At 41.4% G+C, this 239,655-nt stretch overlaps 5 protein-coding genes across 8 annotated transcripts; 3 read left to right on the forward strand and 2 right to left on the reverse strand.

The window, feature by feature from the left end:
• The first annotated feature begins 51,647 nt into the window (after positions 1-51,647).
• On the forward strand, positions 51,648-65,102 carry FBXO28 (F-box protein 28). Its single transcript, XM_054397805.1, has 5 exons — positions 51,648-51,860; positions 57,697-57,806; positions 59,804-59,942; positions 62,419-62,614; positions 64,433-65,102. Exons 1-5 carry the CDS (start codon positions 51,648-51,650, stop codon positions 64,822-64,824), a joined length of 1,050 nt encoding a protein of 349 aa, XP_054253780.1. The 3' UTR covers positions 64,825-65,102.
• Positions 65,103-72,056: 6,954 nt separating this feature from the next.
• Positions 72,057-76,851, forward strand: DEGS1 (delta 4-desaturase, sphingolipid 1). The gene is made up of 3 exons (XM_054394689.1): positions 72,057-72,138; positions 73,050-73,792; positions 75,989-76,851. Exons 1-3 carry the CDS (start codon positions 72,057-72,059, stop codon positions 76,133-76,135), a joined length of 972 nt encoding a protein of 323 aa, XP_054250664.1. The 3' UTR covers positions 76,136-76,851.
• Positions 76,852-83,838: 6,987 nt separating this feature from the next.
• On the reverse strand, positions 83,839-144,562 carry NVL (nuclear VCP like). Of its 3 annotated transcripts, XM_054393379.1 has the most exons (25): positions 144,506-144,562; positions 142,114-142,187; positions 140,772-140,824; positions 140,587-140,683; positions 138,679-138,693; positions 138,476-138,518; positions 137,362-137,619; positions 136,281-136,292; positions 135,027-135,153; positions 134,484-134,560; positions 133,358-133,492; positions 131,598-131,699; positions 129,108-129,225; positions 128,489-128,633; positions 125,624-125,855; positions 123,469-123,687; positions 122,276-122,380; positions 120,524-120,586; positions 118,057-118,176; positions 117,105-117,204; positions 98,950-99,056; positions 92,430-92,506; positions 90,385-90,473; positions 85,686-85,756; positions 83,839-83,948 (listed from the first exon to the last, which is right to left on the reverse strand). In XM_054393379.1, exons 1-25 carry the CDS (start codon positions 144,560-144,562, stop codon positions 83,904-83,906), a joined length of 2,541 nt encoding a protein of 846 aa, XP_054249354.1. In that variant the 3' UTR covers positions 83,839-83,903. The 3 variants fall into 3 exon arrangements, with proteins under 3 accessions (XP_054249354.1, XP_054249346.1, XP_054249363.1); XM_054393371.1 differs by lacking the exons at positions 136,281-136,292; positions 138,679-138,693 and having other exon boundaries at positions 137,353-137,619; positions 138,476-138,530; XM_054393388.1 differs by lacking the exons at positions 136,281-136,292; positions 137,362-137,619.
• A 454-nt stretch (positions 144,563-145,016) lies between these two features.
• CNIH4 (cornichon family AMPA receptor auxiliary protein 4) lies at positions 145,017-152,660 on the forward strand. Of its 2 annotated transcripts, XM_054398475.1 has the most exons (5): positions 145,017-145,085; positions 146,316-146,384; positions 147,890-148,002; positions 151,779-151,919; positions 152,512-152,660. In XM_054398475.1, the coding sequence occupies exons 1-5, from the start codon at positions 145,017-145,019 to the stop codon at positions 152,537-152,539; spliced, it is 420 nt and encodes a 139-aa protein (XP_054254450.1). In that variant the 3' UTR covers positions 152,540-152,660. The 2 variants fall into 2 exon arrangements, with proteins under 2 accessions (XP_054254450.1, XP_054254459.1); XM_054398484.1 differs by lacking the exon at positions 151,779-151,919.
• Positions 152,661-162,762: 10,102 nt separating this feature from the next.
• On the reverse strand, positions 162,763-192,696 carry WDR26 (WD repeat domain 26). Its single transcript, XM_054392621.1, has 14 exons — positions 192,332-192,696; positions 190,619-190,718; positions 190,428-190,484; positions 183,861-183,997; positions 183,205-183,302; positions 181,664-181,820; positions 176,782-176,920; positions 172,285-172,425; positions 170,659-170,778; positions 169,771-169,916; positions 168,545-168,623; positions 167,827-167,956; positions 164,832-165,017; positions 162,763-162,809 (listed from the first exon to the last, which is right to left on the reverse strand). Exons 1-14 carry the CDS (start codon positions 192,694-192,696, stop codon positions 162,784-162,786), a joined length of 1,881 nt encoding a protein of 626 aa, XP_054248596.1. The 3' UTR covers positions 162,763-162,783.
• Between the last annotated feature and the right edge of the window lie 46,959 nt (positions 192,697-239,655).

Consider the following 239,655-nt stretch of genomic DNA (forward strand, 5'->3'; position numbering starts at 1 on the left):
CTTTGACTGACTGAGCCCAGAATCCTCAGCACACAGCAGGATGGATCCGTGGTCCTAGGCATAGCTTTACAATTCAAAGCACTTCAACACAAGTTGAAGGAAATAAAGTTAAAATATAGTGGGTGGAAAAAAACCTCACCACCCTCAAAGGCAGCACAAACATGACATTAGTCACCTGTTCACATCTATTTCCTGAATCTAGACTGAACCATATCTATTTATTCTGGACCAAGAATAAATGACAGAGTGGACTCAATGCTGAAAGACTAACTGGTCTTAACTTGAAATCATAGAGCAGTAGGGGTTAGAAGGGACCTCTCAAAATTGTTGAGTCCAATCCCCCTGCCATAGCAGGATCACCTAGGGCAGGTCACACAGGAACACATCCAGATGGGTCTTGAAAGTCTCCAGAGAAAGAGACTCCACAACCTCACTGGGCAGCCTATTCCAGTGCTGTATTATCTTCATATTAAAGAAGTTTTTCCTCATGCTGAGGTGGAACCTCCTATGTTTCAGTTTGTATCCATTGCTCCTTGTCCTATCACACAACACCATTAAGAAGAGATTGGCCCCTTCCTGACACCCACCCTTCAGATTGATAAACATTAATAAGATCTCCTCTCCTTCCCTTCGCCAGACTAATCAGCCCCTGGTCTCTCAGCCTTTCCTCATCGGACAGATGATTCAGACCCTTAATTATCCTCAAAGCCCTTCTCTGTCCCTCTTTAACTGGGGAGCCCAGAATGGGACACAATACTTGAGATGTGGTCTCACCGGGGCAGAATACAGAGGGAAGAGAACTTCCCTTGACCTGCTGGCCATGCTCTTCTAATGCACCCCAGGATACCATTGGCCTTCTTAGCCAGAAGGGCACATTGCTGGAACAATCTGGAACTGAGAGATCTCTGGCACAAAACTGAACATTAAAATAATCAATGACCTGATGGAAAACAAGGGAAAACTTTCAAGGGGAGTAGAAAATGGAAAGCATGCTGAATTTGTGTGGGTGATCTCAGAGCAGCAAACACAGATAAGGCAGCCAGTGGATCTCAAGGGACATCTAAAGAACTGAAATCAGTGGTGATAATTGCTAGAGGCTTTGTGTCTGGTTTAGAGCAGTCACCAGAATTCTCTCCAAAAGAGTCTCTTAGATTCCAGGGTAGGATTTGCATCAGCATCTCAAAGGAAGTGAAGCTTCCATTTTCACCATACTGGTCATTGCATCAAGCACTTACTCCATTCTCTATCCTTCGATCACCAGGCACTTTCACACCATTTCTTTTTAAGGCTGGATCTTGAGACCTTTGTCCAGTACCTAGACAGAAATACAGTGCAGTCAAGGATGGTAAGGCATTGAGGGATTTTTCTTACCCCTTTAGACATGGCATTCAGCACACAAGGAGAAACAGCACAATCATTTTGGTTTAGAAACATAGAATCAACAAGGTTGGAAAAGACCTCAGAAATCATCAAGTCCAACCTATCACCCAGCACCTCCTGACAACTAAACCATGGCTCCCAGTGCCACGTCCAATCCCCCCTTGAACACCTCCAGGGATGGTGACTCCACCACCTCCCTGGGCAGCACATTCCAAAGGCCAACCACTCTCTCTGGGAAGAACTTTCTCCTCACCTCCAGCCTAAACCTCCCCTGGTGCAGCTTGAGACTGTGTCCTCTTGTTCTGGTGCTGGTTGCCTGGGAGGAGAGACCAACCCCCTCCTGGCAACAATCTCCCTTCAGGTAGTTGTAGACAGCAATGAGGTCTCCCCTGAGCCTCCTTTTCTCCAGGTGAGACACCCCCAGCTCCCTCAGCCTCTCCTCATAGGACTTGTGCTGCAGACCTCTCACCAGCCTCGCTGCCCTTCTCTGGACCCGTTCAAGTGTCTCAATGTCCTTCTTAAACTGAGGAGCTCAGAACTGGACACAGTACTCAAGGTGTAGCCTAACCAGTGCTGAGTACAGGGCAGAATGATTTCCCTGCTCCTGCTGGCCACACTATTCCTGATCCAGGCCAAGATGCCATTGGCCTTCTTGGGCACCTGGGCACACTGCTGGCTCATGTTCAGCCAGCTGTCAACCAGTACCCCCAGCTCCCTTTCTGCCTGGCTGCTCTCCAGCCACTCCGACCCCAGCCTGTAGCACTGCATTCTCCCATTTAGAAACTTTTTCCCATGCTACCACTAAGATAAACCTAACTGGTGACACAAGATACTTTACAAAGAGACTGCTGTTCAAGATCAACATCTATTTTAAGATACAAGACTGTTTAACAACAGGAAGCAACCAACAGTGTGCTATAGCAATATTTCTCCCATGGTCAAGAGGCCCTTGGAAGCGTGCTTTACAAATGAATTGTCACAAAACCCTGGACCCCTCATCAAATGACACACAAACATGTGGTTAATTCACAGAGAGGCACTTGGACCACAGTATCTTAAAACCAGCACCTAAATGTTGTGGTATTCCTTTGTCAAGTGTCTCACAGAGACTACAAGTAACAACAGTTAAAGGTTAGTCACCTGTCATGAAAGGTGCACCATTGAATACAGCTGACCATTTGCACATGAGAGCTGAAAAGCACACAATTTTCTTCCTGACAGCCATTGTGACAGTAAAGATGCTACTGAAGTAGAAATCTTACTTTACTGTTTCCATCAAGCTATGTACAAATTGTGCTCAGGTGCCAAACACAAGACTCACTCCTTTTCCTGTAAGGCACACATGCACTACAGGATGATGTCATCCCTGTTGGCTTCTTTTCTACATGATGCCTATTTTAGGGCATCTTCCTGCAAGACTAAACTGCAGAGCTCCTAACTATTCACTTGCTCTTCTTCAGACATATTGCTTAGCAATGCTGTGGACAAGAAAATGACAATAATCCTTATTTTCAAAGTCCAGAGTGCTTGTAGTATGACATTCTGACAACTAGACTGCACTTTAAGATCCTTAGTAGGTAGGGATGGCACAGCTTTGACTTTTCATGTACTCATTCTATTGTCATTACACATTTCAAAAATCAAGATACATTTATTTAGCTATTTTAAAATATGCTGGGTACAATGTCACTTAACATAAATGCACTATTTCCAGTAACAATGAAGATTACCAAGGAGGAAAACAGAAGAGGAGGAAGAAGACTGAGTTAAAAGGTAAATTCTTAAGGATTCTCCTGAGAAGATTAATACAGCATGCACAGGGGAAAAAAAAAAAAAAAAAACAACTTGAAAAGTAAAAATTCTTTTTCTTTATAGGTTTTTACAAAGCATAGATACTATATTCTCAAGAAAATTTGACTAGGCAGTCCATTTCATGCTATTCCTGAAACTAATACTGATGTGTAGATTAAGGGAGATATATCAAAAAACTCTATCTTTTGCCAAGTATGCTGAGTTTATCACCCTGGTAAAGTATCATCCAAATGAAACACCTTGAGCACAAATAATAATAAATTACACTGCCATACAACAGTTTGGTTACTAGATTGAAAACAAGAGACTACCACAGACCTCTAGCTATTTAGCTGTGGCAAATATATCTATCAAAGAATGCGTTGGGTTGGAAGGGACCTTAAAGAGCATCTAGTCCCAACCCCCGTGCCATAGCCAGGGACACCTCCCACTAAACCAGGTTGCTCAAGGCCCTGTCCAGCCTAGCCCTGAACACTTGCAGGGAGGGGGCACCCACAACTTCCAGGGAAAACCTGTTCCAGTGTCTCACCACCCTCACTGTAAGGAATTTCTTCCTAAGAATTTAGCACAGGATGTGCTCAGATGAAGAAAACCTTCAAAACTTTAAACTGGGATGTGGTGGGTTGAAAATTCCCCCCCAGCATTAACTTTGCCAGACCAGCTCAGTTTGGAAGCAAATGAAAGCTGTATTTACAAGCAAAACTATGATCTACAATGAAATGCAGTGAATATGTACAAATATACAGTATTTACAATTAACAAACAGCAGAAGGACAAACAGCCAAAGACCAGGGAAACTGTAACAGCTTCTCCCTCCCTGCCCCCCCCTGTACAAAGGGAAGAGAGAAAGAAGCAGAGATATATTAAACCTAGCCAAAAGAAAAGCAATGCAGCCAAGGTCAAGCAGAAGGAAGTTAGTACCTCTCAGGTCAAAGTGAGAAGAGAAAGAAATTGTTTTGGGAAACAAATTTTATAGAATCAGCCAGGTTGAAAGAGACCTCCAAGATCACCCAGTCCAACCTATTACCCAGTGTGTCAGTTTCAAACCATCACACCCAGCCCTATCCAATCAACTAGACCATGGCACTAAGTGCCTCATCCAGTCTTCTCTTGAACATCTCCAGGGATGGTGACCCCACCACCTCCCTGGGCAGTCCATTCCAATGGGCAATCACTCCCTCTGTGAAGAACTTCCTTCTAATATCCAACCTATACCTCTCCTGTCACAACTTGAGACTGTCCCCTCGTTCTGCTGCTGGTTGCCTGGGAGAAGAGACCAACCCCCACTTGGCTACAACCTCCTTTCAGGTAGTTGTAGGCAGCAATGAGGTCTCCCCTGAGCCTCCTCTTCTCCAGGCTAAACAACCCCAGCTCCCTCAACCTCTCCTCACAGGGCTTGTGCTTGAGACCTCTCACCAGCCTTGTTGCCCTTCTCTGGACATGTTCAAGTATCTCAATGTTCTTAAATTGAGTTGCCCAGAACTGGACACAGTGCTCAAGGTGTGGCCTGACCAGTGCTGAATTCCAATGGAATTGTTTGGAATAATCATTATTTTCCTTTTTACACCCAATAGTGATTTATTGAAATTTTTACTACTTTCTGCTCGAAATCTGTGAAAAATTTCAAAGGCATAGTCTAAAACTTCCCCATGGGATTTAATGTCCCCAGCTCTGGCAAGGGAAGATGAACTATTAACTAAAGCAAACCATTTTGCTGTTACCAGCCTGCTCTAGTCGTAACAAAGGAAGGGTCAGGCCAAGAAGGGCTGCAACACCATACAGCCTACTGACGTTAATAAATAACTTACACGAGCTGTCTGCTTAAGCTTGAGGAATGAAACAAAACTTCAAGGACCCAGCTGAGATGAACACCTACCTGCTTCCCGGCAGGGAGAGCGCTCGTGCCGAAGAAAGAATCGAACTTCGCTTCTCTGCATCCCAAAGCGCTGCAAGACATCCAGCATCCGTTCATTGTCGGCTACGGGACGTTCTGAAAAGGGAAAAAGCCAGGTGACCCACAGCTTGGGCATGTCCCAAACCAAAAACCATCTGTCCATTATACCTCTCACTTGAACACCTTCCGCTTCAACGCTCAGGGGTGGTGCGTGCCCCTAGCCCTTGCCCTCACCCAAGGCATTTCCCTTGGGAACGCAGTGTACCTCCTCCTTACTTCTGAAATTATACAAACACCTCTGAAAAGCAGATACACCCCCTTGAAAGTCTAGCTTGAAGGGAGAAGTTAAGGCATCACCACAACCCAAGGGGAACCAAGCAGGCAATTTAGAGTTTTCAGCTCTAGTGCCTTAATTTTTGTGTTTGCAAATCACATTACCCACTCACCATCACAGGAAATATGCTGGTGCACACTTTGCTCCACTTCTATGGAACCTCAGACAAAATTGTTTCTCAGTCGTTCCCACCCCCTCATCAAGGGCTCCTCTGCTTAGTTTCCTAGAGGGATTTATTTACTTCCCATTCCTACAAGAATTAAGAATGATGAAAAGAAACTCTAAGAGAAGAGGAATTCTTCTCTTAACACTTCCCACAGGTTGCAAACAAATGCCAGACTGCAGCTCCTGTCACTTCAAGCACTCTCCTACAGCTCCTGTCAGCCATAGATCCAGCTCACTCTCTTGGTCAGCAAATTTGATGAAGTTCAGATCACATGTGCTTCAGAAGCCATGCTTTTGATAAACCTGGAAGAGCCACACTATTCTGGGTTCACAGAATCATTAAGGTTGGAAAAGACCTCTAAGATGGAGTCCAAACAACCACAACCACTAAACTATACCCTGAAGCACTGCATCTACATGCTTCTTGAATACCTCCAGGGATGGTGACTCCACCTCCTCCCTGGGCAGCCTGTTCCAATGCCTGACCACTCTTTCTGAAAGAAATTTTTCCTCATATCCAATCTAAACCTCCCCTGGCACAACTTAAGCTCATTTGTTCTCATTCTATCACTAGTTACTTGGGAGAAGAGACCAACACCAGCCTCACTACAACCTCCTTTCAGGGAGTTGTAGAGAGCAGTAAGATCTCCCCCTCAGCCTTCTCTTCTCCAGACTAAACACCCCCAGCTCCCTCAGCTGATCCTCACAGAACACACCCTCCAAACCCCTCACCAGCCTCCCTGCTCTTCTCTGGACACCCTCCAGGACCTCAATGTCTTTCTTATACTGTGGCACCCAGGGAAAGAGACTAGAGAGTGAAAAGCAATTCCAGGAAGAATTTGCTGTTCTTTTTCAGACAGGTAAGATGACTTTTCTTTAAAAAGCTACATGCACAACATTCACTCAATTTCTTTTCCTGCTCTTGTTCCCAAGTTCAAGAGTCAGTCACATCTCTAATTTTTAAGCCTTATCAGCTGCCTTTTGATACTATACCAAAAACCCAGTCAAAGTCTGTATCTACTGCTTTAATTTACTATTGCTCCTCCCTTTCTGTATTACCACTCCTCCAAATCTTACACACTTCATAGCTGAGCAATTCACAGACAGGATATGGTTAAAATAACTTACTGGCCTTTAAACTTTTACTTTAGAGCAATTACTTCTGTTGTTCTAGACCTCTTACCACACATTTTTTTATACCTATGTCAAAACCAATGGTAAGTGTGTGGTCAATACATTACAGTAGTCAACTTCACATAGTCAGGATCCTGTCATAGGTATCTGACGACATCTGAGAGTCCTGATCAAGTTAGATCCATTTGCTCTGGATGCCAGGCAAACAGAATATATTGTTCCTGGCCTGAGAAATAAGATAGGCAGACAAATACTGAAATTAAATACTGCCACTTCTGCACCAGTTTCATTCTTCCCCACATTCCTTTTGTTGGATGCTTCCTTTCATTATTTAAGCAAAGGAAAAAGAAAAAGAAAAGAAAAGGATGGTGGGGGGAGGAGAAAAGAAAGAAACAAGAGAGTAATAAATTTAGTTCATTCATATTCAATGGAAAGTCTTTCAAATTCACTATCTTAACACAGAATAATCATTTTAGAAGAAAAAATGTCGGTGTTAAGTATAAATGTTTCCAGTTTCCTAAGAGGAGGAGGTACTAACATATGTTTTCAGCACGTAAAAAGCTCTTTTTAACATAAAAGTATTTCTTTAAATGAAAATGCTGCAGCTGTGTTCAAGCAATCTAGGAAGGAAAATTTCTGGAGTCACTGTCAAAAGAGATTAGCTTTACAGAATAAGCAAGTAGGTCACTGTTACAGAAAAAGCAGTCTCTTGGCGGTTACTTGTCTAGACAGCTAAAAAACACTCTTCATCTGCTAAACCTAATTCAAGAGAAAGGAAAAAAAAAAAAAAAAAGGAAAAAAAGGCAAAAACAAAAACCCAACAGGATCCCTGTCAGATTTCCATCATAAAGAATATACAGCAGGCTTATGAGAGATTTCTAGCAGCTCAGCAATACTCCAACTGAAACTCTATTATCAAGGGAGATGGCCTTTGCACAAGGATTCTGTCAATACCACTCAGTGGCTTCAAAAGGAAGGTCAGAGATTTTCAAATACCAAACAAAACTACATTTGGAAAGCTCAAGAAGAAAGGACAAAATTTGGCTTCATATTTTATTTTCCATCTGCCTCAAAGAAAGGAATAAATGATAATTTTTTAATTTTTTTTCTCCCCACATACACACACCCTTTGACTTCTTTCTACAGTGGCCAAGGTAGTCACCTAACAGAATTCTGGCAGTAATAGAAAGATCAAGAAAGTTTGTCCTGACACTCAAATTTCAAGCAAAACTGGGAGGACAGGGCGAGTAATGAACTTGCCCCCTTCAGGGAGCAGAGTGCCTCAAGCACACTTGCAGCAATCATTCAAAGTACACTTAATAAGGTCTGACAACAGAAGCTAAAATTCCTGAGCAAGTGTCAGAAAGAGAGACACAAGTGATCTAAGAAGGATTTCACTAACTGAAGCCTGAGAAGTCATTTTCCAGAATACTCTTTTGGTTTCTGCCCCAGAAAGTTAGCTGCTGTGAACCACGTTTGTTTTAAAATGAAGTTTAGTTTGTTCAGTGTACAACACAAACAAGACAGAAGCCATGACCTATCTTGGCAAAAATAAGATAGTGAACTTTGCTGACATGTAAAATGAGATAAAGTAAAAGCTGAAAGTATTTCTCCCCTTCCAAAAAACAACTAAGAAAAAAATCCAAGATACATAAAAACATCTTGCAAACAGTTGTTGCAGGATGTTATATAGATGATATATATATAGACATCTACTTTATGTGCAACAACTAAATGCTACATGATGTGAGACTGAAGCATTTTTTGTTACCAAGTTGAAATTTGAAACTGTTTCCAATCTTGCACAAAAGGACAGGATCAGTGAAGGGAACAAGAATTGCCAAGGTTTCCACTGTATTCCTTATGTTGCTATTACAATACAGCTGTGCAAGCTACATTTAGGTATCTCTTCCTGTGCTATCTTATGACATCTTTGCAAAGGCAAATCTCAGAAAAAGTTCTCTGCTCCATTTTATGGTTTTATATCCAGATTATTTTCTTATCTCTCCTTGAATACCAGAGAGGCTGACAACCTGATTTTACAAATAAACCTCCACATATTTTATGGTCTCCACTCACATAAAAGATCACTTTCCAACTTAACAAGACCATTTGGACACTAAGCAGTGGCAGATTTCACTTACTTCTTGGTGCACTTGATAGGTGCTCTCCCTTGATTTCAGGACAATCTCACCATCCTTTCTAGCATATTCTACATCAAAATCTCAAAAGCCAAATCAACAACAGAGGTTCAGGAAACACAAGGAGAGGAACTGCCCACTCTGCCAGGGCTACAACTTCAGTAACAGCAGAACCCTGTCCCTCACAAGCTGTGCCCTTCCATAGGGGTGAGACTAAGGCTAACTATAAATTCAGTAGTTTTACATAAACTTCTATTTTACTTGTTTTGCACTGTAGACGTTGGTATTGTGGTGATTTAAACAAAGCTGGACACTTTTCCATGTTGTATTGATGATTTTCTTTTACTATCACTTACAAGGAGAAGAAGCTTTCTTTTCTAAGGCAAAGAAAAACAAAACGAAACCACAATTTGATGCATTTCTTTTTCAAGCTTAGAAATAGCTGAAACATTACACTTCTGTCAGAAGGGACTAAAAACCAAGAGACAACTCTGGTATCTCATGCTACTAAACAAACACCTGGCTCAAAGACTTCTTTGAACAGGTGTGAGCCTGAACCAACAACAGAGGAAGACAGGAACATAAGCTCTTATCTGATTCTTCCATAACATTGTTGAAGTACCCCATAAAAAAGTTGGATCTAATACTATTATTTTTTCATTATTTAAAATCCTGTCTGTGATTCAACTGGATAGCTACCAGAGTCCCATGGAGACAGCAAAATAGTCTGAAGTCCTTTACCATTTAAGCCACGAAAAGTTACCCATAGTCTAGCTTTTGATTTGCTTGTTTACGTGTTCTCCAGTTCCAATGGAGCACTGGAAGATGGAAGTTCAAATCCTCCTTAAATACTGTTATAAGCAAGAATGCAGTAAAAGCAAAAAGCCACAACCAAACAGATGTAAAAAAAAAAAAAAAGTAAACCCAAAAACAAACAAACAAAAACCCCAAACCCTTCCATGGGCTTAGGACACTGGACAGTCAAAAGTATTTTTTTTATGTTCTTCCTCCCACCTACTACACACCTTCTTTAGAGTACTTCACAAAGCACTACTTCTGGCAATACTCCTTCCCTTCCAAACTCAATTACTATGATCAAAAACAACAAAGGTGTCATCAGAAAAAGGAAGTTTTCCTTTGTCTGCAAGTGAAAATGGCTATGGCATCAAAGAACTACTGAGACAATGCTTTAAAAACCCCCCTGGGCTCCCACTGTGGAGAGAAGGAAGACAAAAAAAAAAAAAAGCACTCCCTGAAACCCTTCAGAGACTCGTTTGAGTCAGAAAAGGGCTAAATTCATGCAAAGAACACCTGCATGTTTGATTTTCCTTCTGCTTTAGCTCACTTCTCTATAAGTGAGCCTTTCTGTAGATTCATCACTGTGCAGCAGGTCTGATGAAGAGATGAACAAAACTGTAAGGCAGAAACCCTCTAGGATGGGACACCAAGTCTGTCAGGTCTCCATGTGCTACCTTAATAGATGCAGTGAACATGGAGTAATTCAAAGTGCAAGCCCGACCTACCTGAGCCACACCACACTTCAGCCAGGTGGCACTCGCTCTCACCAGGCTCCTTGCACAGCTCTACCACATCTCTGCAGGTCGTTTCAGGGGTGACTGGCACCTCAGTGAAGTGCTGCTCATTGTTGCTGAGGTACACTGTCAGAAACATCTGGAAAAGACAAAAGCAACACACAGTTACTTTTCAACACAAAGCCAGGCTGCACATCAGACTCACGTTATTTCCAATCAGCTGCCATGCAGACAGAATCACAAAACAAGTGAGACACTGCAGAAGGAATTCCCTGCTCAACTAAATTATGTTGTTGGCTTTTAAATCTTGATCTACTGCTCACTCCTTCCTCTCTTACAGTGGTGTGTCAGAACTCCTCCCACCTTCCTATATGCATACACAGAACCCCTTTGATGCGGCAGGAGAATCAGTCCTCTGGAGTTCAGAAATGTTCTAGTGAAAAGAATTATAGCAAAAAAAGACTGAAGCTAACTACATAGGCAGTTAGTTGAAACATAATTTGCATTTCCATAGCATAATTCAACAGAAGGTTTCTTACAAACACAAGTCAACTTGCTAAAGCCTTAGTCTCAGCATGAATACAAGGTGCCCCCTAAACACTATTCACAGATTGCATTGAGTTGGAAGGGATCCTCAAAGCTCATCTTGTCCAACCTTCCTGCAGTGAGTAGGGACACCTCCAACTAGATCAGGCTGCCCAAGGACACATTGAGTCTGATCTTGAATGTCCCCAGGGACAGGGCTTCAACCACATGCCTGGGCAACCTGTTCCAGTATTTTGTCACTCTCATTGTGAAGAATTTCCTCCTCATGTCCAACCTAAATCTACCCTGCTCCAGCTTCAAACCATTGCCCTTTGTCCTATCACTACAAGCTCTTCTAAACAGTCCCTTCCCAGCCTTCCTGTAGGTTCCCTTCAGATATTGAAATCTAGCTGTAAGGTCTCCCCAGAGCCTTCTCTTCTCCAGGCTGAGCAGCCCCAACTTTCCCAGCCTGTCTTCATAGATGTGCTCCAGTTCGCTGATCATCTTTGGGGCCCTCCTCTAGATCTGCTCCAGTAAGTCCAAGTCTCTCGTGTTGGGGGATCCATAGCTGGACACAGTATTCCAGGTAAGGTCTCACCAGACCAGAGTACAGAAGAATTAATCACCTCCCTCAACCTGCTGGCCACACTTCCTTTGATGCAGCCCAGGATGCCGTTGGCCTTTTGGCTTCAAGTGCACCTCTCATCCACCAGTACCCCCCAGTCCTTTTTTGCAGGGCTGCTTTCAATTTCATCATCCCCCACCCTGTATTGATATTGAGGATTGCCCCAGCCTAGGTGCAGGACCTTGTACTTTGCCTTGTTGAACTTCATGAGATCCTCCTCAGCCCACCTCTCCAGCCTGTCAACTTGCTGCACCCTTAGTCTTATCCAGAATAAAAGGTCCCCCTTAAGTACCATTCACAGGAAAGCAAGGATATTTTGCTTGGCTGCCTCTTCACAACTACAGTAATAACTAAAGATCAAGGATCCTTCTATATCTAAACATACCACACAGCTAGATACTATTCTAGCTCATGTCTTTCCTGCCACAGCTAAAAAAATGAGCATTTTAAAAATTAGTTGACTTATTTGACGGAAAACGTTGATGATTACTGCCTCAGAACACCACCTCGCTCTATGCTATTAATAGTAAACTGCTATCAAAGTTTAGCTGCTAGCTAAAAATATATGTTAATTCTCTTCTGAGACCTGTTCCCAACTTCAGTATCAAATGGTTGCTAGTCCCACGACTTCCAGCAACACAAAATCAAATGCCTTCAGAAAGCAATTACTCCACTAAGCATTTCAAGCAATAGAAACTTTATCATAGGCTACACATTTCAGGGTTTTGTCATACATCTGGAAGAGCTGTGTTGCAGGTTAAGACAGAAATTCTTGCCTCTCCTCATTTTTATAGGGTAACAGGGTTATACATCTATATGATTCAATGATCAGAAAGAGTCCAAATCAAACTAGGCAAAAGACAAGTATAAATATCCTTCTGAGCTTAAAAAAAACAACCAACAAAACCCCAAAACAGAAAAATAACTAACAAAACAACAAAGCCATACCACAAACAACGTTTCTGTGATTACTCTGGAACAAAGTTTTGATGACACTGCAAAGTGAAATTTAGCCTCATCTCACTCAGTTTTAGGATCCCCCTGCATTAGGGATTCTCCCGCAACAGAGCTGCCCCTATGCACAACCCTGACATCTGAAAAACTCTTTCCCACCTCTACAAGAGAAGCTATACATTCTTTTAGAAACAAAAAACATTCCACACTTGGTCCACAATGTTTTATTACACAGGATTTGTTGGAAGGATTTGTCTGACTTGTGACAGTATAAACACTTGAGAATAATATTTCAGGCCCTGGCACTGCACCAGATTTAACACCAGAAGCATGCAGAATTTCTGATTTATGGTTTTGCCTAGCTCCCCAAGATAGGCATTTCTGATAAACTGCTGAAGACCTTCTACAAATATTTAGAGAGCTTAAAAAAAAAATAAAAAAAGAAAAGAGAGAGGGGAATCAAAATTAATTGCCTGTAATCCTTAGGAAAATGTTTAGAGCCCCCAGCCTTGTGACATTTCCTTATGACATTATGGAACCAAGAAATCAAAAAGAAAAGCAAGAACAGACAAACACTTAGCTTGCACAGAGAAGAATTAGGAGAGAGAATGGAGAAAATATAGAGGCAGCAACAAAATTCTAGTTACTGACTGATGGAAATCAGTGAATCCCATGGAGGACAGGCAGACAGATGGAGTGGGACACCCAGTGCTCGAGGATTTTAGCTCAAATCCAGGCTGCTGCTCACTCCACAGTTCTGCTCTTGGAGGGGAGCATCCTGCCTGCCAGCCAGGGTCACAGCTGCTTGCCCATGGGTGGCAGGGAATTTATTTTAATGCTGCTCCCTCTCCAGTATGCTTTGTGTGGTCCAGAGCTGTGTGGCAGGCAGTCAGGTAAGATCAGCTTACCACATACATTTACCATTCAGTGAAGATAGGAGCAAACATTGTGCTGTTTACAGCAGAGTGCATTGAAGTACTGACCTAAATTAAGAGACAAAGCTTTCCAAGCAGGAACTCTAATACTCAGCTTGAATTGTTTTGTCACTGAGCATGCTGTCTTTTCAATGTAGTGCTTCTAGAGGAGCCTGGCAGCAAGGGATGCCGTGTGCAACCAGGTAAGAATATCACTTAACCACAAAAATTGGTTGGCAGAAAAGTATAAAATAAAAAAGATGCTCCCAAATAGCTTTAAAGGAGGTTTATACTGGTACGTGAAACATCAACACTTGACATCCAGTGCTGCACAACCTCACATTCAGAACAACAATAAATTGCACAAGGCTGTGTCTGCAGTAACATTTGCTAGTTTTAAAAGATGAGCTCACAGATGGGAATTAAGAGAAAATTATAAAAAGCATGGAATTACACACAAAACAGACTTAATTTGACCTTAGCAGTGAGTGCTGTTCACTCTCCAGTGTTCCTGTTTATATCCTGTTGGTAATCCTCAGGATTTACCAATAGAGACAACTACACAGGAAGGATCACGAGTTGCCATTTCTATCCACAATGCTCAGGATAATTACTAATACATTAAGCCAAGAGCACTCAAACCTGGTGTGTGAGGGCCATTTCTGAGACTTGGTAGTGTCTGCCTTACTTCTATCCCATGTATTCTAGGAACCAGGAGATGGGGAAGCAAACTCACTCTGCAATTTCCCTGAAAACATACCTCAGAGTCAAAAGCAACTAAAAGGCTAAAAAAAAAAAAAAAAAAAGGATGTGACCTTCACAATTAACTCAATCCATTTCGCTTTCTCTCCAGAGATAGTGCTGAAATGATTTAGAGGTCCCCCAAGTACTTGTGTCCCTCCTCTCCCACCAAAATGGTGGTCATATTTATCACCTTATTGGGGAGAAGCAAGGAGCTAGCCCTGCCTGCTCCACTACCTGCACAACTCTCAGATCTCCTGATGTAGCCTGCTCCCTGCCTGGCCACATCAAAGCCTGTGACAAGCACTGTCCAGGGAGTACCAAGCACAGAGAGAGCTGGAAAAGGTAAAGCAGCTAGTATGAACCAAAAGCCCAATGTGGCTTCTTGGTGCTGCTCGTAACTCTTGGTGGCTGCTGTGGGTTGCACCACCTCCCACTGGGATCTCAAGAACTCATCCTTCCCCTGGGAACAATCAAATGCAACCATTTATTAACCACCCAAACAACAAGTTTATATTGCTGTTGCATTGCTGTGTAGCAGCAAAACAAAAACCACAGGAAACAAGAACATTCTCATGGCACCTTGTTCAGAAGTTTGAAACCTGTAGGTTGCATTAAGCTAGAGCACAAAGCAGGCTTTTGATCCTCCCCGAAACTGAAGATGTTAAGGCAGTTATATATGAAGCATCCAGAAATTATGATAGAAGGGAGAAAAAAAAAAAAAAAAAAAAAAACCCAACATGCAGTTTCAAGCTAGGCATAAATGAAAGACTTGGTTAAAAAAAAAAAAAAAAAAAAACAAATCTCAGACCTTGCACTTCGTTCAAAGATGTTATTCAGGCAAATTCTCAATATCTGACAATTCCACAGAGACTTGGATCAGGACTTTTTTTTCCTCTCAGACTTTTTAAAGATGGAGTTTAAGAATGCCCAACATAGAGGCTGAGCATTTTTAAATAGCAGCCTGGTCCCCAGGTAGATTCTAAACTAAAGATTTCCCCTTTGTTCCCCACCCCCAGGATGTACTCACTGTTTTTAGGGACCGAACAGCTTTAAAGTGTGAAAGCATCCTAGTGCTGTGGCATACTTGCAAGAAACTGGGGATGGGTTGTGTACCTAACCAAAGCAGTTCACAGATTTCAGCTGACTCTGCTACACCTTAGAAAATAAAAGTTTGCAGTTATGGAGCCACCAAATGAGGCAGTTCGATCGAATGTACCAAGGGCATCAAAGTGATGACCAAGGACACGGGAGCTAAAGCAAGAGATAAGTTTCTGCGACGAGGGACTGCCACACATGACTTACAAACAACGGAATGGCAAAGCAGAGTACTTGAACATAAAGAAGGACTTCATGTCTCTGATAAGCCTGCCATGTCAGACAAAGCTAAGAAAATCCAAATTGGTAGGAATTACAACTTTTTTCAGCATGAAATGCATCATTTTGTTCTGAGCTGTATTACTTACACATCACCTTCAAATACAGCCACTGAGTCTGTATTGTAACACACCCAGGAACAGGAAGAGAATGTAGCAAGAAAGGCGACCAAACCGGAGGAGAAAAGAAGGCATCAATTAAAGCAAGTCACACCCCACTATAATCCTCTCCTCCCCACATCAGCCCCAAACTGCTTTTAATTTGCCTGCAGATCTGACCCACTTGTTAAGGTCATCAACAGAATCGTTTGGTACAATTGCACTGATATTAAACTGGATGTGACAAGTCTCAACAACTGCAAGTAAGTGTTCAACTGAGAGTAAAATAAGAATGGCTAGTGTATGACAATACTACATTTTGGCTCTTGCCTTACTGCATACAAACCAGAACAAAACCAGAAACCACCCACCCAACCAAAAAGACCCCACCTGAAACCAAGCAAAACAACAAAACCACCAAAACCAAGCAAACAAAAACCCCCAAGTGAACAACAACAAACCACCCAACAAAACACAAACACCAGCTTCCAAATCTGTTTGGAATACAAACCTGAGCAAACACATACCCTACAATTCATCCTCAACCAACAAGAAATCATTTCATATCGGAGACCTTCTATCAATCTTCTCCTTAGATCAGAAGGCCTCAATTATTGATTTGGGGGGGGGGGGGAAACAGAAATGCAATTTACTTTTCAGCTTTGATGGTGTTTCTGCAAGGATCAGATGTCTCTTCTTACTAGAAAACTGCTATGACACATCTTTGGTATGAAAAGGCTGTTAAATTGGACATTTTGAAATTAGTACACTAATAATATTAAATTATTCAGGACACAAGTATTGAGGGAAAAACTCATTAAGTTCTGAAGCTACTTGAGATTAAAGGATGAACATATTTCTACCCCATGCCCCCACACCAGTTTTTAGGGAAAGATCTAATTCAGATAAGCCCTCAACACAGGAAGGGCATAGACCTGGTGGAGCAGGTTCAGAGGAAGGCCACAAAGATGACTGAAGGGGGGTTGGAACACCTCTTCTGAGGACAGGCTGAGGGAGTTGGGGTTGTTCAGCCTAGAGAAGAGAAGGCTCTGGGGAGACCTAACAGCAACCTTCCAGTACCTGAAGGGGGCCTAGAAGAAGGATGGAAGGGGACTGTTTACAAAGGGATGAGGGGCAATGGTTGGAAAATAGAGAAGCATAGATTTAGATTACATGTTAGGAACAAGTTCTTTACCATGAGGGTAGTGGAACACTGGAACGGGTTGCCCAGGAACGAGATCCCATCCTCAGAGAGATTCCAAACTAGACTCAACAAGGCTCCGAGCAACCCTATCTAGTGAAGGATGTCCCTGCTGACTGCAGCAGGCTTGGACTAGATGGCTTTTGGAAGTCCCTTCCAAACCAAACCATTCTATACTCTATTTCAACAACAGACTGAGTCCCTTATAAAATACCATAAGCAAGCAGAGTTTCTAAAAACACCTAACTTAACCCTGGTTTTAACTATTTGCTGAATTCCTAACTTTATGCAGCCTTCCTGCACAGCATGTAATATACAATACAAACTGTGCCATCTATTCACACAGTATTTTTCATCTTCAAAGCACCTTATGACCAGGAAGTTATGACACAAGCAAGCAGCTTCCTAGGGAAGGGAAACTGAGGTATATGAGAAAGCAAAGACAGAGGCAAGAATGTGATTTGGTAGCCAAACAAGCATACTGCCTCTGGAAATTGTGATTCACTTCATTTCATTACCTTCCATCAGAGCAAGTACAATTCTGTACTACATTTTGTGTTCTCTGCATTTTAGTCTGAAACCAAATAGCCTTCAACTACACAATACTAGCGTTGGGGTTTTTGTATTTCCATAACACAGCTAAGTAATGGTCTTCGCTTGCATAACCATTTCCTTAACTCTCGTTTTTGAGGCATTAAAAAAAAAAAAAAAAAAAACACTCTTAAGGTTGACAATGCAATGCTCTGCAGTAATATTAGCTCTATTGTTATCCCAGTTATTATATTACACTGCAAATGGCTCAACATAGACAATATCTCTTCCTACAAGACAGAGAGCATGTAGAACTGAAGTGCTGTCTAAACAAGCCTCCAAAAAGGAGCTCCTAGCATGCCCTTCAAAGACTTTTCTATACAGCAGCAACATACAACAAAGCAGAAAACAGATTTCACAAAAATGTGAAATAGCTTTTTTTAAATGCTGTGTGGGTTGGAAAAGGATTACAACAATATAATCTACATCCTGAACTAAAATATATTTTTAGAAGTTGATTTTAGCTAAGATTAAAAACTAGCAATATAGATTTTTTTTTTAGAATGACTAGATTAACTATCACATTTTAAGTACAGGTGACAGAAATGAGAAATAATTGCTTCCACCCACAGAGAGTATACCCACAGTTTTAACCACAAATTAGTCTTCCCTGGTAAATATAAAACCCCTCCAAACAATTTTAATTACAAGTCTTGCATCTTACCTAGATGCTGCACCTTCCCAGATAGCCACAAAGAAACCAGGTGCTAAAATAAGCTATTTTTGCTGACCTGATGCAACTTTCTAAACAGAAGGCAGCCAGCACAACAGCTCATCTTCCTGTTCCGAGCTGAATGAAGAGCCATGACTATGCACCAATGCAAAGTATACCACAATAATAAATCCTGTGATTTTTTTCACATCAAGTTCTTCAGAACCTGAGAACAATCCTTCAGCAGGCAACATCCTCACCTGCTGTACCCAAAGATTAAGGTAAGCAAAAGATTACAGTAAGCAAAGATTAAAATAGACTTACTAGAAGACTGCCACACAGGATGATTACTATCCCCAATCCTTTTTATATTCAGCTGTTCTATAAAGCCAAGTTCAACAGAAATGCAGAGTAAAATTTAATATTTGCCCATAGCCACACCCAAATCCATGGAGTGAGGTTCTTGTCTCACTCACCACACACACTACTCCTTTTATATTGCACTGGCTTTTGGCCACAAATATGAGAAAGGAAGTTATGTTGCAAAGTAGGTGGAGTGCAGTAGGAAGCACCATGGGACTGTTCGGATTATTCCCAGCCTATATAAAGTACAGCCCTTTTCCCTTTCTATTGTATCACAGAAGAAAACAAGATCGAACCTTAACTTTCCAAAGCATGGTAGTTTCTGCTTGTAGAGATAAATTTAAAGATAAAATATGTGTGTGTATATATATATATAGTGCTTATTTTATCTGTGGTAAAAATGTCAGTTTTTCCCCAGACTTATAACATGTGTCTATGTGCACTTTTGGAGAGATGGGGAACAAGAGCTGAAAAGAGCAAAGAGGAAGCCTTGCCCTCCTCTGCCTTTTTTCTCCCCCTCTCAACCTCAGTGTAGAGGGAACAAAACAAATGCCATCTGCTTGTGGTATAAACTGGACAAACCTTACAGCACAAATGCCACGCTACATCTCACTACCAGGCACGCATCTGAATTGTCGTTAGGGGAACCTGAAGAGCTGCAAGGGAAACAGCCTTGAGATCTGGTCAGGCACTGATTGTTATCATCTTAAATTAATGGATGTAGGTTTACAAGCCTCCTACTTCATGCACTACAACCTCCAAGATGGAATTCAGTGCTTCAGTTCAGGCTTACAAGTGAGGAAGATGCAATTAAAATCTTCCTGCCCAACCTTAGAGAAAATCATCACCATCTCAGTTCAGCCATTTTCATTTTGAGAAATGTCAGGACGGGCCAGTACAGGATTCCTAACCTATATCCTCCCCTTTCAGGAGGGTATTACATCCAAGGTCATCAAGAAGAGATCTCTCCAAACAAAACACTTAACTTTGAGCCCAAATTACATTTTCCAACTTGATGTTTTCCTTCAGTCATTCTCACACACAAGAAGAGAGCAAAGGTCTTCCCACAAGCCAGAAAGCAGAAAGGTCCATGCAAATCAGCTTGCTACTTTGGATAAATCCTAAGCACAGGAGGAACACATTCCCAAGCACCTTGGCTGAGCTACTATACATCACTGAAGGCAAGAACGTCTCCAATCCAGGGTGGGTTTTGAAGTCATTTGTACTTTTTGCACTGCAGGTATCTATTGCAACATCAGCATTAAACAGAAGAAAGTGTTCTAAAAGATACAGGTCAGTTTGTTTGGGTTTTAAGACATAAACTACACTGGTTCAGTAACATACATAGGAAAACACAGCCTTTTACTGAGCACCCACATTTGCCAACACATCATGTACAGCTCATTCTGCTCAGACCTGAATCCACACTTGGATTTGCACCAATTAAGTTAATCAACTACAGGAATTCAGGGTCAAACAAACCCTGGATGGCTGCTTCATATTGTACCACAGGGCAACATATCCACACATAGAATCATAACACATAGAATGGTTTGGGTTGGAAGGGACCTTAAAGAGCACATAGTTCCAAACCCCCTGCCATGGCCAGGGGCACCTTCCACTAGACCACGTTACTCAAGGCCCTGTCAAACCTGACCTTGATCACCTCCAGGGAGGAAGCATCCACAACTTCCCTGGGCAACCTGTTCCAGTGTCTAACCACCCTCACTGTAAAGAGCTTCCTCCTAACATCCAGTCTAAACCTTCCCTCTTCCAGTTTAAATCCAATCCCTCTCATCCTATCACTACAAGTCCTTGTAAAAACTTTCTCCCCAGCTTTCTTGTAGGCCTTCTTCCCATTGCCAACTGTGAAGTTCCTCTCCTCCACACATTTCCCTGCTCTCTCAAGTACTTTTCCCCTTTCTCCCCTATAATTGTATCAGTAGTGTTCTTCTCATAGGCTGTGTGTTATGGTGTTTCCAGGTGAAGACAAGGCGAGACGACTCTTATTGTGAAAGGCAAAAGCATTTATTGCCTATGTAACTAAGCAAAGTACAAACCCAAAGCCTACTACTCTGTTACATAGTCAACTTACCTACTTTTCTAGTACAGAGCTGTCACATCCCAGTTGGCTATCCTTTCACTGACATGGGCCCAAGCAAAGCATACAATAGGTTAATACTGACAAACAAGCTTCTCAACATAAGCAGTCAACCTCTGCCTAGTCTTTCTCTTCAGTTACAAGGTGTTTACACTCTTTCCAACTCCAAGACAAAACATTGCCTTCTCAAAAGTTGTTCAAAGGTTTGCTATCTTCCTACACTCCCCAAATCCTTCCTCCTCATGGCTCCTTAGAGCCACCACCTTTGAACTGCTGGACACTTCACCAAAAACCTGCTGCAAGCTGACTGGCAGAAAAGCAAGCCTACACATGGAGTTTAGGCTTGTACTGTTGGTGTCCTACTTGGAGCTTGCTCCTCCCTCTCCTGGAGAATTGGGCCTTTGGAGGCTTGCCCCTTCAGGCAGACTCTGCCTCACCTTCTGCAGTCAGCAGTGAGTTATGAACACTTGGTACACAAGGAGAAATCAGTTCATTTCAGGTAGATTTTAAAAAAATATATATACCACGTAATTCTTACAATAAATACTATGCTCTGCAAAAGGACAACAGTCTAACTCATACAACATAACCACAGGTGTTTGCAGTTGCTCCTCCTCCCATTTTTCAGTATCACAACACACACTGCACTTGTCAAGAGCCTAAGGCCAAGGCAACATCCAAGCACAATGAGCAGGGTTATGAACTCAAGCTGAAGCCTGAATCATCTCAATTTTCTGTACTTGCATTGTACCCAGAGGCAGTCTTTGTCCTACTGAAAACAAAAATTCAAAACTAACAAAATAAAGGAGAATAAAAACTGAAAGAAAGAAAGAAAAAACTAAGCTGTTCTCCTTTTTTTAGAGCTTTGCAGCCACCCTGCTGGGAATAAGTGTTACTGTTCTCTTCATCTCCTAGATGGCTAGAAGCCAATACAAAAGCCATACTAAGTGTGCCTGTCAGGACACTTGAGAATTACACCTCTCAAAACAGTCCCTTAAGAAGCACATACATCCTCACAACAAAAAGAAAGCCAACTTTTTTTCCTAGTGGTTAAAAAAAATTGTACAAGCCAGGACCCTTCCTGGAGAAAAGCAAAAAGTTACACCAACATCAGAGATAAAAGCATATTTAACACAACCTACACCTAAACAATATAGGATATGACCTGTACCACCCCCACCACACCACCCACTGCATAAGATACCAACTCTCTGCTGGGTTTATGAACACTCATTTTTGTCTTTTCCAGTCAATGTATAATAATCTTAGCAATAAAAAGACAATCTTCACACCAGGAAGCACTGAGTCTACCAGAACCTGCAAGACAGATCGATATTTATCATGCAACAGGTGCCTGGTCCCCAGATTAACCCAATTTACTGTCTTCAATTTAGTGGTAACAGGAGGGCTCTGCTCCTGGGAACAGCCATAGTGGGAGGCAAAGTATTGAAACAGGGGGGGGAAAAAAAATAATAAAAATCTTTGTGATTTAACAGCAGCACAAAACAGATCATAGAATCACAGAATTGTTTTGGTTGGAAAAGACCTCTAAGATCACTGAGTTCATTAACCATGCCCCAAAGTGCCATGTCCACACATTTCTTGAACACCTCCAGGGACAGTGACTCTGCCACCTGTTCCAATGCCTGACTTCTCTTTCAGTAATTTTTTTCTAATATCCAATCTAAACCTCCCCTGGCACAGTTTCAGGCCATTTCCCCTCATTCTCCTCCTGTAGCAAGTCAGAAAAAGAGAAGCATAGGAATCTGGTTTACTCCAATCCCAGCAACTTGTCAGAGCTCCACACCAAATGCTTTTGAAAAACATTACTTCTTATTTCATGTTTGTTGCTCCCCCAGGAAAACAGCTGTCAAAATTTGTGTCCTACCTCTATGGAACAGATCTATGTCAAACCCAAACAGTCATGGCATGAACAGGTAGGTCAGAGGACACACCATTTCTGGCATCTGTAACAATGACAGATGTTCAAGCACATGAGTAATTGCAGTGTAGGAAAATCACAAGATACACTCTTTGGACTGTTCTGTGATAGCCTGACCAGTCTGGTATCTTAAAGTGAATTGCTACTATGTGAAGTTGAGAGACACTGCAGGCTGACATTACAATGAAACCTCGAAACATGTTCAACCTCTACCTTCAGGGCAAGCAAAAAAAAAAAAAAAAGAAAAAAAAAAAAACCCACCACCAAACCCAAAACAGGAATTTCAGACCACATGGCACAATTTGTGGGCTCTTCTACTTTCAAGGTCAGCTTCAGCTTCCTATATACTTGCCTTCAGGAAGCAGAGGCTTCCTGCTACATGAGCTTCTCAATCTCACTAGGACAGATAGATGTTTGGTTTAATCTAACTTAATTCCCACAGTGAATGAGAACACCCAAAGATGGTGGAGAAATTCCCCTCTATTACCATCTCTCAAAACAGCAGGAGATTAAGGAAAACATACATCTGACTGCTGCAGCTTAGCTGAGGACCTAAGTGGTGAGCCATACTCTTCTCAAATCCCACCCCACTATGTCTGATTATGGAGCCACAAGGTCAATCACTTCCACCATGTAAGCCATTTGTTGCTTTTTGCCTTTACTGCACGTAGTATTTCCTCTTAGCCATCACCCAAGTGTTTACTAAAGTCAAGGAGAAGCTACAAAGGACATGTGGCTTTGGGTGGGGATGGAAACTAAAGGAACAAGACCATCCATTTAAGCAGCATCCTACTATTAATTTAATGAGGTGTAATGTCACACCATACCTTTGCAGAAGAGTAGCTCTTCCCAATTCACCACCCATACTGGGTGGGAACACACTCCTGTTGCAATGCAGAATGAAGAATCACCTGGAAGGATAGAATCATAGAATAACCTTTGCCTGTCAGACCTAGATGACTGCCAAGAGCAAGCAGCCTGCACACAGACAGCAATGCAAGCAACCAACATAGCCACCAGCAATGCCAAAGAGAACCAGCATGAAATGCCGGTGCTTGGTGATCATATCTATTTGACAACAGCTGAAGCTCAAAGCCATAAAGAAGAATGCTAAGCCACAAGGAAGTGGTTTTGTCCTACCACTTCTGGGCTAAAAAACACACAGGAAGTAACTAGTAAGATACTGAAGAAGATTACACCACAGCAGCACACATTCAGCTGGCACAGAAGACACATCAAGCTTTTGCACCAAAACAGATGGATCTTGTTACTGTGTAAGTGAAAAGGAGCCAGTGGGGCTATTCCAACATTGGAAAATACGGATCATGAGCTGGCCTTAGTCAATCCCAATACGTACAACAACTGCATCAGAAGTGGGAAGAAGAAATCTCACCCTTGCAGTCATCCTGTTAACCTTCCAAGCACCCTACTTGATCTAACTGTTGCTTCTTTAACATGAAGTTCTACACACTCCGACTTTCATCAGAAAGCATTCAGTTACTGGAACAGAAGCAGCAGAAGAGTACTAGATTGTGCAGTTGATCGCTGTCTGACAGGTTTTATTTAAGCACTGCTCACTCCCCAGAGCTCTTTCTAGACAGGCAATACCAGGCTCTGCACACAGACACACTGGCTGAGAAGTGAAGGAAGGGAGAGCAGCTCAGCAGAGCAAGGCAGCAGGCTTGCCCTATGCTGTAAGCAGCAAAGTCAGGACCAAGGTCTTCACAGACAGGCTTGTATGAAATGGTGATCACTGAGGTGATGTCACAGCTATTTTAAATTAATTAAACAGAGTAAATTTTAATCACATCAACATTTATATTACGCCAAGCTCCTCAACAGGCTTCTTTTGCCATAAGAACTCCAGAAATTGTCCCCTTCAGCCCAATCATATTTGGTCACTCATTCAGCTTCCCTGAAAGGCAGAGTTTTCTACCCTAGAGGTAGAAAACGTTTTTCTCTTATCCAACCTCCCTAAATGCTATTTGTAAGAGAAGCACTCTAAATAACAATGCTTTTTGGGCAACACCGAGAAACCAGGCTGCAGAAAGGCCTTGTGGGCAAGACCTACATACAATAGCATAGGAATAAGAATGTAAGGGCAAGAAGCATACCGTGTTGTTTCCGTAGCTTCCACACACAAACCTTTACTTGTAGTTAAATGTGTTCTCAAAAGGCTGTAAGACACAGCATGGCTATCACTGATAAAGTGGCTGTGGGGCAGCATGACACATAGGCAATGCTCTTCAGAAACACAGATCATGCATGACCCAGGGCAGTCACAGTGTTGTTTTCAGTATTTCACAAGAGCTTTCTGGCATTCTCCAAGGGGGTCTGGAGTATTTTGCCTGGCCCCTACGTAGCCTGCCTTTCACAACTCAGCAACACCTCCCTCCCTCTTTTGCAGCCTGAAATCAGTCACATCCCCTGCTATGTCAGCTTTTCCTGAACACTTCGTTATACCAAGACACACACAGGCTTACAACAACTGAGATTAGAGAACCTCTAACAAACAGTGGGGTTACCATCCTTTAGAGGGTCTTCCCAGCTCTGAGATGCCCAAAGATGGCAAGACTGGGTTTCGCTTCCCTGGAAAAGTCATGGCAGGAGCCATCAATCCCAGTTTTGCATGGTCCAGATATTGATCTGGGTGAGGTTCTGCATTCAGGTCAGCATACACCCATGTAAGATAGAGAGTAGAGTGAAGAAAGATGTTTGCACACACTTCAGAGAAAAAAAAAATTGCAGCAGACAAGCCATCACTGTCAAGCAGCAAGGAAATTACCACCAAGTTAGCACTGTGCACAGGTATGAGAGAAACAGCTGAATAAGAGCTCCAGCTACAGAGAGTAAGAGCCTTCCTGCACATTTCTGGGCAAATTTTTAGCCCTGATAATCTGCACAGCTTCAACTTTGTCCAGCAAAAGTAAGGAATAGGGGGGCGAGACCCCTGTGTGTCTTACTGCAGTAGTTTGTGCCTACTGAAACTGAAGAAGGGGACAATCACCTTGCAGAAGGCCAAGTCTCTGCAGCTTCAGAATGCAAGAGGGATACCCTAGACCAGTGCTTACGTGTAGTCTTCCAGCTCCTTACCTGCACAGCCTGCAAGCTTGTGCCACGGTGACAGACAGGCAGGCTGCTGCGCCCCTGGAGTACCAGAGCACATAGGTGATTTGCTGCAGCACAGAGCTCAAATGGGGTAACAGTGACAGCATTAAAAAAAGAACCTGCTGAAGAAGATCTAAGAAAAAAAAAAAAAAAAAAAGATTGTCCTCTTTTAAATGGCAGAATGAAACTGAAGTTAAGAAAAATTCCAGGGACTCTTCCTTAGCTTTCAATTTAAGGAAACAAATGTTTTTTCTGTTGCAATAGTGTTAAAGCCCACTGTCATGTAAGCTTAGATCTAAATTGCTCTTTAAGTAGTTAAGCTTCACAAAATAAAAGACAAGGAAAATCTCCTAACTTATTTGACCAAAAAAACATAAAATACAACAATAACAAAATACAAAAATAAAATAAATCAAATCCAAGATGCCTTGAGCTGTGAAATGGGAACACTGACTTGACACACGTGCAAAGGATTTATGAACAAGCACTTCTTTCAGGGACTGCTCTCAAGGGTAGAACAGAATGAGCTACATCAAGTGTTTCTCCCCATTCATGATTAACCCTACAGAAGAAAGAGTGCAGGCACTGTAATTACTTCAAGCAAGATGATTTAATATTTACATTGGACAGGCTCGTATTCCAGCCACACCACAACATACCAGTTGGTGTCACCCCACAGGACTCCCAAATCCCAGGCAGAACTCACTGCATGACCCTTTACAAGGGGCTTAACCTCCCTGCAGTGTCCACTCACTTTATTAAACGCTCTGATCCGTGGCAGCTAGTACCATACAGACCAGATGTTTGATATTGAATAACTCAGTAATGTCAGAAGCTTTCAAGTCAGCAATGTGAGCATGTCCATGTTTCCACTTGTTTGGGTACTAATTCAGATGCACTGCACATATAAGTTATCCTCAATTAGGAGTTTGAGTCAGGACAACTGTGCAGAACAATGGATAACTGCAGTACATGTTTGATTACAAAGTGTATCTGGTTTATTTTGAAAAAGGATGAAATGAAGGTGTAAGAGAAGGATATACCAAAAAAAAGGACAAAAAGTGCTCCCCTAATCCCCCTTTTTAAAATAGATGCCAATAAAAGCTAGAGCACTGCACACAGCCATCTGTCAAAGGATCACATCATATTAAGACCTGGAAGCATTACTGTAGCACTGGTACAGAAATGATGTTACCCTCTCAGTAATAAAATTCTTGGTATTAAGGCCACAGAAGCAAAAACCAAAGGGCTCAATCCTTTATATGCAACTGCATTCAACATCCACATAATGGCATTGCTATGGTGAAACAACTGGCAAGGACACATGCATGACTAACTCTAAACACTAGCAGCAAGACCCAGAATATATTAACAATTAACCAAAACAAAAAAAAAAAAAAAAAAGAAAACACAAACTGCAAAAGCAAGAAGACTGGTTTCTGCCTTTTAACACATCCAGCAACATCATGACACAGTCACAGTTGCTGCTCTGTTCTCAATTCCTCTCCAGGAACAGTTATCCTGAGCTACAGCAACAATTATCTAACACTTCTATCTAACATTTAAGAAGGATTTCAGGTCTTTCATGTTCCATAGAGAAGCCCCAAGCCTCTGAAACAGTTAAGCAACAGTGACTAAGATAATTAAGTATACTTACTTCACATGATGTCCAGGATTCCTAGTGACCTTTATACACAATATCACCCAGCTGTTCGAGAGCTAAAGATCAAAAGGACTTTGCCTGACTCACAAGTGACTAAGCTGAGAGAAACCAGGCCTAAAGACAACAAAACTGAGAGCAGAGTTTTATCTGCTTATTACCTCATGAATAGGAGCACCTTCCAGTTTCCAGAGTTTTCACACTTCACAGGAAGTTCAAAGCTCACAGACTAAAAGGATTTGGGGATTCCTTTGTTTTAAGTGGACACATGCAAAGGGACGCAAAGTCCTTCTTCAGCTGCACCACTGAGCCACAGGAGGTAGCTCGTGCCAAGTCTCCTGATAGAATCATAAGACTGTTTTGGTTGGAAAAGACCTCTAAGATCATCAAGTCCAATCATCAGCCCAAGACCACCATGGCCATTAAACCATATCTTCTCGGGGTTATCCAGCTGCCTCTCCAGAAAGATTGTACAGCAGCAAGGCACAACTCTGCCTACCGTTAAACGAGCATAGTGTGGGAGAAAGGAGACTTCCCAAGGCAGGCTACTAACAAGGGCAGCACCTAGACAAACAGAGCACTTTCAAGACGAGTTTCTTAATCAATAATTTGAAAGAAATGCTAGGCACATTGCCAATCTGACAGTTTATTCTGATTAAATAACCTTTATACCTGCCTCTTTAAAAGTCCAACTGACTTGAATGCAAATTAATCCCACAAAGCAGACCTGCTCACTAATAAAGCAGAGATCCCATCTGGCAACACCAAGAAAAAACATAGATAAATAAATAAATCCTGTGAATTATCCACCCATACCAAACTTCATCACTGCATATCAGCCCTTGAAACAGTAAATACAAGAGCCCCACAAGGCACTAACACCCTGAACTGTTGAACAGATCAGAAGCAGCATAATTAGCTATTCCCATGGCCTCCACAGCTTGATCTGGGTATGAATTTGTAATATGGCCCTTCCCCCATTTCTGATAAAAGTCATACAAAGAAACATAGATATTTAACATCCTGCAGTGTAATAGGATATGAATTGCAAACAGAGGGTTAAGGTATTAAAAACGTCATCGGAGAAATTGAATTCACTTACAAATTATTCCTGGAATAATTATTCACTGGACAGAACAAAGGGGGGGGGAAATCTTGTAACAATATGGAAGAGGGGAAAATAAAAAAGAAGAAAAACAGAAGAAAAAAGGAGTACTCTGGGAACCTCAAGGCAAATTTCCCTATTGTACACCACGACAGGTCACATTCTACAAGAGAAGTGCAAGAGGTAGGAGAAGTTTAGCAGTGAGAAAGCTCAGCAAACAATCACCTAAGCTTTATCCAGCATTCCAAACTAAATACTTTAAACACTGAATTCCACACTGAAATGTTTGAATACAACCACAATGTTAAAACTTTTAAATTATTAACATTAAATGGAAATTCAGTTAAAAACACACTGATACTAAATAATCAGATGAAGATATGAGGCACACACTAGGAAGAGCGCACAGCCTGAAGTCCCATTCATGGGCTCAAACCCATGCAGGCAGACAAGAAAAACAGCAGCAATGGCTGATAAACCTGCCCAGTGCTTAAATAATTAAAGGACTAAAGGAAGCAGGGCTGAGATCCTCCAGATCACGTACTGGCATCATCATAAACTCCAGGGGTCTGTTTGCTTGTAAACTCAGAACTGCTCATCTTACAAAGCCAGGAGATTCATTGCCTTTAACACTTCTTTGGTTAAGCTGCAAGTGTTTCCTAAGGAAACTGCCCAAGATGGGCTACAACTACACAATTTCAGTATGTCAGAATCCACATGGCAATTCCAATTAACTGCCCAATCAAACAAGCAAAAGAACTTTAAGGGTAGGTGTTTTTTTAAGGTTAAAAATCAATACACATATCCACACACAAAAAAAAAAAAAAAAAAAATCAAAATCAGAGGATCATGGAATGGTTTGGGTTGGAAGAGACCTTAAAGATCATCTAGTTCCAAACCCTCCCACCAAGGGCAGGGACACCTTCCACTAGACCAGGTTGCTCAAGGCCCCATCCAACCTGGTCTTGAACACATTACTCAGTAGACACAACAGCTCAGAGAACAGTCACTTGGAACAATGCATTCAATAGACTTCAGAAGTAATCATAGAGTGCTCTGAGTTGGAAGGGACCTTTAAAGATCATCTAGTCCAACCTTTAACGCACAGCTCATGGCATCAAAGGTGTAGGGTTACGCTTGAATAGAAAAAGAATATATAGCTACCAGGAAACTTCTGTTTCAGAAGTTTAAGCCTTTTCCAACGATAAAAGGCAAAACTAATTTAGCAATTTCAGCACTCTTCAGTTTGCCAAGCTAGTCTCCAAACCTAACAATGTATCTGCATGTCTGGATCCACCCTAATTTCAAGGAGGCTCCCGATAACTACTGCACACAAGGGAAATTGCAAAAAGGAACTTTATGTAGTTCACTGACAAGTTTTGATACAAAAATCTTCATTGGGCATTGAAGGGGTAGCTCAGCCTGTGTTACCTCCTACTATCTGCATTAAAGCCCTTTATCCTGTATGAATAATAACACCAATTATTTCTCAGTCTTTCAGATAATAATGTATAATAAGGGAGATCAATTATGCTGCAGAAAAATAAGCTATTTTTGAAAGTGTTTCAAGCTCCTTTTCACTATTTAACAGTACCACTCACACTCCCACAAGCTTTCCCAGATGAAAGGTGAGACAACTTCACACAGCTTGCTGGTGTTAACCTCATCATTACCTTCATCAGTACAGCTGCATGTGAATTACTTCATACACCCTTATGTAGGCTTTTAGTCACATTGTCCTAATATATGGTTACAGCAGCAGTTTAACTCCTATCTGTCATCACTGTAAGGAAAACATTCCCATTTCAGGGTAGTCTCCCAAGAGCAGGAGTGGTTATGCTGCTACAGCACTTTCCGAGCAGCTACTCAGAGGGGAATTCCTGGCTGGACTCATTCTTGTCTGTATGTGCTTGAGGTCACAAACCCTCCTGTGTCCTGTTTAATCCCTTGTCCACGCTATCTTCTGGAGCAAGGGAGAGACAGACCTTGAGCAGAGAGTTAAAAGTCTTAGACAAATAATTTCACTTGAAGGGTGGAAAAGACAAAGAGACATTTTAAGAAATGTTAAGAAATGTTAAGAAACAAAACATTTTGCACCCAACTACCTCTCACTAAAACAAGGCAGATAAGGATACTCAAGTTCATGAACACCTCGTTAGTGTGTAAATGAGAGCACTCAGATAACTTGGTCCATTGTGACCTTCTTGAAGCCTTTCTTTCTCTTCCCACCCTAAACTCTTATAACCTCTTTACAAGGAGAAGTGAGAAATAGCTTCGTGGGGAAGGAGACATTTTAAAAAGAAAGAGGCAAGGAAATCCAAAAATAAAAAAAGATAAATAGTGAGAATTACTCTTGGAACTGTATTTTTAAACGCTTTCTTATTATCACAGAATCATAAAATTGTTTCAGTTGGAAAAGACCTCCAAGATCATCAAGTCTAACCACCAACCTAACACCATCATGGCCATTAAACCATGTCCCAAACTGCTGCATCCACACATTTCTTGAACCCCTCCAAGGATGGTGACTCCACCACCCCACTGGACAACCTGAGTTCCAATGCCTGACCATTCTTACAGGAAAGGAATTTTTCTTAATATCCAACCTAAATCTCCCCTGGCACAATTTCAGGCCATTTGCTCTTATTCTATCAGCTGATACTAGGGAGAAGAGACCAACCCCCACCTCACTCCAACCTCCTTTCAGGGAGTTGTGAAGAACAAATGAGGTCTCCCCTCAGACTCCTCCAAGCTAGGCAATCTCAGTTCCTTCAGCTCCTCATAAGACTTGTTCTCTTATTCACATTCACTTCAGCACGTTTACTGCAACGTGTTTTCAAAGTGGCAAATGGCTGTTTATTTGCTGTAAGTCAATGGACTTACAGCACTTCAAAACCTTTCTGCACTGTTTAATGTAACTGATGGACATCTTATCCCTCTGAAGAGTATACTGAAGCTCCCCTTTTTTTTGTTGTTGTTTTGATGGGTTTTTTTTAAGGTGAATTAAAGTTGTAACACTCATAATATTTATATTTTTTATTCCTTTAATCACAGTAAATCCTCACAAATCTTTAATTATTCACAGTATACACAATGTGAAAAGGCTGCATCCATGTCTTTATTTAATGGTTAAAAACCAGAATCACTAATGATTTGCATCATCAGCCGAAGTGAAGTCTGAGCCACCAGGGCAATGCACACTCTGGAATTTGTCACTTGCAAACACTGATGGGATAAGACTGCTTCTGCTTGTTTTCTCCCTTATTTGAACTCAGTGACAAGGAACTGGCTGGCGATAGCATCTCCTGGAGATTTTGCTGTTATAGGAGGATGCTTACCTAGCTTGGTTTTGACATGGATTGAATTAACACCTCATTATACTTACTGCTTGTTTCTCTTTTTTTTCCATGGGTAGACAACTCCACAGTTGCACAACACACTATTTAATCTGTAGTTGGGCTCACATTCTCTCTGTTCCTCCCTCATTAGTTACAGTAATAGTTACCCAGGCTTCTCTAGTGTTCTGCAAGATCAAATTATCACTGTTTCCTCCTAAATGAAGGGGAAGCATCCCACACCAATAGCAAAACAAGCATCCCTGAAATACCCCTATCCTTTCAGTATGAATTCTCAGTTTCACCTCCCAATACAATTCCATTCTCCCTGGCCTCAGGCAGCTCCTGGAAGAGTTAAACTGGAAATAAATCTTTAAGAGAAGAGTGCTGTTGAAAGGACCAAATATGCGTGCAAAGCTACTCGGTACCAAGCACTGCAAGGCCACATAGCCTGGGGGAGGATGGTGAAGAGAACATTTTTAAGCACCCTCAGCACGGACTAAGCAGGTACTAAGACCTTTGGCATTTTCTGTACATATTCCAGTCTCTTGGAACAACAGATTTGATGAGGCATCCTCACCGGTCAAACCATATCTTCAGGGGCAAGCGCACTTTTCAGGGAAATTAAGGATTTTACGTCAACACTTCTGCATATTTTGTGCTGAAAACTAAACAAGGTTGCTGTGCTTGTGCTTTCACCAACTTTCAGCTGACAAAAGCGGTGTAATCTTAAAACTCGTGTTAAAACTGCGTCAGGAGATGGTCCTCTCTATGCTTTTCGGAAGTGTTAGAACTGAAACACCTCTCACGAGCAGGGGTGGTTCAGCACACACAGAGCCACCACCAACTCCCGAAACTCTCTCGCAGACGGCGATGGGAAGCCCTCGAGAACTCCTAATCACTTTAAACCGTAAACAACATGGACACCGTCTTCCTCGTGGAGTTCGGACACTCGGAAACCAAACCACCACCTCCACACCCCCTCAAAAAGCAGCAGAGGCAGCACAGCGCAAGTCAATTCTAAGAACTTCATAACATATGAAAAAAAAAAAAAAAAAAGAAGAAGAAGAAAGCGGGATCCAGAGGAGGTGCCTGTTCACCCCTTGCGGAGCCCCACCGGGCCAGCCACCCGGCCACCCTCCAGGAGCTGTGAAGGTCCCGGGCTCTGTGACACCCCCATCACCCACACTCCAGCCCCACCGCTGTGCTGCCGAGGGCGGCCTCCCCTTCCCCCTCGCCCTGGCTCTACTCCAGCAGGCCCGTCTAACAAGTTGATCCCGGTGTGGAAGAGGAAGAAAAGGAAAAGCGAAGAGGGGGGAGGGAGGGGAAACACTAAACGAGCAGCTGAGAGGGGGAGGGGAAGCCCCTGCGCGGCCACACAGCGGCTGCGGATCCCGCGCTGGCCGGAGAAAGGGAAGGGGGGGGGAGGTTACCCTCCCACCTCTCTCCATGTCTGCAGGATCCATTTTCCTTCCCGCTGCTACACTCCAACTTTCCGCGTCCCCGGGGACGGCCTCTGGCCGCCACCCGCCGCGCCGAGAACGGAGCTGAGCCTCTACAGCCCTGCCCGCCCGGGACTTACCGGCATCATCTTGGAGCCGAACCGCATGAGGGCGGCCAGTGCCGGCCTCGCCGCCCAGAGCGGGAGACCGGCGACCCGTGAGGCGGAGGGCCTGCGCTGCCGCCGGGACGCGCGGACAGACCTGTTGCAGGACGCGCTCGGTTCGGCCTCGCCGCCCGTCCTCCGCTTTGTTCCCACGGGGCGCCGCTTGCCACCGCTATCGTCGCCCCCGTCTCTCCTCTGAAACTAACCCCGGCCCGGCGAGGAGGAGCCGGCGTGCCCCGCCCGCCGCCCACCCCCGGGAGGGGCCGACGCACCGCCCGCGGGGGCCGGCCCGCCTTCTACCCCCAGCAGAGGGTGCCCGGGCCGGGGGAGCTGCTGCGTTGCGCGTGGCCCCGGCAGACCCTGGGCTCAGTTTCCACGGGCAGTGTGGCGGGGGTCAGCCCTCCCGGAACTCGGGCCGGGACTCAGCGCGAGGCTGGGGCAATAGTAGGTAGATGTGAGTCCGCACAGGTCACCCCCTCCCCGAAACACGCCGGCCCCCGAAACATGCGGGCCCCACGGACAGCAGGGGCACACACAGCACCGCTCCCTCCCCTAGGGAGCCTCCTTGAATCGACGGCACGAAAGCGCGGGTGGGAAGCGACTGGCCAAGGTCAAGCTTCAACACTAGAGCCCTACTTAATCTGATCGGCACGTCCCTGCCTTCCCCACTGCCTCGAACGGGTGGTCCTGCGGATAATCCCCTTTTAGCTCTTAGTGTAGGCGGCCAACCTCGCATCTTGCTCCAGGTCCGGTTTACTTTCTTTGCTGTTTTTATCTGGACCCGGCAGTCGAACTACAGTGGCCAAGTCAAACCTCGCAGAACAACCTTGAGATGCCAGAACAAAGTCTTAAAAGACTTGTATTAAGGTTGGGCTGTCTAAAATAAAAACAAAACAACCCCACCAATCTTTTACACCCACTTAAGCGACGGGGGGGGGGGGGAGGGGGAAGAAAAAAAAAAAAAGTTTTCCCTTCCCTGGACCTAATGTGAAGAATAACCACTTCCACCCCAAGTACCCGAAAAGCTCAGGGGAGGCTTGGAAAAAAGCGTCCTACCTCGGCACCGTTACAGGGCTCTCTGCATGAAAACCATCTCCATCTATTTTTCCTACTCATGTTAAATCCTCGCAGTAATTAAAAAGGATAAAAGGAAAGAAGATTCGAAGTTCCCAGATGAAGGGAGAACAAAACTCAGATCTGATCCGTATAATAAGCATCCCTTTTCTGAAAGCAGTAAAGAAACTTTAACAGCATTGATAACCTCCCCCGAAGCTCCTATCCAATGATTAAGTGTTGTTTAATACAAGAACTGTCGCAGCTGGGGACGGAAGAGGCTAAAAAAAGATCAGGAAGCTATTTTTGTAGTTGCCTAATTACAGCAAAGAAAACCAAAAGACACCTCTTTTTTCTCTCTTTTTTTTTTTTTTTTTGCGTTGTTGCAGTGCTTTGAAATATAATAATATTTAAAACATGTCCCAGAAGTGTCTCGCCTCCGTTTAAAACCTGCAGTACAAAGGGCTCTCCGCTCCTGGCACACACCTCCGGCAGCGCTTCGCTTTCGGAAGAACCACCTGTGGAGGGGGCGGCGGCTACCGGCAATGGGGGTCCAGCCCGGGCGTTTCCCCGCGGCTGTGACCAGCTTTAACTCTCCCCACACCAGATACGTTTTTCTTCCAAGCGCGGCGGCGGCTCCGGGGGCGAAAGGTCCTACGCGACCCGCAGGCGCCCTGCCGCGGTGCGGGACCCCAAGCAGCCGGGGGCCGCTCCCGCTACCCTCCTCCGGTCGGTCCCGACCCCTCGGCATGTGAGACCAATGAACAGGCGCCGGCTGCGGCATGACATCACCTCCCTCGACGCCTATTGGGCACTCAGCGAAAACAGCGCGCGGTCTCCTGGCAACGTCGTGACGTCACGGCACCGCCCCCAACCGTACCGCGCCCCGCGGCGGCCCCCGGCCACGCAGCCCGGCTGCAAGCGGCTCGTCCTGGGAAAAACCCGCCCCGCCGAGCAGCACCCATCGCAGCCGGCTTGTTGTCTACGCGGCTGTTCGACTGAAGGCCTGGGAACACCCACCCGCAACCCAGGAGCAAAGCCCTGTAGCGCTGCTCCTGCCACGCTCTTAAAACACTGCCTGCGTGGTACCAGTAGAATGATAGAATCCTTTCGGTTGGAAGAGACTTAAGATCACCGAGTCCAACCACTCTCTAACTCTTCCAAGTTTCGTGCTAAACCATGTCCCTCAGCACCACATCTCTGTGTCTTTGAAACACCTCCAGAGACGAGGATTCAGCCACTTCGCAGGGGAGCTTGCTCCGGTCTTTGAGAACCCTTTCAGTGAAGAAGTTTCTTCTAATGTCCACCCTAAACCCCCCCTGGTAACAACTTGAGACCATTTCCTCTCATCCTGTCCCTTGTTACTAGGGAGAAGAGACCAGCCTCCACCTCATTACAACCTCCTTTCAGGGAGTCATAGAGGGCAAGAATCACAGAATGGCTTAGATTGGAAGGGACCTTAGAGACCATTTATTCCAACCTCCCTGCTATGGGCAGGGACACCTCTCAGCTGGACTCAGATGCTCAAGGCAGCATCCAGCCTGGCCTTGAACACTTACAGGGAGGGTGCTTCCACAACTTCTCTGGGCAACCTATTCCAGAGTCTCACCACCCTCATACTGAAGAACTTCTTCCTAAGATCTAGGCTAAACCTGCTCTTCCCCAGCTTAAAACCTTTCCCCCTTGTCGTATCACTAGACAGCCTTATGAGAAGTCCCTTTCCAGCCCTCCTGTAGGGTATTGGGAGGCAGCTGTAAGGTCACACTCCAAGTCTTCTCTTCACCAGGCTGAACAGCCCCAGCTCCCTCAGCCTATCCTCATAGCAGAGATGCTCCCCGCGGCCTCCTTTTCTCCAGATTAAACCCAAATTCCCTCACCCATTCCTCATAGAAGACCTGTTCTCCAGACCCTTCACCGGCTTTGTCGTCCGACTCACTCCAGCATCTCAGTGTCTTTCTTGTAGAGTACACACTGTAAATATCTCTCTGATTTACCTGTGGCTCGCTTCTCCACTGCCTGGACACATTGGTCAACCTACACACACAAGGTTTCTAATCCCAGTTTTCATTTGATAGGGTGTTGGTTTGGGGGGGGGTTGTTTGTCTGTTTGTTTGTTTTTGTTGTTGTTTGTTTGGTTTGGGTTGTTTTTTTTTTTTATTCAGATATTAAATTCATTTTACAAGATGAAAATGTTACAGGCCAAAGAATGTGGCAATGGAGAACCACCACTCTTCTGCTAATCTTGGCTGAAGTTTTAGGAGCTGGTAAAGGATAAAACAAGAGGTACAATCTTTTCATGTATTCCCCAAATACAGACACCAATTATTTCTAATAATAATATTGGAATAATAATTTCTAAGCCTGTAAAATAAAACTGAAAATGGTTAGATAAAAGCCAACTAGAAAAGAGGTTTCTGATGCATCTATGTGCATGGTAGCTACATTTTGCTAGTGAACATTTCACAATCCACAGAAGTCTCAGTTGGCACGACTTCTAATTTTGATACCTTCTACACAAAACTACGACCCCATCCCTGCTAAGGAAATGAAGCTTCAAGGGGTGCAACTATTTTTTTGCCAGTTTTTGTCCAGGTTCTGTGACTCATACACTGTGATGGAGTCTTTTGGTGCCATCTGGCCGTACCCTTTAGATCACAGCTTCCCTCCAACAGAGGAGGCAACACTCGCCAGGTTTGCAGGTAAAGTGGGGTCAGAACCACTTGCATCTGTGTGTATCTCAGCAGCATTGCTTGCCCTCCCTACAGCATGCCATATCTCTGCCTCTTAGAGCAATTCAGACATGATTTCACTAGAAAAGTATGACATGAATTTCCCCTGACAGGTTATTAATTACAGGAAAGATTGGGGGGGGTTAAGATTTTTGGTTTCATCTACTGATCTCATCTCCCCCTCTCCCTCTCAGAACACAAGAGGGTTTGTTCAGCCTTCAGTAGTTGGAGATAACAGAATCACATGCAGAACAATTGGCAAGGGGCAACAGTTCTCAGTCCTGCACATACAGAGCTATTGCAAGGTAGAGAACATGAGATCCATAGGATCTGGAGCCAATGGCATAGACAGATAAAGCTCTGCACCTCTTCCCTGCTTCCTACTATTCTTGGTGGCATCTCTGGAGAATGCTACAGCTGACTAAGACCACATGCAGTTCCCTAGAAGTGGTCACATCAAGGGTCCCAGGGAAATTCAGACTCATGGAGTGGCTTGAAAAATATCCAAGAAAAGGAAAAAAACTCACCAAAGAAGGAAAAAATAGAATCATCTTCTTTCCACAAGAGATCTACTTATAGAATCATAGAACCATTAAGGTTGGAAAAGACCCTTAAGATCATCCAACCATAACCCAACTACCACAACCACTAAACTATATCCTTAAGTGCCACATCTATACATTTCTTGAACACCTCTAAGGATGGTGACTCCACCACCTCCCTGGGCAGCCTGTTCCAACACCTTCAATAAAGAAATTTTTCCTAATATCTAATCTAAACCTCCCCTGGCACAACTTATACCCATTTCCTGGGAGAAGAGACTAACACTGGCCTCACTACAACCTCCTTTTAGATAGTTGTAGAGAGCAATGATGTCTCCTCTCAGCCTTTTCTTCTCCAGACTAAACAACCCCAGCTCCCTCAGCCACTCCTCGTATGACATGCCCTCCAAACCCTTCACCAGCCTCGTTGCTCTTCTCTTGGACACACTTCAGGACCTCTTTCTTACACTGTGGCACCCAGAACTGAACACAGTACTCAAGCTGTAGCCTCACCAGGGCCAAGTACAGCAGCATGAGCAGCAGAAAGTCATTACAGGCCGTAGTGTCAGCACAGCTGGTCAGCAGAAATCAATAGTGTCACCTTCTTGCCATTAGTCTTGTCATACAATGGGATCAGGGGGGAGTGGGCTTGGAAGACACTGCTGTATTTCTGGCCTTCAGCACACTACTTCAGACTCCAAAACTTCAGTTAATTCCTTCAGTGCTGTATCTAAGCAATTTCAACAAAAGCTTCTCACCATCTTCTCTATTACTCTGCCTAAAACTGCCTCCAGACCAGCCAAGTAGTCTTTAACAGTCCTGACACAATTAGGAGGATTATCAGGCAGCAGACATAAGGCAACAATTCTTTTGCAATACTTTGTAATAATTTCTGAAAAGCTGTGCCTTCCAGCCGTTTATATTTTAATAACCTCTTTAATTCTTCAGCCAAAAAATGGTGAACACGCTTCTTAGACTGTCCCTGAGTATTTTCGGAGAGTGTCAGAAATCAACACAACAGCACCAGCATTGGAGGAGGAGGAGGAGGAGGCCATCTGGTTTAGATTTGCTGTCCACTGCCATCTACTGTTAAAAATCCAGCAAAGGTTTTGAGCTCCAGTTTCTGAGGGATATGACTTAAGAGTGTAGAAGGAATGTAAAGCTTTGGAATTTAGATTGCTGAAGGCGGGGGGGAAAACACACACACACACACAAAAAAAAAAAAAAAAGATAAAGAAAAAGGAACACACCAAGAGAATTGCTCATCTAAAGTTAGTGGGCTGGGGCATAGCACAGCAGCTTCACAAGCTTGGATTTTTTCCAGCTATGTTGAAATTCTGGCAGCTATATTATTACACAGTTAGTCTCCAGCCTGACATAAGGTTTTTCCAGACCCTGATTCAAAGCAAAGGCTTCAACTAGTCAGTGTTGTGAGGTTTCCTCACTAACAAAAAAGTAGCTATAGAAAAAATAAAATGATAGTTTCATACCTTCAACACCTTTTTGCTACCTCCACCAGATGTCCTCCAGTGGTTGTTAGATTAAATTTCAATATTTCATGTTGCATTTTTACTATTTTTAAAGCATCATATAACAGGCCATGCAATTTGGGGGAAAACATGCAGCAATCGTATCCTGGGCTGCATCAAAAGGAGCACAGCCAGCAGATCAAGAGAAATGATTCTGCCACTTTACTCCTACTTTGTTAAGACCTCACATGGAGTACTGTGTCCACCTCTGGAGCCCTCAATACAGGAAGGACATGGACCTGATGGAGAGGGTCCAGAGGAGGGCCACAAAAATGATCAGGGAGCTGGAACATCTTTCCCATGAAGACAGGCTGAGGGAGCTGGGGTTGTTCAGCCTGGAGAAGAGGGGGCTCTGGAGAGACCTAATAGAAACCTTCCATTACCTGAAAGGCCTGAAAGGCCTACAAGAAGGATGGAGAGAGAACAAAAATAGAAATGGGTAGATTCAGATTGGATGTTAGGAAGAAGTTTTACACCATGAGGGTGGTGAGACACTGGAACAGGTTGCCCAGGGGGGTGGTGGAAGCCTCATCCCTGGAGGATTTTAAGGCCAGGCTGGATGTGGCTCTGAGCAACCTGATCTAGTGTGAGGTGTCCCTGCCCATGGCAGGAGAGTTGGAACTAGATGATCCTTGAGGTCCCTTCCAACCCTAACAATTCTATGATTCTATGATTGTTTATAAAGGCCTGTAGTGACAGGATGAGGGGCAATGGTTTCAAATGGTTTCAAACTCGAGAAGAGTAGATTTAGATTGGATGCTAGGAACAAGTTATGCACCATGAGGGTTGTGGAACACTGGAACAGGTTGCCCAGGGAGTGGCTGAAGTCCCATCCCTGGTGATATTCAAGGTGAGGCTCAACAGGGCTCTGGGCAAACTGACCTAGTTGAGGATGTTCTTGTTTACTGCAGAGGGAGTTGGACTAGATGACCTTTAGAGGTCCTTCATAACCAAGACCATTCTATTATTCTATGATTCTATGAACTGAGTCTGCCTCCCAGATGGAAAAAAAAAAAAAAAAAAGAAGCTCAGTAGCTGAAATCCTTAAAAGAATCTGCTAACCACATTGGCTGGGACATCCTCTATTATCCCAGTGGCTGCTGCCAAAGGAAAAGCCTTTTGCTCTATGCCACGTTCAAAACACTACATCTCAAAGCAATTAGCAGGTGTAAATCGTAAATTAAGACACAGTGGATTGCAACAATTTCTGTCAAATCCAATCCTTTAAGTGCTAAGGGGTGTTTTTTGGCATTGAGGAATGATACAACAGACAAATCTTCCTCCTGATGATAAGCTGCTTCTCTCTAAGACATGTGTCTGGCAACTGAAGTGACTCTGTTCAGCTATCACCCTCTTCAGAGAGTTTATCACAGCAGTGCCTGCTTAATGTAGAACATTACCAGGCCCCTGATTGAATGGTTTGTGTTTTGTTGAAAGGTATGTTTTGGTGTCACATGAAGTCCACTTTGGTTGTGACATTATCTATGTTTAGCCCAGACCTGGGGCTAAACTCTGTCAGTTAGCTATCACCCAGTGACCACCTCCCAGCAGAGAAAGAGAATCATAAAGAGAAGACCCACAGCTTGAAATGAAAAGACATTTAACAAAATAGTCAAATTAATACCAATGCCAATATAGAGTATATAAAGTGATACTCAGCAGCAGTATCACAGCAAACAAGAACAGGAACCCAAACTCCCTCCTCCCCTGCAAACTTCTCCCTTTATAGTGGTTGTGATGGTCATGGTCTGGGACCTGTAGCTAACTCCAGTCAGCTGTCCTGGCTGCCTCAGAACTGGTAATGGCCTACAGCCCATGTCTGGCCTCTGCTCCAGAACATGTATTCTTCCTTATTCCCCTAAAAAACTTGTATTCTGTCACTTTTGCATGCCACAGCTCAAGGTAAAATTAAACTTTCTGAATATGAGGAACGGTTGAGTTATATTTACCTCACTCACAGAACTGTAGAATCATTTAGGTTGGAAAACACCTCTAAGATCATCAAGTCCAACCATCAACCCAATGCTACCATGCCCACTTAAACTATGTCCTGAAGTACCATGTCTACATGTATTTTGGACACACCTAGGGATGGTGACTCTACCACTTCCCTAGAGAGCCTGTTTCAATGCTAGACCACCCTTTCAGTGAAGAAGTTTCTCCTAAAATTCAATCTAAACCTTCCCAGGTACAATTTCAGGCCATTTGCTCTCGTCCTATAACTTGTTCCTAGGACTTGTAGGGCACCTCACTACAACCTCCTTTCAGGGAGTTGTAGAGAGCAATAAGGTTTCCTCTCAACCTCCTCCAGATGAATCAATCCCAGATCTCTCAGCCACTCCTCATTAAGACCTGATCTCCAGACCTTTCACCAGCTTCACTGCCCTTCTCTGGACACACTCCAGCACCCCAATGTCTTTTTTGCAGTGAGGGGCCCAAAAGCAAACAGTATTTGAGGTGCAGCCTCACCACTGCTGAGTACAGGGGCACAATCTCTTTCCTGTTCTTGCTGGCCACACCATTGCTGACCCAGGCCAGGATGTTGTTGGCCTTCCTGGCCATGTGAGAACACTTATGTTCAGCTGGCTGTCAACCAGCACACCTAGTTCCTTTTCTGCTGGGCAGCTTTCCAGCCACTCTGCCCCAAGGCTGTAGCATTGTGTGGGGTTGTTGTGATCCAAGTATAGGACTTGGCACTTGGCCTTGTTAAACCTCATACAACTGACCTCAACCCATTGATCCAGCCTGTCGGAACCCTTTTCAGAGCCCTCCTGTCTTCAAGCAGATCAACAGCCCTGCCCAATCTGGTGTCATCTGCAAATTTACTGAGGGTGCTCTCAGAGGCACAAGAGCCAGTCCTTGCCTTGTGAAAGCACTTACTTCTGTAAAAAGTGAATAAGGACCTTGTTGGTCACTTGTATACATGAACTGGTAATGCCTGTCAGCAACTACATGAGACAACAGAGTTCAGGTTCAGACTCTGTAACCTTAATTAAAAAATGGTTCTTGCTTAACTCGCATCCTCCCTGTAAACTAATCCCATGATCTAAGCTATGAGAGTCACACATGCACTCACTGTGCAAAGTACATCCTCAATCACATTGCTCAGTAAGCTAATAATTATACAGAGCCACAGCACCTAACACTGCTTGAGAAATTTGCATCAATTTTGCTGCAACCTCTTCATAGAATCATAGAATTGTTAGGGTTGGAAGGGACCTCAAGGATCATCTAGTTCCAACCACCCTGTCATGGGCAGGGACACCTCACATTAGATCAGGTTGCCCAGGGCCACATCCAGCCTGGCCTTAAAATCCTCCAGGTATGGGGCTTCTGCCACTCCCTGGGCAACCTGTTCCAGTGTTTCACCACCCTCATGGGGAAGAATTTCTTCCTAACATCCAATCTGAATCTACCCATTTCTATTTTTTTTCCATTCCCCCTAGTCCTATCACTACCTGATATCCTAAAAAGTTCCTCCCCAGCTTTCTTGTAGGCCCCCTTCAGATACTGGAAGGCCACAACAAGGTCTCCTTGGAGCCTTCTTTTCTCCAGACTGAACAGCCCCAACTCTCTCAGCCTGTTCTCATAGGGGAGGTACTCCAGACCTCTGATCATCCTGTGGACACATCCAGATCCTTCTTGCAATAGGGGCTCCAGAACTGGACATTACTCCAGGTGGGGTCTCACCAGAGCTGAGTAGAAGGGGAGAATCACCTCCCTCGACCTGCTGGCTATGCTTCTCTTGATGCAGCCCAGGATGTGACTGGTTTCTGGGCTGCAAGGACACATTGCTGGCTCATGTTGAGCTTCTCGTCCACCAGCACCCCCAAGTCCTTTTCTTCAGGGCTGCTCTCAAGCCAGTCACTGCCCAGTCTATATCAGTGCTTGGGATTGCCCCAAGCCAGATGCAGGACCTTGCATCAGCTGTTAAGCTGAAAATTTAACAAGGTTCAAAGGATGATTCTATAGAAGTAGAAAGCAACATTAATACCACTGTATGCAAGCATCACTCACAGTAAACAGAAGTATTTGATTTATTCTAGATCAACCAAGAATTATTGAATTTCAGTAAACTAAAGCTTCACCAACTTCCCAAGTTACTTGCTAGATGAAAATTCTGATTTCCTCCCTCAAAACTATTTTCCATGTAATTTAAATTCAGAATATTTTTTTCTACAGTTAATTGAACAATCAGCCAGCTAAAGCAAGTCTGCAGAGTGTCTTAAAGAGAGGAGAAACAAACTTGCTCTTCCGTTAGTCTTCAGCATATTTAAACAAAATGTAGGCTGGCACAAATTAGTGTTTTGTATGCATCATACACAGCTGCCATTCTTCTCAATAACCGAATCATATTCACTCTGGATCCCTGTCAATTTGTCTCAGCACAGATCCTGACAGAAGAACCTGTGTGACAAAATGTCTGTTTAAGGCAATTACAGTGATGTGAGAAAGCCATATCTGCCTGCAGCCACTCACTCAGCCCCATCAGTGGGCTGGTCAGTGAGGAAGAACAGGGAAGGAAAAAATATGCTCATTAAGCACACATATATTCAGCTGCTGCAAACAGGAACACTGTGATCAAAATCCCATTCCTTACCATAAACCTTAAGATACTGATTGACCACACTGTGATGCTGAAACTCCTGGCCCTGTAACGGAGAGCTAAATTAACACTGCCGTTTTACTGCTGCCTCCTCCTATACCTCCACTGCCAAGAAGTCAGCCTTACCTCATGCTAGCAGTGCCTCTGGAGTCTAAAGAGAATGAAACCAGAAGGATTTCTGAACAGAAAATTATTTCAAGATCAGGTCCCCTCCACTTTCTTTTTTGTACAGCGCCTGCAGGACTCATGCCTTTGTCAATGTACTCTCCTGGTTAGTTGCTGTATATTCTTTGCACCTTCTCACACAGAGCTGTAGTCCTGTGCCTCAGCAAACCAAACTTTGTGTAGACAACTCTGTCAGCTACAGGTACATAGTCTCTTAGTGACAACAGACACTTTGGGAGGCATCTTTCTCTTATACATCATTAGGTGGTGTTGGGTGATAGGTTGGACTTGATGATCTTGAAGGTCTTTTCCAACCTGGTTGATTCTGTGATTATAGGTGCAGTTTGTTGTCTGTGATGCATCACTGAGCTGAACTGATGAAGGAAAGAGATATTACTGATGTGTTCAGTGAATTATCTTTATCATAGTGTAAATATGTGCTAAGATACTAAAATCAAAGGAATTCTTTAGATCTTACATTAAAACTGAGCCCCTCGTGATAGTGGGAACTGATTCTCCATAATAGGGCTTGCAAACAGCCTACAAGAAAACAATACAAATAATTATCAAAAGTCATATGATCTAATTAAACTCTCATTTTGGTATATATAAAGCTGCTTTTTCACAGAGCTTACTTCTGAGTACAGCTGCACGAGTATATGTAATCTGACCAAAATAACATCCAGTACCTGATTCTGCAGTTCTCCAAGAGAAAAAAAAAAAGTTATTTGTCTAAAAACTTGTTCTCTTTTATCCTCCAAGTACAACTGCCTTGTAGTTCAATTCCAATCTTGTGGAATTGAAAATATTTTTAGTTAAATTTAAAATGGAAAAACACATTTAATGAAAGCTTGACTGTGCAACATGCTTAGCCTACAAAAACTACTCAAGATTAGTGTGGTCCTCATAATTTTAGCTGAGAAAAATCTACAGAGGTTACATTTTCTTTCTTCCTGTCTTCTACCTGTTTTCCTTTTCCTTCTACTTCTCATTTTGCCAGGAGCATCATGTTTACAGGATCACAGAATGACAGGAGTTGGAAGGGACCTCTGGAGATCATCAGGTCCACCCTGCTAGAGCAGGATAACCTAAAGCAGGTCATATAGGAACACATCAAGGCAGGCCTTGGAAGTCTCCAGAGGAGACTCAACCACCTCTCTGGGCAGCCTGTTCCAGTGCTCTGCCACTCTCATAGTAAAGAAGTTCCTTCTCATGCTTAGATAGAACTTCCTACGTTCAAGTTTATACCCATTACCTCTTGTCCTATCACTGGGGACCACCAAGAAGAGTCTGGCCCCATCTTCCTGACACCTACCCCTTAGATATTCTTCTCCCTCTCAACTCCAGCTGATGTCAGATATCTAATGTAAGTGGTTTAGAAGTGGTTTCTCAACCAGCTTTTTACACAACATGTAGCCCTAACTGGGCCCAAAGCTAGTTGAATTACAAAGGATCTATTTAAATATGTACAGCAGTTTAAATAAAGTAAGGATTACATTTGCATCTGAAGCTGACACCCCACAACAATAATTATTAAGTTGCTGGCCTGGTTTGAATTAGAACACAATGTTACTTTACAGCTCAGTCTCTTCTAAGTAACTGCACTTTCTGAAGTTCACAGCATGTTTTCACAGGTAGTGTCTGCTTCTAGAAGTGCTAATGCTGATGTTTATAGGTAGCACCACGGGTTGGTATGCAGACCAAGGTCTCTGCTAAATCTTGTGTACTACATTGGGGATGCAGAAAAGAAAAGGCCACACCTGCAGGAAGGAGTGGGTAGCACAGATGACCTTAAATTGACCAACGAGATAGTCCATTCCACATACATCATAGCCAGTATGAAGCCGAGGGATCACAAGGGTCAAGCCCTCTTCTTCAGTGGCTGGCATCCAAGGAGCACTCTGTCCACTCTGCCTTCAGTCATGATCTGTATGTTCCTGCATCCAGTTCCAGGACCCAGATCCGGAATCCAGTTTCTGTCTGCTGGTTGAGTCTGGTCTTGTACTTCCCCAGTGCCTGATCAGAGTATCACAGGTCATTGTGACATAACTACCATATATATTTCTATATATGTGTATATATTTTTATATATATATTGTATATATGTATATATTTGTATATATCTTATTTATTGTTATTAGTTTCGTTAAAGTAGCTTTAGTTGCTTTTTTTCCCAGTCCACAACTCTCTTTTATCCCCTTTATTTTCCCCTTGTGGGAAGGGAGAGGGCTTCCTAACATTGACAGTTACCTATTAATAGATTAAAAGTCTCACCTACAAAATGTGATCACCTTGATTCTGTGCAAATTTATACTCCTGTCCACATTTGTTAAGATTCTGAGAGGAAATTGTAATATGTCTTTTTTTCCCCATTTCTTTTTTTAATGCCTCTTTAAAAAGACCTTTAAGCAAGCAAAATTTTACCCTGCCTCAGTGTTCAGCAGCTTGAATGAAAACTTAGTTGTGTGAAGATACCAGATTTCTTTCAAATTTAGCACCTCTTTAAAAAAATCCTTAATATCCATAAAGTGAGCAAATTGCTTCTGCCCCAGCGAAGAAAACATGCAAAGTGGGAAGGCATTTTCTACTTTTATATTGATTATACTAACTTAATAAAACAAATATGCTCTCCTCCCACCCAGCTTCTGCTCTTATCCTTATTTTTGTAGCACATTACTGCTCTTCGCTCCCATATTCCTAATTAAAATTGCAGTTCTTGACCTAGTTACGCAGCTTCCTTCAGCTCTATCTCCTGCTGATGGATTTATTCCCCCATCCTTGTCTTCCTAGGTATTTGCCTCTTAACTCCTCCTCCTCACTCCCTCTTTCTCCCTTTCCCTGAATTTCTGATCCTTTCTCACATTTCATAAACTTTCCTTGTATTTGAGCCAGGCTGCTTCCACACAAAGCTCAAACAAATTATTCCCTCTGCTTTCAGCAGAATTTCTCAGTCCCTGCTGTCTTCAACACTTCAGTCAGTTGGCAGCATGACATACACGTAGTCTTATAAGATTGCAGTAAGCTGAGAGATTGAATCTGTTTGGTATAGATACATCTAAGAACTTCACTGACAAATTTTAAGACAGGCAATGAGATTCTACAAAGATTTATGACACAATTTTTTCTGCAGATTACTACAAATAAGCATGGCAGATATCTTTGGCCCAATCAGCTTTCCTTTTAAATATCCTTTTCCTAGATCAAAGTACAGAGACATCAAAATTTCATCCCCCCACAAAAAATAGATACAAAGATTATGAGAACTTTTGCCTTGAAGGGGCAAAATGATACATTTCCCCTAACATCCTTCTTGAGACATTTCCAAAAAATGTCAGTCCAACTATATTATTAAATCATGGAATCATAGACTGGATTAGGTTGGAAGGGGCCTCAGAGACCATCTACAGGGATGCCTCTCAAACACTGCCAGGGGTGGGGTATCCACAACATCCTTGGGCAGCCTATTCCAAAGTCATACTGAAGAATACCCTCATACTGAAGAACTTCTTCCTAAGATCTAGGCTCAACCTACTCTCCTTCAGCTTAAAACCATTCCCCCTTGTCTTATTGGTAGACATCATTATGAAAAGACCCTCTCCAGCCTTCTCATAGGATCCCTTCAGGTATTGGAAGGCAGCTATAATCCCCCCAGGAATCTTCTCTTCTCCAGGCTGAACAACCCCAGCTCCTTCAGCCTATCCTCATAGCAGAGGTGCTCTACCCCTTGGATCATCTTTGTGGCCCTTCTCTGGACTCACTCCAGCACCTCTGTGTCCTTCATATGATGGGGACACCAGAACTGGATGCAGTATTCAAAGTGGATTGATACGTTCCAGATGGAATGATATACGTATCCTTCTAACATGGAGAGAACTGGAATGGTTTAGTCTTATTTTATTAATGTCTATAAATACTTGAGGGGTGGGTGTCAAGATGAAGGTGACAGTCTCTTTTTGGTGGTGCTCAGTAAGAGGACAAGGAACAATGGATATAAGCTGGAACACAGGAAGTTCCACTTCAACATGAGGAGAAACTTTACTGTGAGGGTGATGGAGCTTTGGTACAGGCTCCCCTGAGAGGTTGTGGAGTCTCCTTCTCTGGAGACTTTCAAAACCTGCCTGGATGCATTCCTGTGTGACCTGCCCTGGGTGATCCTGCTTTGGCAGTGGGGTTGGACTCAATGATCTCTAGACGTCCCTTCCAACCCCTACCATTCTAAGATTTTAATCAAATCAATCTAATCAAAATGAAGGCTATTTCAAGATTTTTTGGAGTCTAACAAACATTGCAGAAATCTAAATGAGTGGCAACCCAAATAAGGCAAATAAGGTATGCATCCTGCACAAGCTGTAAAATATTGACAAAATGTTGACATGTTACTTGACATGCAGTAGGCTCTACTGGAGTCAATAGGCTCAGCCCTTTCAGGCTGAACTATATCATGAAGCATCACATCTACATGATTCTTGGACATCACCAGGGATGGTGACTCCACCATCTCCCTGGGCAGCCTGTTCCAACGCCTGACCACTCTTGCAGGAAAGAAATATTTCCTGATATTCAATATAAACCTCCCCTGCCACCATTTAAGTCTATTGCTAGTTACTTGGGAGAAGACAGAAGATACAATCGGGAAGGAGGTAATTCAGAACCTGGAATGCTGCAGAATTAGACAACTTATTCAAGCACACATATTAACTATAAAGCTATTTATATAGTTGTAGTTAATGATATAAAATGTGTATTGTGCATATTATCCATATATTCTACTTAGCAATATAATAATCATACAGAACATACAGTTAGTATTTATGAAACATAAAGCTGTATCTTAAAAACTCAAATTGTTCAAATTCATGCAATCATAGAATTGTTTCAGTTGGAAAAGACCTCTAAGATTATCAAGTCTAACCATCAACCTAAGACCACCATGGACATTAAAACATGTTCCAAATTGCCATGTCCTCCAGAGATGGGGACTCCACCACCTCCCTGGGCAGCCTGTTCCAATGCCTGACCACTCTTGCAGCAAAGAATTTTTTCCTAATATCCAACCTAAACCTCTCCTGGCACAATGTCAGTCCGTTTCCTCTCATTCTTCACCTGATACTAGGGAGAAGAGATTGACCTCCACGTCGTTATAACCTCTTTCAGGGAGTTGTAGAGAGCAATGAGTCTCCCCTCAGCCTCCTCTTCTCCAGATTAAACAATCCCAGTTTCCTCAGCCACTCCTCATAATACTTGTGCTCTAGATCCTTCACCAGCTTTGTTGCCCTTCTCTGGACCTGCTCCACCACCTCAATGTCTTTCCTGTAAGGGCCCAAAAAAGAACACAGTATTGGAGGTGCAGCCTCACCATTGCTGACTACTCAGTTACATGGCAAAACAAAAAAAAGCATTCTTGAAACTTAAATTACATATACTTAGGCAGGATGAAAAAAAAAACAACCACCAACCAACAAACACATGCTTTTAAAGCATTAAGGGATTGCCAGCCCAAATTTCACACGCCAAGTCACAAGATTTTAAAGAATTCTCATGATTGTATTTTAAACTGCTGAGTGTGCATGTGAAAGGAGATCAAGTTCTTAAACAATGCACAAGAATAAAGCCCTTGTTCCAAGACAGCCAGATCATTTTACAGTGGCACTGATGAGTTGAGGGGTGAGGGGAGCAAAACACTTCCAAATCTGTACAAGGCACACAGTGTTCTGCTCCCAAAAAGGAAATATTAATTTCACTGCACATTTTTAGAGTGCCATTAGGATGATGCACATAAAGGCTTACCCTTGCACGTGCTGTGCTTCTAGGTTAATTCTTTTCCCATTGCATTTTTTTCCTTCTAAGAAAGAGGTTCCAGCTGGGTTCCCAAAGGAAAGGCGGAAGTTGTACAGCAAAAATTTGATACACTTTCAAAGAGAAGAATGCCTGAAAAAATATGTATAGGGATGCTGCAGCTAATGCTTTAGTCCTTTAGTATTTTAAGCTGTACTACCTTGGTGCAGGTACGGCAGCATGTGGTCCCATTCTCCCCAAACATGTTATGGCATTTTCCCTGCCCCTTGCTACCACCACTTCTGGCGTTTGACTAGGGATTTTCTTTGACAAGTCAATCTTCAGCAGCACCAGTTCCCCGATTAAGCATACATGATCTATGCTGCTGACATGAAAAAAACGCTATCAGCAGCTGAAGACAGAGAGGAGACTGGCATCATACTTTTCAACAGTTGTGACAAGTTCTTTTGGGTTAAAATGGCTGCGAAACTGTGGTGTAAGTATCTGTAATCATGTTCAGAAGCACCAGGGAATGTTGCAGAAACAGGCCATCTCTTTGCTGCTCCAGCTGTTACATGCAACAAACCTCCCTAATATGCAGAATTAAAGGAGCAGCTTGGTTTACTCTGAGAGCTTCATCTCCTCAATAACATCTGTTTCCAAGCAATGGTTTGCAATCAGCTGCAGGTTTTGATAGCTGGCTGTGACCCACAAAGGCCAACAGCAGACCTGCACAGCCACTGCTCACCTTGGCTGCTGGAACTCCCCTTCTTCATCCTGGCTAAGGCTGGGTAGGCCCAGATTGGATACAAAGGGGGTACTCACCAGTCTATATGTAGAAGAGAAAGGCCTGGGCTACACTTGTAAGTAGTTGTGCTTCACTTACAAGACACAGAGCAACACCAGCAACCAAGTTTCCAAGTTTTTAGTGCTCCTTCTCACAGAGTTTCCTCAGGAGGGGGCATGGAGAGCGAGGTGCTGACCTCTCCAGTGCTGAGTAGTTCAGCATGGGAAAGGGCTCCCCAGGAAAGGAGACACAGCCCCAGGCCAGCTGATGTTCAAGAAGCATTTAGATAAATATATGTGGTTTAACTTCTAGGTTGGACTGTGTGGAGTGAGGGGCAGGCCTCGATGATGTGGTACTGAGTGATATGGTTTAGTGGCGACCTGGCAGTGCTGGGTTAATGATTGGACTTGATGATCTTAAAGGTCTCTCCCAAGTATAATGATTCTGTGATCCTCATCGGTCCCTTCCAGCTCAAGATGCCAGTGTCTCATGTCAGCTTCCGCAGACTCTTTGACTTTGCTCAAGTCTCTTCTTTCACAGAGTTGGAAGAAAACAAGTCCTGTAGCTTCTCAGTGACCTACATAAGACTAATGTGCAAAACTCCAGCCATGTGGGGCCAGATTGCTGGTGTGGGTAGCTCAGAGGGCCACTTCCAACCACAGCCGGTAGTGGTTGCTTATGTACCTCGGGGAAGGAACCCACCAGACACAATAGTACTTCCCTGTGTGTCTGGACACCCTTCTCAAACCCTGCTTGTGCTTTTTAATGCTGCCTTCACCAACAGCGAGTCTCTGTCATGACATGCGGTACAACAGATTTATTTTTCAGCCTTTTGTTTTAAATCTACCCCTGGCGGGGTGGGTGCCCAGCACTTGGGAGGGCATTCCAAGCAGCGTCCACCAGGCCTCAGGGCCCATCCCTCAGCCGTCAGAAGACCTCTCCGGGCGTGGCGAACATTCAGAGTAAATTAAGGCAGACCCGCAGGGGGCACTGCCGGGGCCATGCCGCTGAGGAAGGACCAACGCCCGGCCCCTGCCACCCGTCGGCCGCCCCCAAACGGCCGGGCGGGGCGAAGCGGAGCACCCACCCTCCTCCTGTGCAAACGGGGGCGGAAATGTCGTCATAGGAAGGCTCGCTCTCCTCCCTCCGTGGAGGAAGGACCGTTTTCAAGATGGCGGCGCCGGAGGAGCGGCTCCTGTCGGACGGGGAAGGCGGCGCCCTGGGTTCGGCTCGGCTCTCCCCGCCCCCGGTTTCGGAGCCTCCTGAGGCTCTGGCGCCGTTGGAGCCGCCGCCTCAGAGCAACACGCTTATGGGGCTGCCCATCGTGGCGATCGAGAGCATCCTTAGCTTCCTGTCCTACGATGAGACGAGCCAGCTCCGCCTGGTAGGGGCCGGAGAGGGGAGGCGGCGGGGCGGGCGAGCAAGGAGCGCTGCTGCAGCCGGGACCCGGGCCCGCCGGGGAAAGCCTACCTCACTGGCCGGGGGCCGCCGGCCCCGGGGCGGGAGCAGAGCTGCGAGGAGGTGGGGAGGTGTCGGCAGCGGCCCCGGTCGCCCCCAGCCGGGCTACGGCTCTCGCCGGGGAAGGGGTGGGATGGGATCGGATGGGATGGGGCTTTCTCCCTTTCCGATCGTCGGTTGCGGGCGTGTAGGCGTGTGCCTCTATACACGCGTTCCTAAAGGTCTTATCATCTTCTCTTTCATTCCGTTCATCCTCTGTGAGAAATTACTGGGTTGCCGAAAGCTTCTTTCTCCTAGTGACTGCTTTTCTTGGGGGTACTAGTCTATTGTGTCATTACAGAGCTTGAAGCCTGCAAGTGTAGGAGATAGTGAGTATGCCTTTGCCTCCCTGAAGAGCTGCTTTCTTTCTCCAGTCATAGTAGTAGATCTAATAAAGATACTACCTCTTCTTTTGAACTTAGTAATGCCAAAAATATTTTTTAAAAGCACACCTGTCAGTGTGGAGATCAGTGATTATCAATCTGCAGCTGCCTCCAGAAGAAGCCTGATGTTTAAACTGTGACATAATATGATAAGCTGCTATCTTACTGAATTTTTCATGAGGCTGTAAATTGAATAATAGTGAGGGAATTAATGCATAGCTTACGTAAGCCTCAGTAAACTCACATATATTGTTTCTATTTTAAGAACTCTATTAGTCTAAACTGGATAATATTACAAGCACATTTCTTCAGAAAATGAGATTGCATGTGTCCTGGATCAGCAACCTGAAGTGTTGCATCCTGACTGTAACTTTAAACTGGAAGCTGTTCAAGCAGAAAATGTGTTCTTGCACTGCACCAAGTACAAAGTACCTAAGTATTTCTAGCATGTTATCAGTCCACTAAAGACTTTTGCCTCTTCTATGAGAGGTGGATCTTAGAAAAAGATGATGGTACTGCCTTTTACAGTTGCAGCCTCTGCTTCTGAGTGCTTAGAGTTTGAGTGAAGGGACATTCAAGTACCTACCATATGCTCTCTGCATATGCTTAGCGTTGCATGCTCTGTATTGCAACACTAGGCATAGCCCTTTGCCACCACCTTCCTCTTAAACTTTTTAAGTGGCAATACCTGTGGGAGCTATCCCAGGCAGTAGAAGGGAGTTTCTTGTCCTTCTCTGGGGTTAAGTTAATGGTTGTCAACAGTGAAGTTGACAATAGCAAAGATGGTGGTGGTCAGTGTGGTCAATGCTACTTAAGTAAGTAAAATGCAACACTTCTGTGCTCCTTACATAGCACTTGCAAGTTCATTTTTTGTTTCCAGAACACTGACCCCTTCAGAAGTTTCAGAAATACACAAAACCAGGCTGGATAAATACCAACTTGGACACACATGGAACAGTGCTATACGTAAAGTGAAGGAAAGTACCCAGTTGGTCTTTCTCTGTTTTAGTTCTTGATACAGTGAGAGCCAAGAAACTTAATATCCATCAAATTCCTTACTGTGCCCTTAAGCACATCAGAAGGCATTATGAGTATTCTTCTGAGAAGGAAGTACGCTTGTCTTTGTTAACCAGCAGTAATGGAAAGAATCAAAACCCTTCGAAGTTTGACCTAGTCAGAAGTGTAGCTCATACCCACATAAGCTTGATGGGCTAGGTCTTTTGAGTGGCCATTCAAGAATTAAAGGTGTTCTTTTTGGCCATTCACATTGAGGAAGAGGCTGAATGCTGTTGACAGAATTAAAGTAGCCTTTAAAAATAGCGATGCCTGTGTGTAAATTCATAAGGAAATGTCACCACTTTCAGATTTTTAAAGGCTGCAAGTAGCCTTGGGAGACACATTTGTATTCCTGCTCTAAGATCTGTCTGCTGTTGCTGCACAAACAGCAAATTTTATTCTCTCTGAGATCTGACTTGAGCTGCTTATCAGAGATGCATGGGTGTGTCTTAGAATGAGTAGTATTCTGCAAAAGATACATTGCAAGACTGTACTAGTTGAATGACAGAGATTAAATTGCTTGGGTCTCGTGCATATTGAAAAACGTGCCCGAAAGACCCTTAGAATGTGTTGCTCTGTGGGATAAAGCATCATGAGGAAGGCAGGAAGATATGATGCAGAGCTTCAGTCAACCTTATGTTTGATCATACAGGCATAGATACAATGTGAGATTCCCTAAGCTACCACTTTGATTCATTCTCTGTGTCTCAGCATTGAAAGAAACGGGTGTCTTCTCTTCTCTGAATCACCTTACCTCACTGATAAGGAAACAAAAGGCAAAGGAAAACAAAACACAAACCCCAAACCAAACCAGAAAATAAATAAAAAATCACAACCTCAAACAAACCACAGCAAAACCTTTGAGATGAACTGGTTTTGGATCTAGAGTCATACAAGAAGACAAACTAAGTAGTTGGTTAGATGAGAGTACATAGAGCATCAACAAGTTTTCAGATAAAAGTAGGAGAGGGAACCTCTATTGATTATATGGAGCATAATGAGGAGCATAATGTAAAGCTGAAGATGTGTGTTTTCTGTCACCAAAGGACAAGGTAAAGCATGTTTCCTGCTTATGATGACTGCCATCAGGCAAGGCAGGACTGTGGGGCCCCTCATTGTGCAAAGCAGCACTTGGCTTTCCTGTGCTTAATGCTTTCTGCTATTCTTGGTGTTACCATATTCAAAGGCATAAATGAGGCACCTACTGATTAAGCAGTGAAGTAGACCTAAAGTAATGGAGACTAAACAATAATAGGTGTTCAGAATGCAGTCTTGTCTGAAATGATGCCTCAGTGCACATCTTGAGTTCTCAAGCTTTTGTTAAGTAAAATAATGAGAGGAAAAGCAGCAGTGTTTCACATTCAACACTTTGTGTTCAGCCCTTTGAGTATTTGCTTCACCTGCTTCATCTGATGGAGAAACACAGAAAACCCAGAAGATCCTTATGCCTGAAGCTGTAATGTTCTGGACAAGCTGCAGCCTAGTTTGCATGCTGATAGGGAAGTTAGCTTTCTTCCAGCTTTTGAAGGCTTCTTTTACTGCGATTTTTTTTAATGACTTGCAGAATCTCTGGAATTTTTGCTTGAGTGGGATAATAATGAAATTCTTATGTTCCAGTTTCTTTTCACTCTCATGTCTGAGCCTGAAAATACACTTCCATTCAGGCTATTACTACAGCAAGTATGATTCAAAACAAATGATCCATAACCTCCTCTATAAACACTTGGAGGAGAAGGTTATCTTGGATTTTGACATGTCAGAAGTGTCTTAGATTTTGGGTGCAAACTTGTACTTGTTTTCTGCACAGCACAAACGAGGACTGGGAGCCTTTGCACAACACTCTTTTAATCTTCCTACAGTTTCAGTAAATCTATTTACAGGCATTTCTGGTTTAAAGGTTCTTGCTGAAATCATCAACATTTTTGTCACTTATACTTTTACCCTAGAAAAGCATTATGAAACATGGTGTCTGCATAGCCTCTTAAGGAAAAGAACATATATTGAATCTAAATAGTTTAGGATATTTTTATCTCTGTTTTGATATTGGTTATCTGTTAGTGAAGCTTGCCAAAAATAAGACATGCTTGAGGAAAGGGAAGATGGTAATATTCTAGCAGATTGTCACTTTAGTTTGTTTACAAATGAAGTGGAAAATGAGTTCTGTCATAGAAGCTGTTATCGCATATAAGTCAGCATGCTAAGAAGCAACCACCTCATTTCCTGTGCACTTGGAATAAATCTCTAACACTGAAATTTGAACACCATGTCTGGTTAGACTAAGCATTTGAAGAAATTCCATTTCTTTCAGCTTTTATGGCTAGAATAAAAAAATACCCATAAAAATTTGCAAATAATAAATATGAGCCAGTTTAACTCTAACTTTCTTATAGTCCATTGCCTAGCTATTATCAAATTGTCTTGGACTGGTATCAGCACTTAAAATGTAATAATCCTATTTTTTTATGTGCTGCTGATTACACAGTCTGAAAGAAATATGTTGTTCTTATAAACACAGGTGCCATGTGATTTTAATAGCGACATCAGGAACCAGCTGAGAATTAAGAGATGATTGGAAAAATAAGTTGCAGGCAAACACTTTTGGTTTCTAGTGGTACCTGCTGTCTGTTTAGTGTTTTGGATCTAGACTGATAATTTCCACAAACATGGGTAATATCCAGAAAGTGGAGGAAATAACTTCATTTATGCATTGTGCAAGCAAATTAGTAAGGTTGTTAAAAACCAGTGTTTAAAAACCGAGTGCAGTTCGTGTTACCCATTACAATTTACTGTCTTGGATGTGGGAGGGCTTTAGCACGCTTCAGGATGGCCCTTGATGCCACCAGGTGTCAGTGTACACATGGCTAAACCCACTCTTCCATGCTTCTTCTGTAGCTAATAGTGTGTCTACGATTGGTTTTCTCTTGTGCTGAGTAACTGTGCAGCTACCACAGAGCCCTTGTGCAGGTATTATTTCATAGTGCAGGGGTTTGGTAGTTTTAGAGCTACAAGTAAGCTGTAAAGTCTTGTGTTCAAAAATGGTACCTGATCTTGGCATCCCTAAGGTAGCTTTGAAGAAGCATGACAGTTTCTTCCTTCCTGTGGCTGAAGGGCCAGTGGTTTCCTTTATACACTGGAGGTGATTTAGCAGATTCAGTGAATATTGGGGAGAGTGCTGACACTATACCTCTGTTGTTGACTTGTCTGATTATCCTGTGACTGTTAACAATTAAGATCCAACACCAGGGAGCCCAGGCAGATGGGCAGCATTTGCTTAATGGTCTGTTAACAGAGATCTGTATGAAAATGGTCAGGTCTTACTCACAGAACTTAAGCTAGCATTGACTAGAGGAAAACTTGCAGAAAGTAAAACTTTTTAAATAGTGCCTTACATATAAAGAAAATAATTGCAGGCTTTTCTAGGAGCAGTGAGAATCTTCTTCCCTAAGGTATAAACGTAGACTTTACAATTATGAATTGAGTTGGGTTTGGAGAGAAGTGTTCATTATTGAAAAAAAAAAAAAAAGGCAAAGCTAATCCTTTGGAAAGTTAGGTCACAGTGGGAATTGTCCCCTTCAGAAAAAAAACAAAAAAAACAAACAAACCCAAAACAAACACAAAACGCAAAAAAAAAAACCACAAAAACAAACAACAAGAAGCCCCAAACAACCAACAACCCAAAAAACATTCAAATAAAACCCAAAACTAGCCAGCCAAAAAACAAACTGATTCCAAAGGACAGTTGGTTCGCTAAGCTCTTACATATTCAAAATTGAATTACAGTTGCTCTAAACTTGTGTAAGGTGGCTTTGTCTTGTAGCTAGTTACTTTGTGAAGATTTAAATTTGTCAGTTTATATCTTTCGCATCTATAAATGTCCTTTCTCCCTAAAACTATGGGGAGGAAATGAGGCTATATGTATCCAACAGAGCAAATAAAAGAATCTGTTAAACAGAGAAGTCTTTTTTTATATATACAAAAAGAATGTTTTTTCACATGCTCTGTATTGAATAAGTTTTTAAATTGAATTATGTCTGTCTTCAAAAACACAGGCCTTCAATGCTCAAAGAAAACTTATTTTTAAGGCCTTTTTTTTTTCTTTTTTTTTTTTTTCAAACTACAAAATAGTAACTTGATCTACCAGAATCCCTCTGGAGACCAAGTTTAAAAGCCAGATACAGGCATTTGCAACTTACATTATAATCTCCACAGCAATTATGGATAATAATAGAACTAACTTGTGGCCTCAATTGAGCCCTAAGTTTTTTTCTTTTTACTTAAATACAGGTTTGTAAGCGAATGGATTTGGTTTGCCAACGGATGCTAAATCAGGGATTTCTAAAAGTGGAAAGATATCACAACTTGTGTCAAAAGCAAGTTAAAGCTCAGCTTCCAAGGTACGTAGCAGTTAAAACTGTAGTTAAACTTAAATCTTCTGGACTCTCAAGCAGCACATTGAAAAGGAATTTCTTGCTGGCTAATTCTGTTTGTATGTCTTGAAAATTTGAGTCAAATTTGTTTTTATTTAATTTACTTGCAAAAGCACCCTGAACCTAAGAACTAATTGCAGAATAATAGTGTGGATGAATGTAAGTTGGTGTCAACTACAAACTGCACTATTGGAAAAATGTCTCTGGTATTCTAAACAGAGAAGACTGGGTCCTGTGTTACTTAACTCCTCTGGCAAAGCAAGCAAGGACTCCTAGGAATGAATAAATGCTGTTCCTTTTCAAGACTAACTGCCTTGGCTGGCTGCTGATCTACTATATTAGGTTTGCATGGCAAGATTTTGGTGTTGCTAAGCTGCTAGAAGCTTCCCCAGTGTCTGACAGAGACAATGGCAGCCAGCTCCAAGACTGACCTTCTGCTGGCCAAGCCCAAGCCTATCAACAACTGTGGTAACATCTCTGTGATAACATATTCAAGAAGGGGTGCAAGAGCAATTGCAGACAGAGGAGTGAGAGAGAAAAAGCTCTGCAGACACTAAGGTCAGTGAAGGATAAGGTACTCCAGGCACCAGAGCAGAGATTCCCCTCCAACTCATAGGGAAGACCATGGTGAGGCAAGCTGTCCTTCTACAGCCCATGGAGGTTAATGATGGAGCAGGAATCCACCTGCAGCCTGTGGAGGACCCCATGCTGAAGTAAGGTGGATGTGCTTGAAGGAGATTGTGGCCCCATAGGAAGCCTGTGCTGACCAAACTCCTGGCAGGACCTACGGACCTGTGGAGAGTGGAGCCCATGCTGGAACAGTTTTTCTGGCAGGACTTTTAATCCCAATAGGGACCCACAGTTAGTGAGGACCCAGAGCCCATGGAAAAGACTCACGTTGGAGAAGTTAGTGGAAGACTGTCTCCTATGAGAGGCACCCAACGTTGGAGCAGGGGAAGAGTGTGAGATGTCCTTCTTGAGGAAGGAGGAGTGGCAGAAACTACATGTGATGATATGACCGTGGCCCCCATTCTCTTGTCCCACTGTGCTACTGGGGGAGGAGGAGGTAGAGAAATTGAGAGTAAAATTAAATCTGAAAAGAGGGGAGGGTTAGAGGGGAAAGCGTTTTTAAAATTGGGTTTTATTTCTCCAATTTGACTGGTAGTAAATTAAACTAATTTCCTGAAGTTTAGCCTGTTTTGCCCATGAGGGTAATTGGTGAGTGATTTCTCCCTGTCCTTGTCTCAACCCATGAGCTTTTTGTTATATTCTCTCTTCTGTCCAGCTGAGGAGAGGGAGAGAGACAGGGCAGCTTTGGTGGGCACCTGGCATCCAGTCAGGGTCAACCCACTATACTTATCTATGATTCTGCTTTAAGAAAAATCAGATATTTTTACAGTGCCAAGGATTAAATGGGAAAGGGAGGGGATTGACATGAGCATTACTGGGAGGTAGTTTCCTTTCCACTAAGTGAAGCTGCTGCTGTGTCCAATCAGATTTCCCAGTCAGAGTGAAGAAAATAGATGCTACTTAGTTCTGTAGGTAACCTTTGTCAGAAGAGTTTATATCTCAACCTAAATTAGCTAGCGCTAATAACATTAAGTTGATGTAATTTCCATGTAGGAATATGGAGGGATAAAAATATGCATACTGATTCAGTGTCTACTGCTAGTTAGTACTAAAACCTTGGTTTTTCAATAGTCTTAAATTACTTGCAGAGTTTATAGATCACATGAGATGTAATTAAGAGAACAAATTGTGTCTAAGAAAGTGCAGTATGCTATTACTAGGTGGTTCTCAGTCTGCATTAGGGTTTTTTTTTCCATAAAGACAGAACTAATGTTAGTGGTTACATTTTCAAACCTCAGAGAATTTTAAGTGTGAAACTAACCTGAAGTGATTTTATGGTTTCATTTTTGCTGACTCATTGTTAAATTGGTGTCACTTAATGGTCTGTCTTGTAGGCGGGAGTCAGAGAGAAGAAACCATTCTTTAGCTCGACATGCAGACATCCTCGCTGCAGTAGAAACAAGACTCTCTCTGTTAAATATGACTTTCATGAAGTATGTGGATTCCAATCTCTGTTGCTTCATACCTGGAAAGGTAAAATATAGATTATAGTATGTGAATGTATATCTGTGTTTAAAAAATATGACTGTGCAACTTAAGCTGGGACAAATATACGTACATATATATATAAACAAATACACATAAACAAATATACTCTGATACTGTTCAGATACTTACAAACCTGTACTCTGCTAAAACCAAAGACCGCCAGTCTGAAATGAATGAACCAGACTCTATGTAAATTACTTATTTTAAACCAAATTTCCATTTTCTCTTAGATTCTTAATTTGTGATGGATGGTTGGCTTGTGGCATATACATCTTACCCAACCTTTTACAAGAAACGTATACAGGGTTTAATGCTGGATTTTGGTTGTACAATACAGCTGGAGGCCAAGTCATCAGAAGATGCAGTACTTTACATTGTGGGTAATACTAAGCAATCAGACAACCAGGAAGATTTTATGCACCTTTTTTAAGGGTCTGAGTACTTCAGATCAGTTGAATTAAAGTATTTAGTATATGGAAACACTGTTCAATGTTATGGTAGATGGGGTATTTTTGTACAGTAGGGGAAATTACATTTAAGTATTGGTGAAGTGTGTTAAATATTAATACTACTGAACAATTTTGGTGTTTCAGAGTACTGCCACAGCATTAAATATAAGTTATGCAAGGAGAGTGTACATTAGAAAGATACCATTGTTGTATGAGTTGTGAAATCAGAATTTCACAGGGGAATTGAGAAAATAATTTTCTGAGGTAGACTGGTACAGCTCAGGGTCAAAAGAAGATTTGTGAACATTAGCCTAATGCTCTATTCATTGATCTTTCCATGTGAGTTTTGGATATGTTGGTATTAATTTTTCATGGGCAGGTAACTAGATTGCACTTGGGTGAATGGAAAAGTTGGCTGTTGGATGCAGGATGGCAGGCATCTTTACATTAAGATAGGCTGCCAGCATGAACTGTGTTTTTGTCTTTTATCAAGAGGTAACTTGATTTCTCTGTAATCTTGTTGATTTTATATTAATTTTAAATCATAGTTAACTGTGAATGCTTATCTGACTTTATGTTTATATATTCCATGTGTTTTAAAAAATGTAATATAGTCAAACTTCAGTCCTTGTTACTCACATAGTAAAAGAAGCGTTGCTTTACTTTTTTTGAACAGTAGACAGAAGGGCAACACTCAAATCTAGGCCTGGGGCACGCAGGAGTTGGGCAAGTGAGCTTACCAGCTGTTTTCCTTGTGAGCACTGAGTCATAAGGACTTTGTATTCTGATGGAACAGCTAAGAAGGTTTCTGTAATTATTGACTTAGTGTATGAGCTTGGTAATGCCACTGCTTTCAGGACAGCTACCAATTCACCAAAAAACCTATTTTGGTCAAGCAAATTCAAGGCTTAGTGTTCACGTACAGTCTGTGGTTCGCCCCCCCTCAATCTACCCTGCTCTCCTCAGGAAATTTCATTTGAATGAAGCTCCCACAGATTTGTCAGGAAGTGAATTTATGTTAGAATATGTGAATCCTGGTTTCAGGTTCAGCACACTGTGTTAAGCTTCCTGGGGACAGCAGAGTCCTGCTGCAAGATTTTACTGTTGAGGATGGCAGGAGAATTTTTTGAGGATGTTTTTGCTAATGGATATAGTATGGGCAAAATTAGAGAAGTTTCTTGTAACCTTGTTGAATGATGAGAGGTGGTAGTCTTGTATAATTTTTGCAACTTTTTAGCTAAGCCTCCTTTAAAAAATAAGATACAATTGTATCATCTTATGATTGTCTGTGTTCTCCAGGAGACTCTACAGAACTGTGCAGAATACCTGTGTCAGTAGTTTTCGGTTTTAACAGACCAGCACCTCTATCTTGACCTGCCTCAGACTATAAATCCTAGATTACACAGCCACTTTTCCATCTCTAGCTCCCCTAATCAAAGAGCTTGTGAAACCTGTTAAGAGGGTGCTTACATTCTTTGCCAGTAGTGGATCAATGTTCTATGAATTAATATAATTTATAAAGAATGTATAAAATTATATTAATTTTGGACTTAATCTGACTTTGAAATATTTTGGATGTTTGGATGTGGACTCTCATAAATATTTAGAACTCTTCAGACTGACATAATGATAATTGTTGTTACTTTATGTGTTTCACAACAGGCTGGGGGAGTAACTGCTCTGCGTTGTTTCTTAGAGTATCTTGCTTCAGGTTCTCCAAAACCCAATTATTGTGCACTGCTGAGTATAGATTATATAATTCAGGAGTCAAATATGGCTGCAGCAAAACAAAATTTCACACAATGATCATTACTTCCTGAGTTTGAAGAGAGATGTTGTGATAGACAAGTGAATAGCTTCTCTGATATGTCACAAACAACACTTCATTTAAAAAATCTGAAGCACACCATGGCATGCAATAGATATGTAGTAAAAATATGCCAGAACTCCTAGAATGATCTGCAATAATCTTGCCTTTATCAGAAAATCCTAATTCTTCTTAAATGTTTTAGGTAATAGATGAAATTTATCGTGTGCTAAGGTATGTAAACTCCACAAGGGCTCCTCAGAGAGCTCACGAAGTTCTTCAAGAACTAAGGGACATTTCCTCCATGGCTATGGAATATTTTGATGAGAAGATTGTTCCAATACTGAAAAGAAAGATGCCTGGGTCAGATGTATCGGGACGTCTGATAGGAACTGCCCCAGGTATTAATTCCAACATATAGTTAAGTTTTATTTAGTTGGGGTTTTTTCTCTGTAAAAGTTGACAGCACTGTATTGTTTTAAGACTCCCTCCCTTAAATGGGAGCTTTATTACATAAATATTGATACTTGTTTCTTAAGAATGCTAACTAAAATTCACTTGCTTTGAAATTTGAGGAGCCTTTGTACTACCAAAAGAACAGTCACTTGAATGTATGTTAGAATTATGCATGGTGTGTATTCATTAAACAAACGCTTTTGTGCCACCAATGAATGAGACTTTATCATTGCATTTGGTTGAAATTTGGCACATGAGATGACAACTTGATGCTTTTTATTTTTAGGACAATCAGCAAATGAATTAGCCTAGGCTGTTGGAGTGTAGAGAGCTAGAATGTATGTGATTATTTTTATTTTTGTGGAGCGCTAATGTGTATGCTAAGAAGCAAAGTAGTTCTGGGTAATAGCAAAAAGGCAATTAAAATGACAATTGGTGAACAATTAAACTGGTCCTTCGTACACTCTGGCTCACAAGAGTTCTGGAAAGTCTGACAAAGCCTGAGGTAGTTGCCTCATATAATGGCCAAAAGCAGCAGATTAGAGCTGTAGTGTTTTCCCTGTGCTGAACATCTTCACAGTTTTTAGGAACTGTGAAATTAACTCTCAGAAAGGATAACTTAAAAATTGTTAAAAACCCCAACAAACAACTGAAAAAAATCAAAACAAAACCCTACATCTTAAGCAAAAATAAGCCTGTAGGCTTATCTGTAGGAGCTGCTTGTTGGTTTTGGTGTGTCCTATGCATCCTTTTAGCCATAAATGTATATACCACCACTTAATTACCCTGTTAATTACACCTCAATTCCCAAAGAAGTATTTCCCAAAACCACAGTTGATCTCAATTGCCTTTTCAAGGCCAAGGCTCAATGTGGCAAAAAAATACCTATCTTGAGGGATAGGCTGAGGGAGGAGCATAACCTATCTAAAGGAGCCCTTTAGTGTCACATAACTGTAGCTATGCTTGCCTCTTAAAAGGAAAAAAAAGGAGGAGGAAGATGACTGTTCTAGGCTGTGCCAGACTGTTCTGTCTTTGTAGTGCTTAGAGTTTGCATCTTTCTTACACAGCATTGCTAGAAGAGTAAAATTATAGAAAGTGATAGTTATCTTTTATGATAGAAAAAGTGAAAGAAATTATACAGTAGCTGTTAGTCTCCTTGATTTGCAGGAACTTTATTAAAATCAACATTCCCAAGCTCAAATTCCAGTATGGTTTTAGTACTTAGGAAGAGTGATTCTAAAGAAGCACGGAAAATAAATCCCCTTCTTCTAAAAAGTAAGTTAAACCGAAATATCTTGTTAAGCCCCAAATCACAAAACTTTAGAGCTTCAGCTGTCTGCAGCTGAGACAGCAGAATTGTACTGCTCTGTTGAAATGTATTTATTTAACTATTCTCTAATAAGTAATTTATAGAAATGTTGTGGGGTTTTGACTTAACATCTGTGATGCTAAGTCTAGAAGACAAAATATTGCTGCTTAACTTTGCAAAAGGAGGGGGGCTTAAATACAGAAAATAAATGATGAGTTGTTGTCTAGCCTACTGAAAATCTAAGTGTTTTTTAAATTACATTAGTTGTACTCTGAGATATCTTATGCTCTTGTTAGACACTTAAATGACTAAATCGCTTTATATGTTCATTTAACTTGCAACCAGTGTTAAGATTTATGTTTGGGGCATAGGGATAAGCAACATACGAAAACCAAGACAAAGGTAGAAATTGTATACCGAAGTCACAGAGGATTAATGACAGTTTTCTCTGAAGTTCCAGGGCCTTCTGCAGCACTGACAACAATGCAGCTGTTTTCCAAGCAAAGCCCTTCAAGACAGGAAGTCACCAAACTCCAGCAGCAAGTAAAAGCAAATGGCACAGGCTTGACGTCACTAAAGCGAGAAATCTCAGAGATTCGCATCAAAGTGCAAGAGCAACAGAAACAACTCCAAGATCAAGATCAGAAACTGCTTGAGCAAACCCAAATCATAGGTGAACAGAATGCCCGATTGGCTGAGCTTGAACGGAAGCTGCGAGAGGTGATGGAGAGTACAGTAGGAAATTCTTCAGGTTCTAACTCAAATGAACAATCTCCTAGAAAACGGAAGGCAGTTGAATCCACAGACTGTCCTAGGAAATCTAAACGCCTTCGGAACAGAAAATAACTTGGGAGTGAATGGCACCTTCAGGAGGATACACTGCTTTAGTAGCCCAAGCAGGTCTGCTTGTTTGGATACTGTGACTAGCTTCATGGTGTCACTTAGGCTGCTGGCTCTTCAAAACACCACTTAGACTTGAACAGTAATTTTCTTTCGTTGAGACTTTTCCCCTGCTTTCTGTATGGGTGGGCCTAATGCACAGAATCTTTAAGAGTTGCAATAGTTACATACTAACCAGACCTGCTCTGTTATGTTTTGAAAGGTTAATCTCTTTCTGTGCAGATGTGTTTGAAGTAAATTTATTTGTGTTTATGCATATGTTCACATAAAATCATAAATAAATTCAGTCCTAAATGACTAAAAAAGTTAAACGTAAAAACAAATGTCCTGTTCACTTGAAGGAAAGATCCACTTGGAAAATCTTGTTTTGGAGAACTTGACCATTTTTGTTACAAGTGACCTTGTCTGGAATGTCTGAAAAGCAGTTAATACTTTTTGGGAATCTCTGTAACGAGTAAAACTGACTTCTGAAGTTATGGTATTGGCTATATATTTTTGTAAACTTACAATGAAGGGCCTTCTCTCCAGTCTTGACGTGCACACCCCCTGGTTCTAGGTCTTGGGAGCCATATTCTACGTTTGCATGGATAGATGCATGCGCAGCTTAGTCAACCTGCTAAAAGCACTTGCCTGAAATTGTTCTTAACTTCTGGGAGAGAGCAATTTCTTTGTTCCTCAGCCATAACTTAGCATCTGCTTTCAGCACAACTGCTTTCTTTTACAGCGAGGTGGTCTTATGAAGCTAGCTGCAGGAGAGTTTGAAGCTAGGCTGTCTGCCACTTCCACCACGGGCAAGTTGCAGGTATTGTTAGCCAAAGCTGAAGAATTGAGAAGCTGCCTTTGCATCGCTCGATTCTCAGGCCAACATCTAATTAAGTGTCCAACAAATTGTCCCTACAATAGCCAAGATCAGGGGGACATTGTTTGAATTAAATGCTGTGTTATGGAAAAACGTAAACTATTTTGTGAGTATTGTGTTGGGGGTGGGAGGGAAATTTCTCTGTAACACTGATGACAATATTCTAAGCTTTCCTTATGCTAAAAGGTAAATGGCTTCAGACAAAGCTTTAATTTCTTTTTGCACTTCTGTTTTGAGCTTGTAACTACAAAAGTATGTCTTGCACTGTTCAGTCTCTTTGGTCACTTTAACAACCTCAGAGTTATGTACAGTGATTTTTATTTTTTAACCCCCCCATCTGTATATTTTTGGAACCTTATACAAATACCACTGTCTTTGATTTTGTTTTAATGTACTAAACTATGTAGCTTTATTGTTTGACTTATGTTCTCTCTTTTTTAATCAGCTGTTGCTTTGAGTTTAGGTGGTTCTGAATTCAACTTGCTGTGGCACTGAAAATGAAAAGGCTGCATTGGTAGCTCTTCAGAATCTTACTGTTATTACCATGGGTTAAAGTGCAAGTTACTCTTGAGTTTTGTGTGGCTGTCAGCATAACATAGTCGTTGTAGTTAAGCCGCCAAATTGAAAGTTAGTCTAATGTTCTATATAATGAGAAAAGAGACATTTTTCCCTGCAATTCCAGCTACAATTTTTACTTCTAAAACATTAGCTTATATCAGAAGTAGCATTGCAAATGCCTAATTATTGGCAGACATTTAATTTTCAGACATGCTTGTTGGGTAGTTTGAGTCTTTTTTTTAAAAAGGCCTGTTTCTTGAAAGCATCAAGGAAGTGATAAGACAGTTTTCTGGGGGAAAGCTTAAACTGTTGAAAGAGCATTTGCTACTGCAGATCTTCCATTGCTCAGAATTTTTTTTACTGTTAAAGGTCTCTTTACAATGGGTATCATAGAATGGTCTGGGTTGGAAGGGACCTCTGAAGGTCATCTAGTCCAACCGCCCCTGCAGTCAGCATGGACATCCTCAACTAGATCAGGTTGCCCAGAGCCCTGTTGAGCCTCACCTTGAATATCTCCAGGGATGGGCCCCAACCACCTCCCTGGGCAACCTGTCTCAGTGTTCCACCACCCTCACAGTGAAGAACCTGTTCCTAACATTCAATCTAAATCTGCTCTTCTCTAGTTTGAAGCCATTGCCCCTTGTCCTCTCATTGTAGGCCCTTGTAAACAGTCTCTCTCCATCCTTCTTGCAGGCCCCTTTCAGGTACTGGAATGTACTGGCATATACTTTGTTTTAAAAATGCTTTTGAATCAAAGGGTCAGCATGATACCTGTAGTTTCAAATCTGGGTTCTTTCCCAGTGTGCAAAGACTGAGGTACTTGTTGCTCTTCAGTGCAGAAAAGGGTGCTAAAGAGTACCCCCGCAAAGCTAGCACACTGGTTGTTGAGATGGTCCTTCATTTATGCAGCCATAATTAGCATAATCCTTGTTTACAGTGGTTTTACTGGTGATCATTCTCCTTACTTTAAAGCTGATTGGAATATAGTTTCTTTGCCTTCATTTAAAAGGACAAGAGGTTTTAATTTCACTGGGCAATCTTGGTAAGGGGCTTTGAATGGCGATGAATATAGTAACTTCTAGAGGTGTGGGGTTTAGTATTATAATGTATTATGATCAGCTTAAGGTAACTGAAGGTTATGTTTGGTTTCTATCATCTGTCAATATATCCCTGATCACCCTTGCATTCTGTTACAGTTCCTACCCAAACCTTATAAGAACAATGCTTACATTTGATACTAACAACAATTAACGCTGAGACTAATTTGTATGTTTTGTTCTACAGGACCTTTCATTCTGGTTGCCTTGGTTTCAAAACAGACTCTTCATGGTTGCCTAACTTTGTAACTCTGTGATTGCCTGATTCTGGTAATTTTTAGCTTTTTTGGCATCAGCTATAATTACTGTGTATCATTTGATACAAATTTGTTTACTGGTCATTCATGATAACAAAATCATGTAACAGTCTAGTTACTTGTCGTTAAATTCTTCTCAACAAGTATAAACCTGTGAATTGTGTTTACTGGAAAGATTCATACATTTCTTACTATCATTCACTTTAGTTTCTTTATGCATTTCTAGAAGATGCAAGCAATTCCTGCCCCCCTTCACACTACACAAATAATTTCAAGTTATTGGAGAGTACAGTTTATTTATGTGTTGGTGAATCTTTAGCTATGTGTAAACTGAGCTGGAAAGAACAACAACAACCTATTGTTACACGAAATGCTCTCCATGAATGGTGCCAACTTGGAACCTTCAATTCAAGGAAATGTCATGTGCTGTAAGTTTGCAGGTGCATCCTGATCCTTTGTGTGCTGCCAAATATAGTAAAATTAAACTAGGCCCATGAAATTTAAGGGGCAGAGGGTCTGATTACAAGCAAGCTTTGAGAAATGCCACAGAAGAGCACACTACTTGCTTCATTTTCACTTCCCAGGGAGGGAAGGAGACATCAGTACCAGATAGCTCTCAAGACTGGAATATACACCAATGGAATGTAGATATACACCAGATTGGGTGTAGAAAATAAAGCAAAAGAATAGTTTAGAGAAAACATCTGGAATGTGGATTTCTGACACTATATTGTTCCTTAATAAATAACAAAGGACAGGCTTTGCAATATGGGAACAAGTAGATAATAAGCTAGGAGTAAAACTAAATTTCTTTTACTACAGATTTTTATACAAGTTTACATGAGTTGGTCTATCAGCCTCAAAATGTAGTTGGTAGCAGTTACTGATTCTGTAATCTGTTCAAGGAAGACCCTCAAACCAGTGAGACTAGGATGTAGTTTACAAAGTTACATAGCAAATGGTTTTATTTGCAGCCAGCCTTCAGTTTTAGTACTTGTAGCAAGGGTTGAAACTGAATAGCTCAGGGTTGAGCGATACAAAGTGTCTTTTCTCGTTTCTTCAAATAGCTTAAAACTAGCTTGCTTGCTTTTCAAGCTTGCTTTCTCAAAGCAGCAGCTTGCTTCCTAAACTGTTTTGTTTCCTAGTAAGGTCAGAGATTTCTGACAAATGTGTGTATCTAGTGAAAATGGTATCAGAGGATACCACAATAGTAGTTTTTTTCAGGCAGAAGCTGCTTGCAGCCTGCCCTTGCTCCCCGAATTGACAGCTTGTATGTGAATGCATTGGGCAAGTACTTTCTAAGGGCTAATGGATGGAATAGGATGAAACCCTGAAGGAAGAAAGAATACCTGCTTAACGAGATAAATGTCTCAGATTAAAGAATAGATAGAAGCAACTGTTAACTTCTTCAATCCGTGACACACTTAGCATAGCATATTAATCACAGTAGTCCATTGATACTACAAGGATGCCTTCCCAGAATTTCCTAACTTAGCTGCTCTTACTGTGATCTTCTAATAGTTAATTGTGGGAAGCAGTAAGATTGCTTAAGGAGTTTTCAACATCAAGAGCCTCTTGAAAATAGGACAGCATAGGGCGTGGTTAAGTATGTCGTCAGACAGGAGAGAGCTACCTTGATTTATTGAATGTTCCCGATGGTTTTAAGAAGGTAACTGGCAAATTGCAGTTGTAGATTATTTAATTTGAAAGCAAATTGTTTGGAGTATTTTATAGTAACATGTCTGCTTCCAATTCTGAACCGATATTCTGAAACTCCTGTGCTGTTTTGCACATGGAGCAGCCTACTTGCCTGTGTGCTCTCCCCACTTGCAGTTGTGCTTACTGGATCTCACTTTCCTGGTTGGATGGGGATATACTGCCAGCTTTGGTTCACGTGTAACTGAACATGCTAGGATTTTTTGTTCTAGCTTTGTATCAGCTGAAGATGTGCTAGGTGCTGGATCTTGTTGTCTTCGGAAGGGAAAATGTCAGATACAAAAACTGTGAGCTTCCTGAAGACCTGGATTTGTTATATGGGCTGCCTAAACCAGAAAGACTCAGTGATTAAAGGGGGAAAAAAGGCAACACTTTGCACCCCAGGACACCTGGGCAATTAAATTTCCCCAAACTTACCTATTTAATAATTTTCATATCTGTTTAGGCCTTGTTTGGCTGCTATGGAATGTGTAATTTATAAATCTGGGATCTTCTATTTAATTACCCTGCTGAAAACTTGTGACTATTTACAAGCCTGTCAGTCCTATAAACCTACCTCTGTATATTGAACTCTTGATCCTTTGTCTCTCCTCCAGTGCTCCTGTCTATAGCTGCAATCTTTCTTAGCAGGCTCCTTCCTTCTGTTGGCAGGATCTCTCCTATGGATGAGAAGGTCTGCAGCACAATTATGGAGAGCAGTGCTAATATTTGAACTACAGGAAGAATGGAACGTTCTCAGAAACAATGTTTAGAGTACAGCTGAGTGAAACACTTGTGATGCTGCCATTCTGCAGTCAGCTTCTTCACCGGCCACACAAAACACTTCCTGGTTTATGGTGGAGTGGTTACAGAGCAAAATATAAAACTGAATAATGACAAAATGCCTTGATGACATCTAAAGATCTAGTTTACTTCTTATACTGAACCAGTCCTCACAGTCTCCCAACTTCAGCTTGTGTGACTATGGAGGGAAAAGCTGCAAATAAACTTTTCCATCTCTCCTCTCCTTGCTCCCTTTTTTTACTTCTAATTCACATCCTAATACACACAGATTAAAAAATGCCTGTAAACAAAAATATTCACAATGCTGTTACTTTTTTTAGATCATCTGCTTTGTCCATTGCTATAGATGATAGCATTTTCAAGTAGGGATTGTATTTCCCTTGTATTTGTAAAACTGCATGAGATTTTCAGGAGTTACTACATAATATTTTTTTTAAATGATTACTAATAGCTTTTAAGTCACGCATCATAAACCTTGAGATTTTCATACTATATTAATAGATTAGGTGTAATTTGTGTTAGCTTCCTCTATTGGTTTTATCACTATTACTGATTTAGATTAATTTGAATGGATTCATGGACAACTAGAACTCCAAGCAAGTAGTCATTCAACTTTTATGCAATCTACACCATCCACAGTCAACAGTGCATGAGAAATAGATGAAGGGACAGATTAAATGGAGTTTAGTTCTTAATTTGTCAAAGAAGTTCATAAATCACCACATGAAGTTAAGAAAATGGAGACCTTGTCACAGGTGTTTTGCAGTGAAATGTTTAGGCAGCTTATAGAAATTTGGATTTGGACAAATGGTAAGTATTCCTTGCCACCACATACCTATTACCTTCGGAAAAGTGCTTTCTAAAGAGCTGCTGTAAGATGCAATTTCAGATTCCAGTCTCAAGAAAGCGAGTTGGATGAGACTGCCTGGCCATCTGCTGTGGCTTCGGGGCAGGTTGTCCCAAAAACTGAGGTGCAGAAGTCTCGCAGACCGCTAAACCTGTATAAATACCAGTAAAGCAGCAACAAGCAAGGCAAAGGAGACGGAGTGGGTGATCATGAAGCTGATGAGGCTTCAGCCGCCCAGCTTCTCGGGGGGCCGGCTCGTCCTCGCTACCCACGGCGAAGGAGGAAGGACGGTTCAAGGCTTCCTTAGCGCCTCGGCGTGGGAGGGCTCCTGGGGGCAGGGCCAGCGTTACAAGCCGAGAATTTTCTCTCTCCTTAAATATTAGTTATGCATGCAGTGTTATCAAAGGCTCCCAGAGCGCCCGCAGCGACGCTGCCGGTTTGAGAGGCTCGCTCCCTCCCCTGGCTGTGCTCGCCTGAGGGGACAACACTTCATGGCCTCTCTCGCCCCGCACCCCGTGCCCTCGGGACCCCGTTGAGGCCTCCAAGAACGCACAGGGCGACTGGCGCTGGCCGTAAATCCGCCAACCCCGTGGCGGGCTCGGGTTGAGTCAGTCCCACCTCCTCCAGCGGGAAGGCCGGGCAGCCGCAGCCCGCCCGGGCGGTCCCAAGGGCAGAGCCGTGGGACCTCTTCCCTGAAGGAAGGAATATACACAGCTTCTCTCCGGCGGAATCGAGAGCTGAAAGGTGGCCCAAGCCCTCCAGGCTGAGGCGCCAGGGTCTGAAGGAAGCCGTCACAACCCCTCAGGTGGCGGCTTCGCCGTGCTCCGCGCCGTGCTCCGCGCCCCGCCCAGCCAGGCCCCCGCCCGCCTGTCAGCCCTGACGGGTGGCAGCAACCAATGAGAAGAGGGAAGGGGGCGGTGGGCGGGACGGCGGCCGGGCCGCCCCCGCGGCGCTATAAAGTGCGGTGCAGGGGAGAGCGGCGAGCCGCGAGCTGTGGGGCAGAGCCTGAGCAGCGCGAGGAACGGACGGGGTGGGCAGGCCGGGGGCGTCGGGTTGCTGGGATGGGTAACACCGTGGCTAGAGAGGATTTCGAGTGGGTCTACACGGACCAGCCTCATGCTGACCGCCGCAAGGAGATCTTGGGTGAGAAGAAGAGGTGGTGGTGGGGCGGCTGCTCCCTGTCTTCGGCTGCGTGGCGTGGCAGGGGGGGCACCCCACAAAATGGCTGCCAGCCGCACGCGCCGGGGGGCGCCGCAGGGATGAGCGCAGCGGCGGAGTGTCCGCTCCTTACTGCCAGCCATTGTATGCGGCCGAGGCCAAAGTCAGCCTCGGCCAGCGTGAGAGCAGCGGCGTTGGCCGCGTACGTGGAGGCGGGAGCCACCGCCTTGGCGGCGCTGGCGGGGGAGGGGAAGGGAAGGAGCGAGGGGGTGGCTCGCTGCCAGTGAGGACAGAGCCCGAGTCCCGAAAGGCTGGACAGACGATCGGGGCTTCCGTTCTGGGGCACGGAGGAGCACTGAGGAGCGGTGCCGGTGGCTGGTGGACAGCGGTGTGGACAGCGGCGCGGTTACCCCCCCACACCCGCCGCCGGAGCTGCCCGGTGCCGGTAGAAAACAAGCGGTATAACTGATAAGGTGTCTGCTGCTCGCTATAAATGGTTCCTGTGTCGTGCACAGAGGTCATCGCGGCACGCAGTGTTGGTGGCTAAATAATCGCGTTTTCGAGCCAGATGACTGGGACCTGAACTTACTCGAGCCCTTCTGAATTACTGGAGGGTTGTCAGTTCAAAAGCCATTTCCTTCCTGGGTGCGCTGGAGGTGGTACTGGTGCTTGCTGAAAGGATGTCTAAGTGTTGGCAACAGAGAAATGCTAATTCCGGAAGATGCGTTATAGCAATCAATGCCAGAAATGGAAAGATGGTGTGTTTTCACCACCTTTGCAGTCAAATTGTAATTGGGAAGAAATGGCTGTATCTCCTCTTTTAATCTAAGTGGGTTAGCTAGCTGTAAGGAGAGCTCCTAAGTATTTTTCTTTCTGTTTAATTCTTTCCCATCTAGCTAAACATCCAGAGATTAAAGCACTGATGAAGCCGGATCACAACTTGATCTGGGTGGTTGTGCTGATGGTCCTTGCGCAGCTGATTGCATTTTATCTAGTTAAAGACTTGGAATGGAAATGGGTAATCTTCTGGGCATATGTTTTTGGAAGCTGTATTAGCCACTCCATGACTTTGGCTATTCATGAGATTTCTCATAACAGTGCCTTTGGCAACAACAAAGCAATGTGGAATCGATGGTTTGGAATATTTGCCAACCTCCCTCTTGGTCTCCCATACTCCATATCCTTCAAGAGATACCACATGGATCATCATCGTTATTTAGGAGGTGATGGAATTGATGTGGACATTCCTACCAACTTCGAAGGTTGGTTTTTCTGCACCCGTTTCAGGAAGTTCATATGGATTGTTCTTCAGCCTTTTTTCTATGCAATTAGACCTCTCTGCATCAATCCTAAACCCATTACTCGACTTGAAATAATCAATTTGTTGGCTCAGCTTTCCTTTGATATCGTGATATATTACTTATGGGGAGTCAAATCCACTTTTTACATGCTTGCTGGTTCAGTACTTGGACTTGGGTTGCACCCAATTTCAGGACACTTCATAGCTGAACATTACATGTTTTTAAAAGGACATGAGACTTATTCCTACTATGGGCCACTTAATTTACTTACTTTTAATGTTGGCTATCACAACGAGCATCATGACTTCCCCAACATTCCTGGCAAGAGCCTCCCACTGGTAAGTTTACTTTCAAAGTTTTTACTTCTTAGAATAAAGCCCTACTTTAACTTGAAAATCAGGTAGAACACTGATAGTTAGAAGAATGGAAGGTAGGGAGAGACAACAACAAACCCTAAGCCAAACAAAACACATCAGTTTCTAAGTTGGATGATAAAGGAGATAATTACGTACAATGTTAGTGATATCCTGAACAAGTTTCCACTGGACTGGCTGCTGAAGCCTCTTCCATAAGTAAAGGTGTGGAAACACGCATTTTATGCTTTGCACTAATTAGTATTCTGCAATTACAACCAGCCTTCTGTTGTCTTTGGTTTCTAAGAATGCAGAGAGCTAGTTAAGAAGCTGCAGATACCTTCAGAGATTTGTCTCTCTCTTCAAAACTTTAGCATGCATTGCAATACAGTCTTTTTTCAGCATCTTCTATTCCTGCCATTCTCTAGTGGTGGAAAGTTGCTTTTATGTACTGCTAATGTTTGTTGTACTGTTGACCAACGTTTAACAGATTTCCATTTTGGAGCAGCTCCATTTCCTCTAATGAGAACCTTTGAACCCTAAACAAGTATCAGCTGTACACTGACAGAATTTAGACTTCAAAGCTAAGACTTAAACCTGTCACAGCTGCATGAGTAGCAGATGTGAATTCTCAAACTAGCTTCTCCTTACTTCAATTTTTGCTGGTTTCTTTTAAACGGGAGCTTAGTTCTCATTGTCTGTGTTTTCCAATTGGAGCATGGGAGCAGAGGCTTCTGGGGTTACACCTAAAACTCATCTTCACTCAATTTGCAATTTGACAGCAGCTGTGGTGTTGGTGTTGTAGCTTTGTTGTTGCACTTGGTATAAGTAAGACCTTGTGAGCTTCTGCCTTTGGAGTTTCAGTTGTCAGGAACAACTGTTTCTGACCAACAAGCTTTTGAGGGAACTCTAGATGAAATAATTACTCCAGTACTTCTTTAGCAGGGCAGTTAAATTCTGTAATTGGTTTGAGGCTTTTTTTGTTCCTGAAAAATCAAATTTCTCTTACTCATAGATTTAAATCTTTCAAACACAGCTGAAGTTGTGTTAACTCACTTTGGTTCACCAGCACAAATTTAGGTATTCAGCATTTTCACCTTTTGCATGAGTAAGAAAATGTAAATAGGGAATGTTTGTTTGGTAGTGTTGTGGTGGGTTGTTTTTGTGTGGTTTTTTTTTTCTTAATTTAATTGCAGAGGTAAATACTCAGCTCTGCTCCAGGACTCTTAAATCTGCAGTTCTGATAAGGAAACAAAGCCTTCTTTTAGAACAGTGTAGTTAATTTGATTGGACTGGACTCTGCTATGCTGTGTGCTAAAGATCACTGAAGTACTGAACACTTAATTCCAGCTGGGGTACTGGTGTGCTGGGAATAATTACTGCTGAATAAAGTATACTGGCTAGATGCAGTGTTATAGGTGTGATGATGGCACAAAACCATCTTCAGCTCCCCATCAAGACAGAAATATCTTGAGTGAGTTTCTGGCTTGTACAGATTAATTTTTTTCCGCTTCTGCTTAAAGCTATGGAATTCAGTGACATTTTTGGTCTGTTAAGGTTTTTAAGGCTTTAGGTGGTTAGCTTTAAATATCAGTAAGGAAATCTAACTGGAACCACAGCTCTTTGTTTTAAGCAGTGGTTTAGTCAGTATGTACATCTGAGAACAAATTCTTTGTAAGCAGTCCGTGTTCATTTTTAACAGCTGTCTTCAGAAATAAGATGTTCCTGAGCAGTAAGATGCTTTTTCTTCTGAAGGCTGAGGTTTGAAACTGTATGTAAAAATAGCTATGTTAAACATCTCTTCCAAGAACTCACAACATCCATTTTGTGATACTCATAACCTGTGACTCGCCACTGAACTGAGTCACCCACTAGCAACCTAATTGCTTGCTTTTTGTGAGCTACATCATCCCATAGATAGCAGACTGAACAGAATTCAGTTTTAGCAGAGTTTGTTCTGCTTAGCTTCAACGTAAAAGTTTCACATGAAGCTTACTTAACCAGGGAGTTGCTTTTTCCTTCAAGTAACTTTCACATTGTGGCACTAGTAGTCTTTTCTGGAGAATCTTGCATCTAAAACAAAACTCCAGTGCTCTGCACTAAGGTATAGGCTGAGGACTGTAAAGCTGTCACAATTTGTGCTAATAAAAATAGTAAATAGACCTTGTATCTCCTCTTTAGGTGAAGAAAATAGCAGCTGAATACTATGACAACCTGCCACAATATAACTCTTGGATAAAAGTACTGTATGACTTCGTGATGGATGACACAATCAGCCCATATTCACGTATGAAAAGGCAATTAAAGGGTGAAGTGAAACAAGATTAAACTTTGGCAACAACAACAAAAAAAAAAAAAAAACACACAACTTTGAAATATCTGCTTGCTTTTAAAGTGGCTGGTATAAGGTCTCTTGCTAAAGCTGTTAAAGCTGTTCACCTGTGTCCTGGATTAAGATCTACAGCAACATAGTAATGCATCCTTAAGGACTTTGTAGCAGACTCCTACCAGCTATAACATTCCTCCCAGTCCTCAGATTAATTGGTTTAATGTGTCTTATGTTTGCCTAAGGATCAGTGTTATATGCATAATGCTCAATAACTTTGTTACAGAATTTACTTCGTCAGGTGTTAAATCTATATAAAATACCTGCCTGACTCAAAATATTTTAAAAGGTCTCAGTGTAGTACACCACCCACAACATTATGTTTTAGGTGACCATGGTGTTAAAATGCTGTACTTACCTGTTAATTCTAAAGTAACATGATTGGTTAACTTAAACCTTCTGCTGGTGGAAACCTTTCCTACTTGGTGGAAAAGCTAAATTTGCACAGAAATGTCTGCTTTTGTTTAAATATGTAGCATGTCACTTGAAGCATTGCTTTGAAGTTTCACCTTTTTTACTGAAAATACCTTCATGGAGCAATCTCTCAGAATGAAACTGGTATCTTTGAGATGGTTTGTGTGACTTCCTTATAAAGAAAAAAAAAGTGGGGAATTCAACTTTGTGTGTCCATACCTACTGCCTTGAGCTGCTTGTGTTAGCATATATAGCTTGAGCAGCTAGCATTTAGAATTTTGTATGTGTGTGGGGGTGTGTGTTACTAGGTAACTCAGTATCACTGACTAGTTTTTTTCATGTTGGAAAAATCTTGTTAGTTGAGGATTTTTCTGATTTGCAGAGAAAAATGATTAAGTCTGTCCTATCTGGTTCTGCTGTTACCATGGTTTTAAGTGCTCAGTCTATAAATATTCATTTGGAAATTTGGTTTATATGATAAACAATCAACTGAAGCAGATGGTGTTCTGGCAAACAAGGCCAGCCACAACCAATGTCAGCTCTACCCATTAAGCATATTTTTTATTTGTGTACACAAAGATTTTGCTAAATGATCTTGATTTCTTCTCCCTTTCCCCCCTGCCTACAGTAACCTACATAAACACTTTATTAAAATGTGGTGAGAGAACAACTGGTAATATCAGATTTCCTGCTCAAGATTTTAAATTGTCAAACAGAGAATGGATAGACTTCCTGAACACTGAAGAATTCTGCATACCTCAGCACAGTATAGTTGCTTTCTCTCATCTAATGCACTGATGATGGCTTTAAGTTGTTAAAGGTGTCCACAAATTGCCCTTGTATCTCTAACCTTATCTGAAAGATGGAATCAAATGAAGATGGAAGTCTTAGCTGCTGTCCACACTGGTCTGCTGTAAGTAACTGAATTAGTAGATTCCTTCAATGCCTGCAATTTCTTCATTTTTGTTTGGAAGAAGCAGTGTCTGACACACATGTGTTAGTGTGTCTTAGTCCTTGCTTAATTGCAGTCCTGTTTTTAAGTGTGGGGCTCTCATCTGTGGTTAAGCAATAGAAATGTTATGAAAGTGTGACAACCGCTTACAAAGTGACTTCGTTATGATGACAATAACATGCTAGGGTAATGTCAGAACATACTTCATCCCTATTTTTACATGTAATTAAAAAAGGTACATATTAAAGTAATAGTGGGTGAACTTTTTACAGATCCTGTGCTGAAAGACTTTAATGAAATTTGGCATTTTTATAGCAGATGCTACTGAGTGGTGGTATAGATGAACTGTAAAGAATCCTTTCAGAAGAAAAACTGACTTTGGTTGAAAGACCTGAACAGGCTTAATAGGCTGCAAAACAGTTTCTTTTAAAGACACTTCTGCACAAATGCTCAATTTAAGAAGCAAATTGCATAAATTGCATCTCCTGGTGTTGATGGCTTACCATAGCTGGATGAAGGATAGAAAGTTTTACAGCTAAATTTAAGAAATCCTAGATGAATACTTAAGCAGAGTTCAGTGTAAAAAATGTTATGCTTGGGCTTAGTTACCTACTTCATGGAATTTCTGATGCCCCTGTCTTCCCAATGGGTGCTGCAAGGGTGAATTGCTGCTTTTAGACAGGACTGAAGTTGCCATCTCACATTTAATCATAGAATTCACAGCATTGTTCTAGTTGGAAAAGACCTCTAAGATCATCAAGTCCAACTGTCAATCTAAGACCACCACGCCCCAAAGTGCCATGTCCATGTTTCTTTAACATCTCCAGGGATGGTGACCCCACCTCACTCGGCAGCCTCTTCCAATGTCTGACCACTCTTCAAGGAAGACATTTTTCCCAATATCCAACCTTAGCTTCCCCGGCACGATTTCAGGCAGTTTCCTCTCACTGTATCACCTGATGGTAGGGGAAAGAGACCAATCCCCACTTCACTCCAACTTCCTGTCAATGAGGTGTACAGAGCAATGAGGTCTTCCCTGAGCCTATTTGAGGGGAAGCACACTTAAAACATCTCTGACAATGCTTGAAAGAGCCATGAGTGAAGTTTGGATCTAAACCAGGGTCTGATTCTTGCAAGCACTGGTAACCATGATTTTTAGGCTTATAATTCCTGTGCAATACAGAAGAGGCTTTGGCATGTAATTTCAGTAGTAGGAATTTTGCCAGATGCAGACCACCGGACAGTTAACCTGTATTGCAGCATAGTTTTAATCTTAAAAACCAGAAGCATTTCTGAACGACTGGTAAAAGGAATGAGGGCCAGCTGGACTACCTGACTTGTTTGTTACATTCTAAATGAATAACTCATTTTCTCCAGTCATAATGTAGTGTTTTAATCCAAAGGTATGGCACAGAAATAAGAAACATAAATTTAAAACAAAATACATATGAATCATGGAGCTGTTGTTTTTGATGAGTTGCATAATTGTCTTTAATGCTATGAAAATATATCTGACATAAACAGGTTAGTGTAATTTTTGGACTATTTTATCTGAAAGTTGGAACTTAATCAGTTAAACTAACCAGTGAAGAACAAATTAAGCCTAAAGAACATTAGAGCCCTTGACAGTTAACCTAATTATAATTTTTTTCAATAAATCTGTTCAGGTGGAATGAGTTAACTTTTGCCTTTCTACATGTTTGTTCTGTGTAAATAAATCATCTTACTAGTTTGTCAGTTTGGCAAACCTTTTCCTTTATGTGAAATCACCCAGGAGTTTAACTGTCAAAACACAGCTGACTTTGGGTCAGCTCTGTCAAACACATCACCCAAGTATTTTAGCTGCAGTTAAGTCATGCAGAGCTCTGAATCCCCTTCAGGGCTTTCTGAGTAACTTACAGTTTTTGGAATAAACCCTTGCATGGATTTATTTATGGCATGCAATAAGCCTTGCATGGCTTTTAAACACACACACCTCCCTTCCCTCCCCCCAATTATTTGAAGCTGCTTAAGTGGAATAAGGAATGTATCCTGGAACCTGATTACGCTAGGCATGAGTTTTCCTACAGGACAGGCATGGGTATATTCCTCTTTCAAAACAACTCTTCCCTCTGGCGTTCTTGGTTTGCTGTTGAACTTGTCTACTCCACAACAGTGGCAAATTAACATGTGTTAATTGGGTGCATGTTTCTGGCTATGGAGCTCCCTTTCAGATCCAGGGCAGGAACTAGAGGTCAGCTGAAGTGCAGGTAAGACTTTTGTTTCTGTCTCGGAATTTATCTGGCTAAATCTTTAAATGTAGACAGAAATGGCTCTCTTCTAGAGAGGTGGACACTTACTGAGCTCAGTGGTTTATCTTTGCCTCCTTTATTCTTCTATCAGATGAAGGCATGCTGCTGTAGAACTGAGTAGTTGCTAATTCTTTAGTTATGAGGTTCAATAACCAATATGTCAATGCTATAGCCTGGAGGCTGTCATAATAATCCTGTTGGACAAACAGGAGAAAAGTTGCTTTCAGGTAGTGGCCTTTGCATGATAAGTGGTCTAAGACATAGCTTTTGGAAAGTGTACTCTGTAATATGTAAGAGCCTCAAAAGACTTAAGGCAAAGCAAGTTCTCCTGTTTTTTTCTTTTGCTTGCATATTGCAAAGCACAGGAGCTACTTCTGGGTCTGCCAATATCGCTTCTGCAAGGTCCTAGGAATACAATCTCACAAACAGGTCTGTTAAAATCCTGTAGATATGCCTTTAGCAGAGTAACCTGCAACTCCATCTACAGAATTCTCTCTTCCCTATCAAATCCTCTATTTCACAATCAAGCCTGCCATACTGTACAAGGCTTTAATTGGGACACAAACGTTGAAAAAGTTCCCTATTGAGCCAAGAACAAAGACAGCTTTTTTTTTAATTTTTTTTTTCCTCCTGCTGACAGTTCTCTGTGCTGCCTCTGCCCTGTATAATACATACTTAAGTTAGCATCTAATGTGCTTTGGGACAGAATCATCCTTGTCATTTAGTTATGTGCCTAGCCTGAGCAAAAAGGAAGAATGGTGTGATGAACAGTTTCTTGATCTTGTCCCAATAGAAACGAGGTGACCAGAGGGAAAAACTCCTCTAGGCATGCCTGCTAGGAGAGGTGGTAGCTGAACACGCAGGATGAAGGAGTGGTCTCTGTATCGCATGAGAAAGCTTGTTCCTTAAAGCCATTCTCATTTTCTGTGGGGAACAAGTACAAGAAATCTTGCAGTTTCTTTCTTACCAAGTTTGGTGGTTTTTTTAAGTGATCAGTAGGATAGCCTAGGCCAAATTTCCCACAAGTTGCAGTGTGGCTGCAGCACTTTCTTGTGTAAACAGTCAAATAGAGTTCAATTGCCTACCCGTGTCTGCTCCGTGACGAAGGCGTAGCCCAGATAGAGTAAGCAAACAGGATATGGACACATTACTGACCTGGCACTTTCTGCCTTTCAACTTCAGCTTTTATTGTAAATTCAAATCCTCCTGCACCCCATTTCCTCAGTGCCACAGGGTAAGAATGATCATCAGCCACTTTGTTCATTAAACATGTTTTCTGTTAGATAAGACTATATTGTTACTACTACTTGAATAGTACTTTCCCCTTGGTCTTGCCTTGCAAGCCCTACCTTTTTTGCTCTGTATATGCACAGGAGTAATACCATTGTAAGAAGATAGAAGTAAAAAATTCTTTGACTGTGCCAGGACTTCAGCACTTTATTCCTTCATAAGCTCATCAGCTGTAGATATCTTATATATGGTAGCAGATATTTCCTCTCTATCTATAGAGGAGAAATCATTACTGTAGTTCTTTTCAACTGCAAAGACTGGGTTGCTTGCCACATCACTTTTCCAAGGAAGGATGACAAATAAATTGTATCACAGTAAAACCTTTTTTTTTTTAATCCCCAATTTGGGATTTTGTATGTAGTTGGTTTTGAAACCACTCTTTTTACCTTCCTGTGGCATGCATTGATGGTGTTTAGAACTGCCGTATCTAAAAGTAAAATGAGTGGCAGTTTTAAACTTGATATTTGAGGTATTGCATAATGTTTTCATGGGGCTCCTGCATGACTCTCTTCTCATTGAGCTGAATGTATTATTGTACTAAAAGAATTCACATCTTCCCTTCTCACAGTTGTAGCTATAGTAAAAGGTGGTAAAAAAAATCCTATGAAGTTGTAGATTTAGAGGTAAAGCATAGAGTAATTTATGTAAGATAAGTAGTTTTTGTCTAGTAGTCTTTGTAGTTTTTTGTCTAGTAGTTTTTGTACATGATATCTCGGCAAAATTTTACACGAAAATTAGTCATTTAACTGATATATACTAATTGCATTGCCTCATAGAATGTTAGGAGTTGGAAAGGACCTACAGAGGTCATCAAGTCCAACAATCCCCTGCCAAAGCAGGATCACCTAGGGCAGGCCACACAGAAACACATCCAGGTAGGTTTTGAAAGTTTCCAGAGAAGGAGACTCCACAACTTCTCAGGGGAGCCTGTTCCAGTGCTCCAGCACCCTTACAGTAAGGAAGTTTCTTCTCATGTAATGACCTCATAATAATGAACATCCACAAGTGAAACTATTCAGATAAAATGATGATTCTTCCTCTTGGATTTCTGGGAACCACAGCTCTAAGCCTGATTTATATTTACAAGCATACAAGTATCTGCTTTATATGCAGGAACTTAATTTGTTGGTCTTACAGGCCAAACTCTGAGTCACTGAGTTGAAAGTTTCCCTAGAAAAGGGAGGGAATATCATACCACACTGCGAAAAGTCAGTGGTAAGTACAAGCTGCCATGAGTGTTGTGGTTTTGAAATGCAAGTCTGTGGTGAGTAGTCATTTTTAACAGCCTTCCACGTTTACCTTTGGCAAAAATGTACAAGATCTTCTGTCACATGGCAACTCTGAGAAGAATTTAAGATCTAAGGTGCTATTCCCTCTAAAGGCAAGGTCAGGCTTCAAGTTAGGTTGTTCATAACATAGCAATTTGTTTAAAAGAATGATGATCTTGTCCCTCTTCAAAGTAGAGGGGGAAGTGTATAGAATAAAGGTTGCTTACAAAACTATTTTATTACTGTTTTATATGGAAATTTCATTACTTAAAAATTTAAGTAGTTGATGTTATCAAACTTAACTTCCCATGAAATTTGCTAGGAGAAATCACCCAGTTATATTTCTGATCTTGTCCTATGGTTTCAGTGCTTCTAGGAAGAATATGACTGTTCAAAGACAGAAGCTGAGATTAAAGAAATTCATAGAATGATGGCAGTGGGTAAAAAAAAAAAAAAAAAGCACCAAACCAAAACCCATGGTGGCTTGTAGGTTTCCAAAATTAGTTCACATTACAATGTTTGTTTTGACTCTGATACTTTCCCATTTGCTGCTGCTGAAAGTTATGATCTCTCTTTCCAAGTTGGAATTTATAAAACCAGCAAACAAAAAAACCCCAGAAAACCGACAACACAAAAACCCAAACAAACCCCCCAAAACTTGAGGCTCTTGGCCTGTTTCTTAAAACAGTAACATTTTCCTTTCTACACAGGATATCAAAACACTTGGGTTAAATTGAGATATGTAATACAATTTTTTTGTCCTTTCAGATTTGTTTAAAAAACCCCAACCAATCAAAACAACAACAAAATAACAGAAATGTCTTGTTATTCAACTTACAGTTTCAATGTTCCTTAGTAGCTGTTAAATGGTATCATACCACTTGGATTTTCAAACTTTACTCTCTCCTGACAGCTTGCCATCTGTGGATAGCTTCTTTTGATAAGGTGAAGGGAAGCTGCTAGAAGCTCTGAGAACCTGTGCTGGCACAATCATAATGTGTCACTGTATTTGGGAAAGGCATGACTAATGGTACGATCAAATGCAGTGCAGCACTTTCCCAGTCTACTTTCACAGCTCTCTTCTTCCACAGATTCCTCCAGAGTTCTTGCAAACAGCAGTTTTCATTTAAAGTTGTAAACAGCTCCTGGAGCAGTGTAAACACTTTGAAGGGTGAGCCTCTAGGCTTTTGAGGGATTTCTGATTAAGGGCACCAGCGATATCAGAATGGTATTACCTCTTTAGCACTAAAAGCACATCTTAGCACGCTTTTAACGTACATGGTGATAAACAGTAAATGTGTATTTTATTTTTTATTCTGTAAATAGTTGAGAATAGTTTAGAGCAGTAGGTTAGGATGACCTTTTTCCAGGTACAGTCTAAAAAGCTAAGAGATTTGGTACAGCTTCTTTCCAACCCGTCTCTTGAAAAATCAGGTGCCACAGGTATTACAAAACTCTCCACCCATTACTCTCTTCTGGGAATTGTCCAAATGTGTCACCTGCACAGGGACTGACGCAGTTCTTCATACATTATTTGATCCTAATAGTGCCAAGAGAAGAGGAAACAATACTTCAGACAAGCATAAAAAAAATCATGCAGTGCTGAAAAGTTACTTTCTATGTATCATTAGCAGAGTGACACAAACCAGCTACAGAAACTACTAGCTATATTTAAAAAAAATTACAAACGAAAACTTAAAGCAAAATCCTACTACCCTACTACCCATAAATGAGGTCTTTCAGTGACAGTCACCAACAATATGTAATTAACACAAGTTTTTGGCAGAGTCCCTACACTTTGTATTGTCATGCTAGGTTCAGATCACAACTTCAATATGAAGACACTGCCATTTTTACCAGGGGAGCTGCTGAACTCCCATTTTGTTCTGCCAAATGAACAGATGAGATCATCTTTTGCTAGGCTAACTTCACTGTAACTGTTCCTTTATCCTCTTCACGACTCAGTCAAAATTACAGTTGAGGGACAGAGTTACTTGAAGATATTAACTTCCATTGAGATACTTTGCTTCAGAGGATGATGTCTGTCCATAGGAACAACTTGTTTTGATTTGTCGAGTCAGCTGATTAAACCAAAAAGCAAGTTAATTGAACTCAAAGATGTATATGGGAGGGAAAAGAAGAGTTAGAAGCTCTAAATCAGTGACATGAAGCTTTTATTTTTCAGTGTTCACACAATGTGGAGGGTTGTTAGATCTAATTTGTCTAGCAAACTGAAAGGGAGATAAGTATCTTGTACTCCAAAAGATATTTTGAAGTGCTTAACTGAAAATTCTTCAGATGGGTATAATTGAAATATAGGACTCTGACACGTGATATTTAAGCTGCCTTTGTGATGCTGAATGACATTTCTGGTTAACTGTTAAGAACCAGAAGGAGTATGACCAGTGATTACTATGGTAGAGGAGATGTTTTAAGTTCATGTGGCTGTTACTTCTGAAACGTTTGCTTAGTGATTAGCAAAGGGGAAGAAAATAACCAAGGTTATTTTTAAAGGGTCTTGGAGTCAAAGATCACTTTCAAATATTAAAATAGGTCACTGACCATCAGTATACAATGATGATGAAAGGAAATCGTTAACTTCTCTCTGGCTAGTGTTGAAAGTGAATGTATTAATGTATTTTGCATGCAGTAATAGTCTTGGCAACGTAGAGATCTATACACAAGCTCTGCAGCTACAGCAATTCATATATATATTAACTTAATTACAGCAGTTAAGATGATTGAATAGCTTTTCTCTCAGTCATTAAAAAAGAACAGGTCATAAGGAAACCTTTAAAACAAACTTCCTTGACAAACACAAATAAGAGACTGGGAAGAAATAACTAAGATGGTTATAGTGGGGTTTACCTCTTCTCTCAAAATAATGTTTGCAGATTAACAGAGATGGTGGAACATCTTTGAGTGCCACATCTATCTAGGTGGTGGCAAGGTGTGGTGTGCTCTAAACGCCTTGAATTTTAACTGCATTCCACAGACAGAGGAGGTTGGGGCAAGGCCAATAACTATTCTGGGAGTGTTCAAGGTGCCACACTAAAAGATAACCTTGATAGCATGGTAATGCATCATCTGTAGCTGGAAAGGGAGACCTAATTTCTGACCTTGCAAAAGACATCAGTTTTGTTTAATGCATAAAAAGATAGTGTCAGTTAGAAATACATGCAAGTATACAGCAACCTTAACTACTCCCTCCAGCCTCCAGCAAAGAGAATCCTTTCCAGGAGAGTAGTGAGGCTCCCATATTTGAAGCTTATCTTACCTTTTTGGATACTGAAGATTTTACTTTCTTAAAAGCTTCTTCAAAATGTTTACTGGAAACCTTGATTTCTCCTTAAGAACAAAGCATAATAGATTACTAAAATGGCAAAGAGACAATCACTTGACTGTTGCATTTATTTCAAGGAAGTGTTCATAAAGCCTAACTGCATATGCTAGTCAGTCGGATAAGACTTGATTCACTAGTGTTATGAACACCTGAACTCTCGTATTTTATGTAGATTCCTGTCCATGATGGTAGGAAAGATCTTAATCCTTCTATCCCTTGCAGCTTAAACCAAAGAAACCAAATCCAGTTAGAATTCAAGTCCTTTAACCCTCCTGGAAGTGGATGCCTTGGATCCTAGGCTATTTTATACACATTTAATAGAAAGCTTCCCTACAGAGTGTTTTCCAGTGAGTATCTAGTAAGTCATTCCAGTTCTACTGCAGAATGCTAAATTCCTAAATAATTGACTTAATATCATTGCTTTATCTGGCACTACCCATGACTGATGAAAGCTTTCACTTCTACAGCTCCCTGTGTTTAGGTTGATGCAAATTGTCTTTTTGACCCTAATGCAACTAACCACAGTAATTATTCCTAACAATAACCTCTTTAAACAGGTTCCTGTTTTGTGGGGTTTTTAGTAATGTAAAATATAAGCATACCTGAAATAAATAGTAGATTGTTCTCACAAGCAAGAGCCTTTTTTAAATTTAGACTTCAGGATCCCAAGACACCACTACTATACAGATTCATTATAATCTTACCATTATGCACAGGTATCAGATATGATAAATGTACAAAAACAGGTCTTTAGAGTTGGTTTGGTATAAAACAGAACAGCAAGTAGTCTAGAATTAGTATTACTCTAGAAGTAAAGACGAAAGTTAGTTCACTGAACTGAACACACAACCTTACTGCTCTTTCTCATCTCAGTTCTTATGCAGGGTTCCCATTACCATATAAAGTTACACCAGTATAACTGAAGATGTAAACTTAAAATATCACCAATTTAACTTAATTCCCTAAGGAAATACTACTTGCAGTAAGAAAAAAAGTTCAACTTTTGCCCAGGAAGGTGGTGGAGTCATTGTCCCTGGAGGTGTTTAAGAAACATGTGGACACCTGACCTAGTGTGAGGTGTCCCTGCTCATGGCAGGGGAGTTGGAACTAGATGATCCTTGAGGTCTTTTCCAACCCTAACAATTCTATGATTCTTAAGGATATGGTTTAATGGCCATGGTGGTGTTAAGTTGATGGTTGGACTCAATGATCTTGGAGGTCTCTTCCAACCAAAACAATTCTGTGAAACTTCGGTGTCTCGCCTGTAATTTCTAAGTCAAATTGTGAAACAATATATAGCCTCAAGTACAGGGAGGGAGGAAAGGGAAAGGAGGAAACAGCATTCAACCAGGAAGATCAATATCATTAAGGGCATGGGTATCAGGAAAAGTCAAGGTGAAACAGTCAATGATAATGCAAGAATATTAGCTAAGGCTAGGGATAAGCATACTTTTATTTATTGCTAGGTTAAGTAGTTTGTTTCTCATTGATTATCAGATTATGCTATTCCAAGCTTACTGCATGATAAAAGCAGGTACAAAGCTTGCTACTGTGGAGAATTTAGCTGTCCATCTGTACCTTGGCTACTTACATTAACACAGAATCATAGAATTGTTTCTTGATTTCTGATGACAAAACCATTTAGTCCAAGTAGGTATAGATGGTTTATTATTTAAAACAATTTATATTGATAATTATTTTAATTAATCATTAAGTGAAATATATCAACAGTTACAATATTTTTAAAAACTACTAAGTACTTAAAACACCAAATGTGAAATTTTTTTTTCTTCCTACTTTTTCCTGTTAATTTGAAAATTTTAAACAAGTATACTTCAAATTCAACTACAAAGATACAAAGCTGTAATCTCACTTGTTAAGCCATCCTTGCTTTTAACTGCTGTAACAAGAAGTCTTGTAGACTCCTCACTTAAGAATATCATCTTTATAGACTATTCAGTTGATGTGAGGTCACTGGCTACCTTTAAAAACAACTATGCAAAAAAGGGACCTCAGGGATCAGGTCATAGGTTCAGAAGGTTAATGAATTCTGTGCATCTGCCCTTGCAGCTGAAAGTACCATGCCCTGTATGTTCTTTGTAACTAGGATCTATGATGAAAGATACATACAGGAAGCATTAAACTAAAATAGGTTGGTTGGGATGTTAAGTCACCAGGATCAGATGGTGTTCATGCAAGGGTTCTGAAGGAACTTGTCTATGAAACTGCAGAATTGCTGGCTAGGTTGTGCACTTGCTGTTACAGCCACCGGAGGACTGGTAAACTCCAAAGAATTAACAGGAAATAACCTTTGGTGGACAGAAAGCTGATAGAGCTTGAAGCTTAATGGTCACTTTTCAGTATAGGCAGCAGTAGGGTCCCACTCTGGCACTGAAATCAGTTTTATGCAACATCTTCATCAGTGGTTTGGAAAAGGGAGCTAGAAGTGGAAACTCCAAGTTTGCAAATGATATTGAACTCTTTTAGGCAGTCAAATTCTGGGCCAGTGATGAGGAACTTCTTTAATTTAAGGGTGATGGAGCACTGGAACAGGCTGCCCAGAGAGGTGGTAGAGTCTCCATCTCTGCAGACATTCAAAACCAGCCTGGATATGTTATTGTGTGACCTTCTTTAGGTGAACCTGCCTTGGAAGTGGGGGTTTGAATTGATCTCCCGGGGTCCCTTCCAACCCCCATCATGCAGTGATACTGTAATTCCAGAGGAACCTCATAAAACTGAGTTATCTGCCCAAGCCTTGTTAGGATTCCCTCCATCTTCCCCCAGACAAACTGTGTTATCTGGCAACTCCCAGAACACAGTGGCTAACATGATAGCTCTCCTAGAACTGCTCAAGTTGGAAGTAGAATTTATGGATTCTTTTAGGAAACAGCACAAAAAGGATACTTTTCTATTTCATTATAAAGAAGTCCCTTCAAGCAAACCACTGTGAAGTGTTAAAAAAAACAAACCACCCTATGCTCCTTAATTTATCCCAGAGGGAAAACCAGCAGGTTGCAACAAGAACATTGCAACAGAATTTTTACATTTATAGAAAGGTGCAGCACTGATCTCAGCCAGGTGAGATCAGTGACTGATGAGGACACATCTACAGTCACATAGACAGTGTGGGAGAGGGAGTCAGTTATGCACATCCTGTGGCAAGAGGGAAGGAAGAAATTCTCCAGTCTGTGTACATTCATCGCCCTTTTGAAGATACAGATGAACAAGGTCTCAAATCAGAAACCACCTTGGACACTTTCATACCAGCCAGGGCTGGCATCTTGGAAATCCAAACCAAAGGACACCCCAAAAAAGCAGCTGCTATAAATACGTGGATGAAGCTCTGCATATGCTATGGACTTGCTAGCTGCCAACACATCCACATACTAAGTATTCAGGCTGCAACCCTAAGTGTGAAGGGCTCAATTCTGGATAATTATAAAACCCCCAAAATTTCCAAGCAGGTTTTTTCCATCTATGTTTGGACTTGATGATCCTGGATGTCTTTTCCAGTCAAAACGATTCTATGATTCTACAGCAAGCAAAATGGGTAACCAAGTCACACAAGAATGAACAATTTAAATGAACAGAGTAGTTGCCTCAGGAAAAAAAAAAAAAAGAAATACAAACGTTCTGCCCTGTTAACCTGCTGTTGTTAAAAATTACAGAAGACTGGGTATGTGCTAGACAAAAAAGAATGATTCACATCCATTAAAAATCCATCCTGGTTCTTAGGGATCAGAGGTATAATGAAAGCCTAATATATATTCCAAGGACATCATCTGATAAGTCACAATTCCATCTTAGCTTTGCATTTTGACTTAAGTGTAAAATAACAAACAAAATTACTGGAAAACAAATCTAGATACACATTGTATATAAGAGCTTCAATTACCAATTAAATTTGCTTATCTGCACAGAAAAATTAGTAATTTAAACCCCATGAAAATACAACTTAAACCAAAAGTGCAGAGAGATATAGAAAGGGCAGATATTGTACTTGAAACAATATGAACTAGGCTTGTTTGGTCTGGAGAAGAGAAGGCTAAGGGGAGATCTTACCACTCCCTACAACTACTTGAATGGAGGTTGGAGTAAGTATGGTGTTGGTCTCTTCTCCTAAGTAACTAGTTATAGGGAGAGAACAAATGGGCTGAAGTTGTGCCAGGGAAGGTTTAGATTGGATATTAGGAAAAAATTCTTTCCTCAAAGAGTGGTCAGGCATTGGAACAGGTTGCCCAGGGAGGTGGTGGAGTCACCATCCCTGAAGGTGGTCAAGAAACGTGTAGATGTGGCGCTTCAGGATATATTTTAGTGGTTGTGGTAGTTGGGTTATGGTTGGACTTGATGATCTTAAAGGTCTTTTCCAACCTTAATGATTCTGTGATTTGTAACTCCCTGATGAAGTCCTGACAAGAGCTACTGATGAGCTCAATACCTGATGAGATCAAAAATGGCACTCAGATCTTCCTAGTGCAAATGCTACTACAAATCTGACAATTCTTGTTTGGCTCAGGAATCATCATTTATATAGAGCATGCACACCTTTATACTTGCTTTGAACTGTCTTAAATCCTTTATATCCCATTTATCCTCTCACTGTTCAGTTAAGACTTTTGTGAAGCTTCCTTACCTTTCTTGCTTGGAGCATTGTGCAGGGCCATTTCTTGTCTCAAGGCACAAATCGAAGCCTCACGCACTAGAGCGGAGAGGTCTGCTCCTCTGCAGATACAAACAAAATACATTATTCTAGGCTAAATTTCTCTTCTCTTTTGCTGAGGGCAATAAAGCAAGGCAAGATACTACAAATGATGGTAAGAGACTTGTACTGTCATAAAGCTTCATCTTAGAACCCTGGAAAGAGATCCAAGGACTATTCAGAGATGCAACTTTCATTACGTTGTGACATCCTCCAGATTCTGGCCACAGATGAAGATAAAATGAATAAGGAGCAAGGGAAAAACACCACAGGATTGAATAATGTTGTGCTACTTTATGAAAACTTGATACTTTTCTTTTGTTTGGTCAGTCTTCTGAAAGATTCAAATGGAAACATGCATTATGACAAAAGAGAGTTGCCCTGCTCAAAAGGTGCATCAACAGGTAACATGCTCTTAAAATAACAGTATCCACAAAACATGGGTCAGATTAGACTTGACAAATATTTGTTTTCAGCTGTCAAACTTTTCACAAACCTTCAAACTGCTACAAGTCACTGAACTAAAGAACATTTTCACAATTAACTCACTGTGCTTCATTTGAGCGTGTTAGGAAAACTGCTGCATTTAAAAAAACAACCAACCAAAACCCAAACCCAGCACCCCACAAAACAAACAGCAACCACCAAAACACAAATGAACACTAACAAAACTTCAAAAAGCTTTACTCTATTACATTATTTATTAATAGTTAAGGATTTTTCTGGAATTCATAAAAGATGGACACCGGGGAGACCTTATAGTGGACTTCCAGTACATGAAAAAACAAAACAAAACCCCACAAAACAAAAACACAACACAAAAAACCCCACAACCAACCAACACAAGACTCCCCTCCAAAACACAAAGCCACACATGCATGCAAAAGAACAAGAAAACCAAAACCCCAACAGTAAGTACAAGGGGCCAAGAAAGAAAAAATGCTCATCTTTCCCAAATATGAAACAAGGACAAGCTAAAAAGCCAAAAATCATTACAGGTGATAGCTTCTATTTCTGAGATTCAAAACCAACACTGTGACAAGCAGTGTGTCATAAATTTATTATAGATTCATAGAATGGTTTGGGTTGGAAGGGGCCTTGAAGATCATCTAGATCCATGGGCAGGGACACCTTCCACTAGACCATGCTGCTCAAGGCCTCATCCAACCTGACCTTCAACACCTTCAAGGAGGGAGCATCTGTGATCCCCCTGAGCAGTGTCTCACCACCCTCACTGTAAAGAATTTCTTCCTAATCTCCAGTCTGAATCTCCTCTCTTCCAGCTCAAAGCCATTCCCCCATGTCCTCTCACTACAAGCCCTTGTAAAAATTCCTTTTCCAGCTTTCTGGTAGGCCTCATTCATGTACTGGAAGGCCCCCATAAGGTCTCCCCAGTGCCCATCTTCTGTGAAGTCCAGAAAATCATTAACTATTAATAAATGATAAAATAAAGCTTTTTGAGATTTTGTAGAATACAATTGCAGTTTTTTTCTGACAGCTACAAGTCTCAAGCTTTCCTATAAAAGGCACCTTGGTATTTCCAAAGCAGAAGCTGAAATAGGTCCTCATTACTTTGTCACACACATTGCTTTCAACCGTGTGATGGAACAAGTTGGATATGGTTATTTAACCAATTTGCTTTCATCATCGTATATGAATCCACAATTTGAAGAGGACTCTTTTATCCTCAGATCACAAAAGCTTTATAAAATAAACCCAAGCAAAACCAGCAGGCCTCTACTGATCTGTATTTAAAACATGAAAAGGCCTATTCCAGATGAAAAAGATTTTAGCATCCATATATTCCTACCAACTCCTTGGGAAAAAAAGCACAAGTAAAAGCAAGAGAAAGAGCATAAAGTAAGGGCTTATAAACCCTGGGAGTCAAGAGATGCTCACTAACACAACACATTATCAGGCTTCAGAAGACTGTGGGCACTGCACATTAAGCATTCAAGTCAAAATTAGAAGCTACTTACGTGTAACAATCACAGTGTTGACTGTAAGCAATTTCTTCAAGGCTTACATCAGTTTCTAATGGAGGCCGGGTGCCATCCTAAAGGAGTGGAGATAATAAAGAAATAGTAAGTAATGCTATATTGTAGCTTCCCACCAACAGATGAGAGCAGCTCTGCAGAAGAGGACTTGGGGGTACGGGTGAACAAGAAGCTGGACATGAGCCAAAAATGCACACTTGCAGCCCAGAAGGCCAATGACTTGTGGCCAGCAGGTCAAGAGAAGTGATTATGCCACTCTGCTCTGCCCTGGTGAGACCTCACCTGCAGTACTGAGGCCCCCAACTCAAGAGAGACATTGCCTTGCTGGAGCAGGTCCAAAGGAGGGCCATGAAGATCATCAGAGGGCTGGAGCACCTCTCCTGTGAAGACAGGCTGAAAAACTTTGGGTTGTTCAGCCTGGAGTAAAGAAGGCTCCAGGGATACCTTGTAGCTGCATTTCAACACCTGACCTACAGGAAGGCTGGGGAGGGACTGTTTAGAAGGGCTTGTAGCAATAGGACAAGGGTAAATGGTTTTCAACTAGAGCAGGGTAGATTTAGATTGCACATAAGAAATAAGTTCTTCACAACTAGGGTGGTGAAATTCTGGAACAGGTTGCCCAGAGATGTTGAGGTTCCATCCCTGGAGACATTCAAGATCCAACTTGATATGTCCCTGGGCAGCCTGATCTAGCTGGAGGTGTCCCTACTCACTGCAGGGGGGTGGAACGAGATGACCTCTGAGGGTCCCTTCCGACCTGATGCAATCTGTGAAAACGATGGCCAGCCTGTCACAGGGCAATGTAACACTGACAGGATTCCATTTGGGCATGTCTTCAGGTAGCTGGTGACATCAACAGCATTGTTTAGCTCAATTTCCCCTCGTTTTACTATGTTTGGAAATCAAATAGCTAAGCAATAAGTGTGTGGATTTAGTCTCACACCTTTAAGATGGAATAAATGGTATATATTTTATGTTATAGGCATACATTTTCAAACTTAACAAGTTTTCCATTCTGGATTTCATGAAATTTCACATATAATGTAGAATTTTTGACACTACTCTTCCATACTGTCACTGCTTCCTCCACAAAGATCCCAGAAGTGGTTTCTTTTGTGATGAAGTTTGAACCTCCAATACCAAGAAATATTGAACAATGTTAATAAATTGTATTTGAAATTAGCCAACAAAATTTTCAGCAGTCTAAGTATGGAGATCTCTCTGTTACTCTTTGACAATAGTAAAGTAGTAACATGGTAGTACAGAAATTCTAGATGTCCATAGTATCAAACAATAACAGAGTTCACACATGAAAGGACACTTTTGGACACAATATATTTCTGCCAGAAACTCATTTGATGGAAATCACAAACTAATATCATTATTTTCTGACTTCCTTAGGTGAACTAATATAGTACCACATACCTACAATACTTTCAAGAGGAAAAAGAAAAAAAAACTAGAGTAACTGGCAAGTTAAAACCCTTGAATACTTAGCAGACAGTAGACAGAGGACTAGACAGAGTATGGTAGCAACCAGTAGCAACAGGCTAAGGCCAAGCATATCATTGGCTGCATCAAAAGAAGTGTGACCAGCAGGGTGAGGGAGGTGATTCTCCCCCTCTACTCTACTCCCATGAGACCTCGAACTGCTGGAGTGCATCCAGAGGAGGGCCATGAAAATGATCAGAGGGCTGGAGCACCTCCCCTATGTGGACAGGCTGCAAGAGTTTGGGCTGTTAAGCCTGGAGAAAGCTCCACCTACTCCTGTAGGCTCCACCTATAAGGGGGACCTTATAATGTCCTTCCAGTACCTGAAGGGGACCTAGAAAAAGCCAGGAAGGGATTTTTACAAGGTCTTGTAGCAACAGGATGAAGGGGAATGGCTTTGAGCTGGAAGAGGGGAGATTTAGACCAGATATTAGGAAGAAATTCTTTACAGTGAGGGTGGTGAGACACTGGAACAGGTTGCCCAGGGAGGTCATGGATGCCCCCTCCCTGGAGGTGTTCAAGGCCAGACTGGAAGAGTCCTTGAGCAACATGGTCTAGTGGAAGGTGTCTCTGCCCACAGCAGGGGAGGATGACCTTTAAGATCCCTTCCAACTTGAAACATCTCATGAATGTTGAATTAATCTTTGGTAGAATACCAGTTAGAAAGGAGCACAGTAACCAAACCAGCAAGGGAGACAAAGGAATAGCCTGGTTTTGAAACACCTTGCAAGGAGACACCTGGAAACAGGGAAGCTTGCTATAGTTTCATATGGGATACTCTAGTAATTGTTGTACAGGACTGCAAGCCAGGGAGACACCTCCTCTGCTGTAAGGACATGTTTTACCTGTAGCTTTGAGGAGCAGCATACTTTGGGCATTTTTTGAGTGAGATGATCTGCCTACTCTGAAGACAAGCTCAGCTGTATGTGCAGCAGAGAAGCTTGATACAGCTTGCAGGAATGTAAGTACACTTAAACATGTGAAGACATGCTTCTCTTGCATAATTAATATCCAATTTGAAAAGGATTGATTTGTACAAGTTAACTGAAATAAAAGTCTTTCACAATAAAGCCTCAGCCTACATTTAGCTGTCTTCATTACAACCTATTCCTCCCCGACTCCCTTGTCTACTCATTCTGCCTTTGTAAGCATCTATATTTTCCATCAGCAACAAGTCTCAGTTTCTACATCCTGTGCATGTATTCCTCAGAGATTTCTGGGAATGAATACCATCACCCAGAAGCCACTCACATCTGCACCAAACACTTTGTTTTATCTAGCCCTGAGTACATAGCAAGGCCAGCGTTCCTGTACATAATTTTTTTTTCATATTTCCCTATCTGGAATGTGTGGGTGAAGTCTGACATTTTCAATTAATTGAATGTATTTTCCTCGCTCCATATTTCATGTTCTTCTTGCAGATGATTCTTATATAGAGTTAAAGAAAACAACAATTTCCTATTCTTAGAACTAGAAAGAGAAACCTTTGCACAGCTTTACTAGAACTCTGGTGACTGCAGAAATAGTAAAGTGAGAACAGCACCAGCCTCCTCATGGAATGCACACAGAAACAGGCAAGGAAAAAACTCATTCAGAAAGTGTTTGTACTTAATTTCTGCTAGCCTGTTAATTAAGAGCTGAGGAAAAAAAATCCATTAAAGACTTAACATGTCATTCACTACAAAGATTTGTAACAAAAATATTAAGAATAACATGAATTAAATATGCATGGAAGTATCTGGCATTCCAAAAATAACATGCTGTGATAACCAAAGACAGGATCTACAAGAACCAAGCTGGTGAACACTGTGCAATGTACTGCTTTTATCACAAGGCCCATAATCAGATAAGGCCACAGCCAAGATGGTTTGTCAGCAGAAGACAACATGCTCTGGTAAGAGGATAATGCTAAGGTTACCACATCCCATGTGCCACTCCTCTTGGTGTTATCCCAACAGGAAGACAGACTGTAGCCACAAAGATTCCCAGAAGGCAAGAGCAAAGACTCTTCAACAACCTCACCCAAAATTTCTGGCAGCTGAAGTAAGCACAATTCTGAACTATGATTCTTACAGGGAATCCAGAAAACAATCTCTCTAACGATCAGTTCGTCATCAGCAGTCAAAGGGAAGCCAAAAGATGAAGCAAGGACTCAGCACAGACTTCCTTATCCTCTGTGCCATGCATAACTTAGATGCTTGCATCTTCATGACTATATGTGGCTGTGAGAGTGTGAGCAAGTGAATTCTAGGAGGGTGAGAGAAATCAGTTTTGCTTAATAACACCTTCCCTTCCCATGGAGTCCTACACCAAGCTTTGCTGGACTATTTTACCACGTCATTAATTAAACTGAGAGCACTCGAGACAATTACAAATCTCTAAAAATTCCCCAGCAAAAATTAGGCAGAACAAGGTTCAATATCTCTGTATTAAAACCAGAGTAGATGCAAACTCTGTACTAGAATCGTTATACTCTGCTTTAAAAGTCTAGTGCCTGACTCTTACTACCCACTTATTCCATAAGAATAAGGTTGTCTGCATCAAGTCAGATCACCAAATTATTCAAGAACACTGACTTATTTAAAAAAATAAATTTGGTAAAATAAACCTCATTAATTCCTTATGGTATGCTTGAAAAGATGATCCGTGGATGTCACATTGCAATTCTCCCTAGGTCTTTTAAGAGGCAACAACCTTTAAGAACAGGGTTGTAAAATTTTTAACTGAGATAGTTCTATAAAGCTTAGAAACAATAAAACTGATCTACTGCTAATAGCAAATGGGGGGCATCCTTACTTTTTTTCACTTCATGAGGTAATGCATAGAACAAATGAAGGGAAGACTAATACGCAGATGAAGGAAGACTAACATCCTGAATTTGTGTTGACAACCTGACTTTTGAACAACCATTTTGGCATGAAAGAACATGGTTGACTGAGTTCTCACTTTCTGAATTCTCCTATGAGATGAACTGTTGCCTACACCACAACTGTATGCTTACACAAGTCTGAAGTATCTTCTTACAAATTTGCTAAAATAATTTTTGCCACACTTGTCATAATACTTTCTCTGTAGTGAAGGCTTGGCCTCCTTTGCAGCTCAAAAAACCCCTGGAATCTGATAGACCACCTGTTCTTAACAATCAATGTTAATCTACTCAAAACAAGTAAGAAATATCTGAATAACTCATAATACCTGTAACATTTTTTAAGGCTTGACTGCTGCTGTACCATACTTAAGAATTCTGTTTGAGTACTTCTCTATAACTCAAATCTCTGAAGGGGCAGAATGTGCCACTATCCAGAGGGAGGACTCATGAAAGCAGGTATTATACATTTTCATATTGACCTATAATCTCTACCATCACAAGCTTCCTTTAATCAAAGAATCAAAAACTGTCAGGGGTTAGAAGGGACCTCAAAAGATCCTTTAGTCCAACAACCCTGCCAGAGCAGGATCACCTGGAGCAGGTCACACAGGAACACATTCAGGTGGGTTTTGAATGTCTCCAGAGAACAAGACTCCACAACCTCTCCGGATAGTCGGTTCCAGTTCTCTGTCACTCTCACAGTGAAAAAGTTTTTCCATATGGTCACATGGAACCTCCTCTGCTCCAGCTGGCACCCATTGCCCCTTGTCCTGTTATTGGACATCACTGAGCAGAGCCTGACTCTGTCCTCCTGATGCTCACCCTTCACATATTTATAAGTGGTAACGAGGTCACCCCTCAGTCTCCTCTTCTTCAAGATGAAGAGACCAAATCCCTCAGCCTTTCCTTACAAGGGAGATGTTCCACTCAATCATCTTTGTGGCTCTGCGCTGGACTCTTTCAAGTGATTCTCTGAGGTCCCCCTTGAACTGAGGGGCCCAGAACTAGATACAATATTTCAGATGTGGCCTCACCAGATGTGACCTCAGCCTTTCCTTGCAAGGGAGATGTTCCACTCAATCATCTTTGTGGCTCTGCGCTGGACTCTTTCAAGTGATTCTCTGAGGTCCCCCTTGAACTGAGGGGTCCAGAACTAGACACAGTATTTCAAATGTGGCCTCACCAGGGCAGAGTAGAAAGGGAGGAGAACCTCTCTTGACCTAGTAGCCGCACCCCTTTAATGCGCCCCAGGATACCAATAGTCTTCTTGGCCACAGGGGTGCATTGCTAGCTCATGGTCATCCTCTCCACCAGGACCCCCAGGTCCCCCTCCTCTTCACTGCTCTCTAGCAGGCCAGTCCACAACCTATACTGGTCCATAGGATTGCTCTTTTCCAGATGCAAGATTCTACACTTGCCACCCTTGTTGTAGCTCACTAAATTTCTCCCCACCCAACTCTCCAGCTGGTCCAGGTCTTGCTGCATGGCAGCACAGCCTGATGGGAGATCAGCCACTCTGCCCAGTTCTGTGTCATCAGCAAGCTTGCTGACAGTGCACTCTGCTCCCTCATCCAGATTGCTGATGAATGTACTAAACAGTACTGGTCCCAGTACTGACTCCTGAGGGACTCCACTAGATACAGGTCTCCAACTAAACTCTGTCCCATTGACCACAACTTTCTGACTTCTTTCCTTCAACCAGTTCACAATTCACCACAAATCACCCAAGATCCTAAAAGCAATTAAGTGTCACAATTACTGTTGAGCAAATACAGATGTAGCTTATGAATCACTTTACTGAATGTGTGGAACCCCCCACTAAAAAAAAAGAAAAGCTTACAAAACAGTTGTAGGTCCATTACTCATACAGATAGGAATCTTTTAATTAGATCTGTTCAAACTGTGACTATAAAGGCAGAGCTTCTATGCTTAAAAGGTTTGCTTTACTTAATATTCATCAACCCTTTGCAGTCTCAGAGCAAATTTAACAGCAGATGTGGCTGATGGTTTATTTTTATGACCACATGTAATATCTGAAAGTGTTTCACAAAACAGGATCCTGCAACTCACTCTGTAAAATTTAAATTTGTCTTAAATCATTCCACCAAGCTTTGAGATAAGGATTTATTTCCAAATACTCACTTTGGTGATGGTCTTTAAAATAGCAAGTCGATCTTCAGGTGGTGGCAAACCCACATAGAGTGTTTTATCCAGTCTACCAGGACGTAGGATAGCTGGGTCAATTATATCTTAGAGAGAGGGAAAAAAAAAAAAAAAAGAAAAATAGTTATCCAGAAATTATAGATACCCATAAGAAAGTATAGAGAGGAGAAGGAATATATGGATTGTGGCATGACATGAATCTCTGAACATTAAAATAACTGACTGAAACAGAATCATAGAATAGTTTGTGTTGGAAGGGACCTTACAGATAATCTAGTTCCAATTTCCCTACCATGGGCAGGTCCAAGGCCCTGCCCAACCTGGACTTGAACACCTCCAGGGAGGGGGCATCCACAACCTCCCTGGGCAACCTGTTCCAGTGTTCCACCCCCCTCACTGTAAAGAATTTCTTCTCTGTCAAGTAGGAGCCTCTATCATCTAGTACAGTTAAGATGCATCTGCTAAAAATGGCTCATAAATGCCAGCTTCATCTCTTTCCAGAGGAAGATAACTCTATCTTTGGCAATACAGTCCTACACCACCTTTCCTGTCACACCTAGTACACTCTAGTGAGGAATTCCACATTAATGCGGAACAAGGGCAACAAACATTTCCAGTTTATTCTATTGGAAGGAATTCTGCCTGTACCACCCACTGCAAACCTGTTTGAAAGGCACAGTGATAAAGTACAAATAACAAGTACACAGGGCCAATTACAAGCATTCAGATGTAAACTTAATTCTACTGGTCACCTGCATTTCTACTACATACAAGAGACAAGGAGTAATGGGTGCAAGTTACTCCCAGGGAGATTCCAATTGGAATCCAGAAGAAATTTTTAACCCATGAGAACAGTTAGAGATAAGAACAATCTCCCAAGGGAAGTAGTGGATTGCCCTACATTGGGCTGCTTTAAGACTCTGCTTGACAGGGTGCTGGGCAACCTCGTTTCAATTGTACCATTACCTAAAAGGGTTGGACCAGACAATCCTTCAGGTCCCTTCCAATCTGACATTATGTGATATTAACTTCCTGAATGGCAAAATAGGAAAACCATGTGTGATGGTTTGAAACTGTCTTTTTAATTTTTCCTTGCAAAGTTCAAAACAGAGAAAGTGAAAGAATGTAAATAGGTCACTATTGGCTGTAAGAAAGCAAAATAACGATTGTTCTAAACACTTCCATTGGATAGATAGAAATGTTTAAGAACTATTACCCAAAACAAAGTAGGCACTCTGCACATTCTGTGTTCGGCAGTGGGGGCAGTTGCTGGGCTGTCTGGCTGCTGTTTCTTCTTCTCTTCTGGCTGAAGATAACACACACTGACCTTGGCAGCTAAGTTAACAACTTTCTGCTTAACTAACTCTGCTTCTCTGTCCAGGGGGGTCTGGGGAGGAAGCTCCTGGGAGAGGGAGGCCCCTTTGGGAGGGTCCCCTTGCGGGGAAGCAAAGGGAGATCGGTTGTGCTTTTTCTGTTGATTGTATATATTTGTGAATGTTGTGAATTTTGTATATTTGTACATATTCATTGCATTTCATTGTAGATTTTAGACTCTGCTTGTAAATACAGCTTTTCATTTGCTTCCAGACTGGGCTAGCCTGGTTATTGTCGGTGGGGGGGAATTTCAGCTCACACCGACACACTTTTTATTTTTGGCGCTCCAACTTGGGGCTCGATAGTTGTTTGATTTATTTCTGCTCAGATTAGGAAGCAAAATGAAGCTGTTTTGGATTTTGAGTAATTTTATTTCCTCTGTTATCAGTGTGATTGTTTACAGATGGGCTGTTTCCTGCATGATAGACAAGATTGTGAGATATGTGGCATATAAGTTGTTTCTTTGGGTTAAGAACAAGTTACTGAATGTTGGTGAATTCTGTTATGGTCTTATTGGGCTAAGAAGCTATGGTAACTCAACTATGGATCTGCTAGCAGACACATATGAGTTTGTTACTCCTCTTACAACTACAGAGGGTCTTTGTAATCAGTGGTACCCTAGATATCTTGTGCTTGCCTTAATTTTGTTGCTTCTTGGAATAATCATATGGCTACTGATAGCACTGTATCAAGAAAGACATAAGGCTACTTGCTCTTCCAACTCTGCTGTGAATGTGAAAACCAAGCCAGTAAATTTGGTGGCCACTGTAACCAGAAAGCGTAAAGGAGATGCAGATGCTGCAGGAGATGGTGCAGATGGAGATGAGGGTCCTTCTACTCAGGGTCCCTCTGTTAAGAAAGATCCTTCTGATGAGGAAGAGAGGGTTAGCCTTAAAACTCTGGTAGACCTCTTGAGACCCCACATGGATGATGGAGATGTAGGTCAGGATGTAGACCCTGGTAGATTAGCAACTGCTGGTAGTGCCTCTGAACTCAAAGAAATTCAATGGAGGATTAAAATAGGATTATGGGGACAGCGACCTCAGGATGATGATGATGATGATGATGATGAGGATGACATACAGTCAGCTAATGCACCCAGACAGGAAATTAGACATGTGAGGAAGGATTACATCAGAGGAGATAATGAGCCAGTCCTGTCTTGGCTAGCCAGGTGTTTTGATATGGGAGCCCCAGCATTGGTGGTAGGCGACAAGTCGGCCTCTCAGTTGGGGATGCTCTCAAAGGATACAGGCATAGACAGGCACCTAGGCAAGTGCATTGGTAAAGTTTCTCTGTGGGCACGCCTCCTACTGGCAGTCTCGCTGAGGTACCCCAGCAGAGATGATTTACCATGGAACCCTAAGCCTTGGACCACAATAGCTGAGGGAATCAAGCGTCTGAGAGAGTTTGCTGTGAGAGAAGTAATGTATGGAGATCATAAGACTCTGAATCCTGATGAAATTCCTGTTGGAACAGGCCTTGCCAAAAAGCTCATTAAGCTTGCTCCTCCTAATTATGCTACTATTCTGGCAAGCAGGATTGTGGCAAGAAATTATGGTGGAGCACCTCCTACTGTTGGCCATTTCACTGACCAAATGAGGCAATTGGAGGATAGTCTTGCACGTACTTCTTTGGTTTCAGCCATTGAAACTTTGTCTGGAGAAATGAAGAATTGCATGAAAGAGCTGAAGGAGGAACTTAAAACCTCCATATCCAACTTGATGAAGGGGGATGATTCTAATTCCTCTTCCTCCAGATGGATACAAGTTTCAGCTGTTAGGAACAGACGTGCTCCAAGAAGGCCATTCCAGAATAGGTCAAACCAAAACAGACAGCAGAGGCAATCACGTGGCAGTATCTGGATAACTCTGCGTGACCAGTTTGGTGAGAACATGAACAGATGGGATGGTCAGCCAACTTCTGATCTTTTCAAGAGGTTACGGGAGCTGCAGAGAGGCAGATCCCGAGGTAGCAATACCAGGAGGGTAGCTGTCACTTCCTCAGTTTCCCAGAACAACTCTGATAGCTCCAACAGTGATCCTAATTCTGGTGCTGGACGTTGTGCCAGCTGTACATGTGGATGTAATCCCCACCATTAGGGGTGCCCTGCCTTCCGCCAGGGGGAGGTAAGGGATAATGGAGATAACAGAACCTATTGGGATGTGTACATCCAGTGGCCTGGCACTTCAAAATTTCAGAAGTACAGGGCCTTGGTTGACACAGGAGCTCAGTGCACCATAATACCATCAAATTATCAAGGGGGAGAATCTATAACTATTCAGGGAGTCACTGGTGGATCTCAAGAGTTGTTTAAGATAGAGGTTGATATAAGTTTAACTGGGAAGCAGTGGAAGAAACATACTATTGTAACAGGTCCTAATGCACCTTGTATTTTGGGAATTGACTTTCTGAGAGAAGGGCGTTTTAAAGACCCTAAGGGTTACAAATGGGCTTTTGGAATAGCAACTGTAGAAATTGATGGAGGAAAATTGAAGTTGTCCATTAGACCTGAGCTTTCAGATGAATCTGCAGTTGTGGGACAACATGAGATAGAGGATGTAAAGCTGCCACTTGCTTCTCAAACTGTGCATCACAGACAATACAGAACCAACCGTGACTCTTTGGTGCCCATTCAAAACTTGATTCGTCAGTTGGAGAGTCAGAAGGTCATCAGCAAAACTCATTCACCTTTCAACAGTCCAATCTGGCCTGTGAGAAAGCAGAATGGAGAGTGGCGTCTGACAGTTGATTTCCGTGCCTTGAATGAAGTAACTCCACCCATGAGTGCAGCTGTACCAGACATGATGGAACTCCAATATGAGCTGGAATCCAAGCAGGCCAAATGGTATGCTACCATAGACATTGCTAATGCTTTCTTCTCTATTCCCATAGCAGAGGAATGCAGGCCTCAGTTTGCTTTCACCTGGAGAGGCATTCAGTACACATTCAATCGTTTGCCCCAGGGGTGGATTCACAGTTCAACCATCTGCCATGCAGTGATCCATGATGCTTTGGAGAAAGGTGGAGCTCCAGAACACATTCACTTCATCGATGACATCATCGTCTGGGGTGAGACTGCTGAAGAAGTCTTCGAGAAAGGTAACAAAATCCTTGACATTCTCTTGCAAGCTGGTTTCGCTATCAAGCGAGACAAGGTGAAAGGACCTGCCAGAGAAATCCAGTTTCTGGGAGTGCGGTGGCAAGATGGTCGCCGTCACATCCCAATGGATGTGATAAACAGAGTCTCCACCATGGCAAATCCCATCAACAAGAAAGAAACTCTGCGTTTCTTAGGCATAGTGGGATTTTGGAGACTGCACATTCCTGGATACAGTCAGATTGTGAAACCTCTCTATGATGTGACCCGAAAGAGAAACAGTTTCCAATGGGGTCCTGAGCAACAAGCAGCCTTTGACCAGATCAAGCGAGAGGTAGTCCAAGCGATGGGTCTGGGACCTGTCCGAGCTGGTCCAGACATTAAGAACATTCTGTACACGGCCGCGAGTGACAATGGTCCAACCTGGTGCTTATGGCAAAGAGCTCCAGGGGAGACACGAGGACGTCCTCTTGGTTTCTGGGGTCGTGGCTACAGAGCCTCAGAGGCAAACTACACTCCAACAGAGAAAGAGATTTTAGCTGCTTATGAAGGAGTGAAAGCTGCTTCTGAAGTGATCGGAACTGAGTCACAACTTCTTCTAGCTCCTAGATTGCCAGTTCTGAATTGGATGTTCAAAGGCAAAGGTTCTTCACCACATCATGCAACAGATGCTACCTGGTCTAAGTGGATGGCTCTGATAACACAGAGAGCTCGAATGGGAAATCTCGAAAGGCCTGGTTTGGTGGAGGTGATCACAAACTGGCCAGAAGGCACAAGCTGTGCTAAACCTCCAGAGGAGAGAGTAACTCGTGCTGAGGAAGCTCCTCCTTACAGTGATCTGTCTGATGATGACAAGAGATATGCTTTGTTCACAGACGGTTCCTGTCGTCTTGTTGGGAACAAGCGGAGATGGAAATCTGCAGTGTGGAGTCCAACGCGCAGAGTTGCAGAAGCGAGAGATGGAGAAGGAGAATCCAGTCAATTTGCAGAGGTAAAAGCTGTCCAGCTAGCTCTTAACATAGCTGAACGTGAGAGATGGCCAAAGCTTTATCTCTACACCGACTCGTGGATGGTAGCCAATGCCTTGTGGGGTTGGCTGAAAGACTGGAAGAAGAATGGCTGGCAGAGGAAAGGAAAGCCAATCTGGGCTGCAGATCTGTGGCAAGACATTGCTGCTCACATTGAGAGAATCCCAGTGAAAGTGAGACACATGGATGCTCACATTCCTAAGAGCAGAGCTACAGAGGAACAACAACACAACCATCAGGCAGATCTAGCTGCAAGAGTTTCCCAGGTGGACACAAACTCTGATCTTGATCCTGATCTTGACTGGAAACACCGAGGTGAGCTGTTCTTAGCTCGGTGGGCCCATGACTCGTCAGGACATCAAGGCAGAGATGCAACCTACCGATGGGCTCGTGACAGATCCATTGACATTTCCATGGATGCTATCACACAAGTCACCCATGACTGTGACATTTGTGCTGCTATTAAGCAGGCAAAGCGGATCAAGCCCTTGTGGTACGGTGACCGATGGTCCAAGTACAAGTATGGTGAAGCCTGGCAGATTGACTACATCACTCTACCTCGTTCTCCATCTGGTAAGCAGTATGTGCTGACTATGGTAGAGGCAAGCACTGGATGGCTGGAAACTTATCCAGTTCCTCATGCAACTGCACGTAACACCATTCTTGGTCTGGAAAGACAAATCCTGTGGAGACACGGAACTCCAGAGAGGATTGAGTCGGACAACGGAACTCATTTCAAGAACAATCTTGTAAAAAACTGGGCCAAAGAGCACGGCATCGAGTGGATATTCCACATTCCCTACTATGCACCAGCTGCAGGGAAGATCGAACGCTACAACGGTTTGCTGAAAACCACTCTCAAAGCCATGGGGGGTGGATCTTTGAAAAACTGGGAGAAACATTTAGCACAAGCAACCTGGTTGGTGAATAGTAGAGGTTCAGTGAATCGAGCTGGACCTGCGCAATCAGATTTGTTGCGAAAGGAAGAAGGTGATAGAGTTCCCGTTATCAGAGAAAAGAATCTGTTAGGCAAAACTGTTTGGGTATTTTCTCCTTCAGGAGAGGCCAAACCTGTCCGAGGGGTGGTTTCTGCTGAAGGTCCTGGTCACACCTATTGGGTGATGCAAGAAAATGGTGAAATTCAGTGTATTCCACAAAGAAATCTAACTTTGGCTGAGAGAGGTTAAATTCAGAGTGTTGTGCAGATACAGCATCGCGCCCAAGAGGAGAGTTCATGAGATCTACGGTACACGAACCCTGAGAGCCCTGAGTCACCTGAGAGTCCCTGTTCCTTTCTTCACTCCATCTGCGAGGAAACAAACTGTTTGCTGTTTTTCCTGTGATTTGACTCTTTTGAATCATCTACATCTGAGATAGCCGGAATGGACTATGGTCTTTATTCACCTAGTGTTGTAGATATTATTTTAGATTAGATAAATGATAGTAGCAGCCAATGGAATTGTTTAGAAGGGGTGGACTGTGGTGGTTTGAAACTGTCTTTTTAATTTTTCCTTGCAAAGTTCAAAACAGAGAAAGTGAAAGAATGTAAATAGGTCACTATTGGCTGTAAGAAAGCAAAATAACGATTGTTCTAAACACTTCCATTGGATAGATAGAAATGTTTAAGAACTATTACCCAAAACAAAGTAGGCACTCTGCACATTCTGCGTTCGGCAGTGGGGGCAGTTGCTGGGCTGTCTGGCTGCTGTTTCTTCTTCTCTTCTGGCTGAAGATAACACACACTGACCTTGGCAGCTAAGTTAACAACTTTCTGCTTAACTAACTCTGCTTCTCTGTCCAGGGGGGTCTGGGGGGAAGCTCCTGGGAGAGGGAGGCCCCTTTGGGAGGGTCCCCTTGGGGGGAAGCAAAGGGAGATCGATTGTGCTTTTTCTGTTGATTGTATATATTTGTGAATGTTGTGAATTTTGTATATTTGTACATATTCATTGCATTTCATTGTAGATTTTAGACTCTGCTTGTAAATACAGCTTTTCATTTGCTTCCAGACTGGGCTAGCCTGGTTATTGTTGGTGGGGGGGGAATTTCAGCTCACACCGACACACCATGAAACACAGAATAGAGTTGCAAGGTCCAGATTGTTTTGCTGTTTGAAATACAGACTTCTCATTTTATTACATGTGGAGAAGTAAGAAACCAAAAATCACCACAAATGGTTCTAGAAAACCATTCAAAGCTTGAACATAATAGGTATTTCTATCAGTCTTCAAGACCACAGGCTTCAACTACCACAAACAATAAGTCAGGACATAAATACTATATATACCAGAGTACTGGTATAACAAGAGATGCAAACAGGACATATAACTTGGGAAAGACCTAGATTCTTCTATTTCAGCACAAACCACCTAGATGATGCTTCTCAGTGCTTCAAGGTGCCCCATTTCCCCCACTACCTAGAACACTGATGGTATTACCTGCTTTATTTCACTAAGGAATTCTATTGAGTCACTGTCCCTGAAGGCACTTAAAAGACATGTAGATGTGGCACTTGGGGACATAGTTTAGTGGTGGACTTCGTAGTGCTAGGTTAAGTGTTGGACTCAATTATCCAACTGTTGGACTCAATGACAGACTGCCACAGTTGGGGCTCTTCAGCCTGGAGAAGAGAAGGCTCCAGGGAGACCTTTTAGTGGCCTTCCAGTACTTGAAAGAAACCTGCACGAAGCCTGGGAAGGGACTTTTTACAAGGGCTTGCAGTGATAGGATGAGGGGAATGGATTGAAGCTGGAAGAGGGCAGATTTAGACTGGATATTAGGACAAAATTCTTTCCAGTGAGGGTGGTGAGACACTGGAACAGGTTTTCCAGGGATGTCATGGATGCCCCCTCCCTGGAGGTGTTCAAGGTCAGGTTGAACAGGACCTTGAGCACACAGTCTAGTGGAAGGTGCTCCTGTCCATGGCAGGGAAACTGTTTGGGTCCCTTCTGACCTAAACTGTTGTATGAATGTATGGACCTTAAAGGCCTTTTCCAGCCTCAATTATTCTGTGATATCCTACATACTACAGTAATGTGAACAGCAGAGTCACAAAAGCACCCACAGAAGACATAAAGAAATCTGTACTTTTAGTGTAACAGATTTTTGAGGTTGGTAAACTATAGAGATGTGTTAGGTAGCTTTTGCAAGAACTTTAGCCAAAACTAACAATTGAAAATGACATCTAAGCCCTAAGATGGAAACTATCCAGGACTCCAATGGCAGCTGTCAACACTCTTAGAATCACTCTATCCTCTTGATAAAAAGGTAGCTAATGGATAGGCTACATGCAATCATTCACATTAAAGGTGAAGAACTGAGAAAAGTTAAACTATTAATCCTTACTGTACAGATTTTAAAACAAGAAACAAAACAAACCTCCTCCAAACCTCAATACAGGGGTGTTTAGGAAGCACAGCTATCCCTTTTGTGCAAGTTAAAAGTTTCCTTAATGTTGAACTTCAACTCTGTCAAGACTGCAACTACTTGATCCTACTACAATGTAGTGAACTCACTTTTTAAAGATGTGCAGAGTCTTCTTCAAGCTGCTTTCTCAACTATGCTGACTAATGCAAAAAGTAAAATGAGATGCATACATAAAAATTGTTCCCCTATTTTTCTCTTGGACAAAAGCAGTATCACGAGCTTGAACATAAGACTTTCCATCTGAACATGACAAGGAACTTCTTTAATTTAAGGGTGATGGACCACTGGAACAGGCTGCCCAGAGAGGTTGTGGAGTCCCCATCCCTGGAGACATTCAAAACCTGCCTGGATGCGTTCCTGTGTGACCTCCTTTAGGTGAAAAACCTGCTTTAGCTGGGGGGCAGGAGGCTGGACTCAGTCTCCAGAGGTCCCTTCCAACTCCCACTATTGTGTGATTTTTACCCAAGACAGAGCTATGATGGATAGAGGCATTTTTGTAGGCAAAATTCAGCTATTGCAAATGTGATGCGAATGGTGAGGAAAAAAAGGAAGAACTTGATGTATTAATTTGTTCCAGACCCGACGAAACAAGGGTTAAACAGAACCCTTGCCATGGCAGGTCCAACAAAAGCACCTCTTACATGTCTGTGCATAGTCCTACACAATACCTTATCTTGCTTTTGGCACAAGTCCACCCTCCTGTTTTTGTGTGTCTGTGAATGGCAATCTTGCCTCATTATTAAAACAAGATGACAAAGTTTACTTCAACAGACCAATGACATCAAAACAAATACCCTCGACAGGTATTGCATTACAACACCATGCACTTGATAACTTCCCCATTCCAAAGTTTCCAAAGCTCCTTAACAATATTAAGCTTGATATGCAAAACACTGATTCCATTTTGCATGCTGAGAACATGGCACTTGCTGTGCTGTGTGCCCAACGATAGTCTAAAGCAGCATTCATGAATTTATATGTGAATGGTGATGTTGGCATTCACATACCTACCACAGCACATATTAACTCAATAAACTGCAGTACTGCTGGTTTACAATGAGAAAACCATATCAAAGTTTAAAGCACGGGTTTACACTCCCCATCTCCTTATGAGCCAATTCACTTCACTCTGCTGCTTCAAATCTGGGCTTGAAGTTCTAGAATAGTCAAGCCACATAAGCACAGAAAAAAAAAAAAAAAATCAGTATTTACTCATTGGTCAAACTCACTCATTAGATGCACTTCACACCTGCTTAAATAAGTGTGACCAGCAGGGCAAGTGAGGAGAATCTCGCCCTCTACTTTCAGAGACCTCACCTAGAGTACTGCATCCAGTTCTGGGGCCTCCAACATAAGAAGGACATTGAACTGCTCGAGCAGGTCCAGAGGAGAGGCACAATGATGATCAGAGGGCTGAAGCACCTTCCATATGGGGATAGGCTGCAAGAGTTAGGGGGTGTTCAGCCTGGAGAAGAGAAGGCTCTGGGAAAGACCTTACAGTGGCCTTCCAGTGCCCAAAGGGGGCCTATGAGAAAGCTGGGGAGGAACTTTTTACAAGGGTTTGCAGTGACAGAACAAGGGGAGATTTAGACTGGATATTAGCAAGAGGGTGGTGAGACACTGGAACAGGTTGCCCCCTCCTTGGAGGTGTTCAAGTCCAGGTTGGAGGGAGCCTTGAGCAAGGTGGTCTACTGGAAGGTGTCCCTGCCCATGTCAGCAGGGTTGGAATTAGATGATCTTTAAGGTCCCTTCCAACCCAAACTATTCTATGAACCTATGAATTGAAAGAAAATCCCTTTTGAATAATCTCAAAGCATTCCATTCTAATAAGTCATAATGTTCTCTCCATATCTACTATCTCTAAACTAATCTAAATAGCAGAGATAATTAATTTTAGATACATTTCACATTTTAATGAAATTAAGGTAGTTATTGTAGTCACCTCTTTCAAAGCCTATTATTGTCTCTAAAGTTTGAAAATGAAACATGGAAACATGGTAGCACACAGCACTTCCCTTCCAAGCAGTTGTCTCAGGGAGAATATACTTCTGTTAAGAGTATTGCCTAGTTAATAATTTTCTGCCCTGTTTTTCTGATGGAGTCAATGGTGTTGGCTATATCATTAGAAGATGGTAGTACCATTTTCCAAATAATTTGGCAAAATTACATAAGGTGACATTTAGAATACATCCATTCCCTGCTGTTTTCAAAGGTTAAAATGGGCACAAGCCTCCAGACCATTAAATATTTCAGTTTGCTACACTGCTTCTCAAACTACTGCAAAATTGTATCCTCTTCATTAAATTCTATTGGAAGTATCTTTGCATGAATCCCTGCAATGTGGCATTTTATTGTCCAGCTGATTATTCACATCTTAACACAACTGTACAAGAGTCTACCATGTTTAAACAAGTTCGGTGCATACCAGCAACAATGGTATTGTGTTGAGTCCATCACACTTCTCCTATAGTCACTTACAGCTATTTAAATTGTATTTGAGGTCCACAAGATTTAGGTCCTGACATTTGTGATGTTCTGGAATGTAAGCTCAGAAGCCCCAAAAGCTTTTCTGAGACTCCAGATGAACACTGCAGTTAACAACTTTGCTCCTACACAACAAATGAACTCCACTAAAGTTACTGTGAAAAATATAGAACATTTAAGGGCAGGCGAAATATGCACTATACTATGCAGAAATCTGATTTATGTGAATTAGGATGATCATGAAAGAAACTATTCTGTGCCTCATATATTAGGTGTTTTTCTTAGATATTATCTTGCCTTTAATTCAGCAACATGTATAAACAGGTAGAAACATAACAAACAAAAACCTGCAACTATTGTCAGAGACTGGAGATTGTTTTTTTAGTGTTTCAAAACACGCGGTTCAGGTGAATAGCTCTGGAAAACCAACATAAACTTGCTAAAGAAAAATACAACTCAGGGAAACTAGGCCCATGCTCTAGAGGTAACAGGAGAATGGGGAATTTTTGCAAGAATTACTTAAAAAAAGCTAGAGAAAAATACCATGAATAAAAGCAGACACTACCACAATTTACTTCAAGCTTAAGTCACTATCAGTTTGTAGTGTTTTATTGATTCCTTTTCTGTTTTCTCAGGTTACACACACTTCCTTAGACCCCACAGTAAATGTTGCTGATGCCTTTATCTAAAATGTTTATCAATGTTCAAAGCCTGGGGAAGTAAGAACAGAACAGAAAGCAGCAGTACCCAGTAGTGAAACTCACACTGGTACTAGGAAATTGTGGGAAATGACAGACCTTAGTTAACAGTAGTGCTTGGTGTTTTTTAATATTTAGAATCACAGAATGTTCAGGGGTTGGAAGAGACCCTGAAAGATCCTCTAAGTCCAACCTTCCTGCCAGAGCAGGATCATCTAGAGTAGGTCACACAGGAACGCATCCAGGTAGGTTTTGACTATCTCCAGAGGAGACTCCACCACCTCTCTGGACAGCCTGTTCCAGCACTCTGTCACCCTCACAGTGAAAAAGTTTTTCTTTATGTTCACATGGAACCTCCTATGCTCCAGCTTGCACCTACTGCCCCTTGTCCTATCATTGGACATCACTGAGAAGAGCCTGGCTCCATTCTCCTGACACTTACCCTTTACAGAATCACAGAACTGGCAGGGTTGGAAGGGACCTCAAGGATCATCTAGTTCCAACACCCCTGCCATGGGCAGGGACACCTTCACATATTTATAAGTCTCAGACTTGAGTAAGGAACTAGAGTGAAAAAATATAATTGTTCTGACCCATGAAGTTTCTAACAGGATGTGAAATTTCTGCCTTATCCTTATAATGACATTGAATGCTTTAAAAGTTTAATCCTCTTCAAAGTTCTGCATTTAGGTGGAAAGAGATTGAGCTGGGAATACTGCATCCCTGGCAATATAGCAGGTAGCCAAGAAAGATCTCCAGAGGATTTTCAAAGTCACTGAGCAAGTGTAAAAACCATTCAAATATCTTGCTTTAAGGACAGATCAAAGGTGTATTTCAGCACTGGTAGAATAAAAATTATCACTTGCAGGTTGCAGGCGCCACCACTTTTATTGCTTGCAGGAATGATTTAAATATCCTAGTCAATATAAGATATGGTTCTCCTACAGGTCTCTGCTTGGACAGTTTGTTCTTAAGGTGTAAGAGGACTTCACTAGCACAAACTTCATCATTCTCCACCTGCAGTGTGCTGCTAAGTACTCAGAGCATATTAGCAAAAATTAATTTGGTGAGCTTTGCCTCTTTCTGATGTCAGAAGTATAGAGACACAAACTTTTAGGCTGAATAAGCATATAATGAACTGGTCTGAAACCAGTATCAAGAATGGAAGGCCATTGAGACTAAAGGACAGAATGACTTCAAAGGAAACTGGGATTATGAGGGAGCTGGGATTGTTTAGCCTGGAGAAAAGAAGGTTGAGGGGAGATCTCATTGCTCTCTACAACTCCCTGAAAGCAGGTTGGAGTGAGGTAGGGGTTGATCACTTCTCTCTAGTGATAGAAGGAGAGGAAGTGGCCAAGAAATTGTGTCAGGGAGGTTTAGGTTGGATACTAGGAAAAATTTTTTTCCTGCAAGAGTGGTCAGGCATTGGAACAGGCTGCCCAGGGAGGTGGTGGAGTCACTTTCCTTGGAGGTAGTCAAGAAATGTGTGGACATGGCACCTGGGGACATGGTTTAATGGCCATGGGGGTTGGACTCGCTGATCCTTGAGGTCTCTTCCAACTGAAACGATTCCATGATAATCAGAATTAAGACTCAGTAATAAAGAGCAGTATCTAAAAACAACAAAATTCTGTCAGCCTTTGTAGATAATGCCTTGTTATGGCTTATTTACATAAACCAGAGACAGATTTGGACAAAGATCAAAACACTGAAGTGTTCTCTACATAACCTGTTGTCATTTTAATACTAAACCCCACACCTCTAGGAGGAGAATTTAAATGTAAACGTAGGACCACCTTACTATAATGAATTAGGTAAATAATATAATGGATTGGGTGTGTGATGGTGCATGCATACGACGATTTAAGTGATGTAAAATCCTGTAATAAATCATATATTGTTCCTTTGTGAGTTGCACTGTATATAAACAGCTGCTATTTGAGCTTTGTGTGTGTGCTGGGTTTGAAATTTATCACCTAGCACCCATTTCTGCAGAACTGAAACAAAGCAAACACCTTGACTCTGGGTGTCAACTGGTTTTGCACACTGGATAAAAGACCTTTCTTGGGGGGCTACATTCCTAAGCCCCATGAATGGTGAATAAATTACACAAGAGAGAGATCAGTTTGCCCATTTTAACCACAACCTCAGCAAAAGTTCTTTTGCTTAAAAGTTGCATCAGTTGGAAACTATCTTTCTTGATACTGACAAATGCAAGCATCACAGCAAAAGTTGGCAGTCTAAACTTAAACAGTTATCCAAACACACAGCTGATACCCTTCTGAAGCAGGAGACACATCCTATCCAAACACTGACAATGGCCTCTCTAGGTAAAGCTGGATATGCCAAGCTTTGCCTTTCAAAAAAAGGTATTTGTGTTCACAAAACAGCCCCTTTAGCAAGATAGAATTAATTTCCATGTATAGAATTTGCAGATATTTATGCTCTTCAATTTCAGAGTATTTGTTTCCCTTACCCTTACCTTTTGATTTTCCCTATGTTTGGCATTTTTACCTCAGATATACTGGCTAGTAATCACTGCTGAATCAGAGAATCACAGAATCATTAAGGCTGGAAAAGACCTCTAAGATCATTGAGTCCAACCATTGACATAACATCACCATGGCCATTACACCATGTCTCTAAGAGCCATGTCCACATTTTTTTTTTAAGACCTCCATGGATGGTGACTCCCCCACCTCCCTGGGCAGCCTGTTCCAATGCCTGACCACTCTTGCAGGAACAAAATTTTTCCTAATACCCAACCTAAACCTCCCCTGGTGCAGCTTAAGGCCATTGCCTCTTATCCTCTTGTTAGTTACTTGGGAGAAGAGGCCAACACAGGCCTCACTACAACCTCCTTAGAGGTAGCTGTAAAGAGCAATAAGGTTTCCTCTCAACTTCCTCTTCTTCAGAGTCCATATCTCATAAATTTCCCACTTTCCCTCAAATACCAGTTCTACCTTCATTGCTCAGAAGAATTTTGTAATTTTAACTATTCTAGTATAGTAAAACAGTACATCTGTCACTGCAGCTCCAGAAGACAAACATGACTTTTTGAAAAGTGAAAAATAAACAAATAAACAAACCCTCAAACTATTACAGAAGTACTTCATATCAGCATTAGTGGTAAAACTGCATCCACTACAAGGCTTACCAAGGGATGGATTAGCATTCACACAGGTGCCTATTTCATATACTCATGAAAATGAGACCCATAAGCAAGTACTAAATCAGTGTAAATCTGCAAAGCTGCGAGGTAGGACAAATCTGCCACCCAGACAAGCATGCACACCTTGAAATTAACATCTGAGCAATATTTACACTAAACTGGCCCTCACAAAGCTGCCTGAACTACTTCCACTCAGGTGCCTTTAGGAGAGCAGGAATTAGCTTGGAACAGTGCTGTGTACACACTGTACCACAGGTACTGTCCCCACAGTACCTGTGGTGCACCTGAAGTGGCACTGTAGGAGGTCAAGCTTGATGTTTCCTCAGCTTCAAGTGTTGGAATTCACACCCCAAGCTAGTCACAGCAGTCAGAGCTAATGAGAGCTTCACTGTCATCATCAAGAGATACATAATCAAAGAATAGTTTCAGTTGGAAAAGACCCAGTATCACCAAATCCTACAGTCAACCTAAGACCACCATGGCTGTTAAACCATGTCCCAAAGCATAACGTCCACTTTTCCTGAACATCACCAGGGACAGTGACTCCATCAGCTTCCTGGGCAGCCTGTTCCAATGCCTGACTACTCTTTCAGGAAACAAATTTTTCCTGATCTTCAATTTGAACTCCCCCAGCACAATTTCAGGCTGTTTCCTCTTAGTCTATCACTTGATACCAAGGAGAACAGACCAACCCCCACCTCACTACAACCTCCTTCCAGTGAGTTGTAGAAAGCAATGAGGTCGCTCCTCAGCCTCCTCCAAACTAAATAATCCCAAGTCCCTCAGCCACTCCTTACCAGACCTGTTCTCCAGACCCTTCACCACCTTTGCTGCCCTTCTCTGGACACATTCCAGCACCTCAATGTCTTTCTTGTAGTGAGGGGCACAAAACTGAACCCAGCATTCAAGGAGTGGCCTCCCCAGTGCTGAGCACAGGGGCATGATCACTTCTACTCCTGCTAGCCACACTATTCCTGATCCAGGCCAGAATCCTGTTGGCCACCTTAGCTGCCTGGGTACATTGCTGGCTCATGTTCAGCCAGCTGTCATGCAGCCCTTGAGGAAAACTAACAAATAAAAGTTCTTAGTATAAATATTTGCACTAGCACAAATAATTTAGCAATCGGTTTTCCTCCTAAGGCTACTTGATGAGAGTAGTACCAACATGCTTGATACATCCAACAGAGTCTATATATATAGATGTGCTGCATTGTATAACCTCATTCCCTCTTCTGCATTGGATTAGATAGGTCAGAATCATCATGATCACATCAAGAAAATCTACCACTTTAAAACCAAAGACTTTCTACAAACAGAAACAGATTTATGTATCTACTGCTCACACTTGATAGTCTGACACAGTGAAAAGAATACAAGAGACAGGAAAACACTTCTCAAAATCTTTGACTTTTTGGACCATTGGAAAAAAACAAGAACATCTCTTAACTGCTATTTTAGGTGATTTCAGACCAAACTTTCCTTGACCTATAGGACCCAAGCAACCTGTCAAGTATTTTATCTTTCTCATCTTCTAATTTATAACCAAAGTAGCTATGCCACTATTTTCCCCTGTTATTTTTCATTTGAATTCTATAACTTGTCCTTACTTAATACATGCAGGTAGAAAACAATTACTGGTAACAACAAGACACAACTAATTTGCCAAATACATGCTCTAAGCACAAAGATTCTTTCCAAAATTCTGCTACCTGTACCAGTACAGTTTTACCAAGATAGACTAGTTAGCCATGTATTTAATTTCGGTTGCAATATTCAGAAAAAACATTCAGAACCAAAGAAGTGCAACATCTTCATGCAGAGATTTCTTTCTGTACTGACAACAAATTCATTTACCTTGAACTCTCATCATCTAGATGGAGTTTGAATTCGGGAAAGAGGAGGGAGGGAAAGAGGAGGGAGGGAAAGAGGAGGGAGGGAAAGAGGAGGGAGGGAAAGAGGAGGGAGGGAAAGAGGAGGGAGGGGAAAGAGGAGGGAGGGAAAGAGGAGGGAGGGAAAGAGGAGGGAGGGAAAGAGGAGGGAGGGAAAGAGGAGGGAGGGAAAGAGGAGGGAGGGAAAGAGGAGGGAGGGAAAGAGGAGGGAGGGAAAGAGGAGGGAGGGAAAGAGGAGGGAGGGAAAGAGGAGGGAGGGAAAGAGGAGGGAGGGAAAGAGGAGGGAGGGAAAGAGGAGGGAGGGAAAGAGGAGGGAGGGAAAGAGGAGGGAGGGAAAGAAGGTTGTAAACCCCACAATACTTGGTAGATGCCAGTGTTTAGCCTATTAACTAAGACGATGCTGCAGGAATTGGAAAAGCTGTGAAAAACCATGAAGAGCCAGCAAGCGAGCACGGGCAGCTGTTAATATCAAAGACTGACAGAACATGAAGTCCAGGAAGCAAAAGATAAGCAAATGGAAAAATGATTTAACATGAGGCAGATGCCTCAAGAGAAAAAAACCCACAAAATTAAATAGCAGAAAATTGTAAGGTTGCTTTGGACAGAAAATCAATGCAAGTAGCAATTAAAAAAACCCAACCCCCCAAAAAAACAATTTATGTCATAGTTATTTTTTGTTCTTTTATCTTCAAAGGAGATAATCCAAAATCCAATTAAGTCAAAGGTCTTTGAAGGCATTTTACAGCAATGGTATCACGTGCTAATTAAGACATTTTAAAGAGGTTGCTGTCACAAGAACAGTGGAACAGATTAACTGATAGAAAAAGGTCTGGATTTGAGGAGATGCTCTAATTAAAAGTATAGAAAAAGCTAGTTACAGAATTCAAATACTTAAGAAAAGATGATTTTATTGCAAGAGAAGCAAGGATATCCAGTTTCCCTTGTTTATGATTTCTTTTTTCTTACCTGGCCTGTTTGTGGCAGCCATAATGAAAACCTGCTGACGATTCTCCAGACCATCCATCTCTGTGAGTAACTGGTTAACAACTCGGACACTGGCTCCTGACTTTAAGAGGAGGAATTTGTCAACAAAATTGAGGAAACAATAGCAATGTGAACATTTCAAAGTAGAAGAAACAAAGATCTATTAGCTCCTTGCCCTGCAATACTACTCAATGTTTCTTTGTCACACTTTCAATGTAGCTGCACTCTGGGTTTCTACTATCATATTCTTAGTGTGTTTCCAACCCAAATTCATGCTGCTTGAAAACCTGCCACACATTTTAACATATGGCAAACTTTTTCTTTCCCATTAAAAATACAGGAATTGCTTAAAGAAATACATACCAGCAACAGAATAAGAGGACACAGTCTCAAGCTGCGCTAGGGGAAGTTTAGGCTCGAGGTGGGGAGAAAGTTCTTCACAGAAAGAGTAATTGGCCATTGGAATGTGCTGCCCAGGGAGGTGGTGGAGTCACCCTCCCCGGAGGTGTTAAAAAAAAGATTGGATGTGGCACTTGGAGCCATGGTTTAGTTGTCAGGAGGTGTTAGGTATTAGGTAATAGGTTGGACTTGATGGTCTTTTCCAACCTGGTTGATTCTGTGATATTCATAGATACTTCATAGATATTTATACTAATCATTTGTGCATCCACAAGAACATGCAGAACTTCTCAATATTCAGGTTTTGAACAAAACCTTAAGTTTTTAAGGCCAGGCTGGATGGGGCTTTGAGCAACCTGACCTAGTGGGAGGTGTCCCTGCCTATGGCAGGGGGGTTGGAACTAGATGATGCTTGAGGACCCTTCCAACCCTGACAATTCTATGATTGTATGATTCTACTCCTGTTACCAGCACAAGGCCATAAAAACTGCAACTGAGATAATTTACATATGGGTATATTTTCAGACAGACTTACTTCACGGTCAGACCTCCGAGGGCACAAAGCATCAACTTCATCAAAAAATATGACACAAGGGGCTGAATTCCTGGCACGCTGGAATACCTGACGTACAGCACGTTCACTTTCACCAACATACTAAAGCAAAGGACAAATCACAGTCAGGCATGAAAGTTTTGCTTGGAAAAAAAAATAAATAAATTCAGTTTTAAACACCATTTGACATGCTTTGCAACCTGCTAACTAGCTTACTTCTGACAACAGTTTATTACATCTATTTCAACACAGATCTGGCCTAGAATGTTGTGGTGAATGGGGTTAAATCCACTTAGCAGCCAGTTAGAAGTGGTGTTGCCCACGGCTCAGTACTGGGGCAAGTTTTGTTTAATATCTTTATCAGTGACCTGGATGAGGGAATTGAGTGCACCCTCAGATGACACTAAGCTGGGAGGGGATGTTGATCTGCTTGAGGGGAGGAAGGCTCTGCAAAGGAAACTGGGCAGGCTGCATTGATGGGCCGAGGTTAGTTGTATGAGGTTTAACAAAGCCAAGTGCAGGGTCCTGCGCTTGGGTCTCAACAAACCCTTGAATGCTCCAGGCCGAGGGCAGAATAGCAGGAAAATTACTCATCATAAAAGGACCTGCAGGCACTGGTTGACAGCTGGCTGAACATGAGCCAGCAGTGTGCCCAGGTGGCCAAGAAAGCCAACAGCATCCTGGCCTGGATCAGGGGTAGGGAAATGATCGTGTCCCTGTACTCATCATTGGTGAGGCCACTCCTCAAATGCTGGGTTCAGGTTTGGGCCCCCAGTACAAGGAAGACATTGAGGTGCTGGAGTATGTCCAGAGAAGGGCAAAAAGCTGGTGAAGGATCTGGACAACAGGCCTTGTGAGGAGTGACTGAGGGAACTAGAGTTGTTTAGTCTGAAGAGCAGGCTGAAGGGAACTCACTGCTCTCTCCAACTATCTGAAAGGTTGTAATGAGGTGTGGGTCACACTCTTCGCCCTAGTATCAGGTGACAGAATGAGAGGAAATGGCCTGAAATTGTGCCAGGGGAGGTTTAGGTTGGGTATTAGGAAAAATTTCTTTACTGAAAGAGCAATCGGGCATTGGAACAGGCTGCCCAGGGAGGTGGTGGAGTCCCTGGAGGTGTTCAAGAAATGTGTGGACATGGCACTCTGGGACATGGTTTAATGGCAATGGTGGTCTTAGGTTGAAGGTTGGACTTGACCTTAGAGGTCTTTTCCAACTGAAACAATTCTATGATTCCAAGATTTACATGACAACTACTTGTCACTAGCTCACTTTTGACAGTCTGCAGTGTACTCAGATTTTAATAGAATTCCTACTCTCTGGAAGCATCTAAATCTAACTTGCCATCATTCTGCTGATGAGAATTAACAAACAGCATCATCATTAGTGACCCTGTTGTTCTTCGGTTGTCAAAAGTAAACCCAGTGAGCAACTGGAACAAAATGAACATCTTAAGTTCATGCAGTAGTTGCCTGAAGTCAGGGATTTAGTGGTAGGGAACTGAATAGTAAGTCAGAATTTCACTTTGAATGAATTGCAGGGCTGGGGATTGCTAAGTTGCAAATGCAAACACATCACTTTTTCCAAACAAGTATTTTTTGCTAGAATTTATGTCATAACACAGTCTCAGAATCACAACAAGCCATTTTCTCTTTACTCCACAAAGAAGAGGCGTTCCTCACTAATTCAGAGTTACATATCCTGCCTGTATCAGTACTTGAAGTACAGATAGAAAATAAATGTTTAGGAAAAGAATAACCCAACCCAGTATTTTAGTTTTAGCTTCCACATTATTGATGAACAAGTAACCGCCATGGTCTTCCAAGATGTGGGTTGCAGCTGCCTTGCTCAGTTCAACTCACTCTTAACTCTAAAAGGAATCACTAGTTATATCACAACATTTCTGAGTCCAGTGCCTAAAAAAACCTCAGACTATCCTCTTTTATCTGTTAAGATTTAAAATCTTAAAAAAAAATAAAAATCACTTTGATCACCTAAAAAAATACCTTGTTTTTCAGTGTTTCAATGTTGCACTAAGAAGCTAAAATGACAGGCAAAACACATTTCTGAATTTGAAAGCTGAAAGTTTCTGTTTGCTTAATGAAAGCTGCTGATTTGCAGTTACTCCTCATCAGCCATTCTCACTGTAGATTTGAATTTTTGTTCTTTTTCCTGCCCTACATAAAAGCAATGATGTGTGTAGATGGTCATTTAGAAACCCTACTTCAGCCAAGAAGGCTCCGTCTGCTAAGTAATTTAAACCACTTAAACTAGCCAGATAGCTCTTTCCTTTTTCCATGAACAATTTCACTGCTGAAAATTTTAGGCAGAGGTTAAATAAAGCAACTTCAGTGCAGCAGTACCAGTTGTGTAATTATCAGGAATTCTGCTTGCCCCATGTGTTGGACAAGAATTCCATAAATAACAAAGACCACAATGATTAATGCCTACCATATTTAGCAGTTCAGGACCTTTCACGGATATGAAGTTCAGTCCAGATTCATTTGCCACAGCCTATCAAAGTAGGAAAGAGACATATAAACCACACATTTTTTTATGTTTTCTTTGGTTTTGGGCATGGAGCAATAAACAAACTTATGGGAGAGAACATAGTTATCAACTCTTCATGAAACACAGAAAAGAGTACAAAGTATAGTTATATGCAGTTAAGAGTGAAAGAGAAGCAGAGCATTTAGCAAGGTGTTCTCTCCTTAATGAGGCAGTGTTCCAGATACACATCCCCACCCACCTCCCCCATATTAGCTGAAGAAAACACAATAATTAGTGGGAGTTAAAGAGATATTCAGTTACATGAGACCATTTGAAGACAAAGATGAATGACAATCTAGAAATTTGCATGACTATCTGCATTTATATGGGGAGGCCATAAGAAAGTGAAATACTTGAGGAGAAGGATAACAAAAAGTATTTTCAGTAAATGTAATAAATAAAAATACTTAAATATAATAGAGTGTAGACTACTTCAAAATATATATATGTACACACACAACAATATAATTTAGTTACAGTGAAATACGCTTTAAATTGTGCCAGGGCAGGTTTAGGTTGGATATTATGAAAAATTTCTTTACTGAAAGAGTGATCAGGTGTAGTAACAGGCTGCCCAGGGAGGTGGTGGAGTCACCATACCTGGAGGCATTCAAGAAATGTGTGGACATGGCACTTCAGGACATGGTTTAATGTCCATGGTGGTCTTAGGTTGACCGTTGGACTTGATAATCTTAGAGGTATTTTCCAACCAAAACAATTCTGTGATTCTGTAAGTGGTTATCTAATGGAGTTTCTTCCCATCTTTGCTATTTTCTTCTTAATAAACTTAATTCCTTCAAGTTTCACTCAGGGTTCTCAGGGTTCGAGCCCCATGTTGGGTGCCAAAATTAATTTGTAGTGTGGTGGGCTGAAATTCCCCTCCCACAATAACAACTCCAGACTAGCTCAGTTCAGAAGCAAAAGAAGCTGTATTTTAGAAGCAAAACTACAATCTATAATGAAATGCAATGAATATGTACAAACATACACTATTCACAACATTTACAAATATGTACAATTAACAGAAAAACACAACAAAAGCCCCCTGGCCCCAGAGGGGCCCTGCCTCTTTTTCCCTCCCTTCCCTCTTCCCAGAGCTAGCAGGCAAAGGGGAAGAAAGCCAAGAAGCAGAGAGGTTGTTAAACTTAGCTTCTCAAGGTCAGTATGCCAGTATGTTATCTGCCAAGCCAAGTGCAGAAGAGAAACACAGACTGCCCAGCAAACACCAGACAGACTGACTGACTGAGAGACTGCCTGTACTTTGTTCTGAGTACTGACTCTTAAACATTTCTATCTCTCCAATGGAAGTATTTAGAGTAATTATTATTTCTCTTTCTTACATCCAGTAGTGATTTATTTACATTCTTTCACCTTTCTGCTCGAACTTTGTGAAGAAAAAGGTAAGGCATAACCTTAAAACCATCACAAAGTTTTGCCGTAATTCCCTCTCGATGCAAGTAAAATTGTAACTTTTTTATGAGACTAAGAAAAATCAAATAACTTTAGCACAGAGCCCCAGATTTAGTTTTCTGATGAGAAGTGATGCAAAAGCCCAACTTCTGGCAGTGTCATCCAGACTCAGTCATTCCTACGAAAACATCCACTTCAAGAAGATTCTCCAGTAGTTTTAAACATGTTTAGAAAATGTATTACCTTAGCTAACAGTGTTTTGCCACACCCAGGAGGCCCTGCAAGTAGGACACCAGCTGGAGTAGTCAGGCCCAGGGCTTTAAACTGCTCTGGATTTCGCACAGGTGCCTGTAAAAGCAATTATCAGTTATCTGTGACAAAATGCTAACATAAAACTTTCCATTTCAGTTACAGCCAGATGAAGCAATCATTCATAAATGAGTTCTTTATTCCTATTCTTTATGGGCTTAAAAAAAAAAAAAACAACAAACCAACCAACCAGCCAATCAGCATCTTATTATCTTGCACTGCTAAGTATCCCAAATGGGGATAAGAATCATTATTCAGAGGCAAAGATTTTCTTTACCTAAATTATCATCTTAAGGTGTTAGCAGTGAGAATCTCTCTCTGGGATTGAGAGGGCAGTAAGGCTGCTAACCTTCCAGCTACATAGTCTCAAATTCTTTGTGTGGCTATTGCACAACTGAAGTTATTGGTATAAAACTTTTAAAATACTTAAGATTCAGCAAAAACAAACACACTGAAAACTGAAAGACTGAATATGGTATGTGAAATAGAGAGTCCAGTGCAGGGCCACTAAGATGCTGAGGGCACCTGGACATCTGTCATCTGAGGAAACGCTGAGAGACCTGGGGCTGCTTAGCTTGCAGAAGAGAAGGATGAGGGGGGTCTTAGTAATGCTTACAAATATCTAAGGGGTAGGTGTCAGGAAGATGGGGCCAGACCTTTCTCAGTACTCCCCAGTGACAGGACAAGATGTAATGGACATAAACTTGAACATAAGGAGGAAATTCTTTACTTTGAGGGCAGCAGAGCACTGGAACAGGCTGCCCAGAGGTGGTAGAGTCTCCATCACTGGAGACTTTCAAAGCCTGTCTGGACATGTTCCTATGTGATCTGCTTCAGGTGATCCTGCTCTGGCAGGGGGGGTTGGACTCAATCATCCTCAGAGGTCCCTTCCAACCCCTGCCATTCTGTGATTCTGTGAAATGTTAAGTACATGCACAAGACTTGTAACAAATTTTGAAGCAAATTACAGAAGCCTGACTATTTTAAATTAAGATGTTGTAAAAGTTAAAGTTGGTAGCATGTTAGAACTCATGGGCAGCACATTATACCTTAAACATATTAAAACCCAAACAAGATTAGTTTTATTTCCAGTCCAAAACATCTTTGAAAGTAAGGTTAATTGATACCAATATTGCCATAGTCAGCTCCTCCCGAACGTCCTCCAGGGCTCCGATGTCTGCCCATGTCACATCAGGAATTGTGACAAAGCCTTCTCTCTTGGCAGAGGGTTGCACCGATGACAGTGCAACAATAAAATCATTCATCTCAATGCAGAGCTTCTGCAGCTGCTCCTCAGGCAAGGGGTCCTGCTTCTTCAGCAAATCCAGAAGTCTCTGCAATTCGTCCTTTGAGTACATGGAAAGGGAGAGAAAAAGATTATGTACTGGATTACATTAAGAGCCCTTCTTCTTTTAAAGGCTTTTGCAAAGCAGTATTTTCTTCAACTGCAATATTAATTACTATAAAAGGAATTATTATATACAATGCACATAAAATACAGAAAATAACATTAAAAATTAACATAAGTGATAAAAATGTTTCAGGAAAGCACTGTGCCCATTTATCCTTTGTGAAAACACTGAGCTGAGAGACTACAGTCTTCATTTAGATGTTACAGAGACAGACCTAGCACATGTACTTTGTCTTCATTTTGTCTTCCTACTGCTTCTCTCACACTGATTTGGAGAAAGTTCTTTCTGTGTTGAAATTTCCAAAATACATATTTATTGTATGTATCTAATTTTTTTGAATAAGAAATTGGTCTCCAGACAAAGCAAAAAAAACCTCTCCTGAACAGCACAATTTCAGTACACACATACAATTTTATTCAACAAAATCTGACTTCAAGTCATCAGTACAGTTCTTCAGGCTGGTTAGACCTGATAAAGTTTGGGCAAACAGAATAGAGACACAAAGTAATGCTTTTCAGCACTGTTTCATCTTGCAGACCACAGCACCACAGATAAGTAGGTCCCAGTTTCCCTTATCAGCTCTTTACTGAGGAAACTATCCAAGAAAATAAATGATCGAAGAACTTTATACCTTAAATGTAATCCAGCATAATACAGAATGGCAGTATCAAAGCAAACTGATATTGTGCCACATGTAAAGCTATACCAGGAGTTTCATTGTAAGACAGAGGTAGAACAAAACACAGAATTAAAAGAAAACCCTCCGTTAAGTTCCCACATTCTTCCCACAGCAGTGTATGGGAAGAGTATCACTTGCTATTTGTGGCAACCAAGACAGCTCTACAACTGAACACAAAGCAATAGAAGTGCTGTAAGCCTTCCCTCCTTAACAGAACCATTGAGAGAACCTCTGAAATAGCAAAGACCATTGAATTTGTTTACTTGAATTGTGTGAATGATTTTTAACAGTTTTGTATGCTTATTTTTCCATTTGTAAACATAATAAAAGGGGTTTAACGACAATACCATGTATTAGAGTATGTCAACCTCCCGCCAGCTATCCAAATACGGCTCTGTTAGGATTAGACTTCCTCATTTTCAATATCCCCTTTGATCATGGTGATGTTGATAAAACTACCTGCCCCTCCCTGCTTTCTTTTAGCTCCATCAGGCCCCAGGAAACACTGGAAGGCATGAAGTTTGACTCTGTTACCCTAACACAAAGTCTCACTACAGCTTTTTACACTACTTTTTGTCAATTACAATAACAGTTTTCTTTGACAGTCCTTCTAAAACCAGAATCTGAGTACAACGTGGATTTAAAATCACTTTATTTCTCCAGAGAAATCTTTAGGAAGCCTACACATAATGTAGGCATACACTCCAGATTTTGAGAAGCAGGGCCAAGAATTTCTATACTAAGACTGACTTTGGCTAACTGTAACTATATCAGGTCAAGAGGAGCCTAAGGCATTACAACAGTTATTTCACTGAGGGCACAGCAAACAGCCTGGTCAAAACCTCAGTGCAAGTCTGGTATTTTTAAAATTCTCCTAGAGGTGATACGCTTTGGACAAGAGATATAGCCACTATTTTAACCTCTGGTCTGCTAGAAAACAACACAAAAAAGAACAAAAAGGAAAAATCCAAGGATACGGACTACTCTTTGTATAAAATATTAACACTATTTTTAGAAAGCGTGGGGTTTGGAAGCCACTTATTCAGACCCATTAAATGGGCCATAGGGAGTTAAGCTTCTGGATTAGGAGCTGATATTCCTAAATCTGAATTTAATATTACATTGACCACAGATTGTTCAAGGAACAAATACCTTAGGAGGAAGTTCTAGTTGTCTGGTATCCTCTTCTACCATGATGTCTGTTTCTATTCCCATGCTTTCTTCAGCTGTGTTTCCTTCACTGTGTATGCGTTTCCTTTCCTGCTTCTCCGACTTTATGAGGACCCTGTTCACTGTGCACATAGCTGCCTCACGACAAAGTGCCATCAGATCAGCACCAACATAACCCGGAGTCAGCCGTGCTAAATGCTTAAATTCAAAGGACTCTGGCAGCTTAAGTTTTCGACACAAAGTCTCAAGAATCCTAATCAAGAAGGGAGAAAGAACAACAAAATAAAGATGAAGCTGTGGCTTTTTAGATTTCCCTATGAAAGCAAACAGCACTGATTTAAGGTCTATTTCAGTCTGCATGAACTGACATACAGTAAGAATAGTTTTCACTTAACTAGGGAGAAACCAACAAAACAATGCTATGTATTTCCTTTCAGTTTTTAAAACAAACAACAGCATCAACTTGACCCTCTACTCTGCCCTCGCGAGACCACAGATGCAGTATTGTGTCCACTTCGGGGCTCCACAGTTCAAGAGGGACAGGAATACGCTAGAGAGCATCCAACGGAGGGCTGCAAGGATGATTAAGGGACTGGAACATGTCTGATGAGGAAAGGCTGAGAGACCGGGGACTGATAAGTCTGGAGAAGACTGAGAGGAGATCTTACTAATGTTTATAAATATCTGAAAGGAGCACATTAAGAAGAAGGGGCCAGTCTCTTTTCAGTGGTGTCCTGTGATAGGACAAGGGGCAATGGACACAAACTGGGACACAGGAAGTTCCACCTCAGCATGAGGAAAAATCTCTTTACTGTGAGGGTGATGGAGAATTGGAACAGGCTGCCTAGAGAGGTTGTGGAATCTTCTTCTCCAGAGACTTTCAAGATCCATCTGGATGCATTCCTGTGTGACCTGCCCAAGGTGATGCTGCTATGGCAGGGGGGTTGTATTTGATGATTTCTGGAGGTCCATTCCAACCCCTACCATTTCATGATTCTGTGAACCAGGTAACGTCAATCAGTGAGTAAAAGCTAGTTTAGGTGAATCTAAATATTACAGACTTTTTAAACCTTAATTTGATTCCAAATTGACAGAGTAGACCACACACCCAAGAGGAACCCAATTACTACAAGGCTGTAGATCTGGAAAAAGAATAAAAAAAAAAAAAAACAAAAAAACCAACAAACCAAAGTGGAGGCACAGCCAGAAGTGAGCAGAGGGGGAAGGACAGAATAGCAGTCGGTAAGTAGTGATGACAACACACAGGCGGGTGTGTGATGGTTTGAAACTGCCTTTTTAATTTTTCTTCTCAAAGTTCAAGCAGAGAAAGCTAAAGAGTGTAAATAAGTCACTATTTGGTGTAAGAAAGCAAAATAATGACTGTTCTAAAGACTTCCATTGGATAGACAGAAATGTTTAAGAACCACTACTCAAAACAGAGTCGGGGCAGTGAGAGTGGGGAGTTCCTTCCTTGCCTGGCTGCTGCCTCTTCTTCTCTTCTGGCTGGAGATAACACTGACCTTGGCGAGCTAAGTTAACAGCCTCTTTGCTTTTAGCTAACTCTGCTTTCTGCCAGGGAGGTCTGGGGGGCAGGAGGCCCCTGGGAGAGAGGCCTCTTGGGAAAAGTCCCCTTTCGAGGGAAGCAAAGGGAGCTTGGTTGTGCTTTTCTGTTGATTGTATATATTTGTAAATGTTGTGAATTCTGTATATTTGTACATATTCATTGCATTTCATCATAGATTGTAGATCTGCTCTAAATACAGCTTTCATTTGCTTTCCAGACTGAGCTAGCCTGGTTATTGTTGTTGTGGGGGGAATTTCAGCTCACAATGATACACAGGTGTCCCTGCTCATGGCAGGGGGCTTGGAACAGATGATGTCTGAAGTCCCTTCCATCCTAAGCTGTTCTGCAATTTCATGAACACAAAGTGAGCCATGCTGCAAGCAGAATAGTTTGCCTTTTTTGTTTTTCTTCAAACCTAGAAATAAGATTACTTGAGCTAGAAGGAACTTATCCTTTAACCTTTATTTCCTTCCTGTAACAAGATAGGCCACAGTTGTTTGCAGACTTTCCTTCCTGTGCTTTCTGCTGTTGTGGGTATGAGTAGCAGTTCCTTTTTAATTAAAAAAGCAGAAACTTTTCTTTTTTAAAAAAACAGTCATGGATCTTTGGAGTAAAAAGGGCCAGTTACACAAACCAGGATGACTGCAGCTCAGCTAATGCCTGGACTGGTATATTTCCATAAGGAATGGAGTAGAAGAATCTAGGCCTATTGCTTAAGGTATGTGCTTGGGGGAATGAACAAACAAGCTATACTTAATTCATGTTCCTAATGTAATAGTTACATGGGAGGACCAAAGACACAATTTTAACTTCCTGAACAACAGAAAAGATGTATTTGATTCCATCAGCCATACTGCTAAGCCACTTGAAAACCCATAAATGTATTGCTAAAATAAAATTTGCACACAAGAAAGGAAATTACCCCAAAGGCAGACACAGCTACCAAGACAAAAAGTAGATACATACTTAATGTCTTCACTTTTTAGGCGTGCTGATTCATAGGCACATACAGGCACAAACATGGCTAAACACAATAAACTACTTTCATAGAATCATATTGTTGTTTGGGTTGGAAAGGACCTTTAAAGGTCATCTAGTCAAACCCCACAGCAGGTCATCCAGTCAAACCTTCAACTAGACCAGGTGCAGAGTCTGCATCCTGTAACTTTTTGCTTTTGAGAAAGCATCTAAGCATCAGCTGGCTCCTGGCAGCAAATGGCCATGATGTTGTCCTTACTTTCCTTAAATTTGTATGTCAACTAATGTATTATTTCTTCCTTTATTAATTAATCAAAAATAAGCTTAAACTTTACGACACATACTTTTCTCTTGCTTGTTCACCCGGGATCCCTAAACAAATTTCCCGATCAAATCTCCCAGCTCGCCTCAGTGCAGGGTCCAGTGAGTCAGGTCTGTTGGTTGCTCCGATAACAAGGACCTGGGTAGTGACAGCCACACTATTCAAGTCTAAAGAAAGGAAGGAAGAAAGGAAGGAAGGAAGTTAGTATTCATATTTACCATCTCAACTTTGCTCTGGTATCTATGGGACTTTGGTTCTGAAAGCAGCAGAGAAAAAAAATAACCAACAGGCACACTAAACTGCTGTTCATCCTTTATTTCTGCTACCTAGAATTTGCATTTTGCAGAATCAGGCAAAAATAGCATTTCAAATTACATTTGACGTGTTTTCCCATTGTATCTCCTTAGATAAACAGACAGGTTTCTATAATGCTGTACAGACCACTGCCAAAACAATGTAGTAACATCTTCTCAAATTCATTAAAATCTTCCCACCACCATCCCCAGGTAAATTGTGCCAAAATATGAAAAATTATTACCACTATCTCCACTAAAGTACCCACAAGCCTCTATTGAAGGAAAGCAAACAGTGAGTAGAATAATGAGAAAGTTTAGCTTAGCACAGCTGCCCCTGAAACTGACCGTCCATGCAAGTTAGGAACTGAGCAACAATTCTCCGCTCCATGTCCTTCGATGCCACTTCTCTCTTTGGGGTGATTGCATCAATCTCGTCAATGAAAAGGACACATGGTGCACTGGACTAGCAACAAGAAGTATTAATAATTACAGAATTGTAGTGACAGTGGATTATGAAAGACATTTTTCAGATTTTCTGTAACTATTACTGCAAGTCAACCTATCCTGGAACAATTCTATTAACCACTTTGAGTGCCACCAGACTACAAAACTGTGTTTAGCTGAGGCTATGCTAAGGAATGAGATTAAAAATGTCTCTATGTCTAAAATGTATATATTTCTCTGCATTCCTTTATCCTGGCCTGGATCAGGAATGGTGTGGCCAGCAGGAGTAAGGAAGTGATTGTGACTCTGTACTTGGAACTGGTGAGGCCGCACCTCATATACTGGGTTCAGTTTTGGGCCCCTCACTAGAAGAAAGACATTGAGGTGCTGGAGTGTGTCCAGAGAAGGCAACAAAGCCAGTGAAGGGTCTGGAGAATAGGTCTGGGGAGGAGTGGCTGAGGGAACTGGAATTGTTTAGTCTGGAGAAGAGGGGAGATCTCATTGCTCCCTACAACTCCCTGAAAAGAGGTCGTAGTGAGGTGGTGGTTGGTCTCTTCTCCCTAGTATCAGGTGATAGAACAAGAGCAAATGGCCTGAAATTGTGCCTGAGTATATAGGTTATAGGTTATGAGGTATAAACTGCGCCATCTAGTGGCCGTTCATTTTTCTGCTGGCAGAGAGAAAAAGCTCTGAAGAGTCACAGAATCATAGAATGGTAGGGGATGGAAGAGACCTATGAAGATTGTCTAGTCCAATCCACCTGTAAAAGCAGGATCACCTAAGGCAAATCACACCGGAATGCATCCAAACAGGTTTTAAAAGTCTCTAGGGGAGCAGACTCCACAACCTCTCTGGGCAGCCTCTTCCAGTGCTCTGTCACCCTCACAGTAAAGTTTCTCCTCATGTTGACGTGGTACCTCCTGTGTTCCATCTTGCATCCGCTGCCCCTTGTCCTATCAGAGGGCACCACTGACAAGAGACTGTCAACTTCATCTTGACACCCACCCTTCAGATACTTATAGACATTAATAAGATCCCCTCTCAGCCTTCTCAAGACTAAACAGCCCCAGGGCTCAGTCTTCCTTCATAAGAGAGATGTTCAAGTCCTGCAGCCATCCTTGCAGCTCTCTGTTGGATTCTCTCCAGTAAATCCCTGTCTCTCTTAGACTGGGGAGCCCAAAACTAGATACAGTATTCCAGGTGTGGCCTCACCAGGGCAGAGTAAAGGGGAAGAAGAACCTCTCTAGACTTGCTAGACCCACTTTTTCTTCCACTATAAAGATTCCATAACACATAGATAATGTGGAACCATGTATTTTACCCTGCACAAAATATTTGTACCAAAAAATAAGTGGAAAAACTACTTAAAGTGAATGTGAAGGACTGTAAGAAAGGCAAGAGATTTTATATTTACACATATTTTAAGCAATACATTTATATTCTTCAACAGTAACTTTTATAGCAACCTCCCCTCTATACATACAAAATACCTAATTTCTAAAAACTCTGGGTGTTTAGTTATTTAATTTTATTCAACACCTTAACATGACTTTCTAAAAATTAAAAGGTAGTATGAACTGGAATTAGATCATCTTTAAGGTCTCTTCCAATCCAAACCATTCTATGATTCACTCATTCTATGAAACACAATAATCTAGCAGCTTCACAATCAATCTTTTGTCCTGTTCAGCATTCTTTTTAACAGGAACATACTCCATATGCAGTGGTAGGGGAGAGTTAAAAAATGGAATAAAGTTGGAAACCCAGAACATTCTCAGAGATCAGGAACAGAAATCCATCTGCATGAAATAAAACATTAGCCACATTAAAAAAAAAAAAAGAAGAATCTGCATTTTTAAAAATAAAAATTATTTCAACCTGCCTGAGTCTCTTTGCTTCTTCCTAGGTCTGGAAGTTGCACTAAAGGAAGACTTCAGCTGTAACTTCTGCTTGTATTATACTTGTCCCAGATTTCTTATTTTATACCTAAACCTGTCAAGTCTTAAGTCTCTCAGGTTCACTCAAATTCTAAGCCATACAAAACCAGCAAAAATCCCCTGTAACCAAAAAAGAACCAACACAGTGAACTGCCCTTACGTATGTTTTCTATGAAGCTAAGCAGCTCCAAATAAGTAAATAATTTATTTTGTTCTCTTTACATGGATACCATGAACTATCTTTTGTCAAGATTTCAGAACAGTCATCTTTGTGCTCCATGACAGCACAATGGAATTCTGATTACACAAGGGGAGACACTATGACTTGTGTGCAGCAGTATAAAGATTCACTCACTAATATTCACTTGAATTCAAACTACAGCAACAAAGTATAAATCTTTACAAAGAAAAGGACAAATAATTCATGGTGTTATAGTTCCAGTGGGTGCCTCACCAAAGCCTGCTCAAACAATTCTCTCAGTTTCTGCTCAGATTCTCCTGACACTCCAGACACCATCTCTGTCGCTGCTACTTTCAGCATTGGGAGCTCGAGTTCCTAAAAGAGACAATGAATGAGATATCCAGAGGTTAGAAATGTTGCCTGTCCTAGAGGACAAACATTTTCCAGTGTCATAGAAACATTTAGGTTGGAAAAGACCTTGGAGATGATTGAGTCCAACCATTAACTCTACCAAGTCCACCACTAAGCCACATCCCCAAACACCACATCTACATGGTCATTAAACACCTCCAGAGATAGTCATAACCACCTCACTGGGCAGCCTCTTCCAATGTTTCCCCACTCCAGTGGTAGCACCATCCTCACCTGTGTCTCCTCCAGGTGCCTAAGATCCTGATGACATCGTTTACACCCAAATATTATGTAACTGAAATGAAATCTTAAGGAGCTTTTAAAAGAACAAAAAGATATCTAGCACCCTCCAAACTAAACCAGGTCTGAGCCACCTGGCCAAGTGAATATAAATGGATGCAAAAAGCCAGGTTTCCCTAATTCAGTGAGAGGACAACTGCACTGTGAAACAGCTTTGTACCTTGCTCCCCCACCCAATCCTTCACAGCACATATTTCAGTTCATGCTTGGGCTCCCTCTTCCAGAAAACTGCCCATTTCCTTCTGTAACAAAGAATTGCTTAGCAGTGTAAAAGAGATGCCCATGAGACTTGGTTCTCCTAATTTTGCTCTAGAAGTATCTAAGGAGGACTGTACAGGAAGAGTAAAGCCCACACTCCAGGTTTTCTGCTATTAAAAATAAATAAATAAACAAAAGGGTAACTTTGACAAACTGTAACACAGTACTGCTACAGGTAATGGCACCCTATTTCGAGCTTTTTGAAATACATATAAAAAATTTAAAATCCTAATTTATACAAATCACAACCAACAGAGGCACCACTTGGGGCTTGAAGATCACTTGCCTTAAAACAGCACTACTGAAAAGCTCTTATTCAAGAAAACAACATTTAAGAAGTAGTCAATTAAATTTATCTAATTTCTGAAAATCTTTCACTTATGTTTCTTTCCCTAGATCCATTCCAGGATACAAATACCCACCGAAACATTAAATAGCACAAATCCACACAATGGGTACCATGCTGCATCAAGAGGAGTGTGACCAGCAGGTCAAGAGAGGTGATTCTTCCCTTTTACTCTGCTCTTGTAAGACCCCACCTTGAATACTGCAGCAGTTCTGGTGTCCCCAGCATAAGAAGGGCACAGAGCTGTTGTAGTGAGTCTAGAAGAGGACAAAAAGGATGATCCAAGGCCTGAAGCACCTCTGCTATGAGGACAAGCTGAGGGAGCTGGTATTGTTCTTGGGGGAAACCTTACAGATGCCTTCCAGCACCTGAAGGGAACCTGCAGGAAGGCTGGAGAGGGAACTTTTCATAACAGTGTCAAGCAACAGGACAAGGGGGGAATGGTTTTAAGATGAGGTGGCATAGGATTAGGCTGGATTTTAGGAATAAGTACTTCAGCACAAAGCCTTGTCATTATGTCCCCTCTTCACATACAAGAGTCTGTCAAGCACAGATTCAGATGGAATTCAAACAATGGAAATAAAGATGAATGTATTTTAGACAAAGATGGGAAGGAGAGAAAAGACATAAAAAAAGATCTAGTCTGCTACGAAGAGGATTTTTTTTTCTCTCTAAATATAAATCAGAAGAAGAAACTGGCAATGTAAATCCATCTCACCCCAGCAATTGCCTGTGCAAGCAGTGTCTTTCCACATCCTGGTGGTCCATGCAAAAGAAAGCCGCGAGGTGGAACCACACCTAACTGGTTATAGACTTCGGGGTGACGGAGATGAATGAGCATCTTGCATATTTCCTGTTAATAACAACAGAGAGCTTTGTTCAAATTGCAGAAATTAATATTACAGATCGCTAATATCACAGGCAGGCTAAAATAAAGCTAGTTCTATTTAGTAATGGAATTTCATAGAATGATAGAATTGTTTCAGTTGGAAAAGACCTCTACATTCATCAAGTCCAACATCAACTTAAGACCACCATGGCCATTCAACCATGTCCCAGAGTGCCATGGCCACCTGTTTCTTGAACACTTCCATGGATGGTGACTCTCCACCTCCTTGGGCATCCTATTCCAATATCTGAACCACTCTTTCAGGAGTGGTCACAACTGGCACAACTTGAGGCCCTTTCTTCTCATTCTACCACATGATACTAGGGGAGAAGAGACCAATTTCCACCTCACTCCGACCTCCTTTCAGGGAATCATAGTGAGAAGGTCTCTCCTCAGCCTCCTCTTCTCCAGACTAAACAATCCCAGTTCCCTCAGCTACTCCTCCCCAGACCTGTTCTCCAGACCCTTCACCAGCTTTGTTGACCTTCTCTGGAGATGCTACAGCACCTCAATGTCTTTCTTCTAGTGAGGGGCCCAAAACTGAACGCAGCATTCAAGGTGCAGCCTCACCAGTGGTGAGTAAAGGGGCACGATCACTTCTTTACTCCTGCTGGCTACAGCATTCCTGATCCAGGCCAGGATGCCGTTGGCCTTCTTGGCCACCTGGGCACTCTGCTGGCTCACATTCAGCTGTCAGTCAGCACTTCCAGTTACTTTTTTGCCATGCAACTTTTCAGCTGCTCTGCCTCAATTTCAGTGACTGCTTTCAGAAAAATTAATCAAAGAGGAGGAAAAAACCCCACAAAACCCAAGCACACAAAACTTCAACGATGCTGGCATATGCAGCTATTCTCAGTGCCATGCAGGTGAGTTCTGCCAAATCTCATCTTCGTCATTTCTCGTGCAACATTTTATTCAGTGCATTCTGTAGCCCACAATTGTAATTTTAACTAACCTTTAAAGTTTCATCATTGCCTCCTACATCCTCAAACTTCACTGAAGGATGGTAAAGCTCTGGTCCCTTCCTTCTAACTGTTAAGGAGGAAAAGTTGTGCACATTTAAATACAGCATAATAGTAGTTGCTAACATCAAACAAAAGAGTAATCAGTCTAAACAATTAGCTAAGCACAGGGTGTATTATTGTTTTTTGGTAGTAGACATTGGACTGGAGTATTTTTTTTAGTACATTAAGGCTAAATTTCTTATGAAAAACTACCCCATTTGAGGTCACTTCTTTGAACCTCAGGAAACACTTCTCCACTAATGGATTCCAGTCATAGAATGGTAGGGGTTGGGAGGGACATCCAGAGATTCCGAGTCTCACCCCCCTGACAAAGCAGGATCACCTATGGCAGGTCACTCAGGAACACATCCAGGTGGGTTTTGAAAGTCTTTACAGAAGGAGACTTCACAACCTTTCTGGGCAGCCTATTCCAGAAGTTTTTCCCCAGATACTATCTCTTTATTTGAAGCAGCATGCCAAAAGTAACTTCTCACCTTTCTCTTTAAGTAAGATGGAATTAATTTCTCCATCTACATCTGTAAATTCTTCTTTTTTTCTTTTCACTTTCTTACCCTTTGTCTTCTTTCTTTCAGTCTCCAAGACAGAAAATTCTGTTGATTTCTAGGGCATAAAACCAGAATTAAGACATACAAAACTTTCCAAGCCAATGAATTTCTGCAAATACTTAAGAACAAAATGTATTCTTAAATGATCTTCTCTGATTTAAGACACAATATTCAGTATTATATGAATAAATACCAGGCAGGAATGTAACCCCTTGATTTTTGCAGAAAATTATTTTTTTACTTAGGATTTTGTTCTTTTTTAAAGGGCAAATTACACGAGTCACTTATTTGCTAAGAATACATACTTACAAGCAAAAAAAAATTCCCAACAATCTCCCCAGAAAAACCTCAAACCACTAATCAAAACTAGAGACCAGTTACTTGCATACCATAAAGCAATCCTCTTTGGGGATGAATAAAACTCTATCAATGTATTTTCTCCAATGAAAACAATTTTTATTACTAGTAAATCATGAGTGGCTGTAAAAAATATTATTTAGTGCTGACACAAGTTAACTGCATGATAAAAAAGGTCTAGCGCAAGAGAAAAGAAATTAAAAAAGAGGGTTAATGAAAGTTGGAGTCTGGGTGGTTAAGGGTTTTTTGTTAATACAGTATTGCAAATATTTTTTCAATTTGAAGATCTCCATTTTATTCAATTTCCCTACATAAGAGGATGCAGTCCTACTGGGATAAAGGAATGATTTGTGGAATCTGCCAATTCACTAAGTATTTTCATAATAAAAAGGCAGATTTAAATGTAGTTCTTCCTTCACATAGGGGAAAAAAAAAGGAGCATCCTGCCAAAACATCTGGTTGGCTAAACATCATAAGTGTTCTCTCTCATAAATAAATGAAAAGTTTTTGACAGTTAGAGTTGTCTTTTTCTAAAAAACAAAAAAATGGGGAGGGAGAAGGAAATCAAAGTAAGCAATGTGTCTGGATGGGGAGTAGGTCTTATTTTTAACTGCTTTATAAATCAGTGCAACTTCCTTTCAGCCTCCCCAACTCCTGTCCATCTAAAACACCTCAGTTTTCCCCAGGGTCATTAAGACTTAACCACAGGTTAAGGAAGACCAAACTCTGGCTACAGCCAGCCACATGCTTCCTGATTAGTTAGGCTGGTCACTGCCAAATGGAATAAATAACAGCTAAATTTGACTTACTTCTCTCAGTGTGGGCACTAATCTGTGTCTCTCTAATACTGAGAGAAGAGTTCCACCCAGTTCAGTATTCTTCCTCAAAAAGTGTGGAGGAAATTCAAAATTCTGTGACTTTTTACCTCCCATATAATTGAAGTGAGTCGGGAGGTTCAAAAAAATAACTTCTGACATGGCATAACAATTGGCTAAGCCTTTCCTTCTTCAGAAACTAAGATAAAAACAAGTATTCCACTGGCTTAAACCAATCTTTTCTTTCTGTTTAACATGTTCATTATCTTTAAAGACAGCATGAACATTTGTAATGAAGTATTTTTAAAAGCCAGAGAGAAAAACAGTGTTCGGGTCACCTCAGTACCACTTTTCCAAAGCCTGTCAAATTACACAGAATCATGGAATGATAGGGGTTGGAAGGGACCTCTGGAGATTCTAGTCCAACTCCCCTGCCAAGGTTTCACCTAGAGCAGGTTGCATAAGAATGCACCCAAGTGGGGTTTTAAAGACTCCAGAGAGGGAGACTTCACCATCTCTCTGGGCAGCCTGTTCCAGTGCTCCACCATTCTTAGCATAAAGAAATCCCTTCTCATGTTTAGATGGAACTTCCTATGTTCAAGTTTGTACCCATTGCCTCTTGTCCTGCCACTGGGCACCACTGAGAACACTGGTCCCATCCTCCTGACACCCACTCTTTAAGTATTTATAAGCACTGGTAAGATCCCCCCTCAGTCTTCTATTTTCCAGAAGTTTCCAGAAAAGCCCCAAGTTGCTCAACCTTTCTTCCTAAGACAGATGTTCTAGTCCCTTAATCACCTTTGTAGCCCTTTGCTGTACCCTCTCAAGCAGTTCCCTGTCCTTCTTGAATTGGGAGCCCAGAACTGCATACAGTACTCCAGATGAGGCCTCACCAGGGCAGAGCAGAAGCGGAGGAGAACCTCTCTGCCAGCCTCCATCCTTGTCTTAGCAGAATTAAAGATGCATGGTGCTGCACTTACCAGGGGAAGAGAGAGAGTGACTTAGGAGCCAGTCTATCCAAAAGTTATTATTACTATATTTGTTTGCTACTTAAATCACACTGGGTTTGTAAAACACAATACCTCAGAAACCAGTTTCTTCTCATCTCCTTCTCCATCCTCAGAAAGGTCAATGAAAAAGTCTTTTCCACAGGGAGTTTTATCGATGAACCAGCCACCTTCAGAGATGCGTGTTCCAACCTGTGCTCCTGATGAGAGGCTGCTTGTTTGAGGTGCTGTTCTCACAGGAGGGGGGGTTTCCACTGGTTCATTTTTTGGAGTGGTTGGAACAGAATCGGGATTTCCTTTCTTATATAAGCTCAGCAGAGAACTGTTCATGTGATTTGTAGACTGCAGATTCATGTATTTGAAAAGAAAATGCACAGGTTATAATGTGGATTATTTATATTAAGAGACCAATGAAAACATCAGCATTATCCAGCATTGTCTCAGCTGGAGAAAGTAGAATCATAGAATGGCTTAGGTTGGAAGGGACCCTAGAGATCATCTACTCCATCTCCCTGCCACCTCTCAACTAGACTTCTTGCTCAAAGCCTCATCCAACTTGGCCTTAAACACCTCCGGGGAGGGGGTATCCACAACCTCCCTGGGCAACTCATTCCAGAATCTCACCACCCTTGTACTAAAAAACTTCTTCCTAAGATCCAGTCTAACCTACTCTCCCTCAGCTTAAAACCATTCCCCTTGTCCTATTGCTAGATACCCTTAAGACAAGTCCCTCTCCTTCCTGCAGGTTCCCTTCAAGTATTGGAAGCCAGCTATAAGGTCCTCCCAGACCATGCACCTTCCAATGCATCCCTCTGCAAATCAAATAACTGCACATAAATACATTTGCTGGTTGAAGAGACACTGGCCTTTGCTACTTATTCTGAAATAAGCCCTGTTACTGACAGTCACCTCTTTTAGTAATAGTCACATTATGTCAGTCCTTTCAATCATTTCATTAATTTCACAGCCAAATACTTCAGATCCCTAGTGTGCTTTCCTCAAAAGTGATTCCCCACCACAGCTTCCTCCTTTTTATTCAGAAAATAGCCCCTTTTTAGCTTTGTAGATTCTCAGTTGGAATTGCCAACTCTGACTGCATCATCTTCATCTCCACTTTTAAATTCTCCAAGTGCGTTGCAATTTCACAACACAGAATCATGTGTGATGCAAGTAAAATTCATAAGGAAATACAACTTACTAGATCTTCTGGATAATCATCATAATCAGAGGTATCTGTGGCACTTCCTGCAGCCCTTGACATGGAAGGAAGTCCAACATTATTAACATATCAGAGCAGAACTACACGTGAGACACCCACAAAACAAAATGAATACAATTTCCACAACCTGGTTCCCCAGAACTATGATATGTAGTCTAAGACTGGAGCTTGAAATTTATGACTATGAAGAGTGAAAACTGCATCATTTCCAAGGCTGTGATGATTCGGATCAATTTGGCAATCTGGCTGAAAGACAGTCCTAAAAACGAGTGACGTAGGATCAGATTGATTCAGTTCACTAAGAGATCACACAGTCACCAGTGCTGGCACAAGGAAAGCAGTAGCTGAACTAGACTCATCCTTGTGACAAATGTTCTGATTTCATAGAATCACAGAATCATAGAATGTTAGGGGTTGGAATGGGCCTCCAGAGATCATCGGGTCTAACTCCCTTGCCAAAGCAGGATCACCTAGGGCAGGCCACAGAGTAACACGGCCAGGTCAGCTTTGGAAGTCTCCAGCAAAGGAGACTCCACAACCTCTCTGGGCAGCGTGTTTCAGTGCTCCACCACCCTCACAGGAAAGGAGTTTCTCCTCATGCTGAGGTGGAACTTCCTGCGTTCTACTTTATACGCATTATTCCTTGTCCTATTACCAGGTGCCACTGAAAAGAGCCTGTCCCCTTCCTCTTGACACTCGCCCCTTGTTGCAGCCACTGTTCTGAGGGCAGTTGCTGGACATGTGCAGAGTGCATGATTCCTTAGCTGACCAGTTCCTTAGCACGCTGCATAGAGCAAAACACTAACATTCCATGTGTGCCAAGAGCAACATCCTCACGTTGGCACCCTTGGATTGGAGCATGCTGCAGAAGCCACCTCCTTGACATGCTGGAATCTCCTACTGGGAAAAGATTTTAGCTTATAGATGTGGTTGGGTTTTACTGGTTAAGGGATTGATAACAACAAGTATAAAAAACAGCCACTCTGAGCAATAGGTATCTTCAATTAGGGCTTCTCTAGGGACTTTGGCTGGGGAATTTGTTTTAGGGCTGCTAGGGACTTCTGCTTCTGTTAGTTTGCTACTTCTTCTGGCAAGGGCTTCGGTTTAGGGATGCTGCTTGGGACTTCTGTTAGCTGCTTTGCCTGTTAAGGGCTTCCAGGACTTCTGTAAGTGGGACTCTAAGACTCCTTCCTGCAAGGGATTCTACAACACAGTAATAAAGGACTTCAGAGAAGACTTCAGAGATCCTCTGCTCTCTGCATTTCTGGAATCTCGTTGCTCTATGGCAACAGGGTTCGTGCCTCCATTCGCCCAGTGGCGGCCTGAATTGGATAAAAGAACAACAGTCCCTCAGATATTTGTAGACATTAATAAGATCCCTTCTCAGCCTTCTCTTCTCCAGACTAAACAGCCCCAGTTCTCTCAGTCTTTCTTCACAGGAGAGATGTTCAAGTCCCTTAATCATCCTCGTAGCTCTTCATTGGACCCTCTCCAGTAGATCCCTGTCTCTCTTGAACTGGGGAGCCCAAAACTGGATACAGTATTCCAGGTGTGGTCTGACCAGGGCAGAGCAGATGGAGATCTTTAATATAGATCACGCCTTAGAGAAACCAAAGTGATCTGTGGGATTATGCACAGGGTTTTAAATCAGGAAATCTTAATCCCAATCTCATACCCAGTAGATATTTACTCTGAATTAGTCTGTTTTAGCTCTCAGATTTAGCTAATACCTCTCATACCCAAAAAAGACTAAGAAGAAAACAAAGGAATTAAATTGCATGAGGACTGTGGTGTTACGTGGAAAATTATCAAGGAAGACCCAAGTATATCCACTAATTGAGCGATATATATAGATATAACAGAGAAGTCATGACTGGCTCTACTATCTGCTTGTCCTGGGTAAAAACGAGCTTCCATTAGCTGTAGGCAACTTCTGATGAAGACAAGCCTACGGAAAATCTAGGATTTATCTGTGATCTTTCTCAAAATGTAATAATATGATGACAGAAATTTTAAAGATTTTAAAAAGAAATTTAAAGAAATTATAAAACTAACGGCATTATTAATCTAATGGTAAAAATTCTTCTTACTCATTTTTCTCTTGTTGTCTTGCTCTTTTTGCCACATGTTCAGCTTCTAAAACTGCTAAATCTTCTTGTTCTTTTTCATTACTGATTATTCCAAACACTGAAAAGAAAAGTTCAAACATGTTAAGAAAAAAGCCAAAGCATAATCAAAGAATTGGGTGTCTTGGACATAATAGTAACAGAACTACCTTTTTCAACTTGTAGTCTAAAAGCATTTCTTTTTCTTCGTCCATATTCTACACTGGAAAAACAACAACAAAATAAACAGGTTATACCGATTGCTTTTTCCGCTCAACATGTTGTCATTCTCAGTGGGAAAAAAAAAAAGAAAAAAAGAAACTAATAAAACCACAACATTTTAAATTGATACCCAAGCTTCTATACAGTGACTGCTTTTTCTTAAACCTGGAATAGCTCAATCATTGGCAGGAAACAAACCCACAAACCCAGTAAACTATACTGGTCTCTAAAAGGATGTTTAGTAAAAATTTCAAGGTCCTCTTTAACTGTACCTATAGAGAAGCAGCAATGTACAAATGACCAAACTGACATTGTACAATGACCAAATGACAATGTACAAATGTGGGTGTCACAACACTACTAATTTTTCGCTTTCATTCTAACGAAAACATATACATACAGACTGCAGTCCAGAAAGGACAGCAAGGAATAACTGGTCACCATAAGAAAAATTGATTTAATGAGCATTCTTAAATATAAACAAAAATCATCAAAAAGGAACAAAAACCCCAAACCAAACCAAAACATTGAAATGGAAAAAAAAAACAAAACAAAACCCCAAGACCTGTAAGCATTCTAAGGAAGAGGTTTGGCTTCCTTTCTCTAACGAGGCACTAATAAACAGAATATGCAAACAGGAATGAATATACTTCTCCACCTTCATTAACCCTGACACCCACCAATGAGCTACTGCAATACAACCTTGCTCCCCACTCAGAAAAACACAGCTAGGCAAGACTCACTGCTCTGCTGAGCAGCTGAGTGAGATTTAACATCTTACTGAATCCTGCCTTTGCCTGCACTTAAGTGTTATTTTCCCTCATACTTTAAGCTTACTGGAGTGCAGACCAATGTGCTGTAACACATCTGTAGCTGTTTAATAAAAGCCAAACCAAAACCAAACCAAAGACAAAAAAACCCCTACAAACCACAACTAGATCATGTAATGCCAATGCACTAATAAAATATAAGTTAGTAGATATATCTGCAGAGGAAAACACTGGAATGGAAAAGATCATAGAACCATAGAACTGTGAGACTGGAAGAGACTTTTAAGATCATCAAGTCCAACTTCTCACCTAGAGCTCACATTTGCACCACTACTGTGAAGCTACTACCACTAAACCACATCCCTGAGCATATCTACCTTATCCTTTCAATCAAGCTCAACAACTCGTAGTGAACATAAAGCAAATTAAAATTTTGATTAAAAATACATAAATGTAATATAACAAAATAATGTATCCCATATTTTGAATGCAGACTCTAAGAATACAAATCTTTGCTCACCTGTAGGTTTTCTGCAAATCAGAGGCTAGAATTCTAATGTCAACATACTGGCCACATTTATTACTTGCAAGGTACTGAAATGAAGAATTTGAAACAGTGAGTAAAATCTTTGTCAATCACCTCATCTGAACAGTTAGATCAAATACATCCATTTCAAATTCTAGTACTCTTAGAAGTCAAAATGAAAATCAGAAACAGCCTTGAACTGCCTTTGAACACACCTAGACAGTACTTCGCAATGGGAAATACTAAGGCACAGATGATTAGGTATCTATGGTTTTTTGGGGAAAAGCAGCTTATTTTATTTTGGGGCTTCAGTGACTTCTGCTGGTGGAACTGCTGGAGCACGTCCAGAGGAGGGCTATGAAGATGATCAGAGGGCACCTCACCTCTGGGGACAAGCTGTGAGAGCTGAGGCTGTCCAGCCTGAAGAAGAGAAGGCTTCAGGGAGACCTTAGAGCAGCCCTCTAGTACCTGAAAGGAGCTACAAGAAACTGGGGAGGCTTGTAGTGATAAGACAAGGGCAAATTTAGACTGGATATTAGGAAGAAATTTTTTCCAGTGAGGGTGGTGAGACACTGGAACAGGCTGCCCATGGAGGTCATGGATGCCTCTTCCCTCAAGGTGTTCAATGCCAGGTTGGACAAGGCCTTGAGCAACATGGTCTAGTAGAAGGTGTCCTTGCATATGGTAGGAAGGTTGGAACTAGATCATCTTCAAGGTCCCTTCCCACCCAAACCATTCTATGAACCTATGAATCACTTTGTAACCCACACACCATTTTATGGTCAATCTTTCTAAAGTTCTTTGTTACTGTCAGTTAACCCCGAGGGGTTTTTTGTATCTCCTACCTTAAAAATGAAACAATCTGCATCGATTAGTATGGATCTGGTCATAAGAAGAACATTAATATTTGCAATGTGCTTCAATAAATGCTACAGAAATTAATTCACTTTTATTTATATGCTATTAAGCCTTTTTTTTGTTTTGTTTTCTGATAGCAGCTGCTCCAACCTATTTTCAAATCACAAATTATGAAAGTGTGATAAAATGTACTTCATTGGCTTTCTTCCCCCACTCTTCAAATTAGGAGTGAGAAGGAGCTTCAATACTGTACTAGTGGATCCCTTCTTTAAAAAAAAAGAGAGAAAGAATCTTTCTAAAAGACATGGTAACACTCATATCAGAGCAAAGTGAAGTTCAAAATGTCATTAATTCTTCTAATTCAAGCAATCAAATTGCTTACAACTGAAAACAGAATTTTTTTTTTTAATTATATTATACTTCACAGCAGCTAATGACCTACTGAAAATATCAAGCTTACAATATATCCAAGCTGGCTTTCTCATTTCAGAATAGTCAAGATATAGCCAGTGTGATCTTGTAAAGGAAAATAAGCAAGCTCTGTCAAGCAGCCACTCAGGTTAATGAATTAGAAGCAGAGTACACTCAGACATGCCAAAACTGGTGTTTAATCTGAGAAGTCACCCTAAATATTAATAAAATATACATATCACTATGCCACCTGAAGGAATCACGGTTCTCCCTACTCTTCTCATGTGTGTTATGGAAGTGATCACATTTTCCCCCTTTCTTCACTCATTTAATATAACTGATGTATGTATTTCCATTGTAAAAACTTCCAACTTGCCTGTATCTGCCCAGAGTGTACTTCTTTCTTGGGACTATTTCTTTCATACTTGAATCATAGAATCATTAGGGTTGGGAAAGACCTCTACCATCATCATGTCCAACCATCGACCCAACAGTACCATGCCCACTAAACCATGTCCCGAAGTGCCACGTCCCCACGGTACTTTAAGACCACCAGGAATGGTGACTCAACCACTTCCTCGGGCAGCCTCTTCCAATGCCTGACCACTCTTTCAGTAAAGATTTTTTTCTTGACATCCAGTCCAAACCTCCCCTACCACAACTTGCGAGCATTTCCTCTAGTCCTATCACTATTTACTCACTCCACCAAAACCTCCTTTCAGGGAGCTGTGAAGAGCAGCCAGGTCTCACCTCAGCCTCCTCTCCTCCAGACTAAAAAAATCCCTCAGTCCTCCTCAAAAGACTTGTTTTAACAGCAGCCAGCTTCAGAATCAGAAGTACCGAGGAGGATGGAAGAAAGTAACAAAACAAAACAGACGAGAAGCGGGGGGGGGGGGGGGGGGGGGGGGGAAACGCCTTTTTTAAAGATCTTTTTAAAGCCCTGAGAGACAAGGCCGGGGTTTGGCGCCCGCTGTCCTCCCCTCCCGCACCTGAGCGGGCCAGATGCTCCAGGCCGCCGCCAGCGAGCCCCATCGTGCCGGCGGCGTGCAGCCCGCCGCCGCCAGCCCACGGAGCCGAGAGCTGCCGGCTAATCGCCGCTGTCTGCCCCGGCCGGTACCTGCTTAATACGCTGCTTCAGCCGCAGGTCCACGAAGTGCCCTGGCCGGCTTCGCATCCCCACTCGCCGCCCTCACCAGCGAGGGCCTCTCCACCAGCACGGGGACTGCCCCAGAGCTTTGCCCGCGCGGGCCCGCTTCGAGCCGCTCGCCTACACCAGCGGACCAGACGGGGCCCAGCGGCGGAGGCGTTCTGATCCGGGCACGCTCTTCTTCCGCCTCCGACTTTCCGAGCCGCTAATTAAGTTTCAAACCGGCGCCCCCAGTCAGGACGACGTGAGATTCCCAGCAGCGCCCTCTCACAGAGCAGCAACGTGCCCCGATTGCCACCGCCCGGCCGCGGTCCCTCAGGAGGCCTGGGCGCGTGCTGCTGCCGGAACTCCATTTCCCAACAGTCTGCGTTGCACGGCCCACGCGCGGGGACTCCATTTCCCAGCGTGCTACGCGGCCCAGGCCAGCCCAGCCCGTTGGGGAGTGGCGTACGGCGGCCGGGAGGGTGGAGGCGGTGGCGGGATGGAGTCGGTGGTCTTCATTTTCTCGCTGATCGACTGCTGCGCCCTCATCTTTCTCTCCGTCTACTTTGTATCCTTCTTCTCTGAGGCTGGGGGTGCTTGGGGTGGGCAGAGTTGGAGCTGCACCCTCGCCTAGTGGGACCGAGACGGGCCAGGCTTGTTGAGGCGGCGCTGAGGGTGATCGGGGCCGGACCCGCCAGGCTGGCGGTGGGTTGAGGGTGGCGGGGCGTGAGGGCCTCCGCTGGGGAAAGGCCGATAGCGAGGTGCACCCGGGGCGGCAGCCCCGGGGAGGAGAGGGAGGGAGAGAGAGGGAGAAAGAGAGGCGGGGGTTGGGAGGCGGGCGCGCCGTGCTGCGGAGAGAGGGCGAGTGATTCAGTGCCCGAAATATGCTGGCTTCCTCGAGTGCTGGAGCTGGGGGGGCTGCAGGCTGCCATGGGCGTCGGCGGCCGGTGCTGTGGAAAATAAATCGTGTCTCGGCAGAAGCGGCGTTGGTGTAGAGGCGCAGAAGTGTGCTTGGCACCCTCTGAAATTAATAGGCCTAAGAAAACTACGGCAGTGCAATCGTCTTGTAGTTGTTAGGATAACTCACTCTACCTGAGCGTTCGAAGCTGGGAGGCTGTGAGTTCTTCAGCAAACAGAATTCCCATATTCTTTGTTACAAAGTTGCCGGCAGTGTGGATTTGTTAAAATGTAAAGCACTGTTTGACTTTCTCTTCTTGATTTCGCCCTCCCTCCCTTCCCCCCGAATTTTCTCTCATACTCTTTCAAATTCTGGTTGTCCTAACAGAGGGGAAAAAAAAAAATACAGAAGCACTTAAAGGAAATTCATGCTAGAAGGACGGGTTAATTGTTGAAAAATTCAAAGACTGGCTTTATTTTAGGGATATAGTTTCTTAGAGAAAAGGAGCATGTGCTTTACAGGACCTAGCACTATGTACACATATATGTCCTAAGAAGAGGAGTATTTTAGAAAGTGCATTAACTTCTTTTTCAAGTGTTGTAGTGATAGTTTGTGATGTGGAAAACAAGGAGTTTGCCTCTGCCTCTCTGGTGTATTTTAAGGGTTGAAATGAACTTTAGCACTTGTCTGACAGTTGTCGTTGAAAGAGCATCATAAAATCATTTGGTCTGATGATAAACGTGGCCTAACTTCCTAGTTGTAAGTAACTAAAATATGCCTTTATCATATAAACTGTGGAACAAGACTACACTGAGAGCAGAGTGCTCTCCCTAATTGGATAAAATAAAGCTTTATGTATTCTGAGTTACCATACAGTTTTTTCCTTATCTTGGACTTCAGATAATTACACTATCAGATTTGGAATGTGACTACATTAATGCTAGATCCTGCTGCTCGAAACTCAATAAAGTAAATTATTCTTCTTTGCATTTAATGTGATTTAAGAAAAAGGGATGTGGTGTACATCTGAAGAACCTTGACAGGCAATAGTGTGCATGTATCTTTTGTTTCCATTTGCTTGTCTCTTTCAGATGCACATCTTTCAGCCAAATCAGTCATGAAAGGCTGTGCTTCTGATTCTTGGTGTTCTGAGTGGGGCTGCTACTTTGAATTTGTGGGACTGAGACATAACTCTTCACAGAGCTTTGAGTTCTGTGTTTGAATTCTTGAATTTGCCCACACCAAGAGTGTCTGCTCATGACTAAACTCATATTCTTATGGTAGCTTTCTCTGATGCTCTGTATAAGTTCTTACTTCTTGAACAGTAGAGGGATTTATTCTAATAACTACTGTTTAAACCAAATTTAAACTGATTTCATTAAATCAGTGTGGCTTTCCCACATGGGTGTTCACTTCAATTTAAAGATATTTTCTCTCTTAATGTAACAGGGAATGCTGCAGGATACTATCACACTGAAAATGAGTTATTGCTAGAGACTGACCCAATTTAATTTTGTCAGTTTTCATATTGATCAACTTTCTTTACTGTTCCAAGCCTGAGGGTGTTTGTCCTCTGTCTGCAGATTTTATTTACCTGCTGCACTCATTCCTAAGTCCACTGTTCTCTGCAGTAATTTCAGATGAGCACTGTATACTTAAGTTGTGGTGGGTTGAAAATTCCCCCCCAACATTAAATTTGCCAGACCAGCTCAGCTGGAAACAAATGAAAGCTGTATTTACAAGCAAAACTACAATCTACAATGAAATTCAATGAATATGTACAAAATATACAATATTTACAAATATTTACAGGTATTTACAATTAATAAATACAAGGATCCCCCCCTAGCCAAAGACCAGGGGAAGCTAATAGCTTCTCCTCGCTCTGCTTCTCTCCCTACCCCCCTGTACACAGAAAGGACAAGAGACAGAGCAGAGAAATTGTTAATACCAGTCACAACAAAGCAGTGCAGCCAAGGTCAGCATTAGCCAGAGCCACAGAAGTGAAAAGAGAAAAAGATTGTTTTGCAAACTAAATCTTATGGTAGATACTCCTCCAATGGGGTTGTTTAGAACTATCATTATTTTCCTTTTTATACCCAATAGTGATTAATTTACATTCTACTACTTTCTTTTCAAGATCTGTGAATTTCTTTTAAAGGCATAGCCTGAAACTGTCACAAAGTGCTTGTGTGATATAGTTGTGTCCAAAGAGCTGCTATGCTCCTCTTAGAAATGTTTGTAATACTTTGCTAAAGTAACTCTGTTATATTATCTAGGGTTTGATTTCTGGCTAATTCACATGGGATCTGAAGGCATTCATTTCTTTACATTGTGATGAAATCATCTGCCATCAATTTTCTGTCTGAGTTTTATGTGATTAGAATCAAATGACAATTCTATGATAGATCTCTTTTTCAGAAAGGAAATTCCTTTTGTGCATATAACTTTTTTTCTCCCCTCCCTTTTTGCAGTGGGTGGTCCCTGAGGTGATTGGCCATGCTGTTGTAACTGTATTAATGCTTATTTCATTGCACTGGTTCATCTTTCTCCTTAATTTACCAGTAGCAACATGGAATATATATAGGTAAGTGCAAAGGGGTTTGTGTGTTTTTTAATTTTTTTTCCAATGTTACTAATTTACCTTGTAGTGTAGTATGGAAATAGTCTGTACAGTTTAGATTGGACCTTGAAGATCATCTAGTTGTTGGGATCCTTCAGCTGTGTTCTTGAGCTGCAAGCAGTCTTCATGGATCTGTCAGGAAACTCTCCTTTTCTAGCAATTAAAATTAGAGGAAACTCAACAGTATCAAGGATATGAAACTTTGGGCCTTTCCTTGCATTCTTTCTAGCGCCCAGGAGTCTTGATTTATGAGTCATTCCCAAGTTAATAGGAAACATAGCCTGTTAATTGGGATTATGAAGTACCATAAACATAATTGTTAATCCTTTTCATGCAGTACTTAACAGACCTGATCGTGATAGCAGCATAAAAGTACTTAGGTCAGCACTGCTGATGGCTATAAAACTATCAGGCTGTGGTATTATCTCCCACACTCTCCTTCTTTCACCATCTTGTCTCTCCCCCTCATTTGCATTATTTTCAGTCTCTCATCTTACCTCTTTTATTTGGAAGGTTTTGCAGAATTTTCATCTCCTGACAGCTGTTAATGTTACTGATCTTTGTACACTGAGCCATCCACCACTTTGAAATGGTTTACTTATCAGTGGGGGTTTCCATGTGGCAACACTGGGACTGTCAGTTCAAAAAGGAGTTTTATTTTTGGTATCGTCTGACATGCAGAGAACTGAACTTTTACAGTTGTTAAGCTAATGAAAACTGAGTGTGGATTTGTTGCAATTTGTTTATAATCTCTTTACTAAGGGAAATCCAAAAGACACAATGGTAGTCAGAAAAATGGTGGGCTCTAAAGTAGTTTGGATACACCAATTACTGAAACTAGGATTAAGTAGGAACAGATGAAATTTGAACCCATTATCATGAGCTGCAAGCTTCCAGCATCAGATGAATGTGTTTGAATCTTCTTCATATGGTGTTATATTTCAAGAAGTAAATGTTGCTGCACATGAATTTGATAAGGTCTATGATTATCGTTTATGATTATCATGATTCTAATCCAAGATGAATACAGAAATAAAAATAATTGTGCTGAGATTGCAGAAGTCTGTGCTTGGTAATAGGGAGAAAGTAAGATAATAAACTCTTCATTCTCTTTGCTTGAAAACCTGCTTAATCTTGCAGAGTAAATGGCAGTTACAGGCAGCACTGGTTAATTTACTCATTGTCTCGATTTCAGAAAGAGTAAGAAAGTTTTGTGTGAAAGGGGCATCTGAAACAAATCCTGGGCAGGTTAAACTGTTTCAAAACAGCATGAAGGGTGACTGTCAAAGCTGCATCATGTTTATTTTAACATCCTGTGGGCCCTTTTTGCTCAGCATACTCAGATGCTCATTTAGTTTATTTTTTGCTGAATTTTGTAGTGTAGTGTCTCCAGTAAGATACAGTTTTATCTTATGTTCCCCTTGTTTTAAAACAAGATTTTGAGGCATCTTATTTGATATCTAATTTCAAAATAGATGCTTTTAAAATTCTGAAGTATATTTTAGACCTGCTACTATGTGAAAGAAACAAGAATTGCAAAGAAATTATGAATATGAGAAGGCAAAAGGAAAGCAACTCGTAAAGAAAAAAGTTGAACACTTCCCTTTTTCCTTTTTTTCTTTTTTATGTAGACCTCCCTGTGACAACAGGTCCAAATAATGTGATTCTTGCCATGGCTTTGAGTAGATTGTACCCCTCTTAAAACTGAATGAGTGGGGAAAACAAAAAAAGGAGGTGGGGAGGGAAAAAAGTGTCTTTGTAGTACAAGGAAAATTTTGAACAGGTCTTCCACATCCTATACAAAATTGTTTCATTTAGAGGGAAATGTCTTGTTGCTGTGGCAGCATCTTCCACTGAGCGGAGATACTGTAGGCACCAGTCTGTATATTCATGACATCTGAGAGTTTTCATGTTCTGTGTAGTTTTGCTGCAGAAGTATTTTGCTGGCTTGAGTTGGGTTTGCCAGGATCTAGCATCCTTGAGTCCACGACTGCAGTTCCTTACATGTATGGCATGAACTGTGCTAGCTTGTGGGCCTCCTGGAAAAACTACCTCCCTTGGGTAATTGCAATTAAATTGCATCATTTAAGTGTTACCTATCTTCTTAGGCAAAATTGATAAATACTCCTATGCACTCTATTTCTAGGATAAAGTGGTGCAGGAAACTTGTCTTCTTCCTTTTTCCAAATAAAATGCTTTACATTCCCAGTAAATGGACAATAATCGGTCCATTTATAATAACTGCTAATACAAAAAACAGAACAATTGCATAAGCTTCAAGTTTATAAGTTAATTTCAAATTGGAATTACTTCATATGAGCTATATTTAGGGGGTCATAATTGTTGTTAGTCAAATATGACAGAATGCCAGGTTGGAAGGGACCCCAGGGATCATCGGTTACATCATCTAATAATCTTTAATTTTAATGCCTTTTTGAAAAAAAGGCAGCTACTGTGGTTTTGACTTCTTTGGGTTCTGGTTTGTTTTTTTTTTTTTCTTTTTCCTGCTGCTGCTAGAAAACATCCCTGTTTCGTCTTCCCTTCTTTCCCCTCCTGTTAGAGAAACTAATTTTTAAGAGGTGGGAGAATGCCTGTAGGATTACCAGTGGTGTCATTCCAAATACATAAAAATACAGAATCATTAAGGTTGGAAAAGACCTTTAAGATCATCAAGTCCAACCTTCCACCCACCACCTCCATGACTACTAGACCATGTCCCAAAGTGCCACATCTATTCATTTTCTGAACACCTCCAGGGATAGTGACTCTCAGCACATCCCTGGACAGACTGTTCCAATGTCTCGCCACTCTTTCAGTAAAGAAATTCTCTGTAACATCCAGTATGTATGTTCTGAGACCTTGCTTTCACTCCAGGTGTAAGCTGAGGGGTAAAATTCCTGTGTAGAAAGAGCATTATTCCAGGGAGGTAGAGCCTGTATGACATTTCAGTGAAGTAACAAGTTTGTTCTAGGCTGAGCTCAGCTGGAGTGAGAACTTCATGTGCTTGTATTTGAGAAAGGCCTATGAAAAAACAATATGCTCTTGGTGAATTTTCACAGGACACAAACATTTGTTTTGCTGGGGTTTTTTTCTTCCTTTTACTTGCATTTCACTTTTTCATTCAGATTTTGTTCTTATGTGGGTTCAGATAGCAATACTTAATTTCTTTGGTTATGTCCAGTCTCTCATCCCATCAGCCTGTGTCCTTGCTGAGATAAGGCAGGATGGTTGTGATAAAAACAGCAAAAATACACAGATCCTTTGTCTTACAACATCTTGTTTTGACCACTGGGGTTTGTGATTATCTGTGTGGGTTTTTTTGTAATGAAAGCACTAGTTCTTAGCTAAATTAATTCTTTCCCAGTCCCTTTTGTTTAATGCATTTTTCCACTGTGGGTAGATGTTTCCTTCCTTAACACCAAATAACCACAAATAACAATTACACTAGAATTGGCTCTGACCAGGAAACTCTCCCTCTTATGCATGGGAAGCTGGACTGATCCTTTTAGCAGCATCTCTTGTCCCTTTACTCCGTGGGTTGTAGTGGCACAATACAAGCAATATCCTGAAACTGACATGGAATTTTAGAAGAGCTCCCTTATGCTGAGTTGTGAAACAGCTCGTTAGATAAAAGTTCCTTTTGTGAAAGCTCTCCCTAATGTTTTGATGAGTATAATTCTGGTTTTACTTCTGCTTTTTGTTATTTGGTTTTGTCTTTTTTTTTTTCTTAAAACTTTCAGGTACATTATGGTGCCAAGTGGAAACATGGGGGTGTTTGATCCCACGGAGATCCATAACCGAGGACAACTGAAATCACACATGAAGGAAGCTATGATTAAACTAGGCTTTCATCTGCTGTGTTTCTTCATGTACCTTTACAGGTTAGTTTCCAGAATTGCTTCCAAGGAACAAAGGAATTGTCTGCCAGCTATTTTTATACCCTCTGTTCTGCCAGTGTAATTGCTGTATTCGTGTCTTGTCTTCTCACATCCTGCTAAGCCTCAATAATGTATTTTGACAGCTATCTGTGAGCTCATTATATGCCTTTATTCTTTCTCATCAAACACTGTTTGGAAACCCAGACTACTCCTCAATCTCAAAACCACTATTAAGTACAATCTCAAGAGTTAGATGATTTCAGCACCTAGGGTAAGTGGCCTATTTAGAATGGAAGTTATCTTGAGGACTAAGTTTATTTTACAAGTTCTGTCTTAGAAAATAAAGCATAACTTACCCAGGTCTAAACAGATGAGTTCTGTGATGGGGCCATTTACTGCAAGATGAAAGAACTACTCTTCTACTGCAGTATTACTTCTGCAGTCCTTGTCTTCATAAGAGAAGCACATAGCATAGCTGAGAAGTTAAGACTTCTCTTTTCAGAATCAAGTGCAGTTCTCTCATGAAAGTGATAGCTGTTCCTATTTGCACATGCTTCAGTAATCCACTGGTGTCATGTTTTCTGTTTTGTCACAGTATGATTCTGGCTTTGATAAATGATTGAGAAGTTGAGAAAGAAACCTTAGCTGCCAAATTGGGTCATCACTCCAGTGACTGGTTGTGGAGCCACAGACACCTTCTGAACACACCTAGATCAGTGTCATCATGCAGTATATTTTTCCTCTTTGAACAAGAAATATTTTTCTGTATTTTTAACATAAAATATTTTCAAAAGACATGAGATTTGTGTAGCAGTTGTTTTTGTTCCTTTTACAACCCAAACTGCTGGAGCTGCAGCTTCTCTAAGATGAAATCCTTACTTACAGAACTGATCTCTTTGGAATTAAATGGTGAGAAGTGAAACTCATTTCAGCAGCATGGGCTGATAATAGTGGTAGTTTCCGAACAAATTTAAGTGCAGCTCTGATGCATGCTCCTTACTGAAAGGTGTCAGGATGTGCCTCTGGCTGTCAAGCTGTCCTGTTAAGAGCCTAGTTTGAAGCAGTGCTTGGAACGTAGATTTCAACGTGGAACAGTAGCAGTTTGCATCTTTGTGTCAGTGTGTTTTCCAGCTAAAAAGCAATGGAATAAAAATTATGCTTTTCTCCCTTTCCATCCCTCCCTTCAACAACCCATATGGAGTGTCTTGTGTTTGGATGGATTAAGGTCCCCTTTGGTAAAAGTGACACTTGTGTGTAAGACTGAAAACCAGATAAATAAGAAACATGATTAATACTTGCTTTTCCCCTTCAACTCTTATACATCATAGATCTCCATACAAAATAAGCTTTGTGTATTGCACCAGGGTTGGAGTTGATTACAGAGCAAAAGACTATCTGCAGTCACTACTCCATGAAGCTGCTGTTTCCATATCCACTGAAGTGAAAAAAAAAAAAAAAAAGAGTATGACTAGCTGAGGGAGGTGGTCTGGTGAACTATAACCCAGTTATTTCAATTCTGCTGTAACTTTGCTTCAAGGACACCAGCAAAGTAAGGTTTTTTAATGCAGCTTTTGCGTCAGCAATAAGTATAAACTGGAATTTGTACCTTCTCTGTCCAAGAGCTGTCTTTAAATTTTTTTAGATGTGCATGGAAATGGGTTTTTGGAAACAAACACATCAAGTGAACGCTTCAGAAATACAGTTCTGCAGTTAAGTCCTAAAATTTATGAGCCTTTCCTTCTTTAGTACTTGTTCTTTGGCATTATCACTGTACTTGGCAGATTGTTTTCATGGCCAGCAGTGAAAATACAACACTGAAGCTTGATTCCTCTAGATACCTTTTGTTCAGTATTTGATGTAGGAGAAGCTTGGCTTCAAATTTGTGATGGATGGAGTCCAATTTCAGCTGTTGCAAAGATGAAAAACTGCTGAAAATTACACTCATTAAAAATATAACTAAGGAAATAACTACCACAGCTGCATGCTACTGACTAGATGACACTACATAAATCAAACTACAGAAAATACTGCCTTATAAAGCTGAAATCCAGACAGGATGTAGGTCTGGGAAAAGAGCAAATAAAACTTTAAAAGAGAGGGAAATCAGCAGCTTTTGTAGCAGCTCATATGGTAAGCAATTAAGTTATTTGTGCATGAAAAAAATATGCTCCACATACTTTGGCTCAACAAGAAAGGGCAGTGTTAGTAAGCTGCTTGAGTGAAGTCCTTGCTGTAGTGCTAGCAGTAGATAAATGTAATTAGTGACAGTTTCAAGTCTTACTGCAAAGATATGATTTTGAGATAAGAGCTTTATTATTACTGAGAATGTGTGCAAGGTACATTGTCCTAAATGATTTCTAACTACTAGCACCTCGTAATTACTGTGATGACATTAGATAGGGTACACCTATTCCCTACTGTAATTGGTAAAAATTATCACTCATTGAAAAGCTTCCATTCTCCTCTACTGAGGGAAATGGTTCTTCAGATGACAGCAGAATAGGGCAGGATAAAGGAAAACAACAACACATCTGGGGAAAAAAAAAAAGGAAAAAAAAAAACCCAAACACTAAAACTGGGGGTAGCATGTGTCTCAATTTATATCCCTGAACCTAGGGGGATGTTATTGTGGATGCCTCCCCACTTCCTTCCTCCAGAGTGAATTACTAACCACGATAGGCCAGCAAAGAAATACAGTTATGTTTTCCAAGTGGTGGTTGTCAAATATAAAACATTTTCTATGTTGATGCAAACTTCCCACCCCTCTTTATATAGAAAAAAAAACTTGTATATTCGTAGCTAACAACTTGTGATAATAGTTGTAAATACCTCCTTAGATGGCTTCACAGACTACAGTTCTGCTGGGTAATTAACACTGGTGATTTTGAAGCTTTCCTTATTCTGCAGGATCATTTTCTGCCTTAAAAGAGATCTTCTCAGAGTTTTGTGTCAGCCATAGGAAAAGTGTATTTGTAATTCATGAGCTGAAAATAGGGAACCTGCAGTCATCTGTCTCATGGGAGATCCACAAAGCACAGAAATGTTGCAGTAGCAAAAACCCAAAATAAACTCTTTTTTCTGGATTTCCATGAGGTGAGAACTAGGTAAGTTAAGTCCAAGCTTACTAAAGCCAATTCAAGACAATTGCAAACTGTAGACTGACTTTAAATAAAAATTCACCTGACTTTATTCGTATGGATCATTGTGAGACCAGATACAGATTCCCTCCTGTTCACTCATCAGAATATATCTCCCTTTGGAACTGAGGTATCCAAGTAAGACCTCATGAGGGTGGGAGCTTAGCTTTGAAATAACTGATTCATAGAAAACTATTAGTCTGTAAAAATAAATCTAAGTTGCTTTACAGGGATTCTGAGTTTTAACCAATGTTACTAAATTATTTTCCTCACCCAGAGTTCACAGCCTAGTCAGCTCGCTAAGGTAAAAAGTCAATCACCATGTTTTGGAGGGATTAGATAGCTGCTAGAGTGCTCCACTTGGGAGGGGTGGGGTGGTGGCAGCATGTTTCCCCCCTTAATTAATTATTATAGTTACAGACTGTTGGTTACTTATTTTATTAAAGAATATACTTGTCTCAGCCTAGTTAATTACTCTTTTCAGTAAGATGAATAGTGTGAATTAAGAACATGAAGGGTAAAAAGCAACCTCAAACCCTCCTAAGGTCCACAAAAGCAAATCTTTACCTGTTCAGTGTTGAAACAGCTTTTTTCTTGTTCTTTTTCTCACCAGAAGCTCTCTAGGATTTTGCCTTTTAAGGACATGCTAATGATGGGATTGGAGGATGTAAGAGGAATATTTGTATTATATGGACCCTCCTGCAGTTATCAGTAATTATCTTTGGCAGAAATGTTAGAGGCATATAAAAACTCAGTGCTTACTCTTCAGAGCATTACAGTTCTTTTAAAGTGAGGAGACAACTGGGCCTGCCATCTTTCTGCAGTGAGTTGATAGCCTAAGCCTGTGCAACACAGGCTAAGGAGCAGAGAGATGCATCAGGCAGCACAGGAAACACAGGCCAAGGTGTAAAGGGACAGGGTAAACCAGAAAACTGTCCCTCTGGCAAAGTTCCCCACTTAGGCAGAGTTTGGATTTAGCACCTAACTGTGAAATGCTCATCTACTCTCAGGTTCCTGGTGTGATTTCTTTTAAATCATCTGAAATGTTTTTAAAAAGTGCAATGAATTTTAAATTTTCTGTGTGCTGAGATCTCACAGTTCTATATCCAAAGGGAGTCTGCAAGAAGGCTGGAGAGCAACTGTTTCCAAAGGCCTGCAGTGATAGGAGAAGAGGCAATGGTTTGAAATTAGAGGAGATTTAGACTGGATGTCAGAAACAAGTTCTTTACCACGAAGGTGATGGACCACTGCAACAGGGTGCTCAGGGAGGTAGTTGCGGCCCCATCCATTGAGATAGTCAAGGTCAGCCTTGACAAGGCTCTGAGCAGCCTGATCCAGTGGAGAATGTCCCAGTTCCCTGGAAGGGAGTTGAACTAGATGACCGTTGGAGGTTCCTTCCAACCCAAACCATTCTATAAGAGACCATGAAGCTGTTTCTAATATAGGACAGCAGAGGAAGCACAGTAGCAAAACTAGACAAAACCTCCTAACTTCCTTTCTCTGCTACGTGGATCACTTACAGTTGATGTGAGTCTTCAATCTAACAACCCTCTCACAAATTCCCAAGGGAAGCAGCACACGGAAGGGAAGAAGACAGGCTGCTTCTGGTTGCAGCTGCTTTTAAGTCACAATTATCCATACACTACTTGAATGGTAAGGGAGGGAATAAAGTTAACACAGAGGTGTCACCTGAGGGAGCAAAGACCTTTTCTAATTGATGGAGAAGCTCAAAGACTTGTAAAAAAAGCATTTAGCAAAGGGGTTTGAGTGTGGAAAAGCTACAGGAAGGGGAGAGCAAATTTAGCTACAGCTTTTCATTTCACAGAACATTAGCTAAAGTTGACTAAAAACGATCTGACATCGAGGAATCACAGAATGATAGGAAATGGAAGGGACCTCTGGCGATCATCAAGTCCAACGCCCCTGCCAAAGCAGGATCACCCAGGGCAGCTCATACGGAAACAAAGCCAGACGGGTCTTGAAAGTCTCTAGGGGAGGAAACTCAACAGCTTCTCCAAGCAGCTTGTTCCAGTGCTCTGGTACCCTCACAGTAAAGTTTTTCCTCATGTTGAGGTGGAGCTTCCTGTGTTCCAAGTTGTATCCATTGCCCCTTGTCCTAGCACAGGACACCACTGAAGAGAGACTAGCCCTTTCTTCTTGACACAAAAATGGGGTTCTTTGGCACAGGGAAGAGGTACAAGAAGGCAGGATTAATTGGAACAAAGGCAAGAGTTGAGAAGTGGCTCCAAGAGCCCTCAGCCAGAGAAGCTGCTTAGGTCAACTTCCAAGAGATCAGGTAGTCTCTGATCTCCAGTTTAAGAGAAACCTAAGCAGGACATGCAAGTACTTTAGGTGCACCTGCTTCAGAAGAAGTATCAAAAACCCCCCATAGAACCCACTGATGACCTAAAGCACCCCTTGTCTGGTATTGAAGCAGGCTCCAGCAGGAAGGAGTCAAGGCTTTCAGGGAGTTTTTAAAGGAGCCAGATGTTCAACAACTTAGATAAGCAGCATGCAACAAGACAGAGGCAAGCGGAAAGCTTAAATGCAGAGTGAAAACACAAACACAGGGCAGAGCAGAGCAGAGCCACGGAGCAAGAACTGGAAAGCCTGTAACAGAAACACTGAGTGAATCTTCTTCACCCAAAAGGCCACAAATTCATTTTCCTAGCAAGGAAATAAAATAGAAGAAACATGGACAAAACCCCCATGATCAAGAAATTAACACCCACGTCAGTCACGTCAGTGAAGTTAGGGAAACTAAGAACTATTCATTCCAGTTATTTATTCTGTTTATTGAATTGAAAGAAAGGGAATACAAACATTTCTGTTAAGTGCTGTGCACCAACATGGAAAAAAAAAGTGTTGTCTGTTTTGTTTTTGTTTTGCCTTTTTTTTTTTTTTTTCCAAAAATCCTAATAAAAACAAATCAGAAGTTAACGAAGTTCCAATTGAACAGTATTTTTAAAGATATGTTTAAAATACTACACATTTATAAAATAATAATAATAAAAAAAAGTTAAAACGGTGTTCTGTAAATAATTAGTAAAACAAGTGAAAATAAATACCAGACCCAAAGTTCTTATGTTTTTAATGTAATATAGCAAAGAAAATTTTTTAACTACTTAATATAATCTGAGGAGAGTAATAAAAAAAAACCCAACCAAAAAAAAAATCCAGAAAGTTTAAGAACGCAATCCTTTTGAAACATTTAATATCAGTCCATAGCAAATAGTCATTACATACCAAAAGCTCTAAGTGTTAACTAGTTCCACCACAACTCCATATAAATCTTGACAATTTAGAAATCTTGAGATCAACAATAAAGTTCTTTTTCTTGATCTCTACAGCTTGGTTTGTAAGTACATACATGCTTTGAGGAGCTATTTTGTCCCATAAGTTTTGAAGGAGCCAATGATTGTTTTAAATTCTTTTTTTCCTCATCTGTGCCTAAAAAATGTTAAAGATTCAAATCTAGCACATAGACCCTAACAATGAAAAATGGTTAGGAAAAAAAAAAAAAAAAAAAGATGGGGCACAATGAATTTCAAAGTTATAAAAATATACTGATATTAACCAAAAAAAAAAACCCAACCCCAAAACCCTTCTGGTCAAAGGACGCATCACATACACACGACTTAAAAGTATGCAAAACATGACAAGTACCTAGAACATTTGGTTCTCTGTCTGTTCATGGAACACATGCACTCAACACATTCATACCAGATGGGAGGAACACTCTCACAGACTTTTTTTTTTTCAATTATTATTGAATCCAGATTATCTGGATTAATAGACAGAAAACTTGTCTACAGTTTATTTCAACTAGAAGCAGCTACTGCAGCAGTTCAACACTGCACACTTTAGTTAAGTCCACCCTGTTTAAAAAAAGTGTCAGAGTTCATGATTATTTATTTTCTTTCTAAAAATTTGAAGAGTAGCAATTTTCAAAATTAAGTATGGCATCTGAAAATGGACTCAAGCCAATGGGGAAAAGACAGGGGGAGGTCAAAAGGATTAGCCATTTATGGGATGGATGTTCCTCTTAATAGTTGTCTCCAAAGAAAAAAAAGAAAAGAAACAAAAAAAACCCCAAAATAGATACAAGTGTATTTTGTAGCTAAAAATATGGACTAACTATTGAAAGTGCATTTTTCCTTCCTCACCTTGAGTTACAGTAGTTTGTCTGTTGGTCAGTAAGTCCTGCTTTTTATGTTCGTTACTCTTTCTCTGCCTCCCTGCCCATTTGGGTCTGCAATGTCTTCCCTCAAACTACAACCAGTTGTACAAGTCCTGCTTTCCTTGCTAAGGAAGGCTTCAGAACTGATTTTGGATAGGAGGATCACTTAGCAGTGTAAAAGTATACAATTAGACACAACCTCCCACCAACAGACTGAGTTGTCTTAAACATTACCTATTTGAAGCCAAGTTGAGAAGTAACTGGCAAGATCTGGATAGATTTCTAGCTTGCATCTTTGCTCTAATCCTAAAAAGAAGTTAAAGTAAAGGAGAACTTTAGAAAAGACAGAGAGAGTTTAAAACAAAGGTGTCATTTCCCACCCCCATTACCCTCTCCTCCAAAATAAGGACAGATCTAGCGTTTTCCCTTTTGTGCTCCGTTGTGCCTTGTAAATTACTTACCTGAACAGCTGAAGAGCATTCAGATTACAAAATGCTTCAGCACAATTTTTGTTTAAGGATCTGCCTTGACAAGAACCTGTGGCTACCATGGATATTTTAGGCCAAGAGCTGACCAGAGAAAGTTACAAACTGAGTACACACTTAAAGAATATTTTCCTTTCTAAAACCATAGGTCTGATGACTAGAAATACAGTGGTTTACTGGGTGTGTGTACTCATTTTAGTCTTAAAACTCCAGCCTATCAACATTTTTAAGCACATGGAAATTGTGTTGCAAATCAGCAAACTTGCTTTCACCACCCCCACCCAGAGTCTCATTTTGTAGTTTGTGCACAAGAAGTATTGTTACTTTTCAATCCACATACTGTGAATAGGTGACACTTCAGAAATAGCTGGGAGTGGTAGTCACTGCTGCCAGATCTAGTCATGTCAGTTTACAGGGGCACCAAGTAGTTGAAGATTTCTCTGTCACCTGTCTCTTGTCTCTGCTTGTCACCTGTGAGCATCAAACTGCTATGCAATCTGCTGTTATGGAGACACTGGAAACTCTGCTCTCTCTATGGAGCTTTCCTTGACATTGCATAGTTGCACCACAAAACTAAAGTGGAGATAGTGGAATACATGCTTCTCCCTCACTCTGTTCCAAATACCTGACAAACCAAGCCCAGAAAAGAAACCTCAAAATGGAGGGGTAGTTATTTTGGCAAAAGTACTACATTTCACTTTCTAGTGCAGTGGAAAGTAGGCATCAGCCTACAGCCAGCCTCCAGCCAGCTTGTACTAGATAAGAGGCCTCACTTCACTTCGATATAGCCACCACATTCAAAATGCCTATTGAAGTGCATTAGACTTCAAATCTAAACTTGAGATTTGACCCTGCCTTCAGCACCTGCCCAAGGTTCCCACTGAAGTCCCATGAGTGTAAAGTAAGCAAATAGTGCCAGACCATCGTATGAAACATTGCTAAGAGACATCAAACCCAGGATTATTCTCAACATAATTATGTCAATTATGCTGTTTGAAAATAGGCAATACTAGGGTAACTTTCATAGAACTCACATACTGGCATTGCTTATGAATTATACCATGTTCTAAACATACAAAACACTGTTTACAATTTAAGTATTCATTTTTTTATTTAAAACCCCAAAGGTTTAGCTGACTAAAATTTGACTTTAGGAAAGTGGTCTGTTTCTCTGCAACACTAGTGCCACAAAAGCAAGACTGACTCATCTTTTGCTGTCTTAACTAGGAAGAGAAACAAACATTCTCCTCTAGAACTAGCTAATAGAAGAATGAATTTAGCTGCAGTCTGAAATTTACACATGTATTTCCAGCACTGGGAACCAGCAATGGCTGCCTTTACAACCACACCACCAACAGATGGATGGAATCTAAAAAATAATTAAAATACGTCTAACCTGCTAAGCTTCATTTTCCAGAAAAAGAAAAGGGACAGTTCATGTTAAACACCACATTCCCATTCAAAGTGGCTACGCTTCCCAGCAAACCTTCCCCCATCCTTCTTCCACACATGACTGATAAGGACACTAAATTGTAATCTCATTAAAGGATGAAGTCCACTCTTCTGTTCGCATCAGTTATTGGTGGCATGCCTTTCCCTGCTCCCTCTTTACTTCACAGCAGTACCAACACTACCTTTCCACCTAAGGTGGAAAAAGGGAATCCAGTGCCATCCCATAATGAAATTTGTGTGTAGTACAGAAGCACAGCAATGCCAGACCATCTGTTTATGTAAAAAAAGAATACTTAAAATATAGATGTCTCTTTTCTTAATGTGGGATATTAATACAACTATTCCTAGATGTGTCAAGATGTTCACAGCACCAGCTTGCAACAAATCGTGGGAGAGGCATTTATATATCTGCAAACTTAAAAGTATAGTCTTAAAAAAAAAAAATCTATACACCTTTGTTTATCAAACAAAGAAAAACTGCCATTGTAATACAAGTGTTTAATTATGATTTGTATGTTAATTACTTCTACAAAACGTCGACTTGGTGAAGAAAGGATTCAGCACATTCTTCCCTTGAGGTATAGTCTACCTTTTGCCAGCGTTGTTGCATACGTTTATGTAATTAAAAAAAAAACAAACAAACCCACAAACCCCAAAACAACACAAGACAACCTCATCTTGTTTAAACTCTTAGTCTGGTGGTGCACTCTGAACGCTTTTTCTAGCTATCTGGAACAAGATGGAGAGTGAGTTTATCCTTCTAGAACAAGCTTCACTGCCTAAAACAAAGCTCCTTCCAGACACTGCTTTTGATTGGGTCTCAAGACACTCCGGAAAAGCATCAGTGATACCATGTTTCACGACACCTCTTGCATTGTTTTAATTTCAAATGTATACAAATGAAGTCATTTTAATCCTATAAATAATTTATTTTTAAAAAATTGTGCTGTTAACCCCTTTGGCAGGGCAACGAGCTATGTGAAAAGTACAAAACTTTTTGTCAAATGTGATACTGAGAGTGCTTTTGACATAGTTCATTGGTTTATCATCTCAATTTTATATATACTGCGCAACGGGCAAGGCTAGAATCCATGAACCAAGCTGCAAAGATCTCAAGCTAAGTAAGGCGGAGAGAGACTTGAGAAACAAGAGAAGGAAATACTTTCCTATCCAATGTATACTCTTCAGACTAAAGCACTCTTTCTATCAAGCCTTCTAAACTGTTAAATAAAGTGTTCCAAACAAGCATTTTAACTTCATTACACAGAAGAGCAACAAGAACAGTAGCCTGCCAGACAAAAAGGCAGGAGGGAAAAATATATATACTGAGTTCAATGGTTAGCCTGAATGTAGCACAGTTCTTCACAACCGATGGGGGGGTAATTTCAACACGGTGTCCAACAACGTTCTAACGACGTGCTTCATCTCGACTGGTTACTATGAAGCAAGGTGGTAAATGTTTGGCCCCAACCGGGCTTCAGAAATGGTTCTTTTTTTTTTTTTCATGACGAGCATGTCTGTCCAGCTATCAATCATGTTTGTTTGCACCAAATCCCAAGCCATTTAAAATACGACTAATTAAGTTACTGAAGTCGTCTGCTCCAAATTCGCCATCAACTATCCATGCTACTGCATTCCTCTGAGCAAAAACAAAAACATAAGAGAAAGAAATCACACCTTCAAGATCTGGTCAGCACTTAATATTTCCATTATAAGGTCATTAATACAGCATATTTATCTAAGTTTTACTGAACATGCATTAGTTAATAGCTCTTAGGCTGTAACTAATCCCACACTAAAAATTACTTAGGATATTATTCATATTAATTTAGATATTAATTTAGCATGCTAAGCGTTGGTATACAAAACACATCTCTTCCAAAAGGGTACAACTGTGCTAATTAGAGCTGGCCCTCATCCATTTAAATTTCCCGAGTTGTTAGGTGGTATTCACAGAATATAAGGGTTGGAAGGCACCTGGAAAAATCATCTAGTCTAATTCCCCTGCCAGAGAAGGATCTGTGCACCTACATCTCTTGGGAAAGCACTGCTTTGAGAAACCCAGTTTCTATTAGTTTGGTTTTCATTGTGTTTGCTAACAAAATTTCTGGAGGTACTTAAAAAAAAAAAAGTGAGTAAGCAGCTAATTAGAGAAAGCAAACCAACAAAACCAGAGTAAAACCAACTGAAGGGTAGGATCTGAGTCCTCATGGGTGCATTCAAGGTGTTACAAAGAGGAGATTGGCCAGGCTGGTCTACCAGGTCCAATACCAGAAGGAGATGCATCAGAAAGTACAGGAGCAGAGAACTCCTTCCAGCTTTCAACCATTTCCACCTAAGCGAATACCTCTAGTTCAGAATGCACCTTATCTAGTAGAACTCAGTGGGTTTCTCTTGGACTATTTTGTCCAGGTTCCCCTTGAACTCATGTCCACACACTCAGTATCCATGAGGTCTTGTGGCAATGGGATACATAGTATCCCATTATAATGCCTACTGTACATTTTCACCACAAGGTTGAATGTGTAATCCCAGAAGCCTATGAACTGCAGAATCCCTTCAATGGTCATGTCTTTAAAAGTTCAGAGTGAGGTATGAAATGTTGAGAACATGCCTGCATTTTAGCAGTAACAGAAGTTGCATACTCTCTCCTGGGCACAGACAATTGCTTATGGCTAGGAAAGAATCGATTGGGTAGAGATCTTATGGTAGGAATCATCATTCTCTCCAGATTTGGATTGGATATTAGGCTTTACTGAAAGAGTGATCAGCCATTGGAACAGGCTGCCAAGGGAAGTGGTGGAGTCACCATCCCTGGACATGGTCAAGAAATTTGTGGACATGGCGCTTAAGGACATGGTGGTCTTAAGCTGATGACTGGACTTGATTTTAGAGGTCTTTTCCAACAGAAATGATTCTATGATTCTTTTTGTAATAGCATTTATTCAATTGGCAGTGTGGTCAGAATGCATTAATTTTTAATAGCATTGTAGATTATTAAACCTCAGGCATTGAAGACAAGAATTTAAGAAGTCTATACAAGTTAATATAATCCTGAGGTCTTGGTGACAAAGTTATCTATAGCACCATGTCAGAAATTTGACTATGATTTTGGAAATACCAGTTGTTTCCTTTTTATTCCACAAATAAACTTAGATGGAAACAGTAACTATTTTTAGTAAGATGAATGATTCTAGACCAGTATTTAAAAGCATTTTTCTTTCCACTGATAGAATCATAGGATGTCAGGGGCTGGAAGGGACCTCTAGAGATCATCTAGTCCAACCCCTCCTGCCAAAGCAGGATCACCTACGGCAGATCTCACAGGAACGCATCCAGATGGGTCTTGAAAGTCTCCAGAGGAGATTCCAGAGTCTCTTTGGGCAGCCTGTTCCAGTGCTCCACCACCCACACAGTAAAGAAGGAGGTGGAACTTGCTGTGTTCCAGCTTATACCCATTGTTCCTTGTCCTATTACTGGACACCACAAAAAAAGAGAGTGGCACATTCATCATGACACCCACCCCTCAGATATTTATAGACATTAATAAGATCCCCTCTCAGCCTTCCCCTCAAAAAATCCACTGAGCCAATTGCCCTTGATGTAAGCTTTTAGAAGTTAGAAAACACAGCCAGCCACCCCCTCCCACTCTGGTTTTCACCTTCAATATCCTGGTTGTCTACGAAAGGTGCTGGTCCCCATATTCTAACGGTGCCATCATCTGAAGCGCTGGCCATCATGGATGGAATCTGCGGGTTCCAGCTGACACAGTTCACGGTGCGCGTGTGCCCTGTCAGCTCCGCGATGGGCAGCTCACTACGCTTGTGCCAAATATATACTTTGTGATCTAAATGAAACATGTATGAAAAAACACACACACACCCCCAAAACATCATGAGAAACTGTTCTGCACAGACCCGATTTCTCATATCAAATTGCACTTCTACCCAAGCTCTCAGCAAACAAAACCAAACTACCCTATTAGTGTTGTAAAATCCATGTATAAAGCCCAGGTCTGTTTGATGTGCAAGAGCACTAATACAGTTTTGCTTCTACAAGTGATCAAAAGGGCACAGGTAAAGCTCTTCTATTAAGAGGCCTGCTTCCTTTGTAAGTTTACTTGTAGTCTACTGAGTTTGTAAGTAGTAGACTTGTAAGTCTACTAAATTTGGTATTTGAAAGAAATATTTGACTACAATGTAAATAAGCCAAAGCATGGCTAAAGTTAGAAACCAGGGTACTCTTCATATATCTTTAAGATGTGATCTCATTGAAAAGCAAGTCTTGCAGATATATTTTTATTTATTACAGATTAGTAGGTGCATTGTAAAGTCATGAATACCCAAGGCAAAATATTTACAACCACCACTGGTTCATGAGTACTAGGTCAATTCTTAATAAAATAGTATTTAGGTCTTATTTGGTATGATCTAAATAAAATAATATAGTTTATGAAATATATTTTGCTAGTAAAGGCCTAAAACATTCCAGTGAAAGTGCAAACAAGCTTTGCTGCTCACATGCTGTAATGCCTCAAGTGGTGAGCTATTCCTGTCTGACAATTAATCTGTGTGTGGTATTTGAATACGAATTTGTATGCAGTGAAAGTAAGCGCAGTAAAACCAACCTTACAGATCATATCTGGTGATAGGAAGCTTTTAATTATTTCTAGCAACTTGCTAGACTTAGAACAGTGAACTAGTGAGACCACTGCAATTTTTAGAGGTGTGTTACTGCTTTATAACCAACCATATAGAAGAATAATTGACTACAGGTGTTTGGATTGTTAGACAGGAGCCTTTAACAAGCCTGTGGATTGACCACTCAAGGAATGCCTCTGGAATATTCCAAGCACAGCTATGTAAAATGAATATGTATTAATAACATTACACAAAAGATTACTAATTAGGTCTAGCATTAAAATACTTTGATATTGATTTGAAGGCTTTTAACATGGATATTACTTTGAAGGCTTAAGCAAACAAATCAATCTTCCTCTGTTCCTCCTCCCAAACCCTTCGAAAACAAACTTGCTCTCTTACCTACCTGCTAGAATAGCATCATGGAACCATGTGAGATAACTCAAATTGTCTTCTGCTGAATCAGCTCATTTGAGTACAACACTTATATATATACTTGCATTGATGCAAATGTTCTGGTTGTGTTTACATTCCACTTATGATTTCAAGAGACTACATATCCACGCTATTCACCAAACAACACAATGCACTCTCTGCTTAAACACTGGACAGGCAAGCCTCTGCTGTCTGGGAGAATCAAAGCCTAAACACAAACCAGTATTTTGGTGCTTGTCAGAATGCCTGTATTTTGTTTTGGAAAAAACAAGTTAGCTAGATTGAGGCAGCAGACAGTCTCCCCTTTCAGAAAGAGACCTACTTTCTTTCCATTGATGCAAACATTAGGACAACCCTACCTAGCTGACAAGATACATCAAGTTTCAGAGGCTATGGCAATGTAATCCATCTATTTCTTTAAAAAAAAAAAAAAAAGTGATCTGTTGGTTTTGTTTGCTTGTTTTTTTAAACTATAGGGACTTTCTTAGTAGCCACATTTGCAACAATTCAGTGCAAAGAGGCAACAGCTTCAGACAGTCCAAAGGTAAATAGGGTACCATCAGTTTAAGTACTGCTTAAGTACTGTTTTAGGACGATGAAGGGAAGAATAAATGAACAGGGGAAAATAAAAATAAGGGCTTGTCCACTGTAGTATCTGCACCTACACATGCATGTCGGTATGGCTCAACACAAACCCTGAACATCTGGGTACTCAGGTCCCAAACCAAGAGCCTTGGAGGTGCTGTTTGTCAGTCATTATATTCCACTGGGTCTGCTCAAAGGGTGAAATTGGGTTTTATTTTAGACATATTTGGTATTTTCCAAAATAGGATAATATTTATGTCCTGGTCAACCTTATTTCCTAACAGCTGTGAGTTACACAGTACTAACAGTGCTTACATATTCCAAGCATAATTCTTAGGCCTAAATAAGTTTTAATCTTAAGTGACCTCCATGGGAGGTGAGAGTACTACGTCAGTGACAGAACTGAGCCTGTTCAACATACAAAACATTAACTAATTTCTGTTCTTGCCAGAGACAGTTGAATAAAGACACACCACAAAGCCTTTGATCACTAAGAAACCCTACCAGACTATGTCAACAACTGCTTAATTTAAGACTACTCCTTCCATAATTAAGCTGATGACTCTACTGAAATTAAAACATCACCACACCTGTATCTTCAACAGGCACATGAGGCTGTTACTCCCCAGAAATATTTCTGATCCAAATCACATGCTTAAGTATCATACCACAAAAAAAAAAAAAAAAACAACCAGAAAACAACCTCAACAACACACCACCCACTTCTAATTAAAACCATGCAGATGTTTTTGTTTTAGAGGAGCAATACAAAAGCTTCATTAATGCTTTCTACTACTACCACCATCCGTTCTAAAGATTCTTTCTGCCAGCACATATTTATTTCTTGAAGTATGAAGAGCATTGAGATAGTGGCAAACTTACTTAATGAACCAGTTGCTTGCTTTTAGATGATGACAGCTGCTAAGAACATTATAAAAGTAAGGTATAGAAAGGATACAGCATTCCAGTTTTCTGCACAAAAGGGATTGAAGTTACCTTCACTGCCGCTTGCGATGAAATCTTCATTATGACCTCCAAAACATGAGTGAATTGTGTAAAATCCTTGTGTAACACCTTGATACTTTCTCACTAAAACTCTGTCTTGTAAATCCCATAAGTGAACTCCCTAGGAATAAGTATAAATAAGTATAAAGAATGGTATTTTGTTATTAAACATTATTCACTGATTTTTTTAAATGCTAAAAAAAACCCCTACAACTAAGCATGCTGAAAGTGCATTGTTTTAGCCAACTTCAGTACTGTTACTAGATCAAGAGAGGAAAGATATACCAAACTGCTAAACTAAACTTCTAGTCTGTGGCTCCTTCTGTTCTGAAAGCTCCTATTCTTCCCCAATCTCCCAAAAGCAGAGATAGATGAAATCTAATTCTCACACCCCTAGACATGTCAGCCTTCCACAATTATTGCTGTACCAATGCAATAGCAAGGTATTAACATTTCACAATACAAGTTTCACAGTATGAAACTCTTAAGTGTAAATCAGTCAAAATAATAAAAGTAATATTAGTCTCAGGTACAAGACTACCTTCTTGTAAGAGAATGCCATGCTATTATTTATGAATATTAAGGCCTTCATACTACATGAAACACAACTGGTCAGTATCAAACATTCTGATTCGCAGCAAAGCCTGTAACACGAAGGAGCACTTACAAGCAGATTTGTTTGCATTTCCCTTCATCACCACTAACTCACCTGAGTTGCTACATTTAACAAAGCTAAACGTCCATTTTTAGAAATAGTAAACGACATAATGGGGTGATCTTCTTGTACTCTGGAATGATAAGAAAGATCAGTGTTAAGATCACCAATGATGCAACACCAAGACAAAAGTCTTTTCTCTGTGTATCACCCAGGGAAAGACAGTTCTGAAGTTCGGTATGTCTCTATACGTCCCTCATTACAAGACAGGTCTGCAATAGTTTGCTTATGCTTATGACAGATCCCAAGACCAAAAGGTGCTTTAGATCTCAAATCCAACTCCTAACTTCTAGGTAAGATCTAGTAGAATAGGCCAGCAAATGAGCAGACAACCCTTGATGACAGAAATGCCAAAGCAGCCACTGTGATCCTTCCTGCCGCAATTTGAACTCACCAATTCTTGTCCCATAGAATCACTGAAAGAGTCCAGCACAGGACCAGAAAAAATGATTAAAGGGAGTGGAACACCTTCCTTACAAAGACAGACTGAGGGAGCTGGGGCTCTTTAGTTTGGAGGACACTAAGGGGTGACCTTCTTAATGTTTATAACTATGTAAAGGGTGAGTGCCAAGAGGATGGAGCCAGGCTCTGCTCAGTGATGTACAATGACAGGACAAGGGGCAATGGGTGGAAGTTGAGGCAAAGGAAGTTCCATGGAAACACGAGGAAAAATTTTTTTACTGCGAGGATGACAGAACACTGCACAGGCTGCCCAGGGGGGTTGTGGAGTCTCCCCCACTCTGGAGATATTCAAAACCCACCTGAATGCATCCCTGTAAGATCTGCCCTAGGTAATCCTGATCTGGCAGAGGGCTTGGACTAGATCTTTCAAGGTCCCTTCCCCCCCCGACATTCTGTGATTATGTAATAGAAGTTGCAAAAGACCTCCAAGATCAAGTTCAACTACCGCAACCACTAAACTATGTTCTGAAGCGTCACATCTACACATTTCTTGAACACATCCAGGGATGGTGATTCCACCACCTCCCTGGGCAGCCTGTTCCAATTCCAATTCCATTGCCTTCAGGAAGGAAAGTTTTCCTAATGTTGAATCTAAACCTCCCCAGCACAACTTTAGCGCCTTTCCTCTTGTCCCATTCTCCTTTCAATATGAGTGCATTTTAATAACTCATTTCCCCATCCCACCCCACAAACCCTTCCTCAGTACTTTTCCTGACTCTAAGATTCAGGAATTCAAAACCAAAGAAAAAGGTAGTTACATGTTCCTGTCAGTGAGATCCTCGAAGTTATAACCCCGAATTCGCTGGTGTGTGTCTGACGCTAAAACAGTTTTCCCATCACTCAAGCACCAAAGGCATTGTACTCTCACCCCTTCCCAGGAGTCAAGGAGATTGCCATCTAAATCCTAATCAGAAAAGGAAAACAAAACAAAAAAAAAGTTAAAAAAAAATCGAACTGTTAGTTTGATTTCTGAGGAGTTGCAACACAAGTATCTTTTTTGACTTTTTGTGTAGACAATTGCTAGAAGAAGCAAGAGAGCAAACTGTAGAAAGGGCTTAATGAATTGGAACTTTGTGGTCTTAATCAAGGGCTTTGGTAGGTATCCATCCTGGAGAGCTGAGGTTTTCATCGCTTGTTTTCTCGCGTGTGGCATGTGCATCACGTCACAGGTCTCACCTTAGAGAGTGAGGTTTGTACACTGCACTGTTATTCTGGGCACCAATTCAGACAACAAATTATCAGGAAGAGGGTAACATCAACATTAGTCAAGTACTGAATTTTGAATTCCTGTTTACAGTAAGCAATAATAGCATGCAAAAACTAAGACAGTCAAAATTACGTGGAACAACCTCTGTGAACAAAGGCACTCTATTTTATTAGTGTATTTTCTAGACCAAATAAGAGAGAAATTCACAACTCTCTACAAATCCTCCTCCTTTAGGCAGACAAAAGATGTTTGAAGCCCTCTAACTGCTATATACAGAACTGCTGCTGAAATACTAGCCCTAAACATATTGGTTTTTGCAATTACAAAAGGATCAGAAGTTTTCCTATACACACACGAAAAAACATGAACCTCAGATTTGACCATGACAAAACTTTCATTTCTTGCTTTGTTGCCAACAGAAGAGATGCAGACAACTTACACACTGATAGAACTGCCCACGCTGACCTCCCGTTACAAAACGCTTCCCATCAGGATTCCAGGCCACGCTTGTTAAACTGTCTTCATGAGACTGGCTCATCTTTGTCCTCAGCTCCCCAGTCTAAAACATAAACAAAGGCAGCAAAGTCTTGTACCAGGACCCTCACCCAAAAAGGCATTGTGAATTTCATCTATTGTGATCAGTGTTTGGAAGTGCACGTATTTCAATATGCTTACTGAAAAAAACCCAACACAAACACATGAATAATGCAATAGAAAAGCAGAACTACATCAGCATTTCCAGTGACCCTGGACTTCATTTGGGACAATTTCCTTTCCTCAAGAGAGATGGACTAGTTGGTATGTCAGACACATGGAAGATTGTGAGTAAAGAGAGGAATCAAAAAGTAGAGAAAGGACAGAGGAAAGAGGAGGCTACAAGAAGAGAAATGACAAAATACACTAATAAAAAGTTGGGAGCATCAGAATATTTAGAATATTTTCCTACCTAAACTGGGACTCTCTATGCTAAAACTTAGCTTTGATCCCTAGTTTATACTGGCACTGTTTCACAAGACAGTGTGTGGCTTACCATTGTTAACACAGTAAGGGCTTCTCTCTATTCCCTTGTGCCAACTCTAGAGCTCTTTGCTGAGCCAATTTAGTCAATCAGAAGTATTAAAAGAGTGAAAAAAGGGAATGGTTTTAGTTTAGGAAATTAAATTAGCTCAGAGTCCAAGGCAACACAAGAAAGACTATAGAGCCCACAACTGAGGCAGAAGAAGCTTTTATATCAATTCAAGTGCCCATAAACATTGACATCAGAAAAAGATCTTCAGAATTCATGGAGGAAATGGCAAAATGCCCTGGAGTCTGAAAAATGAAGATCTGAAATCTGCAGATCTTCCACTGACATCACTCACAGGGTTACACAAAGCAAAATTAGCTTGTATCTTTATATAGTTTTGCCACTTGTTAAAATCTCAGATGAGCAATTGCTCCCCTCAGATATTAATTCCTCCCTCTGCTTCTCCTGATTAATTTACTGTTCTTCCCTTCAGTAGCTAAGATCCTAAGGATTTAAGCTGTCCCTTCTCACAAACTATCAGTAATCATAAAATGGTAGGGGTGGGAAGGGACCTCCAGAGATCAGAGCCCAACACTAGGCCAAAGCAATATCACCTAGGGCAGGTCACACAGAAATGCATCCCAATCCCAGGCCAAAGCAGGATCATCTAGGGCTGATGACACAGGAATGCATCCAGATGAGTCTTGAAAGTCTCTAGAAAAGGAGACTCCACAAGCTCTCCAGGCAGCTTGTTTCAGGGCTCCAGCACCCTTAGAGTAAAGTTTTTGCTCATGTTGAGATGGGACCAGCTGCACTAGAGTTGCTGCACAGCCCTGCTGCATGGGTACTTAGACTTGCCCTCTAATTTCAGTATTGTTCAAACTGAGTACAGAGTATTTGTAGGCTACCATGGTAATTTTTTCACACTGATGGGGAATGGGCTCATCAGTGTCACTTCTCACACATCCATGTACTGAACAAGTCTGTGGAAATTACTTCTTTCATACCTAGCATAGTTATCTATTGAAACAAAAGCAGTAGGCTGATGTCACCACTTACTTGTACATTCCAGAGCCAAAGCTCAGAACAATCATCTGGGCCACAGGCAACAAGATAGTTGTCATCTGGACTCCAAGCAATATAAGACACACCATATGCATGACCTTCTAACGTCTTAAGTAGTTTTAGCTGGTGAGTATCCTGAAACAAGAGAGATTTTGTTGGAGACAATGCAGATGAACTCCTACTTGATTTCACATACACAGTGTGTCCAAGTACAATTTGGCATCTGCATTTTACAAGACACACGAGTAGGTTCTTACTGGAAGAGCAGTTGCTAGCTTACAGAGTAGGGCTATAAAAAGAAAGCTCCTAAGTTTCCATGTGCAAAACAAGAACACTTGTAGGTATTTCTGTTATAATCTTCCATGATTTCAAAATATAGGACTATTGTGTAGAGTTGTACATTACATTACATTTGCTTTAGTATACAAGATTTCTGTAATGTCAAGTCTCTCTCTATCAACTGGAATACCACAGTACTGCTACCCATACTTTACTTTCTTAAAAGTAACTTAATTCTGTAAAGAGACACTAGAAGCCTGTCGTGTTTAAACAGAGAGCCAAATACTTGAGGTAGGCTGAGAAGTGAAAACCTCCAAGTGCCAATATTCTTATAAACTTAAGTGTATCTTGTGTGTGTCATGCAAGAAAGTTTTACAGAAAGATATTTTAAAAAGCTTCCCTGAGAGGTGGTGTTATTTCACAACTGGTGCCTACAGCAAGCTGTTGCACCCTTTCTTCCAGATTTAGTGAATGAAATGTACTTCAGAGTACCTCACATCACCTTTATGCTACAACTGTTCTACTGGTGTCTCCTCAGAGGAAGCTGACTTTCCAGCAGCTCATCAAAAGAAGCAGAGTACAGCTCGATACTATGAAACCACCACACTGGCTTCCCAAATACAGAAATGTATTTCAACACAGTATCAGCACTGACTCTTGACAACAGGCACATACAGAAAGTACAGCTGAGCCTGGTAAACTCTCAGCAGTGATTTTTGTGAAGCCTCTTGGAAAAGGGCAAGTGGATTCTCCTCTTTCTCCTCCTTTCCCCCCTGTGTTCTGCATAGGGGATGTTTACACCTCCTACTTCTCTTCAAAAAGAGTGACTTGTTTCAAAAGCTAGCTCGATTTCTAAAATTGTCCTTCTCTCTGTTTTGTTTCAGTATTAATCATCAGAGCACCTCTTGATTCTAAAGAGCAAGAACATGGGCAGGGGAAAAGTGACAAAAAGGATCAGCTGTGAGGGATTTGGTGACTTCCAGACAGCCTACAGCTTTGATAGTTCTACTGGAAAGAAAAAAAAAATATCCTAAATTCCTCATAAGAAAGTAGGTTAAGAATAATCTTCAAGGCCACCTTTTCCATTCTACTATTCCTGGTCTGCATCAGACATTGCTGTCTGTAACTGAATTGATGAGCAAGGAAACTGAGTCTTGTCTGATGTCATTTCACACTGTGGAGCTTGCCTGCAACTGATGGACTTCATTTTTCCTCAGGACTGAAGTAGCCTGTCACTTATGCATCACATGTGAGACTCAAAGAGCAAGATACAAAGGACATTTCTCTTCCAATGATATGACTTGTGGCTGTTACTACCTCTCATGCTTCTCTGTAAACACAGCAAAACTCCTCCACCATGTTTTGCTCTGAAACAGTAGTCAATGATATTTCAGGAAAATTTTCCTAAATTTAGTCAATCTGCTTCCCACCCACCACTAAAAGAAACCTCAGCACTTCTATCTCAACTTCACAGATTTTTCTGATGTAAAAGGAACAACTATTCAGGTATCAATTAAATTAAGTTTGAAGTAGTTGAGCTGAAAAGCCAAAAACCTGTCAACAGTGTTTAGAAAGTGTGGAAAAAAAGAATAGTGTTTCTGTAAGGAACAAGTTAAAGGAGAAGATGCATGCCAGACAAGGGGATGCACCTACTGTGCTTACCACCCTTGGTACTCTAAACATTCTGCTACACTTAGTAACAACCAGATAATGCATTATCAAATAATGCATCCCACACAAACCTAGCTCTCTCAAGAGATGAGCTAATGCTGCCAAGCCTCCAAAAGAGCTTGGAAATGAACAAATGAAAATAGGACCAGGGGTTAAGAGATCTTAAACATTTAGCTAGGTCTTAGAAAAAAAAACACTAAGAAATTCATGCTATGAAATGAAGGAAACACATGGAAGCAGTATCATTACATTTCAAGAGAGGTGATGAAGAAAATGAAAGGAAAAACTGAAGGATTATCATACACTAAATGTGTGTGGCAAAAAGAATACTGGTCTTTAAAACCAGTGTTCTCCAATCACTTACCCACAGTTGAACAGATGTTTCCCTGTGGTTTATACACAGAGATTATTATAATTCTCTATACCTAAAGCCTTGGAAAAAATGATTAAACTTATGGTTTAAAAACCAACCAAACAACAACCTCTACAACACTGCTTTTTCACTAACTGTTTATTAAGATTTCATTCCTTTACCAACCCTTGGCCAAAAAGGTTTGTCTAAAACACTCATAAAAACACTTACTTGGTTTGATCAACCAGAGATTAGCTAACAATTCACTATAAAATGTGCTAATCAAGATGTTGGCTATTAAAACTTGTCAATACAAAAGGAAGATGCACCTCTACAATCAAATGACAAGTGAAAACAGCATAAAAATTTGATCCTTAATTTGCTTAGAATTACTCTGTTTAGAAAAAAAAAACACAGATCAAATAACAGAAGTCATCTTATGCTGCTATGAATCTCTTGACCCACAGTAACCAACAAACCATAACAGTTCTGTGCCTGAAAGAGCCATAGCACTTGCTGTGTGAGCCAGGGGCTATGTAACAACTATGCACATGAAACAGGATTTTAAGTTGTCCCACCTTCTTAATACCAAAATAGACACAAATTACATGGCTTCCTAATCTGCAGGGGGGAAAAAAAAAAAAAAAAAAAAAGATTGAGTTCAGCTCTCAAATCCTACTGAAAGCCAGCATGGAGCTGCAAAAACCTTTCATCTTTATCATACCAGTTTGCAGGTGGCTGAAAAAAAATAGCAAAAATCCCTATTTCTGAGAGTGTTTTACAAGCATTTACACCTTTGAATATTGTGTGCGTGTTTATTCATAGTTTTCTACTGTTACGAAACACGTGGATATACTCTCTCACTTCTGCAAGTCAGTTAAAACAGTCTTAGGTTCCCAGAATATATATGGGTAGGAAAGAAATCATGTAGCTGGAGGAAATTTCATGTAAAATGAAACAGGGCCATGTATTAGTATCAAAACCTAAACCAGCAAACTAAGAAAGTGAATGGGTGTACTTCTGTGTGTCACTGGATGCTGACAAGTGTTTAAACCCCAAGGAATCATAGAATGGTAGGGGTTGGAAGGGATCTCTGGAGATCAGGTCAACCTCCCCTGTCAAAGCAGGATCACCTAGGGCAGCTTGCACAGGAACATATCCAGATAGGTCTTGAAAGTCTCTGGAGAAGGAGATGCCACAACCTCTCTGGGCAGCCTATTCCAGTCCTCCAGCACCCTTGCAAGAAAGAAGTTTTTACTCGGTTTGAGGTGGAAGTTCCTGTGTTACAGTTTGTATCCATTGCCCCTTGTCCTATTGCAGAACACCATTGAAAAGAGACTGGCCCCTGCTTCTCGACACCCACCCCTTAGGCACTTGTGAACACTGCTAAGATCTCCTCTCTTTCTTCTCTGGATTAGACCATCCCAGGTCTCTCAGCCTTTCCTCATCAGAGAGATGTTCCAGTCCCTTAATCATCCTCATAGCCTTTTGTTGGACACTCTCTAGTATATCCCTGTCACTCTTGAACTGGGGAGCCCAGAACTGGACACAATACTCCAGATACCGTCTCACCATGGCAGAGCAGAGGGGGAGAGGAACCTCCCTTGACCTGCCAAGGCAAATCTTGTAACAGCAACTAGCACAATGTGGTATACCGGTACAATTTCAGTTTAGCACATACCATTTTAATACCCACAAAAAGTAATCAATGATGAAATGGATAGATGCACTTAAATCCAAGTGTACAAACAATAACAAGGCACCAGAAAGGGGTTAGTCACATACATAGATGAGAAGTACTCTCAGCAAGAGTGATTTAGAAAAAATGCTCCTCACTAGTGGCCATGCTTCCTCCTTTCACTTCCCCCCAGCACTTCTCAATGCCTTCAAACAAAAGCTCCCCTGAAGGGGGCACCAGAAGGCTCTACCCCATGCCACTGGTTAGGGACACACACAGTTCCTGCTCCAATACAGCCAGCAGTTCAAGCCATCAGGTTTTCAAGTGTCTTCCTTCACTAACTTACACTGCCTACGATCTTCAGTCTTTCACTTCTCAAAGAAATACCCTTGACAGCAGGCTACAGTACACGTTATCCTATCCTACAAAAATCAAACCATCCTAGCAAGAGAAAGCAGAGGGGGCACAGAATGACAAATCATACCCATTTTAACACATTGCACACACTTACTGGATCAACCTGCCATATGATGACAGTTGTGTCCTTAGATCCTGTTGCTAGTTTAGTGCCATCATTGGAGAATTTACAGAACCACACTTCATTACAGTGCTCCGTTAGTATCTGCTGTGTATAGCATGGGAACTGTTTCCTGGGAAAAGAAAGGAATGCATTTATGGATTAATAAGAAAGCAGTAAGATTTTTTTTTTAATCAAGACAGTAAAAACTTAGCCAAAACCTTAAATGCCAAGACCAGACAACTTAGAAAATCCCTCTACTAACAACTGCTTCCAGTAAGTACAGAATGAAGTGTCTTATCTGGCAAAAACCTCGCATCCCCAAGTAATCATAACTAATAGTAAGAATGTAGACCTATTCTTGTTTCACTCACATAATTTGTTTGGCTTTCATATAACTTGGAATAAAACTGACCTCATTAGGAGCATAGCAGCTTACTGCTATACACTTCTATGATGTATAGAAAATACTGGATTCCAAACCTCTCTGAACCCTATACGGAATGATTGACTTACATGGGAAGTTTGAGTGTTTACCTCACCTAGCCATATCTTGCCAAATCCTTATTAGTGATTTATTGGAGTAAAAGAATAACCTTGTTTCTTTCTTGAATGTGATCTTGCAGTAAGTTAGGTGTTACCTTGCCCTCATTTTGTGCCATTTTCCACTTTCTTTGCAGAGTGCCACATAAAATACCTTAAGCACAGCCAGTATGATATCATTATGAGCCTTCAACTGTTTTCCCTTTAAAAAACCCTACATTGCTTTTTAAAATGTTAAGTGTTTATCAAACAAAATATTATGTAAACTACCAAGTCAAACATTCCTCTAGAGACATTATTTTGGTTACACAAGGAGTAAAAGCTGGCAGTCAAAATATTACATTGTGTAAGAGCTACAGACAAGTTATTTTATTTACGGTTCATCTACTGTTTTAAGAATTTGAGAGCTAGGATAAAATAAATGCAGGGTTTTACAGCAGATGACTCCTTTTTAGAAGTAATACAGCAAAAAAGCTGATCACTCAGATGCACTAAAAGATAGTCTCTAACCATGAACACTTTTTCTTGAGCTGCAGGGATCCTGAAGTGGTCCAGTCTTACACCAAGTTTTTGTGGTGCCAAGTGCAGCAGGGCAACAGAAGTCAAATGGGATACAACAGTACTACTGTAACAGTTTGATCAGGGGACAAACTAGCCTGAAAAACCCAACTTACTTCCTTTACATTTGTTTTAAAATACAGTGTGGTGATAGCCAGGCTGACAGACATCTTTAAAAACTATTTCTTATCAGAAGCTAGAGAAGTTCTGTTTAATACAGTGTCTATACTCTCTCAGGCCATTTTCTTTTACTATGACAGACTTCCTATTCCATCCTTCAAGAGTACTGAGCAGCACTAAACAACCACATAGTTATAGGATCACAGAATGGTTTGGAAGATCAGCTATTTCCAACCCAACCCCTCTGCCATGGGCAGGGACACCTTGTCCAGCTTGGCCTTGAACACCTCCAAGGGGGGGACGACAACTTCTGTCTTGTGGTACAGAAGGATTAACAAAACATACATATACATATCTGTATTTGGTTTCCCTGGGTACACGTACTTAGGTATGTCATTTCTAGAGAAACACAAGTCTGTTCTGCTCCTTCTTTAAAGCAGACAGAGAGCAGCTTAGTTGCCACTGGAACAACATTGAGTGCAAGGCAGACAGACCCAGCCACAAAAAGACAACAACTTCTTGAAGTCTAAAGGAAAATAGGCAAGCCCTTACATAAATATGTGCACCTACAGGAAGAGCATTTCATTATTACTTAGTCATATTACAACAAATTAACGATTTTCGACAGAGCAGCAGTTTGCTCTAGAAGGTGAAAGAGTCTTTATCTGTAACTCATACAAAGTGAAAGGGGTACACGGTGTCCCAGGAAAGCCTTTTCAGCATATTTCAAGTAAAACAAATACTCTATAGGACAATAGTGCCTGTATTTTAAAGCTTAAGAAAACCAGTCAAGGTTTTGTAGACATGAAAAAGCAAGCAGTGGAATGCTGGAGTACACAATTCTTGTAGTAAAGGTGGTCTTTAGGTTCCTGACAAAGGGTAACAAGCACAGTTGATACAGCTGCTGCAGACACATTCCAGTACTGAATTATGCTATTCACAACCCAGTCAGACCAGAGCTCCCTCACAAAAAGTTATCTTAACTAATGAAACATACAATCCAGCAAGTCTGACTTCACAGATGGCAAAGCATACATTAAATAACCCTTCTGCAGAACAAAATAGCAGCAGTCTCGAAGCAAGAAATCAAAACCAGTTATCTAACAGATTCTAATTTGGATAATTAGATATTAAACCAGCTCTAAGGTTTTTCTTTTTTGCACTGTTTCATTACATGTTGTTCTATTTTGCAAAACACTTATTTTGTTCACATACTGAAGCATCTAATAAAGTTATCTGCCAAACTTTGAACTAAAGCTAAAGAAAACACCAAACAGCTACTTATTCCTATGCATATAATGGAAAATTTATTCCTCAATGGATCTTTTTCAGTAAGGTTACATTAAGCTAGCACCTAGAAAACAGCAACATTTACCTCTCATTTGGGCTTTGCTGTTTATAAATAAACTCAGACTAAAGTTAAGTAGTTCATTTACATGAAAGCAAGACAGAAGAATTCCAGGGTGGGGATGGAAGAGAACCCAACCAAATGAAACACCCAAGTAGGCTGAAAGCTCTCAAAACTAAAACCACCCATGCCCAAGAGATCAATTCTCCATTATCAAAATCCCAGGCACAATAAGATGAAGCTCCTCGCTTTCACTTGCAGCAGTTTCTCCCTCTTATCTCCCACTCTTACGCGGTGATTAAATTTTAGTTGAACATTTTTACCTACTAGTGCAATTCAAGCATGCTTGATCAAAATATTGCCAGAAGTCCAAAACAGATTAGTTCCAACTAAAAAAAGGGAAGGTTGTCAGTGTTCTGTCATTTAAGTAGTACAGAACTTAAATTGTCTAAGCTATTTGACTACTGCTACTTCTGTCAGTTTAACCAAAATCTGGCTTCCACTGTCTTTAACTCACCTCATTATGCCCAAGCATGGCAGCATGTACAGCGCACCACATACTGATCTCAGACCCCTGCAATAGGTAGGGACAATAGGTTGAGTTGAGGACAGAATGGAAGCCTTTATTTTGAAGTGGTTTGTTTTGGGTTTGTTTTGTTTGATTTTTTTTTTAAAGTAATTCTGAGTATCTTTGTATGTTTACATACCAAATAAGCACACCTAGGGTATCACATTAGGTAAAAAAATAAGCCAAACTACGGTCAATCCTTTGTGTCAACAAACAGACTCAGATGAGTGAAATTCAAGTCAAGATTTGTGGCATATGGCTCAGCATAGTAAGACTACAGTACACCACACTCTTTGCAGATGCCTTGAATGCTCTTTGAGGTTTGATTATAGAATCATAGAATGGTTTAGGGGTGGAAGGGACCTTTAAAGGTCACCTAGCCCTACTTCCTACTGGATTAATCACATCAAACCCTCTACAGAACATCCAATATTATTTATGGACTTGTCTAAAGACTAAAATTAAATCTCTTTCCATTACTCTGATTGTAAGTCTCACTTCTGAAGTAGGGAAGCTACAATTCCATTACCTGATCATTTCCAATAGCTCTTAAAATGGGTAACAGGCAAACGTCCACACATGCACACTCAAAACTGCTAGAACAACGTGGTGTATTTACATCATTGGAAAAATTGCAAACTAGACCATAGTCTAAAAAAAATATTACTTGAACACATCAAGAACTGAAGATAGCAATTTTAAAACCTTAAGATGGCTACAGTGAAATACTATGGAAGCTTGCATCTTTATAGGTTCCAAGCAACCTGAGAATGTAAGAGCAGCTGAGTTAAGGAAGTTTCTATAAGCAAGTCTGTCAATACTTAATTTTGACATGAGCTAACATTAACATAAAAAGAATTTCCCTGTAAACTCAAGTGTTCACCTGTTACATGAACACACATAAGGCTATCATATACAGTCTGTATTTTCTAGGTGCCTTAGCCTTCCTTCCCTTATTACACCATGCACAGCAGTTTTCTGTAAAAGCTACACTGAGTTTTAGGTCCACATCCAGGTTTTGCTGGATGAGATGAGATGAAACTGCTCAAGTCTGACATTAGTTAAAACCAAGCATCTTCCTGTTTCATGTCTACTGGAATATGGCATCAGTTTTGTGAAAGAAGAGCTAGCCAGATAAGTCTTAAGGGCTACTGTGTGGCTGTAAGATATGTTCAATCCTTACTACCTTACAAACCTGAGAAAATAGGTCTCTCATTCACGTTACACATTATGTAAAACAGAAATGACTACTACACATTTCTACTGTTTCAACCTGTTTAAAAGCATCTCACTGTCCATTATTAAAAGCTGAAAGCTGACTTGAAGTATGCTTCAGCAGGCTTTCTGTATTCCTACAAGCTTGAAGATGAGAGCCTGGATAAATAACGTACTAGTGATTCCCCAGTGACAAAGTACAGCAATCACATGTTGATTAAACAGACCAGCTATACAAAATTACAAGAAACAAGTGACTAAGGATGACCATAGTAAAACATTCTATTCATACCCACCTGATTAAAATGTTAAAGCTTTAATCTGGCCCCATTACCCCATATCCAGCTACCAAAGCCTTCTCTGCTCCCCCTCCACTACTCATTTATTGATAACTGCCTTTTCCTAGTCCGCTCCTGTTAAACCAACTAAGAACATTTTTCCCATTAACAGCAGATAAATTCAGTTATTTTTAAAAGACAAAGAAAAGATTGTTGCCCACCTTATAAATTGCAAGGGTTTCTTACCTACTACAAACATGATCTATTAGCAGCGAGACAGAATCTAGATTACTATCTAGTTTCGTGTTGTGATATAGGCACCGGTCCCGTTGTAGTTCCACAGCCTGACGTAGCAGGTTCTGTAAACGCCTTGGAGGAAGCATCACTGATGGGGGTAGGTATGCTTTAAAAGAGTTTAGAAACAAAATAAAATCAAAACCAAGTCACAAGTAACAGCATATTTTGATTTTTTTTTTTTTTAAGAAATCTTAGTAAATAAAGCTTAAAAGCTACAGGTAGAAAGTGCACGCAGCTTGTCAAGTTTACAGCTATGCATCTGAAACTACAATCACAGAATGAGAGACGGTGGAAAGGACCTCACAAAGCAGGATCACCTAGGGCAGTTCACACAGGAACACAGCCAGATGGGTTTTGAAAGTTTCTAGAAGGAGACTCCAGAACCCTTCTGGGCAGCCTATTCCAGTACTCCAGCACCCTTACAGGAAAAGTTTTTCCCTCATTTTCAGGTGGAACTTCCTGTGTTTCAGTATGTATCCACTGGCCTTTGTTCTATCACTGGACACAACTGAAAAGAGACTGGCACCTTCCTCTTGACCCTTCAGATATTAGTAAACACTAAGATCTCCTCTCAGTCTTCCCTTCCCCAAACGCTCCCAGGTCTCTCAGCCTTTTCTCATGAAACAGATGTCCCAGTCCCTTAATCATCTTCATAGCCTCCAATGGACACTCTCTAGTACATCACTGTCCCTCTTGAAATGGGGAGCCTGCAACTGAACATGATACTCCAGATGTGGTCTCATCAGGGCAGAATACAGGGGGAGGAGAACCTCCCTTGACCTTCAGGAAACACTCGTAATGCATCCCAGGATACCATCAGCCTTCTCAGCCACAAGGGTACATTGCTGTCCCATGGATAACTTACTGTCAAAGTATAATCTTCTGAAAAGCTGAGCTGTATGCAAGGTATTTGTAGTTATTGTATATGTTGCCCTGGCCAACAAGCACCATTTACACAAGCTGACTCAAAATCTAGTATTTAACAAGATCTGTAAAACTACAGTTAAAGAATTCTCTATTAACACTATCAAAAAAAATACCATGGGGTTTATGACTATAATACATAGTATTACACCAGCCACAAGAGAAGGGCAACCATAATTCAAAGCCAAATTTGACACCACTATCAACCAGTACTAGTATCCCCAGTAGATGCAGGCCACAGTGATTTTCAGCCTCTCAGTACAGCTGGCATTTACAAAACACTTCCCCCTCTCAGAACCTCCCATTTGATCACCAAGTTATAGTATTACTACACGCAGACGAGCTAAGAAATAAGAGCTCCTATTACAAACAGTTCATTAGAGACAGCAAAAGGTTAGATACAGAAGACCAAAGGGTAAAGGCACCTAAAGGCATCCCCATTAACCAAGAAATACAAAACCAACAACCAGCAAGTGCAGTTAAAAGTCAGTTCCCTGGGACATGTCATGTAAAATGAACTGGATTTACAGAGGTGAGAATAAATTCTGAACACTAGAACATCTTACTCTGGAGTTTGTCCAAAAGTTTAGATCTGGAAGCTGTTCCTTTCCCTTCCCACTCTGCTTTTGCACGCAAGTCTTCTGCATGGCTACACATCAGATACCTGTTTAAAAAAAAGTGCACAGACAACAACAGACCAAGTGTTTCTGGAATCGTTCTTCTCATTTTTAAGCATGATATATACCACAACAGTCTTAATGAACTGGAAACGGGTGACTTAAAATTGAGGCTGATAGGAAAAAAAGGCAGGGAACTATTCTACATAAACACTCATCTTCAGAATGTCTATCAATTGACAACAGAAAAAAACACAGATTTTAGAGAAGGTAGAAATTCTTATTTTCATTAAGCACAAATCAGACTATATTCACCTACTTAATTATATAGAACAGGCTAACAATTCTCAAGATCAGGTGACCATACACGTGTTAATTTAGGTTCTAGTACTCTAAAGTTAAATCAGGTTGTTTTCAATCAACCAGCACAGAAGGGTATCTACTGAATAGTTTTTATTCACCATTTTAGCACATCTCACTACAGCTTATTAATCAACAGGATAATAGTTTTAATACAGTTTGAGTTTTTACAACATCAGCCCTCTAAAGTTACACGATTCCTTAGAAAATTCCCCTGAATGAGCTTTCAAAGTCCAAGCACTTACCCACTGAGGACATGAATGCGTTCTGTATTATACTTCAGAGGCGTCAGTTCACAGCGCAGAACTTGAAGTGCCTCCAGGACCTTGCCATCCTCCAGGTACTCCAGGTACTTCTGCTGCAGCAGCAAAAACTTCATCCTCTGACATGACAGAAAGCAGCAGTCAGGGGAAAAAGGTTGACTGAAGTTTCAGAAAACGTTTGAGCCTAAACAGAACAGTAGAAACCATTCTACTATGCCCTTCAGAAATACAGCTATAAGTAATGTTTCATTACTTCTTTTTGCTGGGTTTTCAACAACATTGCAGCAATTAATTTATCCATTAATCTCCTTCCTGCCTTATGGGGCTCCAAGTATCTTCCTACCTCTTCAATTTTGTCTCATTTTCATATTCAGTCCCTTTCCAGTCACAATTCTTCAAACCCTTAATTGAATAGGCTTCCCAATCTCACATTGTTATCAAGAAAAGCACTCAAAAGCAGGTAATCACATAGTTAAGACCACATGACAGCACAGAAGACAAGCAGCCAACTCAAGTTCTCATATTGCTTACATAGGAGCTGACATGGATTGCTTGCATAGCTGCATAACATATAGCAGTAACAAATTGACACTGCTTGAGGTTTTGGTTCCATGTTAAGCTGTTTTCCTTGGGTGTTGTGTAATTTTTCAGGGTCACAGAAAAAAATAATATGTAGTTCCCTTTATTTAAGAATCACTTCTCAGAATTAATCACTGCTATTTCATGGTGTTCATTTCATCTTGAAGTTTTGGGTTGTTATATTTAAAAATAAAAAATAAAGTCTATTATTCTAAGAACAAATGTCTGTGGATTGATTAAATAACTAACTGACTTAGTATCACATAATCACTTGCTATATTCAAAACCAAACCCCTGAAGTTCCCAAAACTTGTAATACCAATTTAGTAGAAACACTGCTTCTGGAGGAAAGTAACTGTTCTGTGTTTCAACGTCATCTTTATGGCTAGCACTTGTCAGAGAGAAAAAGACATTTCAGGTTCACAACACTCACCAGGTTAAAGAAAATATACGTTCTTAGACATAACAGTGGAAACAGAATGGAAATAAAGTGTAAGAAATTACATTTGTTTTTCTAATGAATACATCACCAGTTCAGTCACTGGTTTCCTTTGCTTCGTCAGATCTCAGGCACCTCACTATTTTCATGCTCATATTTGGTCAATGTTTACTTTGGTTCAAACACACTGCTAGCCTCCTTGAGTAGAGGGATAATCAGGAAGCTTAAGATGCTCCTGTCCTAGTAAAGCTTACACAAAAGTTTAAGGCTTACTATATGTAAAACCCCAATTTAAAGTACAAAGTAATTTTAGCTTCCAGACATGTTCAGTCCTTCCAAAGAATCAAGTTTCCACATACAGGGCTATTATCTTACCACAGCTTTGTGAAGCACAAAACATCACACAGTAAAGATGACTTATGTTCAAACATGCCTGTAGTACTCTTTACATGACAGGCCAACTCAGGTTACATTTCCTATCCAGGTCTCGAGTTTATTTAAGCATCACTTGACAGTTTTTCCAAACAACGTCAACAACATTTTGTGGTGTTTTGATGTCAAAAACCAAAATGTTATCCCAATTATTTACAGCCTCAGTGCTTGGTTCCATGCAGCAGGCCAGCAGACCTTGTGCTGCTTGCTTGTATACCAGCAGCAAGAGGAATAAGAGCTTCCTCTCCCAGATATGCAGGTGCTCACGAGGATGCATGGAGATGCTCAGGTATCAACCATGTATCATATACCTCTGGGCCACCTCACACTGATGATCACCACCAGATTCAAAATTAGTCTGGTATTTCCAGTTTGCAATAAAAAAAAAAAATCCCTCCAACTCTTCCTTCTCCATTCACTACATACAACATTTATTAACTTTATATCATTTTCCCCTTAAATGTATCTGTACCTAATTACTCTTCCTCCCTGCCTTTTAGGATTTGAAATTTTCATTTATTTGGAAGTTAGAAAAAGAGCAAAACCCTCTAAAAACCAGTTTTTGTAAAGCCAGTCCCAGCAATTCCATGGAAGCATTACAAGAACACCACCACACAGAATGTTGTTGCCAAGTGATCCAAAGAGGTACAACTGCAGTTTTGGATTAGAAAGTACAATTTCCAGTACGATGTGTGACTGACATACTAGGAACATAAAAGCCTCCAGATCACCACAGTAACACCTTGTGCAGGGGTCTAATGTTAACACAATGCAGAATGAGAATAAAAGATGAGCAGTTTTAAACTAACTTATCTATAGCAAAAGACAGGGACTAAAGTGTTGATAAGGAAATTAAGTTGATTATCTAAGCTATTTTGATAACTGCTCCCAAACTTATCCTACAGCATACTCAATGGCATGAATATGGCCTCCTTAAGGCAAAAGTCACACACCAATGGCACCACATTTCAAGTAATTTTTAATATCAGGACATGCACAACCTCCTACTACTTATTTCTATGCAACTATTGACTGCTGACAAATAGATTTCACCGAGCCACTGAAGTTTGTCTTCATCTTCCCCTCAACTACTTATATGCCCTACTAATAGTATTGCTCGTTACTGCCAATATCATCATCTCATGGAAGGCAAGAGCCATTTTGACTATGTCACCTCTTCTAGAATCCAATCAACCTCTTCTAGAAGAAAAAACGCTTACAGTATTTGTAACTGTAAAAGCAAACACCTCACTGTAAGTAGAGGAGAGCAAGCATAAAACTAATCTGACGCAACGCACCCACAAGAACAGCTTACTCATTCCCCATATTCTTTAGCTGCCTACCAAAGAGGAGAAATAAAAATGATCATAACCCAAACTATACCATGCCTGGGACTTTTTATAATCATCTTAATGCTTGCAATCAGTGTTCAACTGTACAGAGTGTTATTATGTTGGATTATTTAAATGCAGACACCACCATTGCTTACCCTATAGCAAAGATTCTTCACTCTGGAGGCCCCATGGAGAGCCCAATGCAACAGCTTCAGCAGTGCAGTTTGGCTGGTTTTGTTCAGTTACCTCATCCTGTCTTTCATTTCTACAGAAGATGAGGATAAAGTGCTGCTGTTTCTAGAAGCTATTATTTAAGTAGAACCTCCAATCACCCTGAGGCAAAACTAAGACCAAGTCAATAGATTTACAAGGGAGTTTAGGGTTGTTTTCATGTATGTACTGTTAGCACTTTCTTCAAACTACAACCTTTGATTACTAACACAAATGTTCAGTACTTTAATCCTTCATTGTCCTAATTGTTAGTAGGGAAAACCCTTGCAGAATCTTAAATTCTAGGAAGTTTTGCATGCATTATGATTCATCAGCACTAGGTAACCAAAGGTGAAAGACTCAGCAACAGGTCCGTGAAAATAATAGGACAAGCATCCTACCACAGTAAAAAAATTGGGCCATTTTGATCAGTGGTTACCTTAGCAAATCTTCAGACATTTAATGCATAATAACCTAATTTTAGGATTAGATTTTAGTGTTATTTTTGACCTGCATATCTTAGTAAGTTCCATCACAAATTTTTTTAATGTGCTAAGAATTAAAAAATAAGTAAACATTACCGAAACTGAAGGTAAATAAAACACATGCTCAACTTAGTAGCTATCAGCATAGAGCCTGCAGAACCAAGACCTCAATTTTCATTACTCTGTAGTCTTTATTACTTTGATAGCATTGTAAATCACTGATAAAAGCACTTTAAAACAATCCAAAATTTAAATGCAAGATTTGATATGTAAAAGGCCGAAAATATGCTGGCCTATAGTATTTAACAAGGCTTCAACCATACCAAATCCTTTCCAATAGGGAACTTGCATTAATGCTGGTAGCAAAAGGGACACCATACAGGCAGGTGGAGCACTTTGCTCAAACAACAAGGTATAAATCACCTTTTTTGTTGTATTGCCTGCTGCAGGCTGTGTACTTTCAAGACTACAGGAAAGCCTTAAGTAAATAAATAAAAGGAAAGAGGGCAATCACAAAGTATATTCCACAGAAATATAATCTCTGTAGAAGAAGTTATATGGAGGAATAATCTGCATGTTTCTTCCTAGGTTAAATTAGTTATCCAAGACAGATGCTTGAATAGCCCTGAAGTAAGCAAAACCTCAGGCTGGCTTGAAGCTGACACTTTTTAAGTGTTACTCAAGGAAAAATAACGTGCTTGAATCAACTATAAAGTTTTCTTACAGATTGTCTCAAGACAGCTGTATCCTATGCGCTAGAAAAGCAAACATGACTAATCACACACTACACAGCAGTCAGCTGTGTTGACACAAATACAAATAGCAGACTGTTTTGTGCTCCCCTCTAACCCCCAATATAACAGCACACAGCATCAAAGGCTTACAAATTCAAAGACTAAACATGAAATGGCTAATCCCACCTGTAGAACTTACAGCACTTACCAGAAATAAGGAAATTAAAACAGAAGTAGAATTTTTAAAATACATACCCATCCCCCCCTTCACTGACCAGACATTTCAAAAGCATCTATGTATCATGGTTATTTTGTTCAGGTCATATTAACTATAAGGAACAACACACACACAAAAATAAACACCAACACAACCACCCAAACCACCAACCAAATATAAACCATGTACATACACACCCTATTTTGTTAAATACTCTGTGTCACCTAAACTTTTAGGTACCCATTCTTCTTGTATGCACACATTTTTGAAACATCCAGTCATACAGTATGAGTCACAAGTCAGGAAACCAAAAATCTAATTTTCTGTTTTTAAAGAGCTACCTGCTGCAGCATCTTCTTTGGACTTTCTCTAAATCAAGACATGTATCATCTTCATTAGCTCTGACTTTCTTGCAGCCAGCATTACCTATAGAGCATAAAACATCCCTCCTTACCTGTGAAGATCTTTCTCTACTTTTCCAAATGCTGACTAAACTAATACCCACCCAGGATCTCAACTACCTATAAAAGGCCAGGAGAGGAGGGAGGCAGAGCACTGACGGAGCATGCACTGAGTTCAACTTATCCTTGCAATTTAGTATTGCCTTACACAGATGTAAGACACTTAACACTTATCTGTTTTAAATTATAGGAAGTTTATATAAAGGAGAAAAACTAAGAAAATAGTTAATACTTGGTTCAAGTAAAGTTCAGTACAGACCAAATAATTTTATTGCACCAAGTTTTATTCAAGCAGTTATAAATCTACATTAAATAGTGGCATGCTTTCAGAGACCTGCAGAACAGCAGAAGGAAAATATCCCTTTTCCTCAAATTAAGTTCCCAAAACCATAAAATGCTGATACTCGATTATCCAACATGTAAAACACTTCAATACTATAGAGAAACCTGATGACTTTTGAAGTAGATTTTCTCATGTTTCTGACTTCTGATGACCACTCATTCACATACAGCAATTTCATGCTCTCAGTCTCCAGGAACTGTTGAAAGCTGCATGAAATAGTCTATTTGACTGAGATCGGGTCTTTGAGAAAAGAGTGAACTACTAGTCTCAGTAAGAGGTGCTAAGCTTTGACCAAATGTAAACTTCTCTCAAGTGCCCTCTGATGTTTTGTTAAACATCTGTTTTTTCTACTTCACTTCCTGTTCTTTCCCGCCCTCCCCCACCAGACAGGAAATTGTCTTGACAACAAATGAATCAGCTAGAAGTGGAGCTAAGCAGCCATCAGCTGATTCTTCATTGTTTACAGTCACAGACACTTCAAAAAGCCTTGACACTGCTTTCTTCTCAAGTGACCATAGATGTTCTAACTTCATTTCATTAAAATAAACGTTCAAAGACAACAGAACAAGTTGTTTGAACAGCTAAGCAATGATTTTCATCTCGACATGGAAAAATCAAAACAAGAAATACTTTCCTCAAAGTAAGTGAAATCATAACACATATTGTAATTGTCAAGTCACAGGATCTACCAACCTTTTATTTCTAGGTTCATCTTGAAAAACAAAACAAAAAAAAAAGCCAGCCAAAGAGAAAAGGCCCTAAATAAAATCCCAAACAGTAATACAAATGCATTTGCTCTTTAGAAGCCATCTGGAAAAGCAACAGTATTGTTCATGGTCCATAGCAACCTCTATATTCTTGTAATGTGCTATTACAATGCCAATTCCACATTAGTATTACTGTATTTTGTTTCTAAACTTCTCTTCCCTCAAGAAAATTTAACTCCTGTAAACAAGGATTGTGAGAAGTATTTCAAATCTGAAATTAATATTCGACATAGGCAACTCCTACAGAAACTGAGCTATTTTAGGACTGTTACAGGAATTAGATTTTATCAGTTAAGTATGTTTAACGAAGTTTAAACATTTGCTACACCAAATATTAGCCTCAATACTTTCGGGCTTCCTATCTCACATTCTAAAAAAGCATTAAGAAAGTCCAGGTTAGTATGACATTTGAGATAGCATGCAAGCTGCTTGAAATAAGCAAAAAATAGAAGACAAGAGCTATGGACAGCCAACTCCATAGTGAAAGATTACACCACTACAATTAGTCCAACTATACAGCTCTGAAAGAGTTCAAGTGTGCCTCTTACCACAATTGCATGCGGAGAATGCACTAAGGCCTTAAGTTCATTCAGGTCGTTCTCAGCCTGCAGAAATTGGCATAAGAAAAAAACAAAACAAACAAAACAAAAAAGCATGTAAGGAGGGTGGATTTTGAATTCTCTCACAGATACTATAAATTTAAACAGTGGTTAATACAGTCCTATAAGCCCTACGTTACCTTATCCCATTCTCCTTCCATGACATGATTGCGGAATTTGGTAGCAGAAGGATGTTCTAAACGACATCCTGACTCTTGCATGAGAAGATCAACAGTCTGGCTGCAGGAGAGATACAGTGTAAAAAAACCCGACCAGTTTTACCCTCACAAATACACCGCCTGCTACGATAACAGTTAACCATATTTAAAAGCAACTTTAATAAAGAAAGAATACTATGACCAGATTCAGATGCTTGTTTGAAAAGACCCTTAGCTTCCTGAGACATGTAAACAGCTACCTATGTCTAAAGCAAGTAGTTAATGAGTTTGAAAACTTTGCTGAAGTACCATAAAGTATGTGACTTACCAGCCACCACAAACATCCATCCCTGCACAGAAGATAAACTTCATGAAGGAAGATACAGACTAAAATGCTGTTAACTACTGGCTACTATCCCCTGTAGCCTCCCACCCCACCCAAGAGGGGAACATGGAGATCTACTAGATCTGCAACAGGCATAACTTTTTCTTCATCACGTTTTGAAAGACTGGCTCCTTAAAATAAAATAAACAAACTCACAAACGTGTAGCCCTCCCCCTTTTATACTAAAAATAGCTTATTTACTGTGGTGTTGTCTATGAAGGGTCACGAGTTGTCTGCTGCTGTAAACTTGCCTCTTGTGTCAGAGGCAATTTATTTTATGTGCTAAGTTCTTTATAACTGCCCCCTTCCACACTGCTTTGAAGAATTCTTGTGGGAGCTACATGAAGACTTTGCAGGACTTCTCTAGCCTCCTCCTAAAACTATTACGTGTTGGCTTTCGCTTTACTCTCAAAGTGAGCATCGTGATTAAATTCTTAGGCTTCCCCTACTCCACTGGAAAATTATTTTCCCTATTCTGATTTTAAGAACGGGCCAACCTACTCATTTTGCGTCTACAGATAAGATTATTATCAAAAACGTATGTCCAGCACAAATCTGCAGAGGCCTTCACCATTTAAAGGGCCGAAGGTTTTCGGAGTGAAACCAAACAGCCTATTTAAGTGGCAGTTTAGTTTGTGCTCGCTTCCTTTGAGCTGACAAGCCAAATCTTGGAGCTGATCTGCAAAAAGCTGCTCCCCCACGCCCAGATGCAGGCTCCATTATGTTTACTAGATAACTTCTCCTCGACTAACACATTTGTATTGATCCACCCTTATCAGTGTGCAACTCGACTTCCATATTGCCATCCCTGGCAGAGGACTCTCTCAGCCTGTCCCTTCGCAGACACTGAGTTGGCCGACACAGGCTTGGAAAATACATCTCCGGCTCCTTTTTTTTTTTTTTTTTTTTTTTCGATCAGGCCTGCCCCACCGCCCTGCCTCACACCCAGTCACTGGTGTCTCCTGTCTGGGGACTACCAAGCTGCAACAGGGCAGTTTTTGCCACCCTCCCGCCCATCACCAGAGGGCCCTTCCAACCGTTCCCCCCTTTCCTCCCCCGCCCCAGCACTCCACTTCGGGTGGGCCATCCTCCGCGGGGACCACCGGCCTCCGGTGGCCCCGCGCCGGACCCTGCCGCCCCCTCCCCGCGAACGGAGATGAGGACCAGAGGGGCGTGTGCGCAGGGTCTTCCCCGACCCCACGGCGGCCCTTCGGTGAGGGCACCCCGGCTGGCACAGGTAAGGAAGGATCTCTCGCCGGGCTGCCCTCCGCCACGGCGGCCTCCCCGTCTCCGCGGCCGCGGCCACTTACTTGAGGCCCAGGCCGTGGAGGTGCTGCCCGATCAGCCGGATAACGTCCTCGTCGGACTGCGAGAGCCGCTTCTTCTTCTTCAGGGCGCTGCCACTACTGCCGCCCCCCAACTCCGCAGCGGCAGGGCCGGGGGCCCCGGCGGAGGGCACCCCGTTGTTGACGCTGAGGCCACCGGGGCTGCCGCCGCCGCCGCTGTTGGCCGAGGGCAGCAACCCGTTGGCATGGGCCAGCTGGTCGCCGGCGGCCGTGCCCGCCGAGGCCTCGCCGTTCTGGGCGCCTAGGCAGCCCAGCTCCGGGCCCGCTGGACCCTGTGGCGGCTGCTGCTGCTGCTGCTGCTGGCCCCCTCCTGCCCCGTTGGCCTGCATGGCGCTGCCAACGCCGCTGCTGCTGCTGCCTCTGAGCGGGGCGGCGGCGGGGGCGAGCCCGGCGGAGAGCGAGAGGGACTGGGACGAGGTGAGGCCTGCTCTGCCCGCGGAAGCCCCGGGCTCTCCTGCTCCCTCCACCGCCGCCGCCGGGGAGGCCCGGGCTTTCTTCCGCGGGGGCGGGGAGGCTCCGCCGGTGTCCGAGTCGGAGGAGGAGGAAGCGGAGGCCAGAGTTTCCTCGCCGAGAGCGGCCGTGGTGGGAAGCCGGGGGGGCGAGAAGGGGGCGGCGGGGGTGAAGGGAGGCGGAGCGGGGCCCTGTGCCCCCCGGGGGTCCCGGAGGCAGCGCCGCCGCCCGCTCGGGGCTCCCTCTGGCGATGGCGGCCGCCGCTGCCCTGAGCCCCCGCCCGGCAGCCCCAGGCGCCCGGCCCGCTACGCTCGCTGCCCGCTGGGTTTGTCTCCTCTCAGCCCAGCTGCAGCCTAATGGAGTCCGGGCCGGGACGTCACAGGAAATTCCTATACTGCCCCCTACACACACTTCCGCCGCCCGCGGCTGGGGGTGGGGTGCGGGCCCTATTGGTGCTGGGGGGCGCTGGCCGCGCAGGCCCCCGTGGGTCGCCACCGGCCGACCTCCGGGACAGGGGTCCAGCGACGCCTGTGGGGGCCGTAGGAGTCTTGCCCAGGGAGGGATCCGAGGGGTCCTGTGCCCGTGCCCATGCCCGGCATGTGCCTGCACCTCTCAGTCCTGGGGTGAGAGCTCGATGGTGGAGACGTGTGAAGGTGTGCGGTGGGCACACGCGACGAGCAGCGAGCTCCCACTGCACCAACAGAGCTTGGTGGGTCTGGTTGTCTCGGTAATGTGGTGGAGGTGACTGGGCAAAAGAGGGTTACGGTAATTTCCTGAAGCAATCTGTTGGGGTTCTTTAAAAAAAGGAGAAATGCTCGATGAAATCACATCCTGTCATTGCCCAGGTTGATTACTGGAAAGGTTCAGACTCGCTGGTCTTGTCTTTTGTAATTGTTGCATGCATTGGCGAGGAACTAGGAGGAAAGTAGGTTTTTGCCATAGGTATTCCAGGAGTGCTGAGTGTCGGGGCACCCCTGTTAGGACACTGGGCATTTTAGGGGTCCCCTGACTCTGCTTGACATCTCTTTCCTGTCCCCTCCTGTGCAATGGAGGGTAAACTCAAGTCATCAGCCAAGTCTCAGATCAAAAGTCATGGGATGAGTGAAATCTTGGTTTTTAAAAAGAGTGCCTTGAATATTTTGTGTGCTATTTGCTTTAGAGCCTAGAATGTTCATCTTTGGTATTCTGAAGCTTTTCTCCAAAACCCAAAGAGAAACGAGAAAACCTTGTTTGTTTGTTTGTTTTCCCCTTAATGGTAGTTGATATTAACATCTAATCATCTTCAGAAGCTGAGGCTTTAGGAGTACTGAATGTTTACCGACTTAAAATGGTAAGACTGGACAATAGTGCTTTCTTTCAAATGGAACTCTGAAGAAATCTGACTGAGAGAAACCATGGGCCAAAGACGAGTGGAGAAATCTGTGAAAAGACAAAATCATGAAAAGAATGGAACTAGAGGAGGAGATGAGATTGCATTGAGGCCTAACCAGATGAAGTAGATACCCTACCTTGGCCCTGTTTAAAGACCTCAAAGGGTAGTTGATAACATCTCTTACACCAGAGGGAGAAACTTTCTCACTGAGCAGTTCCCAGCTGTGGCTGTAGGCTTAAATTCAGCATTGGTCTTCCGGAGACAGGAATGTGTCAATTTAGTGTTCTTTATCTTGCCAGCCATTGCTAGAGAACACAGTACATGTGTTTTTTGAGCCACTTCACCACTGCTGCATCTCCTCACATGTCCATTGCTCTGTCTTTTCAGCACTGTCGAGTTCTTCTTCCTCAGCTTTCCCCCTTCCCAGGTCAGGCCATCACTGAATCTATAATTCAATTATTTGAGTAAAAATGACAGGAACTCTACAGAGAGATGCATAGTGAAGGCACCTGAAAGTGAGCTCTGGAGAGCAAGACTGGGTTTTCAGGAAGATAAAGTTGCCCATCATTCTTTCCTGCCGTGTGCCTCAGTGTCCAGGGTGGGAGTATAAACCTCTTTTCACCATATCACTTTTTGTCACTGTCCCCCAGCTACTTGCCCTGCCACAGTGCTGCCGCTCATCTGGAAAGCCTGGCCTTCCTTAGTCAATGCTTTTGCTACCTGCATGTGGCCTGCTGCTCCCACACACCAGCTCCTGTCTTGATGACTCTCTGAAGAGTATCTGTGATGAAAGAAACATAGAATCCCTTTCCTGTATCTGGATGATATCATATGGGTAGGTGGCTCTACATACCCATCTGGTAGAAAAATGTCTTACAGGGGCAGAGTTTCCTCCATTCATTTCAATTACATATTCTTGGGCAGTAAGAGTAGTGTTTGGAGCTGAAAAGAACTTAAAACATAACCTTTAAGAGTTACAGGCATTGGAACAGGCTGTCCAGGGGAGGTGGTGGAGTTGCCATCCCAGGAGGTGTTTAAAAAATGTGTAGACACAGCACTCTGGGACATGGTTTAGTGGGCATGGTGGTGTTGGCTTCATGCTTGGACTTGATGACCTTAGAGGTCTTTTCCAATCTTAATCCTTCTATGATTCTGTGATTCTACATAGTGCTGCATTAATGACAGTGAAAGTTCTTGCCCCCATCCCTCATCTTCTTCCTTGAGGGAGGAGCTATCCCAGCAGCAACACAAATAGCTGGAGGAAAAAGCTCAATATTGCTGGGGTGGTACAGGCCCTGGGCTCCTGTGACAGAGGGAGCTGGATTGAGACATATGAAAGTTTCTCAGGAACCCAGCTAACTTGAAGGTAGAAAGGGAATGATTCATAGTCCTAGCTGTGAAGAGCATGCTTCAGCCAGATCCTACCCCACATGTGGAAGGTTCCCAGAGCAGCTCTTGTTGCTTTCCTCCTTTGTGTCTTGTGGTTTTCATAGTCACAGGGAAGGTCTTTCCTTCACCTAGGCTTTTCGTAGTCACCACGTGAGGGTCCTGAGAGACAGATCTGTGGCTAGCAGACCTTTCTCCCTATGTTGCAGCAAGGGAAAAGAGAATCAGGAAAGAAGCAGTGACAGCACGCTTTGGCAGTCTTTCATCAGCCAAGTCCTGATTTGGATCCTAATTCTATTCCACACCGTTATGAGAGAGGGCAGATTTAATGACAACCCAAATAAACATGCGGATTTGGGGAGCAATTAGACAAATCAGCTAGTAAATACAAAACACATCTCACTTGTGGCAGCGGATTTTATTAAAGTGACAAAAGTATGCATTCTTCATACTCAGACATCTTCAAAGTTTCACAGAATCACAGAATGCCAGGTTGAAAGGGAACCCAAGGATCATCTGGTCCAACTCTTCTAGGTTCATAGTATAGTTGAAATGAGATGGCCCAGCACCCTGTCAAGCTGAGTCTTAAAACTTTCCAGTGTAGCGGAATCCACTGCTTCCCTTGGGAGATTATTCCAATGTCTAACTGTTCTCATGATGAAAAATGTCCCAAAATTAGAGAATAAATGCAATAGTTCGACAAACTTAATAATCACCCAGAAGAGAAATTTTAAAGACAAATTTTGGCAACCTTACATGGAGTTGTAATACCAACCACATTACTGAAGTAGAGAGGTCGTACATAACTATACAGAATGTGCACTATTCTGACGAAAGAGTCATTCCAACAACTTCCTATGGTACAGGCTCATGTCTTTAATAGAAAAATGTTGAAGAAACACTTTTTAGTTATTGTGAAAATTTAGTGGACTGGAGAGACCAATGGTGATTGGTCAGTAACAAACAATTAAATGACCAGCCATCTGAACAGGTGCCAGTAACGTGTACAGGTGACCACAAAGGCCAGCAGCATCCTGACCTGTGTCAGGAATAGCGTGGCCAGCAGGAGCGGGGAAGTTATCATGCTCACGCACTCAGCACTGGTGAGGCTGAATTCAGTTTTGGGCCCTTCACTACAAGAAAGATGTTAAGGTGCTGGAGTGTGTCTGGAGAAGGGCAACAAAACTGGTGAAGGGTCTAAAGAGCAAGCCTTGTGAGCAGCAGCTGAGGGAACTGGGATTGTTTAGTGTTGGGTTTGACAGTGCCACAGTTTAGTCTGGAGAAGAGGAGGCTGAGAGGAGACCTCATTGCTCTCTGTGACTCCCTGGAAAGAGGTGGGGGTTGATCTCTTTTACCAGATATCAGGTAGAGGAAATGGCCTTAAATTGTACCGGAGAGGTTTAGGTTGAATACTAGGAAAAATTTATTTTCTGCAAAAGTGGTCAGGGATTGGAATGGGCTGCCAGGGACGTAGTGGAGTCACTATCCCTGGACATGTTCAAGAAATATGTGAACATGGTACTTCAGGACATGGTTTAATGGCCATGGTGCTCTTAGGTTGACAGATAGACTTGATGATCTTAGAGGACCTTTCCAACTAAAACAATTCTGTGATTCTATGTTCTATGACCAAGTGTAGAATATGTTAAACAAGTGGTGTCTTTATGTGTAAAAAAACTGTCTTGAGACATTATAGACTAAATACAAATACTTTAGATGCAAGAAGCACTTCCCTTTTTCTAGGTCTAGAAAGTAAAAACCAAAAAAAAGCCCCACTCTTCAATTTATAATTTATGAGCTGACTAATGAAACCTTAGTTAATTTATTTTTATTTTTTTTTTAGCTATCGGGCAGGAAGTCCAGACTTGAATAATAGGAAGGAACTCTTTCATTAAGGGGCTGGGGTTTTTGATGATAACTCTGTGGTGCTGCTTTGGCAAAGATGAAATATTGCAGAATATTAGAGAAAATCCTAGAGAGATGGATAAGTAGTCAAAGCTGCCTGTTGAAGGTAATGAATCATTTGATTCCTTCCTATGAAGTGTATGTGTGTATACTTTTCTTCTGCACCAAATTTGAGGTTACTGGAAACAAACCAACTGAAAACAAGGGATGAAGGAATAAATAATAATTTAGAACTACATTTTCCATAGTACCAGCTAAATAAATGCTTGAACAGGCATCTGTGTATCTTGCAAATTTCAAAAGATGAGATACAGATTGAAAACAACCACCTTCCTTAAACAGCATTTCTCGAAAGCATTCAACAGATAGAAGATTTATAAACAAGTTGCACTGGACTGGGATTCCATCAGTTTATGCAGAGGGTAGTTGGTATTTTAGTAAAGGAGTGGGATATGGACAAAGCATGGCTGGAGTTGCACCTGAAAGAGAACACGAAGTACAACAAAAAGGGCTTCTACAGGTGCATGGGCAGCCAAAGGAAGGCAGTGGAAAAGGTGGGCCCGCTGCAGAATTATGTGATTGACCTGGTGATAAAGGTGAAGGCTGAGATACTCAAGGCCTCCTTAACCTTGGCCTTTACTGGAAAAAAGCTTTTGTGTCTGGTAGCAGAGTTTGGTGGGAGAGGGAGACTACCACAGTAGAATAAAATCCACTGAATTAAACTGGGCATATAAAAGCCCACTAGACCATATAGCGTGCACTTGAGTGTTGAGGGAACTGGCAGGTCTCGTTGTGTGTTCACTCCCCGTGACATTTGAAAGGCTGTGGCATGTAGAAGACTGCTGGTGACTGAGAAAAAGGCAGATGTTAGGCCTTTTAGTTCAGTTACATTTGTGTAGGGACATCATGTTACCTTGTAGATGAGCTTGTGTCAAGGATAAGGGCATTAGTGCTATTGTTGTGACCTAATTAAATATTAGGTAATCACACTGTCTTCTGTCTGCCAAATTCATGTACATACACTGATGCTGACCTCTGCACTCTCCTGAGCAATCACAGCATGACATGGTAACCAAAAGTGACTCAAAAAGTGCTGAGGATCCCATGTAGTATGGAATGTCCTGTTCCATACAGGGTGTGTCATGTTATTACACCGTCAATACAACTTTTCGTAGGAAGAGCATACATGACATGGCTTTCTCTGTACTTCTGTTGCTATAGGTGTCTTTCTGGACAGCACAGGATGCTATGCATTGGGAGAAGTCAGACTTCTCTGTACAGGCAGATAAAATACATGCATGTGCAAGAGTTCTGTTGCCAGACTGGCACTTCCCATGTAACTTCTCTGAGGGTGTACAGCAAGATGACATTGCCTGTGCTGTGAATCTGACATATCAGACTTGTTTTGCATGCATGATTTATCTGTCTGGGACTATCCTAGGTATCAGCCTGCAAAATCTGTCTGTGTGCATATTGTGGTATATCAGTCATGATTGTCCCACTCTACTTGGCACTGGTGAGGCCACACCTTGAATACTGTGTTCAGTTTTGGGTCCCTGACTACAAAGGAGGACAGTAACGTGCTGGAACATGTCCAGGAAAGAGCAACTAAGCTGGTGAAGGGCCTTGAACACAAGTCTTACAAGAAACAGCTGAGGGAACTGGGGTTGTTTAGTCTTCAGAAGAGGAGGCTGAGGTGAGACCTCATCAGCCTCTACAACTACCTCAGAGGAGGTTGGAACAAGGTGGAAGTCCATCTCACATGCAGCATATGTCAGGACAAGAGGAAAAGTTTTGCCAAGGGAGGTTCAGGTTGGATATTAGGAAAAATTTCTTCACAGAAAGGATTATCAAGCATTGGGACAGGCTGCCCAGGGAGGTGGTAGAGTCACTATCCCTGGAGGTATTTAAAAGACATGTGGATGTGATGCTCAGAAACATGGTTTAGTGGTAGTGGCTTAGCAGTAGTGGTGGGATTGTGAGCTCTAGATGAGTGGTTGGACTTGATAGTCTCAAAGGTCTCTTCCAACCTCAACAGTTCTGTGATCCTATCATTTTCAGAGACATTAGGAAATTATGTTCAGCCAGGATTTGAAAAGATGGTAATCCACCGTGTCAATGTTTCAAAGAGATGTTTCCACACTTGCAATGGACAAAATAACACTGTGCTTGGACTTTGTCAAGGGTTAGGGCTGGGACTGCCCCTAAATGTGGCAGTGACAGATGCTCTGTGTTAACCCTTCTCCTTTCCTAAAGGGTGAGAGAAAGTGAATAAGGGAGAGAAATCTAAAACAGCTTTAATGAAAATAATAGCAATAAAATGAAGTGTATACAAACATACACAAAATCAATTCTGAACCCACTACCCTGATTGCAATTATTTCACCTTCACCACTGATGCTGTGGGCAGGCACTGAGGCATACAGGAACTTGATTCAAGAGCTGGATTCTGGAACTAGAACACACAGATCAAGACCAAAGGCAGAATGGACAGAGTCCTCCTCAGATGCCAGCCACTGAAGAAGAGAGCTTGACCCTCATGGTCCCTCAGCTTTATATCAAATGTGGCATATGGAATACCTTCTTGTCAGTTTAGGGGCATGTGTGCTGTCCGCTCCTCCCTGCAGGTGTGGCCTTTCCTTTTCTGCACCTCCAATGTAGCACACAAGATTTAGCAGTGACCTTAGTCTGCATACCAGCCCTTAGTGCTAACTATAAACATCAGCATTAGCACTTCTAGAAGCAGACACTGCCTGTGAAAACACGCAGTGGACTTCAGAAAGTGCAGTTTCTTAGAAGAGACTGAGCTGAAAAGTAACATCACTGAACAGATTTAGTTCTGTTCTAACTCAAACCAGGATTGTTACTTTTTCCCCCCACATACTCACTCTGACATTTACTAAACCCCTTCTGACCATTGTGTGCAGGGGAAGGTGGCAGGTATTCCACGGAAAAGCAAGTGTAGCACTGATTTTTGTCCCATGGGGCTTTTCAAGGCTGTGGTTTAGCAAGTGTCTCCTGTAGTTTGTGTCCCTTAATATCGGTGTGCCAATTTCCGGGTCTCAGGTGGATTATCGGTGGTTTTGCGTGCGGTTAGATTTATTCTTCTGTTGTTGCAGTTATTTTACTTTTCCTACTGTAGGGCCGCTCCCTTGCCTGTTCCTTCTTGCAAGCTCTCAAGGCAATTGTTATTTCAGGCTTGTAATTGTGTCTGCCAACTCCCACGTAGCTCCTGGAGCCTAACCCTGAGTGGGGTAACACACCATTTTCTATTGCCTATCCATTGAATTAGGACCTGCCTCTCCCAGAATGACATGTACACTAGTCCTTTCTCTTTTGTGATTTTTCTGTTTTTCTCTAGAGGGTTATATTGCAACAAGCTCTTACACCTGGAACTAAATGTTCAAGACCAGGCATGTAGACTGTAGTATCCCATATTGACTCTGGAATGGGCAGAGAGGGGAAATTATTACATAATCAACAGCAGATTACATCTTAACCTTAAGCTTGTGAATAGCTCTTTGGAGCCCTGGGATTATTTGGTAATTTTTTTTTCCTTCTTATTCAGGAATATATTCCCAAGTCCATGTTTAAAAAAGTGAGTGAACTTCCAGACCCTCCTTGCTTGCTTTGGACAAGAGATTAAAGGTTAGTGTCACAATTATGTCATTGCACTCCTATTTAGGTGTCCCTTATTTTAAGAGAAATAGCTAGTTTTTGTTGCAACTCTATCTTTGCATAAATACAACTTTCTGTACAAGCTTCTCCATCCCTCTTGGTACACAGTGTTTACATCAGAAAAAAAGAACTACAAAATCAGGGAGAAGATTCATTTTTGTGGCTCCATACAGTTACATAGTAAAAAAATCTTTATCTCCTTCAAAACCACTTTCCAGTACATCAGCTCTGGGACTTGCTCTCATACTTAAGACCTCCTACATTTTCAAACAAGCTGCCATAATAAAGACTCCACCAATAACCCAGCACCAAAATACTTCCTGTGCATGCTTGAAAGAGTGTTGCAGCAGAACTATACTGTCCTGAGATGCAGGAAGGGAAAAGAGAGTCACAGCACAACAGTGTTGCACAGTATTGAAGGCTGATAACTCAGACTTTCAGTAGGAGACTCAAGCTCTCAGAAGGAGACTCATGCAAGACAGAAGTTCCTTCAGTAGCTGACAGCAAGCAGTTAAACCCATGTGATATGATGGCATTTAAACATTACATTATGATTTCCAGAAGAGTATATTCAGAACTTTTCCCAAAGGCTCCTTTTTTCCCAAAGGTTTATTTTTTTGTCTGTGGCTAATGTATTTGGGTACTAAATACTTTGTTATTAAAGAAACCCAATTTCTCAAACAGAAAATGTTCTAAAATACTTGGATTTCTGAAGAAGGTACAATCTGTGGAATATAGGCAGAGATAGTTTTTACTGATGTTTGTAGTGACTAATAAACCTTACCTGAATCTTTGCCTCACAAATAATATAGTCATTTCAGTGGACAAGGGAAGACCAATAGATGTCATCTCTCTGGGCTTTTGTAAAGCCTTTGACACAATATGCTTCTCTCTAAACTGGCGAGGTGTAGATTTGATGGGTGAACTGTCCAGTGGATAAGGAATGGGTTGGATGATTGCATACAAAGGGTAATGGTCAACAGCTCAATGTCCAGTTGGAGACAGGTGACAACTGGTGTCCCTCAGTGGTCTGAACTGGGACTGGTGTTGTTCAATATCTTCATCTATGATATAGACAGCAAGACTGCAGATTGATACCAAGCTGAGTGGTGATGTTGATAAGACTAAAGGATGGGATGCCATCCAGAGGGACCTGGACAGGCTGGAGAAGTGGGTTGAGGAGAATCTCATGAGGTTCGGTGGCCAGTAGAGGAAGAAGTGATTCTGCCACTGTACTCTGCTCTGGTGAGACCTCACCTGGAGTGCTGTGTCCAGCTCTGGGGCTCCCAGCACAAGAGGGACACGAACCTGCTGGAACAGGTTCAGAGGAGGGCCACAAAGAGGGCTGAAACACCTCTCTTGTGATGACAGGCTGAAAGAATTTGGGCTGTTCAGACTGAAGAAGAGAAGGCTCTGCGGAGTCCTTATAGCTGCATTTCAATATGTGAAGGGGACCAACAGGAAGGCTGGAGAAAGACTTTTTAGAAGAGTTTGTAGTGATATTGCAAGGGGCAATGGTTGTAAACTGGAGCAGGGTAGGTTTAGATTGACCATAAGGAGGAATTTATTTGAAATGAGAGTGGTGAAATACTGGAACAGGTTACCCAGGGATGTGGTTGAGGCCCCATCCCTGGAAACATTCAAGATCAGACTTGATGTGGCCCTGGGCAGCCTGCTTTAGTTAGAGGTGTCTCTGCTCACTTGAGGGTCCCTTCCAACCTGATGCAATCTGTGAATTTCAAATACATGCAGATTCCACCTTTATGCTTTCGTGACTTGTCTCTTAAAGAACAGTGCCAAGAGGATTTCTGAAGTGTGTTGTGGTAGGTAGGCTTTACTGACATTCATGTGGCTGCATTATTCACTACCAGTTTGACTAGTGTGAAAGGACAATCTGTGTATTGTCATGTCTATTTTTATCCATCAGCACAAGATAATACAATATACTCAATTACATCTGTAGAATTTTTGAGTGAGTTCCTGGTTTTCTGTAAATATTAACACCTCTGTAAGCATCTCCTATTTAACATGACTTCTTCCAAACACTGCATCTGAGAGAGGAGCATGTCCTGCTGAATACACTCAGTGCTGGGAGGCACAGTGGGATATAGTTCCAGCTGGAAGGAGGAAAGGGAAGCTTTGTAAAACTAGCTTGGTCTTTTAAATATTTCAGTGCACATGTAGATGTACTTCTGAGGGTACTGCTGTTTGCTGCCTTTTCGCAGTTGGAACCTGGTATTATGAATTGCAACAAACCTGTCACCTCCAAGTAGCTAACTGTATTGCACACTGTGGGTACTCAAAACATCATAGTGCATTCTGAAGTAAGACCATAGAATTGTTTTGGTTGGAAAAGACCTCTAAGATCATTGAGTCCAACTGTCAACTGAGCCCACCACGGCCATTAAACCATGTTCCTAAGTGCCATGTCCACACAATTTTTGAACACCTCCACGGATGATGACTCCACCATATCCCAACTTATTCTAAGATGAGGCTTTCTCTCCTAAAAAACAAAAGCTTCTTCCCCTGAAGATAAAAGAATCTCCATGTGTTGTTAGAAGTTCACTGCCAAAGATGAGTAGTGCCAAAGACACAGCTGAACAGAACAAATTCTATTTTGCCAGGAGCACTGACACAAATGCAAAGTAGGTAGCTTGATAAATCTGCATTTCTGCTTGTTGTTGTAACAACAGTATTGGCAGGAAACCTCCACAGAACTTTGTTTTTGAAAAACATGATGTTAATCTAGCTTGATTTTATACATCTCTAAGTTAAGCACTGAGCCCAAGCTATTTTTCTAGGCTTCCTCTGGAGAGGCGGAGGCACCTGCAAAGGTGATTCATCCCAGATACTTAATCTTAGGATGGGATGAATCACCTTCTGATGTCTTTCTCCATTGGTATTAGGGAGAGCCAAACTCAACCACGTTAGACTACAACACTAACTTTTAGGTAAGTAGAGTCAAAAGAGTAAATTCTGGCCTAAATTCTAGCACTGTGTCGTCATGTCATCAAGATGCCAACGTGCCACTGACAGTCACAGTAAGTCATGACAACTGAAGACCTACTCCCATGTTACTGGGAGGCCAACCTGTGGCTCATGAAATGTGTGCAGCGCAGAAGCCAAGCTGGAGCCATATGATCACATCACTTTTTGGTGACCTGTCATCATCTATCTTTAAGCTCATAATGATTCCTAATATTCAGCTGTGGGAGAATACTAGCCAGGAAGGGATGTTGAGGTCAATACTGACAGATACCTGAAGAAGTCTCTAAAAGTATCCTCAGGAAAGATCATAGGCTGACCTTCAGGGATCTCCTAGGTTCTAGACCTACTGCCTTTTACCTTGAAGTTATTCCCAGAGCTTGCCATCCTCTTAATTCTTCAGGATATGTCTTGTGATTTTTGGATCCAACTAGAATCTAATATATGCAGTCCATTAGATAGTTTAGTTTTGTTGTTTTAAAAATATATGTTTTAAAACTTATTATAGATATATTATGATACTTGGACAGGAATAAAAAACATGAAAACATTTGCTGACTAAGAGCAGTAAATGTCCTGAGCATACAAAATTGCTAGCAGTTTCCCACAATCTCTTTTCCTTGGTAAGCACAAGAAAAATTGCAGGTATCAGGTGTCCCATCTTGGAAATAAGCTTTCTCAAAAAAACCCCTCTGGAACATGACATTTTATTCACGAAACTCATTTTTCATATTAATTTTTAAGTTTTCCAAGGTCAGTTACCCCATAGCTTGCAATGTCTCCTTCAGCAATATTTTAGTAGCATTATTTCCACATTGAGAAGATACTTAGGATCATTTACTTCACTGTTATGAAAGCCTGACCATGCAGATACCTTAAAATGTCTGGTATAAACACATTCTGACTTCACTGAACTTTTATGAGATATTTGATGCTAAAACATCCTTAACTTGTCTTCTACACAGAACAAATATATTACTGTACAACTTACTTATATAATTAATTATTAGTATTGTTAACAAAAAATATAATAATGTTAACAAAAAATATGCTCAAAATAAGACTATGCTACTTTGCATGTGTTGTGAAGTTTGTCATAGGAATAAGGATTTTAACTGTGTCTTTCAACACCTTTAATGGTTTTTATCATTGTATACCTATAAACATTAATTTAAATTGTAAATAATTCAGGGTATGTAACATACCCTATGGATATTTGGTCTGAATTGTTTCAGTTACAGGTATTCCGAGTACAGTAATTTGAGGCAGATTTAGATTGTCAACAGAACTGTTTCCATGACTTTGAAACAGGTCTTCTTCAATGATACTGCATAGTTACTGCACTACCAGGCATTTCCCAAACATAATTAGAACATTTAATTTTTAAATGAAGTATTCTAGAAGGCTCAATCTGCTGAATTTTATATTGGGCCATTGTAATCTTTAGGGAACTGTGCTACTCCGTGTTTCAAAAGGGCACATTTTTAGGGGCAAGGCAATAAAAAGCCTTCTGAGATGGGGAAGTTTTGCTGCTTGTTTAAACAGAATCACAGAATGTTAGGGGCTGGAAGGAACCTTGAAAGATCATTCAGTCCAAACCCCCGTGCCAGAGCAGGTTCATCCAGAACAGATCACACAGAAACACATCCAGGTGGGTTTTGAATATCTCCAGAGAGGGAGACTCCACAACCTCCCGGGGAGCCTGTTCCAGTCACCCTCACAGTGAAAAAAATTTTCCTCGTGTTTCCATGGAACTTTCTATGCCTCATCTTCCACCCATTGCCCCTTGTCCTGTCACTGGGCATCACTGAGAAGAGCCTGGCTCCATCCTCTTGGCACTCACCCTTTACATATTTATAAACATTAAGGAGGTCACCTCTTACTCTCCTTTTCTCCAAGCTAAAGAGCCCCAGCTCCTTCAGCCTCTCTTCATAAGGAAGATGTTCCACTCCCTTAATCTTTGTGGCTCTGCACGGGACTCTTTCAAGCAGTTCCCTGAGGTCCATCTTGAAATGAGGGCCCCAGAACTGGACACAATATTCCAGATGTGGCCTCACCAGGGCAGAGTAGAGGAGGAGGAGAACCTCTCTCAACCTACTAACCACACCCCTTCTAATATACCCCAGAATGGCATTGGCCTTCTTGGCCACAAGAGCACATAGCTGGCTCATGGTCAATCTTCCACCCACTAGGACCCCCTGCTACTCTCCAGCAGGTCAGTGTCCAACCTATACTGATAGATGGGTTGTTCAAAATAAGATGTAGAAATCACATCTTCAGTTGTATTTAAATTGTACAGAGTTATGATTTTCTTTTCTTGATTAGTGGACATGTAGCAGCCTTCTCATTTCTAAAGATGTTTTCATCGGGGGTTGCCAAGTGCAGCTATCATTTTTATTTGTCATTACATTGGATTTCTGTTTGTACAGATCAGGCTACACGTTTTTCTTTCACTTTTGGTGTTTTTTCTTTTTTTTTTCAAGAGGTTTTTATAGGCAAGAATTATAGATTCAGAGAATGGTTTGGGTTGGAAGAGACTTTAAAGATCATCTGGTAACAAATCCCCTGCCATGGGCAGGGACACCTTCCAGTAGACCAGGCTGCTGAAGGTCTCATCCAGCCTGGCCTTAAGCACTTCCAGGGAGGGTACATCCACAACCTCCTTGAGCAACCTGTTCCAGTGTCTCGCCATCCTCACTGTAAAGAATTTCTTCCTAATATCCAGTCTATATTTCCCCTCTTTCAGCTTCAACCCATTCCCTCTTGTCCTATCACTATGAGCCCTTGTAAAAAGTCCCTCCCCAGCTTTCCTGTAGGCCCTCTTCAGGTACTGGAAAGAAAGAGTATTGCATTGTTCTGAGTGACACTGACACACAAATAAATAACACTGAAACTTGGAAGAGTGTTAATTAGAAATTATTATAACTTGACTGACCTGACTTGGCATTGTGATATCTTGCCAAACTGGCTTTTTATTCTTACGTGTGTCTGGTTCGTGTTTGTGGCGGGAAGCTAATGATTTCATGGAATTGTTTGGCTTAATGTTGCTTTCCTTACACTGCAGAAGTCTGATGTGAGGAAGAATAAACAATTATGAATATGAGGTTTACTGTATGACTTGTGGTCATTACCCCAACTAGGTTTTGGTATAGATTTCTATGTTATGAAGTTCAGATAGGTGATACATTAGGTCTATTATTTATTTACTTAAATGAGATGCATGTTGGTTTAAGACTTGGCTCACATCTGTGTCATTCTACTGGCTTCAGTGCAGTTTTTTTTGGTAGTTCTTATTGGTGTGAGGTCACAGTAATTAGCATTTACTGAATGACATAACTAATCAACAGCGTAAGACCCAACTTGTTGTAAATTCTGGTCACATTGCCATCCTTGTAACTGTGTGGAAGAAGAGCAATTTAGGCAGCTGTGAACAAGAAGGGCTGCTGTGTCTAGCTGGACTGGAATCGCACTCGAAGAGTTGAAAGAGAATCAGATCTTATCTTTACATCCATATGCTCCACACAGACATCAAAAGGCTGTTTCTTAAAGTCTTTGAAGTGAGATGGGTCTAACATTTGGCCTACTACTCGTTCCAGTTCCTGCAGGGTCACTGGACTGTGGGCTGGAGCTGTGGAAGCCATAGGTCTCCTGCCTTAGCCTGCCTTCCTATCTGCTTGCTGCACTAATTATTAAGGGTGGAGTGCCCTGATGACACATGTATACAGCATCTTGTTTCGGAGTTAGTTGGTAGGAGTGCTGCACTGAGCTGTGCAGTCATAGCCTAAATTAACTGTAGGTTTATGTGAGTAATAAGTCAGGTAGCTAAACCAAAATTATTCGGAATACGTAGCACAGGTGATGCAAACTCTGTGGGCCCCTGTTCCATGGACAGTACTGTGCTCAGTAATTGTCAGTGTGGTTTGATGTGTGGGGTTGTGAGCAGTACAGGAGCATTCTCAGTATCATTTATCATACTCTCCTTTTGGCATCTCCTGTTTTTCATCATTTTTCTGGGTAATATTTTAGAAAAATGTTCCTGGAGGTTATTTTTTTTTCTGTTTCCAGTTCAGTTCTGGTGCCCTCAATACAAGAAGGAGATCAAACTGTTGGAGGGGGGCCAGAGCAGGGCCATGAAGATGATCAGAGTGATGTCCCCTGTGGGGACAGGCTCCAAAAATTGGTGCTGTTCAGCCTGGAGAAGCTAAGGCTCCAGGGAGACCTTTTAGTGGCCTTCCTGTACCTGAAGGAGACCTACAAGAAAGCCAGGGAGGGACTTTTTACAAGTGTGTAAGATGTGGGGGAATGGCTTTAAGCTGGAAGAGGGGAGACTTAGACAGGATATTAGGAAGAGATGTTTTATGGTGAGGGTTGCCCAAGGGGCTGTGGTTGCCCCCTCCCTGGATTAGACAGGGCCTTGAGCAACCTGGTCTATTGGAAGGTGTCTCTGCCCATGGCAGGGAAGTTGGAACTAGATGATCTTTCAGGTCTCTTCCAACTGAAACCATTCTATGATTCTATGTGGTAGTAGCTGAAATCTGCTATCACATTACATTACTTACAGTAGAGAAACAATGTTTTTAACATCCATGTACCAGTAATCCCTTTAGGCCCAGGCAAAGTGAACCCTCTTTTTTGTAGGTATTTAGTACAAGCATAAAATGAATGTCTGTCCACGCCTCAGTAAGCTTACAGGTTAGAAAGAGGAAACCAAGTGGCAAGGTAACATAAACAGAACAATTAGAACAGGGAGGGATTCCACTGTAGCTTTTGTCATGGCATCAGTCTTTCAAATTATTGGAAAGGAAGTTACTATTGGGAAGTGATGGGGAGGGGTAAGAAAAGACAAATAGTGGCACAACAATGTGAAGGAAAGGAGCAGAAAGAATATTTTGAGTTGGAGAAGCTTTTGGTCACTGAATTCATACAAATAATACAATAGGAAAGTGAACAAAAGTCCATGGTCAGTTCACATAAGGAGTCAGTCCAAAATTTCCAAATAGCTTGCTGATGCTGCTGGCAGCTTTTAACTTCAGCTGCAAGAAAAGAACCTCTTTTCTCCACAAACCAGAATTAATCTGTAACACTTTTCTCCTTCAACTCAAGTGATTTGTGTTAAGGGAGGAGCTTTCAGACAAGGACTCTGGACTAAGTCCTGTTTGGGTACAGTGGAAGATTTCCAGCTGTATTTTAAAGCACCATTCACCTTTTGAGTCTGAACTGTTAATTTGCGGTGGGGTCACTCCCAACTTACACTATTGGTAGAACATTAATGCTCTAAATAACTGCACCTGCTATGTTAATGAAAGTGTCCATAATAGCTCCAGTAATTTAGAAAACTGGGTATTGTGTTGCTTTGTGTTAGGAGAAGAGAAGGATATAAGGGTTGAGAAATTGGTCAAAAGAAATACAGATTTTAGCTCACTTGTATTATTGCCACAGTGTTATCAGTGCTGCTAGTGTAATGCTTTCAGTATTTTACCAGCTGTATTCAGCTCTGCAGTTGAATGTGTTGAAGAGCAGGAGGGCTTTTTGAGTAAGGAGAGAGGGAACTGGAATAATGATAGTTAAAAAAAAATAAAATACTTGCTATTTTTATTTTTGCTGGTGGTGTTTTAAGATTATGAGATTTGTTTGAGACTGACCCCTAGCAGAAGATAGTCCATTAGGCATCTTTGAATCTTAAAATCCCAAGAAAACAAGACTGAAAGGGACTTCAAACAATCCATTCCTTGTTCCAGTCTGTGAATGTGTATGCCAATATGATTCCTTATAAATGTTTGTCTAACCTGGTTTTGAAATCATTTGCAGCCTCCTCAAGAAATCTACTGAAGTCTTTAACCATGCCTCCTGTTAAAAGCCATTTCTAATGTCTAATCTAAACCTCCCACCTGCAGTTTACACCCATTACTTCTTATCATGCCATGCTAGGCATGAAGAACAGCTTAATTCTCTCCCTCTCTGCATCCATCTTTTTTGGTATTATATAACGCTTAGATTCTTCTGAGTGTGCCTTTTTGTGTACATCTGGACTTAGATGAAAATAGGTTAAAGGAAAAAAAAACCAAAAAACCAAAGCAAACAACAACAAAAATCAGCTACAAAAAAAACCTAACAAAACCCACAAAACTAGGAAAAAGACCCAAAACCCCAAGAGAAAACAAACAAGCAAACAAAAAGTTTCTGGCTGGGACAGTCATTTTTGCCAAGCAGGCAGCAAGTGTCTGAAATGGAAGAGTTGGAAAATGCTGAGCAGGGCAGGGTGATATGCTCAAGGCAATCTGAGGCCCTAAACATAGTGCATAACAGAGAGGCTGGTGCCTGCTGTGTGTTACACATCTCTTATGACAGTGCCTGTTTGGCATTTCTGTCTCACCTGACCATGTCTCAGCCTGTATCTTGCCCGCCACTTGAACCGTGGCCAAGAACCATAGGTGCTTCTGTCAAGCCTGATTGTCAGATATTGATTTAGTTCTCTGCTTCCATTTTTAGTTCCCTGCATTTCTGAAATCAGAGATGGGTAAGAAACAGTAGGGATTCAGAAAACTTGACATATGGCAGCAGCTAGAAGTTGACCAGCTAGTAGGGATGCCATTAGGATTTGGTCCGTGTTCTTTCATTAAGTTCTCAAATGTTGAACTCCAATATATGCCAGGAAATACCTTCTTCCTTCTTGACATCTTAAAGGTCCTGGCAAAGATCCTAAAACCTCTGTTGTCCGGAATGATCCCAAACAGGAGTCCCTGACTGATCTCAACACCTGCTTCATACCAGTGTCCCTTACTATGTGTTCTACAAAGGGTTCCCAAGCATCCTGCATTGTGGTGGCCCCAGGCACTTATGAGCAACAGCCTGCTTGTCTTGACACACTTCAGCTGTCCACTGTGTCCTATCCCAAATGTCCACAGCTGTGCCAACCCTTCATGGTGGTGTATGGAGTCTGAACTGAAGCTTTATGTTTATATGGTTTAAAGCATGTAGATTGATAGCCTGAATAACTGCAAACATTTATTTGGTGCTTCTTACTCTTTGGATCATGAAGCAGCTCTCCAGTATTCCAGGTGTAAAGTATACAACACACATGGGTGGGTGAAACCTGCCAACCAGATACACTCCTCATCTCACAGGATCCTTTGTGGGGTTGACACTGGCTTGTCCCTTTGGAGCTGACAACTGAACAAAGACATGAAGCAATTCAGATGCTTTAAAGTTGTTTTCTGCAAACTGGAGTCACATTTCTGTGATAAAGACAACTAACTTAATTTGAAACTCAGAACCATGATAACTCAGGTTCCCCTGCTAGTTGTATGATTCTGAGAGCTGGGACCTGAAGCTAGAGTGTTATGTATACTGCCAAAATGTTTAGACTTTCTTTGAGTGAATGAGTTGCTTTAAAATGTAAATAACTGATTCTTCTGTCACATATCTTTTGAAAGAGAAAACCTATGGAAATTATTCTTTAAGTCCATGAAGTCTGAATTTACCTCTTAACACTCTATTCAGTAAAAATACTTCACAAATGTACAGTATGACAGAATCTTCCCTGCAGTCTAAATTTGAAGGACAAATCTCCAATTCACTACACTTTTTAAAAGCACACAGTTTGTATTAACTCTCACTACTGTTTATTTTTATTGAGGGGAAACCATTTCCTTGTCTCAGAATGGAGTTGCCTATTATAGGAGTTATCTCTGATGATATGAATCTGTTTTGAAACGAACCTGGGAAAGTCCTCCAAGTGTAAAGTTTACAGTTGATAACTGTGACACCCAGTGGTCGTTTAAAGAACCATAAAAATGTAGTACAAAATGACTGCAGTGAACCTAAAAGCGTTACAGAAAAAAAATTAGGTTTGTGCAATAAATGTATGATTTTAAGAGTAGTACTCTTTTCTTTGGTAAGGTGTACAGATAATAAGCTATTTTAGAAATTGTGAGGCTTGCACCTGCTTAGTTGGTTTTACCGTGTTTAACAAATATATCTATATATTTTTATTTACTTATACAGAGCTTTTTATTGTCTTGGGATGCAGAGGCTGCACCTACAATAAAACACACTGGATGACAAGTTGCTTTGTTGCTATGATGTAAGAAATGGCTTTTAATTCTTGTTGGCGAGAAGCTGGCTCAGAAGAAGCCTAGGAGATAAAGAGACCTTGTTCCCCCTCCTTTGTTTGCCACAGACACGTTGTGTGGCTTAGAGCAAATTGCTTGTGTGCATGGCTGATAAGTACTTCAGTCAGCATGTTCATAAAGGTGCAAGATGTAATTAGTATTAGTCTAGGTGGCATTCACCTCCAACCATTTATGCTTTAGTAAAGAATCATTAAATTATATGCTGTGTATAATGTGTCATATTTTCATTCCGAAGCATAACATTCTTTTAGGAGCTGTGTTTTATTACAGAGCACTGGATACAGATTTATTGCCACATACCTGGTAAATGAGAAATTAAATTCTATTGTTTGTGGATCACTGACCATAAAATATTTACCTTTGGTGGCATGATTTAAATAAAGAAATACCATCAAAATTCGTAATATCCAGTTGCAATGAACCAAGCAGCACATGCTTATTATATATATTGTTACATCTATTGTTTGGGAATTTCCCATGTAGCCAACAAAGCTTTTTCTTACAGGTAGAAAGAGTTACACAGCAAAAGGAGCAATGTCAGAATGCATCCACTTACAGACCTGGAGATTAGAAAGAGGTGCAAAGTCAGTTACTGCCTAGGGCCCTCTTCGTGGCTGCATTAGCTGTGGCTGTACTGAGTGCCTCAGGAGTGCACTTCAGGTCCCAGAATGCTTGCACCTGTCTACATCCAGAATTGGGATGACATCTGAATTCCTAACATTTATTTATCTCTACCCTACCCAGTTTCCATGCAGAGAAACTGCGGCTAGAAAGGGAGCAATGAGATACTCTGTCAAGTCCACTCCTCTCAGCATGAGGATAGAATCAAGACAGAGAAACACACATACATACAAGCTGAAAGGCTGTGTTCTAGCATTACTTTCTAAGCACACCAATATTAAATTTTTCACAAAATGTATTTTTATGACCACCAGTGTTTCATATTTAATAGGATCACATGAAATATTGAACCGTCATAGCCAAAATCCTTAAATGCTGAATTCAAGGTAAAAATTGATGGATCGTAAAAAAAAACAGAGAAGTTTTATACATTGGTATTTGGATTTCTGTAACATCTAGTATTCGTGGTTTCACACTCTGCTGCCCTGATCTTTCCAGCAACACGAGCAAAAATTAGTTCCTGCTCACAAAAGCTTAAAATCTAAAGATACAGCAGGTAACAATAAATGGAAACCCGTAGAAGAGTGCACCCAAAGAAAATGAAATAATGCTTCATAAACCATATTTTTTTACTGTGTAGACTAATAGATTGTCACCTGGTGTTCTTAACTGCAGGATGTTTTTGTCTTCCAGCTTCTGATAAGAACAAAAATAAGTGATCTAATGTTTTAGGATAAGAATGTATAGTGGTGGTTACTGATACACTAACCTATGTATACGCTCGGTACAATTCTAGTTTAGTCTTTGAAAGGAGACCTTGAATGGATCTTTTGCTCTTTAAACTAGCACTGAAAAGTGGATTTATCTACTGAAATTGGGTTTTGCTTACTGGCTCTCCACTGTTCCTTTGAATAACTTGAGTAATTCTCACTCTGGATCATGGATTGCTGGTTTTGCTGTGTTTTATATTGCATGTAGCTCATGCCAATTCTCTTACTATTTTGTTGTTGTTTTTTGCTTTTTAGCCTTAAAAGTTTTTTTTTATTTTAGTCCTCACAGACTGGACAAATCATATTAGAAACCAGTTTGTCTTCTACTTTGTTTATAGCATTTTTTACTAGCCAGCATAAAAAAAAGCCTTTGGCACTTTTCCATCCTATTCTAGACAGGATGTCTAAAAAGTGTAATAAATGCAAGATCTTTCATTTACTTTGTGAACTGATTCAAGGATTTTTTTTTTTTTTTTTTTTTGCTGCCCAGTTCTGTATTCTTTATTCTAAAATTGTTCTGTTATCCTATGAGGAGGATGCTACAACTCACAATGTGCAAATATTCATTTTTAGATAAAAGAAGATCCAGATATGTGCTAGCTGGAAGAAATGTGCTCCAGTACTTGAATTATAAGAAAAAGAGTATGCTGAGAGAAGAAGGAAGTCTGACATGTATGTTGCTATTTACCTTAATTTATATTTTGGGAAGAGCATGCCTGGAAGAATGTGAGTTGTGATGTATTTCATTCCTTCCTGGCATGCATTGGAAGAGAATCTCCTAGTAATTGTTATTAATAACTATGATGTAGAGTGCCAATGGCTTGTGAAGTGTCTTTGGTGTCTCACTGAAATCAAACGGTTCAGACTCAGACATAAATACACTTTTCCCAATAAAGCAAGACCCCTACTGAATAGCCAGTGCCCTGAGGTCCAGCAATAATAAGACCTTCTGACTTAAACCTCTGTGCCCATTCCTCTTCACACTACCCAGCTATTCCAGCACTCAAGTTCATTTCAGTAGTTCAAAATTAGCTCTTCATTCTCAAGAACATTGAGGCTTGAGACTCTTTGCAAGTGGTGCCTGCTAGGTACGCACATTAATTTATTAATTTCAGGGTGAGATTAAAAAAAAAAAAAAAAAGAAGGGGAGGAAGAAGAGAGCTTAGACCTGGAAAAATAAAGCAAGAAGGTGGCTGAGCCTGGAAGCAGGGTGAGCCACAGTGCTCTGTTGGGAGATCAAAACTAGGGGATCCACCCTCATAATCTTCTTCTTGTACAACCCCCAACATGGCTGTTTGTGGATGTGTTTCACCCTGAAAAAAGGTGAAAAGAGGACAGACCACTGACTTACACATGTTCAGAGGAGACAGAACTGAATTTTTAGACTCAGCCCCTGCAGCAGGTGCACTGAGTGAAAATACTGAGTACAAAGGATGTAGTAAGCGAGTTGGTTTTGTATCGGGGTGCAACATTTAATAACTACCAGGCTCAATTCCTGCCTTCTGGTGTTTTGAATGCTGAGATATAAAAATAAAATGTGTGAAATGCAAAATAAGATTTCTGGATGGTGGGAGTGAGCAAGATTTTATAAAGGATGTTTGTTTAACTAATGCCACAGCAGGTCTAATCCAGATCATACCATCTCACAAAGTCACAAGAGTTCAAGAGTTGAGAGTGGCCATTTAGGACGTGTGTATATAAATAAATGTCAGAGAAGCTGGATAAATTATTTTCTCTTGAAATTGAAAAATATTCTCAGACCCTACAAATGACAGAAATTTCATCTTGTTCACCAGAAAGCCTTTCCAGAACAGTTGGTGACTTGCAGTTTCAATGTCAGTCCTGAAAGCCTTCCAACACAAGCAGAATATGAAATGATGAGCTGCTGCACATCTATTTGAAAATCAGCACAACATTGTCCTTGCTCTGGTGTTTTCAGGAATATAGGCACCAATCTCAGTCACTAAACTCCACTGTTGTGGCAAGACAGGATTGTCCCTTTTCCAGAGTTTTTTATGTATTGCTTTTTTTTTCCCTTTTCTTTCATCTCCAAGCACAGATAGCAAAGGGAGTCTCTTTGCTGTGACTACTGAACACAGGCACTTGAAAAAAATGTCTTTGAGAATAAACAGACAAAATTATCAGTTGTTAGCCTACTGGTGGTTTACAATAGAAAATCACTTAGCCATTCTTCTTCAAGAAATCCTGTCTGCCACTCTGCAGGGGCTCAGATGGGGCACTGTAGCTTTACTGCATCATGACTTAGATTGTGTAGTAGTCCAGAAGTACAGGGAAGGGGCAAGAAATCAATGGAGAAATTAAAAAAAAAAAATAAAATATACAGAGTCTTGGCCATCCATTATAGCAGGATTTCAACCCAGCTGTGCTAGAAATGTGCTCTATTTCTTTGGACAAGCCATTGCACCTGTTGGCACCTCACGCCTTTGTTTGATTTAGGCCAGAAGTTTCATGATTAGCTTAAGCCAATCTAAGACTGTACTGCTGCCAAGAGGACATTCCTCCCCCTGGTTACGTCAGACCAGGCACCCACATGACCATACAACAAACAGATCCAACAAAAAATGAGCCCTTGAAAAAAACCAAAAAGGTAAAAAAGGGAGGCAGGAGGAGATTAATTTTTAATTGAGTCTGTAAGTTAAGCAAACCCTGCATGCTGCCAGACAGTTGCTGGGGCTAACAAAATGGGTGGACTGGGAACAAGCAGCAGAGGGAGGGAGAGGGTTAGGGTTGGGTTAGGGTTAGACAACTGCCCTCAACAGCAGTGAGAGTCAGCAAATTAGTCTTGTCTTAAGTGGGCACATCTACTTTAGCGTGCAGAGTGGCCCAAGAAGATTTGCTCTGGAGAGAGGAACAGGTTGTTCTGCCATCCCAACACCTGTGCTCTGTGCATTGGAGGGATTTTACTCTAGATAGATCTAACTTTGTCCATGCAGGAGCACATCCTCCAATTCAGTTGATTAAAAAAAAATTTACATAGATACACCCAGTGTGTACTTGGGGGTAGCCACTGGAACTAACAGTTTCTGAGACCTCTAGATGCTACCATCTAGGAGAGTAATTAGAATCTATTTAAAGTCTGATTTTGGAAGTGAGTGTAAGGAATGTAGCAGACCCAGTGTTAGGTGATGAAAGGCAGACTATGAGGATTTAATGTGGTTTCATCCCTACAAAAGACTGAGTCTCTTCTGTGGTCCTACTTTCCAGTAATGGAGGTGTGCCAAGGCTGAAGCCTAGGTGTCTCTGCAGTTCCTGTTGGTGTTGGTGGGCTTGATGCTTATTGATTATTACTTTGCCAACATACAGCTCTGCTTTTCTCAGCTCCTCGATGCTTCACCAAAACAGTCTGAGGACTCACACTCTGGTGTAAATGTGTCCTTTTGACCAGAGTCCTTAATTTGCCTTTTGGGGGTGTTTCGTGCAGTTCAGTGCATTTATTACTCCGGCAGTAAAATAAAAGACAGCAGGGGGCACCAAATCTGCATAGTTCTGCTGAAATGACACCATCCAGGGCCATGCTCATCAAATTGAAGTTATTTTGCGTACTTTCACTTTTAACACCTGGAATTTCTTTCCAGCTTCCATATTTTCTGAGATACCTTTTTGCTTCTGAGGAGCTGCAGTGGTTAAAGTGAGGGTCAAACTTCCAGAAATGTAGAAATCTGAGCCAGTAGCAGACCTTTCTCCTGCCAGTTGTCATCTTGTTCCTTCCCTAATTGGTGCTGTATGCTCCAGAACTCATGCCCAGGAAGATGGTTTCTCTAATAGTGCTTGTATTGGCAGAACTGGATTAGCTGAAAGCCTTTCCTTTCAGTTCCAAAGTGTGCTGCTATTGTGCATAGATTTTGTCCTGAAATCAGAGTTGGATATTCTGAAGAACTTAACCTCTCAATGCAAAATGTTTTCAAGTCTAGGATAAGTGATGTAGCTTAACTCACACAGTATCACACAGTATATCAGAGGTTGGAAGGGACCTCAAGAGATCATCAGGTCCAACCCCCCTGCCAGAGCAGCATCACTTAGGGTAGTCCACACAGGAACACATCCAAGTGGGTTTTGAAAGCCTCCAGAGAAGGAGACTCCAGAACCCCCCTGGGTAGCCTGTTCCAGTGCTCTGTCATCCTCACTGTAAAGAAGTTTCTCCTCATGTTGAGGTGAAATCTTCTATGGTCTAGTCTGAACCCATTGTTCCTTGTCTTATCACTGTGAACCACTGAAAAGAGCCTGGCCCCCTCCACTTGACACCCACTCCTCAGATATTTATAGACATTGATCAGATCCCCTCTCAGTCTTCTCTTCTCCAGACTAAATAGCCCCAGGGATCTCAGTCTCACTTCGTAGGGGAGATGCTCAAGTCCCCAAGTCTGCCTCTGTTCTTTTGCAGAAGTTGGTACTCAGCTTTCCAACAACTTACTTTGTAATAAAAAAAACCCTCTACAAAACAAAAATGAAACACAAAATATATCTTCTCATGGTTCTTTGAGTATTAAATATAATCTGTGAGGTATGCATCTGACTGAAAAGTCTTTGTGTGAGTGGTTCACACTTGTGGAACATCTGTGGTTACATTTAGAAAAGAGAAATCTGTTATTTGTTTATATAATATGTATGCATTATTTGTATTTTGGATGATTTTCTGCAATTGGATCCTAATTTGATAACACACAAGGACAGGTAACATTGCTACTTAGTAGCATAGTCATGCTACTAAGATGGGAGCCTAGGACTGAGACATGACTGCTCATTCCGTCATTTTAAGGTTGGATTCATAGAATCGTTTAATTATTTGAATTGCAAGTTCAGCTGGTTAAGTGCATGCCTAAATAAGTAGTGCTTCCAGGCTTATTTATCTACTTTAAATGTAATCACTCGGTGGATAAAATAAATACACAAGATACTAAGATGCTAAGCCTTCCACAAAAGCATATTCTTCCACATAATTGCTGGTGTTTCAGACAGCAGGAAAATAATGTCTTATTGTCAGATGTCTGAAACTCAGCTGATAGCAGCTGCTCATGTGCATATTAAGAATAATGTGGCCAGGAGGTCTAGGGATGTGGTTGTCCCACTCTGCTTGGTACTGGTGAGGCCACACCTCAAATACTGTGTTCAGTTTTGGGCACCTCGCTACAAGGAGGACATTGAGGTGCTGAAGCATGTCCAAAGGAGAGCAACTAAGCTAGGGAGGGCACTCACACAACAAGTGACAGTACAAGAGGAAACGGCCATAGTGGAAACTGCACAAGTATCTGGTGAAAAAAGACTCTACATTTGCACTGATTTCTTTAGAGGACATTTACAGCCTTGAACTTCTAGCTTCATTTATCCCATTCACAATAGCAGGATAAAATAATAATTGTAAACCCCATGTTTTACAGTCACCTGTCAAGAACTGTGTAAGACTCTTGATAACAGAACTAGATTTTTCTTTAATCATATGCAAGGTTGCTCTGTTATTCTCTGTAGTTCTTAAACCTTGTCAGTTCAAGAAACTGGGGCCTTTCTCACCTGTGATCTACTTCAATTATTTCTGTAGCATGACTCCTACATCAGGTTATGAAACCTACAAAACATGCTCTGCATGCTCAGTAGCAGTGGAACACAGAATCAGAGTTGCAGAGTGGTTGAGGTTGGAAAGGGACATCTGGAGGTCATCTGGTCCAAATCCTGGCTCAAGCAGGGTCATCTAAAGCGGGTTTCCCAGGACCATGTCCTTGAATATATCCAAGGATGGTGACTACACAACCACTCTTGGCAACCTGTGCCAGTGCTCAGTCAACTTCGCAATAAAAAAATGTTTACTAATCACAGAATCACATAAGAATCACAGAATGATAGGTTTTGGAAGGGACCTCCAGACATCATCAAGACCAACCTCCCTGCCAAAGCAGGATCATGTAGGGCAGGCCACAAAGGAACACATCCAGGCAGGTTTGGAAAGTGTCGTGTACACTGAGTAAGTCTTCAAAGGTTTGCAATTCTATCCATTCCTCAGTATTCTTTACTCTTAAAGTCTCCTATACCTAGAATGAGACCTAAAGATCAGTAATGGAAGTCAGTCAACTGAGCTGATACTCTCAGTAAGCGAAGAACCAAACAGAGCTGCTCAATTATTTCTAAATGTGCTTGTGCACTTCAGCTGCCTGCTCTAATGTTAAATTTTAAGGCTGTACTTTCCCCTGCTGTTTGTTTATTCCACTGCCTTCCACTGCTTCTGCACAGCATTTAACCAATTGCAGGGAAATTAGTATTTTTCTTTTTGCTTGTACCAATAAAGTATGATCCCATGCAAAAACTCACCCAAAAGGTTCTGGCTGGCAGTGGGATTTAAACTTCTTTCTGAAATTTAGCTATCCCATCCATCAGATATAATAGCAGAAAAAGCAGTCTGAGTATTGGAGCTTCAACAAAATCTAGGATTTTTTTTTTTTTTTTGTGGGGGTGAGTAGGCAGAAAGTTTAAAAAAATTACATATTGTACTTCCTTAAATTTCAAATAACCTTTTGAAGAGTCTTGAATAAAAGGCAAGAGATCATTTGTCCACAAAAATGTTCAGATGATCAGAGGGATGGAACAATTCTATGAAGAAAGACTGAGAGAGAGTTGGGGTTGTTCAGCCTGAAGAAGGCTCTAGGCAGACCTTATTGCAGCCTTTCAATATATAAGGTAAGCTTGTAAGAAAGACAAAGATGTTTTACTAAGGCCTTTAATGGCAGGACAAGTGGCAATGCTTTTAAACTGAAAGAGCATACACTTAGATTGAATGTAAGGAAGACGTTTTTTATGATGAGGATGGTGAGATGCTGGACCAGGTTGCCCAGAGAAGTTGTGGATGCTCTATCCCTAGAAGTGTTCAAGGTCAAGTTGGATGGGGCTCTAAGCAACTTGGTGTAGTGGAAAGTTCCTGCCCACAGCAGGAGGTTTGGAATTAGATGCTCTTTAAAGGTTCCTTCCAATCTAAACCCTTCTGTGATTTGAGTGTGTTAGGTAAGACAACGAGTCTCTGGTTTGTGATTCATAACCAAGCTCTAGCTAACCATCCAGTCTTAGACCTGCATGAATGACAATTTCAAATGTATGTTGAGGAAGCATGGTTTGGTTGACATTTTTACATAGCTGTTAACAATGTGTTGGGAATATGCAAGTTTAGTCATATTCTCACCTCTGTGTCTTTACCAATGGGAAAGTCTTCCTAATTTCTAATGTAAATAATTTCTTGTAATTTAAGACTATTACATTTTATTCTATATGTAGTGAGCAAAGAATATTCTATTCTATTCTATTTCCACGCTCACTACACCTTTACATATTTGAAGACTGTTTTCATGCTTGTCTTCAAGGTTTTCTTTAGGTGAAATGAACTCAGCTCTTTTTGCCTTATCTCAGAGGCCATGTGTTTCACATCTCTGGTGTCTCCTGAACTCTCTCCAACTGGTGCACATAGTTTTATAAGTGTAATGTGCCAAAATGCCATTACTTCACATCTTCAGTGCTACACTTTGTCTTACATATGTCCCAGTGCAACGTTTTCTGGTTTAATTTCCAGTTGAGATACTGTTGGCTCACGTTCAGTTTGTGATAAAACATACAACCATAGAATCATTAAGGCTGAAAGACACCTCCAAGATCACACAGAATCACAGAGAATGTAAGTGGTTGGAAGGGAACTCTAAAGATCATCTAGCCCCCTGCCAGAGCAGGATCACCTAGAGCAGGTCACACAGGAACACACCCAGATTTTGAATGTCTCCAGAGAAGGAGACTCTACAACCTCTCTGGGCATCCTGTTCAAGTGTTTTGTCATCCTCACAGTGGAAAAGTTCATCAAGTTCAACCTTCTAACCTACATCTCTGTGCACATGCAGCTATTTTCCTTAGGACTGCTGCAGCTGGTTTTGCTATTCATGATTCACTGACAAAATGGAAGGGTTTTGCATATGGGATTGTGTACAATTCTACCTCAGGTCTAGCACTTGCCAAAATTTCCAGTAATATTTTGGATAACACAATAGCAAGTAGTATTAAAAACCATTCAGTCATCAGCTGCAGAGGATCCCTTAGCTGCCTGTGAAAGGGTAGGATGCAAATTGAGAATCATCATGACAAGATAAGAAATCAGTGTTGAGGTGTATGGAACTCAGCAAAGAAAAATGAGAAGTACTGCATTTAGGTAGGAATAATTAAATATACAACATTAAGAGTAGGAACAATCAGACAGTGCTGTGAAATAGTGTCAAAATCAAAGAGTTATCATATATGGTTTTAATTGCTCATTCCTTTTCCCAGCATCTGTTGCTTTGTTATAGAAAGAATTTTGTACAGTTTAGTACAACTTTACCTGGATTAATCGCTGATCCTTGTTATTTTTTTCTTTCTTTCTTCTAGGCACTTGTTTGTTTTAAATTAACAGAAAAATAAAGCAATAAATAATTAACATGACAAAATTTTTATCATTCCCGGGCTACTCCCTTTTCTGGAGATGGTTTTTATCTTTACCAGTCTTCCAGAATCTCATCTATCTTTCAGGGTTTCTCAAATATGTAGTTGGTCTGAGATTATAGCAACTTTTGAAATATAAATACTGGAATATTGACTGGAAATGTGTGCCCATCTCCTTAGGTAAACTGCCTTTCCTGTAGGGATATTTCATGACTACGAGAAAAGTAGTGGAAAAGTTATGGAGTCTTTTTCTCTGGAGACTTTCAAGACCTGTCTGGATGCATTCCTGTATGACCTGCCCTAGGAGATCCTGCTTTGGCAGTGAGGGTTCGACTCGATGATCTTTGGAGGTCCCTACCATCACCCTATGATTTTATGATCTCAGACTGTCTCATAATGTTCTGTAGTAATAGTATTTTTGTTGCTGTCAAAGATAGTAAAATATTAGCTATTATTGTAAAAAATCACATTTTCACAATACATAACATAAACCACATTGCACATTGAAGCAGAATCTCAAGAAGTTGTTTAGACAGAAGGGCAAATATCTGCTGTTAGTCCCTATGAATTTGACTGATACTCAGATAGGAAATTGTGTGGTGATCTACTTTCACAATGTAATATGACAGTAAATTCAGACGCATCTCATTTGAGGCCCAAAATTGCAGGGTTGGAATTCACAGCTGATGGTCAAAGACACCAGACACTAAATAACTTAATAAAAGAGATTGCACATAAAATAAGTTTATATGACCATGGTTGGTGCAGCTTTGGACTGAAATGCAATCAAAGAATTGTTCTTAGTTTATCTGGAGACTCCCTCCAGTTTGGTTTCACACCTTGCCTAGGAATTCCAAAAAAGGGAATATATTTTTGTCTTGCAGGACAGTTAAATTCATGTTTCTGTGACTCAACTGCCTAAGCTGAAAGTTCTCTTCTTAGGAAGACTCTGGCTGTGTAGTTGGAAAAAGGGAAGATGCCATGCAGTCTTCATGCACTTTTGTGTCTAACAAAGGCAACATTTTTAGTTTTGCTTCTTACAAGTCGATTTCATTAATTTTAACTCACTCCTTGTTTCTAACAAACGAAATTGAGAATATGTTGCCAAAGATGTAAGTAAACCTACTCAGCTTAAAGCAACTCTCAGCCTTCTGTGTCTTTCACAGAACAGTTAAATCACATCCTAGAAATTGCATCTTTCAAGGCCAGGTTGAACAGAGCCTTGAGCAACCTGGTCTAGTGGTAAGTGTCCCTTCCCATGGCAGGGGGTTTTGAACTAGATGATCTTTAAGGTCTTGTCCAACCCAAACCATTCTGTAATTCTATGGAAACACGGTACTGTGCTTCAGGGAAATAGTCACTGTTTTATAACCATATTTTTCTTGAATTCAAAGAAAGTCCTACAGCTGTTAACAAAGATCATCGATAAATACAAGCAAAGAATTGGAAACAATGTGATGTGTTTGGGTTTAAATCATATCTGGCAGTCCTGCTAGTTGACATAAGCCTCTTAGGACTTTGGAATGATCCCCAGTGCCATTTATTAGTTGTGGAGAGATTGTGGGGTCTCTTTTTTGGAGGCTTTCAAAACCCATCTGGATGTGTTCCTGTATGAGCTCCCCTAGGTGATCCTGATTTGGCAGTGGGGGTTGGACTTGATGATCTTTGGAGGTCCCTTCCTACCCCTACCGTTCTATGATTCTGTGATTCTATGATCTTCATTTTCCCGGTTACTGTTGTAATAGATATCTTTTCTTTCCGGGCACCTATCAGACTGACAGTCAGCTCCAAACCACCTCGCTCATTTATGGGCATTTTAGCAGAAGGAAATTAATAGGAACCCACACTGAGTGTGGTTTCCAGCTTACTAATTCACACTGTTCTTGCTGTCCTGAAGGGTCAAACCCCAAAGTATGCCCTAACCCAGACAATGGGCTAAGTACCTGCAAAGGTGTTAACCTGGACACATCCTGAGGTCCAGATTATCAAGGCAAGTGTGTAGCATGTGTAATTAGCCTTGTAAGCACCCAGGAATGTGCATTCCTGGACACTTTCTGGGGTCCAGATGGTCCAGATAAACATGTAGCACATGTAATTAACTTTGTAACACAGTGACGTGTGTGCCCCTGGCCCTGTTTGGATATGCCCCATCCCATAGATACAGTTACCAGGTTTCTCTATTACCAAAGGATATTAATTGTCTTGGGACAGTACTTAAACCAGATGAGAAGGTAGGCAACTTGCTTTGTTCTCACCCAGCAAGCAAAAAGAGTCAGAGCAGCAGCTGAAGGGCCTGCACTAGCAGACCAACTACACCCAGACCAAGGCAGAAAGGAGAAAAGCTCCAAGAGAAGTGAATCCCAGAAGAGCCACAGAAAGACTACAGCCTGGTGATGGAGCACACAAGAGAGAGAGAGCCCCCTCCCCCCGCCCCAGCCCCCTCCAAGCTAAAGGCCAGCTCTGGACTGTGACCTGGACACAAGAGGAGAGAGACCCCTAGCCCTCTCTGAGCCAAGGGCTGCTCAGATTATAGCCACAGCATCTGGGAAGATACCAGACAGAGGAGCAAGTCTTGAGTCCTCGACCAATCTGCCACAGGATCCCATTTGTGGGAAACCACGGATCGCAGCACCTTTATTTCCAATTTGAATTGCTGTATTGGAAATTCTTAGGTGGGTGCTTAAACCGCTTAACTGCCTTCATATGTGGAATGTAATACCCACAACCGAATAACAGAACCTCTAAACATACTTTGTAAAGAACTTACGGTGGTGTTTGAAGATACCACTGCCAGGAAACAGTGAATATAAAAGATATAAAAGCATACATTTTATGACAAGACACTTCAGTGCTAAAAGCAAAAGAGCTTACTGTATTTCCAGAGCAAGATTACTTTCTCCTAGCAAGACAATTTGGCTTTAGTAGGAATCAGGGCAGCTAAGCCCCAATGCTTGGAAATTTACACCCTAATTATCACAAATTTGCTTCTTCATTAGAGATAGAATAAAGATGCAAAGAATACTCGGGGGGTTGTCCAGTGTATTACCTTTTTCCTGCAGTATGATCTCCGTTGAGATTTGTCTGGTTGTGTTTAGCTCTTCACAGTGAAAAACTCCTCCACACTTCCAAGCAGCAGAAATGCTTTCTGGTTTTCAGTTATCTGAATGTTTAAAGTACCTCTCAGGTAACATACATACATACATACATACATACATACATACATACATACATGTATATGTTAGTGACAACTGTAAGTGGTAGATCATTAATATGAGCTGTAAATGCCAGAACTGCTAAGATGTCATCTTTGCTTCCATTTCAAGCCTGAGACTGTCAACTTGATTAGCTTTGCTTAGCTGAGTAGTTTCACTGATGATAATTGTTTCAATGGCTACAGAATTGTCAGAAGCCAAAATCTCTCTCTCTCCTCCTCTCCAAATAGTTGCTGTAAAATATTTTTCTTTTAGATAACCATGTCCACCAAAAAAAACCCCACCTCCCTGGAGTCAGGTGTACTGAGCACTGGTGAGATCACACATCTCATACTGTGTCCAGTTTTGGGCACCGCAGTATGAGAAAGTATTGAGCTGCTGGAGAGGGTATGGAGAAGGTCAGCAAAGCTGGTGAGGCATTTGGAGAGCATGTCTTATGAAGAGAGGCTGAGGGATCTGGGATTGTTTAACCTGAAGAAGAGGAGACTGAGAGGAGACCTTATTGCTTTCTACAGCTACCTGAAAGGAGTTTGTAGTGAGATGGGGTCAGTTTCTTCTCCCTGGTATCAGTGATAAAATGAGATGAAATGGCCTCAGGCTGCACCAGTGGAGGTTTAAGTTGGATGTTGGGAAGAATTTCTCTACTGAAAAAGTGGTCAGACATTGTAACAGGATGCCCAGGAAGGTGGTGGAGTCACCATCCTTGGACCATCCTTGGAGGTGTTCAACAAGTGAATGGATGTGGCACTTTAGGACATGGTCTAGTGGCCATGGAGGTGTTGGGTAGAAGGTTGGACTTCATGATTTCAGAATTCTTTTCCAAACTTAATAATTTTGAGAGTTGTAATCTGAATCAAATTCTTACACTACCTGTTAGGAAAAGAAAAAGGTCATGCTATTTTACATTGGTTTATAGATAAAAAAATCTATGTAACCCAGTGTGGTGGTACAATTCTGCCCACTCCCAGGCTGCTTAGTACAGAGTGTGATTCCCCTCCCTGGGTCACACAACAACCCAAGTTGGAAAGTCAAATATGGATTGTGAAAGACTGTGTATCAGAGCATTCAGGCACCCCTTTAACCTACCTGGCTCCTACTCTGAGGACGATAACAACAAATGTCTGCTGACAAACTGTGTCAGACATATCCATCCACGACACCCAGTCAGCAAGAAGCATGCGTATAGCATCTACCTCTTCTAATCCATTAGCTGGCTGATGTCAAGGAAAATTCATTCCTGCAAGGTTATTGCAGATTCAAGGAGAAAAGGTCTTGGTTTCTCTATAGAAAAACTAAATGCCTTGTACTGAGAAACAGATTTGTGTGTGTGTGTGCGCAGTACTTATGAGTCATGATAGTTTCTGTAAAGGCTGTTTAACTTTTTGAAGTCGATGTGAGTCATTGTTCTCTTCCCAGGTAATAAGTAGTTAAGATCACATTTAGCACTTCCATTTCTCTAGTAATCTCTCAGACTTGTATTTCGTTGATCTTCAATGGAAAACTGCTGCAGAGTTCTGAGTGACAAGTAAAGGCTTTAAGAAATATCACAAAATACTTCCATTTGGAGAGCATAGATGACTAGAGCTGGCATCTGGTACTGCTCAGCCACTTTTGTGTCAGAAAAGGACAAAGGAAAGCATACTTTGTTCTTACTGATTAATGTAGCTACAAAACATACAGGACTATGTATTTTACTATGAGTAAAATTTATATTAACCTCTGAAAATAAGCTGGACAAGGGCAGAATTTTTACTTACTACATCAAAATCACTGTTTCTCCTAGCTGTTTCCAGAGTTAAATTGAATATTTAAGAAGGCATTCTGAATATTTACTAACGATCCAGACCCAAACTTTCATTATATGACCTTTGTGGTTTAGGTAAATTTATTTAGTTGTTTCAAGATTACAGAAAGAAAAAAGACAGGACGCAGTAATATTTTATATGATGTTAAAACCAGGAAGGCTAATGTACTAAAGGTTTATATATAGAATAAGAATGATCTTTCAGCACAGCATTCTCATGAGACTTCTTGCTAAACATGTTCCCACTCCTCCATTGCCACCTCCAACCTTTTCTTCTGGTATTTTTCCAGTTTACAACACGAATTCTTCAGTTCTTGTTGTCAAATGCTGAAATATTTTTTTATAAGGGACTCACTAAACTGACTAGAAATACTAAGTGGTACAGAATGCTACAATCATTAGTTTAACTCCCACAGTTGAAAAATATTCCCAGTTACAGCTTTTTAATTTTCTTTCTGGTATAATTTGAGGACTGTTTCAAAGTTACAGAAGCTTAGAGGATTGGTTTGGACAGTCTTTAATTAAATTCAGTGTTTGATAAAGAGTTTTGTTATTGATATGCTAATAATAACAACCCGTGGGTTTGGGGCAATTGATATTTTTTCCTTTAGACAGAGGTCAGTAAAACCTGAGACTGATTTAGCAGAGGCAGAGGACAAGGAGACAGGGTGACAGCAACCAGACTCGGGATCAGTGCTGGGTCCAGTCCTGTTCAACATCTTCATCAATGACATTGATGAGGGGACAGACAGACAGACAGGGTCTGCTCAGCAAGTTTGCTGATGATACCAAACTGGGAGGCTTGGCTGAATGGCTGTGCAGCCATTCAGCAAGACCTGGACAGACTGGAGAGGCAGAGAGGAACCTAATGAACTTCAACAAGGATAAGTGCAGAGTCCTGCACCTGGGAAGGAATAATAAACTGCAGCAGTACAGGTTGGGAGGTGATCTCTAGGGAGCAGCCCTGTGGAGAAGGACCTGGGAGTCCTGGTGGACAAGTTGCCCATGGGTCAGCAATGTGCCCTTGGCCAATGGGATCCTGGTGTGTATTAAGAGCAGTGTGTCAGGCAGAACAAGGGAGGTTCTCCTCCCCCTCTATTCTGCCCTGGTGAGACCTCACCTGGAATATTGCTTCCAGTTTTGGGCTCCTCAGTTCAAGACAGACAGAGATCTACTGGAGAGAGTCCAATGGAGGGCTGCAAGGATGATGAAGGGACTGGAGCACTGCCCTGTGAGGAGAGGCTGAGAGACCTGGGGCTGTTTAGTCTGGAGAAGAGAAGACTGAGAGGGGATTTAATAAATGTTTATAAATATCTGAGGGCTGAGTGTCAAGAGGGAGGGGACAGGCTCTTCTCCATTGCACCCTGTGATAGGACAAGGGGTAATGGATATAAAGTACAGCACAGGAGGTTCCACCTCAACATGAAGAGGAAATTCTTCACTGTAAGGGTCATAGAGCACTGAACAGGCTCCCCAGAGAGGTTGTGGAGTCTCCTTCTCTGGAGACTTTCAAGACCCATCTGGATGCATTCCTGTGCAGCCTGTGATTGATTCTATGGTCCTGCTCTGGCTCCTGAGGTCCCTTCCAACCCCTAACATCCTGTGATCCTGTGATCCTGTGATTTGTACTGTCACTGCACTGCATGCTGCTGTATGTCTGCATAGCCTACCCTTCCTTTCACATCACAGATGTACCCTTCTCTCATAAAACTGCATGAAAAGTGAAAACATTTCTTTTTAAGTAAATACAGCCACAATTCAACGTTTATGTATTCATTACTCAGCACTGGCTTTTATGGAGACCATATTGCAACTATTCATTTATGCATGCAAGTCAAAAATGACTAAGACCATTAATTCAGTTAGAACACATATGTCAGTTTGGTGACTGAATTCTTTTCTAAACCATAGCAAAGACACCAGGCCTTAGCTTACTGCAGCAGATTGTTGTTTTCTGAACAGCAGGGATGAGCATTCAGTTAGCAGTCTTAGTATAAAGAGATAAAGAGGAAGAGCATTTGGTTTAATATGATAGAATTTAATCATCCCCTGAGAAGCAGAACTATTGAAGGGCATCACACATTTGACTTTGCTCTGGCTTCTCTGTTCAGTATGAGGGAGCCATGAGCTGTGATCTGATGCAGCCTGCAATGGGTGGGAGCAACCAGCGGGGCTTATAGATTAGCTGAATATTTCAGCCTCTGGGGTGGGAAGAAAATGAAGCACTGTTAAAATCAGAAGAATCTGGTCCAGAATGTTAATTTGATGCTTAGACAAATACATATCTCATGGGAATCGTCTCATTATCACAGCTGGCTCTGCAGGATCCTCAGTGGCTGATGAAGGGTTTCTCATAGGTTATGTATTTGGAAAATTTGTAGCTTGGTTTTCGTGCCTTTGATGGAATTCAGTTATTCAGAATTGATGAAGGCCACTCTCTCCCCAGCACAGACCCAAATTAAATTCCTTCTTAGCAGGATTAAGCAATGTTAGCAAGACTTACTTGTGTAAAGTTTCCATGTATTGATTTGAAGCAAAACAGATAATGTCAAAGGCAAATAAGACTGTTTCAGATATTCCATGTCAAGATCTTACTTTCTGTTCCCCTCATGGGCTCCCGTTTCTGTGTTGGGCTTCCTCTCCAGACTAAGGGTCTGGAGCAATTCGGAAAAAAATTCATAGAATAAAAAACAGTAGACATGTTATTTTGCCAGTGCTGAAAATCTTGCTACTGATTTATTGAAGGCTCCTGTCTTCTCCATGTATTGGAAGGATTTCACATCTGGAAGGAGGTAAATTTTATAAGATGAACACGACTGCTACTGTTGCTGTGAATAATTGTGGTTTTCAACTAATTGTCATCCTTCTAAAATTATCACACAGTTATTAGAGATCTGTTGAAATTATGCAAATGTTTCCCCGTTCCATTTCTCTGGTTGTGCTACAAAGCAGGACCTCCTCTGCAATTGCTGTTTCCACTTGGTTTTGCCACTCCATCCTGGAAGCAAGAGCAGAGATCCTGTCTTTCTGGAGTGTTCAGTATGCTGTCAGATAGTTTATCACTGGTGAGAAAACAGCCTTAATGAAATCCCAGGAAACAAAAGCTGAATTTGGAGGAGGTGAGGAAGTGGTAGGTGGTGGGTAGACCAGGCTGAGACTATGAACTGGCAAGAAGATAAGGGAAAGACAGTTTAATGGGAAAGAACTGTGTGGTAGAGGGGAGAGGAGGCTGGAAAACATAGGGCAGGAAAACATAGCTTAGGATTTTAAGAAGTGCAGTGAGATATATGCTACAAAATTGCTCCACTAACTCTGCAGATAAGAAGTCTCAAATTCTCTTTTGTCAAGCACTTTTATTTGCTAGCAAATTGTCAGTGACATGAGGAGTCAAAATGTGTATCATGCCTCTGTGGTGCTGGTTGTTAAAGCATGGGATAGAACAGTTACTGAGATTAGTTCAAAAGAGTGATCTGAGCTGCAAATCTAAAGCCCCAGTTTTGTCAGTGGCTGTTATGGGCATGAGTGTGATAGTGTATCATTCATAGATTCATGGATTCATAGAATGGGTTGGGTTGGAAGAGATCTTAAAGATCACCCAGTTCCAATCCTCCCTCTATGGGTAGGGACACCTTCCACTAGCCCAGGTTGCTCAAGGCCCTGTCCAACCTGGCCATGAACACCTCCAGGGAGGGGGCATCCACAACCTGCCTGTGGGCAACCTGTTCCAGTGTCTCACCACCCTCACTGGAAAGAATTTCTTCCTAATATCCAGGCTATATCTGCCTTCCTCAAGCTTCAATGCATTAGCCCTCATCCTATCACTAAAGCCCTTGTAAAATGTCCCTCCCCGGCTTTCTTGTAGGCCCCTTTCAGGTACTGGAAGGCTGCTATCAGGTCTCCCTGAAGCCTTCTCTTCTCCAGGCTGACCAACCTCAACTCTCTCAGCCTGTCCCCCTAGGGGAGGCGCTCCAGCCCTCTGATCATTTTCGTGGCTCTCCTCTGGACTTGTTCCAGCACTTCAATGCCCTCTTATGTTGGGGGCACCAGAACAGGACACAGTACTCCAGATGGGGTGTCCTGAGAGCAGAGCAGAGGGGCAGAAATACCTCCTTCATGCTGCTGGTCACACTTCTTTTGATGCAGTCCAGGACACAGTTGGCGTTCTGTGCTGCAAGCTCACATTGCCAGCTCATGTTGAGCTTTTTGTCAGCTGACACCCCCAAGTCTTTCTGCTTTAGACTGCCTTTGAGCCATTCCTTGCCCAGCCTGTATTTGTGCTTGGCATCACCCCAATTCAGGTATTAGCTAGTTAAGTGAAGGGTAGAAGCAAAACAGTATAGTGTCATGCCCTGAACACTCTTACTTTGCCATCTAGGAACATTTCTGTATTGCATTGTCTGTGCTATTTAAAATCTATTTCAATAATTAAACACAGAAATCATAGCCTGACATGAACCTCATGAAATTCAACAATGATAAATATGAAGTCATGTGCTAGGGAAGGAATAAATACACAAGTCTAGCAATGATACAGGCTGAGCACTGACAAGTCTGCTGAAGAAGACCTGAGTGAGGCAGTGGAACAGGTTGCCCTGAGAGGTTATGCCATCTCTGTCCTTGGTGGTTTTGAAGACCTGACTGGACAAAGCCTTTGAGCAACTAGTCTGACCTTGAATTTGGCCTTACATTGTGCAGGAGGCGGGAGGTTGGACTAGAGACCTCCTGAGGTCCCTTCCAATATAAAATTTCCCATGATCCTATGATAATACAGTAAAAATTTGCTCAGCTGGTTCCTTCAAAAGAAGGTGGAAATTCTTGCTAACAGCTGGTGAAATAGCATATTTATTCACCTAGTAAAATAAGATTATTGTCAGTGGGTTCATGAACTATCATATTCCTAGTGATGGAAAAATAAGACCCATTAACAAAATGTCACCTGCCTTTATTACTGCAAAGGTAACCTTTAGAAAATGGACTGACCCTGAAGAAATAGAGTTGTATCATCCGGAATCTGCAGATAATCTGAAATAATAATGCTTAACAGTATGAAAAGCTTCCTTTAATCTCTATAGGATAGTAGCAGTAAAGCCCAGAGATGGCAGCTTGTGCATAAGCATTGTTAATAATTCAGTATTATTTACGGTTCACAAAAGAAAGAGTCAGATCTATTATTAAAATCTACTCAGTCTAATGAATGTCAGTTCTCTACTATAATTAATATCGTGGCTTTTACTCTAACAGGCACTCAGGAATATGTGATGCTTAAACCCCTAAGTTGTAGCAGTAATATATGAATCTTAAAGCTATGAACCACCTTGGCTGAGGGTATATCACATTGTGGGTGGATTTACAGTGATTTTAGCCTCTCACTTCAGGGACTGTTTGTCTTATGAAGAATTGTCACAGATTCACAGATTTCATTGGGTTGGAAGGGATCCTCAAAGGTCATCTTGTTCAACCTCCCTGCAGTGAGCAGGGACACTTCCAACTAGATCAGGCTGCCCAGGGCCACATAAAGTCTGGTGGGGCCTCAATCACATCCCTGGGCAATGAGTTCCAGTATTTCACCACTCTCATTGTGAAGAACTTCCTCTTTATGTCCAACCTAAATCTACCCTGTTCCAGTTTAAAACCATTGCCCCTCTTCCTATCACTGCAAGCCCTTCTAAACAGGCCCTCCCCAGCCCTTCCTGTTGGTCCCTTTAAGATATTGAAATATAGCTCTGAGGTGTCCTCGGAGACTTCTCTTCTCCTGTCTTTTAGGTTTATACAGTTGTGGTACTTATTTAGGAGTTGAAAGGACTCAACAGCAGATCTTTCTCCTCTCTAATGCCATTCTATAAATTAACCACTGGAAATTTTGTTCAGTACCTTCAATTTCTTTCATTATCTAGGACAAAATGTCATTTCATCTAAAATCCAGTGCTCCAAGACCAGCTAATACAAGGACATCCTGAACTCATAAATCTGCTAACTCTATTTTCACAATGTGTACAGGAATGCTGGATGTCATTTGGCTTTGAGGGCCATCTGTTGCTAACCAAATATACCCCTTTGTTATTATCTATATAGTGACTAAATTTTTTATGGTCCCCTCATAGAGGTCCTCATAAAGTGAAAGTCACTGTTAAGTAAAAAAATCCCAAATCTTTTTTTTGTGCTTTGATCTATGACAATAGGTCAAAGAGAGAAAAAGAAGGCACTGGGGAGACCTTTTAGCAGCCTTCCAGTACCTGAAAGGGGCCCACAAGAAAGGTGGGGAGGGACTTTCTACAAGGGCTTGTAGTGACAGGATGAGGGGGAATGGATTGAAGCTTGAGGAGGGAAGATACAGACTGGATATTAAGAAATTCTTCACAGTGTGGGTGGTGAGACACTGGAAAAGAGAGGTTGTGGATGCCCCCTTCCTGGAGGTGTTCAAAGCCAGGTTGGACAGGGCCTTGAGCAATCTGGTCTAATGGAAGGTGTTGCTGCCCATGGAGAGAGGATTGGAATTGGGTGATTTTTAAGATCTCTTCCAACCCAACCCATTCTATGAATCTACGAATATTTGCAGAGCTTTGAAAATGAGCATTGCAGTACCAGTGGCACTGAAGCATCACCACCATCTATCCTATTGTGATGACTCTGAAGTTGGACTCAGACTTATTATTAACAAAAAAAAAAAAAAAAAAGATCTGATTGACTCTCTAATTCCTTCAGGAACTTGCAATCCTATTTTCAAATAAATATGCATGGTAAAGACAAATAATTTCTATTTACAAGTACCAAACCCAAACAACAGAATACAATTAAATGATAACTGTGGCATTCCAAGATTTAATCTGCTCAAGTAAAGCAAGGACCTTTACAGTCTTTTGTAAAATCCCTTTCTCCAAAGGTTTTGCAAACACACTGTCATGATCTGCTTCTTTGTATCGTGGGATACAGCCTGCAAAACCAGTTCCTGTAAAAACTTGTGATAGGAGGTAATGTGAAGCTTGAGGTACCTTGTGTGGCCCATCAGCAAATGCATTTATAAAGAAATAGCTTCTGGTTAAAGATGAGAGAATACAACTCCCTTTTTTATCAATCTCAACATGAATTTACTTTCCACTTCTTGCTAACTTTCTCCTTGGTCTGAAATTCATCTTCACGCTTCAGCTTTCTGAATATGTTTTGCTGCTGCATACCTGGGCTACATGTGCTGTAGAGTGAGGGCAGCAGTCACTGCTGGGAATAGCTTGGGAATACATGACCTGGAGGAGGCATGAGCATTTGTAGAAATATGAAGACAGGTGAATGAAAGATGAAGTGTAATATGTGAGCCTGGGACTGCTAAAAAACAGCTGCTCAACACCAGACAGCAAAGATTAGTGCATTTCCTAAAGGACTGCTGCAGAACTTCTGGACTTTTTATTTCTAGTAATAGAAAAGGAAATGGGGTGTGTCTCGATGTGTGAATGCATTTTTGTTTATTTTGGGAAAAGAAATGTTAAAATAGCAGATCTGAAAGTAACAAGGTTTTTCTGAAGTTGGTAATGTTTGTGTTTGTCTGGGCTGCCTGTTCCAGATCCCTCTCATTGATAAAGCTGCGTGCTCAGCTCCTACACCTTGCATCCTGGCCTCTGTGATTTGCATTATTTCAAAGGAGCACAGCTGGGTGCTGGACTGTAACTTCTCATGCAGTTAGGAGCAGATCCATCGGTTTGTTTGAAGGTTAAGACCAAGACCTCAGAAGTGGATGGGGATCTAACAAGCAGATTGAGGTACCTGTAGTGCTCACAGAGATTTAAACCAGTGAGGAGGGAGTCAGGCACATCCAAATATCACTCCAGTCTTCAAAAAAGGCAAGAAGGAGGACTCAGGCAACTACAGACCAGTCAACCTCACAGCCATCCCTGGAAAGATGATGGAGCAGCTCATCCTGGAGGTCATCTCTAACCACGTGGAAGACAAGAAGGCTATCAGTAGCCAACATGGATTTACCAAGGGGAGATCCTGTCTAACTAATCTGATAGCCTTCTATGAAGTTAGGACCAAGTGGGTAGGTGAGGGAAGAGCAGTGGATGTCATATATCTTGACTTCAGTAAAGCTTTAGATACTGTCTCCCATTACATCCTCATGGAAAAGCTCAGGAGATGTGGCATAGATGGTTGGTCAGAGAGGTGGATTGCAAACTGGCTCCACAACAGAGTTCCGAGGGTCATCATCAGTGGCACAGAGTCAGCTTCGAGGCCTGTGGCAAGTGGTGTCCCCAAGGGATCAGTACTGGGTCCAGTTTTGTTCAATATCTTTATCAACAACCTGGATGAGGGGATTGAGAGTACCCTCAGCAAGTTTGCTGATGATACAAAACTGGGGAGGTTGGCTGACACCTGTCAGGCTGTGCAGCTATCCAATGTGACCTGCATAGGCTGGGGAGCTGGGTGCAGGCAAATCTCATGAAGTTTAATAAGGACAAGTGCAGGGTCCTGCATCTGGGGAGAAATAACAACATGCACCAGTACAGGTTAGGGACTGCCCTGCTGAAAAGCAGCTCCACAGAGAAAGACCTTGGAGTGCTGGTGGACAGCAAGTTCTCCATGGAACAACAATGTGCTCTTGTGGCAAGAGAGCCAATGGGATCCTGGGGTGCATCAAGAAAGGTGTGTCCAGCAGGTCTAGGGAAGTTCTTCTACTTCTCTACTCTGCCCTGGTGAGACCACACCTGGAATACTGTGTCCAGTTTTGGGCTCCCCAGTTCAAGAGAGACAGAGACCTGCTGGAGAGAATCCAATAGAGAGCCACGAGGATGATGAGGGGACTTGAGCATCTCCCCTATGAAGAGAGACTGAGATCCCTGAGGCTGTTTAGTCTGGAGAAGAGAAGACTGAGAGGGGATCTGATCAATGTCTATCAATATCTGAGGGGTGGGTGTCAAGTGGAGGGGGCCAGGCTCTTTTGGGTGGTTCACAGTGATAAGACAAGGAACAATGGGTTCAAACTAGAACATAGAAGATTTCACCTCAACATGAGGAGAAACTTCTTTTACAGTGAGGGTGACAGAGCACTGGAACAGGCTGCCCAGGGGGCTTGTGGAGTCTCCTTCTCTGGAGACTTTCAAAACCCACCTGGATGCATTCCTGTGTGGACTACCCTAAGTGATCTTCTCCTGCAGGGGGGTTGGACCTGGTGATCTCTTGAGGTCCCTTCCAACCTCTGATATACTGTGTGATACTTCGATATGGTTTTCACCTTTTTGACATGGTTTGCAGTAGTTTCATTTAGGCGGAGCAAAGGAGCAGCTCTCTGCTGTGAGGTCCTCATGCCACAGAAAGCTGTAATGAGTTCATAACCATTTAGTGATAATTGAGTCAAATATCAGAGATGTGCTAAGTGAAAGGTACATCCTTCCACCACACTCCATCATTTAAATACCTCAAGGTACTTAAAGTACCCTCATGGTATAATGTAAGAAGTCACTAGGACAAAAATGTCCTGAACAGGTTTTTCATACATTATATATCTGAAACTTTTGTAATTAGTGATGATTAATGACTAGAAACGTAGCTAATGGGCAATGTATGTTTCAAAGTCAATACCAGGAAAGACTGTGTGGGCTTGGAAGTGTTGGGCTGTGGAACTGTCTCCTTGCAAAATGAGAAACAAATATTTTGCCCTTGGGTTCTTTGAAGAGGACAGCTGGAATGCAAATGAGGATGAGAGACAGCAAAAACCAGGAGAATATTTACCTTGGGAGTGTAGTCCTAAACTGAGATTTAATGGGTGTTTCTAATTCTGTCTCTTATGATAGATACACAGTATTTATATTTTTGTATATCTTGTCTTTATGATACATAGAGTGTATTTATATTTTTATATATATGCACATTTATATATATGTGTGTGTGTGTATACATGTAAGTGCTCCAGAATGAAATGTTGTATTTTCATTTTCTTGGAACATCAGTTTTTCTGTGTTGAGGCTTAACATAGGTAATCAATATCTAGATCCTAAAGTAAAGCAGGTCAAGAAGGGTGATTCCTCCCCTTTATTCTGCTCTTGTGAGACTCCACCTTGGATACTGCATCCAGTTCTCACATCCTCAGCATCAAAAGGACACAGAGCTGTTGGAGCAAGTGCAGAGGAAGGCCACAAAGATGATCCAAAGGCTGGAGCACCTCTGCTGTGAGGATAGGCTGAGGGAGCTGGGGTTGTTCAACCTAGAGAAGACTGCAGGGAACTTTATAGCTGCCTTCCAATACCTAGAGGGATGCTACAGGAAGGCTGGAGAGGGACGCTACAGGAAGGCTGGAGAGGGACTTTTCATAAGGGTGTCTAAAGACAGGACAAGAGGGAATGGTTTTAAGCCAAGGAAGAGTAGGTTTAGACTGAATCTTAGGAAGTTCTTCAGTATGAGGGTGGTGAGTCTCTGGGATAGGTTGCCCAGAGTGGCTGTGAATGCCTCCTCCCTGGGGTTGTTTAAGGCCAGGTTGGATGAGGCCTTGAGCAGCTGAGTCTAGTTGAAAGGTGTCCCTGCCCGTGACAGGGAGTTTGGCTGCCCAGAAAGGTGATGGGGTTGATGTCCCTGGAGGTGTTTAGGAAAAGCCTGGATGAGACACTTAGTGCCATGGTCTAGTTGATTAGTTAGAGTTACGTGATCAGCTGGACTTGATGATCTTGGAGGTCTCTTCCAACCTGGTTGATTCTGTGATTTCTGAGGTCCCTTCCAACCCAAGCCATTCTATGAATCTATGATTAATGTGGTCAAAAAAACCAAACCAAACCAAACCAAACCAAAAACAAACAAACAAAAGATATGAAGATTTCTGTACCTCATTTACAGCTCTTTTCAAACTGTGTGGTTACAAATAAACCATTTACTTTCACAAGCATACACTCAGTAGGATTTAAGATGCAAAAGAATTAAAAGGTCAGAGAGTTACAGTGTGCTTACGGCATCCCTGCATGAATGATGCAATATTACTCATTATTATTTACCATGTTCTGCCCTTCTGAATTAAAGCAAAAAATCACATATATGGTCTGGAGCAGCTCAGTTATAAAAGGTTACATCCATCAGTTTATTCCTGATTTGCTTACTAATTACTGGCCTTGACTCTTGATTCAAATCAGAACTCTTTCCTTCAGAACGTAAGTGAATATTATGTTTTTAAAAATATACCATAAATTTAAACTAAACATATATTGTAAACATTTAAACATAAAGCTTGTATTGAACTTGGCTTTGATCTCTTCTACCATGAAGTCTGACATTTCACAAGTCACCACTGGCAAGTTTCTAAGTAAGTTTATTTTATTTTAATTATTTATTTAAAACATGAAATAAAATAAATTAGTTTTCTAAATTTTGTTCCTGATCCCCCTTGCATCCATAAAAAAATAGAATAAAAATGCTGTGAACTGGAATTCTTTTGAAGTTTTGTAAGAGTGTTTCAAATATATAGCTTTAGATATTCAGGGATCTCATTGGGTTGGAAGGGACCCTCAAAGATCTTGTCCACACCCCATGCAGTGATCAGGGACGCCTCCAACTAGATCAGGCTGCCCAGGGCCACGCTGAGTCTCATCTTTCATCCATGGTTTTCAGAATATTTTTAAATGGGACTTCTGGTGGTTCTGTGGTATTTTCTCCTGGAAACATTTTGCTTACAAATCTGCTGTATTGTGTCAGCTGATGTGCTCCAAAGATGTGGAAGAACTGATGGTAAACCTTAAACAGATCTCCTGCAGAAATGAGTAAGTTGTGCCTGGAAACACTATTGATACAGTTAAAGACAAGGTAAGACGTCAAGGGCTTACCCTTGCTCCCTTCCTTTAAATATGTTCTTCAGCAGCTTGGGTATTGCATAGACCTGAAAGTCATCAAGAGCACTTTCCAATTTGTGGCATGTCAGAAAAATTTACCTTTATTTATTCTATAGTAAATAGTCTGCTCTCCTGGTTGTGCTGGGACAGAATGCCAGGCCAGCCATGGGTTGCACACCATTAGCAGTTCTGAGTCAGCCAGGACAGTTGACTGGAGTTCGCTACAGGTGTATCCCAGACCACAAGCACCAGAACCAGTATAAAGGAGGGAGTATGTTAGAGTTTCCTGATTGGGCTCCTCTTCTTGCCCTTGAGGCATGCCTTCTTATTCAGTGTGACTGCTATGCTTTTGCTGGGCTGAGTATAACTTTATATATGTTGTATTTGCATTGGTATTAATTTGGCTGTTTCATTAACTCCATTTTCATTTCAGCCTGTGGGGCTTCTCTTCTTTTCCTGATTCTCCTTCTCTGCTGGGGAGGTGATCGGGTGGCAGGGTACCTGCTGTAGCGTAGCCCCAGATATGTGCTAAATAAAGATACCTGGTCTTGTTAAAGATGTTATTGCTCACTGCAGGTAGGGGGTGGATTAGATGACCTTTAGAGGTCCATTCCAGCCCAAACCATTCTATGACTTCCAGGTTTAACACCTTTTTCATCTGATGCAAAAGGACGAGCTGATCCTATTTTGCTGCACTATTCAGAATAATTCCAGCTCATTA

This window comes from Indicator indicator, chromosome 2 (genome assembly GCF_027791375.1).
Source record: "Indicator indicator isolate 239-I01 chromosome 2, UM_Iind_1.1, whole genome shotgun sequence".
Classification (NCBI taxonomy): domain Eukaryota; kingdom Metazoa; phylum Chordata; class Aves; order Piciformes; family Indicatoridae; genus Indicator; species Indicator indicator.

What these genes read in the sequence shown, in the direction of transcription:
- FBXO28 (XM_054397805.1), top strand. Translation starts at nt 51,648, where the DNA reads ATGGCGGCGCCGGAGGAGCGGCTCCTGTCGGACGGGGAAGGCGGCGCC. An exon ending in AGACGAGCCAGCTCCGCCTG is followed by an intron (nt 51,861 to 57,696) that starts GTAGGGGCCGGA and finishes ACTTAAATACAG; the next exon opens with GTTTGTAAGCGAATGGATTT. An exon ending in TCTGATAGGAACTGCCCCAG is followed by an intron (nt 62,615 to 64,432) that starts GTATTAATTCCA and finishes TTTTCTCTGAAG; the next exon opens with TTCCAGGGCCTTCTGCAGCA.
- DEGS1 (XM_054394689.1), top strand. Translation starts at nt 72,057, where the DNA reads ATGGGTAACACCGTGGCTAGAGAGGATTTCGAGTGGGTCTACACGGAC. An exon ending in CCGCCGCAAGGAGATCTTGG is followed by an intron (nt 72,139 to 73,049) that starts GTGAGAAGAAGA and finishes TTTCCCATCTAG; the next exon opens with CTAAACATCCAGAGATTAAA. An exon ending in CTGGCAAGAGCCTCCCACTG is followed by an intron (nt 73,793 to 75,988) that starts GTAAGTTTACTT and finishes TCTCCTCTTTAG; the next exon opens with GTGAAGAAAATAGCAGCTGA.
- NVL (XM_054393379.1), bottom strand. Translation starts at nt 144,562, where the DNA reads ATGCGAAGCCGGCCAGGGCACTTCGTGGACCTGCGGCTGAAGCAGCGT. An exon ending in GGTGAACAAGCAAGAGAAAA is followed by an intron (nt 125,856 to 128,488) that starts GTATGTGTCGTA and finishes CTTCTTGATTAG; the next exon opens with GATTCTTGAGACTTTGTGTC. An exon ending in GTCCTGAACTGCTAAATATG is followed by an intron (nt 118,177 to 120,523) that starts GTAGGCATTAAT and finishes CCTTTGCTTTAG; the next exon opens with TATGTTGGTGAAAGTGAACG.
- CNIH4 (XM_054398475.1), top strand. Translation starts at nt 145,017, where the DNA reads ATGGAGTCGGTGGTCTTCATTTTCTCGCTGATCGACTGCTGCGCCCTC. An exon ending in TCTTTCTCTCCGTCTACTTT is followed by an intron (nt 145,086 to 146,315) that starts GTATCCTTCTTC and finishes CTTGGACTTCAG; the next exon opens with ATAATTACACTATCAGATTT. An exon ending in GCAACATGGAATATATATAG is followed by an intron (nt 148,003 to 151,778) that starts GTAAGTGCAAAG and finishes TAAAACTTTCAG; the next exon opens with GTACATTATGGTGCCAAGTG.
- WDR26 (XM_054392621.1), bottom strand. Translation starts at nt 192,696, where the DNA reads ATGCAGGCCAACGGGGCAGGAGGGGGCCAGCAGCAGCAGCAGCAGCAG. An exon ending in TTTGGCTCTGGAATGTACAA is followed by an intron (nt 170,779 to 172,284) that starts GTAAGTGGTGAC and finishes TTTATGTTTTAG; the next exon opens with ACTGGGGAGCTGAGGACAAA. An exon ending in TGTTAAATGTAGCAACTCAG is followed by an intron (nt 167,957 to 168,544) that starts GTGAGTTAGTGG and finishes ACTTATTCCTAG; the next exon opens with GGAGTTCACTTATGGGATTT.